The following is a 288,358-nucleotide window of genomic DNA, read 5'->3' on the forward strand; positions in this document are numbered from 1 at the left end:
ATGAGACTCAATCGTGGTTGGACGCTTTGCCATTGTTCTAATAAAAAATATGAATAAATGCATGGGTTGAAAATTTCTAATTGTTATTACTAACTGACAAGATGATATTTTCCAAAATAGCTTTCACCAAACAATTTATTCACTAAGAAAAGAATCACTTTTCTGATTTTCTCCTCGTTAGATCTATGTGCACTGCTCGAAGCTTCAAACCAAAATGAGCTCAGCTTTGAAAATCTTTTCCTCCAGATGTAGACTTGTTTATTTGTAATTATATATCTCACTATACAGTGCGCGCTATGTTCGAAAACTGACCTTTCTTCTACAAACTCCCCTTATCGCTCTTTTCTAGTGGTGTCGCGAAGTGCTCGGACCGTCGTGAGCACGCATCTCATGTTCTCGTCCAACACAAAACCCGCTGACATTTCTTGTATATATTTTAGTAATTTTACGATATTTTGATTTAATTTCTTGTGCCATTTCAAGATAAAACTTCAGGGAAACATGCATGTCTCAAAAAGTTGTGTTGAAATAACTCAATTCCCCGTAATCACTAATAAATTGCAATGTCCCCTGAGAGGGGACATCCGAGTGATATGCTAGAATTCCGATGTCCCCTGAGAGGGGACAGCGAAGTGCAAAGGGTTAAATAGTTTAGAAGAGGGCCTCCCCTGGTGGCACAGTGGTTGAGTGCTGAGCTGCTACCGCTGCCCTCAGTCTCTGCAGTGCTGGTTTGATCCCCGGAGGCTGCCAGCGAGGGTCCCACATGGTGTGACAGACTTCTCCTGCCGCACCTGCTGCTCCCCTCAGCAGTGTATTTCTTTGTCAGTCTGCCTGTTCTGTTCCCCGCTCTGGCTCTGGTGAATTCTCTTCACCCTCCGGCGCTTCTGACTGTACCCGTGCTTGTATAAATGAATGAATGAATGAATGAATGAATGAATGAATGAATGAATGAATGAATGAATCTTTTAAAAAAAAAGTTTAAAAAAAATTTGGAAGAGAAACGTTTTTAACACTAATCACATAACAGTTTTCTCCTGAAATGGTACATCAGTTGTTGGCCAATTTGAAGAATCTGCCCTATTAATCCCTCTTGGAGGAGTAATCAGTAACTAGAGCTAGCAGTGTGACTGCAAGTGAGGACTAGCTGGAACATCCTTATGCTCTGAGCCATAGTAAATCTTAAATCTCTAAGGAGTTTCCTTTGTACTGGTGACCGTTTCTTAAATGACTCCCCCTTTGACATTAGATTGATTTAGAAAAAATTTTAAATTGCAGCATGGCATAGCCTGGTTTTCACTCAGAACAAATACTGCTTTCATTTTGCCAGACTCCCCTTAGATGGACATTTGGGATTACATCCCTCAAGGAGAGATCCCTGTGACATTGGTCACACAGAGTTTTTTTTTAATATAAGTGTTTATAGAAACACTTGTGTTTTAAATCTTCCCAGATTTCTACTACCTAGTGATTAAAATATCTTTAAAAATTTATGTGTTTAAGGGTTCCTTTATGGGGATGTACATATGATCCTGTGCGGGCACATTTTCTCTAAACTTAGGCTTCAGGGCAATTGGAATATTCCAGTGACCTTGCTTGCTTTTTCAAGATCTTACTACTGATTTCTGAGAAAGACATGTTAAAAAATATTAAGCTGTTTGAAAGTGTGAAGATTAAATCTTGTGATGGAATTTACCTGGTAGGTCCTGCTTGCTTTTAACATCTCTGTGGAAAAGAGATGTTAAAAGCAAATTTTATTTAAAATTCTAAATTTTAAATAAACATCTAAGAGTTGCAACCCTTAAAATACAAGGATCATAGTGGAGGGGAGCTCTCTTTTCCCTTTAAAGGTTTTTAATCTTTTTTTAAAAAAAAGCTTTCCTATTTTTCCTTACTCTCTGATTATCTTAAATAAATATTGGCCATAAAATAAGTATTTACTTGCTCTTAAAGTGTGGCATTGCATTCCTCTTAGTAGATGTGAGAATGGTAGGGATTTTTTCTTAACTTGGGGAGAACACTACAGTTTGTTCCAGTATAATCAGAGAAGGCATAACCAAGAGATGTAACAAAGATGTCTCTGTGAGCTCCATATCTGACTTTGAGATAATGACTTGAAGTCACTGAGGGGGTCTGTGGGCTTTTTAGAGCCTTGAGCTTGTTTCTCCAGCCTGGCCACAATTGATACCCAGAGTGTCTTCTCTTGCTGATTTGACTATTCTTGGATGACATGGTCACTGTGATTTAGCAGTTCTGTATTCTGAAGATGGCATTGGCAGAAAGTGGTAAATATATCACACATTTTACCGAAGTAGATCTGCTTCTCTTTAAGCTTGAGTTGTGTTCAGTCTAAGAGTAGTCATGAGAACTGTAGAGAGTGGGGTCAGACAAACTTTAAAAACCACCCCTTGAAAACAGATATTCAGCTTTTAGAGGGGGATATGGGCATAAAAATAGGGAACTGGGAGTTGGGGAGAAAACACAGTGGACCATGGTGAAGGACAATGGGTGCTTCGGTGACACCTGATAGGGGGAATCCTATGCTGTCAGAATAGTAGCAAGGATGTGAACCACTGGTACTTCAATAACAAACTTTTAAAAAGAGAGAAATTTTGGTATATGTGGAGGAAAAAAAAAAAAACTGTAGAAAACTCAGGGCTTTTGAAGATTTTTACCAAAAAGACCTCAGGATATTGTGGGTAGTTTCATTTTGAGTAACCCTTTCATGAATCTTCAGTAATATTTTTTGTTCACCTTTATTGTGACTTAGAAAATATATTTTCCTGTATTAATCTCTAACCATTTTATCTTAAGAATTCTTTCTGAAGTCATCCTTTGTTTGTTTTAGCCAGAAAGTTGGTTAGAGTTCATTGATGGAAATGATAGACTGTACAAATAACTGTGAAGAATATTTTTACCCTTGACACCTAAAAGTTGTTGAAAGTATTGTCACATTCACTTATAAAGGTTATGCAGGGTATAAAAAGTAGAGGGTCTGCACATTAAAGCTCTGTGAATTCAGGTGTTTTTCAGGAGGTTTAACTTGCATTTTTCCCGTGGGATATTCACAGTTCTCTCTTACTCCTCATTTTGTGAAGTAAATAAAGCATAGCCTTCCTCTAGGGGAGTTTCTTCTAGATTGCCAAAGGACTGAGGAATGAGCTTTTTAGGGGAAGTGAATAGCCCAGTTAACTGAACTAGAAAGGAAAGTTAGTAAGAAAAGTAAGCACTCATTCCTTTTTAACTAATCTGCTAGTCTCAGATACACTTGGGGAAGGGAAGTGCTTGGTCCTGAAAGCTATGGCAACATTACAGGTGATTTATCTAACTACTGTGGCCACTGCTTGGTATAACAAGCAAGTAAATTCTGAAGAATTTATCTGTCTTTAATTTCTGATTTGTAGTGATCACAACCAGCTTTCTGAGCCCCCATGTACACAGTGTGACCCATGGCGGGAATGGTGGCATATCAGACATATATGAGATACATGGGCTTTTTAGATGAAACATGTTCAGTGTAGCAAATGCTTTCAGTTTGAGAAACCTTTAATCTGTCTGTCCATCCACCCGTCCAACCACCCATGCTCCATGGAAAGCAAGTTCCCTGACCCCTACATCTGTATCTCCCAAATCTAAAGCTGATGCACTGTCCTGACATAAGAGAAAGGACATGCATTCTTTGAAGAATAAAGTGCACTCAAACAGGATGAAGAAACACCTGCTGATTTCTCTCCAGTTATTCCAAAAGTGATGGATAACTAAACCAAACTTCCTGGGGAACTCCAAAACTTTTGGTGTGAATGACAAGGGAGATAGAAAGGAGCCCAACCCAGAATATAGTTGGGAAGGACATACTGTTTTCAGCCACTGCAATTTAGCATATACGAGACTGTGATTTTTTCCATGGTTTGGTTTCTAGGCAACTTACACAAATTTTAAATCTGCATATAAACATATGTACACACTCCTCTCGTTCTTAGTTTTTTAAAAATAAAATGATAGCCTGATGACATAACCCTGTTTTCCATAACCCACAGTAATTACAGCAAGCAAATCTGGGCTACCGCCTGGTTATATAGAGATTCTGGTGGGTAATCCTAAGAAATAAAGGCAAAGCAGCTGTAAATAATTCCTTTTGTTGCAAAATGATAAATCCTTTTACAGTGTTAGTTGTTGTGGGTACTCTACCTTCAATGTCCCCTGCAAGATCCCCCATTCCTTATGGGAATGATTTTGATTGTTAAGGGAGATGTCTTTTTCTGTACTTTTAATTAGTACTGCGTTAAAATTTTTAGAAATTGTAAATTGGTATCGCCAGCAACAAGCTCACTCCATGAAGGGGCACAGACAGTTCCTGAATATTGGCTTTATGGGTTTTCCCAGTCATCTTTTCCTGAAGAATTCCTTAGCAGTCATTGTAAACCAGTCCAGCATTCCTCTGAGTGGGCAAGTGCTCGCCAAAGCCTTCTCTGCTACCAAAAGGGAGATGATAGAAATAGTCCCAGGGCCAGTGTGGATTATATCTCTGTTGCAGATTTGAACTTAAAGAGAAGCTTGATGAATTTATACACAAGGTAGGTTTAATAATAAAGTTAACAATAAATTTGGCAATCTACATGATCTTGTTAGAACATGCACTGTTTAGATTCATGTGGGAAACCAACCATCTCTAGGTTTGAAAGAAGGGTTATAGTGGGCCTCCTGGTGGACAGAGAATCCAGTGTGACATCTGCAGGTATATGTGTGCACTGTCTTTAAATATTTAATGGTGTGAAGGCAGGAAGGCTTGATATGCTTTTGGAGTGTGCATTTTAAACAACATGAATCAGTTCAAGTAATATCATTCATGAGTATAAAGAAGTAAGACCTATGAGAAGAGTTTTTAAGCTTTAGTTATTTTTTAATAGCAGTAGCATTGGTTTACTACACTGTATATGATTTAAGGGAGTAAGTTAGCACTTCTTCAGATGTATGTTACCACACCATATCTACCATCAAAGAACCCATAAGTCCTTTATCATAGGCCATTGAGCCCCGTGCTCCCTTGGACCTCACCCCCAGTCTCCCTTGCCCTCTGATAGCTTCAGTTACAAAATCATATTTCTAGGTTTTGTTTTGGTTTAGTTTTGTCAGTTCCTTTGTTTTGTTTTCTACAGCAGTGAAATAATCCTGTGTTTGTCTTTCTCCTTTTGACTTATTTCACTTAGCATAGTCCCTTCCTGTTCTATCCATACTGTCGCATATGGCAGGAGTTCATCTTTTTTTTAATAGCTGAGTAGTATTTCATATATATATATATATATACACCGTATTCTCTTAATCGGCTCCTCTGTTGTTGGCACTTAGGTTGTTTTTATAACTTGACTATTGTAAACAATGCTGCAGTGAATATAGGAGTGCATATATTCCTTTGAATAAGTGTTTTTGCATTCTTTGGGTAGATATGTAGGAATGGAATTGATGGGTCATATAGCATATCTATTTTTAATATTTTGAGATGTCTCCATACTATTTTCCAAAGGGGTTGGACAGGTTTATTTACATTTCCACCAACAATGTATGAGGGTTTCTTTCTCTCACATCCTTGCCAGCATTTATTGTTACTGATATGGGCCATCCACACAGGAGTAAGGTGGTATCTCATTGTGGTTTTGACTTGTATTTCCCTGATGATAAGTGATGTTGAACATTTATTTATGTGCCTGTTGGCCATCTCTGTGTCTTCTTTGGCAAGTGTCTTTTAACCTTTCTGCCCATTTTTGATTGGGTTCTTTGTTCTCTTTTTGTTGAATAGTATCAATTCTTTGTAGATCTTGGATCCTCTTGTTGGATGTATGATGTGCGATTTTTTCTCTCATTTTGTAGGCTTTTTGTTTTTTTTTTTAAAAAAGATTTATGTAAGAACTAGGGTCTAAGCCAGAGAGGTGGGGGGAGAGGATTCACCACCAGCAGAGGGGGGAGCAGAACAGGAAGGTCTAATGAAATACACTGCTGAGGGTGGCAGCAGGTGAGACGGGAGAGGTCTGCTGCACCATGTAGGGAGGGTAGCTACCTGGCTGGGTATCGAACTCATGCTGCAGTGGCTGGCAATAGCTTGATAACGCTGATACTTTAATCCCTGTGCCTCCAGGGAGGATGGTCTCTTTTGTTTTAATGCTAGTTCTTTAAATGTACAGAATGTAGTCTATTCATTTATTTGTTGTTGTTGTTTTTCTTTGCCATTGGAATCAGTCCCCAAGACATTACTGAAGTTAATGTTATAGAGTGTTTCCCTGTGTTTTCCTTTTCTGTATTTTACGGTTTCTGGTCTTATGTCGTCTTTTTTTTTTTTTTTTTTAATAGAGGCATGTTTTTATTTATTTATTTATTTGTTTTGCTTGTTTGTTTGTTTATACATGCATTGGGTACAGTCAGAAGCACGGGAGGGTGAGAGAATTCACCAGAGCCAGAGCAGGGAGCAGAGCAGGCAGAAGGACCGAAGTACACTGCTGAGGGGAGCAGCGGGCGGCAGGAGAGGTCTGTGCGCCATGTGGGACCCTCCTCCGGTGGCCGGGGAGCAGCCGGGGATCGAACCAGTGCCGCAGAGGCCGCGGGCAGCTTCATAACCCAGCGCTCAACCGCTGCGCCACCGGGGAGGCCCTTTATGTCATCTTTTTTTGTACGTGCTGTGAGAGAGTGATCTAGGTTCATTTTTCTGCATGTGACTGTCCAGTTGTCCCAGCACCATTTGTTGAAGAAGCTTTCCTTTCTCCATTGCATACTATTGGCTCCTTTGTAATAGATTAACCATATAAGTGTGGGCTTATTTCTAGACTATCAGTTCTATTCCTTTGGTCTGTGTGTCTCTTTTTATTCTAATACCACACTGTTTTGATTAATATAGTCTTATTGTATAGTTTGAACTCTTGATGTGTGGTACTTCATCCTTCTCAAAGAGAGGTTTTTAAAATTGTATTTATTCTTTCTAGTAAGAGTAATCTTCATTGCTCTAGGGAAGAGATGGCAGGAGGGTTCCAACCTTTGTGCCTCCAGACAAGTCATTGAGTGCTTCTGTACTTAAAACTGGTATGTAATGAGGACACCATATAGTTTGTCAATTTTGCATTTGTTCCTAATTCAAAGGTGTTTACAATTAAGTCACAAAAATTGTGACTTAAATTGTATTGGCAGGCTTATAATAAGGACATTTTAATAAATATTCTGTGCTACTAATAGAAACAATTAAATAATATATTTCTACATGGCTATCTTCAGTGCTAATTATTCGTGGCTTTGCTAAAAGTTGATCACACGCAATTGCTAGTGTAGTTCTGCAATCAAAACACAACATTTTACTTAAGTAATACTTCTCAAAAACTTCAGGGCAAGCTGTACAAATGACTGAGGAGCTTGCTGATTTGTTTAGCCCTGCTAAGGACATCATGTTTGTTTATTCAGTCATTTATTTTTTATGTTAATTAATGTTAAGAAATATTTAAAAAAGCCACTGGAGGTATTTATGGTCAGTAACAATGATTTGTAGTAGCATACTAAATAAAATTGCTGACAATATATTTTTTATTCAGAGTTTGTGAAACAGATTCCAGGATGTTAAATTTTTATAATTATTGCATGATTGATACATTTCCTTTTCCCACGAAAATAAAGCATGTTAAAGATCTTATTTTAATTTAATTTAATTCTGGGAAGATAATAAGAAAAGCATTAGGGGGTGTGTAAGAGGAGCCAGAGGAAGGATGCAGGACCTGCCTCTTTCACAAGTAGCACAAGGTTGTTGGATGGCTCTTCCTCAGCCCCGAGGGCCGTAGTGGGGTAGAGGAGAACAGGACCAGAGGAGACTAGAGCTCGGAGAGAGGGAGGGTCCATTTCCCCAGTCCACTTCCTGTAGGCTTGCACCTACGTTGATAGTCACAGTTGCCCAATCAAAATCCCATGGTCGTGACTTTCCTGCCCTTTGTAAAATTTAATGCCAGTTTCTTTATTTTGCATTTTATTTTCCCCCTTTGGGATTATATGACTGCCAGCAATGATTTTCCAAGAATTAGAGATGAAGTAGAGCTGTATGTCATAGTATGCAGTTCTAATAAAATGGATGATCAAACACTGCCAAGTTTGGCTTCCAGCCTAGACCATTGTAAAGCCACATGATAACTACCTTTTTCTAAAGGAAAACGGCAAGGCTGGGGTTCAAGTGTCTTTCATTCTGAGCTGCTTACCACTGCCCAAGGTTCCACTTTTTCCAGTTCTTCCCCAGAACTTCTCTGTCTATCCTTAGCTGAAAATGTGAAGAGCAGGATATCTGGCTTCTTTGCACTCTACTACCCTTACTTTTGATTAGATTCTCTGACACACACTTCTGGTGATACATGCTTCCTGGTCCCCCCCACCCCCGGTACATGTTCATGTTCATGGAGATGAGGTGCACAGGGCAGGCATACCCCCACTTCTATTTCCTTCCCCCTCAGTGGTACCGGGTGTTGATTTTGAATGAACCCAGCTTTCATGCTGGTCCAAGTCCACAGTCAGGATTCCAAATGAGAGCCAAAGATATAAAACACAGTGTTCTGAGGAATGATCCAAAAAATTGACATGGTAAAGAATTGCAATTAAATTCCTCAGTGACGTGTTCACCTGGAAAGATCTGACCTGTTAATTGTTTCACTCTGGGAAACTATAACAGTGTGAACTTTGGAAAACAACATCAGGCATTTCCATGACAACCTGTACACCATGAAAAAAAGAAAGTAATGACTCTGATCTTGTGGACATGTGGATTGCTCCAACCTCTTACTCATTCCTTTTGCTATTCAGACATTTTGTCAAGGTTCTCAGACCAGAAGGCTTTGTGTTATTCAGAATATAGCTAGGTTTAACATAAGAACGGGAAATATTTGAGGACAAAAGAAGACCCCTTTAGCAGCAAAAACATGCCCTTTGAACAGTGTAGACAGGGCCTTATGAAGATTGGTCTGTACTAGAAAAAAAATTAAGGGAAACTCTTAAAAAATAAGATTGTCTTTTAACTCAATTATGTAGTAAAGTAAACCCTGATACAGCCAGATCACAATGTCTGTGTGTGTGTGTGTGTGTGTGTGTGTTGGGGAGGAGGGGTGGTGACACTTAAAGAACTACAATAAACCGGGCTGTGATCTCACCATATGTGTTGAATTGAACACAACTCTTCTGCATCTAATGAAGACTTTAGCCTTTAGGGGTAAATAAAACATCACTAAACAGGGATGGCCTGAATATTTTTTACTGGCTGTAATAATTAAAGCCATGAAAAAGGTGGTAGGGTTATGTTACTTATTAACTTGAATCGCTCTTAGATTTGATCAAGACGTGGTTGCCCATGGCGTTTTGTTTCATGTTTGTCCTTTGTTTCATTGACATGCTCGGCCCTGGCCTCCGTGGCATTATAAAAGCAGCGAAGCAGTTAGGAACCAGACCCAAAAGTGCTTTCAAGACCTCCTATCCAGCTTTCTTCTCATCCCAGCCCAAACTTTTCAGCCACTCAAATTGAGCCTGAAATCCCCTGTAAAACTGTGTGCTTTGTGGGGGTTGGGGGGTGGTCTTAGTTGATGGGGAGGAGGGGAGCTGAAAGAAATCTTCCAATCTTACAAGGAAACTAAGCAGAGTTAAGGTGTAGCTGAGAGCTTTTAAAGGATGTTTTTATTTCCCTCACATATGAAACCAAACATTAAGCAACAGTGAGGGTTATTGTAAGAGGAACTTGGAACCCACATGTATTAGTTTCTTATGGCTGCTGTAACAAATCACCGCAAATTCTGTGACTTAAAACAACACAGATTTATGATGTCACAGTCAGCCTTACTTGGCTAAATCAAGGTGTCTGCAAGCCTTTGTGCCTTTCTGGGAACTTCATGGGAAAATCTGTTCCCTGCCCTTTTTCAGCTTTTAGAAGTCTCTGTACTCCTTGGCTTGTGATCCCATCCTCCAAAGTCAGGTTGAACCTTCTCTTGCTCCCTTTCTGATTTTCTCTTTCCTGTTTGCCCTCTTCACTTGCAAGGATCCTTATGATTATATTGGGCCCACCTGGATAATCATGGTCCTCTCTTCATTGCTAGGTCAATTAGTTACAGTTTGTAGTAACTATGAGGAAAAATACATATGTACACTACACACGCACATGCTGTAGTAGCAAAAGTCATTCATATTTTTGGCTTTAATGGGGCTTACATTTGCCTGTAATATCTAGGTCAACTACTGAGTTTGAAGAGAAATTTTAAGTGTGACGTACAAATTATAATTTTGGCTGGGGGGCAGTTAGCATATCTCTCTTCAGAAGAATGATCCAATTAGTTTTATTGATTTTAGAATAATTTAATCATGTTTTGTTCATGAATTTTTGTGCTAAATATCATTTTTATTAACACAATTCATAAGAAAACCTCCAATAAAAATGATACTCTATTTTAATACGATAAGCATCATTTTTGGTGATCACATCAGTAAAATTATTAAATGGTTTTAACTGCTATACATGTTCTTATATGTTAGTGACTTGATTTTTCTCTCTCCCCTTTCATCAGTCATCTCTTAAGATCGTAGGTAGTGTGTGCTTCTGTCTGCAAGGCCACAGCAAAGTCAACTAAGATAACAGATGTGTGAAGTTCTCTGGGAGAAAAGCACCATCTGTATTTGCATAAAGCAGAGCTACAGTGGTTAAGCTGTCAACACCTTCCTGGTAGAATAGATATGACATTTACCTGTAATGGCTTTCCTTGCCTGTGAAATTAATGGTGTAAGCCTTTATTTTAAAAAGTGTGTTATCTTTGAATTTCTCTTTGAAAGTTGATCTAATTTTAATATATTTTTATCATTTAGTTGCTAAAAACCAGTGCTAATGAGCACAAGATTGAAATTTTGATTTTGCCACAAGACAGGTTACATTAGTTCAAAATTGGCTGTGCTAGATGCTGGGGGCAGGGAGATTCAAAGAAAGGCCACACCAGGCCTATTCAGAGCTCAGAAATTCAAGCAGTGCTCTGACACTCCTGTTATAGGGCAGACTAGAACTACCTACACGGCAGTGGATGAGAGAATAAAACCCAGAAAGCAGAAATGGTTTCTGGAGTTCTTGAAAAAGATGACCCTTGAAAAGTAACACAGAGAAGAAGAGGAAGGGAGGGAGGGAGAGATGGGTATTCCAGGTAGAAGAATTTGTATTAGCAATTTATGTGTTTGCAGAAAAAAAATTGCCCCACAGTGGGGGGAGGGATTAGAAGTGGAAATGCCCATATTGACAGCAAAACTGAGCCTGCGTGCCGTGCCGTGGTTTGTCAGAGGACAGAGAGAAGGCTGTGATCAGAGCAGTGTTTAGTCATGCTCTCCTGGCCAGGCAGTGGTGTTCAAAGTGGGTTTACAATTCCTGTCCTTGAGGTAGCACAGACTTATTGAGGCCCTAGGGCCACTGAAAATCCAGGAGAGAGGAGAAAGAATGTAGAACTCATTTGGCAACTAGATTACATTTGATGGTCACCCTTTGGTAAGGGTCCCCCTTCCATTCCTAGCCTGGAGCTTCTTGTCTGCACAGTTGGTCTGTAAAGAACATGGGAGAAAGGGGTGAGCCTTTGTAAATTGTAAAACAAAGTGGGTCTTTAGACCCTGGAGGGCGTTGGCCTTTTTTCCTGACACTCTTGATTGTTGAGTCAAGTTTTAAATGGGTGAGAAAATGGAAGTCTCAAAGCTTGTAGTGAGGGTTACTAGGTGAATAGACTGGTGGGATTAGACCAGTACCCCTAGCGCCTCCTGTTTGTGTGGGCACTGACTAGGCTGGAAGGACTTGAATAAACTTTAAGGAGGATTTTCGTGCCCTGAACCAGGGAAGACCTTGTCCTGGGCGATGCAGAGGGAAGTGTGCTGCCAGTGGGGAGGATAGGCTTGGGGGTGGGGGGAGGGGCGGGGCATTGGTGGGGGGTTGGACCCCTGCTGTGAGTCCGCCTTGTCCCCCCCTACCCCCCCACCTGCAAGGGCTGGACTTTGAGGCCACCGTGGAAACTGGGTTGAGCAGCTGATTTTAGACTGGGGCTTCACAGCTGGTGTCAGATGAGGTGCCTGATGCTGGAAATACAAGGACAAATGCTACCTGCTTGGTGAAAGCCTTCCTGTATTAGGCTTACTCCCAGCCCGAGTCACAGGTAAGCTTCCCTGAGTCTCCTTGGTCCCCCATCATTACTTTCCTGCAGGCAGATGACTACTTCCTGTCGAGCAGTGGCTGCAGGCTCTGTGTCAGGTGGTGCAGCTGCAAGCTCACCCCACCTACTCCAAACCCAGGCAGTTGCTGGCCTCAAGGATGCTGCACCACTGCGGAGGCTCTCCTATGAGCTAGGTACTTAAATTTTTTTACCTCCTTTCATAATCCACTCTCTTCATCCTCTATTTTGGGTCATTCTTTGAGTTCAGAGACAGATGTGCTCCGGGGACATGTCAGGGTAGTTCTCATCATTGTTGAATTTCGGGAAGTCAATTGAGAGTAGGGAGCAAGTTAGGTAGGTTTAGGGCAGCATTTCCTAGTGGATCCTATGGAATTGATTAGTGTAAGTTGGGGATTTGCCTTTGAAAAATCTTAGAAAGGTGTCCCCTGTTGGGAAGAGAGATGGGGGCAACAGGAAGTGCAGGTGGCCCTGGCCAGCAGAAGACGGACTCTGCTCAGAAAGGAAGAAAGATTCCCAGAAATGGGTCCTTCCCACACTCCCCACGCCCAATTCATGGTATAGGAATATTGATTTGACTACCAAAAGGGAAAACAGTAATTATAAAAATAGCTTGAACAAGTATATAGTATTGGAATCAATAAGAAATAAAATCTGTGGTGTTGGTGAGCACTATTTATCTTAAGTGGAGATACTTTTAAGAAAGTATGTGGTTTTTATCTTAAGGCTTGTGCTCTTCCAGTTTAAAGCAAAATTACGTATTTGACCAACAGCTTACTCCTGTAATGGTTTTGCCTTTCACAGCAGATGATAACTTTGTCACTGAGTTGAGGCTGATAGTAGCATCTTTTGGTATATTTTGTGAAATTTCTTTATTGTCTCTCATTGCAGAACATATTTGTTTTATTATCTGAAGGAAGATATCCTGAATTTTTCAAACTGAAAAATACTCTGTTAAAAGAATTTTATTGAACGATTTTAATTTTTTAATATATTGAATTTTATTAATGTTCTTAACATTTAAAGGAAGATGTCCTGTCTTGTACACAAAGCTAAGAAAACTTTAAAACTGTGTAAAGATTTAGATCTTGACTCGATGGGGGAGATATTAGAAGAATAAATTTTTTAGGAATGATTCTGTTATTGCTGAAGGAATTTTTCTCTTTTTTTCCAATTGGTAATTTCATCTGCAGAAAAAGTATTTGGGAGTCCTCGCTATGTTTTTGTTTTTCAGGTACCTGGTTTTCTTAGCTTAAGCTTTTACGAATGTCATCTTATTTTCAGTATATTACAGTTTTAATTGAAGCAGAAACATTAGCATTTGAACCTATTGCATTTGATTTTAGTTTTTTCTTACCTTCAACCTGTTTAAGTTGATTTTCTTGTTTAAAAAGATTAAAATTTTTCTGATGGTTGCTACAGTGAAACTAAATTGTGTTCAGCTATTTGTCTTATTAATATTTAGAGATTAGGTCATAGCTGCCAAATAAAAACAGTATTTTGTTACAAAATGAAGTGCTAAATTAGTTTTTCATAATATATACTGAAATTTCCTTCATTTAAAAGTGGGGAAATTTTAGAGTGTATTTTATTGAAAACTATACTTATTTGAAATTTTGGGGAAAAACCTGTTTTTTAAGCAAAAGATTGAAAATGTATACAACTGAGTGTACTTTGTGCTGTCTTTTTTTAAATTGAGATCTAATCTATATACATTAGTTTCAAGTGTACAACATAATGATTGGATATTTGCATATATTACAAAATGATCACCACAATAATTAATAATTAGCAGCAGCATTTTTTTTTTAAAGATTTGCTTATTTAATCATAGAAGAGCTGGGGTACAGACCAAAGGTGTGGCGGGTGAGAGGATTCACCAGAGACAGAGCGGGGATTAGAACAGGCAGATCGATGGAAGTACTCTGCTGAGGGGAGGAGTGGGTCAGCCAGGAGAGGTCTGCGGCACCATGTGGGTTACTCCATGGCCCGCCGGGCAATGAACTCATGCTGTAGAGGCTGCAGACAGCTTCACAGGCTATGTCTAAATCCCTTGTGCCACCAGCGAGGCCCCCAGCAACAGCATTTTGTGCAGTTTTTGTAGGGGTTGTTTTTAATGAGTTTTCTACTCTATTCAGTAGTTTTTTGCTTTTTTTTATGTAAACCTCCAAGTTCTTAAGTAATTCTTTTAAATAAATGCAGATTACTTAAAAGATCAAGCTGGAATTAGAAAAGGATGTATTAAGAAAGCTTTACTTATGGTGGTGTTTTTTTTTTTTTCTAGCACATTTCTGTTATAAAACTACTCATCCTGAAAATTCTACTATATCTTTCAGACTAGAATGAAAAGTTTAATACTCAGAAATAGTAAATGGCCTATTAAAACTTTCTGGGTGAAAAGAGGCCTCATCACATCCTTCCTTCGGGGCTCCCGTGGTTTGAGAGATATTTTCTTTCTGACTCTGTTGTGAAATGCATCTGTAAAAAATGCCTGTCTCTCATTTATTTCCGATAAATAATTTCCCCTGTAACCCTTGAAATGGTTATTCCAGTGGCTAGTTATTGCAGTTTTTGATTTTGCTGTTGGAATCTGTCCTAGTGACCTTTATCTACTGGGATTGCTGTAAGACTGAAAACAAGATTGGTCTCTTGCGTGCTGTTGGAGTATTCTGGTTGTTTCCAGTGAGGACTCGAGTTATTAGGCATTAAAGCTGTCCTTGCACCCAGGAAACTGAATCCCGGCATTTGGTGTTTCCCTCCTATGAGCCGGAGGTGCCAATAACCAATATTAATGTGAACAGTTAGCAACCTCTGTCAGTACTAATTAAGAATCATGCAGATTGTTTACTAGAAAAGGTTTATGTCCATGGACACGTTTATGTCCATCTTGTGCATTTCCACCAGATGATCCAGTACTTTAATTCTGCAAGGAGGAACCAAACTTTACAAGTTAAAAATCCACTTTTTGGAAGCAGTGGCTTTTCTTCTTAGCTAGTTAGAGCTGGCATGCTCTGGTGTTTTTCCACAGCAGTGCTAATATCCTGGTGAAATGGCACGTACATTAGAGGTTAGACTTTTTTTTTTAAGTACAATGTGCAGTGAGAGAAAGTCTTCACATTCTATAAATTAGAGGAAAATTGCTACAGTTCTGATTGCCTTTGTTCTCAAAGCCATTTGAATGGCAGGCTGTGTTGGGACTGGTTCTTACATTGTTTAAATGCTGAAACTAAAACTTCTAATTAGAGTAATGACTGGGTGGTAACTGAGTGGCGGGGCGGGGCAGGAGCCCGGGTGTGGCTGGGCAGGGGGGTGGAGGAGGGGGGAGGGACAAGGGCCGGCCGGGCTGGGCGGGGCACAGAGGCCTCTCCGGGGATTGGCCAGGAGCGGGGGGCGGCGCGCCGGGCAGTGGGGGGACTTATCTGTGGCGCCTGGGACGGGACCTCACGGGAGGACAACTCGGGGCCCGCCTGCGCCCGTGCGATCCTCTGTAAGTACACGCGCTCCTCTTCCCGGTTCGGGCAGTCTGACAGCTGCGGGTGCCGGGGCCTTGCGCAGGTGTGCTGGCTCCGAGAAATCAGAGTGGTTTCTTTTCCATCCGCCAAATCCTTTCTCGTTTTCCTTCTTTTCTTTTTTGACCTCACCAAATGAGCTTTAGCAGGGGAAAAAAAGAAGTTTAGTTCACTGTTCCTTCTGTTTCATCATTTTGTCCTTATTTGTTCACAACTAGGGGCCCAGTTCTATGGAGTTGTATTCCCACTACCATGTTGCTATCACTGGATGTGCATGGGACTTCTGGTTGCCTTCAAAAATACTACGTAGGGTGCTCCGACCAGCTCTTGTATTTGTTTTCAGACTTTTGTGCCGGTTGTAAACATTTTAAACTTTCAGAGTGCATTCAGTGGCATTGAAGTCGGTATTGTAATTTTGGGTGTTATATTTACCAAGCCTTCAAGGAAAAAAGATCAGGTAAATAAATGTTAGGATGCACTCAGATCTAGCCAGGAAAAAATAGTAACAACTTAGTTACATAGTTATGACTTACCACTGGCACCTTCTTTAGAAATGTGTTATAGGCAACCTTACTCTTTAGCGCAGGTTCGATTCCCAGCCAGCCAGGGAGAAACCCACATGGCAAGGCAGACCTCTCCTGCCTGCCCGCTGCTCCCCTCAGCAGTGTCTTCAGTCCCTCTGCCTATTCTGCTCCCTGCTCTGTCTCTGGTGAATTCTCTCACCCTCCCACATCACTGACTGTACCCCAATTCTTGTAAAAATAAATAAATCTTTAAAAAAAAAATAGTCTTTGGAGATCTATTCTCCTCTCCTGTCAAAGGGCCTGTGCTGATCCTGAGGGGTTGTGGTCTTTGATCTCAATTCCTAGGAAACTTTTGTAAATGAAAACGTGGACCAAATGCCAGACAACTAACAGACAATAAAGAAAAGTTTGTGTGGGTTGCCCTGGAGGAAGCAGTCTGTTCACTTTTTGTTTCAAAGGTGGCTATTTCTTGTTAAGTTCTTCCATGAGCCCTTGCATTTGTAGGAAAATGATTCTTAACCTGTGAGGTTGCATTTAGTGATTTAAAAATCTGGCTGTATTACATATGTACTTTTCATTTTATGGGTAATCTGTGATCACTGGTTTTTCAAGTTAATTTGTTTTAAATAAGTCAAGCTTTGCTTTGGAATAGAACTTGTTGATTATAGTTGGTATGTTGTAACTTTGATGTGATAATTGCCAAGTAGCAGAAATTCTGTTAAAATGTGGAGCATGAACACTTTCAAAAGTTTTTCTTTTTAGTTTTAATTAAATAAAATTTCTAAAAACCTATATTAAAAAAAGATCTGTTGCTTCCTCTTTATTTTTGAGATGAATTCCACGTAAATTTGTTACAGATAAGCTGGAATACTGAGAAGAGGGAAGTTTTATTTTCCATAGAATCTTTGCAATTAAAATTGAATTAATCAGAAACTTAGAAGTGTCTTAACATATTTATGTGTCTATGTGCAGTTAAAATGTTCTATTTCAATAAAATAATGCTGACTTTTTTCTTGTATGTGCATATTACACACATAGAAGAAGATATAGGAAAAGGGAAAATGCTAAAACATACTTTTTGCATGAAATTTCTTTAGGGGTCTATTAGGAATAACTTGCATATGCCAAAGATTTTAGATTGCTCCTGGAAAACACATCTTAGGTTTAATCATGTTCCTCCCAAAGGTGTTGGTAGGTCTAAGTCTACTGGGATTTTAGATCCATGGCTAACAATTTTGGGGTTTCAGATCCATGAATTTTAGATGCATAGTTAATAAGTAACTATTTTACATCTTTGAAAACTTTCTTCTGTTGATCACCTTTCAAGTACTTAAATGCACATGACATTTTCATGGTAGCAAACAAGACCACATTCAGATTTTCTGCCCCTGTATCAGCGTCAGGCTATGCAGGCCCTGAGTCCAAGCTGGAGCCCATGGTCGATGTGAGATTGTGGCCTCTAGACTCTCACAGCAGTAAAGTAGGCATTTTCCCCTTAAAAAAAAAACAAAACAAAACATTTTTATGACACCATTTAGTATACTTGTTGGGAATAATTTATGTCATAATGGGAAAGTGCATTACTTTCTGAATAATTCAAACCAATTGTACATAGATTGAGGTAAAACAAACCTAGCATCGATCGCATTCATGTCATTTTATTGTTCAGTCTCCTATTCACCTGTTTGTTTCACCTTCTTACATGATGTACATCCACAAAACAGTCATTTCTCTTTTCACTCAGAATGCTGACCTCATAAGAACTTTCATTCCCTTCAGAGAGCTGGTATTGAGGTGGAAGAGAAATAAAAGGAGACATTAAAAAGAAACTAGACATTTGTTGAAAGGACATGGAATGCTTTTCTTTCTCCTCTTTTATTTAAGTCTATATTTTTTCCAATAATGTGAATTTCTGTAATTGTAGAAGTTACCCTTAGAAAGTTAATCCTTTGCTCCATTCCTTGTACTACTTTTCAGAGTTAATCCAGTGTATAAAATATCTGAACTCAGATCCAAAATTGTACAGAATTTGTGTGAAATCTGACTCCTGTGCTTTATATACATGAATCATCCTGTGAAAGAAAACGAAGACATTGTGTAGTAATTGTAGAGTACTTTTAATATACATACTTTCATTAAATAAAAATAACTTTATTCATATATTTTTCTAGTGATAGTTCATGTAGTTTGACTCTTCACCCTCTTCCATCTCACAGTCCCCACAATTTCTTTTCCATTGTGGTTGGCCATACATTTATTTAAATATATATTCTTTGTCAACTTTATGACAGAAACCACAATAAATTGCAGGCATATGGCTAAAACTTATTCTTAGTTTGGATTTGGTAGAAAACACAGAAAGCAAAATCTTTCGAAAGCAAAATCTAAGGAAAAGATACTTATGTTGTTTTTACCATGTGTCTATGAAGAAGAAAGAACAGGAACTAGGAGTAATGGAATGTTAGTGTTTTGATCAGAATAAACACTCGTCGGACCTCTGTTTATAAATTATGTTCCCCACTTTAAATTTTGCTCTGTGCACGTGTGTATGTGTGCCTGAATTATTTGTCTATGCTGAGGTAAGAACTTTTGACTTGGTTTCTTCCTCCTGTTTCTTGATGTTTTTCCCTCACCTTGCAACTCTTGTTAATAACATTATCTCTAAAATGCTTTTGTGGCTTCCTTGTTTGTTTGTTTTTTTAAGTTAATTTTGATAATTTAACTCTCTAATAGCAAGTCTTGACTAGACTGTGGAAAGCAAAGGGACAGATCTCTAAAGGATACTATTGAGTTTTTGCACTTAGTGTAAAATAGGCCGTTACAGCTCCTTCTCATACAGTCTTATTTATTAGCTTATAAAAAAACATTGTGGAGCCATCACTTCATTGATTACAGTCACTTGCAATTGAAGAGGTATTTCGATTATCTTACCATTAGTTTTTTAAATAAGAATTATCCCCCATGTGCGTTGTTATACAGAACGTTTTAAAACTTTTTAAATTGTTAGATTTGACTCTGTGTGTTTTTCAGATTTATTCTAGTTAAGAAGTGGAAATCACTTCAGGCCTGAATGTTAGCTATATAAAATTTCTTTTAATAGATTTATTTAAACCACTGAATTGTTGATTGACATATTGGATGTTAAGTCCTTTGTTTAAATTGGATAAACATTTGAGTACAGGCGGGCATCAGGTAGGTGGGACGAGAAAATGAGCAAGATCGGGCTGTAGCCCTTAAGGTGAAATGTACAATGTTTTTATAGATGTTAAAATAGAGTTTTGTTTGACCCTAGTTATTTCTTGTTTAAACTTAAATGAAGAAAATGCTCATTTTTGTTCATAAGATTCGAAAAGCATATTTTCAGTAAGAGGTTGATTTATGGGGTTTTATTTTACATGTAAAAATCACTTGTACTTTTAGAGAGAAAACTATGCTTTGAGATTAACTTTCAGTAAGGATTGCATGTTTGTGCATCTGAATACCTTAATTTTATGCATATTGTAGACCACTTTTCACTAGAAACAGTGCTGTATAAAATAAATTCAACTGAAAGTTGCAAGGAAGAATTTAATGTTGATACGGTTGTTTACTAAAAGTATTAAATTTATTACAGAGACTCTCCCAAAGAGAGTCTGATTTTGATAATATAGGAAGTTAGAGAAAGATAGGTAGAAATTCTGAGTTTGAGAGAAATTACAATTACTGTTTTTTTTTTTACTTGGAAAACACTCAAAGTATCTGATATTTCACTTATCCTGTAAATGACAACATAACAGTCTGAGCGTATGACCCATGCAGTACTACATATATATTTGCAAAGCCTTTGAAAATTTAAAATTCTTAAGGTATATGAGTATTGTTCGTATACTGAGATCTTACATTTAATGGTATTAATGGGCACTATGTAGAAGTATTAAAATCAGAACTTTCAGGATTTGTGTCATTTTCAAATATTGTCATTGAAACTAAGACTAGAGAGGTAGTAATATGTTTCTTGGTGCACACTCATGCTAGGGGACCTGCCTCTAACAGGAACCGGTAGTTTCCAGTTTGCTAGCTCAGCTCACCCTAGAGCATTTGCACATCTCAGTGCCCTTAGATTAGATGTAGTATTGACTTTCTCCATAAAGTGGATTTTCTCTCTGTTAAGGAAATTATTGGGAAATATTTTTCACATGGTTTAAGAAAAAATAGTTCAACTTGAGCTGGAAATAGCAAAAAAGAAAAAAGTCCATGTATGTTATTCCCCCCAAAAAGTTAACTTGAAGAGTTATTTGATTTCTTTTCATATTTCTTTAGAAAATTATGTACACAAATTCAACCATATTCTACCAGCCTTCACTTTCCCACCACTTAGTAACATTTCTTTGCCATCTTGCCATATCGCAGAAATAATTGCATCTCATTCTTTTTAAAGGCTTTGTAGTATCCCATGCCTGGTGGCTATATGCCACAACCAGTCTTGACACACAGAACCAGCTGATGGTTCACAATGAATGTATATTCATATGCTGGACTTCCGGGCTGAGGGTCATGCATTTAATTAGTATGCAACTAGAATTTCGAGTTAGAACATATCACTAATTTAGGAACTCAGACTCATAAATTATATACTCTTACTCCAGATAAATATATTATTTATTAAGTACATTAATTTTGGCTAGGTAAAAGCACTGATTCCAAGGAAATGAAAAGAAGCTGATTTCTATTTAAAACAAAAACAAACTGCTAACACCAGAAAAATTAAATACAGTCTCTGATACTTTGAAATGTTCCAAATCTTTATGAGATCTGCAAGAAGCCATGTGTTGAACATGTCATTGTCAGGGCAGGGTGGATAGACTGAATCACTTCGGAATTTGTAAGCTTTTTTTTAATGAGTGATGATTTTCTTGAGAAGCGTAAAATTCAAATCAGGGATGGTTATTGGTTTGGCAGGTTCCTGGGTGAGGGAGGCAGACATGAAGATGCCATACATTTCTTGTAAAACACTTGGAAATTTTCAATTTGAGTGTTTACAAGTATTTCTTTTCCAAAATGTGTAATAATATAAACCATTAGTGTACACACAGTTATAAGTGACCCAGCTGACAAGGGCATTATTACATTTTATGTAGTTTAAATAATATAATTGTTGAAGTTCCTCAAAACAAGCATTTGCCTTCCTCATAACACTAAAAGAAACAAAATCCTTTGTGTCAGACTACGTATAGTTTGGATAATATTACAAAAGTTAGGGAAGTATTAGCACATGAAAATTTGACCCTTATTACCTAGAAACATGAGTTTGATTTATGCCAGTAAATGATTTCAGATTCTGTTTGTTAATGATTGTATCTGTTTCAGTTGCTGTGATGTTCTTTTTTGGAAGTATCACAACTAAATCATGGCTCAAAAGTGCTGTAGTCTTTTAAACTGTAACTATTAGAATTGCTTGCCAAAAATGCAGTAATTATGCCCTTTTTTCTTATATGAAATGAATTATGTTTGCTTTTACCTGAATTTTATTTCTAAAATTTAACTGTAGGCATAATCCTTAAAAATGTTTACATAGTTCATCTTTGTAACTTCAAAATGTTTACTGTTAGGAACGTGACTACTGGAAAATCAAACACCAACATTGATGTGAAGACTGCGCCTGCCCTCGCCATTGCTTGAGACAGGCAAGGGCAGCTATCCCAGACTTCGGATACCTCAGGATTTTGTTTCTTTTAGTGTTATGAGGAAGGCGAATGCTTGTTTTGAGCAACTTCAACAATTATATTTTAAATTTTACTCCCATTTTCAAAAATAAGAAAAATTGATACAACCTGGAGATTTTTACTTTTTTTAATTTTGTTTCAGAGCAGTGTCTAAAAGATGATTTAGTTTAAAGTTCTCTTCTTTCTCCTGTATCAGAACTATGTAAATCTTTCTTAAGGAGAAAACTGTGAATGAGAAATGTTTGCTCTCATACCTAAGGACTGGAAACGGGGAGGGGGAGGACGAATAGTGTGGTGGGTATGGGGGGAGTGGAAAGAAATTTGTTTGACTTTGGGGAAATCCTGTAAAAAAAAAAAATATTTTATATCTATGGGATTTCCTTTTTAATCCAAGGGGCAAAAGAGGATCTCTGCCTCTGCTGTGCCCCTAGGCCAGAAGGCTTCTGCTAGTGACTTTCAAGGTTCAACTGCTTCAGTTCTGGTTTGGACCCTGCTTGTGTTGAATTTCAGCCAGTATGTCCCCAGCATGCAGGAGAATTTGAGATTTTCTCCCTCCCCCATTTCTTCTGTTTTTGTTCCATGTAAACAGTTCTGCCGTAGTAACATAGACAAATATAGCAGAGAATGCTTTTCTGGAAGAAGAATGCTCCCTAAGCATTTTTTAACCATTTTTGGGAAGAATTGATCTTTTTGTGTATTTCAGACAGACTGAAAAAGAGAGGGAGGCCATTGCTGTAAATTGAAGTGACATCATATGTATTGCTCCCATTGATCTGCTTTTAGTCTGCAGCCAGGATAAAAAGGAAATGGCATCAGGGAGGAAGCATGCTTCATTTAGGCACAGATCCCAGAATGATAATGGGGTAATAATAGAACTCACGCCACTGACAGTCAGGGGCTGCAGGAGTCCCAGGCTCATCCAGGCTCTTTCCCCTTCCTTCTGGGAGCCTCTCAGACTCTCTTCCTGAGGCTGCAGTGTGCCCACCACTGCCTCCAGGCGAGGTGGGAGGTACCCTCCTTGCTTTTGAAGGGTTGCAAGCGGTGGGCTGGGATGTCTGCGTGTGCCGGTTCCTGGTCTGGGCACTGCTTGGGGAAGGTCAGTATGAGACGCGTCCTGACATTTTGTGATCTAGTAGGTGAACCAGACTTTTCCTGCCTCCTGCTCTTGGAAGAAATAGTGTAGCCTCGGTTGTGTGGGTGGTCTTCTGGGAGCTGAGAGTGAGTGATGCCCTCTTGACAGCATAAAGAGGCTTCTGGAAGAGACAGGATTTGTTTTCTTTGTGCTGTTTGCAGGCTGGAGGGGCGGTTTCAGAAAATTCGTATTTTTTTTCCGAGTGCCTATATAGAAGCTCTTAAAAACCTTTCAAAGTTGTGCACCTTGCCTCAACTCTTAAGTTGAATGGAAACAGTATACCAGGTAGACTTTTTTTATTTGCAGCTATGGAATCCTGCATGTTGCAAGCAAGAATGCAGACTTGTAAAGCCTTAACAAATAGCATTTGTAATTGACTGATCTTTAGCATTTGATTTTTCATGTGTGAGTAAGTTTTACAGGCCTGTGAAGCTCTCTGTTTCAAGTACTCACTTGACTTTGGCACCCTGTCATCTTACTTTGTCTTAAGTTTCTGAGGCAGATGTGTTTTAAAAATACTGAGTTGGTCTTCGTTTGGAAGAAAATAATAACCCCCATCTTGAAGCCCACTTTTGTGCAAAGGAAAGGAATTTTTATTCTTAGCGCTAATGGAGTGAATGCCACGAGACCCTCAGACATAAAGCAGGTTCTTTCTCAGGAGATAATGCCCTGAAACTTGTACTTTGTTTTTCTTCGTCACTCCATGTTGGGACTGAAGCCATGTCTGTCTCCCTCAGTAGTGCTGTATTAAGACACAGTTGACCTAGAAGTCATGTGAAATTTAATTTGATTTCTACGTGGGTGGGAATGGAATGACCCACACACCATTTCCCATTGCCGTGGTGCCAACTGCCAAGACGAGGCGCGCCCAGCTCTGTGCCTGAGCATATTTGCAGTGTATGATATCTGCATCGCTCAGCTGCTTTGCAAACATTTTGGCTTATTACGTAGTATTTCTTTTTCATTGTTGTTTGGTTCTACATGAACAAAAGTTTATTAAGAGTAATATGCTGTATTAGAGTGAGCTGCTCACCATTTTTCCTTTAATATTCTCTTCAAGATGTGTTATCTCATGTAAAAAAATGTTTACTCATTTGTGACCGAAATGTATTAGTTTTTTTGTCTGTATGCTAAAATAGCATTTAATCGCTGATTTTTTTCACTACTTTTCTCACTGTTTGGAAACTAAAATTTCCTCCCATGAATTGGAATGGTTGCAGGTTGTTTGCTAAGTGACAGGCATTTATCCCAGTTCATTCTGTAGAACTCTCAGCATGTGGGAGGAATATTCTCATATCACTGTCTTGGCCCTTGTTGTGTTCTGTCTGCCCCTGAACAAGTCCACTCTTGCAGCCCTTTCACCCTTAGTGAGGGAGGAGAGCTACCTGGCTGGGGTGTGTGCCTGCTCTTTCCTGTTCTCCAATTAAAGTAAATTAAACTTAATAAAGAACCATAAAGCTTTGACTCCCTCCCTTCCATCTCAGCTCTCCATCATAAGTCAGGGGACTCCACTTTAAACATTTGCATTGATGAAATCTGGAGGAGACAGAAATTTTCAGGGGTCCTTTCTGGTCTATTTCTCTTCAGATGACTGAACTTTCTGCTTGGAAGAAAAGTGGATGAGATAGAAAAGTCTGAATCCAGATGCCTTGACAACTTTCCCTATTAGTCACTCTTTAATTTTTTAATTTTTAAATTGTCTTTTTATTTATATAGTTTTTACATCATTGTTCATTTTCAAACAGTGTTTGCTTCCTCCACCCCCCACCCCCCGCAGTGTAGACCCCTTAGAATTTCCTTCGCCAATGCATCCAGGCACCATCACCACAGTCCCCACTCTTTAATTTTAAACTGGAGTTGTATTTAGTCATTAGTAAACTCATTTGGGGAAAGATGAGGACTAAGCAACTTACACAAGGTTTCTCTTCTCCATTTGGGGTCTTGAGTTTAAAGCAAATCCCAAACTGGAGTTCTAACAACAGGCCTTTTGAAAGTGTGGGCACATAATCAGAAGGTGTTTTTCTTTTGACTCTTTCCTCCCCTGTAATTCTGCACATTGGCATCGCTGGTTCTTGCTGTGTTTGGCCAGTGACTATGGCTCGTACTGTGGTGTCTTGAGCTGTGTCAGAACTGTTTGGGCCGATGCCTTCTCTTTTGGGCTGAGCTGTCCAGAGCCGCCTCAGCATTCAGCTGCTGGTGCCAAGGAAGTGGCTGCCTGGAGAAGTGCTACTGACCTGCTATGAGGTGCTAGTTAGACGCCCCCTCCTAGCATCCTGTAGGCCCTTCTCACGTAGAGCACACTTAAGAAAAGGATGTTGTAGGGTGGCTGGGTGGTTAGGGGGAGACTGATAGGAAAGGGTAGACTCTCTGAAGAGGGTTTATGTGCAGAAGGACAGTTAAGCAGTGGCTTTAGGGGAACTGAGGGGTACGCTCAGCAGGGGTGGCAGTAAGTTGAGAAGGGCCCTCTTGGAACCCAAGCTAGGAAGATCTGGAGGAGGAGGCTGCAGGGGAGACATGGAGGGAAGCACGGAGGAGAAGTGGTTGGGAGTGCCTACCCGTCTAGGGTGCCTGGAGAACCTGAAGAGATGGGGCCCCTACAATACTATCTACCCTCCCATTCTACTAGCCAAGTGTTCATGGTATGAGGAAGGAGTTAGGAGGCTGTCCAGAGTCTGGTGGCTCTGGATTTGGCCTGTTTTATAAAACAGCACATTTCTGTTAATATTATAAAGTAGCCTCATGTATATAAAACTGTAGCAAGATGGAAAGCTGACATTTTGTTACTGGTTGTTAAGTAGTAATTTTTAAAACATCCTGCAGGCATTCAGCCTAATGGAAGTGAATTGAGTGTGGGTCTTTTTCAAGTCCTGGTGTAGCGCCTCCTGGGCCAGAGCTAATTGTAAACCTCTGTTTTTTGCTGAAGGCACATCATTTCTCCCATCAGCCCAAGGGAGGTCCACAGGGTGGTTCCTAGTTGCATGGAGTGATACTACAAAATACCCAAATGATGTGCATCCATGCCTGCCTGTGTGTAGAATTAGGGGCTTTATAAGAATTTAGGGTGAGGTTGGGAAAAAAAAACAACTTTCTTTGTGAAGTTACATGGTTTTCATGGTAGTCTACCCAGTTTTCCTCTGTGAATTTTGTGAATGAGAGAGAGAGAGAATAGGGGTGGCAGTGTGCACAGTGGAGGCCAGAAAGGTAAAGAGTGAGAATATGCGCTTTTAGAGTAACATAAAGTGGGGATTAACAGTTTGCGCATACTCTTTATTCTAGTGTTGACTTCCAGACCTTTCAGTTAGGGTTGCTGGCCAGGGATTATCTAGGCATAAGCAGGAATGGAGCAAAGCTGAATGTAGAGAATAGTTGAATCGTAATAGTAATTTTAAAACTTTGATTTTTTTTTGAGAAATTTTAATATATGCTTGTTAAGTTATTGAGGTAGCTTTGGTTTTTAAAACTTGATTTTAGAAGAATTTTCATTTCCAACATGTTGTATCTTACATTTGTTTATTCCTCTGCTGCTCTGCCCTAGACATTGTCTAGCCGATCTAGGCAATACTGCCTGTGTATAGAATCAGGGAGTTTATTAGAATTTAGGGTGAGGTTAAAAAAAAATACACTTTATAATGCAGAACAATAATGAATAAGGCAGATGCTTTAAATATTTGGATTTCACAAATATTATTTGTTCACAAATAAAGTCTCATTATTTTGTGCCATATAAAAATATCCTCCTCTCTTTGCCCTCAACTGTTAACACCATTTCTGGCCTATCTTTTTAAAAACTCATGTATATGCGTGGCCTTGTGTTGTGTGTATGTGTGTGTCTGCATGTGTATTTGGCAGACACAGACACGTATAAGTACCCAGTGGTTTTCTTTTAATTTAAATCTTACAATTTTTATAATGGAGGTAGTATGAGATAGTACTTGCATCATCACAGGCTGTTTATTTCTTGGTGTATCTTTGCAAGTTTTGTGCGGTAGAGAAAGAAATCTGTAAAGCTGCTGCTTACTCTCTTGAAAGTTTATTTATTTGCCTGAGATCACATGTCTTCTTGAATCTTTAGGCTAAATGACATTTTTGTCATATGCTTTTTATAAAGAAAGGCATCTGATAAACTGTGATAATGTTTTATTAAAGTAAACATAGCTTTTATTTCTGTGTGTGTGTGTGTATATATATATACATCTATACACTGTGTGTGTGTGTATATATATATACATCTATACACTGTGTGTGTGTGTGTGTGTATATATATATATATATATAGTCATCATTTTGTACACCTAAAAAATTATATAACCTAAAAAATAAACTACATAAACATAGTTTTAACCTGTTCTAAATGTAGATCTAACATAAAAAGACCATGGCAAATAGGGGACACAAAATGTAGTGTCTTTGGGGATGTGATGTAAACTCCGAGGTTTGACCAAAGTCAAGTCTACAGTCTCCTGCGCTTCAGACAGCTTCTGGATTGTCCTGGATTTGCTATATTTAGCCTAAATGTTTGGATTTTAGTTTCTCAGAAACTAGATGGCATTTTCACAAGTTGTTTGGTTTTGCCCTCAGCTTCTCCCAGATCAGCTGATCCTATTGCTGGAACATCTCTTGGAGCAGAAGACCCTGAGCGCCCGAACTCTGCAAAGCCTCAAGAGGATATACTGCCTCCCCGAGCAGGATGCAGAGGTAATTGGGAGGGTCCTCGGTGTGGGTGAAGAATGTTGGCTCTGCTGTATTTCCAAACTGTAGAAACCATTATTTCCATTAGTAGTATCCATGCTGCCGGGTATTTGTAAATGAAGAGCAAGTGCTTTTAGCATAGTGCAGCCTGCTTCCCTGGTTGTCCTTGCTCTAGCAGTGGGCCTCTGATCCTGGCTATTACTGGGTAATTTGAGGTTGTAAGTTTTTCTTAAATCATAAAAATGCATATGCGCTTCTTAAAGGAAAAGGAGCAGGTAATGACGAGTTATCTTGAATTAAAACTCAGACAGTCATCATGTGCATCGTGGTGGTGCCAACGCCCTGTTGTACATTAAGGAAACTTGGCTCCGATGCATCTGAGTTTCTTGGTTGCATTCAGTTGAGACAGGAAAGGAGCCATGTATAAAGGAAATGAAAACTAAATCTAACAGCTGTGATTTGAAAAGCAAATTCGGATGCTTATGGGAAAGCAATATGATGTGGTCCCTAATATCCTTTAGCATATTGAGAAGAATGCATGCAATACCCAAGATGAGTTCCAATAATAAATATTTAATATATTTAGTCATTTCAAGTGAAAAAATAAAGCAAGTATACAATCAAAAAGAGAAGAGGCTCTTATGTAAACCTCATAAAATGTAACTAAGATAGATTTGTGTTTAGTTTGAAATAGCTGAATATTTGAAGCAGTGTCATCTAAATTGGCAACTTTTCGGCACCGATAGCCACTATGCTTTTGTTGTGTGGTGCTGTTGAATTGAGATGTGCTGTCAGTATGAAATGCACAGTGCATATCAAAGAGAAGTATAGAAAAAGATTGCAAAATAACTCAATAATTTCTTAATGGTTACAATGTCCAGATGATATTTTAATAAAATATTGTTAAAATTAATTTCACAATCATTAAAAAGAAATGGAAAAAGAAATAAAAGCCAGTTCATTGTTAGAATAAAAGGTGTGATGGACATTGGTAGACATTTTGCATGCCCTCCATAAATTTAGGAATTAATTGAAAAACTCCAGCAAAGACACATAGCTTTTGCCCCACCTGAGCATAGATCAAAGGTTGCAACTGTTGCTGTTTATTTCAGCTCCTCTTATATTTTGTTTGTAAGAGTTTCCAAATGCCAGCCTGTTATTTTTAATTACTGTTTAAAAGACATTTCTATTTATAGGCATGAGGTTATGTTTTAATCAGAGCTGAGTCCCTCTGAAATGGCAGGCCCCCTTGATGGGCTGAGGACAGGCCCAAGCGGGAGGATTAAAGCTCTGGGCACCTGTCACCCGTGCCCGAGGCCAAGATGATAGACCCTGCTCATACACACGCCCTGTTTTGTTTTTTTTTTCCCCTTTGTCATAAAATACATCTTGTTCTCAACTTACACCTCCACTTAGTTGTTATCTATAACGTCTCAAACCTTTGAGAAGTGTAACAGGTTTTATGTGGCTGCTTGTTCCTACATCTTATGAACTACAGTATGATGCTCAAAGCCAGGCAGCCTCTTCAGTTTGATCTCTGCTGATGAGACACCGGGAATGGGAGATGACTTTGGTCTGTTCATAGAACTAGTGTGAGCGGAGTATGCACCATACTGCAAGGGTCCCCCTTAGGAAGTTTATAGTTATCTGGAAAGACAGCTTATAAGCAAATGAACAAGACAATTTCAGATCAGAGCTACAGAGGGAACTACACATGGTCAAGTTGGATAGGTGTCTCTAGACATTCAGGAAGGTCCACTCAGAGTAAGTGACACTTGAGCCAGGAACTGAGAACAAGGAACTGTCTATGCAAGGCCAAGAGGTAAGTGCCAAACACAGAAGTGCAGAGGTATATACTTGGCATGTGCCCAGATAGAAGGGTTAACAAGCTTTCTGTAAAGAAACATAAAATTTCACACCCATCGTGTTTCTGTCTCAACCGTTCAACTTTGCTGTTGGCATTGGAAAGCATCCTTGTACAATACAAAAACAACTGTTTATAGAACCTGAGACTTGAATTTCATATCATCATTATGTGGCTGAAGGTATTCTTTTTTGTTGTTGCTCCTTTTTAAAACTAATATTTTAAAATGCACATACCACTCACCACTACAGATTGGTTTGACCTGCCCCCTCCAGAGTTTATTGTCCCCTTCTGAGGGCGGCCTGCAGCATCAAGGTGAGAGGTGGGGCAGGAACCAGATCTGGGAGGCTGTAGTGTGTGTTTGGGATTTGTTTCTAAAATGTGTCACTGCTTCACTCCTTCCCGGACCCTTTGAAGTGCTGATGTGGAGGTAGTTACCCTGACAACTGTCTCAGTGTGAGGTTTCCTTGAAATGTCACTCAGAACCAAGAAAGCTATAGGACTTTGGCCAACCAGCATGTTTTATAGAATCTTTATTATTAAGTGGAATTGACTGTGACCCTGATTAGCAGGAATTTAGTTGAATAACCATCTACCTTTATTTTAAGTCATAGAACATTTCATGGGAGAAAGAATTCTTACTTGGTGGAAAATTTCTTGAGGATTCTGACTTTATTTTCACTTCCCCTTGACTAAACAAATAAGGAGAGCCCTTTCATTCTTACTGGGGTTCTTCTGTATATACTAAATAATCATGCACAAGTTGGCTGAAGATCCTAGAGTATGGCAGGTTGTGTGGGAAGGAGCATCCCTGTGGGCCCTAGCTCTGGAGGGGTTTTCCATGTAAGTTTATTTTCTGATGCCCTTTGTTCAGGGTGCTGCCTTAGGCCCCTGGGAACACATCTTGAATTGGATGTCTGTGTAAAAAGACCTCAGAGCAGTCCCCGGGGTTGCTGGGGATCTTTGTCCAGCACTGAGCAGGGGTGTTCACGACTGAGGCGGGGGAGGATGGAAATAATGTCCCAGTATTTCTGAGACATACAGAAAGAACCCCTCCTTCCTCTTCCTGGGACAGCATTTGTCTTAAAGGTTGTCTTAAAGTCAGCATCTGTCTTAAAGTCACTTTTTGAGAAGGTAAGCCTGTTGCCGTGTGTTTGTAGCTGCAGCAGCATTTCCATAGCTCTTTGAGGTAGAATCTTCTGCTGCTGCCTGTGCCCTGCTTGTCCAGGGGACTGCACAACTCTTGTTAGAAAAGTAATATTTTCCTGATGTTTCATCCCCAGATCGTTATAGTTATGTATGAAATCCACCCTGACAGGATCAGGGCCTGCATTCAGAAGTGGCTGTAGCTGCTTCACTGCCGTCTCCCCTCCCCTCCTTCGCTCTGTATGTAAGTAGACTGGTGTAGTCCCACGAAATAGTTCTTTTTCATTATCCTCTTTATTTGGCTCAGTTTCAGTTGTGTCCACAGAATGTCTGGTCTGATGGTCAGTTTTTGAGCCTCAAGCTAGTCAGATGTTGCCTGCTTCTAGCTTTTTGCCTGTCTGGGTTGGTGGGCGTCAGCCTTCTGAACACTGTTCCAGGATACACACTCCCTTTTCTCCTGTGCTCTGCACCAGTTGTGGTTTGAATACACAGGTCTCCTGGGTGCAATGACACCATGTGTTAGAAACTTACAGGAAAATTTGGAGAGGACAAATGTACAACAAGCCGAGGAGAGGCCATTTCCTGCCTCATTGCACCACCTGAAAAGGGGTACCCTGGTGGAGAAATATTTGCGTCCCTTAGCCTGAAAAAGTAACACTAAATAGAGAGTCATCCATCTTTCATATATGTGCCAAAGAAACTTCTAGACATCCTGTGCTATTCTAACCAGAACAGGAAAGGACAGAAAAGGAGTTGAAGGGAGCCTTAGCTCAGTGAAATACTGTCTTCAGTTTTTGAGCATATTGGCTCAAATAAAAACCATAAAGTTTAAAAAATATATTGAACTTTGGATTCTTGGAACAAAAGATATTTTCTGAGATCCTTTCTAGTATGTCTAGTATGTTTTTCTAGTATGTCTAGTATGTCTTTTAAGCTGTAAAGCCACATACCCTATGATAGTGGGTAAGAATCCATAGAACTTGGCTATGACTTTTGTCCCCAAGAGTCCCACGACTGACATTGAAGCAGCTTCTACAGATTACAGTTGAACGCTTCAAAATTGGGGTCTTCCTCAGGCAATAGAATGTCCCTATATGAGTTTTGAAAATTCAGAAACAGCTACTCACTATCTTATGTGGCTTAGATGGGAGTAAGGAGCATTAGTCAGAAAGGTCCCAGAATGACATGATGTGCTCTGATGTATGATTGAACTAGAACATTAATTTGGGGGGAGAGGTCATTAAGTTCATCCCCTCACTGTACTGGGGGAAATACTGTTGACTGGAAGGAAGATGCCTCCCTCGTCACATTGGTATGGGGAAGTTAGGTATGTGTCTTGAGTCTCCCCTTGGTGTCGCTGCCTGTCTCCCTCTGGGGATACTGCCATGTGCCAAGCGCCTGGTACTAACCCAAGCATTGACTTGGCAATGAGTTTGGACCCAGGTCCCCAAATGGCTGTTGAACACAGACAAGTTTTCTGCCCTCCCAGGGCCCCATTTTCTTCATCTGAACTGCATATCCAGACTTGACTACTGGCTTTTGGGCTTTTTGCCTACTGTCAAAAAAAGCTTCACAAAACTTTCTTTACTCTTAAACATTTTCTATTATGTTCTTTTTAATTTTCTTTAAAAAAGTGTATTATGTGCAGTAAATTGACTGTATGATCCACTAATGGGCTGCAGCCCATGGTTTGAAAAATGCTGGATGGGATGACAGCAAGGTGCTTACCAGCTTGCCTGCTTCTGAATGCTGAGGACTGAGTTTCCTGAACCTTTGTCTTCGCAGGATTATCAACACGATATGAGAAAACATCTGTGAGAATCCATGGTTTTCATGTAATTTCTGTGAATGTTGTTTCCTTCATCTCTCATTTGGTATGAAGTATTGATTTTGTGATTTAGCTGAAATAATTTTTATATTTTCCCTTCTTTTTAATCTGTCAAGACTGATGGAGAGAAAAAGAAAAGAAGTCTATGATGCACAACTGTCAGAAGTCCCTAAGCACCTGGTCAGAGAATTCTTGATCTGGGGGCTTGGTGGCTGTTTGGGGTGAGGGACTTTGTGCTAAGCCACGGGGACAGTCACTGTTTCAGTACCTCTGCTCTAAGCAGTAAATGATTTACATTTTCTTCCTTTCATCTAATAAAGTGCCTAACAGGTGGGCACAACAGAGTGGAGCAGCTAGGAAGATGGTTAAAAGTTTTTGCAACCACCCTGAAATAGCCCTGCTTCTCCAAAGTGCCAAAGACTGTAACCTTGGAAGAAATACAGACAAAATCTTTCACATGGGAGAGAATGAAGGAATTGCAAACTAAAGTAATGACAAATCTCGGGAAACAGATGAGTAAGGAAGGACAGGCCTGCTCCAACTACAGACCCGTCCAAGGACAGCAACTTCTTCCCTCCTCCTCTGAGGCTGCCCAGGATGCAAACCCATCCCCGGTCTCCTCTGGTCTTTGTCCAAGGCCCTGTGGTAGAACAGAGCCCCACGAGGCAGGTCTTGGAGCTCATGAGGAGAGTCAGAATGGCGTGTGGCAATTAGCAAAATGGTTTCCAGGGTAAGAATTGAGGGGTGCCAGGATGCACTTGAGCTTCTAGAAAGTCTGGTGACACCATAACCACCACTAGGCGTTTGTCAGGATTTCTTTTCAGGGGTGAGGAGCCCAGCCCTTGGGTGCCTTGAAATATGTAATCAAGTTTGACTAGCTGAGATGTAGGGTGTCACCTGTAGTGTCATGTTTGTTTTTAAAAGCCCAGACCTTGTGTCTGTCCCTCTGAGACAGCATTGTAATTCCCTTCATAGTGTTTTTTTTTTTTTTATAGAGAGGCATGTTTTTTTTTTATTTATTTATTTATTTATTTATTTGTTTTGTTTATACATGCACTGGGTACAGTCAGAAGCGCGGGAGGGTGAGAGAATTCACCAGAGCCAGAGCGGGGAGCAGAGCAGGCAGAAGGACCGAAGTACACTGCTGAGGGGAGCAGCGTGCTGCAGGAGAGGTCTGCGCGCCATGTGGGACCCTCCTCTGGTGGCCGGGGAGCAGCCGGGGATTGAACCGGCGCCGTAGAGGCCGCGGGCAGCTTCGCAACCCAGTGCTCAACCGCTGCGCCACCGGGGAGGCCCCCCTTCATAGTGTTTTGAAAGCCGGAGGGGTATGAGTTGAAAAAAAGGGTTGGGGTAATTTTCTTCACATATAGCTAGCTTGTTAAACCATTTAAGATGTGGGAAAGAATAGAGCTCTTATATAATTCTTTAGTTATATTTGGTGGGGTTTTCTTCCTCTGTTGCATTTGGTGTATGAAACAGCATTTTAAACAGTATTCTTTCAAAATCAGGAACAAATAACTAGTTATTTCTTGGGGTTTTCCTTCATTATTATTCAATTCAGTGCCCCTAATGCTCTGTATGGGAACTTTGTAACAAATAGCTTCTCCCCTCCCCCATACAATATTATGAACCAATGTTATTTCAAAAAAATTTGAGGAAAAAAAAAAAAATCTAAAAGACAAAATAAAGAAACTTTACCTTTTATTTTTTTTTTTTAAAGAGGCATGTGTTTTTATTTATTTATTCGTTTGTTTGTTTATACATGCACTGGGTACAGTCAGAAGTGCAGGAGGGTGACAGAATTCACCAGAGCCAGAGCGGGGAGCAGAGCAGGCAGAAGGACCGAAGTACACTGCTGAGGGGAGCAGCGGGCGGCAGGGGAGGTCTGCGCACCATGTGGGACCCTCATCCGGTGGCTGGGGAGCAGCCGGGGATCGAACCGGCGCCTCAGAGGCTGCGGGCAGCTTCACAACCCAGCGCTCAACCGCTGCGCCACCGGGGAGGCCCCGAAACTTTACCTTTTAGATTAATATTCCTCCCATTCCTGAGTCTAGGGGACTGCATTGTATTTGCCATGAATTATTCCAGTGTGTGGGGCTCGTCAGATGTTTGTTAAATAATGAAGATGAAGAAAAAAATGAGTCATGGTTAGTATAATCTGCTGAAATTTTCTTAAAGGGAGCTTTTAAATAAGCAATTATAATCAATTCATATTATGTAGAATTTATCTGTAAGTAAAAGGCAAAGGAAATGAGCATTTAATAGGTGGTTTTCTAGCTACAGGTTCAACCAGATTTTATCAGAAAAGTTCATGGTGATTACAACTTCACTATCTGTAGCAATAGGTTCTGTTGTACAGGTGTCTGAAGATTTAAGGGGCATTATCTGCTCTTGCTGTATATGTCCCCCACAGTGTGTTCAGAGTTCTCTGAGTTGGGAGAGATTCACATTATGCTTGTTTTCCTTTAGTTTTCCCCAAACTGAGCTTCCTCTCCTGTCCACTTCATCTTTAAAGATCTCCCGTGCAATCACTTGGGTTTTATTGGTTCTTCTGAATTCCATGTACCTCTGTCAATACTTTGTATGTTTTTGCATAAGATTTTTGTACTGAAATCCATGCCCAGAAAGGACACGGTTTTCTGTGAACACAACCATTTTCATACACAACTAGAAACGGAACATATTTCCCTGCAAAGTGTGCCTTAAATGTCTTAAAATTAGAGTGCTCCCTTTGCCAAAATGCTTTGCTGTCTCTCAAGCTTGTCTTTTTTCTTTACTTTCCCACCTCCTTTCTTCTGCTCATTGGTTCCATGGCATACCAGATTGGGAGTTGAGACTCCTGGCCAGGGCACTGTGGAATCCCCACTTCTGCCTATTCTGGTATCAGGGGCAAAGGAACACACCCAGTGGGCCTCGCAGGATGGAGTAGCATACCACAGAGCCTGCCAATTCCTGGCTGCTTATGCCTCTTACAGGTGGATGTTTGTGCCAGTACTGACAGCAAGGAAATCACAATTCCATTGGATTCAAATTGTTTTTAAAAAATTGAAAGGACTCTCGTTTGTGTGCAAATTACGGTATTTTGTATGTGTTTCAGGATATGAAATTTCAAGATTAAATTCAACTTTTGGGGTGGCACTAAAAATGATTTTTTAAGTTATACTTGGTCTGCATGTTGCTTTGCTGCAGCCTTGAACCACATGGAACTGTATTCCATGGACCAACTGGTCTTGCCCATCTGTGGGTGGAAGCAGATGCCCAAGCTGAGCACACAGAGTCCCTAGGCTTTGGGGGAATCACTCAGTCAGAAAACAGCAGACCTGACCTGGCCTGTCTCTTGGACCTGCTGTCAGGTTCAGGAAGGATCCTCAGGAGTGGTCTATAAATACTAGTCCCCTTGCTGAAACAGCCTTGGTTATTTTGATTTTGGGGTGGTCTCTAATGACAACCTTGACTCACATGCCCTACAGTTCTCCCATTTAAAGTGTACAATCCCATGTGTGCACAGCATCATCAGTCATTGCCCCACTCAGCTGTAGAAGGTTTTCATCGTTCTCCCAGTGAAACTGTGTCCCCTTTAACTGTCACTCCCATCACCCACACCCACCCTGTGTTCACAGATCTACATATTCTGGATTTTCATATAAACAGAACCTTTATGTAATATGTGACCTTTCATGACTGACTTCTTTTCATTAGCATAGTGTTTTCAGAAATCATCCATGTTTTAGCACATATCAGTGCTTCATTCCTTTTTATTGCCAAATATTTTTGATTACATGAAAATGCGCTCAATTATTTCCACCTCTGCCTTATCATGAATAGTGGTTTTGTAGGAACACATACTGGAATAGCCATTAAGAAGAAGGATGGGTAAGGCAGAGTTGCCAACAATAAGAGTCCTTTAAAGAAATGAAGACAGAAGATGGCATGTATCACTTTGAGTTCCAGAATTACAGATTGGGGTGCAGTGGAAGTGTTGATGGAAAGCAGGGCAAAGAATGCCATGTTTCAAGGTGCACCCAACATGGCCTCCCATGTTCTACTTTCTGGAACCAGTTACCTTTACTAGCACTCATGTCATCAAATAACACGGTACATTTTTAGGAAAAGGAAAGGTGTTTAGAATTTGGCCCTAAGTAAGATGTCCTCATTTATGACACTCGACATTTGTTGTCACGTGACCTCGTTGCCACTCTCCATGTGTATTTAGTTGATGGTCCTGTGTGCACACAAGTGTACAGCCATGTAGACTGTACATTATCATGTACACTGACTCAGCAAGGTTTTAGTAAGAGTCCATGGGAAAGAACTGAGAGCCTCCAATGCCACATTTGTTGTCGTCACTGCAGACCTAGGATTTACAAACCTGACTTTATGACAGCAAACAGTCACTTTTAATTCCCTTCATTTAAAAGATAATATTAAGGGCCTCCCTGGTGGCACAAGGGGTTAAGACGCAACCTATGAAGCTCTCCGCAGCCACTGCAGCATGAGTTCAATCCCCAGCCAGGGAGCTACCGACATGGCACATCAGACCTCTCCTGACTCACCCGCTGCTCCAATCAGCAGTGTATTTCAGTCAGTCTGCCTGTTCATTTCCCCACTCTGTCTCTGATGAATCCTCTTACCCCCCCATACCTCTGCCTTGTACCCCAGTTCTTGTATGCATAAATAAATAAATCTTAAAAAGAAATATTAAGATTGCAACCTTTTGGAGTAAGGAACAATAAAGGTTGGCAGGAAAGATAGAAGCAAGAGTCCCTGTGACAAGCACACTGTCGGTTCATGAGAATCAACAGATCACACAGTAGACCTTTAGAAATGCCCCGAAAGAGAATGTTTGCTGGAGATGCTGCCTGTTTGAAGCTGCCAGCGAAGGCTCCCTGTGCCTGGGCTGCTAGGCAAGCTTCCCTCACCAGCATGAACCCTCTTTAAGGCTAAGTTAAATCTAATTTAAGAACACAAATTGAAAAAGCAGGTTTGTTTATTGTAGTGTTAGATATACTAACTCACAAAAGCCCTGAGCCTTGGTCTTTCTGTTTACAGATACAAAACAGAACTCTAAATGAGGTTTAATGGGTTTCCCAGATCATGTTCCTTGGATAGATTTTTTTTTCCCCTTCCACAGTAAATTTTAAAATCAAAAGGACTGAAAAGGAAAGGGGAGTGCTTCCTGTCATAAATAGGATGGGTGGCATTCTTCAAAGCATTTAACAGCTTCCCCACAGCACATTATAATTTAAAGTAACTGAAAAGCATTCCGAGTCTTTAGAAGAGTGGTACATTAGTTCAGAAACATTTATCAAGCACATACTATGTGCCAGGCTTTGAGACAGGCCCAGAGGTGGTCTGTGGGGGCCCAGGCATTGTTCTCACCAAGCCTGCCTTTGTGTGTAAGTAAATACATAAGCAGGGAAACCAGGAGACTCGATAGTTTCAGCACCATGAGCTTAAGGAGACATAAAACATGACTCTGAGACAGTGACCCATGGGAGTCAGGGGTTGTAGCAGCAAGTTAAGGGATGTGGACATTGGTCATTGAAGCAAACATGGGTGGCTGAGGCGGGCCACAGGGTGCCACCTAGTGTCACAGCAGCCATCTGTCGCTCTGCCAGCAGGCCCTTCACAGCCTTGTTGAAAGGCTAAAAGGCTTTTAACACCCCTTGGGACTTCTTGCAACATACCTGAGACTTTGGGTTTGGAAATCAGAGGATGGAAGGACTAATGGAGCTTTAGTATATTAACCGAAGGGAAGACTCTGGAGTCATGCTTAAGTGAAAGTATATGGGCTGCACTCAGCTACGGAATCCAGCAGCAGCCAGTGCAGAAAAGGAAAAAAGCAAAACAATGTGTCCATACTGATTGCTGCTGTCACAAAGTCAGAAATCGGTTTGACCTGAACGGCTATAGAGTTCCATGTTCATGAGTTTTTTTTTATTTGTATAAAGTTATCTGTTTATAATTGTTAAACATTTAAAAATAAAGCAAGGGGTCGGGGGGCAGCTCCCACGGGAGCCATGGTACTTTGCAGGGATGGCGGTGAGTGCACTAGACTCAGCCCTGGCTCCAGAATCAAAGTGCCAGCCACTCAGGTTCTCCGACCTCTGACCCTGACTGTCAGATGTACCTTGTGGCACAGTGGCTGCCAGGACCGAGTTGGGATATTCCGGAGTTAGCAGAATTAGTCTGTTTTGTCTCACGTTTACGGCAGTGTCTGCTCAACCTCTGTGATGGAATTCATTCCTCAAGAACAGTAACTCCCCCCTAAGACACTAGTTTTCAAACTCCATTTTCAAGGAACCAGGGCAACCACAAAGAGGCGTATTATTTTAAAGGTGTTTCCTACCTGATAAGAAGGTTGAACTGCTTAATGAACTCATTGATATTCTTCTCATAAATTTGTCTGTATACTGGGGCTCAAGATAACATTTTTACTAGAAGTTAGAAGAATTATGTTTAAGAAAAGCTTAAAAATCGTTTTGTAAGATTAATCTGTTAGGTAATAAGTCAGTTATGGGAAGCAGTTCTATACAATAATTTTTATTTCTTCATGGAAAACACTAAAATTGAAGTTGTTTTTGTTTTTTGAAAAGAACATTAAAATTACAGTGTTAATAAACTTGGTTTCTGGGGTGTGTGGTGATTCCAGAGGGAAACATCTGTGCAGTGATGCTCTGGGATGTTGCCACTCCTGAGTGCTGGTTCCTGGTGTCTGCTCCCACTGACCGCAGCGCCTTATGTCTGCATGTGTCTGAGAGAAGCTTGTATTTCAGAAGGAATTTACTGATCCACCCAGAAAAAGAACAGGATTTAAAGTCCCCACATTAAAGAACAACCCTGATTTCCTGGCAGGACCACCCAAGCCTGCCCATGAGGGCTCCCCGCGTTGTGCTCTGTGACCACAGGCTGGTATGTTCAGAGTGAAAAGTGACCTGCCTCCCTCGGGATCAACAACTGCTGCCCAGGCCATTAAGCTCCCTGCCTGGTGGAAAAGCCAGAAATGCTCACTGTCTGGCTCTTCACAGAAAGGGCCACCCCCATCTAGAGCTTAGGAAAGCTATTCTAGATGTGCTAAAATTTGGGGGTTGAAAGAGATTGGAGTAAGGGATAGGTTTTTCCTTTAGCAGCTTCTCTCTCCTGGGAGAGCAATGAAATGAGAGGGAGCCCCAGTGTGGCCTAATAAAGGCCATGGTTACATCACCAAGGCCATTGGTCATGGGACTTGTTCCCTGAAGCTGACACTGGTGTGGGAATATCAGTGACTGCAAGGCAGACACCATTTTCAGCGCACTTGAACTAAAAGGGCAGTCAGGTTAGTCCTTTTCTTGAAAAGGCTGAAAAGACATGCACCCAGGGCTGCTACTAGCAATCCTGTTCCATCTTACTCCACAAATGGTTTGGAAAATGCCCATTGCCTGGCCCTGGGTTAAGCTCCCAGGGTGGGTGATCCTGTTTCTCTGCTCTTTTCCCCCTGAGAATCTCAGACCCAGGCTACCCTTGTGAGCCTTCCCTTTTCCCCTCTAGTTCCCAGGCTTGTTTGTCCCTTCCCCCCCCACCACCCCTTTTCCTGCCCTGTGAGCCCAGGCCCCGCCCTTCAAGGATGTCCTACACTAGCCCTTCCATCTGCTCGGAGAGCCAGGCATCTGACAGGTGCCAAATACTTCTTGGAGTTATTGCTCCCATTTTTGTAAATTCAACACATAGCAGGACTATTAAAGTAGGAAATAAAGAAACAGGGTTCCTTCTGCCAAGATGACAGGCGTGTCCTACGTGGCAGTTCTGTCCTGACACTTGCCTTGGGTGACTTCAGCCAGTTTCCAGGGCAGCCCAGAGAGCAGCGCTCTGACACCCAGCCCAGGGAAAGGATGAGGTTTTCCCACTGAGTCAGAACACAATGGGGTCTTGAAATCAGTTTAGGAGGACCTCAACCAGCATAAAGAAAGGAACAGAATGCATTAGGGTGTTAAATATAGTGAGGGAGAATACAATAAAACTTTGGCCTCTGTGTAACATGTGTTGGTTCAGGACACCACTCTCACACGCCTCTTCCCCAGCCCCTATCACACAGACACCTGCCTGCTGTGAATGTGCTTGGAGTGAGCTTGAAGTCAGCTCACAGCCAGATGTTTCCTACAACGGGCCATTTGGCTGTCCAGGCCAGGTGGCTCTCTGGTCTCCCAGGTGATTCACCCTGTCCTGGCGGGGGCCCCTGCTGGGGGCCAGGGCCCACCATCTGGACAGTTACATGAATTGTAGGTTTTAGTTCTATATCATCAAACGTGGGTCTGCCGTGAATCAGCTTCTGTGTAGTATCTAGCACTCTTCCCACCCAAATTCATAGCCACCACACCGGTGTTCTGCTCAGTGTCCCTTGAGCAAGTTCAAGTAGTTATTACTGAACTGCAGTATTTATGGGTGCATGCTTCTGTATGCACACGTATATGTCACAGCTTGACTTTGATTTGGTGGGAGGAATCAGATTAAATCCCCTTTATTTGTTACTCTTCATTGTCCAGGTAACAAGCTGCTGTGCAAAATTGCTTTGCACAGTTTTAGGGAATCTGAAGCAGACTGTTAGGGGGTTGCCTTTGTCTTGGCCCAAGCAGGCTGGCATTGTTTGCCAGCCAGTGACCCTTCTCTGATTTTCTGCAGCTTTCTTATTCTTTTCCTGCCCTCCCTGCCTCCTCCTCCCTTTTCATCCTTGTCCTATCTCCTCCAGCCTGAACGGCTGGATGGTGTGCAAGGCAATGCTGGCTGTCTGGAGGTGCTGTTCACTTGTGTACAGGGTCTGAATGAGGGAGTTAAAGGACAGGCAACTACTGCCCCGTTATTTAACTAGAAAATAAAGAAGAGCACATGGGCAGCATGAACATCTTTCTTCTTAAGAGACCTGCTTCCGAATTCTCTGACTCTGGCCTGGAACTGAGAACGTCGCTTTTCGTCCATTATCTGCAGAAAAGCATGACGGCCTTTGTTGAGGTTTTCTAAGTTTCTCTGACTAGGGAAAGGGGTGCCGGGCATCAGTGTCCAGCATGCAGATGTTACTGGGAAGAAATGAAGCAAACGTTACTTCCCTGCTAGCTTTTCGGGAAACCCCTGTTCCATGTGGAGACAAGTGGCCCTGCCAATTGTGGGTCCTCTTTAGGGGTTTACAATATCAGGATTTTCTTTTGTTTTTCAGAGGAAAAGATGTTAAGAACTCTGTGCACAATCAAGAAATATCTGTTAGGCTCTCGGCCTCATACAGCATCTCTAAATGTCTTGCAAACATCCTGTCGCTGAAATATTAAAATGCATTTTGCTCTTTTGTAACAAAAAGCCTTGTTTTTTCTGCTCTCCCCGGAGTAGGGATTGGGGGGGGGGGGGTTGGTCTGTACTTCCTGGAGGCCATGTTTGCTTTCAGGGCTCAGAAAAACTAGATCATTTATGAATTGTGACAATAAACTATGTTTAACAGTAAGAGAAGTGGAAATGCTGACTTCATAGTGTGTGAAAGAGCCTCTTTCTCTCACCCATCTCCTGGACTTTCAGAAGGTTACCAAGGAACCACCCCAGCCTCCCGCCTGCCTGGGGGCATTTGAGCCCACTAGGAAATAGGCTCTAATTTATTCTTCATTATTTCGGTAAGTGGACAGAAGATGAAGAGAGCGTAGGAACTAAAAAGCAAGAGGCTGAACCCTCTATTCTCAAAATCATCAGATCTTATATAACGTCTCAAGTTTCGAAATGACAAGGACGACCAAGGTGGCCTCTGAGTTGGTTACCCTGTGTGACTCGTCAGTCGTTAACAGGCCTTGAAGCCGTGGAGGTCTCCTGGGCATGGCCCTGGTAAAGCTGGTGAAGGTGTTACTCCCATGTTGCGTTTGGGAGACCTGAGGCCCATTTCTGAGAACCCAAAGTGAGCAGCACAGCAGCTGTCTTGGGGTTCCTGCTTGCCCCACGTGGCACCGTGGCACTGAGATCACCCAGACTCTCCTGGCTCAGGACTGGTACCCATGTTGGTGAAGTTCACATGCAAAAGGCACTTCCAAGTGTGTGGACAGGGCTGGTGGTGTCTGAGGTGCTGGGGTTACCATGAGTTTGGAGATAAACTAGGACAGGAGTGTCCTAGGGCCATTTGGGCTCTCTGTGTCCTTGGCCTTTGGTACTTGAACCAGAGCCTGGAACTGCATCCACTTCCTCTCACCAGTGTAGTGTGATAAGTGGGCCACTCTGAGCGCTGGTGACTTGTTCTTTCCATGAATAATATATTAGGAGCTGCCTTTCCTTTCTGTGGCCTTTTGTTAATTTCTGTTGGTTGTAGAGGAAAGAGCATTTTTTGAAGATGTGTTTCCGAGACCTGTGTAGCCTGATATGTTTCCCTTTTTGTTGTGATGGCCCAAGGTTCTTACCTAATTACCATACACCTGAAAACCCTTGCTGGATGTCAGGTTTGCTGGCCTATCCTTCCAAATTCAAAGGGCCTAGTTGTCCACAGCGAAGGGCGCTACCATAGGAACCCTGAGTTAACGCCCTACCTCAGAGTGCACAGTGGCGTGGGGGAAGGATTTTTCTCAAAAGATTTGTTTCTTCCCTTCATTCCTCATTGTTGCGTGTAAATCTATTTATAGTAGATGAAAGGAGAGTACAGGCCTGTGCAATGATATAATTTACAGGGGCCCCACCAAAATGTTGAAATTGCTTATTACATTTTACTACACAAACCGATTGTTGCAAAGGGTGTGCCTCTTGCAATGGCAGTGAAAGCAAAGAATGATGGGAGGTGGCTTTTTACTTATGTATGGCTAATGTTGAACCAAGAATGGACTATAAAATACTATCCTCTTTGCTGGATATGCCTTGGAAAATGGCTTGAGATCGCACTCTGAAAACCAAATTCAGGTAGAATCTCCATGTAAAGAAGGTGCCTCTCTATCTGCTGAGGCTGCCAGTGCTGGGGTCAGACTTCTGTACTGTCTGCCTGCGTGGGAATGGAAAGATTTCCTAGCAGATTCCTGCTGATAAACCTTTAGTAAAGTGTCGCCTTACTTAGTGGCACCCACATTGAGCTTGTCGATCTGCAGTGCCTTGTGCAAACCTTTGGTGCACACGTGGGTGGGCTGCAGGAGCTACCTGTGTGAACATGGTCTGCCCTCCTTCCTTCCCCCTCGGGCAGACACCCCAGACTCCTCAGAAGGCACCCTTTGTCTTTTCTCAGGAATGTGGAGGGCAGTGTCTTCCTGCCTGTACTGTGTTTATTATGATGGGCAGCACTGAACCAGATCAGTTCTTGCAGAAAGTAGCTACTCTAGGTTTTAGAGATGCCTTCATTGACCCTGAATTTCAGGGCTGAGTACAAGGCTCCCAGCAAAGACTTGAATTTAATTTCCCAGATACATTTGTGTTCATCTGTTATCTTGCAAAATAGTGTTTAAAAACATGTAAAGATCTGACACAGACACTCAACCTCCCCCAGAGGTGCCTGACATTTTTTTCGTTTCTTGTAAAAGAAATTAATTTACAATTAAATTTAAAAGGAACAGCAAGGTTAATATATTTCAGAGAGTAACTTTTCCAGACACACAAGACTTGATCATTGAACTCTTTAGGCTAAGGAAACCTACCAGTTCATAACTTCCTGGCTTTTCTCATTTTTCAAGGTTCGCCACCGGTGGTGTGAGCTCATTGTCAAGCACAAGCACAGACAAGCGTACAAAGATGTGGAGAGATTCCTTCAGGAGGACCAGGTGAGATTCATTTCTCAGCAGATGGGGATTCCTTAAATCCTGTCCCTTCCTGTCAGGTATACGTGCATCACAAATACAGAAGCAATTTGTAAAGATATTTAAGGAGTTGGGAGAAACTTACATAGCACACATGAGAGCTGATTTCTTCCCTCTCTCAGTGTCCTACTAAAGCATCGAATTGCACCCCTTGTGTGCTTCAGTTCCCTTGCTTTTATAAAACTCACTGGACCACTGCCTTACGGAATGGAGTCTGCACAGGCTCACGACCTCTCCAGATCTCAGGCCAGCCTTGTGACTTAATGATGCCTTGATGTGTTTCCAAATTGTCAGTGGCCCTAACTTAAAACTGAGATTGGACAGAGAAAGCCTCACCTGGCTGGAGCAGTCCAGGTCTGTATCTGCACCTGCCACAAAGGCCAGGCCCCTGTTTCGAGCTCTCTTCCTGTTCTTGAACTTTGCTCACTTCCTCAAGGGTATAGCAAGAAGCATGTGCCTGCATGAACAACTTTGGGGATGCCTGCCTTCCAGCCTCTGCCAGGCTGTGCTTTGCATGTCACCCCGCGTGGCACCCGAGTGTCACAGGTTCTGTTAGCCATGGCGGTCAGTCTGTTTGCGTGACCATGTGCGCCTGCAGCTTTCTGCCTAGCTCTGTGGGCTGGCAGCATGGAGCCAAGTTTCAGTTGGGGTGGAGAGTGGGGGTAGGGAAAACAAAAGGTCATTTGACAGGACTCGAGTATAGGGGAGAGCCAGCAAGTCAGGGCTCGTTATTCCCACAAAGAAAAATACTTGACTTTGTACCAGAAGAAATGTCACATTTGCAAGAGATGTTTGGAAACACAGAGGGGCGTATAAGAAGGACAAAATGTAGGAGCAGCTTAAAGTCTGCTCTGAAAACCAAAATTAACTGTAGTCTCTTTAGAACCATGATCTTTGCCAAGAAAGAATCCCTATCTCAGCTTTTTCAGGAAAGAATTTCGAACCCATAACTACCAAGTTTTTGTCTTGTGCAATCTTTGAGATCCTTCTTTTAATTTGCTCCAGCAGAATGTAATCCGCAGCATAACTGAGCTTGAAACAAGGGAGGAGACACAACCAAAGGGCGCTTTGGGTTTCCAGAACATAATTGGCTGTTTTGAAAACTGCAGGGAAAATGCAGATGTGAGTCTTGACAGCATTGTATTTGAAACAGAAGAGCCAGTGTTTACCACAGTGGTGGGGCAGTTGGAGAAAAGGGGTCAGGAGGTGCTGGCGCAACAGGCATCTTTCTTGGGGTGACATGATGGCTCTTCCTCCCTATGGCTGCGACATGACATAGTGGTCTCCATTTCCCAGCCACATCTAGGGACTCGCTTTCTTCGGATTGGTGTCTGTGACGTGCACATATCACCTCCGTGCTTTTCTCGGTTATCCATGCTGGTCTGTGGGGACCTTTTTCTCTATCCAGAGCCTTCCTGACAAGATCATCACCAGAGACATGCTCATTTGCGCTCTGGCCAGTTAAATCACCGGGGGCTGCTGGGGGAATTGATATCTAAGAATTCCTTGGGGTTTCGCGGAGGCAAGAGAAGGGAATTGAAAAATGCAGATTCCAGAATTAGAGCTACTCAACTCCATCTTGTAGGATGTTTGTCGCACAGATGATTGCCTTTTCTTACACTCTCTGGCCTCTCTGCCCCTCCAGGCCATGGGCATCTACCTCTATGGGGAGCTGATGGTGGGTGAGGATGCCACGCAGCAGCAGCTTGCCCGCAGGTGCTTCGAGCTGACCAAGGAGCAGATGGACAGAACCTGTGCTGAGGTCGTCGCTGAGATGTTGTTTTAAAAAGGTGACTCTCTCCATTTCTTTTCTCCATTTTTTGCTTCTAACCATAGAGTTAGTTCTCTTAGGAGGCAAATAGACCAGTGAGCAGGTGGTATGAGCCCAGTGCTCCCGCAGCATCAGTCCTCTGCTCTCCCCCCGACAGCTGGGGGGCCTTGGAGAGGAGGGTCAGTTCTTCTAGGCCACTTTTGGGCAACTTCAGGATTTGTTATTTGTGAGCACAAAATTCATAGGATGACATCTTGGAAAATGGACTGGGAAGCCAGTGGAAGCCCCGGTCCCCAGTCTTCACAGCGAAGGCCAGCACCAGGTTTACCGTGGGGTTACCCCAAACCTCCACTGTGTGGTCCTTTAGGTTCCTCGGTCTGTGTCCACCTGAATGATGAGGCTGGCAGAGGTTGTTCACCACAGTGTGCAGGCTACTCCGAGCTCGTTCTCCGCCTTGTCGTGTTTGAGCAGAAAGGCTTCCTGGCTTAACTTGGACTGGAACATACATAAATCACATAAATTGCTCCCTCTGTTAATTGTGTTTGGAATTGACCTGGTAGATTTACATCCTGGCAGTTCATTTTAAATGGTGGGTTTCTGTATTTTATAAGTAATTTAGCAATGAGTGGTACATAAAGTTTCGTAAGTAAAACTGTGGGATTCTATTTTAAGTGTATTTTCCCCCCGTAAAAGTCATTATCATTTCCGTATCTTCTCAGTTTTTCTTCAAGATTTTACATAATAGAGTATGTCTAATTTTGTATTTTTTATAGTTTAGCATCAAATTTCACACGTTTTCCACATTATATATCTTTATAAATATGATTTTAATGGCCATTTCATATTTTCTGTTGATGCTCTTAACCCACTGTTGGACATTTAGTTTGCTTCAAATGTTTTGTTCTTATAAAAACTATTTCTGCATAACATGTTTAATCATCTTATTTTTCTGAAAGAACTCTAATAGGAGAGACAAAAAATTTTGTAAAGTATGATGCTGTTCTTCCAGAAGAGTCAAGGACCTATGTTTGCCAGGAAAAGGAAACAGAGAAAATAAATGCCACCATTGTACCTCTTGTGGTGAAACAACCACAGGCAGACTTCTCCACACACACCCCTCAGGCGCCCTCTGGCCGTGGTCACAGGTTGGCCAGTTTGAAAAACAGAGCAGTTATATAGTCACCGTGTTGCCAGCCACATGTAATAATCAGTATAAGTCATATTTCTCTTCAGATTTTTAATTTCACAGCTGGTGTTTCTTGAATGCCTAGAACTATAGTAGGGTATACTACGCCCTGAGTTCCACGTTTTAGAAACCCACTGCAGGACGCACTGCTCCGGCCATTCTTGTGACTTTTACTCCAAGTAGGCAAGAGGCGAAGGAGGCGTCCCAGTGAGATGAGTTTCTGCTGTTTTCTCTCTTCCCTCTGAGCTCTTCCTGTGTTTGAGAAAGGCAGGGTCACAGCATGCCCTGGGTCCCCAACTCTGCCTTCTGAGTAACAGCAGTGACCAGGGCTACTCCCGTGTGTACCTTCAAACAGCCAGGAGTCCTCCTTAGCCTGGGAGGACCCCCGAAATTGTGGACCATTTAGGATCTCTACCCCATTTGTACTTCCTAAAAGTTTTGCAGAATGGCTGCTCAGTGCATTTTGCATGTCATGTCCCCAAGCTGCACTGGTATTTGTATGGTTGTCTTTTGATTTAGAAAGTTCTTTTGATTTAGAAAGTTATATGGCTAGGGTACCAAGTACATGAAAAGAAAGCAATACAACCCATATCATAGCTTAGAGGCCTGGAGGTGGTGTCGTCTCCTGTGTCCAAGGACCCCGTGCCTGCGACGGGGCAGTGATGGGCGGGCACGGCTGCTCCGGAGTGCTCTGGCTGCTTGGGTTCCTGGCATGCTGATTTGTGACTTAAGATTAAAATCACATTGCCAGGGATTACCACGCAACCACGACCTTGGCTGCTCCTCCAGAAGCTATAGTTCCCCTCTCTCTGCAGTTGGAGAACAGACGCCTCTGTAGCTCTTCTTTGGAAACAGAAGCCGACACAGCAGAAGATGCTCGTGGCCCCTCACTATGTCCGGCCGGTGACCTCTCTGATGAGGTGCAGAGCTTAGCTGATTGGTGAACAGTGACTGGTTTCCGCTTTGTTCACAGTGGCTAAGTTCTGCACCTGAAGAGAAGGTGAGATATGGGGACAGTTAAGTTGGAGCCGAGGGGCAGAGGCCGCTGCTGTGAGCGGGCTGCTCAGGCACTGAGTGCCATGCTGGAGGATGAGACCTGTGGCCTCGGGAATGCACTTTCTCCTGCACGAAGGCAAGGATTATACCGGAAGTCCACAGAATTATAAACCCGCTAGTTAGGCATCTGTCTGAAAGGTCAAATGTATTGAAAACTGCAGCAATTACTCTTACAAAAAAGTAAACCAGATGCATGACAAGTCAGGTAAAACTGTGGCAGCAGTTGGTTGCATGTGAGTAGGTCTGGGTGCTGTCAGAGGAGACCCTGTGGTGACTTCCCGAGCGTGGTGAACTCTCTCTTGTATTTGCAGTCTAGGTTTCTGTGTCTTCCGCAGTGGCCAGCAGACGACGGAGCGAGCTATCAGCTGAGGCGCTGCTTCTCCAGGCTGTCGATTGGACCCGCCCTCCGGTGCCTACTGAGCTGATATCAGTTCTCATTTTACACACTGGCTCAGTTCAGCAGGAACAGGAGTCGAGCCCTAGAGCAAAAAGCCTTCCTGCTTGTAAGTGCCCAGAGGCTCAGGAGCTGGAGTCCATCCTGCAAGACAGCTGAGCGGCCACCACTTTACCCCGACGGCAGCAGTGGTGCCATCTGTATGTGGTCCTGGTGTGTGGATGGTGGGAGAATCATAAAACTGCTGACGTGAAAGCCAGGCTCTTCACTGAAAGGCAGACGTGGTTATTAGCACCGCGCATGTGTGACACAGGCGGTGCCCACCTCTCCTGCTGTGTAGAGCATAGACGGTCTCAAACTGATCAGTGAATGTGGGTGTGAAATGGGTTGTCTCTCTGGATACTTCCTTGTGAGTGGAGCCTTGGTGACAGCACTGGCTTTCATAGCCACGTGTGAACCCGGTGATCCCCCCCTCTGGGGTGTGAGCTGCGGCTTGGGTCTCAGAGACGGTCCTCTCTGCAAAGTCCTCTCCACAGCAGAGAGCGGAGGCACACAGAGGTGCCCCTTTACAAGAATTCCTCATCTCTGACTGGGCAATAAATTTTATTGCTGTTCCCTTTGCAGGAAGGATCACAGCAAGATTCTTTTCAGACATCTCCCAGCCCTGGCTGCAACCAGGATGGCAATGACCCTGGACATCAAAGCAAGAATTACAGGGCTGCTGAAGCCATGAGCCAACAGTGATGTGCACAGCTGCGCCAGAGACCGGTCCCCCTCATGAACACCATCCCCACACGCCTATGTGGGGGCCTTTGTCCCCCAGCCTGGACGTGCCGCCTCAGGATGTTGAATCAGAGTTGCACCTGTTCTGTGAAGTTAAGGCAGTTCTTTCATACAAATGATGAAAATCCAAGACACATGGGCAGAAAGCCTGCTGAACATTCTGCGTCAGCCGTCAGCGTGTGACTTCACTGCACGTTTCTGTCATTTCAGGAAACCAGAGTCTCTGTGCTGGGTCCGGGCTTAGGACATCCTCCTCCGGGTTACTTCGGAAAGATGTTACAGAATCATTTTGATTGATATGTCCATTATTTAGATTGTTCAAATTTTTCTTACCTTTTGGTGAACGTACAGGATGAGCACCTCAGATGTATAAATAAACTGTAATAGATTCAGTTTTTTGTATTTGATTCCTTCTCAATTTAGTACTGATTTAACAGGGCAATTACTGTGTTAAGAAAAGGGTACTGCCCGTATTCTGGTGTGTTCTTGCCCACCTTACTGGTGTCTCTAGTTTCCAGGGTAGTGTTGGGGCTCTCAGAAAGCTTGCATGGGGGACACCTGCTCCTGATGTGCAGAGTTGGGGCACATTGAGGCCCTCTGGGGTCTGCGGTGTGTCACCCCTCTTTCCCACAAATGTTTGAAGTTTTAAAAAGACAAAAGCTTCCCAGTACTGTCCAAAAGCAGGATAGTCCAAAACAGCACAGGAAACACACTGACAGGTTCAGCTGCTCTGGGGGCTGAGCTGACACTGGCTCCCCTGCCAGGCTGTGCCCCACTTTGGTGGGGTGACTGCAACTCTTCCACCAACCGTCATTAGAGCTCGATGTTCAGAATTCTTTCACAGTGACTCATTCTAAAAGGTCTCCTAGGATTCGCTCTTGGCTGTTAACTCTGTGCTGCATATCATTGTATGTTGTGTGTTTATTGTGTTGGTAAAAGAATTTTTTTAATTGGAATAAATGTAAGAACAGCTTTCGCTGATGACTAGAGGTGAAAGTGATGCTTTCTCTTCCGGTTGGGGTGAGAGTTTGGCCCTCAATGAGGTGGAGCAGGACGGGGCCAGGAGCGTAGATGGACTGGGGGGACCAGCTGGCTCAGTGGTTCCATTTCAGTCTTGTTTTTCCAAAAAGTTAAAGCCACGCTACATGTCTCTGGAAGTACTGAGGGAGAGCCGAGCCGCAGCACGTGTGAGGTTTTGCGCAAAAACAGCTTATCAGAACTGACCTCCAGGTCATCACTGGGGCCAGGGACCAGAACGAGCAGCATCCTACTTTCTAGCCTCTGAATGGGTTTTCCTACCTGCCCTCCAGCATTTCTCAAGACACTGGAGCCAAGCGTGAGGAGGTAAGTCCGGCCAGAGCCCAAAGGGATTCCAGTGTGGCGGCACATCAAGAAAACGCCGGAGACTGGCAGTCCTTGATTTTAGGTAATTTGATTTTAAAAACACCTTCCAGTAGGCCACTGGGAACCGGCCGACTCTGGTGTTTGGTGGGACTTGAGTCAGAATGTCATAGGGCAGCCCCAATATAAAATAAAACGGGATGCCTGGCTGTGGGTCCTCACCCACGCGCTTAAAAGGGACTTATGAATACTCCACTACAGACACACACAAAAGGTTAATAAAAGGTTTATTTACAAGGGAAAGGGAAATGAGGAAATGTACAACTCAGGGAGAAAATAGGGAAATAAAGTCTTTAATGCGTCCTACCCGATCCGCCGACCTGGAAACCTAAAGGCACTCTCCGAGCTGGCCTGACGCTGCAGGCTGGTGGAGAGCCAAAATAGGGGACCCCCCTCCCCAAAGCCCACGTGTCTGCCTTTATACCAACCTGGCTGCTTAACCCCACCCTCAGGTCCCAGCCACCTTCCCTTTGGTGGTGATGGGATTTGGAGTTCCCAGGGTCTTTGGCTTTGGCCTGGGGTGGGGGTGGAGTCCACAAAGCCTGTGTGGAATTACCTTTAGGACATCCTTTTCCCCCTAACAAGAAGGCTGTGCCCATGGAGGCTTTCTCAACATAGAAGCCGTGGTCCAGTGGGGAGTACAACCAGGCCCAGGCGCACCCACCCTCCCCAGGTCCCCATCATGGGTCAGGCTGGAACAGGTTTGCTTCCCCAAGGTCACTAAGTGGCAGGCAGGATTTGACATGGCTGTATGTGGCCAGGGACTTCCCCATCCTAGTGCCTGTCAGTTCGGTAATAGCTTGAGGAACCCCATCTTGTCACTGAGAGGGCATGCTCCTGATGCAGCCTGCTGTAAGGATGGACCTGGTCAGGGGCAGGGCCAGGTGGTGCCTGTTATCAAAAGTGTGGAAATGAGAACCTGTTTCACAGACCCCATGGAGAGATCGCCCACGGACCTGACTGCGTGGCAGGCTGGCCCACTTCCTCAGTGGCCCAGCTTCTGATCCCTGGTCCCCCCCAAAGAGGGTGTGTTTCTGGCTCAGCAGTTCACCAGACTCCTACCCCCAGGTAGGAACCACCTGGAAATATTGCTGCCCCCAGGCTTAGGGGAGAAGACAACAGAATAGAAAGGTAACTACTTAACAAAAGGTACAATTTGGAGCCTACAAGTTGCCTGGATGCCCTGGTCTAGTGAAAGCAAACCCAGGGACTGTCACTTGGCTTCCTTAAACAGTGTGTGTATTTGACATGAAACGCCGCCATCTGTCAGTATTGCTGAGCAGGCAGAAATCAAATTCTGCAGGACTGTTGGGGGCCACCACAGCCCTAGAAGTGAAGTCTGTTGAACCGCAGATTTGCTCTGGGGATGTGTCCCAGGCCCACCGAGCCCTCCTGACACGGTACCAATCGAGCCAGGCAGGTGGAGGCACTTGCCACCTGGCAGTCAAGCACACGGCCAGCCAGCTTTGAACTCAGCTGGGTTCACATTTATTAAATGAGAAAAGGGGGCGCTCCCATCCTTTGGGCAGGTCAATGGTTAATTGCCAAGCAATTGTCCTCCACGGGACAAAAATGTCCTCCATTTCCCATCTGGAAATGGGAATTCCCTGCCTTAGCCAGCAGACCTGTGCTTGCACCCAGCGGGGCAGGCTGGGGATAAGGGTGATCTTCTGAGGCCACCTTGGCTCTGGAATGTATGGGAAAAAATGGGCCAACCTGTGGTGGGACACCGCAGGGCTGCCAGGTGCTGATGTGTCCCAGGTCCCCGTGTGGGAAACACCATGACCCAAACCTGTGCAGGACTTGACTGGGGCCTGGCTGTTCCATCTTTCCCGCTGACCTGGGGCAACCCCAATCCCTCCTCCCACTCAGGTTTGGGTGCAGGGGACACCTACTATGTGACCCTGGGCTAGGGCAGGAGATGGAGGTGGGGGCAGGGTTGGGGGGGGGGAGTACATGATTCAGTTCTCTTTCATCTCTATTTTAGGATTAAAGGACTTTAAAGTGTTTATTTGTGTTGGAATTTCAAACGAACATTGAAATAATAACCTCCATCCCAAATGAGGTACAGAGACATTAAAGGCAGAACCCAGTACCCCAGTGGAAGACCCAAAAGTAGTGAGCTTCATCCCTAACATGAACCATCCTTTTAAAATGAGAGCAGAGCTCTGAAAGTTTTCAGACACATTTCTGGGGTGGCCCAGCTTACTCCCTGACCTGCTGGATTCGGCACAGACTGCCTCACCAAGGCCGCTGTAGCCACTGGTGAATGAGAGGCCTGAGCGATTTATGATGAGGGCCGATCTTCCACACTTTCCCGTGCTGGGCCTCCCACCTCCTCACTCCATAGATGAAGGTGGGGCTGGGGGAGATGAGAGGAATCCGCCCAGCACTTCAGCAAGGCAGACGCGCCCTGGGGGGTCCCCGCCCCAGCTGTTCCCTGCAGCACAGACCTCCAGTGTCCCAGGCCTGTGGTCTCCAAAGGGTGGCAGTGCCCACCACACCCCATTCCTGAGAAGTCAGAGGGCATGCTCCCGCTGGTCCTTCCCCAGCCAGTAACAGTACAATGTCTATGGGGTCACACGTTCCTTGGAGCAGTCCTCCCTGGGGCCCTTGAGGAGGCAGACGGATGCTCCCTCCGGACAAGGCCCAGCCCTGGCACAGACTCCATGGGAGTAGGAGGGCGCCAGTGTGGTGGTGATCCTGAGCCCAGAGTTCCTTGCCCCCAGCGCAAGGTCAGGGCTGGAGGGCCTGGGGCTTAAGGGACTGTCTGGACCTCTAGAGCAGTGCCCAGAGGCCAAGCTCAATGAGGAGGGCATGAACCCAGCCCCTAGGAGACAATGACCTGCTGCTCTGGTTGGCCCTCAGAGTTTACAAGGTGGGAGGGCGGGCAGTAGAAGCTATTCAAAACGACATTTATAGATCTTTTCCCAGCCTTTGGTGCTGTCCAGGAGATTGATCAGCTAATAAGGCATTTCTGTTCCAGTCCCCTGATCAGAGAGTGTGAAGAAAGAGGGAGGAGGCCATCAGCCAAGCCTGAGGGCAGAAGGAAGCTGCCAGAAAACTAAATGCTGCCAGAACTTGCAGACTGCAGAGAAAGCCTCTGGCCTGGGTGGCGGGAGTGCAGGCCCCAGGCGGCGGAGACAGAGCGGGGCACACAGGCGCACCTCACTCTTGAGGGCCAGGCCTGGGGTTGGGGATGATGAAGGCCCCAGAGACCCATGTTTATCTGTGGGTGTGGGTGCAAGCAGAGGGGTGAGTGCCTACAGAATGCAGATCAAGACTTCTGACCACACATTCCCATCTACTCCCATCTACTTCTGTCTCATGGAAGACAAATTGGTTCCTGCTGAGAGGGAACAAGTTCAGGGGTTTGGCTTCTCAACCCCAAAGACTTAGGGTACACTACTCTGTTGGGTTCTCCCCCTTACCCTGGCCCCCAGCAGCCATTTCCCCCATCCGCTGTAGCTGCTGTGGAGGTTCCTTCAGCAGGATGCCCACCAGGGGGACCAGAGCCAGGGCCCCACAAGGCAGCATCACCACACCTTCCCAGGAGCTCCTCCGAGGCTTTGTTCAGGACGCTGAGGCTGTGGGGTGAGCTGTGGGTTGTTTTCTTCAGCTTTCCTTGTGTTCCTCTTGTCCCTGATTCCCAGCTCAGCCCTTGGGAATGATCCCACCGCTGTGAAGCCAAACCAGAAGCCATCTTGCCGTGGCTGGGCCATAACCACACTGCCAAGGGTGCCAAATTCCAGAATGTCTTTCCTGCCTTAATAGTCCTCCCTGTTGCATAAGGTCTGGCAGAACAGACCTTGGAAGCAGAAGGCTGTGTCCTAAGACCAGAGAGGACACTTGCGGCCAGATTTGAAAGGCCGGGGTAGAGGAAGCCCAGCACTCTCCACCCGGAGGCCTCAGTTTTCCACGCTCCGATTACATGATTTCAATCTCCCAATACTTTCATGACTGTTAAGTTTAAGGCGGAAAATGTGAATTGTGGCGATAAGAGATTAAGTGGGAGCCAGTTTCAGTGATCGCTGACAGGACAGCACACAGCCACATTAATGCTGGGTTGTGAAGACAAGACAGTTACTGTTAAGAGGAAAGAATTGTAGCTTCATGGTTTTATCTGCTTTAATAAATAAGCTGAGGAAGAGAGAACTGCAGAAATTGTGGCTTCAGCACTGGAGGCAGAGATTATGTTGTGGAGCAGGAAGTGCTGATCAGGAATCCAGAGGCAGACAGACAGACTGGTATTTGGGCAGTTGAGTCATGGCCACAAACTTCTACAACTTGGGGTGATTAAAAGCTCCCCATTCCTCAGGCCATCCTCCCTCTGTGTTAGGGATCTTACCTACACAGATCTTACCTAACAAGCTAATCTTCATTTTTTTTTTAAGATTTATTTATGTATGCATACAAGAACTGGGGTACAGGCCAGAGGTGTGCGGGGTGAGAGAATTCACCAGAGACAGAGTGGGAAACAGAACAGGCAGATGGACTGAAATACACTGCTGAGGGGAGCAGTGGGCAAGTCAGGAGAGGTCTGCTGTGCCATGTGGGTAGCTCCCTGGCAGGGGATCAAGTTTGTGCTGCAGTGGCTGTGGACAGCTTTATAGGTTGCGTCTTAACCCCTTGCATCACCAGGGAGGCCCACAAGTCGTCTTTCTCTAGAAAACTTTTATGTCCAACACTACATACTTCCAATGAATTAGCTATAAAAATGCCATAGGCTGATGTAAGTTCAAGGATATGGCACAGATGTCTCTTTTTAAAGTCAGAAGGTACCGGGGGCATCTTCTCAGCATGTAGAAGTAAGCCTCTCTCAGAACAACAAACACGAATTTTCCTTTATATACTGATGATCACAACTTTGTCTTTTTTGCATACATTAAATATGCAAGGAAATATAAATATGGAAGCAAAGACTTAAGTTTTCCTCCACCTGTTCCTTTCTCCAAACCAGTCACCATCAGGAGGAGGTTGGCAGGCCTCTCTGGCCCAGACAAGCCTGAGCCCGGGCCCCTACTTTCTACACAGATGAGAGCAAGGCATATGCTGATGTTTCCAGGTAATGGCACATTTCAAGATTGGTGCACCCTTCAGACTTGGCTTCATTTTGAGGTCCATTGATGCACCATCCTATAAGTTGTGGGGTGGTGATGCACAGAGGCCTGTGGTCCTTTCTTCAGGTCCCAGCCCTGTGAGATGACAGCCTCTAACTTCCTGGGCTTCCGTTTCCTGCCCATAACTGTGGATGAGTTTGTTCGGTGTTGGTGAGAATTAAATGAATGAATTTATGTAAAGCCCTAATGACAGGGCCTGGCACCAACAATTAAAGTCTGCGTTACTCTTTATTGTTTTTGTGGTGTACTTCACCAGCCTCTGCAGTGAATCTTCGTTTCCAGTGGGCAACTCTTGAATCTCTTGGGGCCAGCCAAGGCCGTGAATGACCCACTTCTCAGGGCGTCCACACCCCACTTCTTAGATTCGCTAGTCCCGGTGGGATCCATGCAATCTGAACCAAGGAGAGGATTTTGTTACTGGATAGAAGGATATATAATTAAAGACTTTAATATCTATTTTGATAGATTGATGTAACATATTTGCCATTTTAACCATTTTCAAGTGAATAGTTCGGTAGCTTCAAGTCTCTTCACATGGTTGTGCAACCACCTTCACCATCCACCTCCAGAACTTTCTCGTCTTCCCAAACTGAAATGCCGCGCCCATTAAATGCTGACTTTCTGTTCACTCTCCGCCCCGCCCCACCCCCTCCAGCCCCTGGCACCCACCTTTCCTCATATTTTCTTTCCCTACCAATATGACTGTTCCGGAGACCGCTGTGAGTGGAGACACATTGACACGTGGCTTTTGGGAACTGGTTCATCTCACTTAGCGAAATAGCCTCAAGGCTCACACCTCCTGTTGCCTGTGTCAGCACTTGGCTCCCTCTGAGGGAGCCCACGCATTGCTTGCTCAGCCCCTGTCCACGCACACTGTGCCACCCCTCCGGGCTCTTGAGGACACGGCTGCCATGAACGTGACGGACAGCTACCACTCGCGCTCCAGCTTGCAATTCTGTGGGGGACACTTGTAGAAGTGGAACGGGTGCGAGTGTGGCTTCCTTGCCGCGCTGCTTCCAGGATGTCTGCATGGAAATGTCGCTATCTAGCAAGCTGACCACAGACCGGAGGTGTCCAGCAGGGGAGGGGAGGGGGGGTCAGAACAGGGGACTGTGATGAGGGAACCACACCTGAGGGGAGAAACCAACTACTGCACACGGATGAACAGTGATGTAAGAATGAGAAGATTAAAGTAAGGGAATACTGCCATCGGACCACTCGTCTCCCTCCCCGTAGAAACTTGCCTTTGCCCCCTCCCTCGCCAGGTGTGGCAGGACCCATTTCATCTCTTCCAACCTGACATGGAAAAATAGTTTTATTAATTTGCGTTTCTCATCAGTTGTGTTAAATATTTGCTGTTCGTCTTTGCAAGGCCATGTCTATTTCCCCTTCTGTGAATTGCATGTGGCGTTGTCTCTAGTCCACGAGTCTCTTGGGCTGAGGGCCTTTTTCTTATTGATTTGTAGCAGACCTCTAGAAATTAGACTATTAGTTCTTTTTTATGTGTTGCATAACAAAGAAAACTTTTTTTTTTTCCAGTTTGATTTAGAGTTTTGGTTATTTGTTGTTCATCTCTGTTTGGTCACTTTCATTTGGTAGTTTTCTTTGGTCGCTTTGGGTTTTGCATCTTGCAGAGAAAGGGCCAAGTCAGGAGATTCTGGAAGTCAGCAGTCACGTGGCTGGAGCCTCAGGTCCCTCCTCGTGTCACGCAGAGCCACCTTCTCCCCCGCAGCCCCCCAAAGACTGAAAAGTCTCTGAAGGGGCAGGGCCGTGAACTTGCAGAACACATGCAGGGCTTGAGGGTGGGTGAGGGTCAGGCCAGAGGGACTGAAATCAGCTTATGTGAAAGTTTGCAAACCAAAGATGAGCAAGATAGTCTAAATGAAATACAGGAACGTTCCTTTCACATTTGGGAGCAAGGAAGTTCTAATTTTACAAACTCGTGTTTTTCTGTGTCTGAGCAATGGACTACCTTCCTTTCCTCCTGCCCCCATTCCCCTTTTCTTTCCAAGTGGAACTGCTAGAATCTTCTCTGGAGAAAACGCCCAACTCCAGAGAGCAGACCTCCAGTGACAGAAGTTTGGTAAAGAAAGAGTGGGGTATTTTGTTTTTATGTTTATTTTCATTTAAGAAGTAGAAGTCCAACTTGATTTCCCAGCACTTTTTTCCTGTTGATCAAAATTCCTTTATTAAATTCATAATCAGATTAATCCAAGAAATAGTGACACCTTTTACGCCTGACACTATTCCAGGCACTTATAATGGAGTCAGCAAAAGAGTAAACATTTAAGTAATTCCCTCGTGGCTCGAAGGTGTTGGGTATTAGGGACAAAAGCCAAGGTAGTGCTGGGTAAGGGGGGAGGGTCAAGGGAGCCTCATGGAGGTGATGACGTGAGCAGAGGAAGGAAATGGCCTGCATGTCTGGGGGTTCAGGGCAACCCACAGGGGCACTGGGGTGGGAGTAACTGCTACAGGCCCACACGGCTGGAGCAGGTGTGGTGGGTGGGTAGCTGCAGGCAGGATAGTAGAGGCATTAGGAGATGAAGTGGAGGGTAAATCGGGTCTAGACTGCATAGGGCTTCTACGTTAAGTCTTCACTTGAAGTCTTTTGAGATTTACTCTGACAGGGACCTTTGGGTGGTCTTTGGACAGTGGCATGACAAGATGGTACTAGGAAAGGACAAGGGCAGTAGCTGGGAGGCTGACAGATGATGTGTCTAAGACACGGTGGCAGCAGTGGAGGGCAAGAGGTGGTCAGATTCAGGAACGTCCTAATGGATTAGATGTAGCTGAAAGAGGGGAGTCTAGAATAACTAGAAGATTTGGCCTGAGTCATGTTATGACTCAATTGAGCATCACCACCAGCTGACGGGAGACTGGCTGGGGGTGGAGCCGATGGAATCAGCTTTGGTTTGAGATGGTTGTCTGATGTCTGACAGGCAGCGGGGTACTCTGGTCTATGGTCCTGAATGAGGGTGTGGCCCCTCTGTACACAGGTGGCAGTGAAAGCCCAGTTGAGTGAGGGCGCATAGGGCAGAGGCCCAAGAATGGATCCACTGACCACTGGGAAGAGGTCAAGGGTTGAGCAGAGACCAACTCTCAGACTGAGCATAAGCCTTGGAATGTTCTGTCAGACAAGGGAGGAGGGATGATGGGCCAAACGCGTAGGCCAGTGGGAGGCCTGAGAACCCTTGGCTAGACAGGGAGGGCTCCCTGGCCCAGCTGAGGGCCTGCTAGTGCTCTCTCAGGTCCCATCAACTGTTGTAATGACTCAAACTAGTGCCAGTAACTGGTGCACATTGCCAGACTCCATTATACAACACTTCCAGAATTCTCCTGGATGTTCCTGAAGGTTATTTTTTTCCCTATAAAAATTTTGGAATCAGATTACCTAGTTGTCATAGTAGCATCCTGGTAAGTCTAACTACTCTTTTTTTTTTATTTAAAGATTTTTTTATTTATGCATACAAGAACTGGGGTGTAGGCCAGAGGCACAGGAGGGTGAGAGGATTCAGCAGAGTGAGGACCAGAACAGGCAGATTGACTGAAATACACTGCTGAGGGAAGCAGCGGGCGAGTCGGGAGAGGTCTGCTGCGCCATGTTGAGTAGCTCCCTGGCTGGGGATCGAATTCATGCTGCAGTGGCTGTGGATTGCTTCATAGGTTGCGTCTTAACCCCTTGTGCCACCAGGGAGGCCTCAAGTCTAACAACTCTTAACAAAAATTCCAGGATGTCTTCCCAAAAGGAAAGCACCACGAGTTTGAGCAGGGGTTCTCAATGAGGGAGGGATGGTGACAGGGCAATCTTCCAGGGACACTAGCAGTGCCGGGAAGGTCTGGTGTCATTGAGGGGCTGGCACTAGTGGGAGAGGCCAGAGTAGGCTCCACCATCCTGCAAAGCACATGCACCTCCTCTACCCCTGAACATTCTGGGTCTCAGGATTCACAGGGCCTGAGGTGCCTGCAGACTGGCTTCTGCCAAGGGCCCTCTCTACCTTTTTTTGAGTGTTAGACTATTCCACGGTACTCGACTTTCTCAAATACTCTAGAAGGGTCGAAAAAGAGGCAATAGAGACAATATATAGTGTTGTGGGCATTATTTTCTTCAGCCGTGCAGGTCCTGACCTCTTCCTGTCCAAGGGTGACACAGTTGGTGGTGTAAGGATAACCAATGATGTCAGGATGAAACAAGGCAGACACTTGCTTTCCCAGCTCCCTTTTCAGCCAAATAGCAGGAGAGGACCTGGGCTCCTCTGGTCAGATGTGCCAGCCAGACTGGCCAGTGCTTTAAAGAATGGGCTAAAGGGCCTTCCTACTGGCGGTCACAGATGTTGCAGGGCACAGCCACAAAGGTTCTCAGTTTCAGGATTTTGTGGCAGTAGCAGCAGTTTCCTCAGGCCTCTTGAAGTTGGGCTTGAGGCACTGCAGCTGGCTGAGTAGTACTCAGCCTGCCAGGTCATGTCATGGTTATGTCAGGAATTGGAAAGGTTCGTCCTACAATATACACTTTGTTGTCACTAGTCTGAATGTGAGGGATAAGATTTGCACCCTTGGTATAATCACTAGGCAACTGGATTTTGAAGACTTTAAGATACACATTTGCCTTAATTTTGGGTCTTCTGGAATAGCTTGGTGCTGATTAGTAACAGAGTTGTTTGGCCATGGAGTCCATGTCAAAACCCACTTCCAGCACAGGGGTGGAGGTGGGGAGTAGGGGTAATGGATGGGGGTGGTAACAACTTGAAAGGGAAGAACAGAAAGACAGAGACAGCAACAGTTAAAATTCATTTCTCTTCTTTGGAAGCAAAATCAATGTGGATTCCTCACGTGTTCTCGCTATGCAAACAATGCAGTGCCTCCCCGGCCCTCTGAGCAACGTAGGATGGGCTGGGTTTGGATTTTCCTTAACTGTCTAGCGTGTCTGCTCTGACTCCCCAGCTCCCCATCAGTGCCTGTTTTTTGGTTTTCACTCCTCACATGGTGGCTTCTCCTGTCCTCTGGACGCTTCCTGTTTGGGGCCAGCACCCTGTGCCACGACAGGCAGACAGGCTGAGTGGACAAAGGCTGGTGATACACTAAAGCAAGGCTGCCCCAGGGGCTTCTGCAGAAACCTCTTATCTACTCGCCACCTTTCTCAGAGGCCTCTGGACACAGTCGAGGTCTTCATTGCTCCTGGCGGGAAGCAGTGAGAGGCCAGACGTCCAAGCTAGCTGTCAGGCTGCAGTATAACCAGGGTCAGCTGGGGGCCTATAGGCGACAGCTCTAACAGGGTGGATTCCTTCTTCCAAGATGCCCAGGGGCTCTGGGGAACCTGGGCACAGGGACCATGGTTGAAACAGCAGCAGAGTGGGCAAGAGGGTGCTGGCCGTGTCACCAAATTCTCTTTTCAGAAATGGGGAAAGAACAATTCAAGTTACACTATGTGGAAATATTTAAGTCTGGTTCACAGAAAAAAAAAATACAATATACAAAATGTGTGTGTGTGTGTGTGTGTGTGTGTGTGTGTGTGTGTAGCATTTCATTTGGTATATAATGCATTGGAGACTGCCCTGTTGACTGTCTCCCCTATGGTCACCCCCTCCCCTGTGGAAATGGAGCCTCAGTTGTTAGGTATCTGATGGCAAGAGCCCCAGGCCCACAGATCACCTATCATTGGTCTTTTCTAGAGGCAGATGATCTAGGTTTTGTATGATCTGCAGTTTCCATAACTGGGGAGTAGATGGAAGCTTTTTATGAGAAAGGTAATATTTAATGTGAATACAAAATTAGGTGCAACATGACTTTTTTTTTAGAATGAAAAAACATTAAATGACAAAATTAAAAAAGCTAAATTTCCACAAGTGTCATAATGTCTGTGTGCATTAGGGTGATAGGCCTTTCTTCCCTCTAGTTTTGGGTTCTTTCCTTTTTGACCCCCCTTTTTTAAGACAGTGATTTTATATATATAAAAAATATATATAGTTTCTTGTTCGTTGCTTTTACATATTTTCTACAGAAGGAAGAGAAAAATAATTCCACTTTAGCAAAAACTTATTGAGACTTTAGAAAAATGTCTCCACGTCACAGCCTTTTTTGGCAATGTAAAATCTGTGTATTGCTATCAGATCTCTTGAAAACCTCTGTCAGGTTCATCCCAGCCACCAGCTGTATGATTTGGAAGGATTTCCCCTCAGTCCCTGCATTCTCTCTCGCACACCCCACATACCTCGGGGTGGGGGGCACAAGCCATGCTTCTGTGGTGCCACAGTCACTGGCCCTGCAGCTTTGTTCTGGGAGCGGTGGCTTTGCCGGGTGCTGCAGTCACCGCAATGGGCTCTGATGTGACGGTGAGCTACACGGGCGCCCGAGGAAATGCAGGCCAAACCACTGTGCATTCAAATTCCTCAGTCAGATCCTGGGGGTGCTTATGGCTGCCCTGTGACAGCCAATGTGAAGGGAGGTGGGAGGAGGGCACAGAGACTTATCTTTGCAGTTGCAGTTAAAATTCTTCTTACAAATTTAACAAATGACCGCGGGCATGCCTTACTAGGGGCTTCTCCAGGGTCTTGGAAAGAGCCAGGCAGAGAAAGGCCTGAAGCTCCAGCCTCATTAACATTCTGGCCTTGGCCTGTCAGGGAGGCAGGACGCCAACTCTGCTATGGGCAGTTCAGCCAACATGCCGCGGGGCAGAATAGGGGGTGACAAGGGGGACTCAGTTGTTCTTTTCATTCTATTGGATGCTGTTGGCAAAGCCTGAACTTGGCAGTGTTCTTTCAACCTCAGAGAGGAAAGCCAGGTGACCTTAGTGAAGTCAACCCAGGGCATGAGGCTGCTGTGTGACTTAATTAGCCAGCTTTCTGGGTTTCTGCATCCAAGACCATCAGGTGTCATCGTTGCTGAAGCCACTGTTCACTGGCTGTTCTGCTGGTTGAACCTAGCACAGGCACCGTGTGATGATAAGAACCTGCTATGGCAAATCCTAGATACAGCCCCGCCTGACACGCAGCCCCACTGGGTGCTCTGGGTTTTCCAGTGGGGGAAGACTCAGTGGCCTTGATGGCCTTCCCGGCTCTTCCCCCAGTGTCTTGATGTGTTTTCATCAGGGCCCATTTTTTTAGCAGGACTCCCCCACTTTGCATTTCTTTCAAAAAACTAAACTCATGTGCTCAACTTTCCTAAAATCCCAAGATGGAAAGGAGGTAGTTTATAAATATTGATACTTCTGCCCTGACCAGGGTCTGGGTGTGGGATCACTCAGGAGTCAAGGAAGTGCAGGTATCTGTCTCTTTTGATTTTTTAAGAATGTTGCTTCCACTTCCCCAGTGCACTGCCCTCCATCTGGCCTTGTGGGGGATTCCTCAGCCCTCACAAGAATGAAGGGAATGTGACGGAGTAAACTCTTCTATGGAGTTAGCATGTGCTCGCACTAAGGGCCAGTGGCAGGCTGTGTAGCTGCTCATCCCATTTAGGGGACAGCTTTCTCTGGTGACACTTTCATTTTTTTTGCCCATTGGTTGAGCACCACTCTCTTTTATCAAGGTGGGAAAATACAAGGGGAGAAAGTCCAATCAGTAAGCAAACCAGTGCCTGCAGCCCCTTGATAGAAGTCTGCATGGACAGTGAGGGGTCACGTAAGTCATAGGAACTACCTGGCTGCTGGGAATTCACTGGGATGAAGACTAAAGTTCCGTAGGCTTAGATGTTGAAAGCTTGGGAGAGCTTAAGGGCTTTGTAAGGAAATGGGAACTACTGCAAACAAGTTGAAGTCAAGTCATGTCAGGAAGAAATCTTCCGGAAATGGAGCTTCAGCACTCTAAGGTGAGGCCACCATATTGTTTTCACTGTTTGTTGTGATGTACAGTGTGAATGATTTCCACATGGGCACACCCTCCACAGAGAGGTCTGAATCATGGGTACCTGCTTTAGGGGTCTCTCCCTGCAACCAAAATGTGCCCTGTTCTTCATGTCCATATAGGTTGGTCACAGCTTCCATAGCAAAGATCAACACAGGGGAGATGTTCTCAACTCCAGAGAAGCATATGAAAGTGGTAATGGGGATGGATGGTAGCTGCAACAAACTATCATTACACCTTTCATACTGTAACTTCTCAAAAGACAGCCCAAAAGGTGAAAAGTTCTTGGAATTATCCGCATTTTCAGGTAGAGCCATAAGCACGGCCATAACACCGAAACCAGTAATTCCCCTAAAAGCTCCCGCTATAATCCAACCAAACTTTACTCATACCTCAAACAGGAGCTAAACCTGAGGAAGATTCAGAAATTACTAACACTTAAACTGAAGGGGACATAAAAGTCTTAACTCACTTGACAAAAAGAATATACACAAAAGAGCATACCATCAATAGAAGAATGAGCCTGAAAGGAAAAAAATAATGTTCAACTGATACAAACTAAATATTAACCTTGGGATTACCAAGTCTTTACTGAAAATTTCCAAATCTCATTTCAGTTCATGAGACAACTGATAAATCATCTCTTTTAATGTTTCCTGAACACGTCCTATTCCTGCTCCTGTCAGTCAGGAAGTAACATGAGCTTATTTGGTAGCAGTCTTTAATGAGTATAAAGCAAAATCAGTTCCAGGACTGGCTTGATGTCAGTGCTATTCTGTGTTGCTCTCCACGGCAGGGCTAGTGCATGTGCCTGATATATAAGTGGGGGCCTGTCACCCCCACTTGTCACTAGGCTATTTCTCCTTGGCTGTTCAGAAGAGAGCTCAAGGGAAACTTGAGGGATCCTGACTCTCCTGATGACGAATCTCATAGAGAAATCCCTGTGGTTAAAAGAATTAGTGACAATTTCCTGATTTCTTAAGAAATCTATGGAAAAGGGCTAAGCTGCTTTCTAAATTGATTGCTTTCTAAATGTCTTGATCCAAAGACTTTGAAACATTCAAATAGTAATTGGACATCTTGACTTGATATGAGGGAAAAGGGAAATAACAGTCTGTTCTTTCATCCAAGCCTTTTCTCTCATGATTCTCTGATTAACTTCCTGGGCTGAGTAGGTACAGGGGATCTGAAGGAATAATCATGTCATTAAGGAAGAAATCTTAGTTTTTAACAAATCTTCGCACACTGTAAAATACCTACTCCCAGGTGTCCAGAAGAGACCTCTGGCTTATTCTCAGAACTCAGAGAGGCTCTCATTCCACTGACTTGTGGCTATAAGAGGCCATCTCATTATTTCGTCTTGTGGCCTCGGCAAGGGATGGCAGCTATACCTTCCTGGGCTACACTTGCCCACGCAGGGCTATAAGAAGCTCTCTGGCTAGTTTTCTTGACTCAGGTGCTTCCACAGAAAGATGATCCCATCTGTTTATGGTCTGGTCGAGAAAGCCAATAATCTCATGGGTTATCGCATCGGTGTGAGCCATCTGCAATAAGAACAGAAGAGAAAGCAGATCAAACACTTTCCTGACAGATGCATCCGCCTATCCAGTGGACCAACCATAACCATCCCATCCCCGAAAAGCAGCCTCATTCTGTTAACTCCAAATGGCTCTAGTTTTATTTTCAAGGTGATTAGCAAGGCAAGTTCATTCTCAGAGGTCAGCATTCCAGCGAGCAGTCATCTCCTGCTCTCTCTCTCTCCCGACAAATGGCTTGAGACTCACACTCATGGGGACTACAGACAAGCTTGGACGACTGTCATACGCCTGGGATTCTGCTATGAGGAGCCAAGGAAAATGAATGTGCAGTGGATTGACTTTTCGCAGAAGGTTGCCCTAACATGGGAACTGGAAATGCTGGGAGGGAAATGCCACCTGTTTTCACACAGCAGCTTTAAAAATGGCAATCTCGGGTGAACGGCCAGGCCCACTTGTTTTTTTCAGAGGCACCTAATGTTTCAACACCTGATTCTCATAGGAAAGCAGGAAACACAGGCATTCTTAGTTCTGGTAAATACAGCCTTTGGGCATTCTTGGTCACTGGAGCCTATAAGTACTTTCCTAAGAATTTTGGTTGAGCGAAAGGGTGAGAAGTTCACAATTGAGCATCATGAAGAACTGACTGTGAATTTTTAGACACAAGTATATTAAGAAGACCTATGTTTTTTTTTTAAATAATCTTTTTTTTTTTTATAGAGGCATGTTTTATTTATTTATTTGTTTGTTTGTTTGTTTTGTTTATACAAGCACTGGGTACAGTCAGAAGCACGGGAGGGTGAGAGAATTCACCAGAGCCAGAGCGGGGAGCAGAACAGGTAGAAGGACCGAAGTACACTGCTGAGGGGAGCAGCGGGCGGCAGGAGAGGTCTGCGCGCCATGTGGGACCCTCCTCCGGAGGCCGGGGAGCAGCTGGAGATCGAACTGGCGCCGCACAGGCCGCGGGCAGCTTCGCAACCCAGCGCTCAACAGCTGCGCCACCGGGGAGGCCCTGTTTTTTGTTTTTTTTTTTTAAATTATGAAGATTTTTTTTTTTTTAAGATTTATTCATTTATCTATACAAGCATTGGGCACAGCCAGAAGCGCGGGAGGGTGAGAGAACCCACCAGAGCCAGAGCGGGGAGCAGAGCAGGCAGAAGGACCGAAGTACACTGCTGAGGGGAGCAGCGGGCGGCAGGAGAGGTCTGCACGCCATGCGGGACCCTCCTCCGGTGGCCCGGGAGCAGCCGGGGACCGAACCGGCGCTGCAGGGGCTGCGGGCAGCCTCGCAACCCAGCGCCCAACCGCTGCGCCACCAGGGAGACCCGAAGACCTATGTTTTTTGAGAGTAGTCGACTTGTTTTTGTGTATGTGAGTTTATGCTGACCCCAGAATCAGTGTTCAGCCTCAGCAGCCCAAAGCCAGCAGCAACTCCCTCTCTAAGTTGGGTCATTCTGGTAGGTTCACCGACCACCCCAGCTCCCCAAGGACCATCCTGGTCTGAGGACTTAAAAGTTCTATAGCCCAGGAGACCCTTCCCTCCTGGGTCATAACCTTCTGACTCCAGATCAGAGACACTCTGACAGCAGCTGACTATACAATACTGCGAGCAACCTCGAGAGCCAAGTGGGGCTCTGCTGGTGGGGATGGGGGGCAGATGCCAGTCCGCTGGGCTCTCCGTGGCTCTCAGCGTATCACCATCACTTGGTTTTTGCTAAGAAATCACAGATGCTGTTGATGACCTTCGTCAGAATCAATCTCCATTCTTTGTGGACAAAATAATGTTCCCCTCCTGGCATGTCTTCCAGAGGAGACTCAGCCTCCCGCTCCATGTGGTCCTGGGCCGACCAAGTCAGCAGCAGAGCAGTGTGGCCATGACTGGTGACTGCAGGTCGCATCTTCTCCACAGGCCAGTTCAACTCCAGTCCAGGTCTCCAGGCACGTTTAAAGTTTACCTCACTGCAGCCAAGGGCAGTAGCCCAGTTCCTTGCAGGCCTGGCTGAGGTGTGTCGTGTAGGAGTTAAGTTCATTTTGGCTTCAAGAACTATACATAGATTTCAGATTCTTGCTAACTTTTGGCTGTTATTGCTATGGCCCAGTAACAGAAGACAAAAGGTGAGGGAGAGAGAAACAAGCTCAGGGTGAGGGTCCTATGGGGAGTGAAGCCAAAGCCTTTCTCCCACTAAGCCAACACTGCCACCGTCTGGCCACCAGGCAGGGTAGGGGGGAAGGACATAAAAGGTCGGCAGCTCGCAGAGGGCTCTGCCCATCTGTCCTGTGTATTAGCTGGGGTGCTGTCAGTCTGTCCTTTGGCTACCACAGGAAGCCTTGAGTTAGGAAGGCTGATACACTCGTAGAAACCGCTTCAGAACATCTGCAAGGATGGCATCTACAGGAGACACTCTCAGCTGTTATGGATTCAAGATGCACAGATGGCAGCACCTACCCACTGGAGACCAGTACATAAAGATGAACACCAGGGTGAATTTTGTGCAGCTGAGCTTACTTAACAAAGTGTAATGGCAGATGCACTGGAGTGTTCTTGCCTCCAAGCTCAGGTGCAGGTGAGCAGTGTGGATGCGTGGCTGGGATTGAACTGTGTTGGGGAAACAGCTACCCAGCACAGGCAGCAGACTTAAACTTCCTGCCGAGCCCTAGCAACTCATTCACAGCAGCTCCTCTGCAGTGAGTCTTGTGGATGGTCCACTTTGAATGTGGACTGTTTCCCTGGAATGAATGGAAATGTGGTTGGAATAACAGGGAGATGTGGGTATCTCCAAGGAGCTTTCTCTGGATTTTGTTCTGACATCCCTGGTCTAGGAACAGGGTGAGCTCTAGTGTGGGCCTGCTTATCCACTCCAGGGAGAAAGGAAATAAGAGGAGCAGGAGGGGCATGGGCAGGAGGTTAGAGGTCAGGCAACAAAAATGCTTCCAACACTTTCATGATTCAAAAGTGCCTGCTGTTAATTTTTAAAAGTAACTTTAGAGCAGATTTAGATTTATAATTGTATTGAAGACAATACAAAAATCTGATTGCCCCCTCCCCCCCTTCCCCCCAATCAACAACATCTAACATTTGTATGGTATATGTGCCACAACTAGCCAACAGATACCTAATTGACTAGTGGTCAGACTGTATTCTGATCTCCTCAGTTTTCCTTTGATGTCCTTCTTCTGCCTGAGAATCTCATCCAAGATACGTTATATTTAGTCATTTCTCCTTAGGCTTTTCTTGGCTGTGATGGTTTCTCAGATGTTCCCTGTTTTGGATGAGCTTAACAGTTTTGTGGGGCACTGGTCAGGTATTTTGTTAAATGCCCTTCACTTAGGGTTTTTCACTTGTCTTTCTCATGATTAGACTGAGGTTATACATTTTGGGCATGAAGACCAAAGTGGTCTTTACATTATATCAAGGATTCAAACTGTCAACATGACTAATACCCACCAATTTTGACCCTGATTACCAGAAAGGTGGTTATTACAACTTACTTACACCTGGCCAGAAAGAAAGTTCTATGGCATACAGACATTTTTGAGCTCTCACCTACTAAATTCTCCACCCGAAATACACTGGGAAGTGAGGTGTGTGTTTTTTAAAAGCATGCCACAGATCATTGAGGTAGGGTGGGCCCTGAAGGAGAAAACATCCAACATGCAATGTTTCAGTCATTTCCTGCTCTTGACCATGCCCAGGCTTGCCGGAGGTGGGGACTGCCAGGTTGGATGCTGGGACTCCACTCCACAGGCTGTTTGACCAGGACTGAGGAGAGCATCCTGGTCACTGGGTCTGAGGTTCCTGATAGTCCCACTTGCCCATAGTTCACACCCCCCTCAAGCAGAGGTGCCCTGGATGGCAGCAGGAGTACCCCTCTGACCCTGGAGGTATTCCTTTTTGATTTGGTTGCTGGTTGAGAGGGTATTTTTTATCTGTGGAAATTCATCAGGTGTGCATTTTCTGTATGTATATTATATGTAAATATTATATGTAAAGTAAAAACAAAACAGTAATAAAAGTAATAAAAACTTGAAGAGCGAAAGTGTTGATTTGAATTTGCTTTGTTGATTTTTATTTTAAAGATGAGCATTTTTTACTCCCATGTTCACTGTAGCCCTATTTATAATAGTCAAATTATGGAAACAAACTAAGTGTCCAAGGACCAAGTAGTGGATTAGAAAATGTGGAATATGTACACAATGAAATACTACTCAACTATGAAAAAAGATTACCTCTTGCCATTTGCAACAACACAGAACTGGAGGGGATTATGCTAAATGAAATAAGTCAGGAGTATGACAATACTGGATGGTTTCACTTATGCAGAATATAGAGAAATGAAAGAAAGAGTAAGACAAAACCAAGCCAGTAACAAATCTGGCTGTGGAACTGAGGATAAAACAAGAGGGAGGGAGAAGGGAGAACAAAGGGGTAGGTGCACAATGGACTACGGTGAAGGGTTGAGGATGTCTGGGTGGAGGGTGTGATGTGGTGCAGGAATGTGCATCTGAGGAGGTATGATCCTATGCCTTTGAATCATGTACAGTGTTGTAAACCTATGTTACCCTGATTAAAAAAATTACTAAAAAAATGAGCAGTTTAATTGTATAGATATAAAACGTGCTATTTCAACTATCTTTTAGTGTAAGTCATTGGCATGAAGTAAATTTATAATGTATAACTATCCCCACTACCCGCTTCTAGAAATTTTTCATCATCCCAGTGAAACTCTGTACCCATTAAATATAAACTAACCCTTGCCCCCATAGCCTTTGATAATTCCTATTTTTCTGTCTCTATGGATTAACCACTCTAGGTACCTCATATAAGTGGACTCATATAATATCTGTCCTTTAATGTCTGGCTTATTTCACTCGGCATGTCTTTGAGGTTCATACATGTTTTAGCATGTGTCAGAATTTACTTCCTTTTTAAGACAGAATAATATTCCATTGTGTATACACACTGCATTTTGTTTATTCAGTCATCTGTTGATGGATATGTTTGCTTGTTTCCACCTTTGGCTATTACGAATAATGCTGCTATGAATATGGATGTAGAAATATCCATTTGAGTTCCTGTTTTTAATACTTTTGAGTATATACACAGAAGTAGAATTTCCTGGATCATATGGTAATCCAATGTTTAACTTTATGATGAACCACAAAACTCTTCCTCAGTGGCTGCACCACTAATATTGCCGACTGGAAGTGTACAAGTGTTCAATTTCTCCTCATTCTCACTAACACTTGCTGTTTTTCATTTTGCTATGTTTTGTTTATGATAGCCATCCTAGTGGGTGCAGAGTGGTATTTCCTTGTGTTTTTGATTTGCATTTCCCTAAAATGGGTCATGTAGTTGAACATTTCTACTTCTTGGCCATTTCTATATCTTCTTTGGAAAATGCCCACTTTTGAACTGTCTTTTTTTTGTTGTTGTAAGAACTCCCTATGTACCCTGGATACTAATCCTTACATAATTCCAAATATTTTTCTCCCATTCCATGAGCTGTCTTTTTACTCTCGTGATTGTTCCCTTTGATACAAAAAAGTTAATTCTGATGAAATCCATGTTACCTTTTTCCTTTGTTGCCTGTAACTTTGGTGATATTCTCTGACAAATCATTGCCTATTCCAATGTAAAAATGCTTCTCAGTTTTGATATGTGGGCTGTTCTTTAACCCTCATGTCTGGGCTTTAGGGAGGAATACTTTGTAATTGGCACTTTGAAAATTTAACAAATGAAATTCTTTGAACCCCTCCAGTGAGCACATTCTCACCGAAGTCTTACTTCTCACAGGGATGAAGAGAACTGACAAAATAGTACCTGGGAGATGGGAGGCCTAGTAAGCTATGACCTGGAAGGAGTCACCTCCTTTTTCTGAGCCTAGAGTTTCTCTCCTATGAAGTGTAGGTGTTGTATGGCACGGGGTCAAGGACCCATCCCAGTTGTCAGCCTCACTGCCTGTCTGTACAGGTTTGGGCAGCATCCAAGTACACAAGTACACACACTCCTCACAGGCCAGGCCCCTCCTTGGAAGGTACCCCTCCTTGTGCTCAGAACTAGGAACTAGACAAGAGGGAGACTTACGAGGGTGATGACTTCCTGCGCAATCAAGCGGCCTCCAGGGGCCCAGAGCAAGAAGTTCAGGAGGAGGTGCCGGATCAGCTGTCGACACGTGGGCAGTCTGGGGACCCCGTCTCTGCTCTCTCCAGCTGCTGCCTGCACCTCGCTGACTGAGAGGACAGGACTTCTGAACAGCTTCACAAGACGGCTAAGGACTGCTTTCACCTCCATCTGGGAAGTAGCATGGCAATAGCAAGACATTAGGATGGAGTCAGGACACGATGGTTCTAGGATTTACTCAGTACTTTGAAACCACCCCCAGAGAAAGGCGAGGGCTGGCATCCGAGGTGGGCAGACAGAGGCGGCCTAAGTCTGGGTTTGCACACTGCTCCACACAAATCCAAATGGGCGTAATGGAAATTTCTTGACTTTCTTTCGTCTTGCTCACTAAGCAGCCAGGGCACCATGCCAGGAATTGACCTTTTTTGTATAAAAGGAAATGGAGAAAAGTCCTCAGCAGAATGTAGTCAGATTTTTATATTGTGGGAAAAAAGAACAAAAGGCTCCTTGAAGACTTGCTCACTATCATTGCCACAAATCAATTAAAGCCCCATGCAATCGGACCTCCGCTGAGCCAGTGTTCTGATAAGAATGAGGTTTTTCCTTTTGCCTTTTGCTATCTTTGGGGGCTTGGAGGGGGGAGGAAACACATACGCAGACACACACACACAGCATTTGTTTTGTTTTAGACACTGGGACAGTCTGTTCCTACATGTTTAAAGCTCAAGTACAGGTCACAAGCCTGTAGAATCCATATAATAATGGTAATTGTTATAGATCTGTGGGTTGCTTTTGCATAAAAATTATTTATTTCATGCTAAGATTTCTGCTTGCTACAAGAATGTACACCAAGTTGTGATTTGGAAAACAAAGTGAAAACTGAAAGTCGTAGCTCCAAAATGCCACATGGAACTCATGTTCCATCATTTTTGAAAGAATACTTAGGCGTAGTCTGAGAATTCCCATGACCAATTTTATGGATTTCGTGTGAGTTTTTTCCCTGGAAGTTAAGGGCTTATTCAATGAGATCTGTCATAAACTCCGGGACACTGGGAGTGCTGTGTGAGCTGTTCTGACCACAATACAAGACCGTGAGAAACTACAGCCTGTGGCTCTTCCACGGGAATGCCAGCACCCCAGCCGGAGGGCTGTGCCCACACCACCTCTCTCCTCTTGTGCTGCTCTCATCTGGTGGGATCTGTGGGAGTCACAGAGCTTCTTGCCATCCCAAATGGGTCTTTCAAAGTCCCATGGCACAGGAAGCCCTCATATCCATTTTCTTCTTGACTGGAATTTCGTCTTCTACCCTTGTTCCATATTCCCTAGACCTGGTCTTCCTATTTCATCCCAGACTCTCTTTTCCTTCAAATGCCTTCCATTTCCTTAAGCTTCGATCTGACATGTCAACAACTGTAAATGCTTTCTAGTTTTTTCAGGAGAATATAAACTTTCTTTTCTAAGTATTACTTTTTATCTTGCATTATGAAAAATTACATTCCCTGTAGAACATTTGAGCTTTAAAAAAAGAAAGAAAAAAACTAAAATGACCTATAACTCCACCATCCATTGAGACTCACTATTAGTAACTGGGCTTACATTCTTGCTTTTTTTTCTATCTCTTATTAACACAGCACTCAAGGTGCATAATGTTCTATATCTTAAACTTTTCTCCACAATGCCTGATAGGCATTTTATCACATCTCTAGTACATACTCTTTGAGAACATGGTTTTTCATGGAAGAATGCCATTCCAAGTTTAGAACATGCCACAATTTACATAACAAGGGTTATTATGATTGAAAGTTTAGGTCATTTCCAATTACAATGTTGTGACTTTATTCCTATACACAAATCTTTGTATGGCTCTCTAATTTCTTCCAGAGGATAATTCCTAGAAGTGGAACAATATAGTTAGAAGATTATGAATCCTAGCCTTTTTCTTAAGGGTATATAAATAGCAGTATTTTTCATTTGTATCATGAGCCAATCAAAGTTAAGGAAAGATGATGACATGGGCTGCAGAAAACAGTTTGCAGAGGACAGTGGAGTCTTCATGCAGGTGGCACGTGTCTCAGCAGTGACAACTACCGTTGCCACCTCTGCTGACTCACTGTTCTTGAACCTCAAGATGACAGAGGCAACAGTTACATTGACAGAGCACTATCAGGACCAAGCCATGACTTTTGAGTTAATTATGTCCACTAAGGCAAAGGCACAGATACAGTCAAGCTAAATCATATCTCACAAAAATAACACTTCCAAGGTAATTTGGTTTGCTTCTCAAGTACCCAACAGACCAGTAAAGGGATTAAAGCTCACACAACCTGCGGGACATGAGGGATGTATTACTAGTTAAACTACATAAAACTAGGTCATGTTAACTCCTGGGATGTCACACACAGGAGTGCCTCAAGCTGGGTACACAGGAAGAAGAGACTCTGGGGTCACAAATGTGATGTGTGACTTCAGTCACAAGGTTGTGGGCTCTCTCTGAGAGGACAGGAAGTAAACAGATACACAGCACTAAACTATGCTGAGTGAGCAAATCCATTTTTACCCTGGGTGCCTAAGTTTCTACTGCATAAGAACTATGCATAATTTTAAAGAAAAAAAAAATAGGACCAAGTTAACCAGTAGGAAGATGTGCCAATGCAGAACTTTGTACAAATTAAGTCTTTTTTTTGTATACTTCAAAAGTGAATGTTAGGTCCAAATTTTCTGATCAATATGAAATTTAGCACATAACCTACCAACTTAGGTTACACATAATCAAATATAAAGGGTATACACAAGGGCTTAAGAAATCATTAGTGCTTTACCCATTTCAATTATTAAAATTAAGATGAAAACACTCTTCCTCCCTGGCTGCCTGAATATCTGTCACCATCATGAACAACACAGTAACTATTGGGAACAAGAAGTATGTGACCAAAACCCACTGCTTCAGTGGAAATAGTCACTGAATCCCTTCACTCTAGGAAGGTAACAGTGCCTAGGACAGAAACTCAGGAAAAACTAAAATGCATAAGACCACCCTAAATGTCATTTCTGTATTTGGATTCAGAACCCATTTTGTTGGTGACAAGACAGCTGGCTGTGGCATGATTTACAATTCCTGGGATGATGCAAAGAACAATGACTGCAAACATACTTGCAAGACATGGACTGCATGAGAAAAAGACCTGAAGACAAGGACACAAGAACAGAATGAAGAAAGTTGGGGGACTGCAAAGGCCAGTCATGATTCTGCAGTGACTTTATCTGTGGTGATCATGCAGATTTTTCATGAGAGGATTAATAAAGTCTTAAAAACGTAAGATGAAAACATTATTTTCTTAATGTGATATTTTAAAAGGGAAGAAACTGAAGGCTCTCTTTTACTTCAGACAGCATTCTTCAAATATGCATGTAGATTATTACCTTTTATTTATTTATTTATATATTTTATTTTTTAAAAGATTGATTTATTTATTTATACAAGCACTGGGTACAGTCAGAAGCACAGGAGGGTGAGAGAATTCACTAGAGCCAGAGCTGGGAACAGAACAGGCAGACTGGCGAAGTACACTGCTGAGGGGAGCAGCGGGTGGCAGGAGAGGTCTGTCGCACCATGTGGGGCCCTCGCCGGTTGCCAGAGATGGAACCAGCACTGCAGAGGCTTCAGACAGCTTCTCAGCCCAGCACTCAACCACTGCACCACCAGGGGAGGCCCAGCAGTTTAACTTTTTAAAACCAGCAAATAAATGTTTGTGAGGGAGGTGCCAATGCTTTTAATTAAAGCGTTGCTGCCTATAATTATTATATTCCATGCAAAATGACAACTGTCTTTGCCACAGTTAGTCTGTTCTCAACTTAGCTACTCTGTTATTTAGGAAACAGCCAAGTCCATTTTCAGAAGCTAAGTGGTTAATATCATGTGACCACTTTAGAAAAAGTTCTACACAAAGCCAGTTATGTGAAGATCTGCCAACTGATCCAAGAAGCAGTAAGTCAAGATGGAAGCTAACTCAACCAGGTGCTGATCACAAAGAGAGGACAGTGGCCCTGAGACATGTTCAGACCCTGTGTGGCAGTCCCATAGGGTAGGCCCCTGGGCCAGGCGCCATCTGTCAATGAGGGCACACATGGTAGCTGAGCAAGAACAGACAAGAGGGCCTCTGGGACAGAGGTGAACCTCCTCTCCACGGTGCTTCCCAGGACAGCAGGGTGGCTTGTCTCCAGTCAACTCCGTGAAGGCAGGACAATGTCTCCAACTACCAGCTTCACTGTCCCTGCCCCCGTCCCAACCAAGGAATCTGGGAGTCTTGGTGCTTATATGTCTGGGGATGCAGGGGCTAGATAAAAGTCAACCATAGCACAGGCCCCTCATGAAGGACCCTCTAAGCACTTGGAAGACCAAGCCCAAACTCCACCCACCATGGTCTGTGCTCTCTGCTGACTCCCGTCACATGGGCTGTAGTTGAATGCCAAGAGCCACAGCAGGGCCTCAGGGGGTTCAGCTTCTGACATCACCAACTGCTCAGCCGCAATATCAGCCCATCCTCCAAAGTGAATGAACAAAAACCAGTTCTCAAAGGGGCCTCCGTAGGACCTGGAACAGAACCAAAACACATGGCAGCCAGACAACATGATTTCTTTTTCTTTTCACTTCTTAGAGCAACAGTAATGTTTGCAAATGGTTGGCTTAAATTGTTCTTACCCACTGAAGTACAACTTGCAAAGAGCACAAGTTCAACTCAGAATAGCTCAGAATGCCACTCTGAACCCATCTCAGGACCTTCAAAGGCAGACTCTCAAAACCCCAGGTACCCCAAGGACGTCAATCTTCTAAAGCTTTACATCCAGGGACCCTGAGTGAGGACAGGTCTTTGAGAAAGGAAGATTTTGGCCCTTGACCAATAAGAATGATGTGAGAGGAGACCCTGCTATTGCTGCTCTGCCGTCAGTGTGGTGTACACAGCACAACTACTGTGTATGAGGTCTCCCTGCCACCAGGCAGCCACTAAGATAGCTCCAGAGCAAGAACTGAGGGGCTGCCTGGGGCCAGATGAAGACGTGGTGAGGGACACAGCCAGAAACATGCTGTTTCTCTTCTGACAAAAAAGGCTGGCATTTCAGCATTAAAAATTTTGTAAGAATTGTATACCCTTTCCTGTCATCATATGTGGATTAATGTTGAAAGATTAAAGATTTTGTGAAGCTATCCTGTCCCACTGGGGATGTGGAATTACAATAATTGTTTGAAGGACAGAATCTATTTGAGGTATGGAGTCATTAATTAAGCACAGTGACAGTCTCAGCACTTTAACAATCTCCCCTGAAGAAAATGGGGCAGGACTGGCCTGAGCTCAAGTTAGACCAGAACTTTTCTTCGGAACTCAGGAAGCTCCTGAAACAGGAGAGCTCTAAGCATCCTCTTTGTGGACTTGAGTCCAAATTCCTCTACTTGGCCCATGGGATTCCCAAGCTCTAAGCACTGTCCTGGTCAATCCTGGTCACTGTCCATATCTTCCCTGAGAAAAGTGATTAGGTGTTCTGAGTCTAGCTTGCAGACAATGGAAAGAAAAGGAAGGGGGCGGGGGTCGTCTTAATCACCTGACCTCACTAGAGGCAAGCCAATGTGCTCCATGGGCTGTATTAGTTGGGGCTGGATGACGATGTCTCAAGCCAGAAAGGTGCTCCACAGGGTCTCTTCCCTGCAGGCCCCATGGCTGATAAACAGGGCAGTCAGGCTCTCAAGCTTTCTGCACCCAGGTAGGCATGGGTCATTGTTCCTGGATCAGGTTCATGGCTGCCTTGTGGAAATAGGCTTGGCCACTGCCTCTTTAACCCATTAGTAACGAAGTATGCCAGGCAGGAAGTGGCAAACCTGTCGAGGCTGCCCCCCAGCCCCTGATGTGGCCCCTCAATCCATCTGGGTTAAGTCAAAATTAGGGTAGGCAGAGGTTTGGGATCTAGGTCCTGCTTTTCGACAGAGACAACCAGAAAGGGAATGTAAGGGCCTGACAGGGTGTTGCAGTTGTTAATATGGCCAACACTCTGAACCCCACTTGGTAGCCAATTCTTTTTGTCTCTTCTATTAGTAAGAATCTTGATGGGGGGAAGAGCGGGTAGCTAGCGCCCAAACCTGCATCATGACCATGAACACAAGAGCACCAACCAATTCTGTGAGGTTTGGGAGCTCGGAGTGTCACAAGGGAAAAGGGGCTAACCCAGTAGGTTAGCACAGAAAGAATAAAATACTCTGAAAACAAGGCAGGAAGAGGGAGCAGAAGGGTGTTCCACTACAAAGAACTGAGCAAAGCCTAACTGTTAGTGCTTTAAAGAAAATAATACATGAGAGGACTTAATATCAGAAAGTTAGAAATTAATTTGTTAGAATGAATCTTCTATTTTTACACAAATATTCATTTAAAACAGGAGGAAAACAACCACTTCCACGTGTGCAAATAGCACATCCTCCCCTAGAAGGGCAGAGAGGAAATGAAAGGACCAGGTTGGTTTCTCAACACATGAGCACTACTTTTTTCCTTGGGTCTATTCTTTTTTGTTGTTATGCTTGTATATTTCAGAATCTACTATTAGACATTAGGCATCACTCAGAGAGTTTTTATGCCAGGGACTCACAGCTGCATGCCTGCTGATTCTGAGCTGCCCAGTGGGTCAAGCACGCGCTCTGCTTCTCACACAGCAGTGTGCTCACCTGCGTGGGGGTAGTCAGGGGCAGAAGGCCTTCTTCAGTAAGCCCCGCTCAAGGAGAAGAGAAGGAGCACGAGAAACCACATCTCAAGCAGACCTAGGAACTGTTGTGTTTGCTTACCCATGAGACTGTTCTTCAACTATTTCTCTGAGCAGGTCAGAAATGTGTTTCAGCGGCTGGAGCCACAGCGCCTGCGGGGTATCTGCAGGCGGAGCAAGAGAGAGCACAGGGGAACTCAAAAAAAGTCAAACCTATTAGGAACCATCTGTAGGTAAGACCAGACGAGTTTCAGGGAAAGGCCTTTTGTCCAGTCCATGGAACCCACACAACCAATCTCACATTCCCAGCCAGTATCCATCTCTTAGGTCTGGGAAGAAAGGTCTGTCAGTGTTATTAGAGCTAAACGTCAAGGTTCTTTGACTCCAATATACTGAGGCCACAAAGACCTCTTAAGCAGTCTGCCCCACAACTGAGAAATGCTTGCTGAAGATGTCCCAGGGTTTTTCCTTTCTACCTACCCATGCCCCCTCTACCACCAATAATTTGTGATTTGAAAGGATATGGAGACTGTAATAAAACAGTAAAGAACATGACTGCAGGTTTATGAAAGGAGAGATTAAAACAATATGTATCATACAAACAAATGTCTTACGTTCATTTTTCTGATTTCATAATTGTACCATGGCTTTAAACACATGTAAGCATATGTTTATCTGTAGTTCTAAACAACATCTGAAAAGGTTATTACATTTTCATGAAGTGACAGATTCTATAATTAAACACATAAGATAAAAAGATAAAGTAACAGAGTAACCACTAATCCACAAATGTTACAGAAGAAAGAATCCTGGACTTTCTTTGTCCCTCCTTGAATTCCCAGAACTTTTGACACAAAACCTTTTGGAGGCATGTTTCGTTTTCTACTTTGTATTAGTTGTTTAGACACATCTCACTTTCTGTACACTCTGCATGTGACTCCTGGCTAGTCGAAGTTTGTAAGTTATCCATCCTATTTGCCTCACAGGACTTTACAGTGAGCACAAAATTAATTTTTGATGAATAGAAGGTTATGCTATTAAACAACACTTTAGTTTGTGAATATAATGTTCATTTTTTTCCTAAAAGTACTATGTAGTAAACTGCTCTAGGAACTAAGAACAATTCTTGTTCTGTTGCTTGAACTGACTTATTTTGTTTTGGACATATCTCTAGGATGATCACATAAAGGAAGAGATAAATAGGCTGAGTTTATGCTCCTACAATACCTTAGCTTTTTGTTTGTAGATTTACAAACCTAAAACAAATAACAATTTCAATACCTTTTCTGGAACTCAGAGACTGACCTTAGGCATTAACAGTCCTGAAACTGCATTAGTGTTTCTGGAAGATGAATTACAGCTTTTCTGTCTTGTTCTTAAAATTTCCCCTTTGTTACAGGACTGTTGACCATGAACCCCCCGCAAGGTACCACAACCTCCACCTCTAGTATCTGAGATGCTGTTGGGTGGGTCAGTGAGTGAGACCTACATCCTTTAGGGAAAGAAAGAGGAATTTAGATTTTGTAAAATGTTCTGAAACGGTGATCTACTTTCCTCCAGGTAATCTACTTAAGTCATGGGGGAAAAGCAGACTAAAAATGGCATAAAAAGGAAATGTTACTGGTTCTTTTACTCCTTCCTTCCATGGTCAGCTAAAAGTCCTTCTCTGTCATGGAGTCTGCTTATGTCATTATGGTCATTCTTTCAGATTTCAGGCTTTAGAGGGAAAGGATGCCTTTATTCTATATTTCTGAAATGTTTCTGAAACACAAGTCCATAGGCCTGTTAATGGATGAGCACCTGTTGGAACATCACTTCTCCTGTTGGACACGGTCTACAGAAGACTGATCTAAACACCTATCGAATTCTTTCAAACACCTTCTCTTGCTTTGGTCAGAAGAAATTTCCCTGACACTTCCTTGGCTTCATTCATCATTTGATCCTTTGTTCTGCAACAAAGGACATGAAATAGAATAAAATACAAGTAAATGTACTGTTTTAATCTAACTCGGCCAGAAGAAATTTCCCTGACACTTCCTTGGCTTCGTTCATCATTTGATCCTTTGTTCTGCAACAAAGGACATGAAATAGAAAGAATAAAATACAAGTAAATGTACTGTTTTAATCTAACTCAGCCAAGTATTAGCCTGTTCAGGTGGATCTGGGCGGTACCACAGAGGCCTTGTGCTACTGGAACAGATAAGAAAGATCTAACTGGAGGCCATTTTTCCTTTTTTTTCAAACGTGATCATAATTGGGAAGTCAGTCAAATTCTCATATCAAAATCTATAGGATCTGAGAACTTTAAGGATGTTAGAAATGACCAATTCCACCTCTCATTATACAGATAAGAAACTGGGAGAGAAGGTTATGATTTGTCACTGCTTTCGCCAAGAAATTATTTTAATATGGAGCAGAATCAACTTTCACATACCTTTTGGATACTGGAGTAGCACCATGACAAGAGATGGAGAAGCATAAGGAAAGTAGGTCCTGAATGCAAACTTAAGCTATAACAGAATCAAAAATTCAAAACCACATTAGTGTTATGATTGGAAGTGGTATTAATACAAAATCTTGCATCCTCTATGGGAAAAAAAAAAAGCCCTATTGGTATTAACACAGTGAGAATGTTTTCTTAAAATATATTTTTAAAAAAGATGTTTCCCAGGGCACTATGGTTGTGGACTATGGGTGTTTTGTGGTGGGTGTGATGTGGTAACAATACCTGAAGGGGGAAAGCCTGTGCTTCTAAAACACAAACAATGTTGTAAACCACTGTTCCCTCAAGTAATTAATTAAAAAGGTGTTTCCAATAACCTTGTAAATATGTTTCAGAAAAATGTATCTTTTTACAGTCACTTTATAGGAACTAGGAAAATAAAGTTTTACTCCTGATGTTCTTTATCCTAACATGAACCCAATTACACACGTAAATCTTGTTTTAAGTGACAGCTTTCAACACAGTTGTGAGATGGTAGATATTCCAGCACCTTTTATTTAAAAAAACAACAAAAAGGCATAAAACAACCACAGTGCTTTACACTACTTTGTGGATCAAAGCGCTAAAGCTATCTATGCTTTAGGCACAGGAGCTTTGAAATACTTTTGAAAAATTAAGGTAAAATCTAGAAATGGTTCAGTGCACAGACTTTAATTTTAAATGTACAATTTTACATTTTGAAAAACACTGACCACCTTTATCACCCCCAAAAGTTCCCTGTGGCTATCATAGTCAATTCCCTGTGGCTATCATAGTCAATTCCTCCATCTCACTGTGGCAGCCAATATTTTGATTTCAGTAAGAGATTAGTTTGTGTGATTGATTCTTGAATTTCATACAAATAGAATCATAAAAGTATGCATTCATCTGTGTATGGCTTCTTTGGTTCAACATTTTCTCTGAGAATCATCCATGTAATGTTCATAAGCAGTTTATTCTCTTTTTTTTTAATTGCTTAAAAGCAGTCATTTTCTGAATATAGCATAATCTATTTATTCAGTCTCCCTTTTGATGGGCATTTGAATTATTTGCAGTTTGGGGCTATTAGGAATAAAGCTGTAACTAGCATTCACACTTATGTCTTACTGTGGACATATGATTTTCTTTTACTTGGATAGATATCATAGCAATGGAAATACTGTGTTACAGAGCAGGTGTTGATTTATAAGAAACTGCCACATAGTTTCCCAAAGAGATTGTATCACTTCACACTCCCAACAGCAATTTATGAACATTCTAGTTGCTCCACATATTTCCAAACATTTGGTATTGTCAATCTTAGTGATTTTCGTCATTCTAGTGACTATGGAATGATATGTCATATGACTTTACTATGCATTTTTCCTCATGGCAAATGATTTTGAGTAATTTTCATATGTCTATTACCTACTTTTTTGAAGTGTGTATTCAAGTATTTTTTTAAAAAACTGAGTTGTTTCTCAGAAAAAGTAAAGTAAACATTGAGTCGTTTCTTATGGAGTTGCAAGCATTCTCTATATATTCTGGACCAAAGTCTTCGGTCAGATATAAGTGTTGAAATATCTTTTCCTGGCTGGTGGTGCTTTTTCATTTTCTTAATGATATCAAAGAACAGAAGTTTTAAATTTTGATGAAACCTAATTTACCCATTTGGGTGGATGGTCAGCACTTTCTTTGCATTCTTTTAAGAAATCTTAGATTATTCCAACATCAAAAAGCCATTCTATGCTTTCTTCTAAGAACATCGTAGCATTAGCATTTAAGTTGAAGTCTATGTTCCATCACAAATTAATGTCAGTGCTTTGTGAGGCACAGGTTCATTTTTCCCATATGGATATCCAGTTGTCCCAGCACCATGTGTTGAGAACTCTCCCTTCTCTGTCACAAACCAGTTGACTGTATATACACATTTATTTCTGGATATATTCTATTTCACTGACCTATGTCTATCCTCTTACCTAAAGTCTTGGAATAAAGCAGTATGACTCCTCTGATTTTACTTTGTTTCTGTCTTTCAAAACTGTTCTGGCTACTCTAGGTTCTTTTCATTTCCATATGTTTTAGAATCAGCTTATCAATTTCTTTTTTAAAAAGCCTGCTAGGATTTTGACTGGGATCACATTGAAGCAATGGATCAATCTGGGAAGAATGGGAATCTTAAAAAATTCATAAGTATGGTTTCTCTCTTAGTATGTTTCAGTTTTCTTTAGTTACTCTTAGCAGTATTTTCTGGTTTTCAATATAGAGGTCTTATACCTTTTGCTAAATTTACTCTTACATATTTTATGTGTGACTGTGGACTCATCTATTTCTCATCTATTTCTTTCATTGTCAGATTTTGCTTCATGTACAATGGCACTCTGTTATTAGGTCCATATCCACTTATAAATGATATTCTCTTGGTGAACTGATCATTTTGTCACTAAAATGTCCCTCTTCTGTCACATATATGTGTACTATGGAGAAATCAAACAAAGGGTCAGGTAAAGCCATACTAAGAACTCTAGAAAGTTGACTATACAACTGAGGCTACCAGAAGGGCAAGGGGAAAGACAGAGGGTAGTGCAAGAAGGGAGAGGGAGCACAGCGGACTACGGTGGTGGACTGAGGTTGTCCTTGGGGTAGATGTGGTGTAGTAACAACACAAAGCGGGGAGAGCCTATACTTCTAATATACAAATAGTGCTGTAAACCAAAGTTACTGCAAAACAAACACCACCCCGGCCCTCCAAACCAACCCTTCTTTATCTCTGTGGATGTCCTCCTCTTGAAATCTAGTCCATTTGTGTTAGTAGAGTCATACGAGCTTTCTTGTGCTTATTATTTGCATAATGTATCTCTTTCCCTTCTTTTACCTCTATCTGTATAATTAGAATGGGTCTCTTGAAACAACATGTATTTGGGTCTTGGTTTTTCACTCAATCTAACATTTTTGCCTTTTTACTACTATATCTAGTTTATTTTCATAATAAAGTATTTGTTGGTATGTTCAACATAATTGATACTAGCTTTCCTTTGTCCCATTTTTTTTGTTGTTGTTGTTGTTGCGGTTTCTCTGGCAGCCCACAGCTTTGTTGCTTGACTCCTCAAATCAATCAAAGTAGGCACCTTGAGCTCAGGCCTCTCCCTGACACTGTCAACCCCCTTCCTATCTTCCAGGTGAGAAGCTCAGGGGAAAGTTACAAGAATCAATGATGTGGTTTCCTTTTCCAAGGGCCAAATCCCCTCTAGTTTCCATTTGCTTTTTCAGTTGCTCTCCGAAAGAGACTTTGTCTAGAATTTAAAATTTTCTCTGTTGGGAAATTTAGCCTAGTACACTATCAGTACTGAAATCATAACCTGAACAGATTTGGTTTTGTACTGAGTCACTGTGCAAGCTCAGAACAAGTGGCTTATCATGACATCCTGAAGTTTTTTGCTTACTAGTCTGACTGGGCACATTGATGGATATGCTCTTCAAGTAAAACAAGGAAAGGAGGAGAAAAGAATGAGTACTAAAGAAAAATTGCTGAAAACACAAAATAATGCAGATCAATGCACTCTCTCATAAACTTCTGGGGAGTGTAAATTGGCACAACCATCTTTGAAAACAATTTGGCAGCATCTACAGAAGTTGAGCCTTCCTATACCAAGTAGCCAGCACTTCTACTCCTAAATTTATTTCCAGAATGTTCAGAGAAACACTGTTTATAATTTGGAAACAACCCAAATGCCCCCAACAAGAAACTGGCTACACTGTGGCACACTTTTCCAATATCCCAGCAGCCATACACAACACAGAGCATTCTTTGTGATATGCTGAGTAGAAAAGGCTCAAAAGACTCCACATAGTATGCTACTCTTGTTTGATGTTTGTCTTATAAAGTACAAAAACAACTGAAAGTTAAAAAAAAAAAGCAAAAAACAAAAATCATAGTTTAAAAAATCATACATATATGGTCAAACTATTTTCAGAAAGAACCAACCACAAACCTGAATTCAAGATGGTGCTTACCTGGGGAGAAAGGCAAGGTGACAGAGAGGACAAGCATATGGCCACATACATGTAGTTACCAGTGGGTGGGTCTGGTTTGGGTGTGGGGTTTACAGATATTCATTTTATTAAGAATGAACACATGAATGAACAAACATATAAAGAGGGTCATGCGTGGGCCCAACAGGACATAAGGTTTTACGCATCAAGGATTATGACTAATTTAAAAATGGGGACTGATGGGATCAACGCAGGAGATCTATGATAAGAGCAGGAGTTGAGTTAGAAAGGTAGGTAATCAGGAACAGCCTTAGGAAGAGAAACAACATAACAAATGTAATGTATGACTGTACAAGGTAACAGCAAAGTTAGGAGGTCACACGCATTATTTGTTTGTTTGTTTTTAGAGTTGAGACAGAATCTGCACTTTCCCCACAGCACCTCTTGGTTTTGTTTTTAATTAATTAGCTAATTGATTAATATAAAACTGGTTTACAACACTGTACATGATTCGGAGGTATAAGATCACATCTTTCAGGTGTATGTTAACTCACCAAGGCACCCATAGTCCTCTACTACCTATGCCCCCCCCCCACTTTACCCTTCTCCCTTCCTCTCCCACTCTGGTAGCCTCAATTCTACAGATTTCTAGGGTTTATTATTGGTTTGGTTTTATCTGCACATTTGTTTGATTTCTCTAAATTCTACATATAAATGACAGCATCCAGTATTTGTCTTTCTCCTTCTGGCTTATTCTACTTAGCATAATTCCTTCCAACTCCATCCATGTTGTCACAAATGGCAACTGTTGCACATACATATTCTGAGCCCAGGGTGTTTCTTTCTGAATTTTTGCCCTGCCTTCTACCCAGGTCTGGTCAGCACACTATTCAAAATTGGAAGTGACTAAAACTCCAGTCTGAATATAATGTAATGTAATGTAATGTAATGTAATGTAATGTAATGTAATATAATGTTCTATGTTGTCCCAGGCCCACACAGCTGATAAGAAAAAGAAATTCACACTAGAGCTACAGAGCATTAGTGTCATCCACCCAACCTAGATGTGTTTCAGAAATCAAAGGGGGAAGCTTTTGGGAAGGGGTTCTAATGAGGAATACAAGGAATGTAAAAGGGAGGATAAAAGATACTTAGAATTATGCTTCAAATAAGTGTGAGGGCCAGCCAATGCAAAGGAGAGGTCCCAAGTCCCAGGCTGGGCGCCATTGATAACTCTGTTTGCTACAGTCTAGTTAATTTCCCTAGGGAAAGTGAGGATGGGAAAAAATACATCATAAATATTTATCATTGCTGTAAGAAGAAACATCTGTGAAAAACTGGGAGGTTTCTTTGGCCTAGGAGTATGTGGCATTTGAGCATCACAACACTGCCCTCCTAAGCCAAACTGCAGAAAGCATCACGGGGGACCATGACATGCATTATGGGGAGCAGCAGGGACCTGGACACATGAACAGCAAAGCATCACACAAGTGCAGGCCCAAGAAAATGCCCAAGAAACCAAAGGTCCATTGGTAGTGAAGGTTTCTGCTGAGAGTCACTAGGTGCTCCTGGGCCCTTGCCAGCCTTGCCAGCTCTACAGATGGTGCTGAAGTGCAAGTCCTTCCGCAGCCCCAGGCAGGCTTTCAGCTCACTGACCGTGTCCAGTGTCTGACTCACTGCCATTCCCAGTCCTTCACGACCATTATCTGATCTTCCCTGGTCGTCTCACTACCGCCTTTTCTCCCCCTGAATTCAATTCACATTTGAGTCTCTGATAGGAATGAAAACTCTAATAATTAAGAATGTCCAGTATCGTGTGTACTAAATGGTGTTCCCTTTTAGTGATGCCATATAAACTCAGAATGCCTCGCTCTGGCCTAGAGAAGCCCAGAAATGGCAACCTCCAGGATAGCAAAAGTATGACAGACTTCTTGGACACAACAGTATAAAAGGCTTCTGAGGACCAGGGCATGAAGCAGATAGGAACTATCATGATTTATTTTTAATGGCTTTAACTTTGCTAGGACATTCATTTGGAAGGAAGCTTTCTTCACCAGCAAAAACAAGTCTATCAAAATCACTGAAATTGAAGTGCTTGTTTCTGGTAACTAGCCAAATACTCTTTTTTTTAATATTTTTTTTTTAATGAATTGAGTCTTTTTTTTTAAAAAACATTTTAAATAGTCTCTTTTTTATTAAAGATTTATTTTTATTTATACAAGCACTGGGTACAGTCAGAAGCGCGGGAGGGTGAGAGAATTCACCAGAGCCACAGCGGGGAGCAAAGCAGGCGGAAGGGCCGAAGCACACTGCTGAGGGGGAGCAGCGGGCGGCAGGAGAGGTCTGCGTGCCATGTGGACCCTCCTCCGTTGGCTGAGGAGCAGCCAGGGATCAAACTGGTGCTGCAGAGGCTGCAGGCAGCTTTGCAACCCAGCGCTCATCAGCTGCGCCACCGGGGAGGCCCTAGCCAAATACTCTTAAAGGTCTTTTTTCCCCTTTGGGGATGGGGGTGTGTGTGAATAATAGATGTACTATAACGAACCTGCTTGTTTTCTTTTTCCAGAGCTTCTACAAAGCACCATGTGAACACCTGAATAGTGGCTAGAACTTCTGAGGCACCATCGGTTTCCAGGAGGACAGACCTGAGCGATGCAAAGCCAGATCACAACACATGTAATGTTTAACCTGGCAAACATATCAACCTGAATTGTTAAAGGGGGCAACATTATTTTTGTGCCACAGGTTTCAGCAATACCTCAGCTCACCAGATTTCAGTACTTGTGTAAAAGCAGGAGAAATCTGTCACTTCCTTTCTTAAATATTTTAAAACTACAATGTCCAGATCTCCCTTTCTTGGTGTTTATATCACTAAGCACTGCATAGCCCCTTTGGCATAAGCTTGAATGCTGTTTACAAGTATTTGCACAGTTTGCCAGGATATAGAACAATAGACCTTTTGCTTTGGTAAGTGGAGAAAGAGCTGCCCAAAGGGGAGAAATGGCAAAGTGGTGGAGGACTCTGTATAGTTTGGTTTTCATGGATTTTCACAGAACTGACTTTTATTTATGTAGCCAAAAAGCAACTTAAAATTTGCTAGCTTTAAGCTGAAATCATTACTCGGCCTTCTTATTTCTGTGCTCATTCAGCTTAAAGTAGCTATGTTGCAAGAGCAAACCAAGTGTTGGGTTATTTGCTGTTGTAAAAATTCCTTTCTCCAGTGTCTCCCCTCTGTCCTAAAACCTCACTGCTGAGTAAGAGGCGGGGGAAGGTGGAAAGGTGGGTAGCAAGAGAAGTTAAAAACCCCTTCAGGGTGATAGGCTCCCCCAGGGAGATCCAGTTGCCTGTTAACAGCCAGTCACAACCCAACCTGGTGTCCAGTGTTCTCCTCATCACCTGTCATCTCTAAATATTTCCCAAGAAGTACTCAGTTTCAAAGTAAAAATTAACATAAGATAACACACACAATTGATTTTGCCTGTCAAACAAGCTCAGTTAAGAATGACATTATTAACAGAATAAAATTTGTTACCTTTACAATCCTTTAAAAAGATTGGTCAGCCCTCAAGTGGTGAAGGGAGTATACTGCTACCCATTATTTTGAGCTGAGAACATGCTGTATGACTAGTGAATGATTTAATATCTAATTCAATTCTCTTTTTATACTATTATTGCTGGGACTTGAAAAAGGTTAAAAAAGAAAGTTATCTTAATTCTCAGCCACTGGCTTTTAAATATACACTGACATTTGAGTTTTAACAAAAAAAAAAACAAAACTCTAATTTCAGAGGCTACCAAAAATTTTTCTATCATATTTGGAAACAAGCAATTTTTTATCAGTTGTTAAGAGAAACAGCATAGTATTTACCTGAATATTTCATCAATAATTCTGAATACGGCAGGGTGACAGGCTGCTTCAGGCTATAAAGGAAAAGACCAAAAGAAAGTCAAAAATTGCAAGCATCTCATCAATAAGGACTTGCATATGAGCTGTCAAAATTGCTGATGTTTAAAAACCAGGCTTTATTCCTCTTTATATTCCTTTATGCTCCACATTTTCTACAGGAAGTCTGTATGATCTAAGAAAGAAAAGAGTCAGTAAATGTCATAGAAAATTAAAAAGTACTTTTCACCAGAATGCAATAGTGCAGACACAGAGGATCCTAGAGCTGCCAGTTTTACTTAACTGCCTGGGTGTCTGGTCTCCCCACGTGGAAGTGCTTCAAGGTCAGATCTGAGCCATTTCTTTCCATCCCAGTTGATTAGGTAATGAATACACGATCATATAAATTACTGAGGAAAAACAGTCACCACTGTCATGATGGACTAAATAACATCACATCTAAGTACACTATGAATCTAGCAGCTTAGTTATTTAAGCTTCAAAGAGGATCAGTGAAAACCAATAAACACACTATACCCTGAATATCTAATTTATTGTGTGAATATTTTTTGTGCCAGGTCTTGACGGTCTCCTGTAGCCCAAGTTGAGGTTCAGTGGGCTGGAACCAGGTAAGCATAAGATTAAGCCACATGAAAATGTCGTTTGTGTTCTAGAACATATTTTATAGTAGCATCAAAAAGTAAGTTAATACTGACAGGAAATTTCTGAGTTATATTACACTTGATACAGCTAGCTTTGGGACACATGTTTTCATAGCCCCCTTAAGAAAGGGGGAGGAGAAGGATCTGTTTGCATCTCAAGATGTCTGAACCACACTGAAGAACAGCACGAGATCTGTCTCCACATACTCTGTCCTTACTCCCAGACTGCACAGGCACTCAGAATTCTAACATTGAACGTGTGCCATCTAGCGTTAACATGCCACTATTACAGGCGATGATGGACACTCCAGGCAAAGGCATCATGACTTGTTAAAATGATGGGCTGATTTCCTTTTAATTATTTAATAGAGATTTGTGATTTTCAGATCTCTACTCTTTCAAGTAGAGTAATACATGTTCCTCAATCCTTCACTAATGTGCATTTTTTATTTAATAGAAACCAGTTAAGACCATAGGTAAATTTATTATGCGCTCAAGAAAGTAATGACATAACCATGGTTCAACAGAAGAGGGGCAGGTTGTTTCTTGGCTTTATCTCAGGCAAATCAGCTAATATCCCTCTTCTCAGTCTCACTGTAAGTAATAACAGTTACTAAGATGTCACTGGATATATGGCCAGCAAATATTAAAGCTTCTATGTATTCATAATGGAAAGATAAAACAAGAAGGGAAAGGCAAGTTGCATGTTTAAAGCAATGTGATTTGTCAAATTTGCCAGAACAATTTTTCAATTTTTATGCATAGACAATATGTCTCTTGAAGAGTGTTTAAAACCAAAGCGCATGGCCACATGCCCACAGGCACACAGATACACAGAGCCTGAAATTCAATGAGAGAACACAAGACCAAAATTGAATATCACAAATTCCTTTTGTTATAAATGTTCTAACTTCCCCAGAGTCACTGTATAAACTTAATGGTAGTAAAACTCATTCAGTACTATCAACAGGATTTCCAAATTTCAAAGAAAAGGATGATCCAACAGGCAGACTAGGACTACCACACAAAGCAAGGAAAGTTCTAATTCAATTTGTTAAAAGAGGATTAGAGCTTGGACATGCTTTTCTTTTATGCAAATCATATCAATGTTTTAAATGTCTCCAGACCATGTGGAATCTGCCTTTCTTTCCATGCCCACGGATGGACTCCCCTCTTAGATTCTTTTCTGTCCAAATAGTTCAGACTTGGTTTTTCCACAACTTGTTTAGTTTTTAAAAGAGGGAGGCTGTCAGGAAGCAGGGGAACATTGCTGAAATAGCAATGGCAGAGTCTGGTTTTAAGACCAGTCAGTGCCCCTTGCCGCCCCAGGGCTGAGAACAGCTTTCTCCTCCACAGCCTTTACTGATGGTTTTTTAAACGAGACTCTTTATACTTCCCAAGTACATGATTTTAGGGTCAGTGAGTCCCACCACGAAGCCCCGAGTGCTCATAGGAAAGCATGTGTCCCAAAGACATCAATTCACAAAAGCAAACTTAAAGCTGCTTTTCTTATCAGAGAGTCCTCCAAATAGAATTAAAGTCTTAAGCTTCTGTGGAAGCCCATAAATTGTGACCCCTAAATCTTTACAGCATCCTTGTAAGGAAAAAGGCAAGCATCTCACCTCTCTGCCATGTTTTATTTGTGAAATGGGGACTTGTGGTAACACACCCCAGGTCACTATACAACCCAGTGCTGCACACCCAGCTCTGACACAATTGCCTTGCCTCCAAAAATGAGGAAAAGTAAATCTTTCTTAGGTTCCATCTGTTTGTCTGTTTTTCTCCATCCTACCAAAATCTGTTCCTTCTCAATTTCTTCTCTTTTCCATCTGGCCTAATGATTTCCATGTACAGATTATTTCAAGTCTAGGAAAACTATGTCACTGGGAGGCCATCAACAGCATGTGTTTTTTCCTTTTTCCCCCTCTTCATGCTTGTTCCCCCAGTTCTTTCATTAATTGTCAGAGGACAAATGGAAGATGATGCCAAGGAGCTTTGGACTCTTTCTTTTCTTATAAGAGGAGCAGCTTGTTCTGCTGGGTGTGCTTCCCCTTACCCTCTTCCACAGCTTCCCGGAACGGCATTGTTTATCTCTGCTCGGCCTCAATGGACAACCTATTTCCATCCCTCAACAAAGCAAGGGAAGACAAAGTCACACAGAAGCAATGTGCTGTGGCCACATTCCCTCGGCTTGGGTGTGGGGAAAGATGAGGTGCAGTTTGTCACCGTGATGCTTGCCCTCTGCTCTTGATGTCTCATCTGTTATTTTCATCCCAGCTCATCAATGATTATTATAAGCCACTTGCTACTTGCAAGAGGCCTGAGAACACAGAATTTTCAGGAAGAAATCTTTTCTTTCTTTCCTGCAATTTTGTTCTCTCTGTATGTGAGGTCATGGGGCAAAGAGGAAAAAGAAAGGGATAGAAAGGGATAGAAAGAGAACACAATTCAGAAAGAGATACTATATATGATTTGAGATAATTCACAGACAAAAGTGAACGTCTTTTACCAAAAAATGCAGTGTAAAACAATTCTCCAGCCTATTTTTAATCACCTTTCATAGGTAATTTTTTCCCTAAAAAAATAAAAAGGGACACTGCAGATGCGAGATAAGAATGTGAAACTCAGTAAGCCCGGACTAGTCTCTCTCATAGTCTATTTTAATATAGTTTTACATTTTATTCAGGAATAGCCACTTTTTTTTTTTTTAAATAAGCGGCTACTGAGAAGCTTTCACTCTAGCTTCCCCACCAGCCAGCAACCCCACAGTTGTAAGCCACCCTTCGGAGACACTGTGCCCGATAGGCAGAAGTCCTTTTATTAATATATGTACATAATCTTTTAAGAAATGATTCTTCATAAAATTCATTTCATTAGTAAACTTCTTTATTGAATTCACAAAACTTGGTTTAAATTCTACTTAATCTACTTAAATAAACTTTCACATCCATAATGTAAATCAAGGTACCTCTATAAACATTTTTTTTTTTTTACTACTTTCTACTTTCAAAAGACAAAACTGTAAATATCCCTTTCATATTTTAGGATCTATTTTGTTTCAAAACATTCAAGTTTCTTTGAACAAATTTGAACTTAGAAAAAATCTTTCTTTTTAATCTTTACCATGTTATTTACAAACTTTTTTTAGTATTCCATAATATAATTGTTGTTTAATTAAAGATAAAACTCTCATTTCTGTGCTTAAAAAAAGAAAACCTTAACAAGTACCAACTGTACTTTGGGTTTTAAATTTATCCACATTCTCTAACAGCATTAAGATGCAGGCATGCAGGCTCTGGATATTTAACAAGATCCCTCAGATCTTCAGTTTCTAGCCTGACTGAGTGGCCTATCCAGGTAGCCTGTGCAGCCAGAGAGGAGACAGTGCCTCAGCCCCCTGCTGCTCCTCTACTTAGCCACTGAGAGGCCAGGATACCAGGTGGGTCTCTGACCTGTTGTTTTCCTCTCTCCATTCATCTCTGAGAAGTTGCAATGTCCTGCAATTTAAACCATGGTAACAGAAGTTGCCATCTGCTCCCCGCCCCTCCCCCGCCAAGAGACAATGCTGGGGTATCTGGTGCCCCCCTGAGGTCACTTCTGGAAAGTGCAACCTCAGTCAGAGATGCAGTGTCCACCTTGGAGCCACAAGCAAAAGCCACCCTGCTCAGTTCTCTACTTCAGCTTTCTGTTGCGTTGCTTGTATCACCTTTAAGAGTTTAAGAAACAAACACGTAAAAGCGTGCTTTATGACAACATATAAAAGAAAACCCTAGAACTTTAGTACAAAGTTATTCAAGCAAAGAAAACTGAATTAACTCTAGAATGTGAAGTATTCAGTATCATCTTTCATTAAAGGGGAACTGATTGGAATTTCATGTAAAGGAAGTTTGTTTTTCTTTTTGAAGTGGCTAAGACTGCTACCTGGAGAATGAAGTAAAGACTGCATACCAGAGAGGTAAAGGAGGATGCTGGGTATCTATATGCTTTATTTTTTTAAATTTTTTTTTAAATAATTAGAGAAAGGTGTGGTTTTTTTTTTTTAAGATTTATTTATTTATACAAGCACTGGGTACAGTCAGAAGTACGGGAGGGTGAGAGAATTCACCAGAGCCAGAGCAGGGAACAGAACAGGCAGAAGGACAGAAGTACACTGCTGAGGGGAGCAGCGGGCACGGCAGAAGAGGTGGCGCGCCATGTGGGACCCTCACTGGTGGCTGGGGATCGAACCGGTGCTGCAGAGGTTGCAGGCAGCTTTGTAGCCCAGCACTCAACAGCTGTGCCACCAGGGGAGGCCCTCTACATGCTTTAGTCTGAAGTTTTTATTAAGTAAAGAAAGAATTTCCCCTCTCACCCTCAGCTTTACTGAGTCTTGACAAGATAAATAATTTTCATTGGGCATTGAAACTTTCAGCTAGGAGAGAACACAGGAGAATTTTCTGAGTAAACGAAAACTAAAACCAGTCTGGCCTCCCTTCCCCTCTTCTCCCTCCTCTGCTCCCTACACTTCCGTGAAAGGATCTGAGTATGCAAGGGTATAGCTCCCCTGGCCCCAGCTGGAGGTGCAAGTGGTATGTGGAGTCAGCCAGTGAAGGAGTACGCGGGAAGGCTGGGCACCAGGGTGTGTCCTAGGACAGGTGTGCAACAGGGCAGCCACACACAGTGCCACCTTGCTACCCAGCTGGCACCTTTCATTCAAATGTGGACTATCAACAACAGCTTTCTGAGTTCTACAAATGGAATTGTAATTGGAAAACATAACATCCTTCTGATTTGGGGTCAGCCTTGGGCAACTAAATAGTGCCAAGAAAGCTGCATAACTGGCAAGATTATGGTCTTCCAGTACCTTGTCTGTCAAAGAAAACACAAGGTCATGTGCTTTTGAAAAGTGTCAGTCTACACACTAAATGACAAAAAGAGGTTAGTAAAGTGACTTATTTATGGATCAGCAAATGTGGCCTGTGGCCATACACTTGGTGAGGGAAGTAGTCTAGCCCATGAAAGCCAAAGGGTGAGTTTCAAATAAGTTCTGAAAACTTATTTTTATTTTATCACACTTTCATTTTGCAACATCTTGGTAACTGCAGAATTTCCAGGGCTAATTCTGAATAGTCCCAAGAGATGGAAAACAAAATTAACAATGCTCCATATAAAATACAAGTTACCTAGACCATCACACTTTAATTACTCTCAGAATCCAACTCTAATGTAATAGGCATCAAGTTTCGTCGGGAGGAAAGAACAGCAGCCCCGTGCTAGCCAAGTCTGGGAGATCTCTCTGATATTCCTGCACGGCCCTGTCACAACACCGAGATACTATACTGTGATAATGAGTCAGATGATACAATTAGGAAGCAGGTTCTTCAGGTTACCCTCCTAATCACCCAGTCACATCACAGGCTTGTTCCTTCCACTTGGTTTTCTTGTACTGCAGGCCCAGGATGCCTGAGGAGAACAGCCTACGCCAATAAGGGACTTCCAGCTCTGTATTCTAATTGCTTCCTTGAACTGCAAGGCCCAGAAAGGTCATATCCTGCCAATGCCACAATAAATTAAACCACATAACACCCTCTGGAATCCCTTTACCTATAATGGAAGCTCTGAATCTCTATGCATGTAATCCTGGTAAATGCTTTCGTAAATCAACTGACTGTTTGGGGAGATTATTTTAAGCTATAAACTGGAGACTGAAAGTCATACAATGAGATATTTAATGAGAATGCCTGCTTTCTCTCTCTCCCATGCATGGCGACAGGCTATGCTTACTGTTGTGCTGAGCAGGCCCAAGGGTCACAGGCAACATGGGCATGGAGAAAGCTCAGGAAGCAGCACAAGGACCATGGCAAGGCTACAGAATTAAACCGAGAAAAGTCAATGGAATTTGACCTTTCAATATTCCACAGGGGGAAGACTTAAAGAAACTTCAACAAGAACCTTGAAAAAAAGGAAACAACTCAGTTACTTTATTTTGCAATTGTTAAAGGACCAGAGAAAATTCACTTCAACTACAGCATGTACATTTAAGTTAGAGACAAAGACATCTCCTGATAATAAAGATGATAGTTAGAAAAGGCTGTCAGGGGGTTTCAAAAGCATTTGTTATTTTGAATTGTACTATAATTATTTTAAAATAAGTTGCATTCTTACTTCTTGCCTTACGTAATAGCCATCTTTTTTTTTAAAACATGTAACTTTTGAACGATGAATAAATAATTTTCCTTAAAGAAACCCTCTTCAGGCTTTCTCAATTTTTACATGTCTTCCTTTCTCCCTTTTTTCCCTTATCAAATACTGTAAATTTCCAAATCAGCTAGGTTCAGTTTGTGCCTTACAGGTAACATAAGTGAAAGCAACACAGCTACTGGTTACTGCAGCATTATCCGCCTTCAGCAGGGGAAGCCTCCTCAACATGGAGAAAGAAAGCACCCATGGCCATAGCTACAGACAGCTGGTGGAGATGAAACCAAGCCAAAATAAAGAAATGGGGTAAAGGAATAAGGCAATGGATTTCACTCTGATCCCCGTATGTAGTACACAGTCTCAACTGAAAGAACAAGTGAAGAAGAAAATATCAAGTTCCAACTGAATTAAAAAGGTATCTGGGAGGCAGGGGTTGTGTGAACTCAGCCAAACTCAGGGGGGTGTGCTCCAGCCCAGTTTCTAGCCACCAACTTAAGACCTGTTCACCATCTCTAATTTTTTTTCCCTGTGCCAAATTTCCCCCAGATTACAGGTGCTCTTGAGCACGTGGGGGCCCACTGAGGTTCTTGTCAGACAGAAACTCAGGGAGCACGGCACTCACAGCTTCTGAACTATATTTTCAGGGTGCACTGGCCTTTATTCTTGTTCCTATTCTAAACTGTCTCCCACAGAAGGAAAAACACCTGGGCTGGTCAGGTTCCTAGGACTGCCTTATGAACCTGGGCCCACCTGACAGTGGATCAGACCACGGGTTCATCTAGTCCACTGAGGCCTGAGAAGACCTGAATATGACAGGGGGAGGGAGGGGCAGGCAGCTGGACTAAGAGCCACTACACAGAGGGGTCAAGGCTGGCAGGCTTATACCAAAAGAAAAACTTACAGAATTCTTTGTTGTTTTTACCATTTTTTCTAGGATTTTGTTTTGCTTCTCTTATTTTCTTTTTCCTCTAGTGAAAGGTTTAACTTACTTTTCATGTGGAAATAAGAAATACTGTTTTTAAAAGTTTGTTGCCCAAATGTCAATTCGTGTGAATAGGCAATAGAAGGTGCAACAATCAAGTAAGTCTGAATCTCTCCCAACTTTTCATACAGGCTCCAAAAATGCAACTGCCAACTCCCCCACCCCTCATTTCCGGGCCAGCGAACCCCCACTTAGGTAGTTTTATTTCTTATTTTTATTTTATTTTATTTTTTATTTTTAGATTCCCCATACAATTGCACCCCCCTTATTTTGGTCCCAATCCCCCCCCCCCCCCCCCATAGTGTGTCTCTGGTTTATAGCCGTTTGTTGATTTTGATTTTTTCATTCACTTAGGTAGTTTTAAAATAAAATGTAGATACACATTTATTTTAATAGGTTGCAATGGCTCTTTTCTTTACATTTTTTTCCTTTGCTATGATTAGAAGATATGATACCCCGCATTGACTTTAAGGATTTTTCTCCTCATCAGAGCCCAGTACATACCAGCAATGAATCTTTCATAAAGCATTTGATCCTTCTCAGAACATTTCTCTCATCCGAGAATAGCTTTTCAAAAAGATGCAGCATTGCTTTTTCAAGGCTTGGAAGGTGCCGAAGCCAGAGGCAGAGGACAGCAGATGTGGGGAGTGAAATTTTCTTCCTTTCAGGAGGAAATAAACAAAATTTTAAATAGAAATGGGTTACTGAAAATAGATTAAGAGAGTTCAAAATGTAGTAACAAGTCCAATTTGTGAATCTGCTTTTCATCATGGTCATACAGCAGTTAGTATTTATGGGATCAATGAGTATTTACCAAATATCTATTTGTAAATGATGTGAATATGCGTCCACTTCAGCTCACCTAGAGATATGCTCAAAAAAAGAAAAAATACTTTCAAAGGAGATAACTGTATAGTGATGGAAGAAAAAGAGCGTGAGCCAAAATGATATAGCAAGTGACCTTGAGATATTCAGGTAAGCGCAGGCTCTAATTTAAGAAATAGTTGTTTGAAAGCACATGGTGGATCAAAATATGGAATCAGACCTGGGTTTCAGTTCCAGAGCCACCACCTCCTAACTGGATCCCTCGGGAAAGCTACTTAATCTCTAAACCTCAGTTGACTCATCCATGAAATGGGCCTGTACCTTTTGCAATATTCTTCGAAGAATCAAATTATCAAATGGAGTAACATAAGCACAGAGATTAGCATAATGCTTGGTGCTGAGTAAATATTTAGTAACTGTATTTATGAATCTGTGTTGTTAGAAGGATCAAATGATCAAATGCAGTAATACATGCAGAGATTAGCACAGCACTTCATGCTGAGTAAATATCCAAGAACTGTATTTATAAATCTGTTGCTTGAAAGTTAAAGAATATTTTTCTTCATTAATGATTTCATATGTGGTGGCTAGGGCCTAGTTGGTCCACAGTTGATCTATAGCATGCTACTTCTAACTATTTTGTATAGCTATGTTTTTATGGGAAAAAGGTCTTGGAGGTGCCTCTTGACTCAAGTCAGCGAATCGGGGATTCCATTCCTGGGAAGGAGTATGCAGGAGGCACGGCCTAAGTCTGGGCCTCTGGTGGTGTCTCTGGGCAGGCAGCAGAGATATGCCCTACAGTACTCTCCCTGTGAACACTGGGCCTATTCAGGCCTGAGCAGGCTTGTCTTTCTTATTTTTGCCCTGTTCTTCCAGGGTCTCTGCCCTTTCACCTGCAGCATCAGAGACAGCAGAGTGTTTTCCAGGTTCTGCCAAATATGTTTACTGCTTTTAATAAGAAAAATAAAGCTGGGGGCATAAAGATTCCCCATTACCCAACAACCCCTTCAATGTTTTTCCCTTCACCATAACTTCTGGGCCATTTCTCTGCAGGAGCTGGCGTGAAAGCCCAGGAATGTGTCCAGGGGCAGCAAATGAATAGGTGGGAGACACAGGGTAGCAATTTCTAGCAGTTTCTTTTTCTTTTCCCTCAACATAACTCCTGCAGACTTTGTCCCGGATTAACCCCGAGGTCAGACCAGAAGCAGCAGAGGAGATGGAGGGATTGTCAGAAAAGCAGGAGAAAGGGAGGGAGGCAAGGCCCACTTCTGACCCTCTTTCTGATCTCACACTCTCAACCTGAGCTTCAACTCTTCTGAAGAACACTGCAGGACCTGATTCTGAATCTCCTCACCCAAGGCAAAGAAGAACTGGCACGGTTCCCCCACTCCTGCAATACCTGGCCCATTTGTGAGTCACCCACTATGGATGTCTTCTGCTGTGACATCAGTGCTTTGGGATGTCATTCCCATGTCCCCTCCCATTACACTTGATGGCAAAGGAAGATGACTGAGCACTTCCTGTGTCTGTGTGGTACACAATGTGCCTGGTGCAGGACAAACTGTGAACAAAACAGACTTAGTACTTTAGCAGATCAGGGTCCAGTAGAAGACACAACACATACCCCAAATTGTGATGCATGAGGGAAAAGACAGACTGAGATCAAAGAGAACAACATATGGGTGTAGGTTAGATTGCGGTGTTAGGAACATGGTCTCCAGCTGAGTTGAGGGTTAGCCAGGTGAAGAGTAGTGGGAGAGATGGTTGTGATAACCTTGACACAGGTTAGAGGAGGTTAGAAGAGAACAAGGTTAGAAGAGAGAAGTGAGAGACAGCAAAGGTGATGCGGCTTGTGATGAAGCTGTGATATCACAGGCCCAGGTACAAGTTTGGGATTTTATCCGGTGATTACTCTGGCTTGAAGGGTTTTTTAAGCAGAGGAGCCACATGGGGAGCTGAGTGCAAGGACTACAGCAAGTACAGGGAGACCAGGAGTCCAGGGTGGGAGTGGGGGTTGGTGCCAGCTTGAACAGGGGTATGGTGGAGAAGTGCAGACACCAAAATGTATTTTAGCAGTAATGTCAACAGAAACTGGCATTGAATTTAAGGAGAAGTTGTGATGGTAGGAATCAAGGCTATCTGAGATTTCTTGAGCAATGAGATGGATGCATGTGTCATATTATCAGACGAAAAGAAGGGTATAGGAATCTTCTGACAGATTTTATTAAGAGTTCAGTTTGGACTATGTGAGTTTAGAATACTTGAGGCACAATTCAACAGAGATATGAAATGGGTCCTTGAACATCCAAGTAAAAGTTCCGGGGAAGAGGTCTGGGCCAAAGAAATGTCAACTGGCATGGAATAGCATGGGGATGGATGAGAAACCCAGGGAGAGAGATGTGAAGAGGCATAGGTCTGTGACACAAGAAATGCCAACTGGTACAGGAGGGAGAAGAGAAGCAGAAGTGAGGAGGCAGGAGACACATAAGCAGAGAACAATGTCATCAAGGAAGAGAAGGCAGATCCAGCTGTCACCAACTCCACTGAAAGACTGAGAAGATTGGGAGAAACCAGTAGCAGCAAGCTGAGCAGGTCCTTGTGCTGAGCAGGTCCTTGTCCCCAAGGTTACTGTTCTGATAGAAGTCAAGGGAGAGGAGGTGGAAGTACAGCCAGTATTGCTGCCAGTTCTTGAGGGACATCTGTGAAGGGAGTGGCAATGGGGAAGTAACACCATCATGGTGGCCTCGTGTGTTTCTGGGGGCACTGAGTTCTAGTCAGAGTGGCTGATTGCTGATGGGCCAGATGAGAGGAGTGGAAGACTGAAGGAGCAGTTGCTGCCATTTATTAAAAAGTTAGCCAGAACATTGCTAAACATGTCACTTGTATTTTAATCCTCATAACAACCCTACAACCTGACACCATCTTCCCTGTGTTTTGCACATAAGGCAAGTGAAATTGGAGAGGCACATACCAAGGTCTGAAGTTGAAACTGGCCCTCAGGTTCCTTAAGAAGCCTCTGCACCTCCACAGCCAGGATGGGGAGACAGGTCTGGCACAAGAGAGGAAGCTATGTGCCGGGCCCATGTGTGCTCTCATTGGCATTTAGGGAAGTCCTTTCAAAGTCCAGGCTATCGGCCAATTTTTGTTACATGAACAGATTCCTGGGCAGAGTTTTCTGTCCAGCTTTGCAAAAGAAGCAGAACACCTCTTGGGAGTGCAGGTGGGTGTCTGGAGCTTCTGCTATGGAGCCAAAAACACCCAAGCTCTGCAAGGGGAACACCTGGCAGCTCTGTGGCTCTTCTCCCTCTATCAGCAGACAGCTTTTGATGGGCTTTTATTATACCTTGTAGTGGCAGGTAGGCACAGTGTGGAATCTCTATGACCTGAGCAGATGGGCAAGTGGGTGAAAATGGGTGAAGGAGGAGTCCTGGAGCCCTCAGTGGCTTTTTCAGGATTTGACTGGGATTTACCAGGTACATGGAAGGCAAGGGTGCCAGGGTGGGGAGAGGGGGCAGGAGACTGGCAGGCCTCCCAGCCCCCGCCAAATCTTTACTCTTTCTGGGCTCTCTGGTGTTCTCTTGTGGCCTCTGCTTCTCTGCTCTCTTCTCTTCTGGTAGTTCTCTTTCACTCTCTTTTGTTCTGCTGGCATCCCCCTGACGCCATCCAGATAAGCTCAGTCTCTCAGCCCAGGTGCATCCACTTAATTAACCTATGCCCACACCCTACTCCAGGTGCCCGCCATCAGGCATGCATTCAGGACTGCAGGGTTCCATCATCAATCCTAATGGCGGGAGGGCAGAAAAGCCTGATACTTTACTTACCCTAAACACCTTATCTTTTTTTTTTTGTTCAGGAACCATATAAAATAAACATGTTTTTACAGTTTTAGGATGGTCTCTCATTTAAGTGAGACTTCCTCAGCAGCAGTGCTACTCCTAAGCCCTCCCAGCCATCACATGCATTAGCAAATTTTCCATCATCCATGTGGTCACAGTGGTTGAGCAAGGTCCTGCATTACAAAGTTATAACAGTTGTAAAAGAGCAGTGGATAAATAAGAACAAATACAAAGCCAAAGCTACTATAAAATGGTAGCTCCATCAAATATCTGAGTAGTAACAAAGTTACAAAAGAGTTATAGAAGTTCTATACTTAAGTCAGTAAGTACATATCTTTGTTCTACAGACACAGGCTGAAAAACATGTATTTTAACAAGTATCTTTATTAGAGCCTTGATTCAAAGAGGACCTCTATTAATTGTCATGAATGATTAAATTTATGGATCAATGCTTAATATTTGAATCTGTTAATAAAATCTAGTTTGCTCTAAAATATCAAAGACTTAACTTTTTTTGAAATAAATTTTATTTTTATATTCCCCATACAATTGCAACCCCCTTATTTTGACCCCAATCCCTCCCCTCCCCGACCCTCCACCCCTATAGAGTGTCTCTGGTTCATAGTTATTTGTTGATTTTGATTTTCACTTTCTTATAGTTATTCATTTTCCTGGTCCCTTATTTAAGTTTTCTAGATTCCTGCTATGAGTGAGACCATCCGGTATTTTTCTTTTTCTTTCTGGCTTATTTCGCTGAGCATGATCCCTTCCAGTGCCATGCATGTTGCTGCAAATTGCATGTGTTTATCTTTTTTGAATGCTGAGTAATATTCCATGGTGTATATGCACCACATCTTCTTGATCCAGTCATCGATTTTTGGGCATTTGGATTGTTTCCATAGCTTAGCTATTATAAACAGTGCTGCTATAAACATAGGGGTGCAGGTGTTCTTTGGAATTGATGTTTCTGTGTCCTTTGGGTAAATACCTAGGAGTGGAATTGCTGGATCATATGGAAGCTCTAGGTTTAGTAGGTCAAGAAATCTCCACACAGCTCTCCATAGTGGTTGGACCAGTTTGCACTCCCACCAACAGTGCAGGAGAGTTCCTTTTTCTCCACATCCTCGCCAACATTTGTTGTTGCTAGTTTTTTTAATATGTGCCATTCTCACTGGTGTAAGATGGTATCTCATGGTAGTTTTGATTTGCATTTCCCTGATTACAAGTGATGTTGAACATTTTTTCATATGCCTATTGGCCATTTGCATTTCCTCTTCAGAGAAGTTTCTTTTTAGCTCTTCTGCCCTTTTTTTGACTGGATTATTTTCTTTGTTGTTGTTGAGTCTCATCAGCTCTTTGCAGATATTTGTGATCAGTCCTTTATCATTAGTGTTGTGTGCAAAAATGTTCTCCCAGTCGGTGGGGTTTCTCATTGTTTCTGTTATTGTCTCTTTTGCTGTGCAGAAGCTCTTTAATTTGATGTAGTCCCAGCTGTTGATCTTTGCTTTCACTATCACTGCTTTGGGTGATGTGTCTGTAAAGATGTCTTTGATGTGCATGTCATGTAGTAGTGTTTCGTCTATATTTCCTTCTATGTATTTTATGGTTTCAGGTCTTATGTCTAGTTCTTTAGTCCATTTTGAGTTGGTTTTTGTGCATGGTGTGAGGTAGTAGTCGCACTTCATTCTTTTGCATGTAGCAACCCAGTTTTCCCAGCACCATTTATTGAACAAACTTTCTTTGCTCCAATGCATATTCTTTGCTCCTTTGTCAAAGATTAGTTGATCATAAATCTGTGGGTTTATTTCTGAATTTTCTATTCCATTCCATTGGTCTGTGTGTCTGTTCTTGTTCTAATACATGCAGTTTTGATGATTATGGCTTTGTAGTATAGTTTGAAGTCTGGGAGTGTGATGCCTCCATTCCCTTCTTTTTTTTTCAGGAGAGCTTTGGTTATTTGGGGTTTTTGGTGATTCCATATGAATTTCATCAATAATTGTTCTATTTCTTTGAAGAATGACATTGAAATTTTGATTGGAATAGCATTGAATCTGTATATTGCTTTTGGTAGGATGGCCGTTTTAATAATGTTTATTCTTCCAATCCATGAGCAGGGGATGTCTTTCCATTACTTTGTGTCTTCTTCTATTTCTTTTAACAGTGTTTTATAGTTTTCTTTGTATAGGTCCTTTACCTCTTTTGTTAGATTTATTCCCAAGTATTTCATTTTTTTTTTGTTTCGATAATAAAAGGGATGGTTTTTTTGAATTCTTCTTCTTCAGATTAATTGTTTGTGTATAGGAAGGCTACTGATTTTTGCATGTTGATTTTGTATCCTGCCACTTTACTGAACTGATTGATGAGTTGAATTAGTTTTTCTGTGGAGTTTTTGGGGTTCTCTATATATATTATCATGTATCATCTGCAAATAGTGATATTTTGACTTCTTCCTTGCTTATTTGGATTCCTTGTATGTCTTTCTCTTGTCTTACTGCTCTGGCTAGGACTTCCAGTATTATATTGAAAAGCAGTGGTGAGAGTGGACATCCTTGTCTTGTTCCAGATCTTAATGGAAATGCTTTCAGCTTTTCACCGGTGAGAATGATACTGGCTGTTGGTTTGTCATATATGGCCTTTATGATGTTGAGGTATGTTCCTTGTATCCCAAGAATTTCAGGGGCTTTTATCATGAATGGGTGTTGTACTTTGTTGAAAGCTTTCTCAGCATCTATTGATATTATCATATGGTTTTTATATTTCTTTTTGTTGATGTGTGGGATAACGTTGATTGATTTTCGGATGTTGAACCATCTTTCTGTCCCTGGAATGAATCCTACTTGGTCGTGGTAAATTATCTTATGGATACATTTTTGGATTCTGATAGCTAAAATTTTATTGAGGATTTCTGAATCAGTGTTCATTAGGGAGACTGGCCTGTAGTTTTCCTTTTGTGTGTTGTCCTTGTTCGGTTTCGCTATTAGTGTAATGTTGGCTTCATAGAACGTGTTTTGTATTGTCCCTTCTCAATTTTTTGGAAGAGTTTGTGAAGGATAGGCACTAATTCGTCTCTGAATGTTTGGTAGAATTCATTTGTAAATCCATCAGGTCCTGGGCTTTTGTTTTTGGGGAGGTTTTGATTACCATTTCAATTTCGCTGCTTGTAATTGTTCTGTTTAGGTGTTCTAATTCTTCTTTATCTAGCTTTGGGTGACTGTAGAGTTGTAGGAATTTGTCCATCTCCTCTAGATTGTTGAACTTGTTTCCATATAATTGTTCATAGTAGTTACTGATTATTCTTTTGATTTCTGCTGTGTCCGTTGTGATTTCTCCTGTTTCATTTATGATCCTGTTTCTTTGTGCTTTCTTCCTTTTTTCCTTTGTGGGCCTGGCTAGGGGTTTGACTATTTTATTAATTTTTTCGAAGAACCAGATCTTGGTTTCATTGATCTTTTGGATTTTTTAGTTTCAATTTCATTTATTTCTGCTTGGTTTTTATTATTTCTTTTCTTCTACTGGTTTTGGGGTGTTTTTTTGGTAGTTCTTTTTTAGATCTTTGAGCTTCGAGATTGGTGGTTTCTTTGAGTTCTTTCTTATTTCTTCATGTGAGCCCCTATTGCTATATATTTTCCTCTTATTACTGCTTTTGCTGCATCCCATACATTTAGGAAATTGGTGTCCTCCTTGTTATTCAATTCAAAGAATTTTTTAATTTCTTCTTTGATCCCCTCATTAGTCCAGTGGTCTTCCAGTTGTGTGTTTTTCAATCTCCATGAGGTAGGAGAGTTCCTTGCCTTCTTTTTATGGTTTATTTCTAGTTTGATGCCTTCATGGTCAGAAAAGATGGTTGGTATGATTTCAATCTTGGTGTATCTGTTGTTGTTTGTTTTGTGTCCCAGTATGTGATCGATCCTAGAGAATGATCCGTGTGCGCTTGAGAAAAATGTGTACTCCGTTTTTTTTTTTTTGGGGGGGGTTTAGTGTTCTATAGATGTCTGTTAAGCCCAAGTGCTCTAGATCCTTATTAGAGCTTTAGTGTCTTTACTTATTTTTTGTCTCGTTGATCTATCCATTGTTGATAGTGGTGTGTTGAAGTCTGCCACTACGTATGTGTTTTCTCTGATGTCTGTTTTCAGAGATGACAATAGTTGTCTGATATATTTTGGTGCTCCTTCGTTTGGTGAATATATGTTAACGAGTGTTATTTCTTCTTGAAGTATTGACCCCTTTATCATAATGTAGTGACCGTTGGGGTCTCTTTTTACATTTTTGAGTTTGAAATCTGTTTTATCTTCTATAAGTATAGCTGTTCCTGCTTTCTTTTTTAGTCCATTTGCTTGTAGGATTGTTTTCCATCCTTTAACTTTGAGTCTATTTTTATCTTTTGTAGCTAAATGTGTTTCCTGGAGACAGCAAAAGGTTGGGTTTTGTTTCTTAATCCAGCCTGCGACTCTGTGTCTTTTTATTGAAGAGTTTAGTCTATTTACATTTAGAGTTAATATTGATATGTTAGCATCAGTATTTGCCATTGTGTTTGTCTTTCCTTTGATTTTATTTATTCTTTTAATAACTTTTTTTTTTCTTTTGGCCTTCTTTCATTGTTATTTGTCCCTCTGAGGTTCTGGCTTTAGGACTCCTTGTAGTATTTTTTGGAGTGGGGGTTTAGTCGTCATGAAATTCCAGAGTTTCTGTTTGTCTGGGAAGGTCCTTTTTCTTTCTTCATAGAGGAAGCAGAGCTTTGCGGGATAGAGTATTCTTGGTTGGCATCTGTTTTCTTGGAGTCTGTTGACTATGTCCCTCCACTCTCTCCTTGCCCGTAGTGTTTCTTCAGAGAAGTCTGATGTCAGCCTGATTGGTTTTCCTTTGAATGTTATCTGTTTCTTCCCTCTTGTCAGCTTCATTATTTTTTCCTTGTCCTGGATTCTTGGGAGCTTTACTATTATGTGTCTTGCTGTAGTTTTCCTTTCGTCATGGAAGTTTGGTGTTCTTCTTGCTTCTTATATATCAATTTTCAGCTCCTTCTTCACGTTTGGGAAGTTCTCTTCAATTATCTCCTTGACTATTTTCTCTGTTCCTACATGTCTCTCCTCTCCTTCTGGGATTCCTATAACTGTTATATTTCCTTTCCTCATGGAGTCAGATAGTTCCCAAAATCTTTCTTCGGACTTTTTCCTTCGTACTTCTCTTTCCTTTTCTGTTTTGGTTCTTTTTATTTCTGTGTCTTCAAGAGTAGTTTTATTCATTCTTCCATTTCATCTATTCTGCTTTCATTGCTTTTCCCAGAGTTCTTTAGTGCCTCCATTAATTCTTTGATCTCTTGCATTTCTTTTACTTCCCTCTTTAGGGACTCAATTTCATTCTTCTGATCGTTGATTATTTTTCCCTTATCATTGTTTTCCTTTATGACTTCTGTCAGTTTTTTAATCATGGCAATTTTAAATTCTCTTTCTGGAAGGCTCAGAAGTTCTTCCATGTTACTGTCGTTGCAATCTGGGGGGTGGTTTTCTTTTTGTGGTGTGCTTTTTTCCTGAGGAGTAGTTAGGTTGCGTGTGGTTCTTCTACTTCCTACTGTCTGTTTTCTAATTTGCCGTATGCATTGGGACACTGTGTTGCTGGGACTGGCCAGCATCTTGGGTGAACTTCTCAGCTCCCCTCTGGCTCCTCTGGGAGCCATCTGTCAGTTTCAAGCAGTCTTTACTGAAGAAAGGTCCCTGTTCTAAAATGCCAATATAGGGACACGCTCCCCTGCACACCTGGTCTGCCCCGGCAGTGCGTTCCCGCTCCCCCTCTGGGCTCGGACTGTAGGCCAGAAGGGGCCTGGCGTGGGCGAACTTCCCAGCTCACCTCTGGCTCCTCCGGGAGCCTTCTGCTGGTTTCAGGCAGTCTTTACTGAAGAAATGTCCCTGTTCTAAAATGGTGATGTGGGACTCATTCCCTGCGCGCCCAGTCTGCCCCAGCGGTGGGTTCCCGCTACCCCTCTGGCCTTGGACTGCAAGCCAGAAGGACCCTGGCGTGGGCGAACTTCCCAGCTCACCTCTGGCTTCCCTGGGAGCCTTCTACTGGTTTCTGGCAGTCTTTACTGAAGAAATGTCCCTGTTCCATCATAGAAGATATTTCCTCGGCAGGAATGCTGTCGAACATGTTGCATTCACAACATGACACAGTCTCAGGGAGCTGCTTGAGTAACAGTCTGTGATATCCCCTTCTTTTTGTCACTTTTGTACATCTTGAGGGCTGATCCACATTTGCAATAGTGCTTCTTGCTCATTCATTCAGCAAATATTCATTGATGCACCAACAGCTGAGACATGTAGACTAATTATCTCTGCTGCTGAGATGAGGATTATTTTCCATTCATGTGAGTGAAGCACTTAGCACTGGACTTGGCTTAGCACTTTAAGCCACCGTAGCTCCTCTTCCTTGCTGTAGCCAGTTCTGAGCCAGACTTAACTCTTTATAATCAATCTTGGATGAGGAGATCACCTAGGTAGTATGATCTTTTTTTTTCTTTTTTTAAATTTTTTTTTTTAAGATTTATTTATTTATTTATACAAGCACTGGGTACAGTCAGAAGCGCAGGAGGGCAAGAGAACTCACCAGGGTCAGAGCGGAGAGAGCAGAACAGGCAGAATGACGAAGTACACTGCTGAGGGGAGCAGCGGGCAGCAGGAGAGGTCTGCGCGCCATGTGGGACCCTCGCCCGGTGGCCGGGAATCGATCCGGCGTTGCAGAGGCTGCAGGCATCCTCACAACCCAGTGCTCAACTGCTGTGCAACTGGGGAGGCCCAGTAATATGATCTTTATATACTTTCATTACAGAATTTGTCTGAGCCAACATATTCATATTACATATGATATTCTAAATATGTGGCAAATTGATTCTGATATTTAAAAGACACAAATTACATGTTCACTGTATCTCAATTAAGACTGGGGGGGGAGGTAAATTACAAAAATGTTAATGGTCAATAAAAAGTGCAGTAAAGAAGGTAAGCTAACACATTTTCTTATCCTCATGTCAACAAATACTCAGAATAAGGTCAACATGCAGTGCTGAAGTAGGTATAGGGTGGGGTTTTCTCAGAGGTGGGGCAAGGAATGACACCCCTTGTAGGTTAAGTCATGTGTGGTACCACCTAATAAATTGCAAAACACACATATCTCTAATCTACATCATCATACCTTTGTTAATATGCCAGACAAAAATGAAAGCATCAATTGGACAATATTTACTGCAGCAATATTGTAAAGACAAAATTAGAAACAATTTGAATGTATCTGTTAGCAAATCTGAACAAAATATGGTCCATTCATATCATGGAATATGTTACTATTTTTCAAAAAAAGAGTTGGCTTTAATCTCTTGAGGGAAACCCAAGCAATGTTGGTTAAGAAACAGGTTCCACAGTGATATATGTGTGTGTGTGTTTGTGTGTGTGTGTATTGCTATGCTGTTCTTTTTAAGCTACTTTAAAAAACAGAATTGTTTTTATGTGTTTATAAGCATATAAGGTATGATTACCAGTATTCTGGGAGGTGATAAGGAGGGAATTACTTTTTCTGAATATACTTCTGCATTGTATTTTTTGACCTGATAAAATTAACAGATATTTCTGAGGAATATTTAAAGAGCCAATAAAGTATAAAAAGAAAATACTGTTTTTAGAGACACTGAAAATTGTTTTCTGTTCAACATGTGTTAGTCATAGAAACTCTGAGGCAATCCTTTTTTATTTTCTTCATATAACTAAACTTGTTCCATCCATCTAGTCTGGATACTGATCAAAAGGATGAATTCAAGGAAAACAGGGTAAGATAAAAACTTGGCTCTCCAAAATTCCTACCTAATAATCATGGGAAGTTTTCTGTAGTATAGCTATGATTTAGGAAAATGATAGGGCGTTTGGGACTTATGTGTGATACATTATAATTTTCTTCTTTAATATAGTAAGGAATAGAGTCCCAGTCAGCGCTTTCATGTAGAACATCTGAGTTCTTGTAACAATTTCTGACAAAAAGCAGAAGCCTGGACAGGACACTCTGGCCTGTCCACCATCCCCCGCTATTAGATTCTTCTAGATCTTTGCCTACTTTGCCTGTAGAAAACTATTTCCCCAAATACTCAAAGAGGTATAGGTAAAGAATTGGTCCAGCTGTCCATTTAATAATTTTGGTTCAAAATGTTTTTTGGAGGTACAATAACAACTCACAGAATGCAGAGTTCAGTTCTTTCAAGAAAGGTTCCTGGCGAGGACAGTGCCCTTTCTGGGAAACAGTCTAAAGCTGTCTGAGAAGCAGAGAAGAGAAAGTAGTTTCTTCGCTCAAGATAAATTCTTATAATATTCTATATCTAAACCAGAAAGAGATCAAGAGCTGTCTGGGTTGCTGGAGAAGCCCACAAAAATAGGGATCAACTTTTCTGGAGAATTACTTAGTTCCAAGGAAAGTGAAAGAATACTCTTGATTACATCTCAAAAGGTATACTACCATGAAAATTTGACAAAGGAGTATATCAAGTTTGAGGAACTGTGAAATCATCATTACTTATAAATGTACAGAAGTCACTTTTCAAATCAAAGGGCAGCAAAACACAGAAAAGAAAATGTTCAAACCCAAACACAATGAAATTTTTATGACAAATCACTCTCAGCAGATTTATATTTGAAAGGAAACTTTTTCAATGACTATTTTGTGATTATATCTTTTTAAGGTTAAAAAAAGAAGAGGATGCATACATTGTACAAGAGCAATGTAAAATATATATAAAATAAATAAAGAAAATTAAAAAAAAGAAAATTCCAACAACAACAAAAAGAGGATGACAGAAAGTCTCAGTAAATGGATAAGCGAGTTTTATTTACTAATTCTTTGATAACTTGGCATTACAATTAATTTTTGTTGGCTTAGACATTCACCTACATTATCTGACAACATTTAAAGCCTGATTTTTCTTATCTGAGATTAATAATCCAAGATTGGTTTAAGGTGAGCCTTTTCTTGTAATTTATTTTGTCATTAAACATCTTTGGAGGCTATATTAGTTCTTTAAGCAATAAGAATTTAGCTAATATCTGATGTTAGTTCAGTGATACTTTAAGAGGAAAAGATAAGTTTGAGAAAACAATAAAACTATCAAAAATATAATTATTAGATTATTATTAAATAATAATAGCAACAAGCTAATAAATACTGAGTATTTATTCCAAGTGCCAGGCACTTTCCTAAAAATATTACAGACATTAGGCCCTTTTAAATACATCCCAATGTATGTAGTGAAAAAGGAACTCAGTTTCCTACATTGCTGGTGGGAGTGCAAACTGGTCCAAACACTATGGAAAGCTGTCTGGAGGTTCCTCAGTCTACTAAAAATGGAGGTCCCATACGACCCGGCAATTCCACTGCTAGGGATCTACCCAAAGGACACAAAAACTTTGATTCAAAAGAACACCTATACACCTATGTCTATTGTAGCACCATTCACAATAGGTAAAACCTGAAAACAACTCAAATGCCCAAAAATAGATGACTGGATCAAGAAGATGTGGCATATATACATAATGGAAAATTATTCAGCGATCAAAAAAGATAAACTAATGCCATTCGCAGCAATGTGGGGGTACTAGAAGGAATTATGCCCAGTGAAATAAGGCAGAAGGAAAAAGAAAAATATCGGATGGTTTCACTTATAGCAGGAATATAGGGGAACCAAATAAGACATCAGTGTAAAAAAAATAACAACAGTACAAAACACAACAAAGCAAAAATGAACAATTATAAATCAGAGACCTACTGCAGGGGAGGAGGAGGGAGAGGGATCAGAGGGAGGGAGGGAAGAGCACAGGGGACTGAGGTGATGGTGCATGGGTGCATTGGTGAAGGAAACTGTGGGGACTACACCTGAGGGGGTGGGGGCAGCAAGTATTGTTTAAAAATGAACAATGATGTAACAAATTTAAAAAAATGTATATAAAAGAAAATAAATACATCCCAGTGTGCCCAGAATAGGCTTATGTATGTTACCCCAACATAATTATAAAGTTCCCCTTTTAACTCTCAAAGTGTTATAATATAGATTATAAAGTGCACGGTCATCCTATTTAATATAGTTATCCCATGAGCTCCATTAATATCAGTCAAAAATACATTCTTCTCATTTTCTTATTGGTTCATTCTCCAATCTCCAATAGTTGTCAAATGTTTCAATGTTTCTGAGGCAATATCTGGATTTACCTTAGAGGTGATGTCATAATCAATTACTTGTACTCCATAGCATTGTGAAAAGATTTCAGCAGCCCTTCCAAAATGATGCTATGCACCTGCATCCTTTAGGTAGCTATAATGGAAAGCCCCATCACAGACTTAAGGTATTAGGTTTGAAATTTAGGTCAAGAAATCAAAAAGCTTCTCATGATCATGTTATCTAAATCACAGAGAGAGGTCAAGCTTCTGGTGTTTAAAAGAAGACAGGAAACCCATTTCTGAAAATACATGGAAGCCAAGGTTAAACCCATTTCTGAAAATACATGGAATCTAAAACTAGAGGTATCCAGTCAATTGTAAAACAGATGAAATTCCACTGGTGTACTGTGGTAAGCAACTAGTTAGAAATCTAAACACAGGGTAGGGCACATCAGTCAAAGAAAGTATGTGGTTTCTAAATGACCAGGCACCACATTTGGGGAGCTGTTCAAGAGGCTGAGGAAAAGCAGGTTTGGGTCTAGGGGCAATAATTTGCACTGATTGACTGGTTTCAACATGCAGCTGGGATGTTCCACGTATAGGAAGGCTCCAGCCCTTACACCACTGCTTGGGCAACTTTCTGAGCTGAAGCCATAGGAATTGGATAATTTGAAGACCACCCAGCATTTCTGGATAGTCCGTCCCCTAAGGTTTAACAGGCATAGTTTTCCAAACCAAATACATTTTATTAGTTGCTAAGAGAACATGCTATCAGAAGTAAAGTAAATAGCAAAGGAATTTGGATCAACTCATGGAGCCACGGTCCTTAGCTTTCTGTCTGAGCACTGTGGTGAAGGAAGAGTGGCTAGTCTCTATGTAGGTCTCTTTCTTGACAGTAATTTCTAAAATAGCTTTGTACCTTCTGTTTCCCTTTAATTCAACTTTTGATGCAAAGATAAGACTGGAAATATAGGTTGCTAAGACCATATTCTTCTATGAAGTGTGTTACTAAACAAATCAGAAATAGAGCTGACAAGGTGAAAGGTAATAATTATTTTACTGAAACATTTAAAAAAACTGTTCCAGAGTATAAAAAGATGAAAGTTGGTGGGATAAGTCATTAGAAGATGAAATGTCTTCTCAGATAAATGATCTGAAAGGCACCTGCATGTTAAATACATTTATCATGTTACATAAATTAATTATTACTCAACACCTTACATTAATACTGAAAATAACTGAGCAGACTCAGGACATTCAGACTTACTGAGTTAATTTTGACAGAGGTTTAGAAATAGAAAAATACCTTTATATTTTTAATCATGAGGATTATGTTCTGACCTATTTTTAAATGTCAAATGAAATCTTCACCTTAACAAACTCTTGGGTTATAAAATTTCATGTAAATGAAATTAAAATATATATTCCAACCTCTAATAGCTATATGTGAACAACAGCAAATAAATACTGTAATTACTTTCTCTGAATTCACTGAAAGAAAAACAGGAGTTTTGAGGCTGTTCATTTTCCAAATGCAATTGTATAATAAAAACCTATTTGAAAATGGGGAGAAGGTCCACATAGTAGAGATGCAAAACAAAAACAAAACAAAAAATAGGATTAAAATTTAGGAATAAGAAATATCTAAAATCTATGTGTGAAAAATATATAGAACACTCTTTTATGAACACAAAAGAAAGCCTGAACAAACACAAGTGACTTAAATGGGGGCTAGAAAATCTCACCATCATAAAGAGATTTGTAGTTCTCCCTAAGTTAATCTCTGTATTTAACATAAGCTTTCCCTTAATTGATAATAGGTGTCTTTCCTGAACCTAGACAAACTGATTTAAAGTTTATTTGAAAGTTAAAACAAGTAAGTTTCCCCAGAAAAACACTGGAAAAGAAGAGAAGTGAAGGGGAATCAAGATGTATTTTATATCAAGCATATTAGAAAGATTATACAAAGTGGTACTGGTGCAGAAATATACAATAGGCCAATGAAGCAGAACAGCAAATAAGAAAATAGGCTAAACTACATACAGAAATTGAGTACATGATTAAAGAAGCAACTTAAGTCAGTCAGGGTTAGGGGTGGTGTTAACAATCCTTAATTTTTATTTTATTTTTTAAAAAAATATTTTATTTTATATAATTCTTACATCATTTTTTCATCTTTGTACAATGTATGCATTTTCATTTTGGTTATATTCCCCATACAATTGCACCCCCCCTTATTTTGACTCTAGTTCTTCCTCTCTCTGCCCCTCCCTAACCCCCCCCCCATAGTGTGTCTCTGGTTTATAGTTGCTTGTTGATTTTGATTATTACTTTGCATTGATTAGTCTTTTTCCTGGTCTCTTACTTAGGTTTTCTAAATTCCTGCTGTGAGTGAGACCATAGGGTATTTTTCCTTTTCTTTCTGACTTATTTCGCTGAGCATGATCCCTTCTAGCGTCATCCATGTTGCTGCAAACTGCATGTGTTTATCTTTTTTGATTGCTGAGTAATTATGTACCACATCTTCTTGATCCAGTCATCGCTTTTTGGGCATTTGGATTGTTTCCAAAGCTTAGCTATTGTAAACAGTGCTGATATAAACATAGGGGTGCAGGTGCTCTTTGGAATTACTGTTTCTGTGTCATTTGGGTAAATACCTAGGAGTGGAATTGCTTGATCATATGGAAGCTCTAGGTTTATTAGGTCCAGAAATCTCCACACAGCTCTCCATAGTGGTTGGACCAGTTTGCACTCCCACCAACAGTGCAGGAGAGTTCTTTTTCTCCACATCCTCGCCAACATTTATTGTTGCTAGTTTTTTTAATATATGCCATTCTCACTGGTGTAAGATGATATCTCATGGTAGTTTTGATTTGTATTTCCCTGATTACAAGTGATGTTGAACATTTTTTCATATGCCTGTTGGCCATTTCCATTTCCTCTTCAGAGAAGTTTCTTTTTAGCTCTTCTGCCCATGTTTTGACTGGATTATTTTCTTAGTTTTTGTTGAGTCTCATCAGATTTTTGTAGATTTTTGTGATCAGTCCTTTTTCATTAGTGTTGTGTCAAAACCGTTCTCCCAGTTGGTGGGGTTTCTCTTTGTTTTGGTTATTGTCTCTTTTGCTGTGCAGAAGCTCTTTAATTTGATGTAGTCCCAGCTATTTATCTTTGCCTTCACTATCACTGCTTTGGGTGATGTGTCTGTAAAGATGTCTTTGATGTGCATGTCATGTAGTAGTGTTTCGTCTATATTTCCTTCTATGTAATTTATGGTTTCAGGTCTTATGTCTAGTTCTTTAATCCATTTTGAGTTGGTTTTTGTGCATGGTGTGAGGTAGTAGTTGCACTTCATTCTTTTGCAGCAGTTTTCCAGCACCAGTTTTCCCAGCACCATTTATTGAACAAACTTTCTTTGCTCCAATGAATATTCTTTGCTCCTTTGTCAAAGATTAGTTGGCCATAAATCTGTGGGATTATTTCCGAATTTTCTATTCCATTCCATTGGTCTGTGTGTCTGTTCTTGTTCCAATACCATGCAGTTTTGATGATTATGGCTTTGTAGTATAGTTTGAAGTCTGGGAGTGTGATGCCTCCATTCCCTTCTTTTTTTTTCAGGAGAGCTTTGGCTATTTGGGGTTTTTGGTGATTCCATATGAATTTCATCAATAATTGTTCTATTTCTTTGAAGAATGACATTGAAATTTTGATTGGAATAGCATTGAATCTGTATATTGCTTTTGGTAGGATGGCCATTTTAATAATGTTTATTCTTCCAATCCATGAGCAGGGGATGTCGCTCCATTTCTTTGTGTCTTCTTCTATTTCTTTTAACAATGTTTTATAGTTTTCTTTGTATAGGTCCTTCACCTCTTTTGTTAGATTTATTCCCAAGTATTTCATTTTTTTTTTGTTTCGATAATAAAAGGGATGGTTTTTTTGAATTCTTCTTCTTCAGATTAATTGTGTATAGGAAGGCTACTGTTTTTGCGTGTTGATTTTGTATCCTGCCACTTTACTGAACTGATTGATGAGTTGAATTAGTTTTTCTGTGGAGTTTTGGGGTTCTCTATATATATTATCATGTATCATCTGCAAATAGTGGTAGTTTGACTTCTTCTTTTCCTATTTGGATTCCTTGTGTGTCTTTCTCTTGTCTTATTGCTCTGGCTAGGACTTCCAGTATTATATTGAAAAGCAGTGGTGAGAGTGGACATCCTTGTCTTGTTCCAGAGCTTATGGAAATGCTTTCAGCTTTTCACCATTGAGAATGATACTGGCTGTTGGCTTGTTGTATATGGATTTTATGATGTTGAGGTATGTTCCTTGTATCCCAAGAACTGCAAGGGCTTTTACCATGAATGGGTGTTGCACTTTGTCAACAGCTTTCTCAGCATCTATTGATATTATCATATGGTTTTTATATTTCTTTTTGTTGATGTGTTGGATAACGTTGATTGATTTTCGGATGTTGAACCATCTTTCTGTCCCTGGAATGAATCCTACTTGGTCGTGGTGAATTATCTTATGGATACATTGTTGGATTCTCATAGCTAAAATTTTATTGAGGATTTTTGAATCAGTGTTCATTAGAGAGACTGGCCTGTAGTTTTCTTTTTTGTGTGTTGTCCTTGTTCGGTTTTGCTATTAGTGTAATGTTGGCTTCATAGAACGTGTTTGGTATTATCCCTTCCTTCTCAATTTTCTGGAAGAGTTTGTAAAGGATAGGCACTAATTCGTCTCTGAATGTTTGGTAGAATTCATTTGTAAATCCATCAGGTCCTGGGCTTTTGTTTTTGGGGAGGTTTTTGATTTCATTTCAATTTCGCTGCTTATAATTGGTCTGTTTAGGTGTTCTATTTCTTCTTTATCTAGCTTTGGGTGATTGTAGAGTTGTAGGAATTTGTCCATCTCCTCTAGATTGTTGAACTTGTTTCCATATAGCTGTTCATAGTAGTTTCTGATTATTCTTTTAATTTCAGCTGTGTCCCTTGTGATTTCTCCTCTTTCATTTGCGATCCTGTGTATTTGTGTTTTCTTCCTTTTTTCCTTTGTGAGCCTGGCTAGGGGTTTGTCTACTTTATTGATTTTTTCAAAGAACCAGCTCTTGGTTTCATTGATATTTTGGATTGTTTTTTTAGTTTTGATTTCATTTATTTCTGTTTTAGTTTTTATTATTTTTCCTCTACTGGTTTTGTGTTTTGTTGTTGTTGTTGTTGTTGTTGTTCTTTTTCTAGTTCTTTGAGCTTCAAGATTGGTTGTTTCTTTGAGTTCTTTCTTGTTTCGTGATGTGAGTCCCTATTGCTATATATTTTCCTCTTATTACTGCTTTTGCTGCATCCCATACATTTAGGAAATTGGTGTCCTCCTTGTCATTCAATTCAAAGAATTTTTTAATTTCTTCTTTGATCTCCTCATTAGTCCAGTTGTCTTCCAGTTGTGTGGTTTTCAATCTTCATGAGGCAGGAAGTTCCTTGCCTACTTTTTATGGTTTATTTCTAGTTTGATGCCTTCGTGGTCAGAAACGATGGTTGGTATGATATCAATCTTGGTGTATCTGTTGATGTTTGTCTTGTGTCCCAGTATGTGATTGATCCTGGAGAATGATCCGTGTGCACTTGACAAAAATGTGTACTCAGATTTTTTTGGGTTTAGTGTTCTATAGATGTCTGTTAATCCCAAATGCTCTAGATCCTTATTTAGAGCTTAGTGTCTTTACTTATTTTTTGTCTCATTGATCTATCCATTGTTGATAGTGGTGTGTTGAAGTCTCCTACCACATATGTGTTTTCTCTGATGTCTGTTTTCAGAGATGACAATAGTTGTCTGATATATTTTGGTGCTCCTTCATTTGGTGAGTATATGTTAATGAGTGTTATTTCTTCTTGAAGTATTGTCCCCTTTATCATAATGTAGTGACCCTTGGGGTCTCTTATTACCTTTTTGAGTTTGAAATCTGTTTTATCTGCTATTAAGTATAGCTTTCCTGCTTTCTCTTTTGGTCCATTTGCTTGTAAGAATGTTTTTCATCCTTTGAGTCTATTTTCATCTTTTGTAGTTAAATGTGTTTCCTGGAGACAGCAAAAGGTTGGGTTTTGTTTCTTAATCCAGTCTGCAACTCTGTGCCTTTTTTATTGAAGAGTTTAGTCCATTTACATTTAGAGTTAATATTGATATGTTAGCATCAGTATTTGCCATTGTGTTTGTCTTTCCTTTGATTTTATTTATTTATTCTTTTAATAACTTTTTTTTCTTTTGGCCTTCTTTCGTTGTTATTCGTCCCTCTGAGGTTCTGGCTTTAGGACTCATTGTAGTATTTTTTGGAGTAGTCGTAATGAAATTCCAGAGTTTCTGTTTGTCTGGGAAGGTCCTTATTCTTTCTTCATAGGGGAAGGAAAGCTTTGCAGGATAGATTATTCTTGGTTGGCATTTGTTGTCTTGGAGTCTGTTGACTATGTCCCTCCACTCTCCCCTAGTCTGTAGTGTTTCTTCGGGAAGTCTGATGTTAGTCTGATTGGTTTTCCTTTGTATGTTATCTGTTTCTTCCCTTTTGTCTGCTTCATTATTTTTTCCTTGTCTTGGATTCTTGGGAGCTTTACTATTATGTGTCTTGCTGTATTTTTCCTTTTATCATGGAGGTTTGGTGTTCTTCTTGCTTCTTGTATGTCTATTTTCAGCTCCTTCTTCACGTTTGGGAAGTTCTCTTCAATTATTTCCTTGAAAATTTTCTCTGTTCCTAGGTCTCTCTCCTCTCCTTCTGGGATTCCTATAACTCTTGTGTTTCCTTTCCTCATGGAGTTAGATAGTTCCCGAAGCCTTCATCAGTCTTTTTCCTTCGTACTTCTCTTTCCTTTTCTATTTTGGTTCTTTTTATTTCTGTGTCTTCAAGAGTGCTTATTCGTTCTTCCATTTCCTCTATTCTGTTTTCACTGCTTTTCCCGGCATTCTTTAGCTCTTCTGTTAATCCTTGATCTCCTGTATTTCCTTCATTTCCCTCTTTAGGGACTCAATTTCATTCTTCTGAGCGTTGTTTTCCTTAATGACTTCTGTCAGTTTTTTCATCACGGCCATTTTAAATTCTTTTTCTGGAAGGCTCAGAAGTTCTTTTTCTGGAAGGCTCAGCTGTTGCAAGCTGGTGGGTGGTTTTCTTTTTGTGGTGTGTCTTTTTCCTGAGGAGTTGCTACATTGCATGTAGTCTTTCTACTCCCTGCTGCCTGTCTTCTAATTTGCCATATGCATTGGGACACTGTGCCACTGGTACTGGCCCGTATCTTTTTGGCGTGCTCTTTTGGGGGTTTCGGAAACTGGCAGTCCAAACGAGTGAAATACTGTTATGCCATAAGCCTAGTGAGGCAGTGGTACTTTGAATATGTTGATGGTCACTGTCACAGAATATCTTCTCCTTCTGTGTTTAATTACAAAGGTGTGTCGTGAAGTCCCACAGACTTCCCTGGAGTTGGGACAGCTGGATTGCACTCTGGGTTCCAAATCGCTGGATCCCTCTCTGGGCTCTGACTTCCTGCCAGGTGGGACCAGGCTTGTGGGGGGGCTTCAGCTCACCTCTGACTGCGCAGGGATCCTTCTACCTCTGGCTCCATGGGGAGCCTCCTGCCAGTTTCAAGCAGTCTTTATTAAGAAGGGTCCCTGTTCAAAAATGGTGATGCAGAGGGGCACGCTCCTGCACGCCCAGTCTGCACCGGCCATGGGTGCCCACTCCCTCTCTGGGCTTGGACTGTTGGCCAGAAGGGGCTTGGCATGGTCGAACTTCCCAGCTCACCTCTGGCTCCGCCAGGAGCCTTCTGCCGGTTTCAAGCAGTTTTTATTGAAGAAAGGTCCCTGTTCTAAAATGACGATGCAGAGAGACACTCTCCTGCGCACCCTGTCTGTGCTGGCCGTGGGTGCCTGCTCTCCCTCTGGGCTCGGATTGCTGGTCAGTAGGGGCCTGGCATGGGCGAACTTTCCAGCTCACCTCTGGCTCCGCTAGGAGCCTTCTGCCGATTTCAAGCAGTCTTTATTGAAGAAAGGTAACTGCTCTAAAATGGCAATGCAGAGAGGCACTCTCCTGTGTGCCCGGTCTGCGCTGGCCGTGGGTGCCCGCTCCCCCTCTGGGCTCAGACTGCTGGCCAGAAGGGGCCTGGCATGGGCAAACTTCCCAGCTTACCTCTGGCTCCGCAGGGAGCCTTCTCAACAATCCTTAATTTTTGATCACCTAACAACAGACTGTCAAATTACGTGAGGAAAACTTACAGAAATGCAAAGAGAAACAGATAAATCCACTATCATACTTCAACATCTTTCAATCAGAAATATAGATCCAGCAGGCAGAAAATTTGTAAAGACAGTTTAACTCAAGAGCACCATCAATCACTGGATAAAAATGCCATCTATAGACCATTCCATACTCACATAGAATATTCACATAGAATATTTACTAAAATAGACCACATTATGAGCTATAAAATCCAGCTTAAACAAATTTAACAGAATAGAAATCATCTAATAGAAATCTTCTCTCAGACCACAGTGAAATAAAAAATCAATAAAAGAAAGATAATTGGAAAACCCCAAAACACATGGAGATTCAACAAAACATTACAAAATAACACAGGGATCAAAAAAGAAGATGCAAGTGGAATTTAAAATTATTTTGAGCTAAATGAAAATGAAAACACAACTTATCAAAAGTTGTGGGATGCAATGAAAACAGTACTTCCAGGGAGATTTATAGCAATGAATGCATATTTAATAGGGAAGAAAGATCTAAAATCAGTCATATAAGATTCTATATCAGGTAACTAGAAAAAGATGCACACATTAAATTCAAAGTGAGTAGAAGAGAAATAATAACAATTAGATCAGAAATCAATAAAACTAAAAACAAGAAATTAACAGAGAAAATCTGTGAACCAAAAGCTCATTCTTGGAAAAGATCAGTTAAATCAATAAGACTAGAACTAGGCTAAGAGAAAAGAAAGGACACAAATGATTAATGTTAGAAATGAAAAAGGAGACATCACTACAGATTGTGTGGGCATAGGAAGAATAATAAAGGAATAATTAAAATAGTAGCATCAAAAATATTAAATAATTCTGCCAATAAATTTGATTAACCTCCATCAGATGGGCCAATTTCTTGAAAGACACAATATGCCAAAACTTATACAAGAAGAAACAGATTGAGCAGGCCTGTATTTATTTTAAAAAATTTCATAAACAATAAACAAGAATTAAAAAAAAATTATTTATTTATTTATACAAGCACTGGGTACAGTCAGAAGTGCAGGAAGGTGAGAGAATTCACCAGAGCCAGAGCGGAGAACAGAACAGGCAGACTGACGAAATACACTGCTGAGGGGAGCAGTGGGCACGGCAGGAGAGGTCTGCATGCCATGTGGGACCCTCGCCAGCAGCTGGGGATCCAACTGGAGCTGGCCGGCGGCCGGGGATCGAACTGGTGCTGCAGAGGCTGCAGGCAGCTTTGCAGCCCAGCGCTCAACTACTGCGCCACCAGGAGAGACCCACAATAAACAACCTTTCAAAACAGAAATTACCAAGCACAGATAGGTTCATTTGTGAATTCCATTAAATATATGTAAAGAATATGCCAATCCTCTATGTAAAGAATATGCCAATTCTCCTGTTGGAGAATAGTAGTACTGGGAATACTTCCAAAATCATTCCATGATATGAGAATTACATTAATACACAGAGTACACAAAGATATTACAAAAAAAGAAGGCTTAGAGACCAATATTTCTCATAGACATGAGGAAAAAATCCACAACAAACTATTAACATCAAATACGACAAAGTACAAAAATAATTAGACACCATGATCAAATGAAATGTGTCCCTGGTATGCATGACTGGAAATAAATTAATGTAATGTATCATATCAAAAGGTTAAAAAAGAAAAATCAAGTGATGTTATCAATAGCAGCAGAAAAAGCATTTGATAACATTCAAAACCATTCAACTACAAAATCTCTCAGTAAATGAGAAACAGAAGGAATTTCCTCAAATTGATAAAGAATACTTACAAAAAGCTTAGATTAATATCATTCTTAATGGTGAGAAACTGAAGCATGACCACTATGATCAGTTACATGCCCATTATTCCAGTTTTTTAACATAGTACTACAATTTCTAGTGGATGCAAAAAGAACACAAAAGGAAATAAATGCAATATAGACAGGGAAGGAAGAAATAAAACTGTTTTGACTTGCAGGTGACATGATCATCTATGTGCAAAATCTGTAAGAACTGACAAAACAAAAACCAGAAAACAACTCCTGGATCTATTAAGGGAATGTATCAAAGTTTTAGGAAACAAGGTTAAAATACAAAAGCTAATCACTTTCCTATATATCAGCAATGAACACGTGGAATTTGAAATTAAACACACAAAACCATTTGCATTAGGTTTCCCCTCCTTAACGAAATACTTAGATATAAATATACCAAAACATATACAGCAGCAATATGAGGAAAACCACAAAACTCTGATAAGCAAAATCAAATAATAAATGGATAGATATTCATGAATAAGAAGACTCAACATTATCAAGATAACATTTTTTCCCAACTTGATCTACTGATTCATTGCAGTATCAGTCAAACTTCCAGCAAGATTATAAAGATGCAGTAAACTGGCACAACAAACAGGTCAAGGAAATAAAATAGAGTGCACAGAAATAGACCCAAATTAATACAGTCAACTGATTTTTGACAAAGAAATAAGGACAGTACAATGGAATAAATATCATATTTTCAGTGTTCTGTTTTTACCTTAAAAAACTAAAAATGGAAATACCATATGATTCAGCAATCATATTTTTGGGCATCTATCCAAAGAACATGAAGCCATCAACTCCAAAAATTACATATTCTACAATGTTTACTGCAGCATTGTTTACAAACTCTAGGACATGGAAAAAACAAAAGTGCTCAATGATAGAGGACAGGATTAAGATATGGTCTATCCATACAATGGAATACTGTTCTACATAAGGAAAGATGAAATGCCATTACAACAAAGTGTAAGGAATTCAAGGGAATTACACATTATTGCCTTGATGTGATATTGAGACTTAAGTTCTCACTGCCTTTTGCTATGTTTTTGTTTGGGTAGGCTTTTAGGGCTTGTCTTATCTTTTTTATTTTTTAAGGGCTCCCTTTTAGGTTTTGTTTAAATTTCATTACTGCTGTCTTATGTGTTACTTCTACTAATTTTGTTTGAGTATTGTACTGAAGTTAGTATATGACAGGCTATATGTGACATTGTAGATGTCTTGTTTTGTAGATGTGACTTGTTTTGATGGGACACCATGTTACTTTTTTCCTCCTCCACTTTAAGTGATTTAGGTTTTTGTTGCATCAATATTCATTGTTCTATCGCTTTATAATAACACCTTTAGAATTTCTTTCACATAGAGGTGGGTGTTGATAAATTTTTCAGTTTTTGCTTTTTAGCAAAGCTCCTTATTCTTCCTTTTGTCTTGAATTTTATCTTGCTGGGTAAAGGACTGGAAGTCTTTTTCTTTCAGTACTTTAAATTTCTCCTTCTAGTCCCTTCCTGCTTGTAATTTTTCTATTGAAAAGTTCACTGACAATCTAATTGTTTTTTTCTTACAGGTTACGATTTTTTCTCTTGATGTTTTAATGTTCTATTCTTGTCATTGGTTTTCACAGCTTTATTATAACGTGTCTTGGTTTCTGTCTGCCTGGTATTATTTTCTTTGGAACTCTTTGGGTCTCCTGGATCACAAGCTCATTGACCAGATTGAGATCATTTTCAGTAATTATTTCTTTAAATAAATCTTGTAGGCCTTTCTGTTTTTCTTCTCCTTTTGGGCCTTCCTATGATACAAATATTATTTCCCTTTAACATGTCCAAAGGGCTCGTATACAAATTTAACATTTTTTTCTTTTTTCCTCTATATTGTTCTCTTTGTGTATTCTCCCACCATGTATTTTGAACGCATTATTTTTCGCCGTTGTGTCTGTCTGCTGTTGAGGCCCTCAAATGTTTTAAAATCAGCTATAGCGTTTCTTAGCTCCATTATTTCTAATTGTGACTATTTCATATTTTCTTTATCTTTATTCTGTTGTTTTATATTCTGTTTTTTTAAAAAAATCTTTTGCGTTCCAGAAGCGTGGTTAGAACTGTTACCTTGAATTCTTCTGCCACATTCTTCAGTTCTGCTGGGTTGGGCTTCTCTTTGGGTTTTTTCACTCTGGTGTTTGTGGTATGTTCTTCTGTTTCATCACTTTTACTTTTTTATGGGTTGGAATAGCCATAGATTTCAGACTGTTGCCTTTGTACCTGTTGATATTATCTGAGGACTGGCCCTGGTGAAGAGTAGTAGGTATGAAAGAGGACCAGGGCAGGGAGGCACCAATGGATCACCTCAGTAAACTCAGGCATACGGACTTCCTACTGTGCCGTGGGGACCTGAGGTATATGGTAGGAATCCACAGTGAAACTCTCATAGACTGGCACCTCCAACCTTAGGTTCTTATAGTATTGGCTATTTTTAAACACTAGATGTAGGACTAGACATGGTTTGTAGTTGATAGCGCGTCAAAGGGTGGGAGTTGTTCTTATTTCTTTTCCAGCCCAAAGCTTTACCCTGGGGTGTTTGTTCCTCTTACTAAAAGGTGCTAGAGGTCTAGATTGTTCAAGTGTTTTGGTTTTAGCCCTAGGTTCCAGGCTGGACCTGTTTTGAATATCTGAGCCTGGTCTTTGAGTAGCTGCCTCTTCTTTGAGACCTAAGTGCTCAACCTGCTTCTCCCTAACAATTCAAGTGCCAGCTATCTACATTGAGAACCTCAGATTCAAGTCAATAATCTTCACTGTGCACACCCACCCAGCAGTTCTCCAAAAGTAAAACCTCCATCCTGGACATCAACTTGCATACTCCCTTATCCAGTGCAGTGCCAGTTCTCAGGAGTACCCAAAGATGGTTTGTGCCTAACTCAACAGCTGTAGGGAACTCTACAAAGCAGAAAGCCAACATAAGAAAAATGGGTATTACAGAATGGGAAGGGGGGGGTGCGGGGCAGGAGATAGAGAACTTATTCAAGGAAATAATACACAAAACTTTCCACACCCAGGGAAGGAATATACCAGTTCACAAAGCTAAAAGAACACCTAGCTATCTAAATGCAACAAGACCTACATTAAGATACATAGTAGGGCCTCCCCTGGTGGTGCAGCGGTTGAGTGCTGGGCTGTGAAACTGCCCGCAGCCTCTGCAGTACCAGTTCGATCCCTGGCCACTGGAGAGGGTCCCACATGGCACGACAGACCTCTCCTGCCACACCCACTGTTCCCCTCAGCAGTGTATTTCATTAGTCTGCCTGTACTGTTCCCCGCTCTGGTTCTGGTGAATTCTCTCACCCTCCTGAGCTTCTGACAGTATCCAGTGCTTGTATAAATAAATAAGTATTTTAAAAAAAGATACATAGTAGCATAACTAGTAAGAGTTCAAGAAAAAGAAAGAATACTAGAGACAGCTAGAAGAAAAATTAGGTAAGTTATAAGTGCAATGCCATCAGGGTTACATTGGATACCTCAGCAGAAACTCTACAGACAAGGTGAGAATGGAATGATATATTCAAAATACTCAAAGATAAAAGCTGGCAGGCAAAAATACTGTATCCTATAAGATTCTTTTTCAGATATAATGGAGACATAAAGGTCTTTTCTGACAAGCAAAAGATTAAGGAGTTTAGAAGATCTGCATATTTAATAAATCAATATTTTCAAATTAATCATGTGTGAGGTTACTATGTCCAACTTGGGCAGATGATCCATTAAAAATGCAAGACCAATGGGTTTTAATGTAACACTGTGAAAGGCTTATTGATGTAATTTTAGATTCCACATCACAATTAACCTTTAAAAAGCCACCATTTTCAAATTTTGGTGTGCTATCTGTAGCGTAAATGAGCTAAAAATCAGGCTTTTTACACCCTCTTACTATTAACATCTATGATCGGCACCTGTATTTTTGCGTGTGCACCTGTAATTATGGACACCTGAGTCTAGAGAGCAGAGGCACATGCACGTGTAATGGGGACACCTGTGCCAAGGAGTTGAGGTGGTATGAAAGACAGGAGGAGAATGCCAGAGAGAGTATGTGAGAGAGAACAGAGAAAGACTGTGAAGATTGGCTAGGAAGCCTCCCAGGCCCCCAGCCCGCCCCCCTGCCCTGTCTACCTGCTTGCCTACCTGCCCTGCACTTGGTTGCTTCACTATAATATCCAAGGAAAATACCCACAATTATCTGAGATGGCATATAATATATTCCTGTCTTTTTCAACTATGCATATGTGTGAAATTGGATTTTCTTGATGTATTTCAAATAAAACAACATATTGTATCAGACTGAATGCAGAAACTTGTATGAGAAACAAGCTGTCTCCTTTTAAATCAGACCATAATGACATTTGCAAAATTGTAAAAAAAAAAGTCACTCTGGTTAAAATTATTTTTTCCTAGGAAAAGAGCATTTTTTTCATAAAATTATGCTATTTGTGTTAACATATGATCAACTTATTTTTATTTTAACATGAGTAAATATTTTAAAATCATCTGTTTTAATTTCAAATATAGTAAATATTGATATAATAGAATTTTTTAAAAACATTAATTGTTATCCTTAATTTTTAAGGTGTAAAATGGTACTTGAGGTCAAAATATTTGAAAAAGGCATCTCGAACACAGGGCAAGTAGTCTCAGAAATGGATGGCAGGGTAAATGGGCATTACTTACAGCAATAGGGCTTCAGTCACAGCATCAAAGAACTCACGACAGAGTATTTCCTGAGGCTCATGTCCATGGAAGGTCAGGAGTGCCTCCACCAGTGGTTCAAAATCTGGCAGAGTAATAAGTGGGATACAAACTTGTGACAGGGACCTTACTTGCTCCGGAATCATTCTATGGAATAAATAAAATAAGAAATTATTACCCAAATCTCAGAACCACATCTAAATAAAGACATAAAAACTTGACATTGAAAAAATTGGTCACAGGTCAGTTGCTTTGACCCTCATATAATGAGGACTACCCCAACCACCATCTTGGAACTCTCTTATCTTATGAATTCTCTGGGAAGAAGCCTGATTGCAGCAGTTCCCATTTTAACATCACTAAATTTAACATCACCTCCAACTTATCATTCCTCAAACAACTCTAATATCTTCTCCAAATCTAATCTTTGCCCAGTGTTCCTGATCTCATTTGCTCAGGCCAAAACCTTTTAAGTCCATCCTTGATTCCTTCCTTTCTGTCAAGCTCCCTGTCTTGTACAGCAGTAAACATTGTCAGTTCATCCCATTACCTCACAACAATTTCATCACTATGAATGCTGAATTACTGATGAATTATTCTTGACTTTCTAACTAGTAACCTCCAGTCTGGTATACTATAGCTATCTCTTCACATTCTCCTTGCTTCTGCCCACACTCCCACTGTTTATCATCAGAACAGCTACAGCAATCCCTTAAAAAATTCAGATCACTTTATCACTCAAAGCTTTGCAATGGCTTCACACCTCACGGAGAACTAGCCAGGTCATATTCTACCCACCTAAGGGCTTTTGGTGATGGTCTCCCTTCTGTTTCTTCTGGCTTCATCCCCTTGTACTCTTAGCCTTGCCTATTCTGCTCCAGTCTTTCAGGCCTCCAAGACCTGTATCCTCATATGCCAGGTGAGGTCCTATTGCTCACTCTGTCTGGAACACATGGCTAGTTAGCTCCTTTGTTTCATATAAGTGTTAGTTATATGAAGACTTCCTTGACTATCCCATATAAAGTCACTGACCAGTATGATAGAAATCAGTCACAGGTGTAATTTAAATTAAGTGAAATAAAATTTAAATTTCCACTTCTCAGTTGCACACTCCACATATGGAATGTTCAACAGCTACATGAGATCAGTGGCTTACATTATTCACAGTACAAATGTACAAGACTTGTCCATTATGGCAGAATACTCTCTTCGACAACACAAGTGTCCTCACCCTCTTGTGTACTTCCTATCACTCTTACCCTGTTTTACTTTTCTTCAGAGCACTTCTCATCATCTAATCTATGATGTATTTACTTGTTTGTTGTTCATGATCTGTTTTTTCCTGCTAGGATGTCAACTCTATGAGAGCAGGCGCAGTTTACTATTTTGCTCACTGCTATGTTTCTTAGCACATAAGAGACAACCCAGGCTCAAGAAACAGATGTTAAATGAATAATAAGTAACTCAAGAAGATGACAGAGAATGTCGGGATATATGCTATTAGATCTTTTTCCAGGCATTTTCATGTATGTTCATAAATCTAGAAATTTAGTCTTCAGTTTTGTGAAACACAAATGGAGCCATGACATAAAATATACAACTGCCCCTTTTAAAAAACGTGTTGCGTATTATTTTTAAAAATGTTATGGAATTTAACAATGTCTCTACCGACATGTGGGTTGTTTCTATTTTTTCACTAGCACAATCACTGCACAAACAGTGTCCTTACACATACTATATGTGCCCTCCTATAGTTGCATATTAAAAGACTACAAATTTACTTTTTCATCCTTGCTAGTGAAATTATCAACATTCTTGCTCATCTGGACAAAAATGATTCCATTGCATTAATTTGCACTTTAGTATATATACATAGTAGACTACTATTTAACAATCAAAAAAGGTAAATTAATGCCATTCGCAGAAACTTGGATGGAGCTAGAGGGACTATGCTCAGTGAAGTAAGCCAGAAGGAAAATGAAAAATATTGGATTTTTTACTTAGAGGAAGAATATAGGGGAACCATAAGGGATCAGGGAAAATAATAATAATAATAAATTAAAAAATAGCAGGAAACTATAAATCAGAGACATTCTACAAGGGAGGGGGAGGTAGAGGAATCAAAACAAGGGAGAGAAGAACACAAGGGTCTACAGTGATGGTTCATGGGTGAATTGGTGGTGGGAATTTTACAGGGAATACACCTGAAAGGAGTATGCATAGAAAGCATGCATTGTACAAAAATGAACAAAGATGTAACACACACATACACACACACACATATATATAGCTATATAACTTGCACTTTTCTAATGATTTGTGAGATTTTTTTTTAATAAATTTTATTGTTATATTCCCCATACAATTGCAGCCCCCCCATTCTGACCCCAATCCCTCCCCTCCCGCCCCCGCCCCCCTAAAAGTGTCTCTGGTTCATAGTTTTTTGTTGATTTTGATTTTCACTTTCTTATAGTTATTCATTTTCCTGGTCCCTTATTTAAGTTTTCTAGATTCCTGCTATGAGTGAGACCATCCGGTATTTTTCTTTTTCTTTCTGGCTTATTTCGCTGAGCATGATCCCTTCCAGCGCCATCCATGTTGCTGCAAATTGCATGTGTTTATCTTTTTTGAATGCTGAGTAATATTCCATGGTATATATGTACCACATCTTCTTGATCCAGTCATCTATTTTTGGGCATTTCGGTTGTTTCCAAAGCTTAGCTATTGTAAACAGTGCTGCTATAAACATAGGGGTGCAGGTGTTGTTTGGAATTGATGTTTCTGTGTCCTTTGGGTAAATACCTAGGAGTGGAATTGCTGGATCATATGGAAGCTCTATGTTTAGTAGGTCCAGAAATCTCCACACAGCTTTCCACAGTGGTTGGACCAGTTTGCACTCCCACCAACAGTGCAGAAGAGTTCCTTTTTCTCCACACCCTCGCCAACATTTGTTGTTGCTGGTTTTTTTAATATGTGCCATTCTCACTGGTGTAAGATGGTATCTCATGGTAGTTTTGATTTGCATTTCCCTGATGACAAGTGATGTTGAACATTTTTTCATATGCCTGTTGGCCATTTGCATTTCCTCTTCAGAGAAGTTTCTTTTTAGCTCTTCTGCCCATTTTTTGACTGGATTATTTTCTTTGTTGTTGTTGAGTCTCATCAGCTCTTTGCAGATTTTTGTGATCAGTCCTTTATCATTAGTGTTGGGTGCAAAAATGTTCTCCCAGTTGGTGGGGTTTCTCTTTGTTTTTGTTATTGTCTCTTTTGCTGTGCAAAAGCTCTTAAATTTGATGTAGTCCCAGCTGTTTATCTTTGCCTTCATTATCACTGCTTTGGGTGATGTGTCTGTAAAGATGTCTTTGATGTGCAAATCACGTAGTGTTTCGCCTATATTTCCTTCTATATATTTTATGGTTTCAGGTCTTATGTCTAGTTCTTCAATCCATTTTGAGTTGATTTTTGTGTATGGTGTGAGGTAGTGGTCAAGCTTCATTCTTTTGCATGTAGCAACCCAGTTTTGCCAGCACCATTTATTGAACAAACTTTCTTTGCTGCAATGCATAGTCTTTGCTCCTTTGTCAAAGATTAGTTGGCCATAAATCTGTGGGTTTATTTCTGGATTTTCTATTTGATTCCATTGGTCTGTATGTCTGTTCTTGTTCCAATACCATGCAGTTTTGATGATTATGGCTTTGTAGTATAGTTTGAAGTCTGGGAGTGTGATGCCTCCATTCCCTTCTTTTTTTTTTCAGGAGAGCTTTGGCTATTCGGGGTTTTTTGTGATTCCATATGAATTTCATCAATAATTGTTCTATTTCTTTGAAGAATGACATTGAAATTTTGATTGGAATAGCATTGAATCTGTATATTGCTTTTGGAAGGATGGCCATTTTAATAATGTTTATTCTTCCAATCCATGAGCAGGGGATGTCTCTCCATTTCTTTGTGTCTTCTTCTATTTCTTTTATCAGTGTTTTATAGTTTTCTTTGTATAGGTCCTTTACCTCTTTTGTTAGGTTTATTCCCAAATATTTGATTTTTTTTGTTTCAATAACAAAAGGGATGGTTTTTTTGATTTCTTCTTCTTTAGATTTATTGTTTGTGTATAGGAAGGCTACTGACTTTTGCGTGTTGATTTTGTATCCTGCCACTTTACTGAACTGATTGATGAGTTGAATTAGCTTTTCTGTGGAGTTTTTGGGGTTCTCTATGTATAATATCATATCGTCTGCAAATAGTGATAGTTTGACTTCTTCTTTTCCTATTTGGATTCCTTGGATGTCTTTCTCTTGTCTTATTGCCCTGGCTAGGACTTCCAGTATTATATTGAAAAGCAGTGGTGAGAGTGGACATCCTTGTCTTGTTCCAGATCTTAATGGAATTGCTTTCAGCTTTTCACCATTGAGAATGATACTGGCTGTTGGCTTGTCATAGATGGCCTTTATGATGTTGAGGTATGTTCCTTGTATCCCCAGAATTTCAAGGGCTTTTATCATGAATGGGTGTTGCACTTTGTCGAAAGCTTTCTCAGCATCTATTGATATTATCATATGGTTTTTATATTTCTTTTTGTTGATGTGTTGGATAACATTGATTGATTTTTGGATGTTAAACCATCCTTGTGTCCCTGGAATGAATCCTACTTGGTCGTGGTGAATTATCTTATGGATACATTGCTGGATTCTGATAGCTAAAATTTTATTGAGGATTTTTGAATGAGTGTTCATTAGGGAGATTGGCCTGTAGTTTTCCTTTTTTGTGTTGTTCTTGTTCCGTTTTGGTATTAGTGTAATGTTGGCTTCATAAAACGTGTTTGGTATTGTCCCTTCCTTCTCAATTTTTTGGAAGAGTTTGTGAAGGATAGGCACTAATTCGTCTCTGAATGTTTGGTAGAATTCATTTGTAAATCCATCAGGTCCTGGGCTTTTGTTTTTGGGGAGGTTTTTGATTACCATTTCAATTTTGCTGCTTGTAATTGGTCTGTTTAGGTGTTCTATTTCTTCTTTATCTAGCTTTGGGTGATTGTAGAGTTGTAGGAATTTGTCCATCTCCTCTAGATTGTTAAACTTGTTTCCATATAACTGTTCATAGTAGTTACTGATTATTCTTTTGATTTCTGCTGTGTCCGCTGTGATTTCTCCTCTTTCATTTATGATCCTGTTTATTTGTGCTTTCTCCCTTTTTTCCTTTGTGAGCCTGGCTAGGGGTTTGTCTATTTTATTGATTTTTTCAAAGAACCAGCTCTTGGTTTCGTTGGTCTTTTGGATTGTTTTTTTAGTTTCAATTTCATTTATTTCTGCTTTGGTTTTTATTATTTCTTTTCTTCTACTGGTTTTGGGGTTTTTTTGTTGTTCTTTTTCTAGATCTTTGAGCTTCGAGATTAGGTTGTTTCTTTGCGTTCTTTCTTGTTTCTTGATGTGAGCTTCTATTGCTATATATTTTCCTCTTATTACTGCTTTTGCTGCATCCCATACATTTAGGATATTGGTGTCCTCTTTGTCATTCAATTCAAAAATTTTTTTAATTTCTTCTTTGATCTCCTCATTAGTCCAATGGTCTTCCAGTAGTGTGGTTTTTAATCTCCATGAGGTAGGAAAGTTCCTTGCCTTCTTTTTATGGTTTATTTCTAGTTTGATGCCTTCATGGTCAGAAAAGATGGTTGATATGATTTCAATCTTGGTGTATCTGTTGATGTTTGTCTTGTGCCCCAGTATGTGATCGATCCTGGAGAATGATCCATGTGCTCTTGAGAAAAATGTGTACTCCGTTTTTTTGGGGTTTAGTGTTCTATAGATGTCTGTTAAGCCCAATTGCTCTAGGTCCTTATTTAGAGCTTTGGTTTCTTTACTTATTTTTTGTCTTGTTGATCTATCCATTGTTGATAGTGGTGTGTTGAAGTCTCCCACTACGTATGTGTTTTCTCTGATGTCTGTTTTCAGAGAGGACAACAGTTGTCTGATATATTTTGGTGCTCCTTCGTTTGGTGAGTATATGTTAATGAGTGTTATTTCTTCTTGAAATATTGTCCCCTTGATCATAATGTAGTGACCATTGGGGTCTCTTTTTATCTTTTTGAGTTTGAAATCTGTTTTATCTGATATAAGTATAGCTGTTCCTGCTTTCTTTTTTGGTCCATTTGCTTGTAGGATTGTTTTCCATCCTTTAACTTTGAGCCTATTTTTATCTTTTGTAGCTAAATGTGTTTCCTGGAGACAGCAAAAGGTTGGGTTTTGTTTCTTAATCCAGGCTGCAACTCTGTGTCTTTTTATTGAAGAGTTTAGTCCATTTACATTTAGAGTTAATATTGATATGTTAACATCTGTATTTGCCATTGTGTTTGTCTTTCCTTTGATTTTATTTATTTATTCTTTTAATAACTTTTTTTTTTTTTAGCCTTCTTTCATTGTTATTCGTCCCTCTGAGGTTCTGGCTTTAGGACTCCTTGTAGTATTTTTTGGAGTGGGGGTTTAGTTGCAATGAAATTCCGGAGTTTCTGTTTGCCTGGGAAGGTCCATATTCTTTCTTCAAAGAGGAAGGAGAGCTTTGCGGGATAGAGTATTCTTGGTTGGCATCTGTTTTCTTGGAGTCTGTTGACTATGTCCCTCCACTCTCTCCTTGCCCGTAGTGTTTCTTCGGAGAAGTCTGATGTCAGCCTGATTGGTTTTCCTTTGAATGTTATCTGTTTCTTCCCTCTTGCCAGCTTCATTATTTTTTCCTTGTCCTGGATTCTTGGGAGCTTTACTATTATGTGTCTTGCTGTATTTTTCCTTTCGTCGTGGAAGTTTGGTGTTCTTCTTGCTTCTTGTATATCAATTTTCAGCTCCTTCTTCACATTTGGGAAGTTCTCTTCAATTATCTCTTTGAATATTTTCTCTGTTCCTACATCTCTCTCCTCTCCTTCTGGTATTCCTATAACTCTTATATTTCCTTTCCTCATGGAGTCAGATAGTTCCCGAAGTCTTTCTTCGTTCTTTTTCCTTCGTACTTCTCTTTCCTTTTCTGTTTTGGTTTTTTATTTCTGTGTCTTCAAGATTACTTATTCGTTCTTCCATTTCATCTATTCTGCTTTCATTGCTTTTCCCAGAATTCTTTAGTTCTTCCATTAATTCTTTGATCTCCTGCATTTCTTTTACTTCCCTCTTTAGGGACTCAATTTCTTTCTTCTGACCATTGTTTTCCCTCTCTAGGGACTCAATTGCATTCTTCTGATTGTTGATTATTTTTCCCTTATCATTGTTTTCCTTTATGACTTCTGTCAGTTTTTTAATCACGGCAATTTTAAATTCTCTTTCTGGAAGGCTCAGAAATTCTTCCAAGTTATTGTCGTTGCAATCTGGGGGCTGGTTTTCTTTTTGTGGTGTGCTTTTTCTCTGGAGAGTTGCTAGGTTGCGTGTGGTTCTTCTCCTCCCTACTGTCTGTTGTCTAATTTGCCGTATGCGTTGGGACACTGTGTTGTTGGGACTGGCCGGCATCTTGGGTGGGCTTCTCTGCTCCCCTCTGGTTCCTCCAGGAGTCATCTGTCAGTTTCAAGCAGTCTTTACTGGAGAAAGGTCCCTGTTCTAAAATGCCGATGTGGGGACACACTCCCCTGTGCGCCTGGTCTGCCCCGGCGGTGGGTTCCTGCTCCCCTCTGGGCTTGGACTGCAGGCCAGAGGGGGTCTGGCGTGGGCGAACTTCCCCCGCTCACCTCTGGCTCCTGAGGAAGCCTTCTGCAGGTAGTCTTTACTGAAGAAATGTCCCTGTTCTAAAATGGTGATGTGGGACACACTCCCTGCGCGTCTGGTCTCAGGCACACTCTTCTGCGCGCCTGGTCTGCCCCGGCTGTGGGTGCTCGCTCTCCCTGTGGGCTCAGACTACTTGTTCGGAAGGGGCCCGGTGTGGGCTAACTCCCCAGCTGGCCACGAGCTCCTTCAGGATCCTCTGCTGGCTTCAAGTCGCTAGGTGGCGCCAGAGATCTCTCCTAGAGCCCTTGGGGAGCTGATTTTCCACCCCGTGGGACAGGGAGCAGAGCGGGGATGGTAGGGTACACCTCAACGGCTTTGGGGTGCTGTGTCTGCCTTGTGCCCCACTGTCGTGGGGAACCCACGCCCCTAATTTCGTGTCCCGGGTCTCAGTTCCAAAGCCCTCAGTTCCAGGACGCGGGCTGTAGCCCAGATCAGTGGCGCGGGAATGGCGCCTTTTGAATCCCGCTCCCCTGCCTGGGCGCCTTGTTCCTGCTCACTCAGGGAGGGCCTCCGTGGTCTCCCCGCAAGCCTAGGTCGCAGGTGCGGGGACCTGGGCAGCTGCGATCCGATCCGGATCTGCGTCTGGTTTTCCAGCGCGCGCCACTTTCCGTGCAAGCTTACCTGGCAGCCGGGGCTGTGTGCTGGTGCTGGTCTCCTCCTGGGAGGCGGGGCTCTCTTTAATGGCGCCTGGAGCTCACCTCCCTGGCGGATCCTGCAGGGTTCTCCACAGCTCCCGTTCACGGGGTGTGGTGGCTGAAATAGTTCCTTTCCACTCACAGACCCGCTTGCTGCGTCCGTTTTTCTTGTTGGCCGTTTTGGTTTGTTGTTTCCCTCCTCTCTGTGGGTCGGAGAGTGCCGCCTCTGTGGGCGGGGGAGGGGAGCAGGGTTCTGCGCTTCCCTCCCTTCTGGTCCTCTTTTATGGCCACTTTCTTCTTTGGGCAGTTTGCTGGAGTCACCCGTTTATCTTCCGTGTCCCGGTTCTCACTGGGACCTGCCGCTTTTCCTCCCTATTAACTTTTTTTAATGGGAGATCTTACTCGCAGTGTCTCCTTGCCGCCATGTTGCTCCGCCCCCTCTGATTTGTGAGATTATTTATGTTTCTTACCCACTTATATTTCCTCTTCAGAGAATTTGTTTTTAAATTAGTGTATACTTGTTCTATTCATTTATTTAAAAAGTTTTTATCAAACCCTGACTATAATTGAGACTGTTGGAAGTGCCTGTGATACAGGAGCAAAGATGACAAAAATCTAGAAATGGAGAGAAACGATAAAATGTCAAGTACCATTCTGAAAAGTAAAGCATAGTGAGATGTTCAAGAGTGAAGGAGTTTACTGAGAACACTAGATCAAAGATTTAAAGGGAGAGTATAAATGAGCAAGTAAGTGAGCAAAGTAACAATATGAGAAAAATGTTGCAGGAAGATAAAAAGCAAAGCAAAGGCCTTGAGTATGAGAAAACAGCAAGGACGCCCGGGTCTCTAGACTGACGTGAAAGTGGGATGGGAAGGGCAGGAGGAAAGAAAGTCAAGCTTTTATAGATCATCGTAAGAACCTGGATGCTATTTTTTTTAATTATTTTATACTTTTATCAAACTTATAGATGCAACTACTTTACTCAAATAGCTCTTCAGAGCTTATGAAAAAGAGCTCTTCTCTTTTTCTCTTCTCTTTTGGGAAGAGCTAATGAGAATTTACTTTCAAGCCTAATTGTTCAGATAATCAGTATTTCTGTTCTCCCTAGATTGACCGAATGTTACTTGGTTTGCTCATTTGCTCATTTTTCTTTGCACTGCTTGCTACTTTAACCCCAAACTCCTATCCAAGTTGCAATCTCCGTGCTACCACTTCATCTTCTTGACATTTCTTTTAGATCTTTCTGACCTATCCTGTCGTAATCTAGACAGGTTACTTTTCACTCCCTCAGACAGTTGTTTTCTTGGGCACTCCATCCTGGAAATTTTCACTTTCCTCATCATTTGCATATCTTCTCCTGGATTCCATATCCTCTTCCTTCTCTGCTCACATTTGAGTATATTTTACTCTCACAGTTGATAGATACTTTGGTTGATTCCAGAATTCTGATTTTCCCACAGAATTGTGAAGGCGTGTTCCTAGCTTCCAATGTTGTTTTTGAGAAGTCATCTTCTATTAATATCCCTGATACTTTATGTGTCTTGCTTTTACTCGCTGGAGGCATTTTGGATATTCTCTTTGAAATATCACAATGTGTCTTGGTATGAGTTTATTTTTATTCTTTGTGCTAGAAGTACCTTATAAAAGGAAACTTCTTTTACATTATTTCTTCAAAAATTTCCTACCTAGGGCCTCCCCTGGTGGCGCAGCAGTTGAGCGCTGGGCTGCAAAGCTGCCCACAGCCTCTGCAGCACCGGTTCAATCCCAGGCTGCCAGGGAGGGTCCCTCATGGCGTGCAGACCTCTCCTGCCATGCCCGCTGCTCCCCTCAGCAGTGTATTTCATCAGTCTGCCTGTGAATTATCTCACCCCCTCACGCTTGTAACTGTACCCAGTGCTTGTATAAATGAATAAATAAATCTTTAAAAAAGATTTCCTACCTAGTCTTTTCCCTATTCTTCTTTCATAAGAATTCTGATTTTTTCAGATATTGAACTTCCTAGACTGTTCTCTCTTATCTTTTCTTCCTTATTTTTTATTTATTGGTCTTTATGCTCTAGATATGGAAAGAATTATTCATTTTTATCTTCCAAGCCCTTCATTATTTTTTATTACCACATTTCATACTCTGGATGCGCACTTTTAATAGCATCCTCTTCCTGTGTAATGGTCAAAATATTCCTTTAATTTTTATGGGAACATTGATATTAGCTAAATTTTATTTTCCTTGAATAATCCTTTCTCTTTATTTGTATTGGTTTCTTCTTTGTATATTAAAATATATTTTTTAATATTGTATCCCTTAAATATCTGGTGACCATTATCTTCTTATATTTAATAGGGAGACACTAAAGAACTAGGAGAAAATTACTATGTATATGAGTGGGACAAGCTGATCATGATCTTGCCTCCTGGAACAGTTTTCAGAATTTTTAAGTTCAGAACACTGTTAGACTATAATTACTGAGAATATCAGTTTTTGTTTCCAGGGCTATAACTACCAGTGCTTATTTTCAAATTAAAATGGAGACAAAAATATTTATTAATTCAGTAAAAGTAACAATAAATCCATTAGCTGATAATATAATGAAGATTTTTTGTTAAGCAGTATTTTACAAAACAAGAAAACAGTGAGTAGAGTAGCACTATTTTACATTGTTTGCAAATCTCTTTACTATACAGCCTAAAAGAAGGTTGAATTCTTGTATTTACTTCTACCTTTAGTTTGTTGTAGTATGCTGTTTCCGTTAAGTATTTGAAGAGAATCTAGGCCCATGCAGCATTAAGCATTCTCCCTTAATAATGTCTATCCTACCAATAGCAATATTGAATCTTTATTCAATGCTATTCCAATAAAAATCTCAATGACATTCTTCAAAGAAATAGAACAAATACTGATGAAATTCATATAGAACCACAATAAAACCATGAATAGCCAAAGCCCTACTGATGAAAACAAAAGAGAAAGGAGGTATCACACTTACAAACTTCAAGCTATACTACAAAGCCATAATAATTAAGACAGTTTGGTATTGTAACAAAAACAGACACATAGACCAATGGAACTGAATAAAGAGCCCAGAAATAAAATGACACTTATATGGACAACTGATCTGTGACAAAGGAGCAAAGAATATGCCATCGAACACGGACAGTTTGTTCAATAAATGGTGCTGGGAAAACTGGACCTCCACATGCAAAAAAAATGAAACTAGACCACTACCTTTCACCGTGCACAAAAATCAACTCAAAATGGATGAAAGAACTGGACATAAGACCTAAAACCATAAAATATATAGAAGAAAATATAGGTAAAACACTACAAGACATACATCGCAATAACATCTTTAAAGACTCATCACCCAAAGCAAAGAAAATCAAGGAAAAGACAAACAGCTGGGATTACATCAACTGAAAAGTTTCTGCACAGGAAAAGAGACATTAACCAAAACAGAGAGACACCACACTGACTGGGAAAAAATGTCAACTGATAAGGGGCTGATCGCAAAGATATACAAAGAACTCAGAAGACTCAACAAAACAAAATAAACAATCCAGTCAAGAAATGGGCAGAAGAACTCAAAAGACATTTCCCCAAAGAGGAAATGCAAATGGCCACAGACATATGAAAAAATATTCAACCTCCCTTATAATCAGGGAAATGCAAATTAAAACCACATTGAGTTACCACCTTATACCAGTAAGAATAGCACATATCAAATAAACAAGCAACAACAAATGTTGGTGAGGATGTGGTGAATGAGGAACTCTCCTATATTGCTGGTGGGAATGCAAACTGGTCCAACCACTATGGAAAGCTGTCTGGAGATTCCTCAACCTGCTAAAAATGGAGCTACCATACAACCCAGCAATTTCACTTCTAGGGATCTACCCAAAGGACACAAAAACATCGATTCAAAAGAACACCTGTACCCCTATGTTTATTGTAGCACTATTCACAAAAGGTAAAACCTGGAAACAACCCAAATGCCCAAAAATAGATGACTGGATCAAGATGTGAAACATATACACAATGGAATATTATTCAACAATCAAAAAAGATAAACTCATGCCATTCACAGCAACATGGATTGAACTAGAAGGGATTATGCTCAGTGAAATAAGCCAGAAGGAAAAAGAAAAATATCGGATAGTTTCACTTATAGCAGGAATATAGGGAAACCCAGTAAGATATCAGTGTAAAAAAAATAACAACAGTACAGGGCCTCCCCAGTGGCGCAGCGGTTGAGCACTGGGTTGGGAAGCTGCCCACAGCCTCTGCAGCACCAGTTGATCCCTGGCTGCCAGCGAGGGTCCCACATGGCACGCAGACCTCTCCTGCCCCGCCCGCTGCTCCCCTCAGCAGTGTATTTCGTCAGTCTGCCTGTTCTGTTCCTTGCTCTGGCTCTAGTGAATTCTCTCTCCCTCCCTCGCTTCTGACTGTACCCAGTGCTTGTATAAATAAATAAATAAATCTTTAAAAAAATAATAACTACAAAACACAACAAAGCAAAAACAGACAATTATAAATCAGAGACATACTGCAGGGGAGGAGGAGGGAGAGGGATCAGAGAGAGGGAGGGAGGGAGGGAGGGAGGGAGGAGCACAGGGCACTGAGGTGATGGTGTATGGGTGCATTGGTGAAGGAAACTCTATGGGGACTATACCTGAGGGGGTGGGGGAAGCAAATATTGTTTAAAAATGAACAATGATGTAAAAAATAAAAAAAAATAATAAAAAAAAATATTACACCAAACTCATTGTTACTTTGGTTCCTGTAAGCCTGTCTGGAAACAGGTATAGCTGCTTACCATAGGTCTAAAGAATTCTAAAGGGGTAGTGTTTATGCTGACAATGGCTGAAATTAATCACAGTTCACTGTCAAGACTTTCCTTGAAAGCTTCAAGTCTTCAAAGAGAGTCTAGTATTCCAAAATGGTAATATAAGACCTATTCTGTCAATAACAATTTTTCTAGGTAGCAAGATAGATTCCTGGCACTTCTTATTTCACCATCCCCCCTTCTGTTCTCTTTACAAAACACAAAAAAAGCAAAAAAAAAAGCTTTTCTTACTTTTCATTGTTTTGTTCTTTTGCATTATGTCCTAGAAGAATTATTTGGCTCATCTGATAATTTGCTGTTCACCTGTATATCCTTTTTAGCTGGGTCTCTGAATTTTCTTCTTTTCCTCTAAGTTTCCTCTTTAAATAATAAGCAGAACTTATTCCTATTTTGAGGATGTGATAGTTTCTGTTATATTCTGAACACAATTCCTTTAAAATAAATCCACTTGTTTGTCCTATGTAATATATTTAATTAGCATAGCAGCTTCTTTGTTTGTTGCAATTGCCTTGTATTTTCTTTTGATATTGGTTTTGTTGTTACTATCTGCTAATTTTTGCTTATTTATTTTTTCCAAAATTTTTGGATTCCTTATTAGTCTTTCCATGAATGCTGTGTTTACTATAGTCAATTTCTATTAATTGTGGGTAGGGTGAGGATGTACTGCTATGTGGGGTTGTCAATAAATTATACTGTGGGCACTAGAATACCCCAAATATACTTCTGGGAATTTTTGGTAGTCATTTGGTTGTTTGCATCTTCTCCAAAGCTTCCTCCCTCCTTTCCATTGGAAACAAGACATCTGTTATCTCAATTAGGGACAATGAATAGGAAGAAAGTGTACGAGGGCCTAACCAGCTGATTGCCATTCCTGTACTAGCCTGAAAATTTTTCTTGTTGGCTGCCTCTACTCCTTGAATTCACCTCCAAAGTAATTCTTAACTTTTGTACTAGTCCTCTCTTATGAGCTATTTGGGCTGTGGTAGTTTTCTTCAAAAACATCCTACCTACCTACCAATCTTTGTCATAATTTGTGGTTAATCAGGAAAACCTTGTTTGCAGTATTATATATTTACTTGTTAAAATTCCCCATCATGTCTAGGAGTTAGGAGCATAAAGTGAATGGTAGGAAATTCAGGTCCTTAGTTCCACACTTGATTTAATATTCTACACTTTCATCTTATTCTTCTGATTCTAGATTATAAAGGTTTCTATTCTTCAAAGGTCTTATATTTTAGTCTTCAAGTCCAATATTTCCACATCATAACTACTTAACATATGGTTTTCGGAATCAGCAGCATCAGCATCAATGGCAGTAGAGTCAAGGCACCTTTCCAGGTCATTCTTACACATTCTTAAATTTGAGAGATGCTTTCCACAACCCAAGTATCAATTTCTATTTAGAAGCTGAAAATTTTGAGGAGACATGATAGAAATGTATTTAAAGGCTTATATTTTTTATTGATGAATTTCCACAAATTATTAGTTATATTTTCTTATTAGTCAACAGTAAAATTCTCAGAGATAAGTTTTGTTCACTACACAATGATTTCTTATGTATGAACAGTTATCTTTTTGTCTTATTCACCTTTTCTAAAATTCACTTCTTTTTCTTCATCACTTAGGTTTCTTTAACATTTATCTTCCACAGTACTTTATTGTCTTTCTCTAACTCACCACTGATGGTGGTTTAGACCTAAAATTAATTAATATGTTTTTTCAGTCTATCATATTATTTGATAACAAAAGACATTTAATTTGTATTGTAAATACCTAATTATTTTTGTAATATATGAGATTACTAGGTGGGAGAGAAGGGGGTAAAGTCAAGTATGTGTAAATGTGTGTGTGTACATGCACATGTATGTGAGATGCAGGATGCATTTTAATATGGATATTCTGCACAGAACCTATGAAATATTTTTAATAGAGCAAGGACTCCATGAGTGAAAATTTGTGAAACTAAAAAATATGCCTGAGAATTACATGTACTCATAATAAATCTACAATTCTAAAATAAAGAGAAGGGGAGGCAGTGCTTTTGCCCTTCATAGCCTCAATGTCTGCAGTTTTGACTCTTCTATTTAACTTTCTAAAATAAAACCAATTCTCTCCCATCCTCATAAAAGAAAGGAGATTCTCACTGATGACTGGGTAGGTGGAAAATATGACTCTGGAACAATGATATTTATTAAGCACTGAAGAACAGATACAACCGAATGTATCTTCCAATTAGACTGTAAAAGGTCCAAGAAAAATTTCCTGAAAAATTCTGAATTCTTATATAAACGTATGTCGGTCTTGATTCTACCAAAATGAAGGCAGGCTCAATGATACTCTTCTGAAGGCTTCAAAGCTCCCACAGCTTTCAGAGTTTCCTCTTTTGGTCTAAAGCACCCCAGAACAAAAAACTCCACAGAAAACTAACTGTAACAATAAACCAGTTCAGTAAAGCAGCAGTTTACAAAATTAACAAACAAAAATCAGTAGCCCTCTTATATGCAAACAACCAATCTGAAGAAGAAATCAAGAAAACCATTACAATTGTACTCAAAAAAATTAAATATCTGGGAATAAACCTAATAATAGAGGTGAAAGACCTATACAAATAAAATTACAAAACACTGTTAAAAGAAATAGAAGGGCCTCCATGGTGGCACAGGTGGTTGAGCGCAGTGCTGTCCACAGCCTCGGTAGTGCCGGTTCGACTTTAGTGGGCTCTGGAACAAGGAAAGTCTCTTCAAAAGATGGTGCTGGGAAAACTGAACTGCTATAGGCAAAAGAATGAAACTATATTACTATCTCCCACCATACACAACATGAATACACAAAAAATCAAATCAAAATGGATAAAAGACTTGAATATAAGACCTGAAACCATAAAATACATAAAAGAAAACATAGGCACAACACTCCATGACATAGATCTCAGAAACAACTTTGAGAACTCATCCCGGAAGCAAAGAAAATAATGAAGGAAAAGGTAAACAGCTGGGACAACATCTAACTAAAAAAATCTGTACAGCAAAAGAGACAATAACCAAAACAAAGAGACAACCTACAGATTGGGAGAAACTATTTGTACTTCATACAGCTGATAAGTGACTGATATAAAATACAGACAAAGAACTTATACAACTCAACAAAAACAAACAGCCCAGCCAAAGTATTGGTAGAACTAAACAGACACTTGTCCAAAGTAGAAATGCATATGGACAACAGGAATGTGAAAAAATGCTCAACATCACTTATCAGGGAAATGCAAACCCAAACCACAATGAGATACCTTCTCACACCTGTGAGAGTAGCCCATATTAAAACAACAACAACAACAACAAAACTGGTAAGAATAAATGCTGTCGAGGATATAGAGGAAAAAGGAACCCTCCTACACTGCTGGTGGGAATACAAACTGATCCACCCACTACGGAAAGCTGCGTGAAGGTTCCTAAAATTAGTAAAAATGGATCTACCACATGACCCAGCAATTCCACTCCTAGAAATCTACTGAAAGGACACAAAAACATTAATTCAAAAGGAAACCAGCATCCCTATTTTTATTGAAGCACTATATACAATAGCTAAGATATGGAAACAACCTAAATGCCCAGAAGCAGATCAATGGATCAAGATGTGGTATATATACACAATGGAATTACCATTCAGCAATCAAAAAAGATAAACTCATGCCATTCACAGCAACATGGATGGAGCTAGGAGGGATTATACTCAGTGAAATAAGTTTGAGGGAGGACAAGGGACTATGGTGACTTTCATGGGCGATGAGATTTATGGAGACTACACCTGAGGGGAAAAATCAAATATTCTACAAAAAGAACAACTATCTAAGAAAATAAAGTTTACTCAATAAAAAAAATTCTCTATTTGTAAAAACAACAAAATAAAATTTTCCCAGAGCAAGGGAACCCAACATCAGACTGGATTACACTAAGCAGTAGGTCTTGATTGATTGTGAGACCAGTATTTCCAATGATTTTTGCATAAGAATTCTATTGCACAAGGCTCAACAGTAACCATATAATGCAGGAAATATCTTCCCATGTAGTTGTACTGAAGCTTCCAAACCATCTGTAGCAAACCATAGGATACAGGATAAACTACTGCTCAGAAAATCCATGTCGCTCCTTCTAGATACTTCATAGCAAAGAACAAGACAGACTTCAAATGTTCTGTCAATGAACTTTACATTTTACTTGGTGGCCAGTGAAACTCAAACACTATGATTAGGGCCTCCCTGGTGGTGCAAAGGGTTAAGTCTCAGCACCATGAAGCTATTGGCAGCCACTGCAGCACAAGTTTGATCCCTGGCCTGGGAGGTAACCCACATGGTGCAGCAAACCTATCCTGTTTCTCCTGCTGTTCCCCTCAGCAGTGTATTTCAGTAGAGCTGCCTGATTGCTCCCCACTCTGTCTCTGGTGAATCCTCTCTCACCCCCTTCCTCTCACCCCTTCCCCCACCTCTGGCCTGCACTCCAGCTCTTGTATATATAAATAAAATAAATCTTTTAAAAAAACCCAAAACATTATAATTAAACCATGTATCAGACCTCTAAAAATAACGGAAAAGAAAACTAGATTTTTTTTCCCCCCAGCTTGAGCAATTTACACATCTGAAGTTATTAGATTAATTTTATGCATTTCTATGATGTTTTTGAATCTTTTGAAATAAACTTTAAATATTCAAGTGGCAGCAAGTGGGGAGAAATGTATCGAGGCACTCTCTCAAAAAAACAAAAAACAAAAAACAAAAAAAACAAAAAAAAAAACCCCAAAGAAAAACAGCTTATCATAGTTTATACAATGTTTAAGTTTGGGAGGCTTTTGAATGCTTTAACATTTGAAGTCATGTCAGTTAGGAAGAAAGTAATGATAAAATTCAAGTTTCACAACAAATGGATATATCTGGGCACAAATATACAGAAATAATTTGTCTACTATGCTATTTTTGGATTCAACTTTTTATTTGTAAATTTAAAAAAATATACAGATAACTTCAAATATGCAGGAGCAATTTTTGCATTATCATCATACATATATTAATTATTATAACTTATTTCAGCAAGAACTATTATGTCTTTAGTTTGACTGACAGCTCCTTCAAATGCTATGATGGGGCCTCCTCAGTGGCGCAGCGGTTGAGCGCTGGGTTGCGAAGCTGCCTGCAGCCTCTGCAGCGCTGGTTCGATCCCTGGCTGCTCCCGGCCACTGGGGGAGGGTCCCACATGGCTTGCAGACCTCTCCTGCCGCCCGCTGCTCCCCTCAGCAGTGTACCTTGGTCCTCCTGCCTGCTCTGCTCCCCACTCTGGCTCTGGTGAATTCTCTCACCCTCCCGCGCTTCTGACTATACCCAGTGCTTGTATAAATAAATAAATAAACCTTTAAAAAAAAATGCTATGATGATGCTATCCCATGACCTGATTTCATAAAATCCATTTCTACTAGAGATGAGAGCATACTTAGCTGAATTATAATTCACTAGAGAGTTGAGTTCTGAATCTCAAACAAGCTCTTAGAGATCCAGGTTCTTATATGAATGGAAAACAAAATTTCCTGGCTGTAGGTCTTAAAAGCGGGACATTAAAAGCTCATAAAGAAGTTTATCTAACAAGGACCTTAGGCCACAATAGGGTCTCCCTGGTGGTGCACGGGGTTAAGACAACATATGAAGCTGTCTGCAGCCTCTGCAGCACAAGTTGGATCCCCAGCCAGCCAGGGAGCAACCCACATGGCACAGCAGACCTCTCCTGACTCGCCCGCTATTCCCCTCAGCAGTGTACTTGGTTCAATCTGCCTGTTCTGTTCCCCACTCTGTCTGTGGTGAATCCTCTCACCTCCGCCCCACCACGCCTCTAGTCTGTATCTCAGCTCTTGTATGCATAAATAAATATTTAAAAAAATCCACAATAAACATCATCCAACATAGAAAATTAGGTATGTGTCTATGTGTCAGTATCCAGAGGATATTTTACCAGCACAGTCATCTTATACTCTTGGTAAATTCAGAAATATAAAAATTCAAGAGTTCTACTGATTACATCACAGATTTCTATGACTTACAATACACTATACTACTAACCAAGTCAATCATTATCTTTGCTGTTACTGTCAACTGGGATGCCAGAAAGGACAGCCTTCAGTGGAGTTTGCCTTGAGCTAGGGCATTTTTCATAATGTTTTTGGAAAACATTCATCCTCAGTGAAGACACAATTGTGAATTTGGGAATGAATCTGTCCCTCAAAATGGCCCATTCTGGCACACAAAGAAATTCTTTAGCTATAGAGAGCATATCAGGTAATAATGTTCAGAAAACACTCCTAATTTTGGCAAGTGGAATTTAGAAGCCTTTCTGAACAGCTATCTTTTCTGTTCAAGGGTGAGAAAAGGAAAAGCACAAATAATTTTGAGGAAAGTTTGGAGAAACCAATATAATTAAATAATGGGTAAAGGGCAAAAAGAGAAAAAAATGCTCCAGAGAGGAATAAATATAAGTAATCTAAGGCTGATTAAAAATAATAAACTTTCCATGTATTGCTGCTATACTAGAAACATGAATCTGAGGTAAGAAACAGTTCCATTATTATGAATACTATCCTTTTATTTTTGGTATATTATCAGGTAACACTATTTTGGTTTAAAAGTTTAATGATAAAATACATAGAGAAAGAAAATAATTCTAGCAACAACTATGATCATTATTGCTCAGGTTTTATAATGCTAAATTTTATTAATATTTTTATTTGATATTGCTAAGGAAGTAAACTACTGCAATTATAGTTGAAATCACCTTCCCCACCCCATTTTCTTCTCCTTCATGAGAGTAAGCGCTCCCATGAGCTGGTATAGGTCCCATTTATCTAATTTCAAAACTTTTATTTCATATATATATATATATATATATATATATATATATGGTTTTGAGTATTTTAACATTTTACATAAGTAATGACTCACGGATATCTTTTTACAACTTGCTTGTTTTGTTTATTACGTTTTTGGGATTATGTATTTGGAAAATGTATTTCTATTTCATTCATGATCATCTCTTTCAGTACAAATATGAAGCAAGATTGAGCCTATCCTTACAGACAGTTCTGTTTAAGTATTCTTGACCTATTTTAATAAAAAATTGTAGTAGGATGCTACCAAATTGTTCTCCAACTTAGTTGTGCCTATTTATTTATGTTATCGGCAACATCCTGGAATTCTCTTTCCCCATAATCTAATTAACTCATATTGAAGTTTTCATTTTCCTGAAATCAAATGAATTTGAAGAATGTGTTTAATATGGAAAAAACACATAACATAAAATTTAAAACTTTACCATCTCAACCATTTTTAAGTGTATAGTACAATTCTGTTAACTATATGTACCTTCTTGTGCAACAGATATCTAGACCTTTTTGATCCTGCAAATCCAAAGTTCTGTACCCACTGAATAATTACTCCCCCTTTTCACCTGCCGCTCAATAGACCTGGCAACCACCATTCTACTTGTTTCTACTAATTTTTTAAAAATTTATTTATTTATACAAGAACCGGGGTATAGGCCAGATGTGTGGGAGGGTAAGAGGATTCACCAGAGACAGAATGGGGAACAGAACAGGCAGACTGACGAAATAAACTGCTGAGGGGAGCAGCGGACAAGACAGGAGAGGTCTGTTGTGCCATGTGGGACCCTTGCTGGCTGGCTGGGATGGAACCAGCACTGCAGAGGCAGCGGACAGCTTCACAGCACAGCCCTCAACTGCCTGCACCACCAGGGGAGGCCCTGTTTCTACTAATTTAGATGCTTCATGTAAGTGGAATCATGCAGTATTTGTCTTTTTGTGACTTACTTCACTTATCATAATGCCCTTGAAGTTAATACATATTGTAGCATATGAAGGAAATTCCTTTTTAAAGGCTGAATAATATTCCATTGTATGTACATACTACATTTTCTTCATTCATCCATTGTTGACACTTAAGCTGCTTATACTTTTTGGTTATTGTGACTGATACTGTAACAATATGGTTGTGCAAAAATACTTCTTTAAATCTTTTTTTCAGTTCTTTGATATAAATGCTCAGAAATGGGATTGCCAGATGATATGGTAATTCTACTTTTACATTTTTTAAAAAGATTTATTTATTTATGCATACAAGAACTGAGGTACAGGCCAGAGGTGTGTGTGGAGGTGAGCGGATTCACCAGAGTGAGGAAGAGAACAGGCAGACTGACTGAAATATACTGCTGAGGGGAGCAGCGGGCAAGTCAGGAGAGGTCTGCTGCACCATGTGGGTATCTCCCTGGCTGGGGATCTAATTCATGCTGCAGTGGCTGTGGATAGCTTCGTAGGTTGCGTCTTAACCCCTTGCACCACTAGGGAGGCCCTAGTTTTACATTTTTGAGGGACCTAAATACTGCTTCCATGATGCTGCACTTTTTACATTCCCACCAACATTGTACAAGGGATCCACCCATTTGTTGCACAGCTTCACCAAAACTATTTATTTTCTAATTGAGGGGTGATAGTCATCCTAATGGTGTGAAGTGCTATCCCAATTGTGATTCTGATTTTCATTTCCCTGATGATTATTTGGGATGAACATATTTTCAAGTGGTTGTTGGTCATCTGTATATCTTCTTTGAAGAAATGTTTATTTGAGTCCTTTGCCCTTTTTTTTTTTGTTGTTGTTGTTGTTGTTGGATTTGAGCAACAGAAATTCCTTATTTATTCTGCATATCAATACCTTGTTAGACAATTTGTAAATATTTACATCCATTCCATAGGGTGTTTTCACTTTATTGTTTTCCTAAGTGCACAGATGTTATAAAGTTTGATATAGTCCCATTTGACTCTTACTTTTGTTGCAGGACTTTTGATGTAGTATCCAAGAAACCACTGTCAAATTCAATGCTATGAAGATTTTCCTATATGTCTTCTCCTAGGAGATTTATAGTTTTGAAGCTACATTTAGGTCTGTATTTCATTTTGAATTTTTATTTAGGCAATAAAATTACCTTTTTCTTTTTCACACAACATTCATTTTCCCAACATCATTTATTGAACAATTATTTTTTTTGATTATTCCACATGTGAATGAAACCATCTTGTAATTTGTATTTCATTTTCTTTTTTTTTAATTTTTTATAATAAATTTTATTTTTATATTCCCCATACAATTGCAACCCCCTTATTTTGACCCCAATCCCTCCCCTCTTGCCTCTTACCCCCCATGGAGTGTCTCTGGTTCATAGTTTTTTGTTGATTTTGATTTTCACTTTCTTATAGTTATTCATTTTCCTGGTCCCTTATTTAAGTTTTCTAGATTCCTGCTATGAGACAGACCATCCGGTATTTTTCTTTTTCTTTCTGGCTTATTTCGCTGAGCATGATCCCTTCCAGCGCCATCCATGTTGCTGCAAATTGCATGTGTTTATCTTTTTTGAATGCTGAGTAATATTCCATGGTATACATGTACCACATCTTCTTGATCCAGTCATCTATTTTTGGGCATTTCGGTTGTTTCCAAAGCTTAGCTATTGTAAATAGTGCTGCTATAAACATAGGGGTGCAGGTGCTCTTTGGAATTGATGTTTCTGTGTCCTTTGGATAAATACCTAGGAGTGGAATTGCTGGATCATATGAAAGCTCTATGTTTAGTAGGTCCAGAAATCTCCACACAGCTCTCCACAGTGGTTGGACCAGTTTGCACTCCCACCAGCAGTGCAGGAGAGTTCCTTTTTCTCCACACCCTCGCCAACATTTGTTGTTGCTAGTTTTTTTAATATGTGTCATTCTCACTGGTGTAAGATGGTATCTCATGGTAGTTTTGATTTGCATTTCCCTGATGACAAGTGATGTTGAACATTTTTTCATATGCCTGTTGGCCATTTGCATTTCTTCTTCAGAGAAGTTTCTTTTAGCTCTTCTGCCCATTTTTTGACTGGATTATTTTCTTTGTTGTTGTTGAGTCTCATCAGCTCTTCGCAGATTTTTGTGATCAGTCCTTTATCATTAGTGTTGTGTGCAAAAATTTGAACAATTATTTTGCTTACCATTATCCCCTCTAGTTTCACTCATGTTGTCACAAATGGTGAGAGTTCGCCTTTTTTATAGCTGAGGACTATTCCAATCATGTGCATATACACCATATCTGATTAATCCACTTATTTGTTGTTGGATATTAAGGGTAAAATTTCCATAGTCTTGCTATTGTAAATAGTACTAGAATGAACATAGAAGTGGCATATATCCCTTCAAATTAGATTAGTATTTTTGTTTCTTTGGGGAAGATACCAAAACTATTTGGTATCAAATAGGCATTTGTTGGATCATATGATACTTACTTTTTTTTTTTTTTTTTTAAAGAGTTATTTATTTATTTATTTGTTTATTTATACAAGCACTGGGTACAGTGAGAAGCACAGGGGGGTGAGAGAATTCACCAGAGCCAGAGCAGGGAACAGAACAGGCATACTGATGAAATACACTGCTGAGGGGAGCAGCGGGCGGCAGGAGAGGTCTGCGCGCCATGTGGGACCCTCCTCTGGTGGCCGGGGAGCAGCCGGGGATCGAACCGGTGCTGCAGAGGCTGCGGGCAGCTTCGCAACCCAGCGCTCAACCCCTGCGCCACTGGGGAGGCCCATCATATGATACTTACTTTTAATGCTTTGAGAAACCGCCACACTGTTTTCCATATAATATGGACCAGTCTGCATTCCCACCAATATTGTATGAGGATTTGTTTTTCATCACACCCTATCAACACTTGCTGTTTCTAGTCTTACTGGTAAGGACTATTCTCTCAAGTGTAGGTGGTATTTCATTGTGGTTTTGATTTGCATTTCCCTAATGACAAGTAATGAGGGGCATTTTTTCATGTGCCTGTTGGCTATCTGTATGTCTTCTCTGGAGAAGTATATATCTATTTCTTCTGTCCATTTTTGATTGGTTTTCTCTTATATAGAGTTCTTTACAGATTTTGAATATTAATCACTTGCTAAATGAATCATGCAAAAAATTTCTCCCCTTTGGTAGTGTATCTTTTTGCTTTAATGTTAGTGTTCTGTACTGTGCAGACACTTCTTATTAATTTTATTTACCTTTTTTTCCCAGACATTTCTTATTTTGATATGGTACCATTTGTTTATTTTTGCTGTGGTTTCTTTCACTAATTGGCAGGCAAATGTTGAACCATCCTTGTATGTTAGGAAAAAAATCCAAGTTGGTCATGGTGTTTGATTCTTTTAATGAACTGTTAAATTGGTTTGCTAAGATTTTGTTGTTAAGATTTTTGTATCTATGTTTATTAGGGATATTGGTCTGTAATGCTCATTATTAAGTCATTATTAATTCATTCCTTCTGCTATCTTTGAATTTATTATGTTCTTCTTTTTCCAGTTCTTTGAGATATAAAGTTAGGTTGCTGATTATGATCTTTGTTCTATTTTTTTCCTATTCCAAACAAGTATATTAGAAAGGGGGGTAGGGAGGCATTGATAAAAGTGGTCATTGTCAAAGCCTCTGGGGAGCCCCAATTTAGGATAGGGAACAGAAGAGCCTTTGCTCAGGATGAGTGTGGTTGCCAGGGACTGGAGAAGTAGCAATGGAACACCAGAGGGAAATCTTATGGGGTGCAATATCAGGTACCATGGGACTGGGGCAGAGGTCCTGTGGGGTTGAGGGACATGACCTAAAGCAGGAGCACTGGGGCTGGGGTCCACAGGAAGGAGGAATGAAGAGGTGTAGGGCCAGGATGGAGAGAGCATGAAGGGCACAGGCCCTGGGGGTCATGGTTGGCTCAGGAGAGGGCAAATACCTGCAAAGGTGGAGCAGTTTCTGTAGCAACTCAATCTCTGTTCTTTTTAAATAAAGGCCTTTACCCATATTTATATCCCTCTTAGTACTGCTTTTCCTGTATCCCATAAGTTTGGTGTATTGTATATTCATTTTCATCTGTCTCAAGATATTTTCTGATTTCCTTTGTGACTTCTTTTTTGACCCACTGATTGTTCAACAACCACTGTGTTGCTTAATATGTACATTTTGTGAATTTTCCAGTTTTCCTCCTAATTATGGATTTCTACTTTCATACCATTGTGGTTGGAAAGATAACTGATATGGTTTTTCTCTTAAATCTGTAAATTAATACTTATTTTGTGATCTAACATGTGATTTATTCTGCAGAATGTTTGTTCTATGTGTGCTTACAAAGAATGTGTATTCTGCTGTTACTGGAGTTTGTCTTTTTTTTTTTTTTTGGCCAAATAATGTTGTTCAAGTCCTCTGTTTCCTTAATGATCTTCAGTCTAGTTGAATTATCCATTATTGAAAGTGGGATACTGAGATCTATAATTATTTTGCCTCATATGTTTTGGTGCTCTGCTGTTAGCTACCTATTATTTATAATTGTTTTATCTTCCTGGTAAATGGATCCTTTATATGTTAACATTACACATTGCCATTCTTTGTCTCCTGTAACAGTTTTTGACTTAAAGCATACTTTATCTAATTTAAATATGGCTACTATAGCTCTCTTGTGGTAATTATTTGTACTTTCAGTCTATGTAAATTCTTACATCTAAAATTAGTCTTTTTAAAAAAGATTTATTTATTCATTCATACAAGAACCGAGGTACAGGCCAGATGTGCAGGAAGGTGGGAGGATTCACCGAGACAGAGTGGGGAGCAGAACAGGCAGACTGACTGAAATACACTACTGAGGGGAGCAGCAAGTGAGACAGGAGAGGTCTGCCACACCATATGGTGTCTCCCCAGCCTGCCAGGATCAAATGCGCACTGCAGAGGCTGTGGACCGCTTCACAGTGCTGCACCAACTGCCTGCGCCACCAGGGAGGCCCTAAAAATAGTCTCTTATAGAGGGAATAGAATGGTATCTTATTTCATTGTTGTTGTTTTTATCCACTAAGTCACTCTACACATTTTGATTGGAGATTTTAATCAAATACATTTAAAATAATTTAAATTGGGTAGGAGGACTTACTATTGCCAATTTGCTGCTGTTTGTATGTCTTCCAGGTCCCCCATTTTTTTCTCTTTCCTGTTTTGTTTTGTTGATTTTTTTTTTTTTGTAGGAATATGTTTTGCCCTTTCATTTTCCTTTGTGATTCTCCAATAGGTATTTTATATGTTGTTATCATGGGGATTAGAGAAGCATCTTAAACTTATAATGATCTATTTTAAACGTCTTAACAACTTTGCTTGCATATACAAGTCCTACTTATATCTCCTCCCTGCCTTTAATATTGATGTCATAAGTTAAATCTTTTTATAATTTTTATCCATTAGCATAGTTTAATAGTTGGAGTTAATTTTGACTTTTAAGATTTTTTTCCCCAAGTCTGATAAGTGTTTACTAGGTTCTGATAGCATATGTTTCAAAAATATCAATTAGAAAATTGTTTTATAAATTCAGTCAATACTTTTACCCAATTATTATCATGTGTTCTATTAGCGTTCCTCAATATCTGAAACTTCTGGGACTGAGCCTTCAATAAATGAAATTCGAAAGGAGTTATGCTTTAGCACTTTTATATGTGATCAGCTGAAGCTGTGAAAATCCAAAAAAGTATCACATTAACAAAGTTCCATGGCTACCTTAGAGTTTTGGGTTTCCTGTGGAGGAGAGTTTAAAGGATTGAATGTAAATAAATGATTCTTGTTTTCAGATGTCAGGAAGATGGACTGAAGAAAGAAGGTATAAGCAGAGACTGCTACATAGGGCATAAACCTGTGGTGCTCAAATTGTCACATAGATAGTAAACTATACCTCAGCAGGTATTTGGCCACAAGATGTAAGGTTTTCAGTACAGAGTAGTTATGTGAATGATGCCCTTAGAGTAGTGCAGGGTATAATTTACACAGGTAATGTACTTAGTAGACACTGGTGTCAGTTCACACATATTGAATGAGTGAGTGAATGAAAACTGATAGCTACATCATGACATACCATTTCTAATCCACTCACTATCTTTTAGGTTTTATACCAAAATTAAGTAGGTTATACACTATCATTATACTGTTACAAGATATTATATATGAGTTTATGTATGTATTTCTATTTCCCAGAGAGTTTTATATTTCATTATGCTTTAGTGTTGCTGTCTAGAATCCTTTTGCTTCTGCTTGAAGGACTACTTGAACATATCTTGTAGGGCAAGTAAGTCTAATGGTGATGAACTCCCTTGACTTTTGTTTATTTGGGAAGGTCTTAATCTCTCCTTCATTTTTGAAGAAGAGGTTTGTTAAATATAATAATGTTGCTTGACTAAATCATCCCATTCCCCTCTGGTATTAATGTTTCTGCTGAGAAATCTGCTGATAATTTTATGGTAGCTTCTTTGTTGCTTTTCTCTGTTGCTGTCAATACTCTCTTTCTTCACCTTTTGACGGTTCATAACAATATGTCTTGGTGTGGGCCTTTTTTGACCTCATGATGGCTGGACTACTTTGAACTTTGTGATTTGGAAGTCCAGTTCTTTGCTCATATCTGATAAATTGTTACCCCTCTGCCCAGCTCTTTTTCCCTCTCTTCCTTCTCCCCTCCCTCCCTCCCTTCTCTGGGACTCCCATAAAGCACATATATAATTGGCCCACTTGATGGTGTCCCAAACCCTTACACTTCAACTTTTCATCATTCCTTTTCCTTTTATTCTGACTTGATAATTTCAACTAATGTGTCTCCAAGTCAGCTGCTTGATTAAGTCATCTGCTGAAGCTCTCTACTGAATTTTTCAATTCAGTTATATTCTTAGCTCCTAAATTTGTTTGGTTACTTCTTTTTATAATTTCTCTCTTTGTTCATATTCTCATTTTTGTTCATGTATCCTGATTTCCTTTCCTGATTTCTTTTGGGTGTTTATTTGCATAAACAAGTAAATATATATTGTACTACACTGAGCTTCTTTAGGGGAATTACTTTGAATTCTTTGTTAGGTAATTAATTCATGGACCTCTGCCTCTTTAGGGTAGGCTTCTAGAGATTAACTTTGTTCTTTTGGGCCATGTTTTCCTGTTTCTTCATGCCTTATTTTTTTTTCCTGCCATGTTTTTTGTATTTGAATAGTCACCTTAGCCAGCCTTAATGACCAGCTTTGACGAGGGAAAGATCTTCATTAATCATTCTGGCTAGAGAACCTGGGGGTCTTTTAAACCTTTTCTGGGGATGCATCTTTTCTGAGCTTGTATAAGTAATTTCCCAACTAGAGAGTTTTGCCAGTTTGTCAGGAGCCTGTAATCTCTCACTCTCTCTGGTGTTTGTCTGTGGTATTGCAGGTTCTCTGGTGCTATAATAAATCATTGAATTCTCTTTCTCTTCACAGCCCCTGGGCTTACACAGGACTCTGTTACTCTGTTAGTGCTTCAGTCATGGAAGATAGAAACTAATCCTTAGGGTGCTGAAATACCAGATACATATTAGGTCATGCCTCCTCCCTAATTCAAAAGAGAAAACCTCTTAGCTGAGAGCTTTCTTCTAATTATGTTGATCCAAACCAACCTCCATCTGAGTCCAGTTATCTGGTGCTACAAAAAGAGGCTGAGCTTTCTTTAAACATCTGTGGTTCATAGACATTGAAATTATGCCAGTACCCTGTCCACGGTCAGAATCAGGCAAAACAGATATCAGTTCCTCAGACAGCCCTTGACCCCGCTCCCCCTACCACCCCTAAAAAATTAGACATATTCCACTTTTCTCTTTCCCTTTCAAGGACAAAATTGAAAGTTGGATTTGCACTTGGACTCCTAATAAGTTGGGCTAGCTTTGGGAAAGGGCTACAGAGGTTAATATGATATGGCTTTCTCACCCATTTCAGTGTGGCTATTCTTGACTTTAAGTTTGTCTGGGATACTCTGACATATTAATTTTTTTTTTTTTTGAGACTCAAAAGTCTTTGGGACAAACACTGTCAGCGTCTCTGTGGGGGAACAAGCAGTGGGGTTTCCTATTCTATTTTCCTGATAGCACTCCTCAAGAAATTTTTAAATGTTTATTATTCACTCATTTTTCCTCTTTTGGTAATGATTTGCATATATTTTCTGTACATTTTGAAACTGGAGTGTTTGTCTCTTTATAATTGATTTACAAGAGACATTTCTATTTTGCATACTAATATTTGCTTTTATAGGTTGCAAATATCTGAAACTGTGGCTGTTTCTTCCTATTTATTAACAGTTTGGGTTTGTTTTGAGTCCATCTTTGTTTATTCAACTGAGCTTTAATAAATCATCAACTCAACATATTTTGGAGTTTGGTACATACACATACATTGCATTCCACTGTTTTTTTAGACCCCTTTAATAATAATATTTTAACTCTGTAATTCAAGTGATCCATTATTCAACATTCATCTGAAGGGTAGTTTTTACCTGATGTGTAAATAACTGAATGTAAATGCTTTCCATCCACTCTAGGGGTTTTATATATTTATATGCACTTTATGTACTATAAAAACACATTTATTTTAAATACTCAAAAGATTTTTTAACGAATTTGGGCCTCCCTGGTAGTATAGTGGGTTGACCGCAGCGCTGTGAAGCTGTTCGCAGCCTCTGCAGCGTGGGTTCAATTCCCGGCCAGGGAGATACCCACATGGCATGGCAGAGCTCTCCTGTCTCCCCACTGCTCCCCTCAGCAGTACTACTGGTCCATCTGCCTGCTCTGTTCCCTGCTCTGTCTCTGGTGAATCCTCTCACTCTCCCACACCTCTGGCCTGTACCCCAGCTATTGCATAAATAAAATAAATCTTTAAAAAAAAAAGATTTTTTAATGGATTACTCAGTTAGATAACCATCAACATCATCATCATGGGGTTGTTCCTGTTCTTCCAGGTTTCAGGAAGACAATCCCTGATTACTTTTTGCTGTGAATGGCACAACTCACATACAGCTTGGGAACTCACAGACTGCAAAAACACTTGTAAATGTCTCTGACAATTGCAGCCTCCACTATATTTTGAAGGATTAATTTCTTAAAGTCCTATTTCTCGGGCACACATAGGGTGCAGCTGGTGCAGCAAATAGGCTGCATGTGGCTGTGGCCCTTTGTGGTATGACCATAATTTCTTCTTTTCTTGGTCATCTTAGAAACCAGTTTGTTCTTTTTATATTGAGGGATAGTATTCAGTAATATAGAAACAGCATATTTTATATATCCATTCATAAATTGATGGATATTTGGACTGCTTCCACTTTTTGTCTATAATGGATAATGCTCTTATGGACATTCTCAGACATATACTCACATGATTATTAACCATTTATTTTTAACAACATGTATTTTAGTCCTTTGTCTATTTGTAGTTATTTTTAACTGGGTTATTTATCCTCTTATTACTTATTTTTCTTTGTATAGTCTGGGTTTGAATCTTTCATCAAATGTATGATTTGAAAATATTTTCTCACAGGCTATAATTTGTCTTTTCACTTTTTAAATGGTGACCACAGACAATTTTTTCACCTCTTTATCCATTTACTTAATGGTATTTTAGATTGTTTCTGGTTTTGAAACAATTGTAAATAAAGAAGAGATATGAATATTTGCATAAAAACCATTTGTGAGTACCAATGTTTTCATTTGTCATGAGTAAAACACTTAAGAGTAGAGTTGTGTGCCATTTGGCAAATGTATATTTAACCTTATAATGAACCACCACACTGTTTACCAAAATGATTGTACCACTTCACATTCTTGCAGATAGTTATAAAAGATCCAGTAGTTTCGCATTCTTTCCAACATTTGTTGGAAACACTTGTTATTTTCTAATATGTTTGTTGGTTTTTTAAATTAGAGTCATCCTAGTAGGGGTGATGGCATAATCATTGTGGTTTTGATTATTATTTCACTAATAATTACTGATGGTGAGTATCTTTTCATGTGATTATTAATCAGTTATACATCTTCTATGAAGAAATTTGTATTCAAATCTTGGGAGAAAATTTTTGCACACAACACTAATTATAAAGGACTGATCACAAAAATCTACAAAGAGCTGATGAGACTCAACAAAAACAAAGTAAATAATCCAGTCAAAAAATGGGCAGAAGAGCTAAAAAGAAACTTCTCCAAAGAGGAAATGCCTATGGCCAACAGGCATATGAAAAAATGTTCAACATCCCTTGTAATCAGGGAAATGCAAATCAAAACTACAACGAGATACCATCTTACACCAGTGAGAATGGTACATATTAAAAAATCTTGCCTATTTTTGAACTGAGCTTATGTTTGTTTTCAGTTTTAGGAGTTCTTTATATATTCTGGCTATTAAGTCTCTATAAGATATATAACATACAAATGTTTTCACTCATCCAATAGGCTATTTTTTCACTCTCTTGATAGTATCCTTTGATTCATAAATTCTTAACTTTAATAAAGTCCAATTTTTATATGCTTTTCTTTGTTGCTTATGCTTTTGGTGTCATATCAAAAACACTGCCAAGAAGACTGGTGTCCCAGTTTGAGCTTCACAGTACCTTTCTCTACATCAGGGACCCTAAGCACACCCTCAGTAGCAACCCTGACTCCAGGCCCAGCGACCAGTCCGCGGGAGCTGACAGAAGCTCCAGTTGCAGCCTTGCAGGACCTTGCATTCAGTTGTTGCTCCCCTGCTGCATGGGGAAGTGCACCCCTTTCAGTGTTCAGTTACATAGGGCCTGCTTTGATACTGGGGATCTTCAGCAACGCTCTACTCTCTTGGGCACCATAAACAGGCCCTGAGCCACAGCTCCTAGGTGAGGTGAGGTTCTAGCAACTCAGCCTCTTGGCATCCCCCCAGCCCTCCTAGCCACGAGAACAAGGCCTGGAAGTGCTTCAGAGGAGGTTCTAGCACCACCCTAGATCTTACAAGACCCCAATAGCTATGCCCACCATCACGTAATGCTATGCCCACACAGAACAGTGGGGGAAAGGAAAAACACAAATAACCAAAGAAGCACTCAGGGTAACAATTCATCATGGAGAGAAAATCAAACCCCAGAATCCAACATTGACATGGAAGAAATCTTCTGCCTGTCAGAAGAAGAATTTAAAACAGCCATAATTAAGAAAATTAAAGAACCTGAACAACACAAAATAAACTCAGAAAAACAAATTAGAAATATACAAAAAGTTGCAAAAAAGGAAAATAATTTTATAAGAAACATAATCAAGAAACAGAAGATCAAGATTGAAACTTTAAATAAGAAAATAAAGAATTAAAGAGGAAAAAATTCTGAAAAAAGCCATGGAAATATAATAAATGATATAGAAGAATGAATCCATATTCTCGAAGAGACAGATATGAAAAAGAATCAAGAAAGAAAAAGAAACAGAAATACAAAGAAAAACGAATGAAGAAGGACTTCAAGGGTAATCTGACACCATGAAGAAAGGATATGTGAGCCATAGGAAACTCAGAAGGAGAAGACGGAAGCAAAATGAAAAGCTATTTAAGGAAATAACTGAGAAAAACTTCTCAAACTTGAAGAAAGAAATGAAAATCAATTATGCAAACATCAGACTTCCCTGAAGAAACACTATGGGCAAGAAGTGAATGGAGTGACATATTCAAAAAACTTAAGAGACAAAATATGCCAGTCAAGAATACATTTTCCTGCAAGCTCTCCTTCCCATATGAGGAAAAAAATAATGACCTTCTCAGAGAAACAAAAATCTTCGGGAATTCACTACTATTAACTCCAAGAAATATTACAAGGAGATTTAAGATCTAAACCAATAAAGGGGGAGGGGGGGAAGAAGGGAAGGGCGAGGACAGGAAGAACTAAAGTCAAAATAAGGGGGGGGGGTGCAATTGTATGAGGAATATAACCAAAATGAAAATGCATACATTGTGCAAAGATGAAAAATGATGTAAGAATTATATAAAATATTTAAAAAAAATAAAAATAAACCAATAAAGGAATGAACATGAAAATTTGAATAAGGAATGAAATAAAACCACAAAATGATGAATGAAATGACAGTAAGTAACATAACTTCCATGTATCAATAATCACCATAAATATTAATGGACTAAACTCATCAATAAAAAGACAGAGTAGCAAGTTGGATTAGAAAACAGAATCCAACGTTTTGCTGCTTCCAGGAAACAACCTGAATCCAACCTTCTGCTGCTTCCAGGAAACAACCTAAGTTTCAAAGATAAATATAGACTGGAAGTAAATGGTAGGAAAACAACTCTACAAGCAAATGGCACCCAAAAGAAGGCAGGGCAGCCATATTTATATCAGATAAAATAGACTTCAAGCTAATAAAAATGACAAGAGACATGGACTGATACTATATAACATCAAGGGGACTATACAACATGAAGACCTAAAGCTCATTTGTACACATTCACCAAATGAGGGAGCACCAAAATACATTATACAATTACTATCAGCTCTGAAAACAGACATTGAAGAAAATACATATTTGGTAGGAGACATCAACACCCCACTTTCACCAATGGACAGATCAGTGAGACAGAAAATAAAGGACACAAGAGCCCTAAACAAAGTCCTAGGCCACATGAGCCTAACAGACATTATGACACTGCATCCCCCCAAAAACGGAATGTATATTTTTTTCCAAGTGCACACGGATCATTCTCTAGGATCATCCACATCATCTGGGTCACAAGACAAACATCAACAATATATGAAGATTTAAATCATACCAAATATTTTTGTTGATATAAAGTTATCAAACTAGAAAACATACACAAAGCAAAAAGATCCCCCATTATGTGCAAACTAAACAACACATTATGGAAAGACCACTGAGTTAATAAGAAAATTAAAGAAAAAATAAAAAATACCTTGAGAAAAATGATAATGAGGATACAATTTTCCAAAACATGTGAAACACAGCAAAGTAAGTATTAAGAGGGAATAACAGAGCAATCTAGACCCACATCAAGAAACACGAGAGGAAACAACCTAATCTTTCATCTTGAGAAACTAGAATAAGAACAACAAAAAACCCCCTCAAAATCCAGCAGAAGAAAGGAAATAATAAAAATGCAAGCAGAAGTAAATGAAATAGAAATAAAATAGTGCAAGAAATAAAACAGTGCAAGAAACAATAAAACCAAAAGGTGATTCTTTGAAAAAAATAAACAAAATAGATAAATCTCTGGCTAGCCTAACAAAGAAAACAGGGAAAACACTCAAATAAGTAGGATGATAAATGAAAGAGGAGAAATTACAAGAGATACAGCAGAAATTCAGAGAATCTAGATGAGATGGACAAATTTTTGGAATTATACAATCATCCATGGTTTAATGAAGAAGAAATAGAAAACCTGAACAAACCAATCACAAGTGAATAAACTGAAATAGTAATCAAAACTCCCCCCAAAACAAAAGCCCAGGACCAGGTGGTTTCACAAGCTAGTTCTACCAAACATTCAAAGATGAACTAATGCCTATCCTACAAAAATTCTTTCAAAAAATTGAGAAAAAAGGAACACTATAAAATGTATTTTACAAGGTTTACTAATCACACTAATACCAAAAAACAAACAAAGATGACACAAAAACAGAAAACTATGGAACAACCTCCCTAATGAACATGGATGCTAAAATCCTTAAGATGCTGAAATCCTAGCAAACTGAATTCAACAATGCATCAAAGGGATTATACACCATGACCGGGTGGGATTTATTCCAAGGATACAAGGATAGTTCACAATCCAAAAAAATCAATTATTGTAACTCACATCAAAAAAAAAAAAAAAGGAAAAATAAAAAACCACATGATCATATCTATTGACGCCAAGAAAGCACTTGATAAAGTTCATCATGCATTAATGATGAAGGCCCTTGAAAAACTTGGAATATAGGAGCATATCTTAACATAATAAAAGCCATATATGACAAAACTACATACAGCTAATATTATTATCAATGGAGAAAAATTGAAAACTATTCCATTTTCATTAAGAGTTGGAACTATGCAATGATGTCCATTCACACCACTGCTTTTCAATATAATACTGGAAGTCCTAGCTAGAGCAATTAGGCAAGAGAAAGACATAAAAAGAATGCAAATTGGGGAAAAAGTAAAACTATCATTATTTGCAGAGGATATGATTACACAGAATCATAAAAAAATCCATGGAAAAACTAATTATAAGTAATAAGCCAGTTCAGTAAAGTAGCAGGTTACAAAATCAACACACAAAAATCAGTGGCCTTGCTATACGCAAATAGTCTGAAGAGGAAGAAATTAAGAAAACCATCCCATTTAAAATTGTACAAAAAATTAAATACCTATGAATAACATCTCCTAACAAAGGAGAAGAACTATAAAAGAAAAATTATAAAACATTGTTAAAAGAAACAAAAGAAGACACAAAGAAATGGAAAAACAGTCCCTGTTCACGGATCAGAAGTATCAGCATTATCAAGTGCCCATCTTACCCATTCAAAGCAATTCCAATACAAATTCAATTACATCTTTCAGCAAAATGGAACAAATATTGCTGAAATTCATAAAAACTGAAATTCAAAAAAACCTCAAAAAGCCCAAACTCTCCTTACTAAAAAAGGGAGGAATGGAGGTATCATACTCCAGATTTTTCAAACTATAATTCGAAGCCATAATAACAACAGCATGGTATTGGAATTAAAACAGATGCACAACCACGGAATGGAATTGAAAGCCCAGAAGTAAAACCACATCTATATTGTCAACAAATGATCAATGACAAAAGCGCGAAGAATACTGGAATAAGGAAAGCCTCTTCAGTAAATGGTGCTGTCACATGCAAAAGAATGACAGATTATCTCATACCATACACAAAAATCACCTCAAAATGGTAAAGGACTTGGAGGTAAAAACTGAAACCATTAAATATATAGAAGAAAACATAGGCAAAACACTCCACGACATAAACTTCAGAAACATCTTTAAGAACTCATCTCCAGAAGCAAGGACAACAAAGGAGAATATCAACAGCTGGGACTACATCAAAGTGAAAAGCTTCTGTTCAGCAAAAGAGACAGCAAACAATATGAAGACACCCTACTGAATTGGGGAAAATATTTGCATTCCAAATAGCTGATAAGGGACTGATATCAAATATCTACAAAGAGCTTACACAACTCAAAAAAAAAAAAAAAAAAAAAGCAAATAACCCCATCAAAAAATGGGCAGAAAAGCTAAAAAGACACTTCTCCAAGAACAAATCCAAATGGCCAACAGGCATATGGGAAAAGATTCAACATCATTTATTATCAGGGAAATACAAATCAAAACCACAATAAGATATTACCTCACGTTTGTGAAAAATGGTCCATGTTTAAAAAACTAGAAACAAATGCTGGTAAGGATGTGATGAAAAAGGAATCCTCTTACACTGCTGATGGGAATGCAAACTGGTCCAGCCACTATGAAAAGCTGTGTGGAGGGTTCTCAAACACTAAAAATGGATCTACCATATGATCCAGCAATTCCACTCCTACTCAAACGGCATAACAACACTAATTTGAAAGGAAACCCTCACTCTATGTTTATTACAGTATTACGATAGCCAAAATATGGAAACAACCTAAGTGCCTGTAACAAATGGATCAAGAAGAAGTGGTATATATGCACAATGGAATACTACTCTGTGAACAAAAAGGATAAACTCACGCCATTTGCAGTAACATAGATAAAGCTGGGAGATGTTACGCTAAGCAAAATAAGTCAGAAGGAAAAGATAAATATGGGACGGTTTCACTTATAAGTGGAATATAAACAGAACAAATGGTCAGAAAAAAGACAAAATTGCAAACTGACCATAGATCAGAGTCATACAGTAGGGAAGGGGAGGTTGAAGGATCAAAACAGGGGAGGGAAGAGCATAGGGGACTGTGGAGATGGGTCATGGGTGCTATGATGGTGGGAGAACTACAGGGACTACATCCAAGGGGAGAAATCAAATACTGTCCAAAAATTGAAGGCAGCTATCCTGCTCATCTGAAACTATGCAGGATCCTCTCTCTTTCTTTCTCTTCTTCCTAACAAATGTGGCCTTTTAAAAGGTGTGTGTGTGGGGGGGGGGAGGGAACACAAAGAAGCAAATACTGTCCAAAAATTAACAACCACATAAGAAAATAAATTAATTAAAAAAAAATCACTGCCAAATTCAATGACATAAAGATATTCTTCTGTTTCCGAGTTTTATAGCTTACTTTAAGGTTTAGATTCAAAAGATTTTTAAAAGCTGAGAGCAAACACCCCATTTTGATATAATTTTAATTGGCAATAGCTGTATAAAAATCAGAAAGACCTTTGATTCTCAGATTTTCTTAATTATTTTTTTAATGAAATCCTCACCAAGGAAAACAACTCTGAATTCTTTCACACAGTGAAGAAACACATTGTGATATGAATAACTGCCCTTTAATTTGTCTAAATTTATTTGATTTGTTTAGTCTAGATTTTGGAATATTGTGTTTCTTAAAATAGCTCAGATGCACACATCAATTATCTGTTGCCTTGTATATATTCTGATTGTGTGAATGATATACACACAAACAGAATGAGCTGAACACTTTTTTCTTGTATTCCCTACCATAGATGTAGGGCTTTTTACTCAGTGGGTACATAAGAGAAGTAGTATGATTTACTGTCCTAAAACAGTGAGAAGAGTGATTAAAAAAATTGATAAAACTCACTAATTTTCCATATAGTCCACTAAAATAATCTCTCCACATAGACTATTACCATAACTATGAATTTTCATTTTCTAAGAATTGTAAAATGTTTTTCTCATAACCAAACTGATATACTTTGAAACTTGAAAGAATGTTTCATTTATCACCTACCTCTTTTGAGTGTTAAATCCATTAAGATGATAGTCTTTGAGTTCAGACACTAATGATAAAACCATCTGTAAAACAAAATCAGTCCCAAGTTAAACTCACACTGCACACCAGATTATATCAGTTATATTTTTCTTGGTGTGAATGATATTTCCGTTGAGGTTCCCTATTCGCCATCCCCACCCCTGCCTAACTTGTCCTCTCCTTGTTTAACTTTGTCAAAATAAAAAACAGCAATGCCAAATCACATTTACTAATAATTTGGATTTTCAGGTTAAATGTCTGTTATTTTGCATTCTTATTAAAGGAAACGTACAATAGACATATCATTAGTTTCTCAAGAGATAAAATCAAATTTATTAAAAATAAAGCGATTTTAGAGTTATTTTTAAGTTAGCTCCTTATTTTTAAAAATGTTATTTATGCACAAAGTTTCCAAAAGATCTGATGGTTAGCAAACATTAAAAGTCCATAATAGGGCCTCCCTGGTGGCGCAAGGGGTTAAGACGCAACCTATGAAGCTTGCCACAGCCACTGCAGCATGAGTTCGATCCCTGGCCAGGGAGCTACCCACATGGTGCAGCAGACCTCTCCTGACTTGCCTGCTGCTCCCCTCAGCAGTGTATTTCAGTCCATCTGCCTGTTCTGTTACCCACTCTGTGCCTGGTGAATCCTCTCAGCCCCCTACACCTCTGGCCTGTTCCCCAGTTCTTCTGTGCATAAATACATAAATCTTTTTAAAAAAAAGTCCATAATATTTTTTAGAAGACTTATGTCAAGATCACAAATTAACATTTTTTGGGTTTGGCTAAAATTAAGGAAGAGAACACAGCTTTAATACTAAGGTCTAAATATATAATAATTGTAATTTTATATGCCTGTTATTTGATTATTTTACTTTAACATAAAAGTCCAATCAGGTTATTTTTTAAAAATATTTATTTATTTATGCATACAAGAGCTGGGGTACAGGCCAGAGATGCGGGTATGAGAGGATTCACCAGAGACAGAGTGGGGAACAGAACAGGCAGATTGACCGAAGTACACTGTTGAGGGGAAGCAGCAGGCGAGACAGGAGCGGTCTGCCTTGCCATGTGGGTTTCTCCCTGGCCGGCCAGGGATCGAACTCGTGCCGCAGAGGCTGCGGATTGCTTCATAGCATGGCACTTAACCCCTTGCGCCACCAGGGAGGCCCCCCCAATCAGGTAACTTTAATACAAAATTTACCCAAAAGTACAAGGTCTGTTTAGATTGGTTAAACAGATCTCTTTTCCCAAAATCTTTGAGAAAAAAATGAGATGTGTTAAGAAACAGAGTGGATGATTTAAAATAACTTCTGGCTTTCCACTTTCTCATAATCTCCAATCTCATATTTCTTCCTTACATGGCCATATGTCCACCCAAGGTAAGAAGAGATAAACACAGAAAAATTAAACATCTCTCCTGGAGGAGTGAAATGTTTCCATTTAACCTTCTTCCTGATGGTAGATTAAGCAAGGAAAATTTCAATACTAATAAATTAACAATACTCACATTTTTAAGCAAACCAGGATAGTAATCTGCAGGTGTATACCCAAGATGTTGAGTGAAAACACCAGCTTCTTTTATATCAAATCTGGATGTTGAAAGCACATGTGCTAACAACCCCTAAAAAACATGAACAGAAAAATATTCCTAAAAGTAAATGTAAGTGCCTATTAAGTCTAATGCCTAGAATCTGGGCCACATGTAAATATGGTCATCTCTATGAAAAAAGGTCTCTCACCATGGTTGACCTGCCAGGCTATGTCCACCCAGAGGTTTGTAAGCTGAACAAGGTATTGCAATGGTTGATAAAGGCTCGCCTTACAAGAGAGCAACTAGAAGATCCTAAAACAAATGCTAAAGATCCTAAAACAAATTCTTTTAAAGTAACTGGCATACTTTTAAGGAAATAAATTTGAATATGATACATTTAAGGAAAGAAATCCAAATATAATGATAAGTATGCTCAAAGATTCATAAGTGCTGTTTCTTAGTTAAAAGATGCTTAAAAGCAAGGTATGATTGTTTTATAATACAGTGTAGCTTATTTAAATCAGTAAAATGTTTATAAATTTTAACAGTACTTTAGCTGGTTATATAGTAAGTTAAATGAGGAAAGAAAGGTGCAAAATTTTATACATAGAAACGACCTCATCAACATAAAAAAAAATCCATACATGGAAATGAAAGAATAGTAGAAGAAAATATCACCAAATGTTAACAGTCTCTAGGGTGGTAATATTAAGGGTATATATATTTTCTTTATTCTACTTTAGTCAGGAAAAACATTTACTTTTTGAAACGTGTTTTACATGGAAATACCTGATTTTAATGATTTACTGATATAATTCATAGATCATGAAATTTACCCCTTTAAAAGTGTGAAAATCAGTGTTTTTAGTATATTCACAGGGAAATAGTCACTTTAAATTTTGAAAAGTTCTGCACTACACTTTGTGAGTACACATTACGTGATAAAAGAATAGGTAGGCCCTGCTAGACCAAAACAAAAAACACATACAAATAATACCCAGGGTGGATATCACTAAGCCATTATGGCTCTCATTTCAATTTTGTCACAAAATGTTTCACGTATACAAAAATATGTAAAATAATTCAACAAATGTTATCCACTGTTGATCTTTACTAACAAGCATTAGAAAAACAGATGAAGTTCGCCTAAGGGTTCAGGGAGCTCTATCTGGATCTGGATCTGATAAAGTCTTTTTTTGTACCAATAGTTCTTGGCACTTTATCCTTGTGGCTCCATATCCTCAAAGCAAAACTCCAGGCAAAGCTACAAATACAGCATGAACCTGCTGTCCTTATATGAGATCTTAGCTACTGCTTCACACGAGAAAAGTTCACAGCAAGTTAACAAGGTAGTTTGAAACATGACTACTTAGAAGACACGATTATTTCTTAAAAAACTTCAGCAACATGTATAGTGTGATTTACCAAAATGAATCCATTGGAGAAGGGGCAAACAGATTTACAGTTAGAATTTTTTGTGAGGTGTGAGATAATTAAAACACTCCTTATGGGAGTGAAAAAAAGTCTGGGTGGAAGTCATTTGCATATTATTTGCCTATTTGCCCCTTTCAGTTCAAATCTCTCCTTTATAAATACAGAAGCAAACAGGAGCTGACAGCCTAAAAAGAGTCATCTCCCAGTTATGTTCAATTACCAAGTGCAATCTGGATGAGAGCAAGTATTTGTGGTTAGGTGGGCAAACCGAGGTGGGCAAACCTAGGTGGGCAGTCAGTGTACCATTATTTGAGGGGTGGTGTTCAGTGATGGATTCTGCTTAGCTCACCACAGCAGGGAACACATGTGAAGCCCTCAGCAAATGTCAAGTGGGTTGACCCACTAAGGGGTACAATGCAGGTTTTGTGCTGAAACAAAGCCCAGCCAGACTGCTCAGAATATGCCACATCCATGTGGAGGTACCCACACCAGACCAGACAGGGGAGGAAGGGCTGAGGCCAGGCATGGTTTGGAAACTAGATGGCTAAGGGCTCAGAGTCAGGATGGTCTGGGATTTCAAAATCAGTCTAATGCTGGATGAGGGAGGGAAGTACTGGAGGTGCAAAACTTTCTAAGCTTTTAGCATTTTATTTACAAACAATTGAAGCACTTATATGTCAAAGGTGTTTTAAGCACTTAACAAATAACAATTGATTTAACCCCCACAGCCTCTAGGGTAGTGCTATTATTGAATGTATGTTATAAATAAGGCAACTGAGACACAAGAAACTACAGTGAACATGTCCAAGGCTGGTAACCTACTCTATGACCAAACCTTGTAAGGAAACTCCTCCTTTAGCTACTCTCAACCAAACAGAAGGAATTATTTTATAACAATGCAAATTTGACCCTCAGGTAAAGAGCCTGTTATTTGCCAAATTTCTTGCCAAAGCAATGAAGCCTTATTAGCTTTGCAGTCCCCACTTGGGTTTGGTTTTCCCTCACTACTTGTTTGGGGCCTATAGGTCTGCAGATTTTTCTGCCCCTCAGACTTTAGTGTGTTCTAGTCTTTCTGTCAGGAGGGCTGCAGGGAAAACAGAGGAAGTTAGACACATTTTTTTTTTTGCCTTTCCATTGCTAATCTCTGTGGCTGCCACCTGAGGCTTTGCTATCCTTCCAGGTTTTATTGCAAAAGGTACTTGGGAGCATGAATATGGGGCACACATGCCTGTGATTGTGGGCACCTGGGCCAAGAGGCCACAGAGCACAAGGCACACATGTTTAAGTACGGATGCCCAGGCTGAGAGATAAAAGGGACAGAGAGAGGAGAGGAGAGAAGCGAAGTGAAGTGAAGTGAAGCCAGAAGGAAGCATGGAGATGGCCTGGACTGGGAGGCTCAGCTGCTGCCTGCCTCCCATCCAACCTGCCTCCCTAATGCCTGTTGCCCTGCCTGCTGGTCTACCTGTGTACCCAGTTCCCTGCCTCAGCATTAAAGGCCTGTCAAATCTGCCGAAGACTCAAAGATTCCTTTTCTGTTTGCCTGAATCAACCATGAATGTGCTTGGCCTGGGACGCTTGCCATTAAGGGTTCTTCACAAGAATTCCAACAATTATGACAACGAAAATTTGTTGAGTGCTTACCATGTGTAAAGCACTGTGTTGTTTTCTAAGTATAGTCTCTCACTTAAAATCCCATTTATTTAGTGTAACGCAACAAACCCATACCAGGTAGGTTCATTAACAGTTCTAGCAGGCCTGTTGTCTTCATGCTCTCCGCCTTCTGTAGTTGCTGTATTCTGTCACGCTCTGTCACTCTCCGCTGCGCTCCTCAGTACACGCCACTGCACTCCCATCCTCGACACCATACCACCACACTGCACTTTGCTGCGCCACCCTTATAAACCCAGTCTCTCAGCCCAGATGTACCCACCTACACGTGCCCACACCCTACTCCAGGTGTCCGCTATCAGGCACGCATTCAGAGCTGCAAGGATCCACCATTAAGCCCAACGGTGGGAGGGCAGAAAAGCCTGATACTTTACCTACTTTACATTTCGCTTTTAATAAAATTAAAGCAAGTTTCAATTAAGCAACTGATAAACAGGTGACTACTATCATAATTCGCATGATTAACCCTTAAAAAATTAAAAGCACAAAGTACTATGGACCCAGTAGGGATAAAAAGTAATACAGTGTATATGTAATAATAGGAATTCAGCTTCAAGGCTGTAACAGCTACGGGTCAGTTAAAAGTGAAGACCTTAAGTTAAATCATTTCCAAACTTTCTCCAGTAACCCCGGAAACACTCATATTGTCTCAGAGCATGGAGGGTGGCCTTCCCAAAACTACATGAGGTGCTTTGGTAGCCAAGTCAATTAAAGTTAGAAAAAGTCCATGATAATCAACAGATTCAGAGGTGTGACTAGGAACTGTAAATACCTCCTGAGTCATGTTTTAAATAGCCATAAACAGTTCCCTACATAGCATTCACAAAGCCTGTATTATGCAAGCTGACTATAACATTACTTAAGCTCATGGGAGAATGAAAATAACTTAATTGGCAGACCTATCTTAGCCTAAATCCCCCAGATAAGGTTAGAAGTTGATTTTTTTTATTTTTTAAAGATTTATTTATTTATGCATGTGTAGGGTAAAGAAAATGTCAGGCTTTTCTGCCCTCCCGCCATCAGGCTAGATGATGGATCCTTGCGGTCCTGAATGCATGCCTGATGGCGGGCACCTGGAATAGGATGTGGGCATAGGTAGATGGGATTCACCTGGGTTGAGACTGGGCTTCTAAGGGCGGCGTCACGGGGACGCCAGCAGAAGTCAAAAGAGAAGCCGAGAAAGAAGTAGCAGAACCCGAGAGAGAAGCAGAGAACGCCTGAGAGCCGATAGAGTGAAGACTTGCTGGGGACTGGGAGGCCTGCCAGCCTCCCGGCCCCCCAGCACCCCTGCCTGCCATGTACCTGGTAATCCCAATAAAAGACCTGCAAAAAGAACCACTGAGGACTCTGACTCCTTCTTTACCCGGTCTGCATGGGATCAGAAAACCTGCACCGTGTCTAGGTCCTGACCTTACAGCATGCAAGACCTGGGGTATAGGCCAGAAGTGGGTGTGTGTGTGTGTGTGTGTGTGAGGATTTACCAGAGACAGAGTGGGGAGCAGAACAGGAAGGTCTACTGAAACACATTGCTGAGGGGAGCAGCGGGCAAGACAGGAAAGGTCTGCTGTGCTATGTGGGTTAGCTCCCTGGCCGAGATCGAACTTGTGTTGCAGTGGCTGCTGAAGCTTCACAGTGCTAAGGCTTAATTCAAGAGGCCCCTTGTAGGGTAAGGAAAAAATGTCAGGCTTTTCTGCCCTCCCGCCATCAGGATAGATGATGGATCCTTGCGGTCCTGAATGTATGCCTGATGGTGGGCGCATGGAATAGGGTGTGGGCAGATGTAGATAGGATTCACCTGGGCTAAAACTGGGCTTTTAGGGGCGGCGTCAGGAGAATGCCAGCAGAACCCGAGAAAGAAGCAGCAGAGGGAGAGAGGGAGAGAGGGAGAGAGGGAGAGGAGAGACCGAGAGAGGGAGAGAGCGAGAGAGCGAGAGAGGGGGAGAGGGAAACGCCAGAGAGCCCAGATAGAGTGAAGACTTGCTGGGGGCTGGGAGACCTGCCAGACTCCTGGCCCCCCAGTACCCCTGCCTGCTGTGTACCTGGTAAACCCCAATAAAAGCTTGCAAAAAGCCACTGAGGGCTCTGACTCCTCCTTTACCTGATCTGCTGGATCACAGAAAACCTGCCCTGTGTCATTCTTGACCCTACACCCCTAGAAACTGATTTTTCAAAAATCAAATACTGTAAAGATTAGTTCCCCACCCTACCTCCCACCCTCTTCAAAGAAAAAACAATCCTATACCATAATATTCAGTACTAACAAGGATGTGGTAAGAGGGGGGAACTCTGCTGCTATAGGAAGCACATTTTGTAGTTTTTCTGAGAAGGCACTTGATGATATGTAGCCAGAGCATTAAAATCCATATTTTCCGGGCCTCCCCTGGTGGCGCAGTGGTTGAGCGCTGGGCTGCAAAGCTGCCCAGAGCCTCTGCAGTGCCGGTTAGGTCCCCAGCCACTGGCAAGGATCCCACATTTCACGACAGAACTCTCCTGCCGCACCCGCTGCTCCCCTCAGCAGTGTATTTCATCAGTCTGCCTGTTCTGTTCCCCGCTCTGTCTCTGGTGAATCCTCTCACCCTCCCACATTTCTGACTGTACCCAGTGCTTGTATAAATAAAATATATATAAAAAAATCCATATTTTCCAATAATTTAATTTACAGAGTATACCATAAGAAAATACTTAGGTCCATAATAACATCACTAATAACAGTGAAAAAAATCTAGAAGCTACCAAAAATATCCAACAATATCAGATTGGTTGAATTCATCTTGATTTACCCAACAGTGTGAATCATACTGTGAAAAGGTTTTTAGTGACATAAGAAAGACAGTGTAGCATTATTTTGGATAGCAAAATGTAAAACTGTATGTTCAATATGATTTTAATTTTGTATGCACAAAAATATACTATGAAGAAATATAACAAATAGTTAAACAGATTGTTTCTAGGAGTGATTTAAACTTTCTTCACACTATCTCTATTTACAGTTTCTACAATATCTTACTTTCACCATAAAAATGTTTTGTGAAACAATTTGCATGCTTTGTATTTTCCATAATTCCCTAAAACAAATTTCTGTGTAGGGACACAAGAGTTTTATCCCTGAATAAAATAAGCATAGATCCTAAAAACAACATACTGGGGCCTGGCAATAGTTCTGTATTTTCAAAATAAATCTCAATCTCTCAAACTTTAGACCTCAAATCTCTCTTTTAAAGTAAACTAAAAATTGATAAGCAATTCTCATTGCTAAGAATACTTTTTTTACTGCCACCTAGTGGTAAACAGCCTAAAGACACAATCATTAAAGATTCTATAGGTATTTTGCTTCAGCACAATAAACTTGTGTTGTATCACAGTTTTTAAAATGCTTTGAGAACTAGCAGAGATCCTTTACTTCAGCCCCCTAATTTTATTGATGAAGAACTGTGTTTCTAAATACACAAATCATTATCTACAAAAAGGACACAGATATAAATGAACAGGTTCTGACCTGAAGGGCATAAAGAAAATGTGCGACTGCATCCCCCACACCTGTTATCTAAAAATCCTTCCTCAGTGGAAATTGCAAGAACCAACACAGCTGTGCACAAAACAACTTTATGCCCAATTTTGATTCCTATAGGAATTTTAAGAAGTATGCTATATCTAAAAAAGTCATTTAAAATTTCCTTCTATCAGGGAGGTGAACTTCATAAGGAGAAAAGTTTTAATTAAATTAGGGGAAATCCACTGCCTTTGTTTCAGGTGTTCTTTTTTGTCCTTGCCTCATTGTATCTGCTTTATCTTGTAATAGGCAGTACATTCACAGGCGGGTTAGGAAAATTGGAGCAAGGAAGCCGTGGTTTGGCGCACTGTCAATGTATGGAAGAATGGCTGTGGTTTTTGCTCAGGCAGAGTTAGAAGAGCCAAAATGTGGTCAGTACTCTTGAACTAAGACAGAACACATATTTTATGCTTCTCCAAACAATTTCTTCATATGACCATTAAAGTCTTTTAGAATTTCTACCACTTTGGGATACATTGCCCATTCCTCTTGATACATAATTTAAAAAAAAAAAAAACAAAACAACTTGTAAACAGGATCCCTTATTCATTCATTCAGTGAATATACATTGATTGTGATTTGTATACAAGCCACTCTACTGAGACTACTGTGATATGAAGCCCCTAAAATCTGATGCAAGGAGACAGAGATGGAACAGTAATAATACAAGACAGAATGCAGTAAGTGTTATAATGAGTGAGGAAGACAATCACTGTGGGAACACAGGAAATAATGATTAATTCCAACTGTAGGGTTTCAAAGAGCTCTCAGAGATGATGACTTCTGAGCTTATTCTGACAGCTGGGGAAGGAAGAAAGGAAGAGAAGGAGCCAAGAAAGAGAGTGTGTATGATGTTGGCTGGGACAGACAGAGGAAAATGACTAGAGAGGGAGTAGAGAGAGGCAGTAGGAAAGTGAAAACATAGGGAAGTGCTCCTGTCACCCTCCAAGTGTTCACTGGATTTCTTAGCAAGGATGCTCCCATAAGCCTCAGTCCACCTGGCCAAACTTATTTCTCCCAATCTTTCTCTGTGATTCCTGTGGTTTGGTGGCATCAGGTTTACCACTGATCACTGTCTTTACCCAGGCCTTTTCCACTCTGCACACAATTTCTTTCACCTAAGAAACTTAATTCACATCCATCTCCAGCTGCCAAATTTATACTTATCTTTCAAAACCCATCTTTCCCCAACACGATGAGATCATACTCTCTTGAAATCTTCATGGTATCCTATTTATATTTCTCTCACAGAGCCGTCCAAGCTCTACCTTGCACTGTAGTTAGGAGTGTCCTCATTTCACTCATTAGCCCACACACAGGATCTCTAAGTAAGGGACTGTCTTACTAATCTTTGTATTCCTTAGAGGAACTGTTGACTAGCCCTTAGCATTTTCCACAAAAGGTGTTCAATAAACACTAACTAAATCAAATTCAGTAGAATGAATTGCTCATTTTTTTTACTAAATAATATAATAACTGTAGAATTCCTTTGTGGTGTTGTTACAGTATAAAATGAGAAATTTTCCTTTTCACAATTTGCTTTCCTAAGTTTCAGTCCATAAAATGCCCACAGAATAATAGGAAAAACATGATACTGATATGTACTTTTACTTCAAAGAGTTTTACTTAATTTAGTAATACTGACTGGAACCTGGCATATTGGTGTGGAAGCAATTTCACTAAATAATATGCTGCTTTGGGGCTACCCAGCCTGTGGCAACCTATGGCATGCCAGAGTGTTAGCGCACTGGGAAGGAACAGGAGAAGCATCAGTGAGGACCATATTTGTTAAAGGGGTACTGGAAAATTACAAATCAGTCTCGATCATACTTAAATAAAAAAAATAATGCACATAAATACATCTTTAAAACCTTCTCCCCCTATAGGTTGATAAACAAAACCAAGATTTTGTTAGCTCAGTTCAATTTCTTCAACTATTTTTGGCCCCCAAATTTAATTTTCAAGGTATATTAAAACATGTTTAATCTTTTCTTCTGTCAAGCCTTTATAGAAGCATTTAAGTCTATGTAGTGCTTCACAGCAGAAATGATGCCATTTTAAATATCTGACAGGTTCTTTTACCATTTAAAACATCTGCTTCTCCCAATCTTCTCCCAATCTTTCTCTGAATTAGTCACTTCTCTTTTTATGTTTCTAAGGGACATTTTACATAAGCATCTAATAAAACATTTATGTTAATATCCTAGAACAATTTGTTTACTTGAATACTAAAATTCCAAAATTAATTAAATCACTGACAGTGATTTATATTTTTTAAATCAGATACCACAGTGAAGACGGGCTAATTTTCTTAACACAATCTTAAATTATCTTCACACCCTGTTAACAAAGACAATCTAGAAACAAAATCAACCTATAAGTACCATTAAATATACATTATTTCACTGAAAGAAGATGTGCTCTATAAAGTCAAATGGATGAGCAATGGTCTGTACATAACACTACATGACAAAACAAAGGTTTAAATGCTATACAATTTTAAAAAAAAAACCTGCAGAAATGGAAAAATATACTATGATTTTGGCAAGAAAAATTCAATGTCAAGAAAAGATCAAATCTATGTCATACAGACTCAGTGAAGTACTATTAGAATTCTTACAGAAGTTATTTTGAGGAATTTCTGAAGCTTTTCTAAAATTCACATAGGAAAACCTGGCGTGAAACATAGCACATGACAAGAGTAAGAAGAAAATTATATAAACTGGCAGTGTGATTCCATTTCACGAAGTTCAAAATCAGATGCGCCAAACTAGATATTGTTCAGGGATAACTATATACAAGTGGCAGGACTGTAAATTCCTCAAATTACTTCTGGATGAGATTGTAAGAAACAAAGTAGAATAAAGCAAGTGAAATATTTCACACCATCAAAATAATTATTAAGTCTGTTAGTCTGAAGCATTCACAATACTGAGATTTCTTAGGAAGGTAGTATCATGACAGTTGCCTCACCCTCTGGTTTCGCTTTCCTCAGTTTCAGATACTGCAGTCAGCCATGGTCTTAAAATATAGAACTTTTTTTTTTTAAGGTTCATTCATTCATTCATTCATTCATTCATTTATTCAAGCACTGGGTACAGTCAGAAGTGGAGGAGGGTAAGAGAATTCACCAGAGCCAGAACGGGGAGCAGAACAAGCAGACTGACGAAATACACTGCTGAGGGGAGCAGTGGGTGCGGCAGGAAAGGTCTGTGTGCCATGTGGGACCCTCAGCGGCTGGCCAGGGATTGATCCAGCGCTGCAGAGGCTGCGGGCAGCTTCACAGCCCAGTGCTCAACCGCTGTGCCACCGGGGAGGCCCAAAATATAGAACATATTTCAATACAACCACTCATTTTGAGAGAGAGAAAGAGACTGAGACAACATTCACATAGCTATTTTTCAGTATATTGCTGTAATTTCTTTATTTTATTATTAGTTGTTGTTAATCTCTTACTGTGCCTAATTAAACTTAATCATAAGTATACATATATAGGAAAAATATATTTAGGGCTTTGTACTGTGTTTCAGGTACCCACTAAGGATAATGGAACTTATCTCCCACAGATAAGGGGACTATTGTGATTAATTTCATGGCTAAATCTTCTAAAATCTGAAATTAAAAGAATATTATTTTATGAGATAGAATGCATATAACATTGCTGGTGATAAAACTACAAAAGAAACAAGATATACATTGCTTGAAAAGTTATTTAGAAATCAATCAGTTACAAAAAAATTTTAGGCTTCCATGGTATTTGGTATTTCCAAATTAATTAAATCAAAAGGCATTTCAGTGTATAACTGGCACACGTAATATAATACAAATTGAGAAGAAAAAAGTCCTCACTAAGGGTATGGCTTATTTCTAAGATGTTCTTTCTGAAAATCAAACATGTTTAAATTAACTCAAAATCTTTTTGAGAAAAAAAATCCTCATTTTCATTACAAATATCTATGATTAATGCATCTTTCAGCAAAGTAGTAATGACTGCTTAGACTTCTTAAGCAACGAAAAGAGGCAAAATAAAGAACTTAAAAACTTTTTTCCTGCAAACACAAAATGGCAGCTGAATAAATTAACCTAAACAATGCCACAATAAACAATGTCCAATGCCCAATCTGAACCCAATAACTTGTTTCCAACAGTTAACAGTCATGCTTATTAGTCTTATTATGGCATACCAGGCTCATATAATTAATCTGCAATTGTCATAGCTTCTTTTATATCAATCCAAAATTTAAAATGTTTAATGATTTCCAATTTTACAGAATCTATATCTACTCTAGTCTAAGTGGACAAAATTTAACCCAGTAAACAATTTACTACAGAAGGAAATCTAACTATATAAAACAAGCATTGAGAAACACTTTTTCTCATTACATGGTTTGGAATTAAGTTTCAATAAGAAACCATTGATTATTTTGCTTCTTTCATAAACCATACTCTGAGATGTATAAAAGTTCAAATAGGATTCCAAATCAGTATAAAAATCAGAGTATACTTTGTTTTCCCTTTGTATGTTTTTTCTTCAGAAGATTTTAAATCCTACTGTTTAAAACAAATGGATTTTAAAAATCAGCAATTTCAAGTAAAAGTGCTGGGAGACCATGTATTTAAAAAGCTCCTTCATAGGGCTGTTAAAATGTCCTTAAGATGAGTAGAAAACAATCATGTTTTCTCAGTCTCAGCACTTCTGATATTTTGGGTCTGATAATTACTTGTTGGGGATGGAGAATGTCCTGTGCTTTCCTGGCCTCTACCCACTAGATGCCAGCAGCAAACCCCTCCAAGCTGTGACAACCAAAATGTCCCCAGAGAGGGCCAAATACCCTCAATAGAAAAACCATCTGGGCTAAGAAGCTCTGATTTAAACACATATCAGTTTTTTACAATTAGTTTGGATTCTAATTTTTGACTATTCTTTTCTCTGGTGCAAAGATGAATACTGGCGCTATAAAGGAGACTTTGTGACTGATATGGAAAAAAATTTCAGGAATTAGTATTATGTAAAAAAAGTAGGGTGCATTTATGTGAAAAGAAACATGTAATCCATGAATGCATTTTCATATATAAATGCAAAGATGACGAGAACAATTTATTGTTAATTGATGTAAAAATTACTTATGTAAAGGGGTAAGAAGTACGAGGAAGGCTGCTATGCCTGGATTGTTTGATTCCTTTTATGAGACTATATTAATGTATCATTTGTATAATCTGAAAAATAAAGAAGGTCCTAAGATTTTTTTTTTTTAGTATTCAGTCTTTTTTTTTTTTATTTTTTTTTAATAATAAATTTTATTTTTACATTCCGGTCCTAAGATCTTAAACAGACTTTGATTTGAATCCTACCTACAATGACCTTGGAGTAATTTTTTTTTTTTAAAACAGTATTCCCCTTGTATGCATGAATAAATAAATATTAAAAAAATAAAATTAAAATAGTATTCCAGTCCAGTCTCCCAGTTTCCTCTCCTATAAAACACAGACCCTAAAGTTGGTTTCATAGGTTTGTTACAAAATTAAGTGAGGCACATGCATGGGAACTAGCCAGCATAGAGTTTTGGCTCACAGAACATTCTTGATAATTGGTAGCTGCAATAATCTTAAATCTTAAAGGTAAAGACAAAATATAATCTGACAACTAGATAACACCACTCCTGGCTTCTAGATACATTTAATTTTCTCTCTCTCTTCATTACCATGGCCAAATGCTTGGTTTTGAATACACTTATCTGACAGTGATGGCATCATCAATCAAAACATGTATGAAGACATCAAGGAAAAGTCTTATGTGAAAACTGGGTTACGTACCTCAGTGTTTCTCCTGATGTGATGTAGAGATACCTCAATCTGAATCATCTGGCTTTGTATTACAGGCAAGCTAGTCCACTGAATCAAATCTCTGGGTGGAGAGCCCTAGGATCTGCTTTTCCAACAGGACCACTGCCCACCTCACTGCACTGTGAAGTTTAAGGATCACCACCCTAACTCCAGACCACAAAACAAACACTATGCATCTACTGTAACAGTGGTACTGTGGACAAGCCTTAGACCACCCTATGCAGCGAGATTGCTAAAGGAGCTGACTAGAATACTTTCAGTGTGGAAACATTCCAGGACCTGAGTCAGACATGTTTAGTCTGTCAGAGGTTCTGCTGCACGGTGGAGAAAAATCACTTACTGTCATTAAGCCTCAATCTGTAATTTGTCTTTGAAAGGGAGAAAATAATTCCTCTCTGCTGTGAGGACAAAAATAAATAAATAAACAAAAACTTTGTATATAAGTCACCTGCTACAGATCTGACTCACAATAGGAATTAAATGTTAATTCCCATGGTTTAGTGGCAGGGCTGAAATAGGCCAATTATTCTAGAAATCATTCTTCTAGACATTGTTATTACCAGGAGAAGAGAAAGAGGTCTTTGATGCATTTCATTTCATTTCATAATTCCATTTGCCCACCAATCAAATATTAACAATTAATTATACCAAAAAATATTTTCAAATTTCCTGAATTAGAGACATGATTCTCACTTTCTCTCCCAATGCCCATCTTCCAAGCTTCCCAGGAAGCATGCAACTGGCATTTTTCATGCAGTCCTCACCATAAAAACTCCACTGCCTGCAATCATGACTTCACATTCAAAACACTGTACCCTCCTACCCCCAACCCAGACTGTTTGTAGGGAGAGAACATGGTCAGGAGGAGCCACAAACCCAGAACTCTCACTGCTTAGTCCCATGAAGAAGGTCAATGACTCCTGAAGGCAGAAAATTTCTGCCCAGTGAAAAGCAAACCATTTGTTTGTCTTTGAATACTTATTACTGTTGTCTATACTTTAAAATTTTCAAAATCAATAAATCATACATCCCTAAAATTGTTGTTATCTAGAAGTCTGAAACAGTGAAGTGTTTAGGTTTGTTTTGCTATAGATTATCTCTTCATTTCCTAGATAGCTACATCTTGCAGGTTCCTCTTCTCCTGTATTTTTAAGTTCATCTCAAATGCCCAAGCTAATAATCTTTCCTTGTATGACTTGTAGGTCCCTGTCTATTGTCCTGAAGCCTATTTCATTTTTAATTCTTTTCTCATTTCACTCTGGATATGCACATTTATGATATGATTATATGCTTCTATCCTTTTTAAAAATAGTATTACAAATAAAAAATTATAAATGAAATTCAAATCAAATTAAAAAAGAATTTATTTTCATTTAAAACTTGGTATATGTAATAGTCTCATGAAGGCATAGTATTTGTACATTCTGGTATGCTATTATTCAAATTCTTTGAATATCAATTAATGTATCAATGCTCTCACTTAAAAGATGGAACAGTTATTTCCCTTTCTTGTGCACATTTACATCCCTAGCCAAAACAAATTATGACAGACAGATTTCTGTAAGTTTCCTTCAAAATTCTGCTTTCAATGTCTTTTTTTTCTTTTTAAAATTTATATGTACCATTAAAGTTTAAATGAAATGATTTACAATAAAAACCTAACTGGCCTGGTATTTTTAGAGCCTTTTTTTTTACTATGAAATAAACACTTAGAAATCTGGAGAATTGCAGTGGTTAAGTCTGTAAGGGAGGAGAGTTGCTCATTCATAGAATTGCCCAACACCCATTGTTTACATAAGCCTATTCCATGAGCAGGATGCTGACATAACACAATTCACAGAATTTCCAAACACAGGTCCAATCATAACAAAGTATGCAATTTTCACTTTTGCTTACAGAACCTCTTGGTTACTCACTCATTAGTTCCAGGAGGTAAAAATCAAGTTAATTTTCAAAAAACTAAAATAAAAAGACTTTAGAAAATAAGCCAAAACAAAAAGCAGTATGAGTGATTCAAACAATGGCATCAAAACATATTTTTAGGTCGGGGGCGGCGAGGAGACTGCGAGTAAGATCTCCCATTAAAAAAAGTTAATAGGGAGGAAAAGCGGCAGGTCCCAGTGAGAAGTGGGACACGGAAGATAAACAGGTGACACCAGCAAACTGCCCAAAGAAGAAAGTGGCCATCAAAGAGGACTAGAAGGGAGGAAAGCGCAGAACCCTGCTCCCCTCCCCCACCCACAGGGTCAGCACTCTCCGACCAGCAGAGAGGAGGGAAACAACAAACGAAAACGACCAACAAGAACAAACGACGCAGCAAGCAGGACTGTGAGTGGAAAGGAACTATTGCAGCCACCACACCCCTTGAACGGGAGCTGTGGAGAACCCTGCAGGATCCGCTGCGGCGGTGAGCGAACGGCTCCGGGCGCCATTAGAGAAGAAAAAAGACCCCGGGAGACCCGCACACAGCCCTGGCTGCCAGTAAGCTTGCATGGAAAAGCGGCGTGCTTGGCACACTTGAAAAGCAATCGCGGACTGGGATCGCGGCTGCCCAGGTCCCCGCGCCTGTGACCTAGGCTTGCAGGGAGACAGGCGGAGGCCCTCACGGGGGTGAAAGCCCCTCACTGAGTAAGCAGGAACCAGGCGCCCAGGCACCGGAGCTGTGTGCAAAAGGCGCCATTCCCGCGCCACTGAACTGGGCTACAGCCCGCGTCCTGGACCAGAGGGCTTTGAACTGAGACCTGGGGCACGAAATTCTGGGCATGGGTTCTCCATGACGGTGGGGCACAAGGCAGACACAGCACCCCAAAGCCGTTGAGGTTTACCCTACCATTCTCGCTCTCTGTTCCCTGTCCCATGGGGGTGGGGGGGTTGAAAAACAGCCCCCAAGGACAATAGGAGAGATCTCTGGCGCCACCTAGCGACCAGAAAAAAAGTCACTAACACCCCATAGAACAGGGAAATTTCTTAAGACTTCTTGAAAAAGGCAAAAGGCTTCTGGAGGACCCAGTGGCCAGCTGGGAAGTTAGCCCACGCCAGGCCCCATCCAACCAGCAGTCTGAGCCCACAGAGGGAGCAGGCACCCACGTCTGGGGCAGACCGGGCACGCAGAAGAGTGTGCCTGAGACTGGATGCGCAGGGACTGCGTCCCGCTTCGCCAGTTTAGAACAGGGACATTTCTTCAGTAAAGACTGCCTAAAACCAGCAGAAAGCTCCCCCAGAAGCCACAGATGGTTCCTGGAGGAGCCAGAGGGGAGCGGAGAAGTTCACCCAAGATGACGGCCAGTCCGAGCAACACAGTGTCCCAATGCATACGACAAATTAGAAAACAGACAGTAGGGAGTAGAAGAACCACACGCAACCTAACAACGCCTCAGGAAAGAAGCACACCACAAAAAGAAAACCACCTACCAGATTGCAACGACAGTAACTTGGAAGAACTTCTGAGCCTTCCAGAAAGAGAATTTAAAATTGCCCTGATTAAAAAAGTGACAGAAGTCATAAAGGAAAACAATGATCAGAAGAAGGAAATTGAGTCCCTAAAGAGGGAAAACAATGGTCAGAAGAAAGAAATTGAGTCCCTAAGAGGGAAAACAATGGTCAGAAGAATGAAATTGAGTCCCTAAAGAGGGAAGCAAAAGAAACTCAGGAGATCAAAGGATTAATGGAGGAACTAAAGAACTCTGGGAAAAGCAATGAAAGCAGAATAGATGAAATGGAAAAACAAATAAGTACTCTTGAAGACACAGAAATAAAAAGAACCAAAACAGAAAAGGAAAGAGAAGTACGAAGGAAAAAGAACAAAGAAAGACTTCGGGAACTATCTGACTCCATGAGGAAAGGAAATATCAGAGTTATAGGAATTCCAGAGGAGAGGAGAGAGATGTAGGAACAGAGAAAATATTCCAGGAGATAATTGAAGAGAACTTCCCAAATGCGAAGAAGGAGCTGAAAATTGATATACAAGAAGCAAGAAGAACACCGAACATCCACGATGAAAGGAAAAACACAGCAAGACACATAATAGTAAAGCTCCCAAGAATCCAGGACAAGGAAAAAATAATGAAGCTGAAAAGAGGGAAGAAACAGATAACATTCAAAGGAAAACACAGAGTTGCAGCCTGGATTAAGAAACAAAACACAACCTGTTGCTGTCTCCAGGAAACACATTAGCTACAAAAGATAAAAATAGGCTCAAAGTTAAAGGATGGAAAACAATCCTACAAGCAAATGGACCAAAAAAGAAAGCAGGAACAGCTATACTTATATCAGATAAAACAGACTTCAAACTCAAAAAAATAAAAAGAGACCCCAATGGTCACTACATTATGATCAAGGGGACAATACTTCAAGAAGAAATAACACTCTGTAACATATACTCACCAAAGGAAGGAGCACCAAAATATATCAGACAACTGTTGTCCTCTCTGAAAACAGACATCAGAGAAAACACATACGTAGTGGAAGACTTCAACACACCACTATCAACAATAGATAGATCAACAAGACAAAAAATAAGTAAAGAAACTAAAGCTCTAAATAAGGACCTAGAGCATTTGGGCTTAACAGACATCTATAGAACACTAAACCCAAAAAAAAACGGAGTACACATTTTTCTCAAGCGCACATGGATCATTCTCCAGGATCGATCACATACTGGGGCACAAGACAAACATCAACAGATACACCAATATTGAAATCATACCAACCATTTTTTCTGACCATGAAGGCATCAAACTGAAAATAAACCATAAAAAGAAGGCAAGGAACTATCCTACCTCATGGAGATTAAAAACCACACTACTGGAAGACCACTGGACTAACGAGGAGATCAAAGAAGAAATTAAAAAATTCTTTGAATTGAATGACAAGGAGGACACTAATTTCCTAAATGTATGGGATGCAGCAAAAGCAGTAATAAGAGGAAAATATATAGCAATAGGGGCTCACATCAAGAAACAAGAAAGAACGCAAAGAAACAACCTAATCTCAAAGCTCAAAGATCTAGAAAAAGAACAACAAAAAAAACCCAAAACCAGTAGAAGAAAAGAAATAGTAAAAACCAAAGCAGAAATAAATGAAATTGAAACTAAAAAAAACAATCCAAAAGATCAATGAAACCAAGAGCTGGTTCTTTGAAAAAATCAATAAAATAGACAAACCCCTAGCCTGGCTCACAAAGGAAAAAAGGGAGAAAGCACAAATAAACAGGATCATCAATGACAGAGGAGAAATCACAACGGACACAGCAGAAATCAAAAGAATAATCAGTAACTACTATGAACAGTTATATGGAAACAAGTTCAACAATCTAGAGGAGATGGACAAATTCCTACAACTCTACAATCACCCAAAGCTAGATAAAGAAGAAATAGAACACCTAAACAGACCAATTACAAGCAGCAAAATTGAAATGGTAATCAAAATCCTTCCCAAAAACAAAAGCCCAGGACCTGATGGATTTACAAATGAATTCTACCAAACATTCAGAGACGAATTAGTGACTATCCTTCACAAACTCTCCCAAAAAATTGAGAAGAAAGATAATACCAAACACATTCTATGAAGCCAACATTACACTAATACCAAAACTGAACAAGGACAACACAAAAAAAGAAAACTACAGGCCAATCTCCCTAATGAACACTGATGCAAAATCCTCAATAAAATTTTAGCTATCGGAATCCAACAATGTATCCATAAGATAATTCACCATGACCAAGTAGGATTCATTCCAGGGACACAAAGATGGTTCAACATCCAAAAATCAATCGTTATTCAACACATAAACAAAAAGAAATATAAAAACTACATGATAATATCAATAGATGCTGAGAAAGCTTTTGACAAAGGGCAACACCCATTCATGATAAAAGCCCTTGAAATTCTTGGGATATAAGGAACATACTTCAACATCATAAAGGCCATATATGACCTGCCAACAGCCAGTATCATTCTCAATGGTGAAAAGCTGAAAGCTTTTCCATTAAGATCTGGAACAAGACAAGGATGTCCACTCTCACCACTGCTTTTCAATATAATACTGGAAGTCCTAGCCAGAGCAATAAGACAAGATGAAGACATACAAGGAATCCAAATATGAAAAGAAGAAGTCAAACTATCACTATTTGCAGATGATCTGATAATATACATAGAGAACCCAAAAAACTCTACAGAAAAACTAATTCAACTCATCAATCAGTTCAGTAAAGTGGCAGGATACAAAATCAACACGCAAAAGTCAGTAGCCTTCCTATACACAAACAATAAATCTGAAGAAGAAGAAATAAAAAAAAAATCCCTTTTATTATCGAAACAAAAAAAATCAAATATTTGGGAATAAATCTAACAAAAGAGGTAAAGGACCTATACAAAGAAAATTATAAAACACTGTTAAAAGAAATAGAAGAAGACACAAAGAAATGGAAAGACATCCCCTGCTCATGGATTGGAAGAATAAACATTATTAAAATGGCCATCCTACCAAAAGCAATATATCCATTCAATGCTATTCCAATGAAAATTTCAATGTCATTCTTCAAAGAAATAGAACAATTATTGATGAAATTCATATGGAATCACCAAAAAACCCGAATAGCCAAAGCTCTACTGAAAAAAAAAAGAAGGAAATGGAAGCATCACACTCCCAGACTTCAAACTATACTACAAAGCCATAATCATCAAAACTGCATGGTATTGGAACAAGAACAGACATACAGACCAATGGAATCGAATAGAAAATCCAGAAATAAATCCACAGATTTATGGTCAACGAATCTTTGACAAAGGAGCAAAGACTATGCATTGGAGCAAAGAAAGTTTGTTCAATAAATGGTGCTGGGAAAACTGGGTTGCTACATGCAAAAGTTGACCACTACCTCACACCATACACAAAAATCAACTCAAAATGGATTAAAGAAGTAGACATAAGACCTGAAACCATAAAATACATAGAAGGAAATATAGCTGAAACACTACGTGATTTGCATATCAAAGACATCTTTACAGACACATCACCCAAAGCAGTGATAGTGAAGGCAAAGATCAACAGCTGGGACTACATCAAATTAAAGAGCTTCTGCACAGCAAAAGAGACAATAACAAAAACAAAGAGAAACCCCACCAACTGGGAGAACATTTTTGCACCCAACACTAATGATAAAGGACTGATCACAAAAATCTGCAAAGAGCTGATGAGATTCAACAACAACAAAGAAAATAACCCAGTCAAAAAATGGGCAGAAGAGCTAAAAAGAAACTTCTCTGAAGAGGAAATGCAAATGGCCAACAGGCATATGAAAAAATGTTCAACATCACTTGTAATCAGGGAAATGCAAATCAAAACTACCATGAGATACCATCTTACACCAGTGAGAATGGCACATATTAAAAAAACTAGCAACAACAAATGTTGGCGAGGTTGTGGAGAAAAAGGAACTCTCCTGCACTGCTGGTGGGAGTGCAAACTGGTCCAACCACTATGGAGAGCACTGTGGAGATTTCTGGACCTACTAAACATAGAGCTTCCATATGATCCAGCAATTCCACTCCTAGGTATTTACCCAAAGGACACAGAAACATCAATTCCAAACAACACCTGCACCCCTATGTTTATAGCAGCACTATTTACAATAGCTAAGCTTTGGAAACAGCCCAAATGCCCAAAAATAGATGACTGGATCAAGAAGATGTGGTACATATATACCATGGAATATTACTCAGCATTCAAAAATGATAAACACATGCAATTTGCAGCAACATGGATGGCGCTGGAAGGGATCATGCTCAGCGAAATAAGCCAAAAAGAAAAAGAAAAATACCGGATGGTCTCACTCATAGCAGGAATCTAGAAAACTTAAATAAGGGATCAGGAAAATGAATAACTATAAGAAAGTGAAAATCAAAATCAACAAAAAACTATGAACCAGAGACACTTTTTGGGGGGTGAGAGCCGGGAGGGGAAGGATTGGGGTCAGAATGGGGCATGTGCAGTTGTATGGGGGAATATAAAAATAAAATTTATTATTAAAAAAAAACATATCTTTAATCATATAATATAGAAAAACATAAGGGGATAGGCCTAGAATTATATGTTTTATTAAATATATCTACTATTAAGGAGGTCATATATTTGATAAATACTTTGTGAAGTTCAAATGATGATTCCTTTGCAAGCACCCTCAACTTCTTTCCCCCCCAGACAGTCTCTCAATCTCTCTCTCACAAACTCACACACACACACACACACACACACACTTACTTCCCAAAGTACTGTGGTATGTGACTTGTAAAACCCAGACCCTGTGAATAAACTCTGTATCTTTTCTTCATCAGCATCCAGTGGCTGATATGCTGAGACCATCAGATGCCTGAGCCAACTACTTTGGCCCTGACTTCATGACCACAATACTCAGAGGAGCTCAGCACTACCTTGCAACCCTCCTACCCTCCTATGCTTCCTTACTTCATCTGCTTGGAAACTTCCTGAGCAATTATTTCAAGTCCTCTCCTCTCTCATCACATGACTGTTCCTGCCCTGCAACTCCTGGCTGAGGAGCTCATCTTACATATAGTTGAGAAAACAGCAATTAGCAGTAAACTTTATCATTTTACTTCCAACTAGGTTATAAATTCACCTGCACACACACCCATTTTTTGTTTTTAGTTGACTGAGTATTTATTTTTAAATTTTTTTCTGAAGTACCACAGGCTTTCATCTTTGTTAGTATCTTGGAAGTAAAGGATCTTGCCCTTCATGTGTTGTAACCCACAGAGCACTCACAGTCCCCTACCACAATCTGCTGTGCCCTCTATCCAGCCTGTTCTCAACTTTTACCTTTCCCCTCTGCCTCTGGAAATCTCAGTTCGGTGGTCACCCATGTTTTCTGTCTTCTCAGTCCAGATAGAAAAAGTGCCTCTGCTCTTATAAGTGGAATTTTCTGCTTGGGCTCTGAACCCTTCTTCCTTCTCCTCATCACCAGGACTCTCTATAGTAGGGATTCCCCAGTCTCTCTGGCATCATCACTGGGTTACTCATGCCATTTATAAACACACTCTAACTTTAAAAAAAAAGTTTTTGCTCCTACACCAACCTCCTTCTAATTACTGCCCATTTCTTTGCTCTCAACTATCACTTCACTAAGAAAGTTGCCTTCTCTACTTCCCCACCTCACATTCATTCTTTAGTCTTCTAATCTCACTTAGATCCCCACCAACTCACTGATGCAAACTCCATGATGCAAACCAATGGGTCAGCTTCCATCCCTGGAGGTCTTCTCTGGCTCTACCATTTTAAATAAGTTTATTGCTGATGTCTTCTGCCATAGGGCCTAAATCTATTTTTGATGTCTGATTGTTGACAGCTTTCAAGTCCCACTGCTCCCCTTTTCCTTTCTGCCCCACATTTAGAAACTGATGAGAAGGTCTGGGTTTTCCTTCCAACGGTATGAGACGGAAGTTCAAACGTATAAAGCTCAGCGCACATAAAGGGACTTTTCCCCCAAGTCCCATCCTTTCACCAGCAGAAAAGCAGAATTACTCTTCTTTCCCGCCCTCTCAAGCCACTTTTGGGAGAACTGGAAAGCCAGCCCTACTTTCCTCCAAAAGCCCTATTTGTGAGTAATAAATCATTTTATAACCTCTTGGTTTGGGTGTGATGTGATCAGTCTCTACATCAGAACTAAATTGGGGGAGGGATGGAGGGAGGAGGTCTATTGCACTCATGCAGGGCAGGGTGACCGCAACACATTCCAAAATTCTAGTCCCAGGTCTGCCCCATATTGTATGTTCCAGACTCATATATGCAACTGGCTTACTTGATGTCTTTGAATATGTCATAGATCTCTCAAATTTAACAAGCTCAAGACACTTACTCCAATCTCCCCCAAACTCCGTTTCCTTTTTTGTCACTATGTAAATAATTCTACATGGTTGCTCAAGTCAAAATTTTGGAATGTTACCTATGACACATCTCTCATACACTTTCCTTCATCTTCCATATTTGACCCATGAAAAAACCTGTAGATTACACCTCAAATGCACTTTGTAAGGTATACTGCTGCCCCACACCACTGCTTTCACTTGGACCCATTATTATTATCCCATTATTGTCCCACACAGAGATGCTGTCACAGCCTCCTACTTGGCTTCTTTCTTTTTTATTCTTGCCTCCTTTGTCCCCTTATACCCCAGTTCAGTTCACTTCTATAAGGCAGTGGGAGGAAGCAGTGTTCGGGATGTAGTTGTCTAGTTCTCTTAAGGGCAAAACAACTTGTACAGGTGTGGAATTTTGTAAGTTCTGAGTGTTAACAATACATTTGATGAGATTGGTTTCCTATTCAAGAATGGAGATCCAGGGAATTTTGGCATCTGTGATGTGCAAACCTAAAGGTCAGTTACCACAGTGCTTCAGCTAAACTCAGCTAGAAAAAGGCATTTCCCAGGATGAATGACAGGAAGAGTGGAACCCAGACCCAGGAAAGTACTGCGTAGATGTGTGGTTCAGACTGTTGGCCTGAAGCAGTCACCTTCATTCTTAGATTCCAGGACAATTTAGTCTGTTTACTTCCTAGTTCCCCCCTAGGTACTTTCCATTGAAACTGACACGCTCTGATGAAAAGCCCAATAATGAAACTCTGCAAATTTAAAAACCTAAGTCCTGGGCTTCCCAACTTAGCGAATTCTCTAAACATTTAACATTAGAGCCTCACTATTCTCATTGTCAAAGAAAAAAAAATGGCAAGATGTTGTTAAATACAATTATATGTGAACAAACTATACAATGCCATACAAATAAAAGTTGTTGCTATAGCCCCCTTTGACATAAAAAAGGAACTTTAATTTGACTGAACTTTTATTTTTATTAAAAAGTATAGGAGTAGGGCCTCCCCGGTGGCGCAGCGGTTGAGCGCTGGGCTGTGAAGCTGCTCGCAGTCTCTGCAGCGCCAGTTCGATCCCCAGCTGCTCCCCGGCCAAGGAGGGTCCCACATGGTGCGCAGACCTCTCCTGCCGCCCGCTGCTCCCCTCAGCAGTGTACTTCGGTCCTTCTGCCTGCTCTGCTCCCCGCTCTGGCTCTGGTGAATTCTCTCACCCACTCGTGCTTCTGACTGTACCCACTGCTTGTATAAATAAATAAATCTTTAAAAAAAATAAAAAAAATAAACTAAATATATGAAGAGAAGCAAGTTTAAAAAAAAAAGTATAGGAGTAAAAGAGTTAAGTATCATTATAGAAACTAAAGAGATAGTAAATAAAGGTAAAGATTGTTGGATCTTGCAATAATTACAGAATTCTATTTGAGCTTGTTTTTCCCTGGGTATATTTGCATTCCTTGACTTCATCCATCCAGAAGTTACATGTGAGCACACAACTAGGCAGAATTGTATTAAACAACAATATCATTAAAAATCAATGGAAAAACAAGATTTTTTTTTTTTGCCAGAGAGTTGCTTTACTATAAAAACTTTATCAAAATGTATCTATATTCAAAATATATTAGAGGATATTTGCTGAGAACCCGCTTTGTTCCTGGCTTTGGAGATATGGCAGTCAGTAATACAATTTAGGTATTCTGAAGATGCATTCTGAAGTTTACATTTCAGCGAGCAAAGGGTTAAAGGAAATGGATAAACAAAACAATGACAAAGATAAGTGCTTGAGAGATAATCATCAGGATGCTATGATTAGAGAAAAGAAGAAAAGGGAGGGCTTACTCTGTAAGTAAGGGACAGTCACTCTGAAGACAGCATCAGACTGTGATCTTGAATACATAGAGGCATTCTAGGCCTAGGAATCAGCAAGTTTAGGCAAAGGCCAAAAAAAAAAAAAAAATGCTGGTTGAGAAGGGCATAGAGGTTTTTTTCCCCATTTAATTCCTCTGGTGATTCTGATGCATAGCTAGGGATAAAAATCCAAAAGTCTAAGCAGAATGGAAAACAGGGTTGATTTCTTGTATTTTGGGGCTGGAGGGTTTTTTTTTTTTTTTTTTTTAGTTTCTTTCCTTCTGTTTAAAGATCAATTTATGTACTTCTTTACGTGCTGGTATTAAATTCTCTCATTTATTGTTTGTCTTAAATTTCTCATTCTTAAGAATTCAAAAGTATCATTACATTGTCTCTGGCTTCCCATTTGTGAGAAGTCAATAGTCTAATTATCAATGTTGGTACCAGTGATGTAAGTGAGGCACTTACTTTGGGTGCAAAAGATAGCCCCTGTCACAGTTCTATGACTGATTATAGTTCCTCCATATCCACACTTCTCATTTCCAAATTTTCATTGTCAAATCTTCAAGGTTACAGACAAATGTAAAGAGATGCTATTAGAAATAAACAACATTAAAAATGGATGCAGGGGCCTCCCTAGTGGTGCAGGGGGTTAAGACGCAAACTATGAGGCTGTCTGCAGCCATTGCACCATGAGTCTGATCCCAGGTCGGCCAGGAAGCTATCCCCATGGCGCAGCAGACCTCTCCTGACTTGCCCGCTGCTCCCCTCAGCAGTGTATTTCAGACAATCTGCCTGTTCTGTTCCCTACTCTGTCTCTGGTGAATCCTCTCACCCCCTGCACCTCTGGCCTGTACCCCAGCTCTTGTATGCATAAATAAATCGTTCTTTTAAAAAAATAAAAATGGATACAAGTGAAACACTGTTAGGAACTAATGCAATATAGCAGTCTGGAATCTTGAATCTTACAGCTAAAAACTGCTAGTTCATATTGGTGCCTACACTTAAGAGCTGCAAAGCCTTAGGAAATCTACACAATCTTCTATACCTTAATTTGACCAACTACAAATTAGGGCAGCTGTTGCAGAGATTAAATGAGATTATCTTAAATGTAACACTTTGTAAACAGTCAATAAATATGCATTCTGTTACAAAGGAGATTGAACAGAAAGTTGCAGAAGAGCAGCAACCTATTTAGGGGAGTACCTTCACTTACCAAATGGGGTGATTAAATATCTTTTCTCCTCTATAACATGGAGATAATTATACCAGCCCTGAGGTACCACAAAGTTGTTGCGAAAATTAAATGGAATAACATGGATTTGCTTTGAAATCTATAAAACATCATAAAATCTTAAGTATTAATATAACTTTTAATTCATTCAAAATTCATTATTTCTGAAGTAACATACAATATGCAGATCACATATAAATAAGATCATTTTTTTAAAAAAGCATAAGGAATAAAGGACCCCAATAAGGGACAGGAAAAAGACTAATTACACTAAAATCAAAATCAAAATCAACAAGCAACTATAAACCAGACACACACAACGGGGGCGGGGCGGGGGGAGAAGGGAGTAGGATCAAAACAAGAGGGTGGAATTGTATGGAGACTATAACCAAGATGAAAATGCATACATTGTACAAAAATGAAAAATGGTGTAAAAAATATAAAAAATTAAATTGAAAAAAGGGGGGCCTCCCTGGTGGCACAAGGAATTAAGCACCGTACTATGAAGCAATCCACAGCCTCTGCAGCACCAGTTCAATCCCTGGCTGACCAGAGAGAAACCCACATGGCGAAGCAGACCTCTTCTGTCTCACCTGCTGCTCCCCTCAGCACTATATTTTAGTCAGTCTGCCTGTTCTGCTCCCCACCCTGTCTCTGGTAAATCCTTTCACCCCCTGCATCTCTGGCCTGTACCCCAGCTCTTGTATGCATAAATAAACAAATCTTTAAAAATTTTTAAAAAAAAGTTTAAAAAATGACAAAGATATTTATGGGAACTAAGGATAAACTTGTCTCACTCACGGGCATAGTCAAGTATTCCGTTAGATTCAATTAAAATGTATTCTTTACAAGAAGTCACCCAAGATTATGTTGAGATGTAAACTTCATGTTCTAACAAGAGAGCAAATCCATACAATGCAGCCTGGTATGAAGGAATACAATCAATAAGACATCTTTTGTTTTTTAAATTTTATATGTTTTTTACACCATTTTTCATTTTTGCACAATGTATGTGTTATAGGACAGGGACTTGGGTGGGGCAGGGAACCTCCCCCTTTCCTGGGGACCACCCTGTTACATATGCATTTTCATCTTGGTTATAGTCCCCATACAATTCCCACCCTCCCTTGTTTTGATCCTTCTCCCTCCTCATACCCTCCCCCCCGTAGTGTGTCTCTGGTTTATAGTTGCTTGTTGATTTTGATATTTTACTTTATCATTTTTGAATTCTTTTAGCAATGTAACATTAAACATTTTATAATCATTTGCTTCCCATTTCAGCAACAAATAAAAGCTAATTCTGTAAAAGCATTTTTTTTACACAAATCAAGGGAGAAAAAGTATACACATAGCACACTCATATCCTCTTGCACTGCAGTCTCTCATCAATTCCAGCTCAGTTAACCTCTGTGAATTTAGTACAGGAAAAATAAACTGTGCTGCTACTGTGGCTAAGACCACACAACTTTTTAATGGAACTGTTCCAAGACTTGAAATTCCATTTGAAAGTCACTAACAAAACCTTTGGAAATGTTAAGAGAAAAAACAAGCCAAAGAATTGAAGACCTGGCAAGCCTTGAAGCCTGTGCTTATCCACACTCATGAAAAGTAATCACAGGTCCAATCCAGTTTTCTCCTTCCCTCTGCATTTTCTTCAAGCAATCCACTAACAAAATTGCTATTTTTTTTTAGTGAAAAAAGAAAAGGATGAAGGAATGGAGACAGATTCTGCATAAACTAAATGTGGAGAAAAACCATTTATGCTGCCACATAACAAGAACTACAATAGTTCTTAACTAATCCACACTGAAATCTGTTGGTTTAGCACCTAGTGATTTAAATTTCTTCCTTTATGTGTAAGAAATACCACATTCTAATACTAGCCAAGGCACAGAAGGCCACCTACTTAGACAGTTGTAGATCCATTTTAAGTGATAGGTAATAGCAGGTTTAAGAGGTTTCCAAGTTTTCAAAGATTTTCAAACCCAAGTCCCTTAATATACACCAAACCTCAGATTAGTGATGTTGCATTGCTTTCTATAATAAGATACACACCTACATTTTGCTTACTTAAAAAAGCATTTGCAGCTGTACCCATGTAACATAGAAGGCAGATGGTCATTAACTACAACAAACTTGGAAGAAAACTGAAAAAATTAGGTATTTGGCAGAGCTCAATAAACAGCACAATAAACTCATTATCATGCAAATCAACTACAATGCCAAATATATAAAACTGCTGTATTAAGCTCACAGAAGGAGAAAAACTTCCTCCCAATCCATGTGACTGAGGACTAAATGGAAGACTCCAGGGGTGCAACTGGCTGTAAGAACTGGGGAAACTCCCCAGCGAAGGTGGTGATGTCCAAACAGAGAGGACAGGATGTAACTGGAGAGATGCCCATCTCTCCCAGAGAAAGAGCCAGCTCTCCCAGCATGGGTCAAAAGTTAGAGAACTTCCTATACAGATCAGTGAATCAACCATGCCATAAGTTACCAATGAATACTCTGGGTTTCCAGAGATACTTAGAAGATATGCAATCACTTGTTCTAAAGATTTAAGATAATTCTAAACAGAGGCAAAAGGACCCAGATCAGATTTTTCATGACTCAAACACAGCAGTTAGCTCTATTATGCAGTTAGTCCCTTACAAGTCAGAAGCAATGTAGCCTAAAGGATTAGTTACAAAGGAAGGTAAACTGTAAATAGTAAAAATAAAGGCAAAATAATTATTATTTTGTCAGTTTTCTTTATCTTCTTCATCCCTAAATTAGAAATCAATTAAAAAACAAAATATCAAGGTAATGAGGCAAATGTGATTACAAACATCCCACGTACACATTCGGAACAAAATATTCTAGGTTTATTAAGACTGCCTTAAATCCTATGATTACAATGGAAACATATGAAAGATGGCAATCTACAATGTTTGCAAAGAACCATGCATTAAAATGCAGATGGGTGCAGATTATGTCAAACTACAAAGAAATAACAGTTAAAAAAAGGGATCATAAATCAACTGTTTAGTCTGTGTCGCTGCCTTAGATTTAAAAGAAGACATTGGCAGATTTGCTTGATAGATACTTTATTTATAATAAGACACATCATGAAAATGTCCTTAAAACGTAAAAAATGCAGTTAATTAATCATGGCTCTGGGATAATTTCATACATATTATAGGCTTGCTCTCAGAGAGGCTAATGGAAGATTGATTTGCAAACCAGATTGATAATTGCTGTATCTACAGTAACAATCCTTATATTCTCTAATCTTAAGGCCACAAGTAGATTTTGTTTACATAGGTTTTCTCTACTAATATTTAGTATATCAGTAATTAAACCTCAAAAAATTTACAGTATTTTCTATTAGTTCACTTGACATAATAATAAACCCTTTATGGAGTAATAGTTACTTATGGAAAAAACTATTTTCGAAAACAAAACCATTCTAAGTGTCACAGTTTTACCTTCTTTTTTGGCATATCTCCTTAATGTCAGGCTTAACAGAAGACAGCTATATCCTCAAATCTGTTGCTGCATTCAATAGTTGTGGTATATTGATTTAGTTCAATTTATGAAGAAAAATCTAGCATCATAAAGACACGATAGTTGGAAAAAGGCCTTGGAAGACTACCTAAAAGGGTCTTAGATACCCCAGGGTCATTGGACCATATTCTGAGAACTGTCAAAACAGACCAAATACAATGAAGAATACTTACATTTTAGAGTGGAGTGAGGGAGACATAGGACTATAAATATCACAAGGAACATAAAGATACAATGTTGGTGCATGATTATATACCAAGGCCAGAAAAGGAAAGTTATTTTAAGAATAGTCTAAATGTATGTATTACCTCTGTGCTTTAATTTCATTCAAGAAAACATGCACACAAAAATAACATACAAACATTTAGTTTTCCTATCTACTTATGTCTCTTATGTTACTAGATATCTTTTTTATGAAAGGAGTTCAATGGAGCTACATTTTTATAAACTCATGAAGCTCTGTCAAGTGGACATTATCAGTTTAATTAGATACTGGTAACGAGGGGTATATTCTGAAAGCACATCTGTGAATAGAAACCTGTTGAACCTCTATAGGTTGCATGGAACACACTCTGTGGAAACCACAATATGAGCCTAAAATGAGGCATCAAGGACTCTAAATTTTTTTTTTTTTTTTTTTTTTTTGGTGAAGGAAGGTTCACCCTGGTATGTGAAGGGAAATTCTGAGATCTGTCAGGAAGCTCAGGAAAAGAAAGCCTGAATGCTCAGTCTTAAGTATATGTTAACCAGTAATATTAAAATAAAAATGTCAACATCCTTGCTTCTGATATGGCTACTAAGCTCCAAATGATAATTTCTAAAACCAAAACCAATCTGCCTCACCCTTACTCCTTTTAAAATTAAATATAATCCTTCAATTCATACATGAAAGACAATTCCAAAAGAAAGTTAAATTCAGCATCCTTAACTTGTCCCAGTGCACCCAGACTCTCAAGTTCCAATCCCTTCTGCCAGAGGGTCCCACATCAAACACCAGAAGGCTCCCCATAAACAGACTGTAACGTACCATAGAACAAAGGATGCCCAAAATAGCTTCAAAATACCAAAGGGGATTAGCCAACAATTTTTTTTCTTAAATTAAGCCCTTGTGATCTAAAGCTTGGCAAGTAGCATCAGAACAGAGAATTAGATTAGCTTTATCATAAATGAAAATGACTAAAGACTTTTATAATGCTTCCATGACAATAATATTCTCCAAAAATAGATATTTTTTTTACAGGTATGATTTAAAAGGAAGTCATTCTTCTAAAATGTGTAACCAGTCTACTTTATCTTTAAGCAGGTTTTGACAATGTCATTATGAATTATAATTGTAGGCAATTCATTTTTAATCATCTTACAGGGGAAAAAAGCACTTTATTAGGGACTACTATAGTATGATATACAAGTTTGCAAAATATTTTCCTTTTTAAAACATACATCCTTTCTATTAATTTTATATGCTGATATAAAATCAACCAAAATGTTATGTTTTATTAGTTTGTCTATAATTTCACATAAGAAGGTTATGCACAATCTATAATTCTATATATATGAAGATTAGGAATTTTCTATTATTTGAAGCAATAATATCCTAAGGAATTCAATAAAAATGAGAAGGGGACAAGTTATATATTCACAATATTAACTGCTCTTTTATTAACACAGCCATATTTCTTTTAAAAATAATTTTTCAGGAAGAAAATTTTAAGGCTTCAGATAATATATTTCCACTTATACACATTTATCATTTAAAAATAACTCCTCTCTAGAGAAATTAACCAAGAACTTTAATATAAATGCTGTAATTCTCATAAATGAACAAAAACCAGTGATTTCATATTTCTATTACTTTCTTCTTTCATAAATATTCATAAACCTTAAAGACTAGGACAATAAAATCTTATAAAAAGTGGAAACAGATTACTAAAATGCCCCCACTATACCTCCAGTACCCGTACCTCATCTGCCTCTCCCACGGTATTCTTACCCTCGTTTGGTTGGGTGGAAGGAAAAAAAAAATCAATGATAATTCACTAATATTGTGATAAAACCAAAATTCTTAGTAAGTTTGTCCAAACCTATATGATTAAGCCCTTGCAAACTTTTCTATCTTCCTCTCTGTCCCCTCTAACAGTAGGCCAGTGATTTCTCTTGCAATTTTACAAACATGCCACACTTTTTTTTATTAAAAAAAAAGATTACTGAAGAGTAAAATAGGAAAAAAAAATTTTTTTAAATGAACAAGAAAAATCTCTGCAAATTCCATTCAACTAAACATCAAAGGAAACAAGGGGCAGAAATTAAATGTTTTTAAAAAATGAAATAAGGAAATAAGTTGACTAAATCAATTTACCAGGGATTACTAAACAAGAAATTACTAACTTTTAGTGATCCCAATATCCACTCAAATAGATTTTAGTGCTGAAATAGATTTTTGAAGTACTAAACGTATTTTACTTTGTTGCCAAAAAAAATTTTAAAAAAAGAAAGCAAACTTTCATCTGATAAAAGCAAAGCTGAACAAGAATTTAAAGGAGAAGGCTAGAAGAAAGAGGAAAGTAACCTAAAAGAAATGTTATGCTTTCTCAAAATGAAAATCCTGAAAAGCCCGTGGAATGCTGTTTACTTTTACTCTGCTTCACAATCCCTCTCGCAAGGGAACTGTACGGTCTGCAATGTCTGTGGACCATGACCACCCACACTATGGGAAGCACTGTGATTAAAGAGAGTGCTGTACTCCAGTATCTGCCAGCATGGTCTGCTCCATGTTGTAATTATTAAATTTGCAGTCTTTTTATAATCTGTTGCATGTGTTGTGGCAAAGTCCCCTACACTGACTAACAAGAAAACCACCAAATATGAATAGCAAATTATTTTTAATGTGCACAAAAGGCTTGAAAACTGGATACTTTTAATATTATAACTTCAACTTTCACAAAAATGGTTTAAATTACTATACATCTAGTGGTACAATGAAAACAGATAAACCACCCCAAATTCCCTTTCAGTCTTCTTAAAGGAGATGTGCAGCCAAGTTAAATCCCTTAATAAGTAACTAAGATGTTGGTTAAACATATATCAAGGATCAGTTCACCCTTATGTCTCTACAGTGATTAAACACACAGGAGAATACTAAGAAATACAGCAGTAATAAAATCCTGCAGGTTTATCTACTCTCAAGCTTTTATTTTCTATCAAAATTTTGTTTTCCACTCTAATTTTGTTCATAAGAGTAATGTAGCTTTATAGATAAACTTTTCAAGGCGCATAGCCCCAGGCGCTGGGTGACAGTCCATAAAGGTACTTAGCACAGGCATTCAGGAAAGGATGCAAACTAATGGGTGGGAACACAACCAAATTTCAATCATACAACTTCCTCCATTCCACTCTTACCACAGCATAACAGGGCTTTTTTGTAGGAGGCAAGATAATATAAAGTTTTTATTTATTTATTTATTTAATTTTTTTTTTTTTTTTATAGAGGCATGTTTTATTTATTTATTTATTTGTTTGTTTTGTTTATACATGCACTGGGTACAGTCAGAAGCGCGGGAGGGTGAGAGAATTCACCAGAGCCAGAGCGGGGAGCAGAGCAGGCAGAAGGACCGAAGTACTCTGCTGAGGGGAGCAGCGGGCGGCAGGAGAGGTCTGTGTGCCATGTGGGACCCTCCTCTGGTGGCCGGGGAGCAGCCGGGGATCGAACTGGCGCCGCGGAGGCTGCGGGCAGCTTCGCAACCCAGCGCTCAACCGCTGCGCCACCGGGGAGGCCCCAAAGTTTTTATTTTTTTAAAGTCTTTTAATTTATTTATCTATTCATTTATTTTTAATGATTTACTTATTTATTTGTACAAGTACTGTGGTATAGGGCAGAGATGTGGAGGGTGAGAGGATTCATCAGGACAGAGTGGGGCGCAGAACAGGTGGACTTTCTGAAATATACTGCTAAGGGGAGCAGCAGGTGAGACAGGAGAGGCCTGCTGCGCCGTGTGGGTTAGCTCCCTGGCTGAGGATCAAACTCAGGCCATAGTGGTGATACCTCTGAGACTTAACCATTAGGCCATGAGGGAGGCCCCTTAAATGTTTTTAAAAAATGGTAAGTCACCTCAGCCAGAATTTGGCAGTCAGGCCGTTTCACTGGCAAGTAAAGAAGACCTCCAAGCCTCCACCTAAATCTGTCTATATCAGAGCCCTGGCTTTGAGAGGGGTGTATGAGTGAGTTCATACAGAGAGCTGAACATGGCTTCTATCACTAAAAGGAAAAGAAACCAAAAAGAATAGAAAGAAAATAAAACCATAAAAATTTCTTAAAAATCCTTTCTGGAAACATAAAATCAAAACCACCAAAAAATCATGACCTATTTCTCTAAAGCTCCACCCAGAATATCTGGAGGACATATGACAGTCTCTTTTTTCTCTTCCCGGTGATCAAAGTCCCTGAAGATTATTTGCATAGGTTAAGCAAGGAATGAAAACCCTTCTTTACCAAACATACCTCAAAAATCCATAAAATCCCCAAAACCACAAGACCAAGAATGAGAAAACCAATTCTGAACTTTGCAGACCTCTAAGAGACTTAACATTTCCCACATCTCCCCTGGATATAAGTGTTCCTGAACTGTGGACAATAAGACAAAAAAGGGGCAAACCCAAGTATCCATTTTTGTTTGTCTCTATACACCCCACTCCTCCAAGAACCAAGAAATTTGGGATAGTCTCTGAAAACTAGAAAAGGCAAGGAAATAGATTCTCCTATAAAGCCTCCAAAAGAAACATAGCTCTATTAATACCTGAGTTCAGTCCAGTGGGAGCCATTTGGATTTTCGACTACCAAAATGGTAGGATAAAAATGTCCTATCACTGAATTTGTGGTAATGTGTTAAAGAAGCATTAGGAAAGGACACTAAAAGCATCAGTATAAGGGCCATGATTGAAATGCAATGCTTCAGATTTCCTATCATTTGCCATAACCATTATTTTCCATTGTCCCTTAGTATATAAATTTATAACTTTTACCTCCAAGCGTTACTACATTAAATTACTTAACTATGATCGTTTTTTTGGTGGGGGGGGTGTCGAGCCTCAAGGGGCTTTCACTTCTAGCGCCAAACACCCTGGCCACATGCTGGCCAGACAGGGCCTGTTGAGGGCACAGCGTCAGGTGGGGAATTTGACTGGGGCGGTACACCTGTCAAATGGTAATCCGGGAGTCCTAAGGTGAGCTCAGGAAGGACAGAAACCTCCCATTGAGCAGAAGGGCAAAAGCTTGCTTGATCTTGATTTTCAGTATGAACACAAGCCCAGAAAGCAGGGCCTCATGATCCTTCTGAGTTTTTGGTTTTGTTTTCTTTTTTTCCCCCTCATTCATATATACCCTACCTGTGTGAAACTTAGCTAACTTAGAGCATCTATCATGATGGCTCAAACATCGAATCCAAGTCTCAGGACATTCCTAAGTGAACTAGTTGGGTTCTTATTCAGTGTTATTACATATAACTGCAAACCTTTGAACTGCTATTTATATTTAGAGAAGATCAAAAGCAGCCATTTAGAAAGAGAATAGTTCATTTTATAAGCAAGCACACTGACATTCATAAATATTAGCACTGCAAGGAAAAAAAAAAACCCCTGTGAGTAAATTAAACAAAATAAAATGTCTTATCTGTAGGGCCTCCCCAGTGGCGCAGCGGTTGAGTGCTGGGTTGTGAAGCTGCCCGCAGACTCTGCAATGACAGTTCGATCCCCGGCTGCTCCCCGGCCACCGGAAGAGGGACCCACATGGTGCGCAGACCTCTCCTGCCGCCCGCTGCTCCCCTCAGCAGTGTTCTTTGGTCCTTCTGCCTGCTCTGCTCCCTGCTCTGGCTCTGGTGAATTCTCTCACCCTCCCACGCTTCTGACTGTACCCAGTGCTTTGTATAAATAAATAAATCTTTAAAAAAAAATAAAATGTCTTATCTGTAGGGAACAGTCCACATTTCAGTTATTGGCACCTCCATTTAAGATCCTGCGAGTAATATTCATGTTCTCTCTCCTCACCTTGCCACTACCCCCTTATGAAATAATGTTAACAGCTGTTATAATATTAAACAAAAATCTACCTATCATTAAAACACCTTTAACTACTCTGATTCAAGTGCCCATGATCTCTTGCTGGCCTACGAGGACAAATCACTTCCACTTTGACTTGTTCCTGCCAGTAGTAAGTACATATTTACAGATGCATACCCAGAGAAATTCTAGCACATGCACCAGGAGACATGTACAGAAATATTCAGAGTCATAGTGTTTATAAACAACAAAACCCTAGAAATAATAAAAATACTCTATAGTAGTAAATATGAATACACTACTGCTAATGTACCAACAAAAGTGAATCTCAAAAAAATGCATTGAGCAAAACAAGTAGTAGCAAAACACATCATTACATGAAATTCAAAAATTATGAGAAATTAAATTATACATTGTGAATAAATGAAGATAAAGTAAAAAATTTAAAAAATCCAAATTAAACAAGAAATTCAAGATAAGAAGAGAGAATGGATATGTGAAGGAAATGAATTGTATAAATGATTTTGTACATAATAATGTCCTAGTACCAATACTGGATGGTAGATAGTTGTATTACAAATTTTCAGGGTTTTTATATCTCTTTTTCAAGCTTTGTTTTGTATTTTAGTTATGATTATTAAAATTGCAAAGATATACATTGTTAAAAATAACAAGGCATGTTTCAATTAAAATGATAAGAAAAATCAATGTAAAGAGACACAAGACTTAATCTAATCAGAAACTCTGTTTCCTGGCAGGACAATCACAATGACAATGATAACTAACACTTATTGAGTAGTTATGCTTGACATTATACATACACTCACATACATTTTATACATTTTTTACATATCTACATAAAATACATATGTATAATAATTTAATTCTCCCAGTAATTCCATGAGATGGTAAAATCAGTTTGCTTTTACATATGGGCAACTGTATTGCTAAAAAGTTATGTGATTTGTCCAAAGTTATAGCAGGCTAAAGTGGTAGACCAGGATCTGGACCCAGGCAGTTTTGTTATAGAGTATCTGCACATATTTGTATATTTTGCAAAAAGGAAATTACAAATATAATGACAGAAACAGATAGTTTAAAAAAGAACCAAATGGAATTTCTAGAGATAAGGTATACAATATCTGAACTGAAAACCCCACTAAAAGGATTTGAAATGCAGTATACAGTACAGAAGAAAGGCCATGGAAACTATCTAAACTGAAACATAGAAGATGGGGAAAAACAAGACAAGAGCCCCAGTGACCTTTGATAAGACAATATATATATAGTTGGAGTCCTAGAATAGGAGGGAAGGGTAGAATAAGAATTTAAAGAAATGATGGACAAGAAATTCAGCAAATCTGATGAGAACTACAAATGCACAAATACATGAGGCTCAAAAGTTCCCAACTATAATGAACACAAAGAAAACCACACCATGCCATGTCATAATCAATTTTCTAAACACCTGTGACAAAGCAGCCCTAGAAGGCGGGAAAGGAGAGTTGGGAGATGAAAACACAGATAACAGACTTCTAGAAACAATGAAAGACAGAAGTCAATGGAATTTCATCTTTAAAACATAAAAGAACAAACAATTTATCATAATACAGATACTTTTGCAGTGACGATATTTTTCAAGAATGAAGATAAAATGACATCTCTTTCACAAAATTCTGAGAGAATTTTCAACACCAGAAATGTACTCGGAAAGATGTTAAAAGAAGTTTTTAGGGGCCTCCTCGGTGGCTCAGTGGTTGAGCGCTGGGTTGCGAAGCTGCCCGCAGACTCTACAGCGCCGGTTTGATCCCCGGCTGCTCCCCGGCCACTGGAGGAGGATCCCACATGGCGCGCAGACCTCTTCTGCCGCCCGCTGCTCCCCTCAGCAGTGTACTTTGGTCCTTCTGCCTGCTCTGCTCCCTGCTCTGGCTCTGGTGAATTCGCTCACCCTCCCATGTATCTGACTGTACCCAGTGCTTGTATAAATAAATAAATAAATCTTTAAAAAAAAAAAAAGAAGTTTTTAAAGAGCAAGGAAGATTATATCAAATGAAAATGTTCCTCTACACAAAAAAAGAAAGAATGCTGACAATGGCAAATATGTGTGTGAAAAAGATTTTTTCCTTGCTTTTCAATTTTGTTTTAAAGATTGATTGTTCAAATCAAAATTAATAACAATGTATTCTGGGTTTATAAAATTTTCAGAAAACTTTCCAGACTGAGAGGGAGAGGTTGAGCTTTCTTTGAATCTGGGTAGAGCCTTGTGACTTCTGCAAAGAGAGTGCAAATAAAGTGACATTCTGTAATTTCTCAGAATACAACAAGTAGTTTCACCTGGTTTTCTTGAAGACATTTTTTTGAAACCCAGTCACCATACTGTGAGGCAGCAAAGAAGCCCCAGAGGTTAGTGCAGGAAGGTTCCAGTTGATAGTCACAGGTTAGGTACCTGCTGGCAGTTATAATCAAGTCATTAGTGGATCAAGTTTTGAGATGATTCCAACTCCATTTAAGTCTTATCAACTGAGGCCCCTGCCATCAGGGTGCAGAGCAAGTCATCTGAGTTCCTGATTTACAGGATCCGAAAGGGCATTAAAATAATCATTACTTTATACCACAATGTTGGGGTGGTTTGGTACTTAGCAACGCAAAATACAACTGATACAAAAGATTTGAACCAAGCACATCAACCACTAAATTAAGTAGAAATATTAAAGCACTTCATGAAAAGGCAGAAGTTGACAAATTGAATAAACACCAAGAATTAATTATGTGGTATCTTCCACAAACCCACTTAAAGTGTAAAGACACACATAAATTCAAAGGAAAATATGGAAAAGGATGCATTATGCAAAAAAATAATCAAAAGAAATATAGGGTGATTTAATCTTTTAAATATCAGACAATGTAAATTTAAGGGAAAAAAAGTATTACCCATAAAAAAGAAGCATTTAATTAGTAATAAAATGCTGTTTCACCAAGAAGCAATAATATTTCTAACTGAGTTCATCCATATGAAAATTTCTCAAAACATTAAAAGTAGGCATAGAAAATTTATTTAAAGAAATAATTGCTGATGACCATCTCAATCTGGGATATGAACCAGATGTCTTAATCTAAAAGAACCAGTTTCAAAAAAAGTATTATCATAAAAACACCACAAGGTACATTACAATAAAATTGTTGAAAACCAATGACAAGGACAGAATACTAAAAACTTCAAGACCAAAAGAATAATATCTAAGGGAATAGTAGGACATATGTAAAGTACTCAAAGACAAAATTTCCAGTATAGAATTCTTTACCTTGCAAGAGTAACATTCAAGAAAAAAGGGAAGGGATTTTAGTCCAGGGATCTTTACATCTGTCTGGAACCCACCTAGACTGCTTGGAGCTGGGAAAGGGCAGCCCCCACAGCCAGAGGTGAGCTGAAAAGCCCCCACAAGCCAGGCCCTGTCTGGACACTAGTCTGAGCCCAGAGGGGGATCCAGCCACCACTGAGGCAGACCACAGGCACAGGGAAGTACCCTCCTGACTTGCCATTTTAGACCAGGGATCTTTGCATCTGGAACCCACCTAGATTGCTTGCAGCTGGGAAAGGGCTGCCTCCACAGCCAGAGGTGAGCTGAAAAACCCCCACAAGCCAGGCCCCTTCTGGCCACCAGTAGGAGCCCAGAGGGGGATCCAGCCAACACAGGGCAAACCACGAGTACAAGGAAGTGCCCTCCACTTCCTCATTTTAATCCAAGTGATGCCGGAATTGTCAGGCCTAGTCTCCCAGCCAGGAACAGATTCCAGGCTGCAGGGCAGTGCTGAGCCCCAGCCACTAGACCCCCCACGGGTACCTTGCCCTGTCTCACAAGGATGTTTGCGTTCCTCGGAACCCTCCTAGACTGCTTGGAGCTGGGAAAGGGCTGCCCCCACATTCAGAGGTGAGCTGAAAAGCCCCCAAAAGCCAGGCCCACCAAACCTGGCCACCAGTCAGACCCCAGAGGGGGATCCAGCCACCGGCAGGACAGACCACGAGCACAGGGAAGTGCCCTCCTGACTCGCCATTTTAGACCAGAGATCTTTGCGTCTGTCAGGAACCTACCTAGACTGCATGGAGCTGGGAAAGGCCTGCCCCCACAGCTAGAGGTGAGCGGAAAAGTCCCCACAGGCGAGGCCCCTGTGTGGCCTCCAATAGGTGCCCAGAGGGGGATCCAGCAACTTGGAGCCCAGTGGGCAATCCAGCCACCACCAGGGCAGTCTGTGGGACTGCAAGACCCACCTCTGGAATTAAACAAATACAGAAGGAGGAGATTTTCTGTGACACTGACCACTAACATATTCATAGTACCACTGCCCTACTGGACTTCTGGCATAACAGTTTTTGACTCAATTGGACCACCAGCTTCTGACATCCCAGAAAGAGCATACCAAAAAGATGCCGCCCAGTACCAGTGACACAGTGTCCGAACACATAGGACAAATTAGAAAACAAGCAGCAGGGAGAAGAAAAACTACAAGCAACCAAGCAAGTCCTCAAGGAAAAGACACACCATAAAAAGAAAATCACCCACCAGAATGCAACAACAGTGACTTGGAAGAACTTCTGAGCCTTCCAGATAGAGAATTTAAAATTGCCATGATTAAAAAACTGAAAGAAGTCATAAAGGAAAACAATGATAAGGGGGAAATAATCAATGATCAGAAGAATGAAATTGAGTCCCTAGAGAGGGAAGTGAAAGATATGCAGGAGATCAAAGGATTAATGAAGGAGCTAAAGAACTCTGGGAAAAGCAGTGAAAGCAGAATACATGAAGTGGAAGAATGAATAAGTACTCTCAAAGAGTACTTATTTCTATTTCTGTGAAAATAAAAAATAAAAAGAACCAAAACAGAAAAGGAAAGAGAAGTATGAAGGGAAAAGAATGAAGAGAGACTTCAGGAACTATCTGACTCTATGAGGAAAGGAAACATAAGAGTTATAGGAATCCCAGGAGGAGAGGAGAGAGACATAGGAACAGAGAAAATGTTCAAGGAAATAATTGAAGAGAATTTCCCAATGATGAAGAGCTGAACATAGACATACAAGAAGCAAGAACAACACCAAACTTCCATGATGAAAGGAAAAATACATCAAGATACATAATAGTAAAGCTCCCAAGAATCCAAGACAAGGAAAAAATAATGAAGCTGACAAGAGGGAAGAAACAGATAACATACAAACAAAAACCAATCAGGCTGACATCAGGCTTCTCTGAGGAAACACTATGGGCAAGGAGAGAGTGGAGGGACATAGTCAACAAACTCCAGGACAACAAATGCCAACCACGAATACTCTATCCCGCAAAGCTCTCCTTCCTCTATGAAGAAAGAATAAGGAAGTTTCCGGACAAACAGAAACTCCAAAATTTCATTATGACTAAACCCCAACTCCAAAAAATATTACAGGGAGTCCTAAAGCCAGAACCAATAGAGGGGTGAATAAGAACAAAACAAGACAAAAAAAATAAATTAAAAAAATAAATAAAACCAGAGAAAAGACAAACAAAATGGCAAATACAGAGGCTAACATATCAATATTAACTCTAAATGTAAATGGACTAGACTCTAATAAAAAGACACAGAGTCGCAGGCTGGATTAAGAAACAAAACCCAACCTTCTGCTGTCTCCAGGAAACACATTTAACTGCAAAAGACAAAAATAGACTGAAAGTAAAAGGATAGAAAACAATCCTACAAGCAAATGGACCAAAAAAGAAGTCAGGACCAGCTATACTTATATCAGATAAAACAGATTTCAAACTCAAAAAGGTAAAAAGAGACCCCAACGGTCACTACATTATGATCAAGGGGACAATACTTCAAGAAGAAATAGCACTCATTAACATATACTTACCAAATGAAGGAGCACCAAAATATATCAGACAACTATTATCATTTCTGAAAACAGACATCAGAGAAAACACATATATAGTAGGGGACTTCAACACACCACTATCAACAATGGATAGATCAATGAGACAAAAAATAAGTAAGTACACTAAAGCTGTAATTAAGGATCTAGATCTCCTGGGCTGAACAGACATCTGTAGAACACTAAACCCAAAAAAATCTTGAGTATGCTTTTTTCTCAAGTGTACAAAGATCATTCTCCAGGATCGAGCACATACTGGGACACAATACAAACATCAACAGATACACCAAGATTGAAATCGTACCAACCATCTTCTCTGACCATAAAGGAATCAAACTAGAAATAAGTCATAAAAAGAAGGCAAGGAACCCTCCCACCTCATGGAGATTGAAGGAGGAAGTCAAAGAAGAAATTAAAAAATACTTTGAGTTGAATGACAAGGAGGACACCAATTTCCTAAATGTACGGGATGCAGCAAAAGGAATAATAAGAGGAAAACAGAGGCTCACATCAAGAAACAAGAAAGAACTCAAAGAAATAACCTAATCTCACATCTCAAAAAATTAGAAAAAGAACGACAAAAAAACCCTAAAACCAGTAGAATAATAAAAAAGTAGGATTTATACCCGAGACACAAAGATGGTTCAAATCTGAAAATCAATCAATGTCATCCAACACATCAACAAAAAGAAACATAAAAATCATATGATAATATCAATACATGCTGAGAAAGCTTTCGACAAAGCACAACACCCATGTATGATAAAGGCCCTTGAAATTCTCGGGATACAAGGAACATACCTCAACATCATAAAAGGCCATATATGACAAACCCATAGCCAATATCTTTCTCAATGGTGAAAAGCTGAAAGCATTTCCATTAAGATCTGGAACAAGACAAAGATGTCCACTCTCACCACTGCTTCTCAATATAATACTGGAAGTCCTAGCCAGAGCAATAAGATAAGAGAAAGACATATAAGGAATCCAAATAGGGAAGGAAGAAGTCAAACTATCACTATTCGCAGATGACATGATAATATACATAGAGAACCCCAAAAACTCCACAGAATAACTATTAAACTAATCAATCAATTTAGCAAAGTAGCAGGATTCAAAACCAACAAACAAAAATCAGTAGCCTTCCTATATACAAACAATAAATCTGAAGAAGAATAAATCTAGAAAACCATCCCTTTTATAATTGAAACCAAAAAAATTCAAATACTTGGGAATAAACCTAACAAAAGAGGTAAAGGACCTATACAAAGAAAACTATAAAACATTGTTAAAAGAAATACAAGAAGACACAAAGAAATGGCCATCCTATCAAAAGCAATTTACAGATTCAATGCTATTCTAATAAAAATTTCAATGGCATTCTTCAAAGAAATAGAACAAATATTGATGAAATTCATATGGAACCACCAAAAAAACCCGAATAGCCAAAGCTCTCCTGAAAAAAAAAAAAAAAGGAAGGGAATGGAGGCATCACACTCCCAGATTTCAAACTATACTACAAAGCCATAATAATCAACATTGCATGGTATTGGAACAAGAACAGACACATGGACCAATGGAATCGAATAGAAAATCCAGAAATAAACCCACAGATTTACAGTCAACTAATCTTTGAAAGGAGCAAAGAACAGGCACTGGAGCAAAGAAAGTTTGTTCAATAAATGGTGTGGGAAAACTGGGTTGCTACATGCAAAAGAATGAAGCTTGACTACTACCTTACACCATGCACAAAACCAGTTCAAAATGGATTAAAGATCTAGACGTAAGACCTGAAACATAAAACATACAGAAGAAAATATAGGTGAAACACTACATGACACACACCTCAGAAACATCTTTACGGACACATCACCCAAAGCAGTGATAGTGAAGGCAAAGATAAACAGCTGGGACTACATCAAATTCAAGAGCTTCTGTACAGCAAAAGAGACAGTAACCAAAACAAACAGACACCCCAACAACTGGGAGAACATTTTTGCACACAACACTAATGATAAAGGACTGATCACAAAAATCTAAAAGGAGCTGAAGAGTCTCAACAAAAACAAAGTAAATAACCCATTTAAAAATGGGCAGAGGAGCTAAAAAGGAACTTCTCCAAAGAGGAAATGTGAAAGGCCAACAGGCATATCAAAAAATGTTCACCATCACTTGTAATCAGGGAAATGCAAATCAAAACTACAATGAGATACCACCTTATACCAGTGAGAATGGCACATATTAGAAAAACTGGAACAACAAATGTTGGTGAGGATGTGGAGAAAAAGGAACTCTCCTGCACTGCTGGTGGGAATACAAACTGGTTCAACCACTATGGAAAGCTGTGTGGAAATTCTTCAACCTTCTAAAGATGGAGCTTCCATATGATCTAGCAATTCCACCTGCACCCCTATGTTTATAGCAGCACTATTTACAATAGGTAAGCTATGGAAACAACACAAATGCCCCAAAATGGATGATTGGATCAAGAACATGTGGTACATATACACAGTGGAATATTACTCGGCAATCGAAAAAGATAAACTCATGCAATTTGCAGCAACATGGATGGAGCTGGAAGGGATCATGCTCAGCGAAACAAGCCAGAGAGAAAAAAAAAAAAATACCAGATGGTCTCACTCATAGCAGGAATTTAGAAAACCTAAATAAGGATCCAGGGAAAAGACTAATTATAATAAAGTCAAAATCGACAAGTAACCATAAACTAGAGACACACTACGGGGTGGGGAGGGAGAAGGAGGGATTTGGTCAAAATAAAGGGGGTGGGAATTGTATGGGAAATATAACCAAGATGAAAATGCATACATTGTGCAAAAATGAAAAATGATGTAGGGCCTCCCCAGTGGCGCAGCGGTTGAGTGCTGGGTTGTGAAGCTGCCCACAGCCTCTTCAGCACAGGTTTCGATCCCCAGCTGCTCCCCGGCCATGGGAGGAGGATCCCACATGGCGCGCAGACCTCTCCTGCCGCCCGCTGCTCCCCTCAGCAGTGTACTTCGGTCCTTCTGCCTGCTCTGCTCCCCACTCTGGCTCTGGTGAATTCTCTCACCTTCCTGCGCTTCTGACTGTACCCAGTGCTTGTGTAAAATAAATTAATAAATAATAAATAAACACAGAACTTATAAAAAAATTGCTTAAAAATGAAAAATTATGTAAAAGATATATAAAATTAAAAAAAAGAAAAAATTTAAAATTGGAGAAATTATACCAACAACAACAACAAAAAAGATTATCCCAGGATGGCAGGACGAATGGTATGATTGAGATGATTAAAATAAAATAGTGGTAGACAAAAATTATATAAAAATAAGAATGGAAGGGAAGGAATTTTACTGAAAATCAGTGAAAACAAAAAATTTATATAAAACTGATAATGTTTAAACGAACTTGGTGATGAATTAAAAAAAAGTAAATGAATTTATCATACCAAGCACCACATGAAAAAAATGCTAAAGGAGTTATTAAAAATGAACAGAATAAGAAGTACAGAGGTAACAGATAACCTAAATGATGTTATGGTGGTGGAGGAGAGAAACAATAAGATACTCAGAATGATTTTGAGACTAGAGAGTACAACTGCCCACATAAATATGTATATTTCTGAATATTATACTAACCTCAGTGGAACCTTCTGACAAAAATCAACAGAAGTAAAATATTAGACAACGGAAATGTCTAAACAAAAGCTTAAAGGAAGAAGAAATAAAGACAAACAAAAACTAATGGCATAAAATGTCAAAAAGCACATACATCTCTATAATCACCTTAAATTTAAATGGCCTTAATTCACCAGTTAAAAGTTACAGAGTGATTGAATAGATGTAAAAAAAAGAGCCATCATTCTGTTTATAGGAAACCCTTCTTACCAATAAAGACAAGCACAGACTTAGAGTCAAAGGCAGGAAGACAATCCTGTAAGCAGATAGCAATCAAAAGATGTCAGGAACAGGTATACATATATAAGATAAAATATATTTTCAATTTAAAAAAGGTAACAAGAGATATAGATGAAAATTACATTATAATTAATAGCTTAATACAGGAAGAAATAGCAATGTGGAATATACATGCATGAAATGCTGGAGCATTATGATATAAGACAATTACTAATAGAACTAGAGAGGAATATTGACAACAGAAAAATAATATTAGGGGATTTAAATACTGCACTATAAATATCATCAGATTCACAGCAAAAAACAGAGAATAAAGAAGAAAACAGTAGCCTTAAATGAGTATATAGGACAAACAGGCTTAACATAAATCTATAGACTGTGCCATGCCAAAACAGCTGTGTAAACAGTTTTCTGAAGTGCACAAGGAAGTTTTTCAAAAATAGAGCATATGTTAAGAAACAAACAAATTATTAGTAAAACTACAAAGATTGAAATCATACCAAGTACTTTTCTGGACCATAAAGTTAGAAATCACTACACCAGAAAAACTGGAAAAAGCATAACCACACTGAGAACAATGTATAAATAATATGGTGCTAAATAGCTGCTGGATTAAATAGAAATTGAAAGCAGAAATCAAAAAATATGTCAAGACCAATTAAAATGTAATACAGACCCACACTTAAAAGTAAAAAAAAACTACTTAATATCACACTTAAATCAACTTGAAAAAGGGGAAGGAGCCAGACCAAAAGTAATAGAAGGAAGTAAAAATAAGATCAGAAATAAATGAAATAGAGATTAAATATTTATATAAAATATGCAAAATATTAATGAAACTAGGAATCAGATCCTTCAGAAGATAAACAAAATTAATAAACCTCTATCTAAACTAACAAAGACGAGAGAAACATTATTAAACAGAATGAGAAATGAAAAGAGGGGAAATTACCACAGATGGCATAGTAATACAAGAAATCCTAAGGCGTTACTATGAAAAATTATACAGCAATAAATGTGATTACCTTGAAAAAAAGGGGCAGATTTCTAGAACAAGACTAAGGTAGGAAGAAACAGAAGAATTTCTTCCACAAGCATGGAAATTAAATAGTGATTCAAAATCTCCTCAGAAACAAGTGTCAAACCAAATGGCTTTACAAATGAATTCTATAAAATCTTTGAAGAACTCATGTCCATTATGCTCAAACTATTTATGAAAATCTAAGAAGGTGGAGCATTCCTTAACATACTTTATATTAACATTCTTAAATACCAAAAGCAGACAAAGACCACACACAAAAAGAGAATGGCAAACCAACATCCTGATGAATATTGCTATAAAAATCTTTAACAAAATACTAGCGGACTGAATATAACAATACATTACAAGCAATTAGACATGATGATCAAGTGGGATTTATCCCAGAGATGTAAAAAATTTTAATATAGTAAATCAATGAAATTATTAAAAATATATTGAAATAATAGATGAAGAGTAAGCATTTCATAGGATTGATCATCCTCTTATAATAGATGAGAAATTATACATTGTATAAAAATGAAGAATGATGTAAAAAAATATAAAATAATAAAAAAATTCTAAACAAGATGGGAATAGTAGGAGGCTTCAATATTAAGAGGGAGGGGTAAGATTAAAGGGTCAAAGGGAAATTTAGGATGGTGGCGGGAAAAATATGAAGTTGTTTGTCATCTCAAAAAAACTAAATATCTTAAAAAAAACTATACAAGCAAATTAATAAATCTAGGGAAGGTTTTAGAGAAAAGTGGAATTTTCATGCATTGCTGGTACTATTATGAAACCACCCCAATTACTAAAGAAATAGTATGGCACTGCCTCACAAAAAAATAGAAAATTACCACAAGATCTAGCAATTCCACTCTGGGCATATATGCTAAAGAACTAAAAGCAGAGATTCTCAGAGGTATTTGTACACCCGTATTCATAGAACCATTATTCACAATAGAGAAAATGTGGAAGTAACACAAGTGTCTATTGACAGCTTAATGGATAAACAAAATACGTACAAGATACATACAAGAGAAAACTGTTAAGCCTTAAAGAAAAGTAAATTCTGACACATGCCACAACGAGTCATTACCTTAAGTGAAATAAACAAGACACAAAAGGACAAATATTGCATAATTTCACTTAAATGAGAAACCTAGAGTAGTCAAATTCATAGAGACTGAACGTAGGTAAGTGGTTACCTGGGACTAGGTGGGTGGATAGAGTATGTGAAGTTGATCAACAGCTACAGTTTCAGTTCACATGCTGAAAGAAACTTAAGGATAGATGGTGCTAATGGTTGCCCAACAATGTGAACGTATATATGCAACTGAACTTTAAACTTAAACATGGTTAAAATGGTAAATTTATTTTATGTATATCTTATCACAATTCTAAAATATTAAAATTAAAAATTGAACATTCATTTATCATAAAAATTTTCAAAAAATTAAAAATAGAAGGGACTACTTAACTTTTATAAAAGACATCTGTGAAGACTCACTACAAAGTCATGCTTAATGGTGAATGGCTAAATGCTCTACTCCTAAGATCAGGAAATATGACAGGTGCCCACTCTGACAGGAAATATTCAACACTGAACTAAAGGTTTTAATCAGTTCAACTAAGCAAGGAAAAAAAAAAAGGCACACTGAGGGAGAAATAAAAATAAAACTGTACTATCTATGCATGCTAGTAAGGTTAGCCCTTATGAAATGCTAGCAAGGTTAGCCCAGTGCAAGGATATCAAGTCAATTAAAAAAAAGCTTCTTTCTAAATACTGGCCACAAAAGACTGAAAGATGAAATACTAAGGATCTGAAATAATAAAGTACTTAGATATAAATTAATTAAAATATGTACAAGAGATGTACACTGTAAACTACAAAATACTGAAGAGAGATATTAAAGGAAGACTTAAATGGACAAACACCTTATGCTTATGAACTGGAACACTTCAAATGGGTAAGTCGTTAATTATCCCCAAACTGACCCATAGATTCCAATCAAAATCATCTCAGGCATTTCTTAAGTAACTGGCAATCAATATGGCTGGAATAACTGAGTATCAACTTAGAAAAAAACAAACCTCTACCCTTATCAACCAAATAAAAATGTTAACTCAAAACAGATAATATAGCTAAATGTAAAAGCTGACACTATATACATGGTGGACAACATATGGTGGCTCAGCTTACAATTTTTCAACTTCACAATGATTCGAAAGTGACAGGCATTTTGTAGTGACCTTTGAATTTTTATCTTTTCCTGCAGTAATGATATGCTATAAGATACTGTCTCATGAGGGTGGGCAGTGACAGTCAGCTGCAGCTTCCAGTCTGGCAGGCAAGCTAAAGTAAACAAGCAATACTCTATAATATACTATGTGGCCGGTGTTTTTTGGATACTGTATTTTCACATCCAATTATGTCTCCAAAAATGCCCATCTGTATCTGAAATATTAACACTTTACTATAAAATAGGCTCTGTACTAGGTGATTTTGCCCAACTATAGGTTAATGTAAATGTTCTGAACATGTTCAAGGTAGACTGGGCTAAACTATGATGTTTGGAAAATATTAGGTATATTAAATGGATTGTAGACTTACAACATTTTCAGTTTATGAAGGGTTTACAGGGATGTAACCCCATCACAAGATGAGGAAGATCTGCAAAATATGTGGAACAAAACAGAGGAGAAAATCTTTTTTTTTAAAGATTTATTTATTTATGCATACAAGAAATGGGATACAGGTCAGATGCGCAGGGAGGTGAGAGGATTCACCAGAGACAGAGTGAGGAACAGAACAGGCAGAATGACTGAAATACACTGCTGAGGGGAGCAGCAGGTGAGTTAGGAGAGGTCTGCTGCGCCAGGTGGGTCAGCGCCCGGCCAGGGATCGAACCCATGCTGCAGTGGCTGCGGATAGCTACACAGGTTGCGTCTTAACCCCTTGTGCCACCAGGGAGGCCCCCAGAGGAGAAAATCTTTTTAATCTCAGTATAGGCAAAAATTTCTTAGGACACAAAAATTTGAATCACAATAGAAAAAAACTGAAAAACACAGATTTCATCAAGTTTGAAACACATGCACCTTGAAGTACACTATTAAGAAAATGCAAGCCACAAATGGTGTGATTACCTTCTCCAAATACATATTTCTGACAAAAGAACAGTATCTAGAATAGAAAGCACACTCTTATATACCTTACCATTCAATTATACCTGAATAAGAAAGCATTTTTTTAAAGTGGGCACAATATTTGAATGGACATTTCATAGAAGTAAGCACATTGGTGGGGCTAAATTAAACTTTGAAATTAAAATTGGGTCCTGGGCTGGCACCTCCACTCAAGTCTAAGCACTATGATGTTTCCTATGAGCTGGTTGTCCCTACCAGTGCAAGCCACGACCCCATTTCCTATGAACTAGTGCCCTACCAATACTTCAATCATCTGCAATATTTCCTATCCCCCAGTCTTAACAAAAAGTTTTCTTTGTTCTCTTAATATGAGAATGAAAGGACCTAGCATTTGCTAACCCAGCACTTGCTAATTGAGCAAAAAGAAAACACAATGCTGAGATATAATAGCAAATTGCACCCCAGCTCCAAGGAAGATTGTCAATTTGACTCCAGTCCTTTCCTCCTTTGAAAAGTACTTTCAATAAACTTTGCTTCACTTTGTGCTTTTCAGTCTTTGTAGATTCTTCCACAAGCCGCAAGGAGCGAACCTAGACTCCTGTCCACCAAACCACACACGAAAGACAATTTAACCTCAAATCATCAGAGGGGAATTCATATTAAAACCACAAAATGAGACTACCATATACCCATGAGAATGACTGAAACAAAAACAGACTGACAACACTAAGTGTTGGTGAACATGTGAAACTACTGCAACTTTCATACTTTGCTGCTGAGAATGCAAACCATTTGGCAGCTTCTTAAAATGTTAAGAATGCACTTATCACACAGCCCAGCAATTCCAATCCTAAGCATTTACTCAAGAGAAGTGAAAATATATTATGTCATAACTGTATGAGAAATTGTACACAGTAACTCACTAATAATAGCCCATATTGAGAACCTAAATTGTTATCAAGTTGGTATATGAATACAAAAGAATATTCCTCGACAATAAAAGGAATCAATTACTTAGGTAAGCTACAAAATGGATAAATCTCAAAAACATTATGCTGAATGAAAGAAGCCAGGCACAAAAGGGTATGTACTATATTCCTCTGCTTAAATGAAATTATAGAAAAGGCAAATCTATGTTGACAAAAAGCAGATCAGCAGCTGACTAAGGCCAGGGTTGAGAGAGTAACTGTAAAAGGGCAACAGAGAACCTTATGTGATGATAGAAAAGTTTGATTTCATGACTGTAATGGTGGTTACAAGGCTATACACACTTATCAAAACTATCGAATTACACATTTTAAAAGGATACACTGTATTGTATATACAATATGCATCAACAAGCTGATTTTAAAAAGATAATAAAACAGTTACAATATATTATCACAATTCTATGTAATAAAAGCACTAAGTTAAAAGAAGAAAATCCATTCAAATTCTACCATCCTAACAAAACTTTTTCATTTTCTGCATTTCCTCTTAATCTTAGTTGATATAAGTATTTTGCACAGCTCTTACTGTTTTGTATAAATAATTTTGCATCCAACTTTTTATTTGTTATACACACATTTCACATTATTTCATTGCTATTCAAAATGACAACATAATATTTTACGAAGTAGATATGCTACAAATTTGGCTACTCACTAATGCCTACACATTCGTGTTGCTTCTCATTTTTTCCAATTATAAAAATTATTACAAGGAATATCATGTATACAGGTCCTTTCTTAATTTGAGTGTTGTTTAGTATAAACTCCCAGGAACCATGATTAATTTTATTTCTTTTTCATTTCAGAAGTTGTATTAGAATGCCAGTGCTGTTGTAATAAAAAAAAACCATAAACAGCTAAAACCACAGAAATGTATTGTACCACTGCTCTGGATGCTAGAGTTCTGTTGGGGTTGAATCTTTCAGAAGTTGTGAGGAAGAATCTGTTTTATGCCTCTCCCCTGGTTGCTGGTGGTTTCCTGGTCATCTTTGGCATTCCTTGCTTACAGAACTGTCATCTTATCTCTGTCTTCATCTTCACATGACATTTTCCCCATGTGCATATCTCTGTGTCCAAAATTTCCCTTTTTTCTAAGTAGATCAGTCATACTGGGTTAGGCACCCACTCCACTCCACCTTAACCCATCTTAATTAATTAGACGAGCTATACTTCCATTTAAAAATAAGGTCACATTTTAGAGTACAGGAAGTTTATATATGAATTTTAGAGGAGCACAATTCAATCAAAACTGAAGTTATTAAAAACTCAAGTAGCAATATAATGAAAATAAGACAGTCCTTCTCAAATCTTTGCACAGAAATAATCACTATTTATACCTTACCTTTTTCAACATTTAAATAATATTTTAATCCCTCCCACAAATAGCATGTGGTACTACTGATATACAAACCTAGTATGGCAATTTCTATTCACCATAGATGATAGAGGGGCAGTCTCTAGATACCTAAACATTCTAATTTCACCCCACCCCTTACTTGAAGGATCTTTGCAGAGTTCCTGGGGTATCTCAAGAATCAGAGGTTTCAGGGGTAATAAGCATTAGCAATATCCTGGCTTAAGTTTAGCTGATGGCAATACATTTTTAGGTTGGCATGTAGATCCAAAATGGTCTGCTAGTAAATTTCTTCTCTAAATCTAAGCTCCTTCATCTATAAAACAGAGAAATAATACCTACATGCATTTAATAAGATAATGCATCCAAGGCACATACTAAGCACTCAATATTAACACTGTCCATTTAAAACAATTTTTGAATTTTAATTATCATTAAAAAAACACATAAAATTTACCATCTTAACCATTTTAAACTCTATAGTTTAACAGTTTTAAGTATATTCACATTGCTGTGTAACAGAAGTCCAGAACTTTTCTTCTTGCAAAACTGAAAATCTCTACCAAATATTAAATTCACTCACCTTTGTCCGCCAGGTCCTGTTACTATGTTTCTTTGGTTTTGAGTACTTAAGATACCTCATATAAGTGGAATCATACAGTTTTTTTTTTTTTTTAAACATAGAAACTTGGGTAATTTATAAAAGGATACACTAGCAAGCCCAGAGCAGGTCTGGGTTTTCTGATTCCTAAAAGAATGACTCATCTGAGGTTATATTTTAGTTCCAGTTGAACCATGAAAGCTGTTTGATAGCCAGAATTTTTGTGGGCAGTGCTTACATCTACCATACAGTAAGGGACCACTTAAACCACAAAGCTTTTAAATAATCTAAAAATCAAGATTTATGGGCTTAAATATGCTTGATTCTTTTGATATGCTGTTAATTTATAGAAACACTGGTGTTGTCAATATTAAACAGAAACAGATTCGACAGGAACAATAGTCAAACTAAGACAAAGCATAACAATCTCTAGGTCAAAAAGAGTAAGCCAGTTATAGTTACCAGCTTAAATGCCTAGATTCTGGTAGGGATGTCAATCCCTTAAAGAAATGCACATGTGGTCTGGGAAACAACTGAACTTCAAAACAGATGTAAAGATCATGCTGCCACATATAGTGCAGACACACACAGCCTTCACCAGTGGCCATTCACTAAGAAATGTTCCCCACCATAGACTTACCTTTCAAATTTACTTTTCAAAGAGATTTATCTCTCCAGTCCAAGAAGCACTATACAGGAAATTTAAATTGAAGTATAGTGAACCTATGTCTTAGAAACATTATATCTGTGAGGAACAGTTCTAAAAATTCCCTTCACTTGAGACTGCAATCAGGGACACAAGAGGAAAATTGTATGTGTTTGGGGGCGGGGGGTTCAGCGTGGAATAACAAGAGGGCTAGGAGTTAGACTAGGAGAGCTGGTCAATGTTCTATTAACTAAGCCAAAATTCAATTAAAGTTATGATCAGGTTGGAAAAGTCAACCCAATCATAAAACAAAATAAACAGAAAACATAAAATAGGTCATCGGGAGAACATCACCAAACATCTCAAATATCCTGTTCCTAATTGGCAATAAACATCTTGATCAGGCCTATTTCAGCAGTGGCAACACACTAAAAAGCAATCTGATACAACTTAAGAGTTACAACAAACAAAACTCCATCTAGAATTATAAGTAAAACTCCAACTAAATGAAAAAAGAAAAACAAAAAAATGTAGTCAAGAATCCAAATGGTATCTGTTTGCCCCTTCAGAGGAAGCAAAATTTTCATTCCAAAAGCTTAACAGTAAGTTCAGTGTATTTACACTAATGACTCAGAAGACAGTTATCACTACCCCAAACATGCACATATAAAGACATTAAAAAATACATATTCACAATTAGACCTCATGTGTATAATGAGCTGTTGATCACATCAGATGGACTTAAAATACTTGGGAATGAGAACAGCAGTGATTTTTCATATTTTCCAGAAGCCCGCACAATGCCAAATATCATTTTTTCCTAATTTTTGAGACAACATTGGTTTATGACATTTAAGTTTCAGCTGTACAGCATTACAATTCCACCTTTCTACACTGCCTCATGATCATTACCAAGAGTCTAGTTTCCATGTGATACCATAAAATTGACTCCCTCTACCCGTTTAACTCATCCCTCAACTCCTCTTCCTCTCTGATAAGCACGGGTCTATTCTCTATATCTAGGAGTTTACTTTTGCTTTGCTTATTTTTTCTATTATTATTTGATTTTTTTCTTTATCTTCTACATTAGTGAATTTATACAGTATTTGTCTTTCTCCTTCTAACTTATTTCACTTAGCATAATACCTTTCAGGTGCACCCATGTTATCACAAATGGCAAGATTTCACATATTCTTTACCCACTCATTTTATGGGCAATTAGCTTGCTTCCATATCTTGGCTATTGTAAATAGTGTTACAATGAACATACAAATGTACTCTTTTGAATTAGTGTTTTTGTTTTCTTCAGATGAATACCCAAACAAAGTGGAATAACTGGATCATATGTATTTCTAATCTTAACTGTCTGAGAAATCTCCATACTGTTTTCCATAGCAGCTATACCAATTTACATTCTCTCCAACACTTGTTTCTTGTCTTTTGTGGTGAGTACCATTCTAAAAGGTATAAGATGATATTGTACTTTGTGCATTTCCTTAATTACCATATTTACACCACAAAACTATAAATGCTGACAAAACTTTATCAGACTAAATAAAAGCAAATTTAAAGGCAGATGCCATGTCATGAATTTACTTAAGTATCAGCTGCCTTTGGTAGCCTACGACCAAACTGCATTGCCCAAATACAGTATGGCAGGCAGCTTGGTAGTTTCCAAAGTCCAACAGAAAATACACTTACAAAACTATCAAGAAATTTTCCAAGCTTCCCCTTTTTCAGCTGCCTGTTCCCAGTCAGTTCTGTTCAATAAATGACAGGAAGAGAAAAGGATCAAAATCATTTGCAGTGTATCCCCGGAATTACCATCATCCCAAGTATGTAAGGGACACCAAAATGCAGTGAAGAAGGCAGAAAAAAGACAGGTTCTCTACAGATCACTGTTCTAAGACAGTAACAGAAGAGGAGCATGAGATAACTGCTGGGATGACCTGATCTCTTCCTCCTTCCTCTTGTACATTCCTAGTCTACCTATTATTTGCTACATTTCTCAGTGACTAATACTACCACCTACGATGAAACTAAGTCAGAAACCTAGGAGTTCTTGCTTGGAGGGAAACAAATTGCCCAGGAAAAAAAAAAAAAAAAAAAGAATGTCCACCCCACCCCCCCCAAGAGGGAAAAGCAGAGAAGGAATGTTGTGGTATCTGAGAATGATGTTACCATATGACATCCACGCCATCCTCTGTATCTCTGCCTAAACAAAATCACACTCCCTTCTTTTCCCTAGCTCTCTCGTCCCAAAGCAGGGAAGCTCTGCAGGGCCTACCATTTCTGTCTCTGCAGGTATAGCAGAGGTTTCTGTTAAGAATGCACTGCAACTAAACTTTTCCCTCTGCACAATCCTGTCTTCTTCCCTTCCCCTCAACAGCTCTCTCTCCCTCAAAGCACTCCCTGCACACTAATCTCCATCTCAAAGTCAGATTTCCAGAGAGTTCTGGTCTATGTCATCATCTCTCAATCACCTCATATTTCTCCTTTCAGATGAACCGACCTGGTTGGTCAAATTGGGACAAGAAACTAAAAATGGCTGGCACCACATCATCTTCATCATGCTGACTTGTCATACCTGTATACCTGGTCAACTATGGCACCAAACTTAGCCAGGCATGCTCATTCCCTGCTAGGCAGGCCTATGGTGGTTCAGCTTAGTGTGATTGGCTGATCTGTCTACCACATCCAGAGGGGCCCAACTAAACCACAATAATAAGCTATATTCTTGAATCTATTTTAAGGGTTATGGGATTGTTCAGATTTTTTAAAAGATTTATTTATTTATACAAGAACTGGGGTACAGGCCAGATGCACAGGAGGGTAAGAGGATTCACCAGAGACATAGTGGGGAACAGAACAGGCAGACTGATGAAATACATTGCTGAGGGGAGCAGCGAGCAAGACAGGAGAGGTCTGCTCGCCATGTGGGTTGCTTGGAGGCCGGCGGGGATCGAACCAGCACTGCAGAGGCTGCTGACAGCTTCACAGCGCTGTGCTGACCCCCCTGTGCCACCAGGGAGGCCCCTGTTCAGATTTTTAACTGCCTATATTTGGTATCTTAAATCCAACTGGTTCCTAACTCAGAAGACAGGGGTATTATTCCCCTAAAATCTCAGTATTTTTCTTAACTGCTCCCCTTTCTTTTCCCTAACAATAACTAACCTGTGCCATGTATTGTGCTCCTATACACTCAAATATATTTTCAACACTGAGCTACTATCCAAATTAATATAATACAAGCATGCATCCCACCTCTAGCCCCATTTAAATTCCTCCAGTTAAAACCCTTTCCCTTCAGGTTACTTAATGCTTTAGTTAGGGTCACCTGGTTGATATAGAACAGTCCATTCTTATTATCATTAGGAAGAAGACCTTTTCTAATGTTTTTTTCTGTCTGCTTTACCACATGCATGTCAAATCACTTTCAGTTCTCCTACTTGCATGCATGCCCTGAGTCTTTGCCTGCCTGGAACTTGTATTTCATGATGCAAGCTCAACTGTCATTTCAGAAAGTCTTCCTGACAGGCCACCACTGTAAGTGCCCCCAATTTCTTCCCAGCAAAACTTTCCTCCCTTTTCTTTGGGTTACCACAGTAACTTTCATGTGCTGCTGTTCTACTCTTTCATTTGTTTTACTGCAGTAAAACTACTTGATCCTCCAAAGTAAGATCTTTATATCACCCAGCATTTCTTTCAATTGTCCTACACGTCTAATTTATAAGCAAATTCACAGGATGACCTTCATGCCCCCCTTCACACCCAATATTTCCATGTCCAAACTTTTCTCTGTTTATTTTCTTCTTTCCAAATGAAAACCATACCACCATCAGGTTTACTACCTAAAATCATAGTCATTTACTATTTCAGCAAATAATCACTGAATGCTTACTATGTACCAGACATTATTCAAGGTTTTAAACAGTCTCTGCTCTCATACAACTTGTAACCTAGTTAGGAGATAGTGGAGAGACCAATAAAAAACAAATCAGGGCCTCCCAGGTTGAGCACAGCCAGTTGAGCACTATGCTGTGAAGCTGTCTGCAGCCTCTGCAGTGCGGGTTCGATTTCCTGCCAGCCAGGGAGAAACCCACATGGCGAGGCAGATCTCTCCTGCCTCACCCTCTACTCCCCTCAGCAATGTCTTTGGTCCTTCTGCCTGTTCTGTTCCCCACTCTGTCTCTGGTGAATTCGGTCACCCTCCCACACCTCTGACCTGTACCCCAGCTCTTGTATAAATAAATCTTTAAAGAAAATAAATAAACAAACAAATCAGTGTGTCAGGAAGTGATCAGTACTATGAAGAAAAGTAAGTCAAAATTAGAGAGTGAGTGCTTGAAATGGGCTGGGGAAGAAGGTTTCCCAGATAAGATACTTGAACAGTCAAAAGTGCCAAAAGGAGCTATGTGGCTCTCTGGGAAAGAGCTATGGACATACTTGCATAGACACTAGGAAATACTTGCATCAACGTGCTGGATACCTCTGAGGAACAGCAAGGAGACCAGTGTGCTTGGAGTGAAGTGAGAAAAGGGACGAGATCAGCAAGGTCACATGGGGGCAGGTCAGGTCATGGAAGGACTCATAGGCGAAACACCTTCATAGGCCAAATACAGACTTAGCATTTCACTCTGAATGATATGGGAAACCACAAGAAGACTTTGAGCAGGGGCATGTCTTAAAAGATTATTCACACTGAGACTACAGGAGAACAAAAGTGAAAGCAGGAAGACAGATGAGGTATACTGCAACTGTCCTCAGAAGACGTGATGCAGGCTTATATGGAGGAAGAAAAGTGAAGTTGGTGAGAAGCAGGTGGATCCTGGATATATATTTCATAGAGTTGACAAATCTGTTGACAGATTGAATGTGAGATGTAAATGGAAAAAAGTAGCCCCAGATGAATCCAGAGTTTTTGATCTGGGAAGCAGGAAGAATGGAGTTAGGGAACTTTTAACCAAGTTAGGGAAACCCATAAGAAGAACAAGTTTCAGGGAAAATACAGGAATTCATTTTGGGCGTGTTTAGTTTTTTTGTTTGTTTTTTTTTTTTAAAGATTTATTTATTTATTTATTTATACAAGATCAGGGTACAGACCAGATGCAAGGGAGGCTGAGAGGATTCACCAGAGACAGAGCGGGGAACAGAATAGGCAGACTGACGAAATATACTGCTGAGGGGAGCAGCGGGCAAGACAGGAGAGGTCTGCGGCACCATGCGGGACCCTTGCAGGCCAGCCGAGATTGAACCTGCACTGCAGAGGCTGCAGATAGCTTCACAGCACTACGTGCAACTGCCTGCACCACCAGGGGAGGACTTGGGCATGTTTAGTTTAAGATGCTTATGGGTATCCAAGTGGAGATATCAGAGAGTTCAACTGGCTACAGTTATCAGGCAAGAGCTCAAGAAGAAGTCTGACCTAGAGATGTCAGTTTTTACATCATGCTCACTTATGTTCTCTCTCTCTTACTTACACATACCAAAACTCAATGATTTATACCTCTTTCATGGCTTTTCCAACATTTGATCTGTAACAGATTCATCTCAAAACAAAATAGAAAAGTCAGGGTAGTCTACACTTTAAGAAAGAGAGAATGAACACAATTCTGAATTATTAAAATTTATTTTATTCATTCATCAGCTTTTCATTTTGTGTCCTCTATGAGCTAAAAATATAATAGAGAACAAAACAAACATGGCTTAAATACGCGGAATTTAATATCTAATAAACTGATAAATACTGCTTAAAAAGTTATTTCCTTAATTTTTAGTGAAAAAAAACAATGTAGGTACCTTTTCAAGATCACAATGAAGAAAATTCAGTATCCCCCTGCCCCCAGCAGTGTAGAGGATAAGTACAGAGTTTTATCCAATGAAAATATATATATATCCAGAAAATATAGGAGCAGTGCAACCACACCTACTGTGTGAACATTGGGCCCAAGTAAGAGCAGGCCAGATGTCACCTAACGAAGTCTACATGCTTTTCAGGCAAGTGAGTCATTTGACCAGGTAAAACTGGTTTCTTGGGTGATAAGTCAGGGAAACACTTATTTTTCTTTTTACCCTGCAATAGGTCCAAGAATAAATAAAGGACTACCATTTCTAATATAAAACTCTTTGATCTTATTAAGAGAATTTTTTTATATAACTTCACTCCATTTTAACAATCTGAGTTTTTATTAGATTCAATTTTGTCTGTACCTTAGAATTCTCTAAATCTTAAATACTATTTTTAGAACATTATCCTTCTGATTCATTTTTTCTGAGACAGTCTATGTACAATTATTGCAGAAAGTGAAAACCAAGTCCGTAAAATTCTAAGTTATATCAGTTTTCCAAAGGTGGTTGCAAAGAAGTTTTTAAAAATACTGACTCACCAAATCAAGTCACGCTATTTCTGAGTATTCCAAATGTGGAGAATAAAAAAGCATACAGCTCATAACTGACATCAAAAGGCATTTCCATGGAGGTACAAATCAATGAAAGGAATATTTTGAAAGGAACTCTATATGGCTAGGCCTTTGTTATTTGGTAAGTTATAACATGGAATAAAGATCGTAACTTGCAGGTCCATCTCTGTGGTGATGCTCAATTCTTGGGTTTTTGCCACTGACTATCGAGAAATGAGTGTGAGGTGACAAACATATTATTTTCACTTCAGAATTGTGCAAAAATGTGAAATAGATAAATCTGAGGAAAACACCTTCTTTCTCTTGTTTTTAAAGGGTTTTACATGAGTTAGTTAATTTTCAAAAAATTTATGAGGTAGTAACTGTTAGAATCTCCATTTTTAAGTAAGGTAAGGTGAATAAATTACTTGCAGAAGATTTTAATAAGAGAGTGGGGATGCAAATCAAGTTAGATTTAGTATTTTTCCTCTCAAACCTCTAAATATTTTATGTTTCTATGTGTCTGTGTATACACATACATACACAAAGAAAGGAGATTTAAATATATCAATTCATAAGAATGCTAGAAGTTTTCCAGCTTACAGAAGAAAATGAATTTAATTTACATTCAAAAAGGACCACATGACATATGTATTTTAATGTTTGTGTCCAAATCTATATAGATTGTACAGGCCCTGGGCCTCCCATGATTGGATTGGAAATCCAGTCACACTTCCCATTACCCTAAATTTCAAATGTCTGAAGTTGTGGTCCATACCAACAAGAAATCAGAGTCCCTCATACGGTCTGGGGATGCCTCATTTGCCATGATGTAGTATTCTTATTTTTTCTCATTGGAGCCAAGGAAGAAAACAGGATGTCACTCTAATGTGTCCAGACCTATATTTTTGCTTCAACAGAATACTGGAATTTATCCTCTAGGAATCTGGACTTCTACAAGGCTCTCAGATCTCATGTGGGTATCTGCCTAAGTCAGCAATGTCCAGGAGAGGCACCTGAGGGTTTAGAGATGTTTCATAGGCTCCTGCCAGTTCTACAGTCTGAACCAGGGCCTGTCTGCCTACCACCCAATGCACAGGAAGGTTAGACTCCTCCGGTTCCTTTAGTACAGAGAGCTATATCTCACAGCTTCCCCAGATGCACCTTTGTTCATGAACAGATATCAAATTTTAGATTGTAAGGCTGGGGGGAGGGTGGGAGAAAAACAACAGGAACATCTTATACCTCCAGGATAGTGCCATCACTCTCCAAGGAATCCTTCTTTAACATGCATCTTACACGATGAGTGGTGGTGGAATAACAGCTATGAGTAAAGTATGAATTGAAGCAACTTTTAAGAAACTAATTATTTTGTTCAATTCACTATTTTTAGCACCCTTTAAATAAATAAAACATTGTTTTTTGCCATTGTGTTCCTGCACACTTGAGTCTCAAACCCTTCAAAAAAATATTTATTAAGCCTCCAAACAAGTCTGTGTCTCCATTAATATGTTGTTGGTTGCTAGGAAAGAAAATCTCTAACCCAAACTGAATCAGAAAAAGAAGGATATTAGAGCATTTAAGACAAGGAGAGGCTTGTTCAGAGCCCAAACAACATGAATGTGACTTTTTTTCTCTCTTTCTCTTTCTCAGTTGTTTCCTCAGGACTAACTCTGGCTTCATGGACTATGTGCTACCTGATTATTGTGTCACAAGAAAGATAAAATCTACTTCCCCAATCATTAAAAAATGTTGTAGAACTGAATTTCCAATCTTAACCAATCACATGGCCAGAGGAATGGAAGGACTGTCTTGATTAAGACAGGAAGGACCCACCATAGGACCAAGATAGGCTAAATCTCACGCCAAATGCACAATTCACAGCTGATAACAGTTGGTGATATAAGAAGGTGGGAAAGAAGGGAGATAAATACTGTAAAAGCAACTATAAATATCCACTACACATGAATATGAAAATGCAATTACCAATTAATCTTAAAGAACACTCAAGGTTTCAGAAAATCAAACAAATAGAATTCCAAAAGATACCAGTTCCATGTTTGTCATTTAATAAGTAGAGCAAAAACAAAAATGATAGTAGTCATATAGGATTGCCAATATTTTGCCAGAGTGGAGCTCTGGAGGAGGAATCTCCAGTAACTCTGGCCTGAATTTCCCCTTGGCTCTGCTGTCCTTTACTAACGACCACATGAAATAAGTTATTTCACCTTTTAAACTATCATTCAAACATGGATAATAGTTCTTTCCCTATGTTTCCATTCCGTAGATAAGCCAGGCTAGCATTTTCAAATCCCAAATAGCACAGAAACAAGTAAAAATAGAAATCACCAACAGGATAGATACAATCCTATTTCCGAAGTATCCATGTCTACCCCTTGGCTGCCCAATGCTTAGGGCAGTAGTGCCAGCACCAAGTCCACTGACTGTTTCTTCTGAGCATCCCATCTGTCTAGCACCTCACTGAACATAACACCATCATGTACTGCTGGTTTTCTAGAAATGATGGACATGCTCTGTAAAATGCCTTGACAATGATGCATTACAATAAAACATACAAGTTGGGGTTCACACAAGAACCAATGCTTATTAGATTCCAATACAAGAATAAGTAGGGGAAAAGTAATAAAAATAAATTCTACCTCAATTTATTTTTCTTTGCCTAAAAATTGCTATAAGACCTTTAACTTTAGGGATAGCAATATAACATATGGTTTTATGATACAATGCCCTTTTTCTCCAAACTGAAAATCAGAATATATATATATCTACCAAAGAGTTCGCTTGTTTGTTTTTTAAAGATTTATTTTATTATGCATACAAGAAGTGGGGTACAGGCCAGAGGTGTGGGGGGGTGAGAGGATTCACCAGAGACAGGGTGGGAAAAGAGCAGGCAGATTGACTGAAATACACTGCTGAAGGGAGCAGCGGGCGAGTCAGGAGAGGTCTGCTGTGCCATGTGGGTAGCTCCCTGGCTGGCCAGGGATCAAACTCATGCTGCAGTGGCTGAGGATAGCTTCACAGGTTGCTTCTTAACCCCTTATGCCACCAGGGAGGCCCTACCAAAGTGTTTGAAATTAAAAATTCCCCCCAAATTTGAGCTATTCAGCTCTATACCTTTGCATTGACATGCTTTGATCCAAGGGACCTGAGCTTTGAAGTCGCATAGATTGGGTTTGAATTGCAGTCACAACACATAAACAGATTGTATTTTGAATAGGTGGCTCTGTGTCTCCATTTCTTCATTCATTAAAACGAGACCAAGAATACCTCCCCGTCAGGGTTGCTTGTGAGGCATAGAAGTTATCATCGATGAAAAGTACTTATTTAAGGCCTTTCACATAGAGGGTGCTCACTCCTTCACTGCAGTGGATCTGTTCATCTGCAGTACTGATAGACATTAGAGGTCCACTAAAACCCCAGAAATAAAAAACACACTTAATAAGAATTAATGAGATATAAAGGTAAAGTATTTACTATCCAACAGGATAAATAGCCACTAAAGTGCACAAAGGGCAAAGAAAAATCAAGAGGACATTACGTAAAACTGATAAAGAGAAGCAGAAAAGATGTTCTGATGGCAAGAACAAGAAACAAGATAGAAGAGTATCTTGGGTGAAGAGAAGCCTGTAACTGCAAGAAGGAGAAGCAAGCACAAGCACAGATTTTCAGGTCCTGGGTACCACACTCGAAATAGATTGGGAAAAAGCACACACACACACAAATGATAAGTTCTTTTACTGTTAAGAAGAGTAGAAGAAAGTCAGTATAGAGGAAGACACTCACGATCGTTCCCAAAGAGCCACCAGTGCAGGGGTTCCCAGTCTATTCCTCAGCAGGGCAACATAGAACAGTTTCTTTCATGCTGACACACACTTGCCAAACTTGTGGGAAATGATGTACTGCTCAGAACAGTAATTTATTGATAATAACAAAAGGTTTATTTTTCCACTTAAAAGAATAATACATTTGTTCTTCAGTATATAGGAAGCATCAATTTTAAAAACTGGCTAAAAATTAAGATTTGTAAAAAATCAACACACCATTTGTTCATTCAACAACAGTAATATGTCCAACAAACATTTATTGAGCATAAGACAGTATATGGTAAACACGAAGCTAAAGAAGCTTTGGCTACTAGGATTACTATGACACTGTTCCTGCCTTTCAACATGGTAAAAGATATCTACAATTCCTTTCAGTATTAAGAAATATAGGCAATATGTGGTCAGAGCAATTCTACTAAGGGAGAATAAGAGAAAGGAAAGATATTTCCTGGCTTTCCAGTAAAACAATGGTAAAAAAAAAAAAATTAAAAGGAGAGGAAAAGGAATACAAGAATATATCGCCATGTGTGGAGCCAATGTGGTAAGATCCCAGAATCTAGTAAGATCATAGGATGACGTTCAAATGTGTAGTGTGCAAAGAATAAGAAACAGAAGGCTATGAGATGGAGAAAAGGTCAAGGGTAGCTGTCTATACCAAGGCAGCATGTGGATTTTATTAATTAGACTAGCAGTTAATAAAGTCGGGGGATGTGCGTTCCCAGCTGTACACAGATAATCCATTGAGATGTGAAGAAAATTTTGAAAGCTTTTATAGGTAAAATGAAATTGAACTTCAGTGACATTTCATTAATGGATCAACACTGCAGCCTCATTCAGTCCAGATGTAAGATGGTCACAAGACACAAATTTTACAATTTACAAATTGTACAATTTTACAAATTTTAAAGCATTATCTTAAGAAAAGAGCAGGAGCGCCTCCCCTTGTGGCACAGTGGTTGAGCACTGGGCTGCGAAGCTGCACGCGGCCCCTGCAGCGCCGGTTCGATCCCTGGCCGCCAGCGAAAGTCCCACATGGCGCAGCAGACCTCTCCTGCCGCGCCCGCTGGTCCCCTCAGCAGTGTACATCAGTCCTTCTGCCTGCTCTGCTCCCAGCTCTGGCTCTGGTGAATTCTCTCGCCCTCCCGTGCTTCTGACTATGCCCAGTGCTTATATAAATAAATAAATAAATAAATCTTAAAGAAAGAAAGAAATAAAACCATGCTCCAATTTAAAAAAAAAAGGTTTAAAAAAAATAAATCTTTTGAAAAAAAGAAAAGAGCAGGGTCTCCACCACACAGAGGGATCCCTCAGGCTTTCATTCACTTTCAGGATATACATTATAGTTTCTATGTGAACACCAAGGAAAATTGCTAATTATTCTGTCTCACTAAAGTAACCATCAAATGGACACATGGCTTAAAAAGACTCCTGTAAAGAAGTCAGACTATGCAATACAAGTGAACAATTAAGATACAGCAGGGCTGATGTCTATTAACACCATCAGCTTCATAAGAAGTCAGCAAAAATTCTTCAAAATTATTAGGAACACTCTTTGAAATGATGCACAATAAATTATTCACTCACTGAAAGTTTTTGTGCCAGATACAGTGTACAATTTTCTATCAGTAAACACAGCTGACAAAATAAATTTTGCCCGAAGGTATAGTGACCACTGGCTAAATTGACTGATTACAATGGCAATCAAAGTCATAGAGGCTATTTTGGTTTTTGGTGAAACCTGACAAGTAGATTCCAAAATTTATGTAATAGTACCACAAAATTCCAAATGCATTTAATACAGCTTCCTCAGGAAATGTCTCCAAATCCCTAAGTCTGAGCCAGTGTCCCTACTCTGTGTGAACATCTCACCTGCACACAGCTCTACAAAAAACCCAATCATGCTATCCTGGAATGATCTGGCTACCAGTCTGTGAACTCCCCAAAGTTAGGAATTATTTTAATATTACCTTCTTGTGCTAGACTTAGTAAGTACCCTAGTATTAAATAAAGGAAAACCCATAGAATAAAGTGAAAGGGTAGATATTTTAAAATAGGCTAATAAAATCATTACATCAATGAAGAAAGTTCATCAATCACCCTAAAAACTTTTTATTAGATGGTCTATTTTGGCACTTAATGAGCTTATCAATACAAAACCATATCCTAAATAATCACTAAAATATCAAATACTCAAGAGAAGCAAAAGTTTAAAAAAAAAAAGAGTAAATATATCTTTTCATTTTTATAGCATTGTTTTTTTCCCTTAATAGTTCTAATCAGTTCTTTCTTTCTGCTGTTTATATTAATTTTCTGTTCAACGAAATTTTGCATTCTTCACTCTTCTACTTCCAATCTAAGGGAAAATGCAAATACTTCTTATTATCATCTGTCAGCAATTTTGTATAAAACAAAGCAATGGTAAAAAGCAGTGAATGGAATGATACCACCAGTCAGACTGATAGACAAAACCATGTGCATTAATCTGGGTGGGTGATTTCATAATACTAAGCTGCTAATCTAAACCATATGCATAGTAAGTGGAGTCTGACAGGCATCAGTGAGTCCTTGGGGTTACTGTAAGAGGACAGTGGGGGGTAACAGCAAAGAACCATCAATTTGTTGGTGGAGAGGGCAGCTAGAGCCCAGCCTGACAATATTCTGTAACTTCTGCTTGCTCTTCAAAAGGAAGCAGAAACAGACAAGGACATGCAGGAAGCTATCAGCTATCTGGACCAGCACAGTTGGTGACAGATTTGATGGTGTGAGCAGCAGTTGCCAACTAGCACCAGGTGCCAGTCTGAGCATACTGGCCCAGATGCCAACTTTAGGACATAAAGTAAAGACTGTTGCTTCCAGGGAAATTCTGAAATTTGGTTTTACCTCAGAATAGATTCTGAGAGAAGAGAAATGCTTTGAAAGGAATTACATAAGTAATAAATAAGTTGAAACAATTTTTTGCTAAAAGGAAATAAAGTACATTCTTTAATTACCTGCAAGTAACTTTTCAAAATTACTCAACATTAGGTCTTGTAGGCATGAGAAAACTCACCCCGAGGAACAGTATATTATGGAATTTACAATCAAACAAAAATGAATCTTTTGAATGACTTTACACCCAACAAGATAATGTAACAGTAAAGGGTATATTTGAAAAAGTTTCTCTAAAACTTCATCCAAATGAACTGTCGAAGTAGCACCTTTAAATAAGCAATTTAAGTCAAAGCAGTGCAAGGCAAGATTTATTCTCTTACCTGTGTCCCAGAGTTAAGTTTCAATTCTGCAGAATTCTGTGGTTCTTTGTTAATCAGACAACATAAGCACCATATTAGAATTTTTTGGCTTTCATCTGCAAAATGGAAAAACTAAAATGAGTATGTTTAATCAGAAAAGATATAATCACCGTAAAAACTTAAAAAAATTATATTTAAAAAACATTTACTGTATTTTTGGAAACTCTCAAACTATTAGGTTCATAGAATAGGCATTCAGGACCATGTGTGAAACCTCCATTGCAGAGCTTTTTCTTCTTGTGGGTCAGGGATCACTTATTGTTTAAGCCCTTGTGTGGTCAATTCCCTTCCTGTTACAGTAGCAGTTTTTAAAGCCAAAAGAGAATAAGAGAAAGAGTTAAAAAAATGGGCTTTTCTCAGGATTAGTTTTTTATTTCACATTTCAAACCATCAAGTAATCTGTCTTTTTAAGGTAACGTAACTGTTACCTTGCTGTTATCAGCAAGTCAATATTTCTGCTTTGTTTCACTTTCCAATTTGTCAAAATACTCTCATTAAATATAAATTTAAAAAAAGATTACTTAGAAGTATGTTATGTTTAGTACCAAATGGTTTGATAAAAGAGAAACCTCTTATATGCTCCTAATTCTTCACTGTAGAATTTCAAACTTCACCATATCTGTGATGAAAATGCTGAATTTTGATATCTTATGTCTGGCAGGAATATCTATTTAGCGAGCTATTTTCTTTCCCCTCTTTTGGTAACTGAGCCCTTTCCAGTTGGAGATTTTATAACACAACTGAGAAGCAAAAAATGAAACCTAAGAACTCAGTATAAGCAAGTGGACTTAACCCTGAGATCCTGGGTGTGACTGAAGAACCTAGCACCTGCGTCCTCTGCAGGCCCACCCAGGCTGTTTGCCTTCTTATTTTATGCAGTCACATAAACAGAGCATTTCTAAGGTCCTCACTAACAAGAAATAAGGAAAGTACAAACTACTGTAAGCTACCTCTGCATTTAAAATCACACATCAAAGAAATTTATTAGTAATTTTTAAGCCCATTTCCCTCTCATAAGCTTAGGATCTCCTAACAACTAACATCTCTGAACAAACTTCATCAGGAGTTATTTTGAGGAACATTCTTTTTTCTCTTTAGCTCATGCAAGCAACCTCACTGGCTTGCCTAAGATAAGTTTATTTCCAGAATCACATAAATGAACCTACAAAAAGCATAGGGTTCTTCAGGTTGAACCGATGCCACTGATTGAAAATGTGAGTATTGTACTTCTTATTAAATGTTACAAGAAAAAAAAATAAATGTTACAAGAAATTTCTAATATCAGAAGCTTGATAGACATCCAATGGTATGTTCAAGCAAACACTTCCTATGTTAAATAGACTATAAAGAAGGGGAGCTTAGGCTTTTCTGCCCTCCTGCCATTAGGATAGATGACGGAACCCTGCGGTCCTGAATGCCAGCCTGATGGTGGGCACCTGGAATAGGGTGTGGGCATATGTAGATGGGATTCACCTGGGTTAAGACTGGGCTTTTAAGGGCGGGGTCACGGGAACAAACAGAAGAGAAGCAGAGAAGTAGAACAGAAGCCGAGAAAGAGAGAGCCAGAGACGCCAGATAGGGTGAAGACAGATAGGGCCAGCCTCCCGGCCCCCCAGCACCCCTGCCTGCCTTATGCCTGGTAAATCCCAATAAAAGCCTGCAAAAGCCACCGAGGGCTCCAGGACTTCTCCTTTACCCCATCTGCTGGATCAGAAAACCTGCTCAGTGTCCATCCTGCCCCTACAGGGAGTATTTTCAAAACTCAGACATTTTCAAAAATCAAAAAGAAAAGAAAAGATTAGTATAAGAAGTTTAAATCTGAAGAATCCAAGGAAGGTGTTGCTTCTGCCCTTTCAATTCAAGAGATTTTTTTTTTTATTTTTCTCTCAAATATAAAAAGGAAAAACATAAAGACAAGCAGAGAAAATTTCACCCATCCTTTAAGCAGTGCCTTTCTTTTCCAAGTCCCAGCAATGAAATGCACTGAGATGCAATGCTAATGAGCTTACTTTGCATTAGAGATGAACATATGCAAGCTCTCACTCATTATTCATGAGTACCACCTGCACTCACTAAGGGGACCACATCTGTCAGAATCCTCCTCTGAGGCCCACACTCAGTTAAATGGGATGGGAAACTGCCTGGGATTCATCCTGGGGTTAATCACTGACAGCAGATCTTAATGCAAATTTGGAATCCCAAATGGAAAGGGGAAAAATAGCAACACATAGTTACCACAATTTTGAGACGATGATGTTTTAGGCTGCCAGGTTTGGGAGCAAATTGTTACATAGCAATATATCTATATGCAAATAGCAAATAATCAGAAAGAGTTTATAGCCCTCCCGCCATTAGGATAGACGATGGAACCCTGTGGTCCTGAATGCATGCCTGATGGCAGGTACCTGGAATAGGGTGTGGGCATATGTAGATGGGATTCACCTGGGCTAAGACTGGGCTTTTAAGGGCGGGGTCACATTAACAGAAGAGAAGCAGAGAAGCAGAACAGAAGCCTAGAAAGAGAGAACACCGGAGAGCCCAGATAGGGTGAAGACTATCAAGGGAGAGAGGGGGAAAGCTAGAACCAACCAGCCAGAATTTGTAAGTGAAGACAGTAGTTTAATGCAGAGAACACCACTAAAAGATGTTCTCTCCCTTTCTGTTATTTTTTTTTCTTCTCTTCTTTGTCTTTTCATTTCTGAATCCTTCTTCATTATTGTAGGGAAAATGGAGTGGCTCAGGTCTTGCACTCCTCCCAGGTTGTGGATGCCCAGGGCTGAGAGGTGTGGGCACCCAAGCCTATGGTTATGGACACCCGGGTCCAGAAAGCACGGGCATGTGCATATATAAATACATACACCTGAACCTAGAAGGGAGGGATAAAAAGGGAACTCTTTAGCTTTGTCTTAGGTCTTGCATCTCTCTTAAGCTATGGCTCCATTGCTGCCTCCCTGCTTGCAGGTCTTTTGATTCAGCATTAAAGGCCTATAAAAACTACTAAGGGCTCTAAAATCCTCTTTTCATCCACAAGAATTGACAATGAACCTTCCAAGACCTGGGATAGTTGTGCAATAATTACCTTCTTTATTACCCTATTTCTGATCCCATTCTCTTTATGGGAGACTCCTTGATGGAAATTGTTTACTTTTACTGTATGTAAAGAGTAACTTTGAGATTATAATATCATGAAAAAGGATTCTTTTCTGGAAGAAAGTGCCCCACTAGTGAAACAATAGTAGTGACATAGACAAGAATTACTCGTGGCGCATATATGCCAGTTAGTCTCCTCTATGAGCTCCGAACCAAATACGTACCTGAAAAAAGAAACTGGAATTTAATGGGCAGTTCCAAAAGTAACACAAGCATTGAACAAAAAGAGACAGAAAATTTGTTTGTCAGAGGAAGCCAAAGTACTGAAGTTAGGTGCTAAGGAAAGATTACAGACCAATACAAGCTAAAGGCGTAAGAATAAATCAGTCTAGGGCCTCCCCAGTGGTGCAGCAGTTGAGCGCTGGGTTGCGAGGCTGCCCGCTGCCTCTGCAGCACTGGTTCGATCCCCGGCCGCCGGTGAGAGTCCCATATGGCGCGCAGACCTCTCCTGCCACCGGCTGCTCCCCTCAGCAGTGTGCTTCATCTGTCTGCCTGTTCTGCTCCCTGCTCTGGCTCTGGCGAATTCTCTCACCCTCCCGTACTTCTGACTGTACCCAGTGCTTATATAAATAAATAAATCTTAAAAAAAAAAGATATTTTAAAAAAAGAATAAATCAATCTAGTCTTTTACAAAAAGAAGTCAGACCCAGGAAGTTTGGTGGCTTGTTGTAGAAAATCTCATCTCACGTACTGTACTTTAAGAATTCAGGCTTCAGGGCCTCCCTGGTGGCGCAGCAGTTGAGCGCAGGGTTGCAAAGCTGCCCGCAGCCTCTGCAGCGCAGGTTCGATCCCCAGCTGCTCCCCGGCCACCGGAGGAGGGTCCCACATGGCTCGCAGACCTCTCCTGCCGCCCGCTGCTCCCCTCAGTACTGTACCTCAGTCTGCCTGCTCTGCTCCCCGCTCTGGCTCTGGTGAATTCTCTCACCCTCCCGCACTTCTGACTGTACCCAGTGCTTGTATAAATAAATAAATCTTTAAAAAAAAAAAAAAGAATTCAGGCTTCAAAGAAAGTTTGTTCAATAAATGGTGCTGGGAAAACTGGGTCGCTACATGCAAAAGAATGAAGCTTGACCACTACCTCACACCATACACAAAAATCAACTCAAAATGGATTAAAGAACTAGACATAAGACCTGAAACCATAAAATAAATAGAAGGAAATATAGGCGAAACACTACGTGATTTGCACATCAAAGACACCTTTACAGACACATCACCCAAAGCAGTGATAGTGAAGGCAAAGATAAATAGCTGGGACTACATCAAATTAAAGAGCTTTTGCACAGCAAAAGAGACAATAACAAAAACAAAGAGAAACCCCACCAACTGGGAGAACATTTTTGCACCCAACACTAATGATAAAGGACTGATCACAAAAATCTGCAAAGAGCTGATGAGACTCAACAACAACAAAGAAAATAATCCAGTCAAAAAATGGGCAGAAGAGCTAAAAAGAAACTTCTCTGAGGAGGAAATGCAAATGGCCAATAGGCATATGAAAAAATGTTCAACATCACTTGTCATCAGGGAAATGCAAATCAAAACTACCATGAGATACCATCTTACACCAGTGAGAATGGCACATATTAAAAAAACTAGCAACAACAAATGTTGGCGAGGATGTGGAGAAAAAGGAACTCTCCTGCACTGTTGGTGGGAGTGCAAACTGGTCCAACCACTATGGAGAGCTGTGTGGAGATTTCTGGACCTTCTAAACATAGAGCTTCCATATAATCCAGCAATTCCACTCCTAGGTGTTTACCCAAAGGACACAGAAACATCAATTCCAAAGAGCACTTGCACCCCTATGTTTATAGCAGCACTGTTTACAATAGCTAAGCTTTGGATACAACCCAAATGCCCAAAAATAGATGACTGGATCAAGAAGATGTGGTACATATATACCATGGAATATTACTCAGCATTCAAAAAAGATAAACACCTGCAATTTGCAGCAACATGGATGGCGCTGGAAGGTATCATGCTCAGCGAAATAAGCCAGAAAGAAAAAGAAAAATACCGTATGGTCTCACTCATAGCAGGAATCTAGAAAACTTAAATAAGGGACCAGGAAAGTGCATAACTATAAGAAAATGAAAATCAAAATCAACAAACAACTATGAACCAGAGACACTCTATGGAGGGTAGGGGGCGGGGAGCGGAGGAATTGGGGTCAAAATAAGGGGGTTGCAATTGTATGGGGAATATAAAAATAAAATTTATTTAAAAAAAAAGAATTCAGGCTTCTTACAATGACTTATGACAAACTAGAAATGAAATTGTACAATTCCTTCAAACACCAAACAGGAATATGCATTTTTTTTATTCTAGTATCATTGTTATGTCATTAGTCTTTGACTTAAAAAATATAAAAGTAAGTATGTGCAGTGGTGGGAAGGTACAGTGCAGGATCTCTACAATTCGAGCAGACGGGTGAAAGAGGAATCCTGGAGCCCTCTGTGGCTTTTTCAGGCTTTTATGGGGATTTACCAGGTACAAGGCAGGCAAGGCTGGCAGGCCTCCCAGCCCCCAGCAAGTCTTCACTCTCCAGCTCTCCGGCGTTCTCTCCTGGCCCCTGCTTCTCTGCTGGTCCTCTTCCAGTCTCTCGCTTGTTCTCCTTCTTGTTCTGTCCCGTTTCTTCCTAACGCCACCCTTATAAGCCCCACCTCAGCCCAGATGAATCCCACCTAGGTATGCCCACACCCTACTCCAGGTCCCCACCATGAGGCATGCATCTAATCCTACGGCAGGAGGGCAGAAATGCCTGACATGTTTCCACTTACCCTACAATATTACACTACTAATAATATAGCGGTATCAAGTCAGCAAACCTCAACTGTGTATCTTCAGATACTCAGATCTATGCTAGATCCTAGAATGACAAAGATAACTAAAACCACAGTTCCTGCTCTTGAGAAGCATTCAGTCTTCCAGGGCACCACACAGGCAACCAAAAATTATAAAACAGTGTCATAAGTTACAATTAAGGGAGATGTTGGGGATTATGGAGCTAATAAGAGAGTTACCTAACTCAGCACCAGCGAGGCTAGTTCAAACAAGGTTGAAGAGAAGATGTGAGAACAGAGTTCTAGGCAAAAGGAACTGCATTGTCACAGGCCCTGACATCATGAGCCTTCTGGCACTGTTAGTAATTTTACCTGGCTACCATGCATGTGGTGGAGCTGTGGAGGAATAAATAGGAAATGAGGTTGGACAGGTAGGCAAGAGATCAGTGAGAGAACACCTCCCTCAAAGTGACCCCAAATTTCACTTAACCCTGGGTAAAACCAAAATATCACCCCTGAGCCATATCAGAATTCTGACTCTGAAGAATGATACATAGAAAGCATTATATGAGTTAATATGAAACTAGAACAAGTTATTTCATTATTATAACCATTTTACAGTGGTTTAAAATGAAGTTGCAATCATCTCAGTTTCTGCTCTCTAACACAAGTTGTTTTCCTATACATGTATGTGTGTGGCACACAGAGAGAGGTAGAGGGAGAGAGAGAGAGAGAGAGAGAGAGAGAGAGAGAGAGAGAATGAGAGACTATGTGTGTATCTATACATACATACAAAAACAACTTACCATGTGCTAAGATAAAAGGATTCCAGCAAGTTTTTGCCAACAGTTGACCAATTGTGGGGAATTTTCCAATGATTGTATTTGAATCCTGTGAAAGGAAATTATGTTTTGGTCACTGAAATGACATTACACAACTCAGAAAAATTGAATTGACACTACAGGTTGAGTATCTTGTTTAATATATATTTCTTGTTTAATACATATTTTAGAAAAGTAGAAAAAAGGATTAGGTCTTTAAGCAAGTAACGACCAACCACCTTAAAATAAAGTTTAACCAGCAACCACCTAATTTCATCCTTTAACCAGATCACCAAAACTAAGTCACTTCTGCAATAAAGTTAACATTATTTTACTCATAAGTCAGTAAAAGTCCCTTTATTTATAAACAGCAAGACTAAAAAAAAAAAAAAAAGACTGTAAAATGGGTTGTAAACATTGTGGGTGATTAATAATTACAATGTTGTATCTTCCTCCTTGTTTTTAATACTAACATACAAGAGGGGTTCCTAACTCAGCTCCAGCGGGGCTATTTCAAAGAATGTTTGAGAGGACAGGAACTCTGGAACTTGTAAAATGAAATAAAAGCAGCCAAAGCATAAAGATACTTATCTCAGTTTATAACCCTTTTGATTACAATATGCTAAATGACATCATGCTTAGTCTACAACAATCTAAGAACCTGAGACAAAAAAAGAGATCAACTAAATAGAAAACAGCTTAAGATTAAAATATATAAATGCTGTTATACAACTGGCTCACTTCCCACTTCTTAAACTTTCAAGAAAGTTCAAAAATAAGACCAAACTGAGATAATGTGCACATAAGCTGAAACGATAAGCATTTCCTACTGCTGCAGCAATAAATTCCTCACATTTGTCTCAGCATCAAGGCCAGTCCTAGACTTTCTGGGACCACTGTAAGGTCAAGTTACAGTGTTATAAAGGAAAAAAAATTACAATTTAGCATTAGTTGCTCACATAATCTGTCTTTCCTGCTAGTTTCTAGAGACTTATAAATGCCTGTATCATAAACATAATTTTTTCAAATTTTCTACCTTTTTCTTGAAGGGAAGAAAAGCATAACACAAGAAAACCTATGTTAAATGACAATTTTGCTTTTTACTTTGAAGTTAGAAAATAAGTATAAAACAATACTTCATAACATGAAAATATTAATTCATAAAAATATCTATTGCAAAAGAAAAATTATGTCAAAACGAAAATTCATCAGATTTTCAACACAATAAATTCTATGACAGTAATGAAGACACTGAAAATCTTAATATTAACCAGAAAAGACCACTTAAAATTTTATAAAAGAGATCGTGATAAATATGATCTCTTATTTGAGCCCACTTTAGAAAAGGGTTGAGTAATAGGTAACATTTCAATATTTAAGAGAGCAAAGCTCTTTCAGAAAAAAAAAAAAGCCAATTTTTACCTGAAAACAACTGTAAAAATCTGGCTTATTTAAAAACAACTTGATTTTTCAAGAAGTCTCATGTGACCAAAAAAAAAAAAAAAAAATCAAGAAGCAACTAAGAAACCAGTTTTTGGTTGGTAAAACATTTGGGTTGGTAAGGGCATGGAGAAAGGGCACGGAGCTGGATCTCTATGATTGGGCAGACGGGGGAAAGGAGGAGTCCTGGAGCCCTCAGTGGCTTTTGCAGGTTTTTATTGGGATTTACCAGGTACAAGACAGGGAGGGGTGCTGGGGGCCAGGAGGCTGGCAGGCCTCCCAGCCCATAGCAAGTCTTCACTCTTTCTGGGCTCTCTGATGTTCTCTCGTGGCCTTTTCTTCTCTGCTCCTTTCGCTCTCATTTGTTCTCCTTCTGATTCTCTTTCGTTCTCTTTCGTTCTGCTGGCGTCCCCGTGACACCACCCTTATAAGCCCAGTCTCTCGGCCCAGGGGTATCCACTTACATATGCCCACACCCTACTTCCGGTGCCCACCATCAGGCATGTATTCAGGACTGCAGGATCCATCATCAATCCTAATGGTGGGAGGGCAGAAAAGCCTGATACTTTACTTACGTTACAAAAATCTAGTAAAAAGACCCCAATGTCATAAAATAATTTCACTCTTTTGGTGCTTTTTTTATTTTTACAGTTTTTATTATTTAACATTTTTCTTACATTGTTGTTAATTTGTAGACATTATTTGTTTCCTTCCCTCAGATGTAGTCCCCACAGTTCTCCCACCAACATAAGCTTCCATGATCCATCACCATAGTCCCTTGTACTTTTCCCTCCCTTGTTTTGACTCCTCCCCTCCTATATGCCTCATATCTATAGTCAGCTTGCAAGTTATGAATTTTTTTCAAACCCTTTGCTTGGTTTCTCTATCTTCCACTTATAAGTGAAATCATCTAATCTTATCTTTTTCCTTCTGACTTATTTTGCTTAGCATAATACCTACCAGTTCCATCCATGTTGCTGCAAATGGCATGACTATCTTTTTGACTGCTGAGTAGTACGCCACTGTGTACTTACCATATCTTTTAAGGTTTCAAACATCTGCTTCAGGAATTCCTGGAATTTAGGCAGATGAAGGCAGGTGTCTTGCTGGGTTTCCAAAGTGGAGGTTTGGTCCCATATAGAAAGTTTCTGCATCCAAAACTGATAATCAGAAGAAAAGCCTGATGAATCTTTGGCCATCTCATTAAAAGGGAAAAGGTGATACACCTTCACAGCAGCCTGTCAAACACTGTAGTTAAAGGTCATCATATATTAAATCTAAAAGAAAGGAGGAAAATGAAGCACTTTAAAAAGGATTTTTTTTTTTGGAAGATGCCAGCAGTTTATTCTTTTTTTTAATTTATACATTTTTTACATCATTTTTCATTTTTGCACAATGTATGCATTTTCATCTCTCACTCATAGGAGGAATTTAGAGAACCTAAATAAGGGACCAGGAAAAAAATCTAATTATAATAAAGTAAAAATCAAAATCAACAAGCAACTATAAACCAGAGACACACTAAGGGGGGGTGGAAGGAGTAGGATCAAAACAAGGCAGGTGGGAATTGTATGGGGACTATAACCAAGATAAAAAGGATATTTTATCAGTGCCTTCACAATTCATTGATGAATGAAAGGCAGATTAATAGCATGCTTTTTGTGGAGTGATCTTTGAATTATTTTTAAATGTGTCATCCAGCTGTAACTACAGTTTTTACCATCTGAACTTTTTATGATGAATAACAAGATTACACTAAAAGTCATTATACCTCCAACAGGCACATGCTAATTATGTACAAAAAGCACAGCTGATAATACTTATATCTTCTTTTTAAGAGAGTTATTTTTAAATGTTCTGAATATGAAATTCATTTAAGTGTTTTAATGTAATGGGAAATCTAAAACATGCATGGATATTTAATAGTCTAGTCATGTCTTAAATCATTTTTGAGGTTCTTATATTTCAAATGAATTTCTGGCTTTTCATTTAGGTGTAAAAAAATTCTTTCTGCATTACAGTCTAATGAATTTTCTTCCCAGTTTCTCTTTATTTCTCAGAAAAAAATAAGATAACTCATTCCACATGCATTGATCTGAATAATTTGCTTAATTTAATTAAAGATTACTGTATATGGGCCTCCTCGGTGGAGCAGCGGTTCAGCGCTGGGTTGTGAAGCTGCCTGCAGCCTCTGCAGTGCCGGATCGATCCCCGGCTGCTCCCCGGCCACCGGAGGAGGGTACCACATGGCGCGCGGACCTCTCCTGCTGCCCGCTGCTCCCCTCAGCAGTGTACTTTGGTCCTTCTGCCTGCTCTGCTCCGTGCTCTGGTTCTGGTGAATTCTCTCACCCTCCCACACTTCTGACTGTACCCAGTGCTTAAATAAATAAATAAATAAATAAATCTTTAAAAATAAATAAATAAAAATTAAAAGAAAATTTATTTAAAAAAATTACTGTATATGCTCAATTTCAATTTATTCACAAGGAGAATTGTTTTAGTAAAAATATGATAAATTCCAATTATAAGAAGATGTACTTTTGTCCTAAATGACAGAAAAGAAAAACTCATCAACATGACTTACTACACCTGAAGTATACGTAAAGAACACAGGAGTCATACAGTGATTGTGTGTCTCAGATAGAGCTAAGTAAATAAACTCCAGGTGCCCCACCACCACCCCTCCACACTCATCCCAGAAGCACATCAGACAGAGAAGGAAGGACTATGTCTCAAGTGGATAAAATTTATACTACATTTGGCACCTAATATGCAGTCATGAGACAAGTAAATGCATTTTTCCTGTGAGACAAAAGAAAGCTGTTCACTTTCATCTGCTTCACTAACTACTCAGGACACAGCACATAACACTATCCTACCATATTGAGTATATCAGGTTGATAGAATCTGGAGAGTAGGAAGATACAGCTACCTTGCATGATGGAATAATGATGGGCTGTAAACTGCATGAACATAGAGGGCCTACTATTTTAGGAAGTTTCTTGTGATTCAATGGACTGTGCCAAGTGAGGATAAGCCCTTCAAAATGAACATCTATAAGAACATCGGTCCTTCTGCCAATGTTCAGTATCAGAGGTTGCCTCCAGAGTAGCTGAGTAAGTGCAGGAAAGGAACTTAGGTTTTAATCTATACCTTTTTGTATCATTTCAATTAAATGCCAGCTATACTAATTACTTACTTAAAATTAACAAATAAACAAAAATTAAAGTGAATGATAACTGCTATACCTAAGAGGTAAAATGCTTCTCTCTAGGATTCTAAAGGCAACATACACTGCACATATTTTAGACCATTTTTCTACTTCTACCCATTTACCTAGATGAGAAAATACAGGGAAGAGCCAGAAAATACAGGAAGATCCAGCTACCCAGCTGATCCATGTTCAAGTACTCTGCCACTCTGCTCATATGACCCCACAGACCCAGTGCTGTTTAAAATGTTTAAGATCTGGATTTAGGGAAGAGCCTATGCTAGTGACAGACTTGATCCAAGCCACAAAGCAGGGTGTGCCCAGCAGCGCTCTATCATCATGTGCAAATTACGCCTGCTTGGTCAAAATGTGTGAGTGAGGTTTTTGGATGCTATCTGTATCTGTCTTGCTTGTTATTTCATATATATTTTAAATGCCTATCTCTCTTATTTTTCCCTCCGACTACTATGTGCATAGAGTATATTATTAGTACATAAATGTTCTAAAGTCTATAACTTACAAAATGTAACAGAGATGGGAGAAGAAACTGACATGATCCAGGGTGCCTGGAATTGATGCTAGATGCATTAACTAGGCATTATTTCAGACTGCTCTCAATTTAGAAATAAGACAGTTCAATGATGTTGGTTGGAAGTGTTTTAAAAATTCTGTGTGAAAAGCAGTAAGTCTGAATGCCCTGAATAATCAACAAATGAAAGGTTAACAGGTATCTGTGGTTTTTGCCCACCTAGCAATTAATCCTAGTGAGACTATGGATCAGGGGTGCCTCCTTAGAAGTGGGGAGTTACGCAGATCTAACAGACTAATCTAATGGCTAGGACATGCACTATTCAATGAAGTAAAGTCTATGTCTCTTTATCATAAACAGCAGCCTTTCAATTAATAGGGAGAGTAACTCATTTAAAACACAAGCTATAAGATATAAGGTGAAATTATTCATGATGGTTATAAAATTGTTTATGATGATTCTTTTTGGGGGTTAACTGTTTACTGAATATTTTTAAATATATAAATATATAAAAAAGTAGAGAACAAGTAATCATCAAATATTTCCATTTTTAAAGCAAATCACAGGAATTCTATATCTTAACTCAAAATATATTGATTTGTATCTCTTTTTTGTAAGGACTTTAAAAAAACAGGAATTTAATGACAACATCAACTTTACACCCAATAAAGCCAACAATACCATGTAGTCCATTCTTGTCCATCAATGTGCAAATGTCTTAAAATTTTCCCTTTATATTTCAGTTGCTAATATGAGCATTCAACAAGATCCGCACGTGTTAATATTGATATTTCTCCTTTAATCTGTGACAAAATAAAAAAAAGAATAGGTCTCGGTTAGTCTTCTAATATTTTCATATAATCAATCCCCCGAAAAAACCAACACAACATCTCTCACACTTGTGCATTTGGCTTGTTGTATTCCTGTGGTGATGTTTAATGTGTCTGCTATCCCCTATTTGCTCAGAAAGCAATAATGAGATCTAGAGGTTTCTTAAGAGTCACAGTCAATTCTTTTGCAAGAATACATCATTTGGGTCACCCCTGGTGGCACAGGCGGTTGAGCCCAGTGCTGTGAAGCTGTCTGCAGCCTCTGCAGCGCTGGTTCGATCCAGCAGCTGGCGAGGGCCCCACATAGCGCAGCAGACCTCTCCTGTCACGCCTGCTGCTCCCCTCAGCAGTATATTTCTGTAGTCTGCCTGTTCTGTTCCCCACTCTGTCTCTGGTGAATCCTCTCACCCTCCCGCGAATCTGGCCTATATCCAGTTCTTGTTTAAATAAATAAATAAATCTTTAAAAAAAAAATACATCATAGTTGTATTGTATACTCTGAATAAAATCATAAGGTACAATAATGTTTGGCGTCCTGTAGCATAAACTGATCAGTGGTTTCAGGTAGTGTCAACATATTTAATCCATTACAAAGTTCATCATCAACCTCTTCTCCAATGGTTTTAGGATTGATTCATGTTTTAGATTTTATATATATTATAGTATGAATAAATAGTGTTTTAGATTTTAGATACATTAGAGTTTGAAAAATAGTGGGATTTTCCAATTTTATCTATCCTGCTGCTTTTATGCTGCTTCTATATACAGATACATGTCATTTTACTTCACTTAACAGATACCGTGTTTCTACAAATAGGTTTGTACAAGTCTACTGTTGCTATTTTTCCAATAGTATGTGCTCACACTTTTTGTTTCTGTGTCACATTTTGGGAATTCTTGCAATATTTTAAATGTTTTCATTATAATTCCATCTAACATGGTGATCTATGATCACTGATCTTTGATGGTATTACTGTAATTGTTTGGGGGCACAATGAACTGCACCTACATAAGAAAGCAAACAATAAATATTGAGTGTGTTCTTGAATGCTCAACCAACTGGCCATTCAATATCTCTCTCTCTCTCTCTTTCTCTCTCTCTCTCTCCCCCCCTCCCCTCCCTTAGCCTCACTAGTGCTTGAGATACAATATTGAAATCAGGCCAATTAATAACCCTGTAATAGCCTTTAAGTGTTCAATGAAATGAAGAATTGCAGGTGTCTCACTTTTAATCAAAAAGCTAGAAATGATTAAGCTTAGGGAGGAAGGCATGTTGAAGGCTCAGATAGGCTTGCACCAAAGAGTTAACCAAGTTGGAACCACAAAGGAAATGTTCATGAAGGATACTAAAGGTACTATCCAAGTGAACACATGAATAATAAAATGAAATAGTCTTATTGCTGATAGTTTTAGTGGTCTGGATAGAAGATCAAACCAGCCACAACATTCCAATAAGCCAAAGCCTAACCCATATCAAGGACCAAACTCTCTTCCATTCTATCAAGGCTGCAAGAGGCAAGAAAGCTAAACAAGAAAAGTTGGAGGTGAGCAGAAGTTGGCTCATGAGGTTTAAGGAATGAAGTCATCTCTATAACATCCAAGAACAAGGTAAAGCAGTAAGTGCTGGTAGAGCTAAAGCAAGTTACCAAGAAGAAATAGCTAAGATCATTGACAAAGGTGGCTACACTAACAGATTTTCAATAGATGTAACAGTCTTTTATTGGAAGAAGATGCTATCTAAAACTTTCAGAATAGATACCAAGGAAAAATTAATGCCTGACTTCAAAGCTTCAAAGAACAGGCTGAATATCAAGATAGGGTCTGATGTACTCAGTGACATGAAGTTAATGCTCATTTACCATTCCAAAAATTCTAGAGCCCTTAAGAATCACACTAAATACACTCTGCCTATGCTATATAGATGTAACAACAAAGCCTGGATAATAACACATCATTTTATAACATGGTTAATAAGCCCATGTTGAGATCTACTGCTCAGAAAGAAAATTCCTTTCAAAATAGCACATTAACAATGTACCTTGTGGAGGCGGAGCAACATGGCGGTGAGGAGACGCTGTGAGTAAGGTCTCCCATTAAAAAAAAGTTAATAGGGAGGAAAAGTGGCAGGTCCCAGTGAGAACTGGGACACGGAAGATAAACGGGCGACTCCAGCAAACTACCCAAAGAAGAAAGTTGCCATAAAAGAGGACTAGAAGGGAGGAAAGCACAGAACCCTGCTACCCTCCCCCACCCACAAAGTCGGCACTCTCCGACCAACAGAAAGGAGGGAAAAAACAAACTAAAATGACCAACAAGAACAAACTATGCATCAAGCAGGACTGTGAGTGGAAAGGAACTATTTCAGGCACCACACCCCGTGAACTAGAGCTGTGGAGAACCCTGCAGGATTCGCCGCGGAGGTGAGCGAATGGCTCCGGGCGGCATTAGAGAACAACAGAGACCGCCAGAGACCTGCACACAGCCCCGGGCTGGCCTGTAAGCTTGCGCGGAAAAGCGGTGCGATGAATAGCAAACACAGATCACGGCTACCCAGGTACCCGCGCCTGCGACCTAGGCTTGCAGGGAGACACGCGGGGGTCCTCACCGAGGTGAAAGTCCCTCAGTGAGTAATCAGAAACCAGGCGCCTGGACACGGGAGAGGGGTACATAAGGCGCCATTCCTGCGGCCACTGAACTGGGCTACAGCCCGCGTCCTGGACCTGAGGGCTTTGGAACTGAGACCCGGGGCACGAAATTCAGGGTGTGGGTCCTCCATGTCGGTGGGGCAAAAGGCAAACACAGCGCCCCAAAGCCATTGAGGTTTTCCCTACCATTCCCACTCTTTTCCCTGTCCCACAGGGTGAAAAAAACAGCTCCCCAAGAACAAAAGGAGAGATCGCTGGTGCCCCTAGCTTGAAACCGGCAGAAGGCTCCTGGAGGAGCCCGTGGCCAGCTGGGAATTTAGCACACCCCAGGCCCCTTCAGACCAGCAGTCTGAGCCCACAGGGGGAGGGGGGCACCCACAGCCGGGGCAGACCAGGCGCGCAGAGAGTGTGCCTGAGACCGGACGCGCAGGGAGTGCGTCCCACATCGCCATTTTAGAACAGGGACATTTCTTCAGTAAAGACTTCCTGCAGAAGGCTCCCTCGGGAGCCAGAGGTGAGCGGGGAAGCTCGCCCACACGAGGCCGCTTCTGGCCTGCAGTCCAAACCCAGAGGGGGAGTGGGAACCCACCTCCGGGGCAGACCAAGCGCACAGGCGAGTGTGTCCCCACATTGGCATTTTAGAACAGGGACCTTTCTTCAGTAAAGACTGCTTTAAACCAACAGATGGCTCCTGGAGGAGCCAGAGGGGAGCAGAGAAGCTCACCCAAGATGCCGGCCAGTCCCAGCAACACAGTGTCCCAATGCATACGACAAATTAGAAAACAGACAGTAGGGAGTAGAAGAACCACACACAACCTAACAACTCCTCAGGAAAAAAGCACACCACATAAAGAAAACCATCCCCCAGATTGCAACGACAGTAACTTGGAAAAACTTCTGAGCCTTCCAGAAAGAGAATTTAAAATTGCCATGATTAAAAAAATGACAGCACTCATAAAGGAAAACAATGATCGGAAGAAGGAAATTGAGTCCCTAAAGAGGGAAAACAATGGTCAGAAGAATGAAATTGGGTCCCTAAAGAGGGAAGCAAAAGAAAATCAGGAGATCAAAGAATTAATGGAGGAACTAAAGAACTCTGGGAAAAGCAATGAAAGCAGAATAGATGAAATGGAAGAACAAATAAGTACTCTTGAAGACACAGAAATAAAAAGAACCAAAACAGAAAAGGAAAGAGAAGTACGAAGGAAAAAGAACAAAGAAAGACTTCGGGAACTATCTGACTCCATGAGGAAAGGAAATATAAGAGCTATAGGAATACCAGAAGGAGAGGAGAGAGATGTAGGAACATATTCAAGGATTATATTCAAAGAGATAATTGAAGAGAAAATATTCAAAGAGATAATTGAAGAGAACTTCCCAAATGTGAAGAAGGAGCTGAAAATTGATATACAAGAAGCAAGAAGAACACCAAACTTCCACGATGAAAAGAAAAATACAGCAAGACACATAATAGTGAAGCTCCCAAGAATCCAGGAAAAGGAAAAAATAATGAAGCTGACAAGAGGGAAGAAACAGATAACATTCAAAGGAAAACCAATCAGGCTGACATCAGACTTCTCCGAAGAAACACTACGGGCAAGGAGAGACTGGAGGGACATAGTCAACAGACTCCAAGAAAACAGATGCCAACCAAGAATACTCTATCCCGCAAAGCTCTGCTTCCTCTATAAAGAAAGAATAAGGACCTTCCCAGACAAACAGAAACTCTGGAATTTCATTACGACTAAACCCCCACTCCAAAAAATACTACAAGGAATCCTAAAGCCAGAACCTCAGAGGGACGAATAACAACGAAAGAAGGCCAAAAAAAAAAAAAGTTATTAAAAGAATAAATAAATAAAATCAAAGGAAAGACAAACACAATGGCAAATACAGATGCTAACATATCAATATTAACTCTAAATGTAAATGGACTAAACTCTTCAATAAAAAGACACAAAGTTGCACCCTGGATTGAGAAACAAAACCCAACCTTTTGCTGTCTCCAGGAAACACATTTATCTACAAAAGATAAAAATAGATTAAAAGTTAAAGGATGGAAAACAATCCTACAAGCAAATGGACCAAAAAAGAAAGCAGAAACAGCTATACTTATATCAGATAAAACAGATTTCAAACTCAAAAAGATAAAAAGAGACCCCAATGGTCACTACATTATGATCAAGGGGACAATACTTCAAGAAGAAATAACACTCATTAACATATACTCACCAAACGAAGGAGCACCAAAATATATCAGACAACTGTTGTCATCTCTAAAAACAGACATCAGAGAAAACACATACGTAGTGGGAGACTTCAACACACCACTATCAACAATGGATAGATCAACAAGAAAAAAATAAGTAAAGAAACTAAAGCTCTAAATAAGGACCAAGAGCATTTAGGCTTAACAGACATCTATAGAACACTAAACCCAAAAAAAACGGAGTACACATTTTTATCAAGCGCACACGGATCATTCTCCAGGATAGATCACATACTGGGGCACAGGACAAACATCAACAGATACACCAAGATTGAAATCATACCAACCATCTTTTCTGACCATGAAGGCATCAAACTAGAAATAAACCATAAAAAGAAGGCAAGGAACTATCCTACCTCATGGAGATTAAAAACCACACAACTGGAAGACCACTGGACTAATGAGGAGATCAAAGAAGAAATTAAAAAATTCTTTGAATTGAATGACAAGGAGGACACAAATATCCTAAATGTATGGGATGCAGCAAAAGCAGTAATAAGAGGAAAATATATAGAAATAGAAGCTCACATCAAGAAACAAGAAAGAACTCAAAGAAATAACCTAATCTTCAAGCTCAAAGATCTAGAAAAAGAACAACAAAAAAAAACCCCAAAACCTGTAAAGAAAAGAAATAATAACAACCAAAGCAGAAATAAATGAAATTGAAACTAAAAAAACAATCCAAAAGATCAACGAAACCAAGAGCTGGTTCTTCGGAAAAAAATCAATGAAATAGACAAACCCCTAGCCAGGCTCACAAAGGAAAAAAGGGAGAAAGCACAGATAAACAGGATCATAAATGAAAGAGGAGAAATCACAACGGACACAGCAGAAATCAAAAGAATAATCAGTAACTACTATGAACAGTTATATGGAAACAAGTTCAACAATCTAGAGGAGATGGACAAATTCCTACAACTCTACAATTACCCAAAGCTAGATAAAGAAGAAATAGAACACCTAACCAGACCAATTACAAGCAGCAAAATTGAAATGGTAATCAAAAACCTCCCCAAAAACAAAAGCCCAGGACCTGATGGATTTACAAATGAATTCTACCAAACATTCAGAGACGAATTAGTGCCTATCCTTCACAAACTCTTCCAAAAAATTGAGAAGGAAGGGACAATACCAAACACGTTTTATGAAGCCAACATTACACTAATACCAAAACCGAACAAGGACAACACAAAAAAGGAAAACTACAGGCCAATCTCCTTAAAGAACACTGATGCAAAATCCTCAATAAAATTTTAGCTATCAGAATCCAACAATGTATCCATAAGATAATTCACCGCAACCAAGTAGGATTCATTCCAGGGACACAAGGATGGTTTAACATCCGAAAATCAATCAACGTTATCCAACACATCAACAAAAAGAAATATAAAAACCATATGATAATATCAATAGATGCTGAGAAAGCTTTCGACTAGTGCAACACACATTCATGATAAAAGCCCTTGAAATTCTTGGGATACAAGGAACATACCTCAACATCATAAAGGCCATATATGACAAGCCAACAGCCAGTATCATTCTCAATGGAGAAAAGCTGAAAGAAATTCCATTAAGATCTGGAAAAAGACAAGGATGTCCACTCTCACCACTGCTTTTCAATATAATACTGGAAGTCCTAGCCAGAGCAGTAAGACAAGAAAAAGACATACAAGGAATCCAAATAGGAAAAGAAGAATTCAAACTATCACTATTTGCAGATGATATGATAATATACATAGAGAACCCCAAAAACTCCACAGAAAAACTAATTTAACTCATCAATCAGTTTAGTAAAGTGGCAGGATACAAAATCAACACGCAAAAATCAGTAGCCTTCCTATACACAAACAATAAATCTGAAGAAGAAGAAATTAAAAAAACCATCCCTTTTATTATCAAAACAAAAAAAAATCAAATACTTGGGAATAAATCTAACAAAAGAGGTAAAGAGGGCCTCCGCTGGTGGCGCAGCGGTTGAGCACTGGGCTGCAAAGCTGCCTGCAGCCTCTGCAGCGCCAGTTCAATCCCCGGCTGCCGGCGAGGGTCCCACATGGCGCGCAGACCTCTCCTGCCATGCCCGCTGCTCCCCTCAGCAGTGTATTTCATCACTCTGCCTGTTCTGCTCCCCACTCTGGCTCTGGTGAATTCTCTCACCATCCCGTGCTTCCGACTGTACCCCAGTGCTTGTATAAATAAATAAACAAATAAATAAATAAATAATAAATCTTAAAAAAAAAAAAAAGAGGTAAAGGACCTATACAAAGAAAACTATAAAACACTGTTAAAAGAAATAGAAGAAGACACAAAAAAATGGAAAAACATCCCCTGCTCATGGATTGGAAGAATAAACATTATTAAAATGGCCATGCTACCAAAAGCAATATACAGATTCAATGCTATTCCAATCAAAATTTCAATGTCATTCTTCAAAGAAATAGAACAATTATTGATAAAATTCATATGGCATCACAAAAAACCCCAAATAGCCAAAGCTCTCCTGAAAAAAAAAAGAAGGGAACGGAGGCATCATACCCCCAGACTTCAAACTATACTACAAAGCCATAATCATCAAAACTGCATGGTATTGGAACAAGAACAGACATACAGACCAATGGAATCGAACAGAAAATCCAGAAATAAACCCACAGATTTATGGTCAACTAATCTTTGACAAAGGAGCAAAGACTATGCATTGGAGCAAAGAAAGTTTGTTCAATAAATGGTGCTGGGAAAACTGGGTCGCTACATGCAAAAGAATGAAGCTTGACCACTACCTCACACCATACACAAATATCAACTCAAAATGGATTAAAGAACTAGACATAAGACCTGAAACCATAAAATACATAGACGAAATATAGGCGAAACACTACGTGATATGCACATCAAAGACATCTTTACAGACTCATCACCCAAAGCAGTGATAGTGAAGGCAAAGATCAACAGCTGGGACTACATCAAATTAAAGAGCTTCTGCACAGCAATAGAGACAATAACAAAAACAAAGAGAAACCCCACCAACTGGGAGAACATTTTTGCACACAACACTAATGATAAAGGACTGATCACAAAAATCTGCAAAGGGCTGATGAGACTCAACAACAACAAAGAAAATAATCCTGTCAAAAAATGGGCAGAAGAGCTAAAAAGAAACTTCTCTGAAGAGGAAATGCAAATGGCCAACAGGCATATGAAAAAATGTTCAACATCACTTGTCATCAGGGAAATGCAAATCAAAACTACCATGAGATACCATCTTACACCAGTGAGAATGGCACATATTAAAAAAACTAGCAACAACAAATGTTGGCAAGGATGTGGAGAAAAAGGAACTCTCCTGCACTGTTGGTGGGAGTGCAAACTGGTCCAACCACTATGGAGAGCTGTGTGGAGATTTCTGGACCTACTAAACATAGAGCTTCCATATGATCCAGCAATTCCACTCCTAGGTGTTTACCCAAAGGACACAGAAACATCAATTCCAAAGAGAACTTGCACCCCTATGTTTATAGCAGCACCATTTACAATAGCTAAGCTTTGAAAACAGCCCAAATGCCCAAAAATAGATGACTGGATCAAGAAGATGTGGTACATGTATACCATGGAATATTACTCAGCATTCAAAATAGATAAACACATGCAATTTGCAGCAACATGGATGGCGCTGTAAGGGATCATGCTCAGTGAAATAAGCCAGAAAGAAAAAGAAAAATACCGGATGGTCTCACTCATAGCAGGAATCTAGAAAACTTAAATAAGGGACCAGGAAAATGAATAACTATAAGAAAGTGAAAATCAAAATCAACAAAAAACTATGACCCAGAGACAGTTTTTGGGGGGTGGGGGGCGGGAGTGGAGGGATTGGGGTCAGAATGCGGGGGTTACAATTGTATGGGGAATATAAAAATAAAATTTATTATTTAAAGAAAAAAAACAATAGAAGCTGATGCTTATAACAAGCAAAATAAAAATTATTTGAAAATTAATACAAAAAAAAAAACAAAAACTCTTTTCACCCAAGAGTTCTGATGGAGATATACTAGGAGATTAATGTTGTCTTCATGCCTGGTAACACAACATCCATTTTGCAGACCATGGATCAAGAGTAATTTCAACTTCCAAATCCTATTCTTTTATATAATTCTTATATATTTTATTTTATATAATATTTTATTTTATATAATTCTTTATATAATATCATTTTCATTTTGGCATAATGTATGCATTTTCATTTTGGTTATATTCCCCATACAATTGCACCCCCCCTTATTTTGACCCTAATCCTTCCTCTCCCCACCCCCTCCCTCTATAGTGTGTCTCTGATTTATAGTTGCTTGTTTATTTTGATTTTTACATTGTATTAATTAGTCTTTTTCCTGCTCCCTTATTTAGGTTTTCTAAATTCATGCTGTGAGTGAGACCATCCAGTATTTTTCTTTTTCTTTCTGACTTATTTTGCTGAGCATGATTCCTTCTAGCTCCATCCATGTTGCTGCAAACTGCATATGTTTATCTTTTTTGATTGCTGAGTAATATTCCATTGTGTATATGTACCACATCTTCTTGATCCAGTCATCTACTTTTGGGCATTTGGGTTATTATTTTTTTAATGACTTATTTATTTATGCATACAAGAACTGGGGTACAGGCCATGGGTGTGTGTGGGGGGGTGAGAGAATTCACTAGAGACAGAGTGGGGAACAGAACAGGCAGATGTACTGAAATACACTGCTGAGGGGAGCAGTGGGTGAGTCAGTAGAGGTCTGCTGCGCCATGTGGCTACGTAGCTCCCTGGCTGGGTATTGAACTCATGCTTCAGTGGATGCGGACAGCTTCATAGGTTGCATCTTAACCCCTTGCACCACCAAGGAGGCCCAAATTTCAAATCTTATCATTTAAGAAATACATTTTGTAAGGCTCCCTGTCTTTGGAATGTGTATTCTATCCACTATCACACTTTAAGTGAGAGCCACTTTAAGAACATAGTATTGAGAGAGTAATATGTTATTGGGACCATCTAGACTCTGTTTAGAACAGTACCCAGTTAAGTCCCTGGATGTGGACATCTCATATTGTGGTCACAGACAAGCTTCCTATGAAAGTGAATGTGCTCTTCCACATTGACCAAAAGGTAGAGGAGTAATTTTTCATCACCTGAAGGCTTTCAAAGCAACAGGTAACATTTCCAGTCAGGAAGAACCATACTGACTTGCCAGAAAGATGGCATCAGAGGAAGCTTCCTGCTTTGTTCCAGGGAGAAAAAACTGAAACGTTTGGGGAGGCACCAAACTCAGACAATCCTGTGACAAGAAGTGAAACCATAATACTTCACAACTACCAGGGACCAAGTGTGACCAAGGGCAACAGAAGAGATGTGGCAGAAATTCAACTTTGGGAAAAACAAAAGGTAGGGACTGAATGGATACAGGGAAGCCATATTACAAGGATACATGGCTATGTAGAAAGCCCAACCTGTAGACTGCAAAGATGCAGGTTTGAGGCCCAGAAAGATGGGCTGACAATGCTAAACACACACACACACACACACACACACACACACACTTACTCACTCACTTACTCACTCACACAAACACAGACCAGCAACAGATTAGTTCTCCTGGCAGATAGTACCATGTAATGGAAAAAATGGAAGCTCTCACCCTTAATATTCAGAAAGTAAATAACGGGGAGTTAAAAAAAATGCAACTAAGAGCAGCTTGATTCTTCAGGGTAACACTACACCAGAGGACACCAAATGTTAAGGACCCAACCACAAATACATGGATGATCTATTCCTTCTATAGGATCCAGAATTTAAAATTTCCATTATAAAGAAACTCTAAGATATGGAAGAAAACACAGAAAAGCTGATCAAATATATACAAGAAAATTCAGAAAAACAAATGGATGTACTGAGAAATAAAATTAACAAGCAGAAGATAGAACTTGAAGGAAGTTAAAGATTGAAGAAATAAAATAAGACAATAATAGATATGAAAGATGTAAAAAGATTAAGAGAGGAGACAAAAAATTCTGGAGAAGGCTATATAAGTAGAACAGCTCAAATGGAAGACTGAATCGGTGAACCTGAAGATGATAATGCACAACAAATTCAGTTGGAAGAAGAGAGATATGAAGAAACATTTCAAGAATCATCTGACTCCATGAGGAAATGCAATATAAGAATAATAGATACCCCAGAACAGGAAGAGAAAAAGAAGGGAACAGAGAATGTGTTTAAAATAATTAAAGAGAAAAACTGCCAACCTGTGAAATATAAATGCAAAAATTATACACAAGCAAAACACAGCAGGAATAGGACTTAGCAAAGAAATTTAATGGTTACCAGAGGGAACAGGAGAAGGGAGGAAGAGACAGGATGTATGGCTTGGTGGAAGTAGAACATGTACAAAAAATGGAAGAGCAAATTTGTAACTCCAAAATTAAATAAAAATAAAAAAAAAAAAAGTTTTAACTGCCAGCCAAGAACACTATCTTCCTAGGATCACCTTAAGATATGAGAAAGAAATAAAGGCCTTCCCAGACAAACAGAAGCTGAAGGAGTGTGCAAACACTATACCTGCCCTTTCCAAGAAACGCTGAAATGAGTTCCTACATCTAACTTGAAGAGAAGAACGTTCACATAGGATTGAACAAGGAAACAAAAACACAAAATAAAGGACAAAATGGGAGTAACAGACTTTCATATGACAATAATCACTCTAAATGCAAACAGACTGAATTCACAAATTAAAAGGTGCAGGCTATCTGAGTGGATTAAAAAATGGAATCCAACTTTCTACTATCTCCAGAAAATGCACCTGAGCTCCAAAGAGAAATATAGGCTCATACTAAAGGGTCAGAAAAGCAATCCTACAAGCAAATGGGACCCAAAAGAAGGTAGGGACAGCCAAACATATCTGAAAAAATATACCTCCAGCTAAAAAAGATAACATGAGATAAGGATGCATCAAAATATATAAGCCAATTACTAGCAAATGTGAAAACACATTTGGAAAACCACATTTGTGGGAGAGGATTTCAATACTCCACTTTCACCAATGGACAGAACATCCAGACAGAAAAAAATAAGGACACAATAAATAGCCTTAAACAAAGAACTAGACCACATGGGTTTAACAGACATATAGCACTACACCCCTAAAAAAGCAGAATACACATTTTTCTCAAGTGCACATGGACTGACCACATATTAGGTCTCAAGACAAGTATCAACAAATTAATGAAGACTGAAATCATACCAAACATCTTCTCTGACCATAAAGGTATCTAACGAGAAACAAAACATAACAAAGAAAGCAGGGAAAACCTCTAATATATGGACACTGAAAAACACAATGCTGAATGACTACTGGGTTAATGAAGAAATTAAAGAAGAAATTAAAAATAACAAAAAGGACACAACCTTCCAAAACTTATGAGACAGCAAAAGAAGTACTAAAAGGGATTTATCTAGCAATACAGGCCCACATCAAGAAACAAGGGCTCAAATAAATAACTTTATATCTCACCTCACGGAACTAGAAAAAGAACAAACAAAACTAAAAACTAGTAGAAGGAAGGAAATAATGAAAATTAGAGCAAAAATAAATGAAATGGAAATAATAAAGACAGGCCAAAAGATTAATGAAACTAAAAGCTTGTCCTCTGAAACAATAAACAAGATAGACAAACTTCTAGGTAGGCCTACAAAGAAAAGAAGGGAGGAAAGTCAAATAAATAGGATCAGAAATGAAAGAGCAGAAGTTATAACATACTTATCAGAAATTCAGACATTACCATGAATTATAAGACACTACAATGAACATCTGTATGCCAGTTAATTGAATAAACTAGAAGATATCGACAAATTCTTAGGAACATACAAATATCTGTGACTGAATAGGTAAGAATCAGAAAGTCTCAACAGACCATTTACAAGCACAGAAATTTAAACAGTAATCAGGAGTCTCCCAAAAAAACAAAAGTCCAGGACCAGACAGCTTCACAAGTGAGTTCTACCAAACCTTCAAAGATGAACTACTACCATGCCTGCTCCAACTCCCAAATGTAAATCCTTGACTTGTTATAATTCTGCTTAGTGTATATGCCCTCACATGGATGTGACATGGCTAAATTCATTTAAATATGAATGACTAGATATTCTTTGGCATCTATTATTTAAGAATATGAAAGAAAGGTAGCTATTCAATGACATTTCCTTAAAATTCAGGGTTTTCGTAAGTATTTTGCGCACACATTGAATATACTAATGTAGAAAAACAATGGCATGGAAAGCTAGAAGGAAATCCCATTTCATTTCTCAAGTATTTCTCTTCTAGCACCTTTATCCAGTCCTAAGGAATCAAAACCGTGATTTCGCCTTCTCCACACACAGAGACTAAAAGACAACAGCTGTGGTTAATGCCCTCAGTATACAATTCCGGGAGAAAGTAAAATGACATTCAGAAATTCCTATGTAGAGGGGACTAAGCAGAGGGACTGAGACACCTGAATAGAAATGACTGTTTAGTGAAAGATCTGCAAGTTCTTGTTCATGTCCCTATTTTCTGCTGGTCAGAAGAGATTCTACAGAAGTGGCAGGGAGGATAGGGAGCAACAATGTGGCAAGGGGGGGTCCAGCAAACATTAGAGACACTGAAAAGGGACTGGTCAAAATTGTGTCAGTTTAAGGGACTACTGCAGTCCTCTTATTTATAAATCGCTCTAAAGGTACTTTATTGTTTGCTAAGTACTATTTTATGAGTTCAAGTCGACATAGTATAAAGGTAACATGGTTCATAGTATAACAGATGACAAAGAAGTAATACTTCAGAGCTAACAGTTTTCCTAATTTGGTCATTTACATTTATTTTAAAAAGTTCATAGAAATGCTTGTCATGAGGAATGTGGAGTTACTAAGCATAATTCTTTGAAGTAGAGGGAGGAAATAAAAGCATCAAAATATTTGGGTTCATGAAAAACAAAAACCAATTTTCTCTAATTTAGAAATCAAGAATCATAAGAGCCTGGCAAGAGCACTAGACCAGTGCTTCTCAAATTTATCCGTCAGAATAAATGTAAGGTGAGTTCTAAAGTTCCATGTTAACACCTGAGCACTTAAGAAGCTGGTGGGTTCCATGGGCCCAGGCAGCACTGGGGCTGGTGACCAGTGATGGTATGAGCAGCAATTCCAGTTTCTCATTTAACGTTACGTATCATTATTTCCCTCTCCTAATGTACTAAGTTTCATGATTGAAAAGTCCATTCCATAATTTAATCTGTGATTTTTCTGGCCCTCCATTAGCATTGCTGTTAAAAGACACTTTCATATCTCAAATAGCTATCCCATAGCGTTATCTTGGAACTCAATCTTTTTAATGTTTTCTGAGACATCTAAATATAATCCCCACTCAGATAACATAATGAAGTCTTAGAGATGACAATTGCCACAGATATAAGAAAAAAACACTTAAAAATCATTTAGTTTCGATGCATTTTTGCTGAGAGAACAGGAAGTAATCTATAACCTGCATGTAAATATTAGTAGCCAGGACTACAGTTTAAATAGTTCTCAAATAATATAATCATAAGCACTGATGTCATCACCAAGGCCCTATCATCTTTACCTTCTAAACAAATGCAATAGCTAATGACATAAATGACATCATTGGCAAAAGTAATAGAGCTTTAATACTTCTTAAATCAAATGTAAAAGTTCAACATAAAAAATGGACAAATTTTTGCAAATCACAAACATAAGTGGTTAATATCCAGAATATAGAAAGAACTGTTATAACTGAACAACAATTCTTAAAAAAATGGGCAAGACTTAAATAGACATCTCTCCAAAAAAAAAAAAAAAAAAAAAAATCACAAATGGCCAGTAAACAGCTGAAAAGATGCTCAACATCACTAATCATGAGAGAAATGCAAATCAAAACTACAATGCAATGAGATACTACTTCAAACCCACTGGAATGGCTATTATCAAAAAACAAAGTAGCAGGCCTCCCTGGTGGTGCAGGGGATTAAGCACTGCACTATGAAGCAATCTGCAGCCTCTGCAGCACAAGTTTGATACCCGACCAGCCAGGGAGAAATGCACATGGCGCAGCAGACCTCTCCTGTCTCACCCACTGCTCCTCTCAGCAGTGTATTTCAATCTGCCTGTTATGTTTCCCACTCTGTCTCTGGTGGATCCTATAACCCTCCACACCTCTGCCTGTACCCCAGCTCTTGTATGCATAAAAATAAATAAATCTTTAAAAAAAAAAAGTAGCAAGTGTTGGTAAGAATATGGAGAAATTGTAAATTCTGTGCATTACTGGTGGGAATACAAAATAGTCAGCTGCTGTGAAAAACAGTATACTTGTCCCCCCCAAATTAAACATTGAATTACATATGATCTAGTAATTCCACTTTTACATATAGGCCCAAAAGCACTGAAAGCAGGGACTCAAACAGATAGTTCGATATCCATGTTCACAGCAACAATATTCACAATTGCAAAAAGGTGGCAATAATCAAAATGCCCATGGACAGATGAATGAATAAATGGACAAATATATAGTGTAATATTAATCACTCTTAAAAAAGAAAGAAACGCTAGTATATACATGGATGAGCCTTGTAAACATGTTAAATGAAATAAGCCAGACACAAGAGGACAAATAGTATATAGTTGCATTTACACAAGTATCTAGAGCAGTCAAACTCATAGAGACAGAAAATAGAATGAGAATAATGAGGGGCTGGAGGAAGGTGGAGTGGTGGGGAGCTATTACTAACCTTAATTTAAGAAGATGAAAAGTTCTGGAGATACATGGTAGTGAGGGTGACACAGCAATGTGACTGTAATTGTGACTGAGTTGTGCACTTAAGAATGGTTGAAGCAGTCAATTTTATTTTATTTTCATTTTTTAAATTTTTTACATCATTGTTCATTTTCTTTTATTTTTTTAAAGATTTATTTATTTTTTTATGCAATAGCTGGGGTACAGGCCAGAGGCGCAGGAGGGTAAGAGGATTCACCAGAGACAGAGCAGGGAGCAGAACAGACAGACAGACTGAAAGCACTGCTGAGGGGAGGAGGGGGTGCGACAGGAGAGCCTCTGCTGCACCACGTGGGAATGCCCCTGGCCGGCCAGGAATCAAACCCACGCTGCAGAGGCTGCAGACAGCTTCACAGGGCTGTGCTCAACCGGCTGCGCTGCCAGGGAGACCCTCACTGTTCATTGTTAAACAATATTTGCTTACTTCCACCCCTCAGGTGTAGTCCCCATAGAATTCCCTTCACCAATGCACCTGTGCACCATCATCTCAGTGCCCTGTGCTTCTTCCTCCCTCCCTCCCTCTGCTCCCTCTCTCCCTTCTCCTTCCATGCAGGATGTCTCTGATTTATAATTGTGGTTTTTGCTTTGTTGTGTTTTGTAATGTTATTTTTTTTATTTTTTATAGAGGCATGTTTTATTTATTTATTTGTTTGTTTATTTTGTTTATACATGCACTGGGTACAGTCAGAAGCGCGGGAGGATGAGAGAATTCACCAGCGCCAGAGCGGGGAGCAGAGCAGGCAGAAGGACCGAAGTACACTGCTGAGGGGAGCAGTGGGCGGCAGGAGAGGTCTGCGCTCCATGTGGGACCCTCCTCCGGTGGCCGGGGAGCAGCCAGGGATCGAACCAGCGCCGCAGAGGCTGCGGGCAGCTTCGCAACCCAGCGCTCAACCGCTGCGCCACCAGGGAGGCCCAATGTTTTGTAATGTTATTATTTTTTTTACATTGATGTCTTATTTGGTTCCCCCATACTCCTGCTATAAGTCAAACCATCCGATATTTTTCTTTTCCCTTCTGGCTTATTTCACTGACTATAATTCCTTCTAGCTCCATCCACAGTGCTGTGAATGGCATGAGTTTATCTTTCTTGATTGCATATAGTATTCCATTGTGTACATACCCCTATATATAGCACATCTTACTGATCCAGTCATCTATTTTTGACAAAGGAGCAAAGAATATGCAATGGAACATGGACAGTTTGTTCAATAAATGGGGCTGGGAAAACAGGACCACCACATGCAAAAGAATGAAACTAGACCACTACCTCTCACTGTGCACAAAAATCAACTCAAAAATGGATAAAAGAACTGGACATAAGACCTGAAACCATAAAATATATAGAAGAAAATGTAGGTAAATCACTACAAGACATACATCTCAGTAACATCTTTAAAGACTCATCACCCAAAGCAAAGAAAGTCAAGAAAAAGATAAACACCTGGGATTACATCAAACGGAAAAGCTTCTGTACAGGGCCTCCCTGGTGGCGCAAGGGATTAAGATGCAACCTATGAAGCTATCCGCAGCCACTGAAGCACGAGTTCAATCCCCAGCCAGGGAGCTACACACAGTGTGCAGGAGATCTCTCCTGACTCACCCACTGCTCCCCTCAGCAGTGTATTTAGGTCAGTCTGCCTGTTCTGTTCCCCCCTCTGTCTCTGGTGAATCCTCTCACCCCACCCCCCACATACCTCTGGCCTGCACTCCAGTTCTTGTATGCATAAATAAATCTTTAAAAAAAAAAAAAAAAGCTTCTGTACAGCAAAAGAGATTAACCAAAACAAAGAGACGCCCCACTGATTGGAAAAAAATTTTTGCACTCCATACAATTGATAAGGGACTGATCACAAAAATATATAAGGAACTCACATGAGTCAACAATAACAAAGTAAACAATGGGCAGAAGAACTTAAAGGACATTTCTCCAAAGAGGAAATGCAAATGGCCAACAGGCATATAAAATAATGTTCAACATCCCTTGTAATCAGGGAAATGCAAATCAAAACCACACTGAGATACCACCTTACAGCAGTAAGAATGGCACATATCGGGCCTCCCCTGGTGGCGCAGGGGTTGAGCGCTGGGCTGCGAGGCTGCCTGCAGCCTCTGCAGCGCCGGTTTGTTCCCGGGTCCCACAAAAAAAAAAAAAAAAAAAAAAAAGGCACATATCCAAAAAAGTAGCAACAACAAATGTTGACGAGGATGTGGTGAAAAGGAACTCTCTAAATTCAAACCTAAATAAGGGACCAGGAAAAAGACTATTTATAATAAAGTAAAAATCAAAATCGACAGGCAACTATAAATCAGAGACACACTACGGGGTGGGGGGGAAGGAGGGAGTAGGATCAAAACAAGGGGGGTGGGAATTGTATGGGGACTATAACCAAGATGAAAATGCATACTTTGTGCAAAAATGGAAAATGATGTAAAAAACATAGAAAAGAAAATAAAAGGAAAAAAAGAAAAAGAAACTCTCCTACATTGCTGGTAGGAGTGCTAACTGGTCCAACCACTGTGGAAAGCTACTAAAAATGGACTACCATATGACCGAGCAATTCCACTCCTAGGGAGCTTTTCAAAGGACACAAAACATTGATTCAAAAGAATACCTGTACCTCTATGCTTGTTGCAGCACTATTTACAATAGGCAAAACCTGGAAGCAACCCAAATGTCCAATTTTATTTTATATATATATATTTTGTCCCAATTATTTTTAATATTTTAGAAAATATAATTCTTACATCAGTTTTCATTTTTGCACAATGCATGCATTTTCATTTTGGTTATATTCCCCATACAATTGCACCTTCCTTTATTTTGACCCTAATCCTTCCTCTCCCCAACCCCCTCCCCGCCATAGTGTATCTCTGATTTATAATTGCTTGTTGATTTTGATTTTCACTTTCTTATAGTTATTCATTTTCCTGGTCCCTTATTTAGGTTTTCTAAATGCCTGTTTATGAGTGAGACCATCTGGTATTTTTCTTTTTCTTTCTGACTTATTTCACTGAGCATGATCCCTTCTAGTTCCATCCATGTTGCTGCAAACTGCATGTGTTTATCTTTTTTGATTGCTGAGTACTATTCCATTGTGTATATGCACCACATCTTCTTGATCCAGTCATCTATTTTTGGGCATTTGGGTTGTTTCCATAGCTTAGCTATTGTAAATAGTGCTGCTATAAATATAGGGATGCATATGCCCTTTGGAATTAATGTTTCTGTGTCATTTCGGTAAATGCCTAGGAGTGGAACTGCTGGGTCATATGGAAGCTCCATCTTTAGCAGGTTGAGGAATCTCCACACAGCTTTCCATAGTGGTTGGACCAGTTTGCACTCCCACCAGCAGTGCAGAATTCCTTTTTCTCTACAGCCTCGCCAACATTTGTTGTTGCTAGTTTTTTTAATATGTGTCATTCTCACTGGTGTAAGATGGTATCTCATTGTAGTTTTGATTTCCATTTTTTTTTAAAACAGGTCACACCTGGAGCACCATCAGGCAAAGGCAGGGCCACCTGCCTGCAGGCAGCGCACCTTGCAGAGTCAGGGTCAAAGCACAAGCTCTATGTATCTAAGCCGTGCCCTTCCTGCAAAGCCTTCTCCTCAAAACAGTGCTGTACACACTGCTGGTTGCACATCTGACAGCTATAACTCCTCTGCTGCTTCTTTATTAACAGAATCAGTTTTCTCCAGGAATATCTGGGTCATGAATCTAGGGGGCAGCTGGACTCTTCCCGAATGCCAGGGTTGACTCTTAATTAATGTAGACCAGTGGAATAAAATTATTAAATTACTTTTTCCCAGGACCCTTTTACACTCTTAAATGTTACTAAGGACATTACTGACAACTTTTGTTCATATGGGTTATATTTATCAATTTATTACAATAAAAAATTGAAAGAGAAAAATTCAAAACCCAAGAACACACACCCTACTAGCTGCCAGAATGACAGCATCATACATCATATAAACTCTAAACAGTTTCACTGTACACTAGTGAGAGACTGAGTGAAAATATTCACAATATTATAAAACATATTTATATATATAATATTATGAAAATATTTTTGCCCTTGTGAACTATGTGAAAGGGTCTTAGAGATACTCAAAGGCTACTGAGTCACATTTTATGAATAGCTAGTGTAGACCAGTAATGGTATTTTCATACGTCCTCCCACCAACTGTAGTAACAGTATTATGCAATTCCAGACAAAGAACTGAGCTTCAGCTGGAGGATCTCTGAGACTGCTTCTCAATCTTAAAAAATTCATTTTTTCCTCATATTAGAACTATCTTCATTTAACACTTAGAAAGGCAGTAGTTACCTTGAGGCCCAGAGTAAACCAAGAGTTAGTAGGACACCATATTGCAAATGGCCAAGCAGAAATGAAGGACCTGGGTCCTCTCAATAACGTAGTTGAGGTAATAAAGTGGCCAACCTTGGAATTTTCCTTTTGGCTTAGGCCACCTTTTGTTGGTTTTTCTGTTACTTGCAGTCATATATGTCCTAGTTAGCATATCTCAGAATCTAGTTTGCTGAGCACATTCTGAAAACCACTGCCAAGTACAGTGTAGAAGCTTAATAAATAATTATTGAACAAAAATGTGAATGAATAAATAAGTAAACAAAGAAATCCCTTACAGCTGTTGTAGAGGAGAGACCCAGAAAAAGTTCAGACTGATTTTGTGTGGCTAGAAGTCCTTGTTTCTCCCTGCCTGTCAACATTTCAAACAAAGCTCATTATAAATCTCACAGTATCAAAAATAGCTCTGTAGGGTTCCTATCAGGTGATAGGCAGGGTCTGTACCATCTCCAAACAAGAGGTATGAGGGGGAAACCTCTACATGTTAAATATGGACCATAATCTACTCAAAGTGGTGAATTAATAAAAAACACTTTTTTTCCATTTCTCCTGAGCATGAGCAGAAGTTGTTTCTTCTCAGCAGAGATTTATGAAAAAGAACTTTACAAAACACACCGTTTATAGAAAACAAAAAGAGACAAATCAAATACCTAACTTCCAACCAATGTTATCAACCAGGAGCACAATGGCCTTGACAGAAAATAGTTTTAAAAACCAGAAATACAATCAATTATAAAATTAAGAAATTTATGTTCAATTAGCTTGAAAACACTCTTTCTCTTCCTTGCTGAAAACTGATACAAGCATTTCTAATTTATGGAAAAGGAATGCTTCTTTGCTTCATTATTTTAAGAGCAGTCAATTTGCCCTCGTGGTAACATTTTTCTTAAAAGTCATAATATAATATTTTTCCCCATAAAGTACTTATAAAAGAGACAAATGATACTTTCCCCTTAAAAACAATGAGGTTTTAAAAAAAGTTCCACCAAGAAGAGCTGACATTTTCTCTGTTGAGTCAGCAGCATACCTTTGAAACAGGGTATGCAAAAATATAGACCAGAGGGCCTACCTGGTGGTGCAAGCCATTGAGCACAGCGCTGTGAAGCTGTCCGCAGCCTCACCAGCGTGGGTTCAATCCAGCTGGCCAGGGAGATACCCACATGGCGCAGCAGACCTCTCCTGTCTCACCCGCTGCTCCCCTCAGCAGTGTATTTCGGTCAGTCTGCCTGTTCTGTTCCCCACTCTGTCTCTGGTGAATCCTCTCACCCTCCCACACATCTGGCCTGTGCCCCAGTTCTTGAATGCATCAATAAAAAATCTTTAAAAAAAATACAAACCTGAAATTTGCAAATAATTTCAAACAAATTTCAACCGTCAACAAAATCAGGGGCTTAAGGAATTGGAGGAGACAAATGCCATCCAGGTGCAGAATGTACAAACTCTCCAGACAACTGTGTTAAAATTAAGGAACATTAATCAAACAGATAATTCAGTCTGGGAATTTACTGAGCTCCATTCCCCCACTCAACCACACATCCATATGGGGAAACAGCTGCTCTGTGGACCTGATTTCCAAGTGGAAGCACCCCTGTGTGACAGTGCTTGCCTTTGGAGCTGCTAAGACAGAAACCCCTACCCTTGTTCCCCATCAGAGCTCCAAGGAGCTGTTACTAAGACTTGCCAAGTTTCTGTCTTCCACATACATTCTGTTAGCAATAGTAGCCATTTCCTTGCCACTTGCTTGAAGACACCAACTGAGTACCTTCAATTCATTTTTTTGATAGTAACACTGTGGGCTTTTGATGAGACCAGTTAGAAAAATGGGCTGAGGAACACACCAGATTTTAAAATATTAGAAATCTTCTTGCTTCTGTCATTGGTGACTTAGTTCTAAGTAATTTTTGCCTCTTCCCATTCTTGGCTCTATTCATAATTTATAATAAACAAACCAAACAAATCCCACACATTTGCTGGGAGCCTACTTTATGAAGGAATGCTGTAAATATTGCAGTCTTCCTTGCAATCTGTGGCTAATGAGAAAATCAGATCTGTAAACAAACAAAACATAACTTTTGGTGGGAAGGGCCAGGAGAGGAGGAAGCATGGGGTGCAATAAGGAGCATTAAGAAAGGGAACCTCACCCAGCAGAGGGGTGTCATGTACTTCCAGACAGAAAGAATGCCTGAGGGAAGAAAGCTCATGAAGTATAAGCTGGAATGGGTCAGGCAAAAACAACCAAGTCAAACACAGGGGCTACTATACTGCATAGGAAACAAAGGTTAAGTTACCCTGATACATGCATCTAAAACTTGAAGGAAAAACTTGAGAACTAATAGAGTTGTCTTACACCATTTGTATTTTCACAAAACCAACTCAGTGTGATCAATGATACATTGGAAGATCATGTCAACTTGGCATTGGCTGCTACTGGCTGTTTCTGTGGAGTCTGCTGGTTCTACCACATGCTGGGGATGGCTGTATTTGCCCATCACTTTTCTCTTTCTGAACTATTGTGAAATGGCAATATCTTGCTCAGCTCAAACATATTATTTACAGTTTCATATTTGTTCATTTTTCAATATCTAAAAGTAGTGCTATTTGGCACCAACACAAACACAACTGCAGGCACTGAAATCCAAAACACTGTTTAATTAAAAATTGTAGGTATTTAGGTTTTTTGAAACAATTGACTTTTTAAAAAGTTACCATCAAAATGAAAAATAAAAAGGTGAAATCTTTGTAGAGAACTGCAGCATCCTAATAAATCCCACCTGTTTAATCCCACTCATCTTTTGGGGGTTGCAAAACTCTGAAGGAGACGTTTCAATAACTGTATGCTAAGGGTCACTGAACTAACACAGAAAAAGCATTTTTGTGGTTAGCTTTCAGTACTACATAAAACCAAGTATCTCCCTTTATTTCCTTCAAATCTTCAGCCCACATGACTTCCAATTAGGATGGCACAGTGCATTTATTCTTTGACAGATTCTCTCTATTCCGAACAAACAGCACTGAGAGCAAAATCATAAGAAAATGCCAAAAGGGCCAAGGCAAACTCAAAAAATAACACAAATATGTCTGTGAATTAAATATGGGACAAAACTACAAAGGGCTTAGTTCCTAGAATGTCAAGTCTTGAACCTCCTAAGTACAGAATCCAAAAATAGGCATTGAACTAAAAATATAAGTGTTACAAGGTTCTGAGACTAAAAATAACCCACAAAGGTCAGAGCTAGCATCACTGCTTAAAGACAGGGTCAAAGTGCTAAGTGTAGGAGTGTCGGCCATTCTTAGAAGGTTGGCAGCTACTTATCTTATAGGAAGGTGCAGCAGGGGTGGCGAGAGGGCCCACACCAGACAGTGATCAGGACCTCATAGAAGCAACCCAGTAATTAAACCACTACTGGCTATCTGGGTTGGGGCACCACAGAAGCCAGATACAAACCCTGCATATATGCTTAACAGGGGAAAGTCATCAGAGGGAGAAAGAGAGCTGAAAAATGAATGAATGAAAACAATAAAAAGTAAATCTCATTCAAAACATGCATTCAACCACAGTTTTGTTTTGTTTTTTTTAAAGATTTATTTATTTATTTATTTATAGAAGATCCGGGGTACAGACCAGATGTGCGGAAGGGTGAGAGGGATTCACCGGAGACAGAGCGGGTAACAGAACAGGCAGACTGACGAAACACACTGCTGAGGGGAGCAGCGGGCGAGACAGGAGAGGTCTGCCGCGCCATGTGGGACCCTCACCTGCCGGCCTGGATCGAACCCGTGCTGGTGAGGCTGCGGAGAGTTTTACAGCGTGGCGCTAAACCACCTGCGCCACCAGGGGAGGCCCAACCACAGTTTTAAAGTACAAATTGTAAGGGGAATATAAAATACAATTTAAATAATAAAAAAAAAAAAGAAAACATGCCAGGCTAAAACATTAACTAAACAGTGAAATTAAAAAAAAAAAACAAGTACAAATCAAATGTCAGTAAAAGCAACTAACAAAATCAGCCATCAGCTCACTAATTCACTTCAGATGAAATTATTATAAAATCATCCAACAAATTAAGTATATTTAAGATGCTAAAAAAGCTAATTAAAAAAGAATAAGAAATTATAAAACTGAATCAGGTGAAATCAAAACAAGACGAGATGATAATAAAAGAATTAGGGCCTCCCCTGTGACGCAGCAGTTGAGCGCTGGACTGCGAAGCTGCCTGCAGCCTCTGCAGCACCGGTTTGATCATTGGCCGCCTGCGAGGGCCCCACATGGCAAGGCAGATCTCTCCTGCCACGCCCGCTGCTCCCCTCAGCAGTGTACTTCAGTCCTTCTGCCTGTTCTGCTCCCCGCTCTGGCTCTGGTGAATTCTCTCACCCTCCTGCACTTCTGACTGTACCCAGTGCTTATATAAATAAATAAATTTTTTTTTAAAAAAGAATTAACCAGAAATTATGTAATGAAGATAGTCTTTAAAGTTAAAAACTCAGTACACAAGATACTTTAGGTGGGACAGAATTGAAGATCTGATCATTTGAAGATAATATCAAGAAATTTACTTAGGAAGAAGCCTGGAAAGAAAGGAAGAACATGACGGCCTCCCTGGTGGTGCAAGGGATTAAGACGCAACCTATGAAGCTATCCGCAGCCACTGAGGCACAATTTCGGTCCCCATTCAGGGAGCTGACCCCCATGGCGCAGCAGACATCTCCTGACTCGCCCACTGCTCCCTTCAGCAGTGTATTTCAGTCAATCCGTCTGTTCTGTTCCCCACTCTGTCTCTGGTGAATGTTGTCACCTCCCTCCCCCACAACTCTGGCCTATACCCCGGTTCTTGTATGCATAAATAATCTTTTAAAAAAAAAAAAAGAAAGGAAAAACATGAAAGAGCAGTTAAAAATCCTGGAAAAAAAAAAGTGAAAAGAATGGAAGAGAAGCAATATTTAAAGAGATAAAAGGTAAGAGTGTTCAAGAAATACATCTAAAAGATTATTCTAAAGACCAAGAGATATAATTCAAATAAACATATTAAGGAGATAATTAAGGAAATCAATAAACAAATCTACACAAACTAAAATATTATAAGAAGAAAAACTTTAGAAATTACTGAGAGCTCCCTGAAGCTCTGCTGCACTGAAGCTCATATGAGCTAAGCTCCTGGGAACTGACAGACAACAGGGATCAGCAGTTAGGATCCTCACACCCACAGGTTGATGCTGAGTCCACAAGCATTTTGCCTGTTCTTTAGTACCTGGCAAGTACAAGGTGACACTGTCCTTCACCTTAAAGACAACCTCAAAAAACTTACTGAAAACACAGACCATTAACTGTTTCTGGCAACTTCTAGCAAGAAGATATTTGTGCTCCAAGAAGTAGATACTCAGTCTGGATTTAAATTTCTCTTCCTTGCCCGCCATGCTTCTGCCAACAGCACCAAAGATGAACTTTACTGGATGCTATGCTTACCATTATGGTACCATAACCAACTTCACACAGAAGAACTCATTATACAACAGAAGAAGTGAGGTATGGGGCTGTGCCAACCAAGGTCAATGTCAGTTTCTGTTATTACTAGATGCTCAATATTTTTATCACTTACAAGTTTCTCTACCACGTATTTATTTCATTCTACTGCATCTTCTCTGAAGCTAAAGGAAAGGAAAACACAAAGAAACATGAAAACTGAGTTATTTGGAAAGAAACTTGATTTGGAGGATATTACAGATGGTTTCCAATTTAAAAAAATGGTCTATTTAAAACTGGTAACACACATCATAACTGTTTGGATAAAGACTAGGGTCACTTAAAAAAAAAGATTAGTACAACTCTCATTTATATTCTCTTGAAAAGAGCTCAGGCAAGCTAGAGAGAAGGTAAAGATCTGAATTCACCTCATTGCTAGACAGAGAAACATTTCACCAAAACCGTTCGAAGCTGTCTAACTGATGAAACTGTCAGTCACTGAGGGGATCAACGGGGACACAAGCTCTAGAACTAGTCACTGTGGTCTCAGAACATGGTCTCAAAACTATGTTATGGCACAAGAGCACCACCTACTGAAATAGTTCCAAGGGACATTTTAGTCCACTTACTGAAAAATGGCCCATATACACACCTCTACCCAACTGTTTATTTTGGCTTCAGAAAAATATGACTGTGGAGTGACAGATTTCAAATAATTCCAACCTAACTGTGTCTCTCTGTTTTTAAAACTAGGGTCTTGGCTCAAAAAGAAAACAGTGCCCCATCTTTGCTTGAATGACCGCAGTCTTGCCACAGTTACTGTCCTCTTTCCTTCCTATGCAGTTCTAGCCCCCTAGGGAATAGGGTGCTATTTCCAGATCTTTTGCCCTGCCTGTTTTCCAGGGTTCAGAAAAAACTCACAGGAAGAAGCAATAGTAGTTCTAACGGCTCTGGGCAGGATACATGTTAGTCAATTCAGTCAACTTTTAAGCCTGACAAGACACAGTACTAAGACTGGGGAATTGTGCTTTTTTTCAAACTCATTTAAACATGATTAAAATAATCCCACTTCCCTCAAAGAACTTGAAATAAACACAGAGGTTCTAGACTAGTAAAGCTAGAGGCCAAATGGTATAACAGTAAAACAGACTCAAAAAGAAAATATTAAATTTATGGGTTAAAGTAACATCATGATAGAGTTGATTATTTCTGTTACGTTATATATAGTCAGAATACAATAAAAGCCATGACAAAAGGAGGGGTCTTTCTGGAGCTCTTTGTGGCTTGTTATGAAGCTACTAAGTATTGCCAATTACAAAGCCCTAACAGACTTGCTTGAACAATTCATATAAATTTCAGCCTGTAGGTCATTTAGCTCTGTTGGTCTGGTGGGGGCATTTTATTTATGTGTAACCTCTACTTTGCCCTAATGCGATGACAAAGCGGCAGCTCCTGATTATTTGCAGTCATGTTTGCACATCCTTTCTTTCAATGCTTGTTGGCATTTCCATTACAGCCAGAGCATTCACAGAAAAATGGAGAGAAGATCCTCTACGTAGCACAAAGAAGAAATAACACATATCCCTAAAAATACCAGTCATCTGATGCCCATAAAAGTACCAATTAATTTGAAAAATCATAGAAACTTCAAAATTATGTGTCCTGTCCTCTATTTCAATTACTTCCCAGGAAAAGAAAAGCAATACTTGAGAATAATTCAATCATATTTCCTAGTGCATAAATGACAATGCTAATGTTCAGTTTGTACTACATGGTATGCTTGCTAATGCCCCACTTCAAGGAGGCAATCAGCCCAAATGAATGTGAAAAACACAGGGAAGAGTCTTGTAGAAAAGAATAAGGATATACGGGACAAATTCTGAGATAAAGTGCAATTGACTAGTTGACATACTTACATATGGGGAAAAAAAACAGAATTCATATACCCATAGAATTTTTTTGTGTGTTAACTTTTTAAATATATGCTTTATATCACTCTTCCTTTTTGTACAATGTATGCTTTCTCTTCTCAGGTATAGTTCCTGTAAAATACCTACCACTTCCCCATCCCCTGCAAAATGTGTCTGATTTATAGTTGCCTGTTAATTTTGTTTTTTAATTATAATTTTTTTTCCTGAACCCTAATTTGGGTAGATTCCTAGGAGTGGAATTGCTGGCTCATATGGTAGATCCATTTTTAGTAGACTGAGGAACCTCCAGAAAGCTTTCCATAGTGGTTGGACCAGTTTGCATTCCCACCAGCAGTGTAGGTGAGTTCCTTTCTCTCCACATCCTTGCCAACATTTGTTGCTTCCAGTTTTTTTTTTTTTAATATGTGCCATTCTCACTGGTGTAAGGTAGTATTTCATTGTGGTTCTGATTTGTATTTCCCTGATTACAAGTGGTACTGAACATTTTTTCATATGCCTGTTGGCATTTGCAATTTCTCTTTGGAGAAGTGTCCTTTTAGCTCTTCTGCCCATTTTTGGACTAGATTGTTTATTTTATTTTATTTTTGTTGAGTCATGTTGGCTCTTTGTAGATCTTTGTGATCAATCCCTCATAAGTAGTATTGTGTGCAAAAATTTTCTCCCAATCAGTAGGATGTCTCTTTGTTTTGATTAATGTTTCTTTTGCTGTACAGAAGCTTTTCAGTTTGATGTAGTCCCAGCTGTTCATCTTTTCCTTCACTTTGCTTTGGGGGGATGGGTCTTTAAAGATGTTACTGAGATGTATGTTATGTAGAGTTTTGCCTATATTTTCTTCTATATATTTTATTGTCTGAAGTTGTATGCCCAATTCTTTTATGCATTTTGAGTTGGTTTTTGTACATGGTGTGAGGTAGTAGTCTAGCTTCATTCTTTTGCATATAGCAGTCCAGTTTTCCCTAGCACCATTTATTGAACAAACTGTCTTTGACCTATTGCATATTCTTTGTTCCTTTGTCAAAGATTAGTTGTCCATAAATATGTGGGTTTATTTCTGCGTTTTCTATTTGATTCCATTGGTTTGTGTGTCTGTTTTTTGTTCTGGTACCATACAGTTTTAATTATTAGAGCTTTGAAGCATAATTTGAAGTCTGGGAGTGTGATGCTTTCATTTCCCCTCATTTTAGTCAGGAGAGCTTTGGCTATTCGAGGCTTTTTTTTTTTTGTGCTTCCATATGAATTTCATCAGTATTTGTTCTATTTATTTGAAAAATGTCATTGATGTTTTTATTGGAATAGCACTGAATATGTAAATTGCATTTGGTAGGATGGCCATTTTGATAATGTTAATTCTTCCAATCCATGAGCAGAGGATGTCTTTCCATTTCATTGTGTCCTCTTCTATTCCTTTTAACAATGTTTTATAATTTTCTTGTATAGGTCCTTTACCTCTTTTGTTAGATTTATTCTCAAGATTTTGACTTTTTTGTTTCGATCGTAAAAGGGATATTTTCTTGATTTATTCTTCTTCATATTGTTTGCATACAGGAAGGCTACTGATTTTTGTGTGTTGATTTTGTATCCTGCTACTTACTAAACTGGTTGATTATTTTGATTAGTTTTTCTGTGGATTTTTTAGGGTTCTCTATGTTATTATCATATAAGATGGCTCCACCATCTTTCAAAGAATGGCTTTTTCCCTCTTCCATCAATTCACAGACCCTGTTAAGCCTTTTCTATTGAGGTAAAAAGAATCCTCTTATTATATTTCATGTACAAACTGTATTTTTAAATTGTTTAGTATTTATATAAATGTGTTTTCATTGCTCAATAACATAGTTTTTAATTTGTGGAAAATGGTTGGGTTACTATGGAATACATTATAAGTGTTCATGTTAAAATTAACAATTTTTTTTTCTTTACTAGCTTTTCACAGAGGGACAGAGTTTATAGGAACTATCCAAAGTCATTAAGTGAAAGATAGTTAAGTTTATCTATAGCAAATATCTGGTAAGTAACTTAATTTCTTGAGCTTCTTTATTAACACCTTGTCAAGGATATCACATGTATAAAAAAAATAGTTCAAAAATGCTGTCTCAACTATAGTAGGCTAAATACTGGCCACTATCCCCAAAATATATCTAAGCCCTAATCCCTGGAAATCTGTGATCTAGCCTGACTTCACAGAAAAGGTAATAGGGTACAAAGAGATAAAGTATCTTCCTTAGACCATCACCTTGTCAGAGTCTCAGCAAGAACAGATCCCAGCTCCCCAAGTAGTTAATGCAGTATTCTACCAGAAGTTATATGAAGGAGCTGATGAAAAATATAATAAATAAGTAGAAAATAGCAGAACTTTTTTTTTAGAAAAGATGAAATGATTTTTATATTCTTTAGCCTAGAAAATGGAAGGGTGGTGAGTAAATGTCCACAGTGAAGACAAAAATGACTGATCAAAGACTACCCCAATGTATACTTATTTTACACTTTTAATTATAACTTGGTTTTCTTTCTTTTTGTGTGTCTTACAACCTAAAGAGACTTCAAGACTTAATTACATAAGACTCTATTATACTAGATTCTACTGGCACTATATCTTAGTTCTAAAATAACTAGCTCAAGTCAAATGAAGGAAGTGGGGGTTATCCTCAAATGGAGAATGAAATAAAAGATCTCTTAGATACCCAAGGAAAGAAAACAAAGTTTTTAGCTGGACTATATGAGAACTGGGTCTCCATATGTCAACTCCACTGACCAGTTTCTCCGTAGACTAGCTTCCTCTGCATTTTTGTTCCCCCAGTTTATATATGGTTTCCATGGTATACTTTAGAACCTAGTCACAACTCTACATGATTTTCAGCCCAAGGATTCATCATCATCTTATTAACTCAGTATCTCAAGGTGTCTGTTCTTAGAGGAAGAGAATCTAATTGGTTCCATTAGAGCCATCAAGAATATAAATTGTTTTCTACTAGGTCTGCCGCTCATCTCACGATTGGTCATGGACAGGTACTAAATAAAGCACAGACAGACTCTTCAAAAAAAGGTGTAGCAAAAAGGAAACTTGTGCATGAAGACTAAGGCTATGGAAAAAGATCATGTCTTTTCTTATTGAGGTCTCTAGAAGAGATGACCATAATTTCTACAAAGAGAAAAAAACCACTTTAAATTTTATTCTAGCTCTACAGATTAGAGCAAACCTTACTACTTAGGGTTGTATTATCAGATTTTATCATTTGTCCAGTAGTATCTTCAATTAGCAGACCACCATCACGAGAAGATGAAAGAACATCTGTCACACAATATGGTCACTGACTTGCCATTATCTGGGAAAAGGAATAAAAGGAATATATCAGCAGTCCTTACATAAGTAGAAATTATCTGAATTATATTATGATTAAGGTAGTGTAATAGTTCAATATAGCTGTACAATTATAACTGGTCCCTCAATTTTTTTAAAGATTTATTTATTTGTGCATATAAAAGCTGGGTACAGGCCAGAGGTGCAGGGGGTGAGAGGATTCACCAGAGACAGAGTGGGGGACAGAACAGGCAGATTAACCAAAATACACTGCTGAGGGGAGTAGTGGGTGAGACAGGAGAGGTCTGCTGTGGCATGTGGGTAGCTCCCTGGCCGGCCAGGATTTGAACTTGCACTGCAGAGGCTATGGACAGCTTCACAGTACTGCGCTCACCCCCCTGCGCCACAGAGAGGCCCTGGTCCCTCAATTTTTAAAAATAAAATCAAAAAGCTTGACAGGAGTTGAGAAGGTAAGATAGAAGACCGCAGAAGAATTTTATGGTAGTGAAACCATTCTACATGATACTACAATAATGGGGCATGCCATTACACATTTGTCCAAACCCACAGAATACACCATGTCAAGAGTAAACATTAATGTAAGCCATGAACTTTAGATGATTATGATAAACAAGTGTAGGTTCATTAACTGTAACAAATGTACCACTCTGGAGTGGGAAGTTAATAATGGAAGAGGTTGTGAACTTGCAGGGGAAGAGAATACAGTCCTCTATTATAAAATGGTTCTGCATATTTGGGCTCTGTTTTTGTGGATTTAACAAAATGCAGATCAAAATAAATACAATGTAGTAGGCCTAAAATGTCTGCAACTGTACTGAACATGCACAGATTTTTTTTTCCCTACCTAATACAGCTTAACAACTGTTTACATGGCATTAGGTATTATAATTAGTTTAGTGAGGAATTAAAGTATTTGGAAGGATGTGGGTAAGTTATATGCAAGTCTGTACCATTTTACATAAGGGATTTGAGCAGCCATAGATTTTGGGATCCTGGGGGCAAGGGTTTAGGAAAGTCAGAGGGGATGGTTCTGGAACCTATTACCTTCAAATATCCAGGGACACTATATATGGAAACTTCACTTTCCACTCAATTATACTGTGAAGCTAAAATTCGCTCTCAAGTAACTATTTAAAAAGGTCACCCCTTGTGGCCTAGGGGTGAAGTGTCAGCACTATGACTACCATGGTCTGAGTTCCATCCCCGACCAGGGAGTTAACCCACACAGGGCACAGCAGACCTCTTCTGTCTTGCCTGCTGTTCCCCTTAGCAGTGTATTTCAGTAGATACACCTGTTCTGCTTCCCACTCTGTTTCTGGTCAATCTTCTCACACACACCCCCCCCCACCCCCGCACAACTCTGGGCCACAACTCAGTTCTTCTATGCAAAAAAATAAATAAATCTTTTATTTAAAAAAATACGGTCACAGTGAAAGGAGCAACTTTGGCTCAAAAAAAACCTAAAGCTTATTGTAGACATTGAGCATAAGAATCAAAAATAGCAGGAGCAGAGTGAAAAAAGGAGAAATCAATCTCAACTACATCTGGCAGTAGCCACAATCCTCATACCTTATATAATAAAATTAATCAGTTCACTGAGTAATAGTTCTGTAAATTCAGACAGACAGATGCTTGTTTTATCCAGACAGGATGATTCCTGTTGGTTGTAATGTGAAGTACTATGTGCTTCCAAATCTAATATGTGAGCTTCTCAACCATTGGGAAATTAAATACAAAAGCTTTTATTGGGTTTCCTTCTAGCAATACCCACAATATGCATTTCCAATGGCAAGTAAGAATTTATAGGGAAGAACTTTCATATGTAATATATGAAGATTTTTCTGGCTGGATTTGTTTGTTCTTAAAGAAGTATTCATCCCAACATAGACTATAAGATATTACAACAGTAGAATACATGGACTCTGGTCCATGGGTCTTTCTTTGCTCTCCCCTGCCTCATGTAGGGACAAGATAATCTCAAAGAACAGCTTGAATATGTATCTATGTACATAGCCTAAGTCTTACTAAATTGCTACTGCTTAGTCCCTATTATATTCCAAGAACTACATTTGGTCTGGCAATCCTCAAAAGGTTTAACTGCATCTATTTGGGACTTAAAAAAAAAAATCAAAGAAAATATAAATCCTTTCACTCATAAGCATCGATAAAGATCTTGACATATTTCCACTAGTCAAAAAACATAACTGTAACATTTAATTAAAATTGAGCTTGATGAATAAACTAGTCCACAAACAATACCTTTATGTACATATTATTCTTTGTTTCTATGTCTTTCGTATAGTATAGGTTTTCTCCTTTAAGCATTTGGAAAGAATGCTCCCCTGAAAGTACAAATATCTACATGGTACTTCCTGGGTTTTACCCTTATTTTCATTGGAAAAAGAATTTTACCAAACCATATTTCAATAATTTAAATGGCATTTCACAAGCACTAGTTCTGAAGGACTCCACAGTGAAAGGGTTCAGGAAACCAATGAGGTTTCTAACTGAACACTATAACCTTTCTTTGAGAATCTCAGTGCACTGTAACTTGTTAAAGACTATGAGAAGTTCAGCAGTCACATGCCCATTCAACAACATCCACTAAGAACCTACTGTGTACCAGTAATAAGCCAAACATTAGTGATAAAATATCAATCCCAGGCACAGTACCTAACTTTTACAAGGAGCCTTAGTCAAAGGAATGTTTTTCAAACTGCAAATTGTGAAATCAGTTAAGTAGACAGCAACCGAGCATTTTTAAAATGAAGATAGAATACAGAATATTATAGTATGTCATACCTAGAAAGAGTAAGTGCTGATTAGTAAATTGAGGATACTATGAGAACAGCAAAGATCATTCCCAAAATTTTTTGAGCCTAAACATGGTCTCAGTTCATACTTGTTAAAAACCCAGCATTACAGTGTGAGGAACTCTATTACCAAGCAAAACTGATGGAAATAATTAAAACCATTTAAAACTTCAAACATGAAGAAATGAAATCCATAAAGATTTGGTAGAGGAGGAGAGAGTCTGTGGTTTCTGAACAAAGCCAATTCCTAACTCCCTTACCACCCCTACCTTTCTCTTCTCATCTCAACAAGACTCCATTTCACCTACTATGGCCATACAGCTGATTCTTCCTCCAGCTGTCAACCAGTGGACTCTATACCCAAAAGGAGCAGGATTTAAGTTTTTCTCATCTTGCTTCCAGTTCCCTGTTGTTCAACCTAAGTCCCAGAGAAGTATTATTGAGATGTGGGGGTTTCTTCTACCACCCCCACTTGTGAAATGTTAACTCTACCTTGAATGGAACACTGAGAGTGAAGTAGCCCTAAATGCTACTACCCCACGATGTTATTCCAAGCTGAGAAGACTGCAGGCTGCTGCATCACCAAACACTTGCCTCCTAGAGCATTAATGTCACTTGTCAGTGTTGCCACCCTATCTCCTGAGCACTGGTTCAGAGATTTTACCTGAACCTGAAGGGAAAGCAGTAAAAATAGATAGTTTCTAATCTCTGCACATAAGAACTGACTTCCTTTACAACAGTCTAAAGAAGTTCAAGTCTAAGTATGTTCTATAAAACAGTGGAGAATATGATGAAAGGCAACTGGAAGAAGAATCAAGGCACAGACTAAACTCAGCTAGTTTGCAGGAGGGAGCTGGGATTAAATCAGGAAAAAGCCTATTAGAGTTGGAAGAAATATCAAACATTTATCTCAGAAACTATTCCTTAAAAGGAGCCATAAGTTGATTGAATTTGTCATTCACAATTATAAAATAGGGGATTTTTAAAAATTATCTTTATTGAGGTGCTGATAACAATACTGTATATGTTTTAGCAAAACAGGTTCATATCTCTACAGATGTATGTAACCACATGGTACCCACCACTAAAAAAAAAAAAAAATCCTCCACCATAGACCATTGGGAATCCTCCCTCTTTTGCTCCCACCTCCCCATTCTCCCCTTCTGATAGCTTTAGTTCTATATTCAAATTTCAGTCATTTGTTTTGCTTTGTATTTGTCTGTTACACTGCTTTGTTTCTTCATATTCCACATGAACGAAATTATTCAGTATTTGTCTTTCTACTTCTGACTTACTTCACTTAGCATAATTCCTTTCAGTTCTATAAATGTTGTCACAAATGGCAAGATTTTGTCTTTTTTTTTTAAGGTGAGTAGTATTTTATTATAGCGATTTATGTACTAGGTTAATGCAAACAAACAAACAACAACAACAACAACAACAAAAAAAAAAACAATAATTAGCCAGCAAGTAGAGGAGCTCAAAAGCTGGTGTGGTTAGAGAAAAAGGTGAAGAAAGCCCTACCATCATCATAGTCCCCTGTGGGAGAGGAAATAGAATAGCAAGCTACTTAAGAAATAAAGAAGTAAATAACATAAGAAGCCCCAGAAAGGGTTAGGGAAAAGATGACCAACTTCCAAAGTTGCTACATATTACTAAAATGTCCAGTTTGCAACAATAAAAAACGTATGTGGCATACCTAAGACAAACAAAAAACAGAAAGTATGACCCACAGACCAGGAAAAAGCAGGGAAAAGAAATTAATGGTGAGAACAATCAGATGTTGGACTTACCAGAAAGAGATTTCAAAGTATAAACTTGCTCTCAGAACTAAAGAAAACCATGATTAAAAAAAAGTAAAGCAAGGTCTGATGACAATGTTGCATCAACTACAGCATACCAATTAACTGAAAGAAATGATTAAAAAATGGAAATTTTGGAGTTGAAAAATAGAATATGAGGAAAATGCAAAAATGAGTGGCTCGGTAGTAGGTCAGAACTGTTGGAACAAGCGAATTGGAAGAAGGAAAATAGATACAAGGTCGGCAAAGTGGTAGACAAACATCAAGACAAAGGACAGAGAATAAAAAGAAAGAAAAATTAAGACAGGAGAACCTCAGAGAAATTTGGTACACCATTAAATGCATCAAAATACTTATAATGGGAGTACTAGAGAAGACAGAAAGAAAAGAGCAAGAAAAAAAAGCATTTAAAAAAGGAAGAACTGTCAACCAGTAAAGTTACCTTTCAGAAATGAAGATGAAATAAAGAATTTCCCAGATTGATAAAAATTTAGAGAATCTATTTCTTCAGGACCTTACAACATACACTAAATTAATTCTTCAGATTGAAAACAATAACTGCAGAAAGCAATTCAAATCCACACAATAAAACAACATCAGTAAAGGTGGTTATGCAATTATAAATGCACATTTTCCCTTTTTCTTATAACTGACATGAAATCGGTTATGTGAAATGTTATTTACCAGCAGGCCACCATAGATATTGGAATGGCCTAGTGAAATCCAGGAAGGGACCTGGAAACAAATCTGCCAGAGTAGGCCTTCACAGACTTTGATGCAGACTTGGTGAGCTCTGGGAAGGAAACCAAAAGTAGATTAATCACAGCAGTCCTCTGCAATATCAACACAAACCTGGGAGAGTACCAGGACAGAACTTCGAAGCAGAACTGGCCAGAGAGGCCCCCTGCAGTTTTCACCAAGCCCCAGAGGGGGTCATGGAAACACCTACCACAGTAGGCATTCATAGGTCTCAGCAAACCCCAGGACAAGTCCTGAAAATAAACCCACTGGTGACAGGCCCCTTGTATAACTCACTGGGTCCCAGGAGGGTCCTGGAAACAGCACTCACCAAGGCAGGCCCTGATAGACCTCAAAGGGCCCTGGGATAGGACTGGAAAGCAGACCTACTACAGTTCCCCTACAGGCACCAGCAAGTCCCAAGAGGAGTACTGAAAGCAACCCAGACCAACAGTTTCTGTCAAAGAATTGAATAGGCATGACAGGCCCTGGCAGAGGCAACTGCAGGGTCTGGTTCCCATAGGATGCAACTCTTGGAACAGCAAACCAGAGGGACACTGATTGAACAGACAATCTCTCAGATAAGAGTAGAATTGATTATCCCATGGAAAGTAGAGATCAGTGCAATAAAGTGTACGATGAGTAGATTCATACTACATTAAATTGGAGGTGGGTAGAGAGAGAAACTTGTGAATTGTAGTTTTCAGTAGCAGACACCAGTGGCAGGGTGGTCAGCAGAGCCAAACACTGGGGAGAGTGAAGCAGAGACTGAATCTCCATATTACCTTGTGGAGAAAACCTTGTGGAGGAGCTGGGGTGCTCCACACAGATAGGATCCCCAGTAAAGATAATAGCAGTGCAGGAATTGTACAGACATGTCAAAGAGAATTTGACATGACGAAGGTGAAAACAACTTTCCAGAACCCAAATATAAAAGATGAAAGATTATATTTCCCTAACACATAGAGTTCAGAACTGACTGATAAAGAAACTCAAAGAGATAGAAGAAAATTCAAAAAATCAAGTCAAAGAAGTACAAGAAAACTTAGAAAGGCATGTCAAAGAAATACAAGAGAACTCAGAAAAGCTAACCAAAGAGTTATAATAAAATTTAGGACAAGTTAATGAGCTCAGAAATACAATCAATGAACAGAAGGAAGGAACTGAAGCTTTAAGTAAGAAAGTAACATAAATCCTGAAGGTAAAGAGCTCAATAAATGAGATTAAGAACTCTAAAGAAAGCTATGGAAGTAGATTAACTCAAATGAAGGATTGACTCAGTGACCTCAAAAATAATAATGCACTAAGGACACACATGGAAGAAGAGAAAGAAGATAAAAAGAAAAAAATGAAGAGCGATTAAAAAACTAACCAAAGCCATAAGAAAGCCAACATAAGAATAATGGATATCACAGAAGGTGAAGAAACAGAGAGGTTCAGCCTGTTCAATGAAATGATAAAGGAAAACCTCCCACATTTGTAAGAGGGAACTTAATATACCAGTCTCTGAATCTAAAAGAACACCTGGTTACCTAAATGTAATGAGACCTACACCAAAATACATAGCAGTAAAATTAGGAGGAATTCAAGATAAAGAAAGAATATTGAAGGAGGTTAAAGATAAAAAAGAAGGTAATGTGTAAAGGTATTACTACCAGGCTTACATCAGACTTATTGGCAGGAACTCTATAGGCAAGGAAAGAATGGAATGATGTATTAAAAATATTCAAAGATAAACACTTTCAAAATATTGTATCCTGCAAAACTCACTTTCAGATGTGGGAAAGAAGTAAAGGCCTTTTCAGACAAACAGAAACTGAAGACATCTGTAAATACTAGATCTTAAATCTTCCTTACAAGAAATGTTAAAAGGAGCATTCTTATATAAGTTAAGTGAAGAAAAATTCATGAAATAAACAGAAGCAGGAAACTAAAGACAAAAATGGCAGCAGCAATTATCCATATGCCAATAATCACTATAAAGGTAAATGAAAGATACTCACTAATCAAAAGGCACAGAGTGGGTGGCTGGATCAAAAACAAGCAAACAAACCCAACTTTCTGTCTCAATGAGACATGCATAAGCTCCAAAGAGAAACATAGGCTCAAAGTAAATGGCTAAAAGAAATAGCACAAAGAAATGGAATCAACCCCTCCAGCCCCAAAAGGGGGGGGGGGAGCAGGGACAGTCATATTTACATAAAATAAAATAAATTTCCAGCTAAATAAAGGTAACGAGATGGGAATAGACATTATATAGTCACTAAAGGAACAATACAGCAGGAATATATATCACTAATCAATATAAGTGCACCAAATAAAAGAATACCGAAGTATAAAAGACAATGATAACAAAACTAAAAACAGACATTGCCTACAACACAATAGAGATAAGGGACTTCAGCACCCCACTTTATCAATGCACAGGTTAACCAGACAGAAAATAAAGAAAGGAAACAACAGATTTAATGAGAAAATAGATTAGATGGGGAAACTATATATTTATAGGGCACTATATCCTCCAAAAGCTAAATATACATTCTTCTCAAGTACAAATGGAACATTTTCCAAGATAGGCCACATATTGGGACACAAAACAAGTGTAAGTAAATTTATAAAGATTAAAATAATATCAAGTATCTTCTCTGATCATAATGGCATTAAGGTAGACATCAATCACAAAAGAAAACAGGTAAAACCTCAAATATATGGAAACTGAAAAACACACTATTGAATGATGATTGAATTATGAGAAAATCAAAGAAGAAATTTAAAAACACCTGGAGGTAAATGAAAATGAAGACACAACCTACCAGAACTCATGGGACAGGGCAAAAGCAGGATGTATATAACAATACAGACTCACATTAAGAAAGAGCTTAAAAAAATAGTCTCAAATTATACCTGAAGGAACTAGAAAAAGAACAAATGAAACCAGAAGTCAAAAGAAAGGGAAAAAAATGAAAACTAAAGCAGAAATGAATGACATAGAAATCAAAATGTTCAAAATATCAATGAAACCAAAAGCTTATTCTTTGAAAACATAAATAAAATAGATAAACCTTGTGCTTGACACATTATGACAAAAGGGAGGAAAATTTAATAAATAGAATCAGAAATGAAAGAGAAGTTAATCCAGGCATCACAGGAATAAAGATGATAGTAAGAGATTACCATGAATGCCTTTATGCCAACACATTGGAAAATCAGAAAAAATGAACAAATTCTAAGTAAAATATATACACTTTTAAAACTAAATCCAGAAGAAATAGAGAACTTGAACAGGCCAATTACAAGAAAGGAAATTGAAACAATTAAAAGTCTCCCAAAAAACAAAAGCAGAGGGCCATATGGATTTACTAGTGAGTTCTACCAAACCTTCAAGGAGGAATTAATACTTATTGTTCTCAAACTTGCCCCCTCCAAAAAAAGAATGTTCCCAAACACATTTTATGAGGCCATTATTACTCTGATACCCAAAGCAGAAAGGACATAACAAAAAAGAAAACTGGAAATTAATATCCCTGATGAACATAGATACAAATCTTAGCAAACTGAATTCAACAATAAAAGGATCAAATATCATGATCAAGTGAGATTTATTCCAGGGATGCAAGGATGGTTCAACATACACAAATCAATCAATGTAATTCACCATATCAACAAAAGACAAAATTCATATTATCATATCAAGAGATGCAAAGAAGACATTTGACAAGATTTAGCATACATTTACCATAAAAGCTTTTTGTAAAATGTGGATAAAAGGAATATCACTCAATATGATAAAGGCAAAGTCAACAGCCAGAATCATACTAAATGATAAGAAAATGAAAGCTTTTCCTCAAATATCAGGTACATGATAAGGATGTCCATTCTCACCATTACTCTTTAACATAGTACTGGAAGTCCTAGCTAAAGCAATTAGGCAAGAGAATGATATAAATGAAATTAACTGGAAAAGAAGTGAAACCATCACAATTTACAGATGACATAACACAGAAAACTCTAAAGATGCTACTAAAAAATTATTAGAAACAATAAATAAGTAAAGGGATGACTATAAAATCAACATACAAAAATCTATTGCATTCCTATATGCAAATACATTACTAGAAGAGAAAGAAATCAAGAAAACAACCCCATTCATACTAGCATCAAAAAAATTTAAATACTGAGGAATAAACTTAAACATAGACGACAAAATTGCTGTTCAATGAAAACTCAAAGACATTGTCATCAGAAATAGAAGACACAAGGAAATGGAAAAATACTCTATGTTCATGGATTGGAAGAGTTAACATTGTTAAAATGTACATTATATTCAAAGCAATATATAGATTCAATTAGTTCCCTATCAAAATTTCAATGGAATTCTCCAAAAGAAATAAGCAACATTGCTGAAATGTTTATGAAATGAAAAATGACTCCAAATAGTCAAAGCAATCTTGACCAAAAAAGAAGTCACATTAACAGACATCAAACTACACTACATAAAATAAAAATATGTAATAAGAACATTATGGTGGTATCACACTGGAATAGAACTGAGAGTCCAGAAATAAGCCCACAATTACATGCACAGTTAGGTTATAAAAAAGAAGTCAAGTGTATACAGTGGAGAAAGGAAAATCTTTTCAAAAAATGGTGCTGGGAAAACTGGACAGGTACATGCAGAAAACTGTAAATAGATCACTCTCTCATACTGCACACAAAAATTAATTCAAAATAAACTTGGATGTAATACTAAAATCTATATAACACATAGAAGAAAACAAAGGCAAAACACTCCATGACACTGGCTTCAGTGATGTCCTTGGGAAATCAATTCTAACAGTAAGGAAAACAAAAGCAAAAATGAATAAATGGGACTGTATAAAGTTAAAAAGTTTCTGTATAGTGAAAGAAACTATCATTAAAACAAACAAACAAAAAAAATGGGCCTCCCTGATGGTGCATAGGTTAAAGTTTCAGCGCTATCAAGCTATCAGCAGCCCCTACTGCATGAGTTTGATCCCCAGTCAGAGAGCTAACCCACATGGTCCAGCAGACATCTTCTGTCTTGCCCGCTACTCAGCAGTATATTTCAGTAGATCTGCCTGTTCTGCTTCCCACTCTGTCTCTGGTGAATCTTCTTACTCCTTGCACCTCTGGACCTATACCCCAGTTATTGTATGCATAAATAAATAAAAATATATCTTTTTAAAAAATCTTACTGAATGGGAGAAAATATTTGCACATCATACATGTGATAAGGGCTTAATATCCACTTTTTTTTTTTTTTTTTTTTTTTTTTGGTGGGACCTTCGCCGGTGGCCGGGGATTGAACTGGCGCTGCAGAGGCTGCTGGCAGCCTCACAACCCAGTGCTCAACCGCTGCGCCACCAAGGGAGGCCCAAATTCTTTTTTTTTTTTAAAGAATTATGTATTTATTTATTTTTACAAGCACTGGGTACAGTCAGAAGTGTGGGAGGGTAAGAGCATTCACCAGAGCCAGAGCCGGGAGCAGAACAGGCAGACTAACGAAATACACAGCTGAGGGGAGCAGTGGGCGAGACAGGAGAGGTCTGCACACCATGTGGGACCCTCACTGGTAGACAGGGATTGAACCGGCACTGCAGAGGCTGTGGGCAACGTCACAGCCCAGCACTCAACCGCTGCACCACCAGGAGAGGCCCAATATATTCAAATTCTTAAAGAACACTTATGACTCAACAAAAAGGAAACCGGTAACTCAATCACAAAACAGACAGAAAAGACACTTCCTCAAAGAAGACACACAGATGACCAACACACACATGAAAAAATGTTCAACATCACTTATCAACAGGGAAATACACATCAAAGCTACAGTGAGATACCATCTCATTCCCATGAGAATGGCCACATCAAAAAAGCCAGAAACAATAAATGCTGGTGAAGGTGTGGAATAATAGGTACCCTTGTACACTGTGGGTTGGAATTAAACTAGTCAAGCCCCTATAGAAAACAGGATGAAGTTTCCTAAAAATAATGAAAAACAGATATACCATATGATCTAGCATTACACTTCTAGGTACCTACCCAATGAATAAAAAAATCACTAAATCAAAGGAAAATATATACTCCTATGTGCACTGCAGAACTAATTCCAATAGCTAAGTTATGGAAACAACCTGAATGTAGCAAATTAAGAAGATGTGGTATATATATACAATGGAATAATACTCAGCTATTAAAAAAATATGAGCTTTTGCCATTTGTGACAACATGAATTGAACTGGAGGTGATAGTATACTCAGTAAAATGAGTCAGAAGCTGAGAGACAAATAACAGGTAATTTCACTAAGGAGTGGAATACAGAGGGAAAAATCAAAGTAACTGACAAAACTGAGCCAAATAAACCCTAGAAATATGATTGCAGTACTGAGTCTATTAACATGGGAGGTGGGATATAAGGGTGTGAATACAGGATGGTGGGGACCCCAATGGTCTAGGGTAAAGAAGAATAGATATTTGTATGGTGGGGTATAACATACATCTGAAGAGGTGGGAATCCATTTCCCTAAATTGTATTAAGTGTTGTAAAACAACATTAAAGAAATAAAAAAGTATTGCTACATATATATGATAGTTTATATGTTAAGAGTCAAAAATGAACAGAAATGCAATGTATGTGTGATATATTCTCCAATACCAGTGTAAATGAGATATGTGACTGGGCTATAGAAATAAATATATATAGTAAAGTAACACCTATAGCAACATGTTGCTAGTTTTGTAAAAATAACAATTTATTGTTGGATTTCTAACACTAAAATATGCAATATGTGTAACAATAATACCACAAAAGGGTGCAGAAGTACATAGAGATATATAGGACTAATGATTCTATTGGGTTGCCAGAAAAGTCATGATGCATTTTTGCTTGAAAAACATAGGAAAAATATGTCATGACTTTTCCAACAACCCAATATATAGGCACATCTTGGAAATATTGTGGTTCAGTTATAAACCACAGCAATAAAACAAACATTGCCATAAAGTACAATTTTTTTGCTTTTCTAGTACATATAAAAGATTATGTTTACGGGCCACCCCTGATGGCGTAGGCAGTTGAGCGCAGCACTGTGAAGCTGTCCACACTGGTTCGATCCCAGCCAGCCAGCGAGGGTCCCACATGGTGCGGCAAACCTCTCCTGTCATGCCTGCTGCTCCCCTCAGCAGTGTATTTTGTCAGTCTGCCTGTTCTGTTCCCCGCTCTGTCTGAATCCTCTCACCCTCCCACACATCTGGCCTGTACCCCGATTCTTGTATAAATAAATAAATAAATAAATAAATAAATAAATAAATAAATAAAATCTTTAAAAAAAGGATTATGTTTACACTACAGTATAGTCTATTCAGTCTATAATAGCATTATGACTAAATAAACAATGTACATACCTTAATTTGAAAATAAGTTTATTGCTAAAAAAGTTCTACTGTCACCTGGGTCTTCAGCAAGTAATCATCTTTTTGGTGGTAGAAGGTCTTACAAAGAATGCAGTATCTGCAAAACAAAACAAAGCAAACTACAGTTTAAAAAAAAAGTCTGTATGTCACTGCAATTAAATTAGCATAAACCTAAACCTGATTCTGATAAGTTAAAAT

The 288,358-nt window shown here is 39.5% G+C and overlaps 2 protein-coding genes across 3 annotated transcripts in view; one reads left to right on the forward strand and one right to left on the reverse strand.

The window, feature by feature from the left end:
* Positions 1 to 46,118, forward strand: part of AOPEP (aminopeptidase O (putative)) — a gene marked incomplete at both ends in the record, with an annotated part of 347,198 nt that extends 301,080 nt beyond the window's left edge. For both annotated transcript variants that reach the window (XM_084237515.1, XM_084237516.1), the window contains 3 exons: positions 27,619 to 27,735; positions 44,210 to 44,296; positions 45,978 to 46,118. In XM_084237515.1, coding sequence (XP_084093641.1) covers positions 27,619 to 27,735; positions 44,210 to 44,296; positions 45,978 to 46,118 — 345 coding nt within the window. The remainder of the gene's footprint in view (positions 1 to 27,618; positions 27,736 to 44,209; positions 44,297 to 45,977) is intronic.
* A 19,157-nt stretch (positions 46,119 to 65,275) lies between these two features.
* Positions 65,276 to 241,177, reverse strand: FANCC (FA complementation group C; the record flags this gene model as incomplete). Its single annotated transcript, XM_084238295.1, has 14 exons — positions 65,276 to 65,419; positions 71,496 to 71,702; positions 75,948 to 76,122; positions 78,352 to 78,433; positions 80,704 to 80,779; positions 87,266 to 87,365; positions 88,589 to 88,641; positions 96,929 to 97,085; positions 126,038 to 126,202; positions 164,080 to 164,144; positions 165,610 to 165,723; positions 231,743 to 231,837; positions 238,524 to 238,608; positions 241,013 to 241,177. The coding sequence occupies 14 exons, from the start codon at positions 241,175 to 241,177 to the stop codon at positions 65,276 to 65,278; spliced, it is 1,683 nt and encodes a 560-aa protein (XP_084094421.1).
* Positions 241,178 to 288,358: the final 47,181 nt, after the last annotated feature.

This window comes from Talpa europaea (assembly GCF_964194135.1).
Source record: "Talpa europaea genome assembly, chromosome: 7".
In the NCBI taxonomy this organism is placed as follows: domain Eukaryota; kingdom Metazoa; phylum Chordata; class Mammalia; order Eulipotyphla; family Talpidae; genus Talpa; species Talpa europaea.